Source organism: Marmota flaviventris, chromosome 11 (genome assembly GCF_047511675.1).
Source record: "Marmota flaviventris isolate mMarFla1 chromosome 11, mMarFla1.hap1, whole genome shotgun sequence".
Classification (NCBI taxonomy): Eukaryota; Metazoa; Chordata; class Mammalia; order Rodentia; family Sciuridae; genus Marmota; species Marmota flaviventris.
Window position 1 is genome coordinate 58,107,405 of NC_092508.1, and position 246,888 is coordinate 58,354,292.

The following is a 246,888-nucleotide window of genomic DNA, read 5'->3' on the forward strand; positions in this document are numbered from 1 at the left end:
AGGTGACTTAGCTGAATCTAGGAAAAAAGCTCAAGAATAGTTATAGAAATATAAAACTATCCAGCACCCAAGAAAGTAAAATTCATAGGGTCCGATATCTAATAAAAAAAACTATAGAGTATATGAAGAAGTAAAAACTTAAAGAAGAAAAAGCAATTGAAACTCAACAAAGTGGACACAGATGATGGAATTAGTAGACAAGATCATTAAAAGAATTTTTATAATTATGTTCCTTATGTTCCCAAATCTAAAGTAATTGTAATAGCAGTGATCCTCACCCCCACACTCAGGTGACATCTGGCAATATTTAAATTCAGTATGGATGCTGGTGATGCGGCTCAGTGCTACAGTGCTTGTCTAACATGCAAGAGACCCTGGGTTTGATTTTCAGCACTGAAAAGAAAAAGGAAGAAGGAAAGAAATGCTAGGGGCCAGGCTGGAGTGGCAGCTCAGTGGTAGAGCACTCACCTGACACGTGTGAGGCCTGGGTTTGATCCTCAGCACCATGTAAAAATAAATAAATAAAATAAAGGTTCATAAACAACTGAAAAAATATTTTTAAAAAAGAAAGAAAGAAATGCTAGGGGTGGTGGCTCACACCTATAATCCTAGCAATTCAGGAGGCTAAGGCAGGAGAATTGCAAGCGCAAAGCCAGCCTCAGCAATTTAGCGAGACCCTGTCTCTAAATAAAATACATAAAAGGGCTTGGGATGTAGCTTCGTGGTTAAGCACCCTGGGTTCAATCCCAAGTCTCCCCCCCCCCAAAAAAAAAAAAAACAAAGAAGGAAAGAAAGACAGGCAGACAGTTTGGTCACAACTTGGGAGTAGGTGTACTAATAGCACAGGTAGGTAGAATCCAGAGATGTTGCTAAATATTCCACAATGCACAGAACAGCCTCCCATAACAAAACTTATCTATCCCAAATTGCCAATAATAATTTTGAGAAATTCTGACCTAGAGGAAGAATTGAACATGTTAAGTTGAATATCTTCCTGGAAGTAAAAATAACTAGCTTTGTAGGTAGGCCTGGTCTATGGTAGACTGAGATTAGGGAATGGGCATTCAGGAAGTTTCCCTTTTAGGGAACATGGCAAAGAACAGAAACTAGCAAACTGACCTTCCTCAAGTCAGGAGGACATGCTATTAGCATACTCAGATGGCAAAGCCAAACCTGGCTTGTTACTAGACCCAAGTCCAGCTGCTACCACATGACAGGCCAATCAGGAGAGACAAGGTGTTAGGGCTAGGAAGGCAACTTTATTTGAAAAGCTCACTTGACAAGAAGATGGAGAACTCTTGCTCAAAGTCTGTCTTGTCAGGAAGTTGATTTAGAAGTGGTTTATAATAGGCAGTTGGTGGGTATTCCCAGACTGGTGGGTGCCTTCTCACAGTGGGTAGGCCAGATGATGTGCATCCGGTCCTAATTGCCTTGTCATGAGATGCTTTTTAGTCCTGCAAATCTCAAGAACAAAGATAATTTTTTTCCTCAGGTTATTCTTGTCACTGATTATTTTGCCCACATGGAGTTCCTGACATATTACACCATGGACAGGCTAGAGGGAGTAGCTTCCCTGAGGTCCTCTTGTTGATTGCCAAACTCTTAGTAATGAAAAGAAACATCCTTAATGCTGGGCTTCAGGCTTAGTGTGCTGCTGTCCCATGTGAAGCCAATGGGCAGGTAGGCTCTGTCTGTAGCAGGCTCTCCCCAACATTTCCTATCTGTTATTTTTATTTTATTTTATTTTATTTTTTAGTACCAGGGATTGAATCCAGGGGCACTTAACCACTGAGCCACATTCTCAGCCCTTTTCTTCACTTTTTATTTTGAGACAGGTTCTCACTAAGTTGCTTAGGGCCTTGCTAAATGGCTGAGATTTGCTTTGAACTTGAGATTTTCCCGTCTCAGCCTCGGGAGCTGTTGAGATTACAAGTGTGTGCCACTGCGCCCAGCTTCCCAACCTTTTAAAAAAATTTTTTCCCTGACATGAGAATCCAGAAAAATATGGTAAATATTTTTATAACCAGAGGGAAACAAAAATATTTCTAAACCTAAGATCAAATCCAGAAAAAAGGAATGTGGCCTTATTTACCACCCATTGGGACTGACTTTGTATCAAATGACAGAATTGCCAACTATGTTTATTGATTTGACTCTTCATTTTGACATTAAGATAATAGAATTTGAATAATTTTTCTTCAAAAATTGATGCTACACAGGGCTAGTGGTGTTTTTTGGTGGTAGAACACTTGTCTAGCATGTGAATGCTGGGTTTGATCCCAACACTGGGAAAAAAAACAAAAAACAAAACAACAACCAAAAAAAAAAAACAAAAAACTGAGGCTACAATAATTGGTCTTAAAGACGTACCCTAGAAATTATTAAAAAATATTGACTTTTAGGACAAAATATAACTGATAGAGGGAATAATTATTGTCTATATCTTCATTAGATATAGAATCCATGGAAAACTGTCTGGCTTCTAGTGCTGTTTTTTGTTTTTGTTTTTTTCCATAGTACTGGGGATTGAATTCAGGGTCACTTTACCACCAGGCCACATCCCCAGCCCTTTGTTTTTGAGACAGGGGCTCACTAAGTGGGCAGGAACAGGCACAAAAGAAGAGGCTATGTTGGCCAAAGCCATTCCAGTGCTGAATGCTAGTGTTTTAGATAAGAAATCAAGCTCTGTAAACTATAGAAAGGAAAAGATAAATTGGTCCTTCTTCAGAGAAGGAGTTGATACTCTAGGTAGACTTCAAGAAACTTAGTGCCCAATTATCTGTGGGCAGTGTAATGTGATTCAAGACATGAATTTAATTCTCCCCCTTGCTTCTTGCATACAGTGAAATTCCCCTTCTGCTCCAAACACCCAGGTATTTTGCATTCTCCTCCTCCTCCTCCTCCTCCTCCTCCTCCTCCTCCTCCTCCTCCTCCTCCTCCTCCTCCTCCTCCTCTTCCTCCTTCGTAATTTCTCCTCATTCATGCAGCAAAGGAATAAAATGAGCCATACCTGTCTCCTCGGGGAAGACTGAATTATCTTTCTCTCTGTCCTTTTCACTATAAGCTTTGGTTTCTAGGTTAAGGGATTAGGAACCAGAAAATAAGTCTTGGAATAGTCTTCCTTAGCCCTAGTAAAATTACCTATCTTCTTAAGCAGTTTAAAAAATCTTTCTTGCACTCTGGAAATTTCAAAGAACAGAACACATCAACCTGAACCTGTTTCTAATCTAGCTTCATTCTGTTGGTTGGACAGAATTAATTCATTCTCCCATGGGTAACATCAAAGAAAAATAGCAGGGTTTTCAGGGCTACCAAATAAGTTCAGTGGTGGTCAGATTCCAGGTCTACAAATGGTAGGTTTCCATTTGTTAAAAATGTTTGCTTGGACTCAGGATAGAATAAGCAATATACCGAGCAGCGGACCTATGGTAAACATATTAGATAATCCTTACTCTACAGGTGTTTTACATATAGGCTTCTTTTATGTGTAAAACTGGGAAGAAACAGCTGTTCCACAGCCCTTCCTATCCCAGCGGGCCTTTTCTTTTAAAGAATAATGAATATATATTGCTCCCTGCATATTCTCCATTTCTGCTGTCACAAAGATTATATCCAGGAGGCACATGATTCCAGAAGGTGCATTTGATGATGGGTGAATACTACAAATTAATTTGGTCGATAGTTGCAAGTTGCACCCAACTATCCTGTCCTCTTTGATGTGCCACATAAGATGGCAATTTGTCTGCTGCTGGCTTTCTGCAGTCTATTTTGGGGTAGATAAAAAGACTACATCATGTAAATCACTATAGCATTCAGACTTTCCCTGTACATTGTTCCCTCAACAAATCTGTGTTGGGAGGAAGGTGACCTGAAAGTCATAATGGGGACAAATCGGGTGTGAGGTTAACAGTATAATATGGAATCTACTGTCAAGCTTTCTGACCCTGTGAGGGAAGTCTGTTGTGACAGTGAGGGAGGATATTGTGATGGGGAGCTACCTGCTAAGATCATTGGATATATGTCCATCAGGAAACTGTCACCTTTTGCCAAAAGCCCATATGGTAGCCCTAGAATTCAGCTGCTCACCAGAAAATGTTCTGCTAATTCAGTGATCTTGTATATTGGGAGCAGGAAGAAAGGAACACAATACTGAATAATTGAGAGCATTGCTAGAGACTTCAAAGAAGGACTGTGAACTGAATTTGCCACTTTCCCATTCCTTATGTCTGATTTATATCAGAATTTAGATCCAACAATTGTGAGTGTGATTACTTCAGGTAAAAAAAAAAATCTTTGTTCATATCTGAGAAGAATCTACTTAGTATTTCTTTTGTTTGTTTGTTTATTTGTCTATAATCAGCAATGGCAACTTCTTTTCCTAGAATTTCTTGCTTGAGTGATGGTTGGAGCTCACTGTTATTTGGATGGATCAAGACTATTTCTGCATTTGTAACTCTACAAATATTTATTGGATATATAATACTTGAAAAGTAGGTTGGCATCCACAAACCCTGGGTTCAATCCCCAGTCTCCCCCCAAAAAAAGGAAGAAAAAGAAAAAAGATAGGCCCAAAGGTGAATCAAACAATGGATTTTGCTAGGAAAGAGATTAAGGCCTACATATCAAATCGTTCAGATGAAGTGTCAAAAAAGTAAGGATCAACATCTATACATCTGGAATCTTTTTTCATGGGGACTGTGTTAGTCATTTTTTTTATTGCTTTAACCAAAACATCCAACAAGAACAACTTAGAGAAGGAAAAGTTTATATTGGGCTCAAGATTTCAGAGGTTCAGTCCATGATCAGCTGAGTGCATTGCTCTGGGCCCATGAGCACCATGATTAAGCAGAGCACCATGGGGAAAGGGTGTAGTGGAAGAAAGCAGCTCAGGACAGAGCAGCCAGCAAACAGAGAGCAAGTAAAGGGAACACAAGGAACATGACCCATTCTAGGGCACATTCTCAGTGACCCACTTCCTCCAGTCATGCCCTGCCTGCCTGTGGTTACCCTCAGGAGTTAGTCCGTTAGAGCTAGGATGAACTGATCAGGTTACAGCTCTCACAATCTATTCATTTTACCTCTGACTATTCCTGCATTAAGAAAGGAAATTTTGGGAGACACCTAATATCCAAACCATTACAAGGACAAAGTAAAAGTAGCCTAAAAATATTGGTTTATATTCTGTTCCCAATTCTGCCATTTTTGCCAGGTTTAAACATTCAAGCCCTGGCTTGACCTCGGTGCTTCAATTGTCGTTGTTCATGTCGTTGTTAGCTAACACTGAGCCACATCAGCTCTATACTCTACCATTTTGGGGTTGGAGCAGGGTGGGGACAGGGATTGAACCTAGGGCACTTTACCACTGAGTTATATCTCTGACCCTTTTTAGTTTTAATTTTGAGACAGGGTCTTGTTAAGTTGCTTAGGGCCTTTCTAAGTTGCTGAGACTGGCCTCAAATTTGTAATCCTCTTGTCTTTGCCTCCCAAGTCATTGGGAACACAGGCATGTGTCACTGTGCCTGGCTATACTATACGTAGTTACTTTAGAGTACACACCTATTTATAAAAAGTTTACTGTATTCCAGGCCCAATGGTGCACACATATAATCCCAGCTACCCAAGAGGCTGAGGAAGGAAGGTTTCAACTTCTAAGACAGCCTGGGCAACTTGTCTCAAAATAAAATTTGGGGGATGTAGCTCAGTGGCAGAGTGCTTGCCTAGCATGCCTGAGGTCCTGGGGTCAATTCCCAATACTGCTAAAAAAAAAAAAAAAAAAAAAAAAGACTGTTTTTACTTTAAAACAGTATGTCATGTTATATTGGCAGCAGCTGCACACATCTTGTGTTTACCATGTGTTCTGATTGCATCATTTTCTCTGTGCTTGATTTAATCTTATATTGTTTTGTTCATCTTATCCTTATGAGCAATGGGCTATGCCATAAATATATATAGATTCATATGTATATATAGTATATATGTGTGTATATGTATGTTTATCATGTAGCACAGTTATGTAATAGACTATCATTTAGGTTTGTGTAAGTATACTCTATCATGTTCACATAATGACAAATTGGTGCATTTCTTTGAGCATATCCTTGTCATTAAGCAATGCATAACTATATTAATTATAAAACAAGGACTCAGAATTTTTTGATTTCCAGGTTTACATCCCAATTACACTGGTTTTCTTCTAAAGGAAACTACTAAGTCTCTTTTGCTTAACTTGGTAATCATTTGAGCACCTCATAGATTTGTACAATTCTTTGAAATGCCCAGCTGTCTGTAGATTCTGATAGTTAATATAGGGCATTTTCAAAAAGCAAACTGGCCAGGAACGGTGGTGCATGCCTGTAATCCCGGAAGCTTGGGAGGCTGAGGCAGGAAGATCCAGAGTTCAAAGCCAGCTTCAGCACCTTAGCGAGGCGCTAAGCAACTCAGTGAGACCCTGTCTCTAAATAAAATACAAAAAAAAAGGGTTTGGGATATGGCTAAGTGGTTAAGTGTCCCTGAATTCAATCCCTAGTACAAAGCTAAAATAAGAAAGAAAAGAAAGCAAACTGCTTATACTGACTCTGAATTCATCAGTTGGTAATTGGTATTCTGAATATGAATCAAGTGTGTTTTTCACCAATAGTGAACAGTATATTTTATATGTCTCATTTTTAGCATTACTTTCTCTCCTTATTTTTATAGCAATGATTGGACAGCCAATAATTTCAGCTTTACACTCTTATTTCATGGCATTTATTGACTTAGCTTTAGTCAATTGTAGTTGTTAGGTTTGAATACTCTTCTTTTTATCACCCAAAATGTTTCCTTGTCTATTTGCAACTAGAAGTGTGGATTTATTTTATTCAGAAGTGGTCAGTGAAATTACTCATGCCAACAGACAAAATATCTCAAATTGGAAAAGTTTGGCTTAATATACCTTACATTTTAAAATTAGAGTGCAATTTCCAACTTAGCATTTCTGGTCAAGGAAATATTGGCTATCTTTGAAATGTTAAAGAAAAAATAAGCAAATATAGCATTACACCTGTACTCCTCAGAGCCATCCGGACTCAAGGCTACTCTTGACCTGACTGCCAAGGGACTGACATTCTAACAAGCAGTCGCTGTAAGCAAGAATGTGAATTATTAATGCACCATAGAGTTGTCACCAACAGACCACAAAATCTATTTAAAAGATTCTTTTACATACATAGTAGATTCGCTATGGTACTGTGTCCTCTCAAAGCTACAGAGACATTTTAGAAAACACTGATGAAGCCATTACTGTTCTGTCCATTTGTTCATAGTATATATCATTATTCAAGAAATTTAAGAACCATAATGATGGAAAATCACACAGAAAGGAAAGAAAAGGAACATGGACTCTGTCAGAAACAAGGGCTACATTTTTATTCAAGAGGTCCCTAATGATGGAAAATCACAGTGAAAGGCAGAGACGAAACCGGGATTCCATAAAGGACTTGACACACAACAGTAGTACAAGTGGGAGAACAGTCATAGCAGACGCATAAAAATAAAGAAAAACAAAATTAACGAGAGACAAGATGTACTGGGGCTGACGCACAAAACAGCAACAAATCACAGCGAATTCTGAAGATTAATTTCAAAGAATCTTCTGAAATAAGCAAGGAGACAGACAGCATCAATATTAATGAAGCTGAAATGGGACTCCAAAAGAGCCACAGCATAAAATGGCACATGAATGTTTTGTTTTTAAATGGATTGTAGATTGGATCACAGGACCATCAGGAAAATGAAGGGACATTCACAAAAACATCATAACGGGGCCAGCTGTGTGATAAGCAATTACAACATCAGTGCTAAAACCTCCAATGTAAAAGGAAAACATCAGTGTTGAAATAAAAGAAAATGTCAACAGTCTGCAGAGGAGGTAGAAGAAAGTGAAGAATAGATTTTATTGAGATTCAATAGTCTGCGCTGTGTCAATATCAAATGTTTTTGATAAAATAGACAATAGGCATTTGAAGAAAGATCAGAATTTGATTCCTTCTTGTATTCCACTCATTTCCCTTAAGCTTGTCAGCCAAGGCAGCAACCGGAATCAGCCCCATCCTTCCACTGCTTAAACTAGGTGCCGGTTGTAGATGCCTTTGGAAGCTCTATAACTTTGACAGGCTCCTAGAATTCAGCAGATGTATCTCTCATGCATCCTTATAACTCAAATTTCAAAATAAGTAGTTTAAATGTGTTAATAATGTTAGTTACCTAGAAAAATAATGCAGTCTAAATTTTTATCACGTGAAGGACTTGTTACTAAAAGGCAAATGATTGTATCCTTGTTGGTTTTATGGAGTGCTGACCTCTAGCTGGACAAGTCCAGGGCTGTGTAGCAGTGTATTGTGGCAATTCCACATGACATTTCCATTGCTATGTGTACCACAGAGGGAGAAAAGAACGCCCACTTCAAGCTTTCTTCTCTCTTCCTATAACTCTACAACATTTATGATTGCAGGGTACTGAGTTATCTTAACCACTAGCAGAGCCAAAGCCTGTTGGGTAAGGAAGGAAGAACAAGGGTGAGGATCACTTCCAATCCACAATTAGAAAAGCAAGTTGTGTCTGGCACCAAACAGTCCCTGTAAAGGCAGGTTCTTTGCCAACCTCCCCCAAAAGGGATGGGTGGGAAGTTATGGGCATTACTGGAGAACTTAAACTGAGATCCTCCTGCCTCAGCCTTTCAAGTAGCCAGGATTTACAGGTGTGTGCCATCAGGCCTAGCTATTCTAGATTTTTGATGCTGTTATAAATGCTTTTTTTTTTTTTAAACAAATCATATCCTTAAATTGTATTAACTCATTTTTAACTATAGAATATTTGGGTGCATGAGAATGTGGGGCCACCAGTTTTGGGTGTAAAATGTTTTAAAGTCAAGAATCTGAAAAAGTTCTGACTTCCCTTGTTTTGATATTGACAAGGAGTAGAATAAATGGTGTTGGTAGAAAGTCTTCATCCAAATGACTACACATTTCAATCTTTATCATTATACCTTCCTAACTACCAAGAAAACTTGCTTCTCTCTCTTACTCTGTAGTTAGGAAACGCATGAAAAATATATATCCCAGTTAGAATTTTGAAGAAAAGTTCTATTTTTTTTTTCTGATGAATGAACACATGTCCAGTTTTTTATCACAATTCTGGAAGGTGCTTAACAAATACTTGTTTCAAAGTAATAAATGGTTAGTCTGTTAGGTATTAAGGTTCTCTGGGAAGAGCTTTGAACAATTAGAAGGGTCAAGATCTTTTATCTAAGCCCTGTCTGAACTTTATCGTTTCACTCAATTTTGTTGTACTCACTACTTTGTATTTCAAAAAACCTTTAAATTGAGATGGTTAAGTGTTGTTCAGAAGGAGCCAATAGAAATAGATTGGTTAAAGTCAAAAGTAGGAAAAAGCTGTAATAGTTTAAGTTCTTTGAGGACAGAAGAGTATGGAAATCAGGATGCAGATGGAGGAGTTGGCCTCATGTAGGAGTTGGGTAAGGTGAACCTTCCACTAAAGTTAGAGGCTTTTAGTATTAAAGGTGCAATGTGGGCTGAGTGTGTGTTATTACCAAGATGGTGTCTACTTTCTCTGAGAATGAGAGGTGGTATGACAAGCAGGAGAACCGGAAAGTTTAGTAGGGGAAGCATGGTAGAGAAAGAGAATCATTCGGAGCTGTCTCCTATCTGTTTTCTTCTCCCCACCACTACCCCACCCCAAACCTTTGCCAAGATGTTGGCTAGAGCTGTGGTCATCTGAAGGTGGGCTGGGACTAGAGCATGGCTCATTTGCTTGATTTTTAAAAAAATATTTATTTTTTAGGTGTAGATGGACACAACACAATGCCTTTATTTTTACATAGTGCTGAGAATTGAACCCGGGTCCCGCCTGTGCTAGGCCAGCGCTCTACCGCTGAGCCACAATCCCAGCCCCTTCCTTGATTCTTGACAGGCCTCTGCTCACAGAAGCCTCAGTTCCTCACCACATGGCTTCTCCACAGGACTCCTCAGGTGTCCTCATGAAATGCAACCGCCTTGCCCACAGTGAGTGATTCAAGAGAGAACAAGAAAGAAGCCTCAATCTTCAAAGCCACGCCCCATCATTTTCTTCATGTATTTGTCATGAAGTCTAGCCAGCTATCCAGGAGAAGGAAATTTGGTTGCCACCTCTTGAAGGGCAGAATCCCAAAGAATCTGTGAACATGTCTTAAAATCACCACAGTACTAATGTTATTTCCTATGGTAATGCAGACAGCAAAATATTTTTCTGACTAAAGATACACAAGAAATACACTAAAGTTCCATAACATTGCTGAGGGATAAAGATATAAATAAAGGGCTGGAGTTGTAGCTCAGTGGTAGAGAGACTTGCCTAGCATGTGTGAGGCACTGGGTTTGATCCTCAGTAATACATAAATTTAAAATAAATAAAATAAAGATATTATGTCCATCTACAACTAAAATAAATAAATAAATAAAGTCACATAAAAAAGACCTTAGAAGATGGAAAGACCTCCCATGTTTGTGGACGGACAGAATTAATATTGTCAAAATGGCCATACTATCCAAAGTGCTATACAGATTTAATGCAATTCCTATTAAAATCTCAATGATGTTCTTCATAGAAATAGAAAAAGCAAAGTATCTTAAAAAAAAAAGATAAAATAAAACGAGCTATACTTTATTCATGGAGTTGAGGATGCATTATTGTTAAGATGTCGATTATCTCCATACTGATCTATAGTTTCAATGCATTCCCCATTAAAAACAGCATACTCTTTTGTAGAAATTGACAAGCTAATTTTAAATTTAAAATAAAAATATGCAAAAGATACATAATAGTCAAAACAACTGAAAAAAAAAGATTAGACTTGAAAGATTTATACTATGTGATTTCAAGACTTTATAAAGATTTAGTAATTAAGACAGTGAGATATATTGGCACAAGGATAGAAAAATAGATTAATGAAATAGAGTGTACAAGTAGGCCCACACATATACTGATAACTGATGTTTTAAAAAAACATTTTTTTAGTTAATGGACCTTTATTTTTATTTTTTTACATGTGGTGCTAAGAATCGAACCCAGTGCCTCACACATGCTTGCCCTCTACCACTGAGCTACAACTCAGCCCCTGATAACTGATTTTTTGATAAAGATTTAAAGGCAATTCAAGATACTTTTTCAACAAATGGTAATGATATCCACATGCAAAACAATGAATGGGTATATATGTATAAATCAAAACTTATCAAGTTGTACACTTTTAAATGTGATGTTCATTGTATGCCATTTATACCTCAATACAATTGTTAATAAAACATAAAGATCTGATTTCTGAAAAGCTGATGTGTAATTGTCAGATAACATTGTCAGAATTCTTCCAAATCATAATTAGTTGTCTGAGTTGAGATCTCTTGTGGACGGCTAAACACAAAGAGGTCAGAATCTGACAGAGGTCAGAGTCAAGACCACCCTTCCTCTTGGAAATTACCACCAGATTGGATTCTACCATGAGATTATCGTCCTTTGATTATGAAAAAATTTCACACTGTACACAATTAGAATTGGTGATTAAAACCAAGTGTCACTTTTGTTAGTGATAGATTTTTTTATTTGCTCTTATTAGTTATACATGACAGTAGAATGTATTTTGACATATTACACATATATGGAGTGTAACTTCCCATTCTTCTGGTTGTACATGATGTGGAATTATATTGGTTGTGTATTCATACATGAACATAAGAAAGTAATGTCTGATTCATTCTATTTTTCCTATTCCCATTCCCCTCCCTTCCCTTCATTTCCCTTTGTCTAATCCAAAGTACATCTATCCTTCCCTAACCCCACTCCATTGTGAGTTGACATCTACATATCAGAGAGAACATGCAGCTTTTGGTTTTTTGGAATTGCTTATTTCACTTAGCATGATAATCTCTAGTTCTATCCATTTACTGGCAAATACCATAATTTCATTTCTTTTATGGCAGAGTAGTTTGTGTATATGTAAACCATATTTTCTTTATCCATTCATCGATTGAAGGCTGGTTCCATAGTATAGCTATTGTGAATTGAGATGCTATAAACATTGATGCAGCTGCATCACTCTAGTATGCTGATTTTAAGTCCTTTGGATATAAACTGAGGAATGGGATAACTGGGCAAAATGGGATAACTGGGCCAAATGGATTTCTGAGGAATCTCCATACTGTTTTCCAGAGTGAAAGATCTCTACAACGAAAAATACAGAACACTAAAGAAATAAATTGAAAAAGACCTTAGAAGATGGAAAGATCTCCCATGTTCGTGGTCAGGCAGAATTAATATTGTCAAAATGGCCATACTACCCAAAGTGTTATACAGATTTAATGCAATTTCTATTAAAATCTCAATGATATTCTTCATAGAGATATAAAAAGCAGTCATAAAATTCATTTGGAAAAATAAGAGAACCAGAATAGCCAAAGTAATCCTTAGCAAGAAAAATGAAGCAGGAGGCATAACAATACCAGACCTTAACTTATAGTACAGAGCTATAGTAACAAAAATGACATTGTATTGGCAACAAAACAGACAGGTAAACCAATGGGACAGAATAGAAGACACAGAGACAAACCCACATCAATACAGTTATCTCATAAGAGACAAAGGTGCCAAAAACATACATTGGAGAAAAGAAGCCTCTTCAACAAATGGAGCTGGAAAAACTGGAAATCCATATGTAACAAAATGAAATTAAACCCCTATCTCTCCCCCTACACAAAACTCAACTCAAAGTGGATCAAGGACTTAGGCATTAGACCATAGACCTTGTGCCTAATAGAAGAAAAACTAGGCCCAACTCTCCATCATGCCGGTTTAGGAACTTCCTTAATAACACTCCTAAATCCCAAGAAGTAAACTCAAGAATCAACAAATGGGATGGAATCAAACTAAAACACTTCTTCACAGCAAAGAAAACAATCAAGAATGTGAAGAGACAGCCTATAGATTAGGAGAAAATCTTTGCCATCCACACCTCATATAGAGCATTAATCTCCAGGATATACAAAGAACTCAAAAAACTTAATACCAAAAAACCAAATAACCCAATTAATAAATGGGCAAAGGAACTGAACAGGCACTTCACAGAAGAAATACCATTGGTCAATAAATATATGAAAAAATGTTCAACATCTCTAGAAGTTAGAGAAATACAATTTAAAACTACACTGAGATTTCATCTCACTCCAGTCAGAATGGCAATCATCAAGAATATAGGCAACAGGGGCTGGAGTTGTGGCTCAGTGGTAGAATGCTCACCTAGCATGCACCAGGCACTGGGTTCGATCCTCAACATGACATAAATGTAAAATAAAGATATTTGTCCACCTAAAACTTAATAGTAAATATTAAAAAAAAGAATATAGGCAACAATAAATGTTGGCAAGGATGTGGGGAAAAACGTACACTCATACATTACTGGTGAGACTGCAAATTGTGCAAACTGGCGCAACCATTCTGGAAAGCAGTGTGAAGATTCCTTAGAGTGGTAGATTTTAACTCTGAAATGAGAAAAAAATTCTACGAAATAAATTTTAATTTTAAAACGATATAATTCATCTGCATATTTTTTCTATCATCCTTGATAATCTGAGTTTATACTATTAGAAGATTTTTTTTTTTTTTTTTTGCCATGCTGGAGATTATACCAATGCTTCTCATATGCTAGGCAAGTGTTATAATACTGAGCTACATCCCCTGCCCTTGAGTTTGTAGCATTATATTATTCTGGAAAACTTACTCAATTGAATGTCCAATTATGATAAGGAAATTAAATGATTCTTAGAATAACTCAGAGTAAAATTCAAAAGGCATTGTTTTAGCTTTAATCTATTCTGACAGCATAATAGTGATTATAATAAACACTTGGGCTTGGTTTATAGGTTAAGAAGTTTGTCATTCAAAAGACCTGAGCTAAATGTGCATCATACAATCAATGGATAAATAAAATACCATACACTCAATGGCATATTATTCAGTCTTTTAAAAGAATGAGCCAGGTGTGGTGGTGCATGCCTGTAGTCCTACCTACTTAGGAGGCTGAGGCAGGAAGATCTAATTTGAGATCAGCCTTGGCAACTTAGTGAGACCCTATCTCAAAATAAAAAAGTAAAAGGGATAGGGATGTAGTTCCTTGGTAAAGTGCCCCTGGGTTCAATCCCCAATATCCAAAAGAAAAAAAAAGAGGGGAATGAAAATTTGATGACATGTGCTTCAGTAAGAATGAACCCTAGGGCTGATGATGTGGCTCAAGCAGTAACACGCTTGCCTGGCATGCGTGGGGTGCTGGGTTCGATCCTCAGCACCACATTAAGAAAAAGAAGATGTTGTGTCCACCAAAAACTAAAAAATAATATTAAAAATTCTCTCTCTCTCTCTTTATGAAGTGTCTAGAATAGCTAAGTTTTTAGAGAGGAAAAAGCAGAGTAATGGCTGCCAGTGGGTAAATGGAGAGTTCTTGTTTAATGAGTACAGAGTCCCAATTTGGGATGATGAAAAGTTCTAGAGCTGGATGGTGGTGATGATTGCACAACAATGTGAATGTACTTAATACCAATGAATTTACATTTATAAATGGTTAAAATGGTATTTTTTGTTATGCATCGCTTTATCACAGTTTTTCTTTAAAAAAGTTATGGGACTATTTTTGCCACTTAAAAGTGAAAAGTTTTTTGCCTATATAAGAGCTACATGTTACTCATATGCAAATAGGAATGATAATACCTCACGGGATTTGGTAGGATAAAAGCCAAAAATGAAATTACCATATGATCCAGCAATCTCACTTCTGGGTTTTTATCTAAAGGAATTGAAATCAGTATGTTGAAAGGACTCTGCATTCCCATGTTCATTGTACCGCTCTTCACAATAGCCAAGGTATGGAAGCAACATAAGTGTCCATTAATGAATGGATAAAGAAATGCCCTATGTATATATACAATAGAATACTATACAGCCTTAAAAAAGGAAATTCTGTCATTCATGACCATATGGATGGAGCTAGAGAGATGTTGTGCTAAGGGAAATAAACCAAGCACAAAAAGACGAATACTGTATGATCTCTCTTAGATGTGAAATCTAAAGAAGTTCCTCTCACAGAAATAGTTAAAAGTGGTTACCAGGAGCTGGGGCTATAGCTCAGTTGGTAGAGTGTTTGCCTCCCATTCATAAGGCCTTGGGTTCAATCCCCAGCACCACATACACACAAAAATGTGGTTACAATGGGATGGTAGGGAGGGGAGAGGGATGGAGAAAGGGAACTATTGACAAAAGAGTACAAAGTTCCAGTTAGACTGGAGGAAAAAGTTTTCGTGACCTATTGTACTACATGATGACCACAGTTAATAATAATGTACTATATATTTCAAAATTGTTAAAAGAATTGATTTTTAATATCCTCAACCACAAAATAATAAGTTGGTATAGTGATGGCTATTTTTAAATAGCTTAATTGACTTTTCCCACAATATACACATGGATCAAAACATCATATTGTTTTCCATAAATAAACACAATCAGCTGGGCACGGTGGTGCACACCTCTATTCCCAGTGGCTGGGAAGGCTGGGGCAGGAGGATCAAAAGTTCAAAGCCGGCCTCAGCAACTTAGAAAGGCCCCAAGCAACTCAGCGAGATCCTGTCTGTAAATAAAATATAAAAAAGGAGTGAGGATGTGGCTCAGTAATAAAGCACCGCTGAGTTCAATCCCTGGTACTAATAAATAAATAAATAATCATTATGTGTTAATTAAAACTAAATTAATAAAAAATAAAAATCATGAGATTTTGGACTATAGGGCAGCCTCAAGTTCCTCATTTGTAAATAAGAAAAAAATAATAATAATACCTCACAAAGTTTTGTGAGAAATTATGTAAAAGGTTCATACATGTTTTTTTGCAGACGTGATGATGCTATCTGACTATAAATATTCATTTATTTACCTCTGTATCTCCAAGATCAGTAATCTATTTCATGAATAAATGAGTGAAGAAACAAATGAATTACAGGCTATTTTTTCCAGTGTATCAAAAAATGCTGTAACTATAACAATAAAAATAACTACAGATATTTGTATAGCGATTGAGATTTTACAGGAAGCTTTCACATACATCGCCTCATTTGAATGTCACAGTAACAATATGAGTAGGGCAGGTGTGAAATTGTGTGCTGTTCCTAACCACCAGCCATGCACAACAGGGCAGCAATTAGGGTGGTTATTAGGGCACAAGAGTGGAATAAAGCAAATTTGAACTTTAAATCCAGGTTAGACTCAGGGTCTTTTCCATAGATACGATATAAAATTACCAACAGGATGGGAGGATGTGCAGAATATAATATCACATGAAGGTTGGTGGATGGTACCACAGTTTGGTCAATTTGCCCCAGATACTTCCCTTCCCTCACATCTAAAGATTAGGAACAAATCCTTTGGCAATTAGAGATTAAAGGGGTAAGACACCGTCCCTGGGATGAGGGATATTTTGAAGGTGAGAACAAATGGGAGAGAAATCTGACATTGATTACTACAAAGGAAGAAGTAAAACAGACCTATAAGCTCATTTCCATTGCTGTGAAAGAGCCCTGGGGCAATAAAGGGAGGCTGTCCCATTTCTTGGACCATGATTTCTCCTATTGCATAAGTCACCGTCCTCCCCTACTCTTACACAATGCTACGATTTATATAGGGTGGAAGATGAATGAGGCAAAGTCAGAAACGGTTAAGGAAATAGAGCAAGTGCAAACTGGAACAGACTGGATATAGATTGTGATTTTTTTATTTAGTTTTTGCTAGCAACTGAAGAGGACAGTAACGTAAGCAATCAGTGAGAGAGCCATGGGCCAAGAAATGGGAATCACCTTTCTTTATTGCTGCAGAGAATTTCACAGCCATGAAGATGAGGCTGCCTAGTCTCCCATGCATTATTATGTGTGGCAGCTCTTCCTCCATGATTTTCTGGGTTGCTCTTTGTTTGTTTTTATAGACTAGATTTTTATAAGAGTTATCGTCCATCTTAAAAAAAAAAAAAAGGATTTTGGCCCTGAGATTCCATATCTGAAGTGTGCACCAAATCTCATTTCCTTTAAAAAGAAGAACCGAGTCACAAGAAAGCTAGATAGCCATACAATCTCCTTGAAAAGCACTTGAAGCAAAGCTTTAGTGAGGTGACTCCAACCTCAAACTGTATGGCAAGAGCCCAGTTCTCCCAATGCCTTCATCATGATAGAGCTGATCTTCCTGTCGTCTCTTTTGTTGTACGCCTCCCTAAGATGCTCTCGCCAGCTCTAATGAGTGAGGCTACAGACACATGTCACCGCTCCTTTCTCTTTACTCCTCTGACCTCAGATAGCATGCAGACAGATTCTATCTCCATCGTTACTACAGAAAGTGCTATTTTTAAAGGAAGATGCCTTTTGCAATCTTGTAAGAACTCCAGCTAGCCTGGCAAAGGTTGTAACTTTATTTTGGGATATCTTTAGTTTTATTTTTCATTTTTTTGCAGTACCGGTGACTGAACCCAGGGTCTTGGACATACTAAGCTCTCACTCTACCACTGAACTACACTCCCAGCCCTCAGGGTGTCTTTTTAAAAAAAACAACACTCTGGGCCTGGGAATATAGCTCAGCAGTGCTTGCCTAGCATGTGCAAGGCCATAGGTTTGATCCCCAGTACAAATGAAAACAACAATAACAACAGCAACAGAACTGTATAGAAGGAAACAGGTAGTTGTAGAATAATTCTACAACTACCTGTTTCCTTCTATACAATTTTCCTGGGGTCCTTAACCACTATGTTGAAAAACATCCTTAGGAGGCATAAATACTACAAAATCCGAAAAGTTCATGGTTAAGAATAATAAAAAATATTATTAATTATACATGGTAAGGGTATTTAAGATTAACAGAAACTTCTAGAAAAAACATTTGTATGACTCAGATATTTTTAGACCACATTAATGTGTTGGTATACTAGAAGATACTGACAAAATTTTATATAGATATAAAATTTTGTTAGTTTCTAAGGCTTCTGGAGTCTATTGATCAGGGGGAAAAATGCTTCTAGATATTTTGTGTCCAGACAAAGAGTCTTAGCATGACAGGAATATTGATGCTACCCTCTCTGCTTCTGGGTTAAGGAAGCAACAGAGGCATAGAGAACACTGGTGAAGGAGGACAGTGATAATGTAGTGGTGCCCATAGGAAGCGCAGAGTCCCCTGGAGAAATGGAGCTCAAGATAAGTGTGAGTAGGAAAAGAGTGTTGGGGAGAAGAGGGGGTTCCATATGTTTGAAGGAAGGAGTCGGTGACCCATATATACCAGTTATTTAAATGAAGATTCTGGAAGAGCACATGGGGAATGAAGTGGTTTGCCAAGGCTATAATAACAGTGTACCACAGACTGGGTGGCTTAAACAACAAAATTTAATTTCCCCACAGTTCTGGAAGCTGGGAGTCTGAGATCAAGGTGTTGTCAGGATCCTTTTCTTTTGAAGCCTTTGTCTTTGGCTTGGAGGTAGTCATCTTCTCCCTGCATGTTCACATGGTCTTTCCTTCGTGTGTGTTCTAATGTCTTCCTCTTATAAGGGTTGGGACCCTAATTCACATTGAATTAGGGCCACACTTCTGCTATGGTTTGGATGTTGTTTATCCCCTAAAGGCTTATGTGCTAGAAACTTGATCCCCAGTATGTTTTGAGGTGGTGGAACCTTTAATGGGTAGAGCCTAGTAGAAGGTAATTAGGGCACCGGGAGCTCTACCCTCATGAATAGATTAAAGCTGCATTCTCAGAGTAGATTGGGTCTCTCAGGAGTGAGTTCTCACCAGAGCACGTTGTTATAAAGATGATGTCACCAAGGTGTTTGGTAATTTTTTTCACCCAGCCAGTTCCCTTTCTGCTTCTCTGCCATACTGTAACAGACAGAGAGCCCTCCCCAGGATGCTGGGACCATGCTATTTAGATCCTCCAGGCAGCAGAATTGTGAGCTAAATGAGCTTCTTTTACTTTATAAAGTAACTGCATTATATATTCTATTATAGCATCACAAAATGGACTAAGATATCATTTGACCTCATTTTACCTTAATTATCTTTTTAAAGGCCCTGTCTCCAAATACAGTCACACTCTGAGATAGTGGAGGTTACAACTTCAACATATGAATTTTGGTGGGACAGAATTAATCTCATCATAAAGAGTATTCTGGGGGCTGGGGCTGTAGCTTAGTGGCAGGGTGCCTGCCTAGCTGGCATGAGGCACTGGGTTCTATCCTCAGCACCAATAAAAATAAACAAAATAAAGTCATTCTGTCCATCTACAACTACAAAATGTTAAAAAAAAAAAAAAAGAGTATTCCAGGAAAGGGCATGAGTACATGAAAGTACATGATGAACCAGGTGTGGTGGCACATACCTGTAATCCCAGCAATTCAGAAGGCTGAGGCAGAAGGATCTCAAGTTTGAGACCAGTCTAGGTAACTTAGTGAGACCATGTCTCAAAATAAAATAAATAAATAAAGGGTTGGGGATGTAGTTCAGTGGTAGAGAACTCCTGTATTCAATCCAAGAAAGAAAAAAAGGAAGAAATAAAGAAAAAAGAAAAGAAAGAAAGAAAATGATGGTGACTGAGAGTTTGCTATAGGAAAAATGCAGTGCTCCTTGGAGAGCAAGGAGAAATGGGGCTGGAGTTGGGGCTCACAGGATTATGGGTCTTATCTACCAAGCTAAGGAGTTTGGATTTTATCCTGGACATTATGAGGAGCCATGAGAAAAATTAAATTAGGGGTATGGCACAGCCAAATTTGTGCTTTTAAATGCGCTGTTTGCATTGAAGGGACTGAACTGCAGACGGGGAAGTGTCAGAGGGCAGGGAGATAATTAGGAAGTTAAACGTGGATCCGGAGACTGGATAGGCTAAAAGGAGAGCATTTTCAGGATGCTACTGTGGAGACTACATAGGAGGAGAAGCACGTAAGAACCTGATGCTGTACCTGAGCAAGTTGACAGAATGAGGCTGAAGGAGGCCGAAAGAGAATAAAAAGCACAGAGGAACGATGTAAAGATCAAGAAGATTCAGAGACATTGGTAGGTAGAAAAGACGGAGCTTCAACCTGAGGACATTTATTTATTTATTTATTTTAAAAAATATCTTTTAGTTGTAGATGGACACATACCTTTATTTTATTTTTATGTGGTGCTGAGGATCGAATCCAGTGCCTCACACATGCAAGGCAAGTGCTCTATCACTGAGCCACAAGCCCAGCCCAAGAAGTTTCTTTCTTTCTTTCTTTCTCTCTCTCTCTCTTTCTTTCTTTCCTTTTTTCTTTTTGTTGAGAGAATCATGGCTGAAGTCTGGGACTTGAGAATAGTAAAAGTTTGGAGTAGCCACTGTGAATAGAAAGAGAATAAAATAATTTCTGGCCACCTTGACGCCCCAGCAGAGGGAAGGCTAAAGAGACCAGAGGAGGGTTTTGTTTGCATGGCTGACAGGATTGGGAGGCTAAAGCCTAGAGGCTCAGGGAATTGAGGGGAAAGAACAAAAGAAGGCTGACTGTTTGAGACAGGACTGGGGTGGGGAGTGAGGGGGTGAGAGGGTGGAGGGGTTGGGGGGGTTGATATTGGTTGAGAGGAAAAAAACATTAGAGGGCTAGAAGTTTGAAAACCTAAGATACTAGGGATAGAGTAAAGGCTGAAGAGTAGGCTAACAACAGGAAGGACATGTGAAATGAAGGAGCATAGAGGTTGGTGGCGAAAAAAATGAGGTTTCTAATGGAAGAATTCAGAAGAGTAATTTCAGGTAGTGACAAGATCTTAAAAGTCAGCATTAAATGAGAGGAGATGTGTGCTGAGATGACACAGGAGAGATTTATTTACATTATGCCTAAAGGAAACATTTCCCCAAAGTTCTGTCAACATGGCTCTATTGTTTGGTCTTTTTTGGGCTTAGGGAAATATTGAAAACCTCTGTTCCCTAAGAAAGATGAAAGTGAGAAGATAGGGCTCTGAAAAGCAAGTACATCTGGGGACTATTAATTATATGTAAAAACAAAAACACCCTCAGAACAAGAAACAGGACAGGGGAGGTGTGCACTCTGCCTCTTGCTATGGTAAATAACTAGCTAGAAAAGAATTCTTTGCCCAAATCTTCATAATAAGGCAATTTTATTTGGTTTATGCTTCCTATAAATCTTGAAACAAGAGAACTTTTATATAAGTTTTGTTATATAAATTCCCCCTGCCCCTGAAAAACAGCTTGAATTCTCTTTTATGTTCTTGTCATCGTCCTGGGGTTATGAGTTTGATTAGTAAAGTGGACCCGTCATTTCCAACTTCACACTCTACGCTCTATCTAAGTACTCATTATTGCCCTAATTTCTCCCTCCAGAAATCAGTTTTCTTTTAGAGAGTTTTCTTTTCCAGAATATTGTCCACAATCTTAAAGCAAAAACTGAAAAAAAAGAAAAATAAAAAAACTGAAAACAAAAACATTTATTTAAAATATTCTGTAGGAATTTTTATTTTAAATTAAATAAAGCTGTAAATAAATGTCTGTAGCATTCATAATAGCCCAAAGTGAAAACAATCCCATTACCTATGAATGAATAGATAAAATGTGTAGTCTATCAACTAAAAGTGAATAAATATGTGCTATATCCATATATAGAACAAAAAGTTAGAAGAAGGGAAAATTTCTTCTCTCTGCCTGGGTGTTTGTACTGGGACATCAGACTTCTGCTCTCAACTGGACTTACACCTCAACTATATGATTCTCAGAACTACACCACCAGTTTTTCTGGGTTTCTGAATTGTAGAGGTCGTCAGATCATAGCGCTTCTCATCCTCCATTGTCACGTTGAGCCAATTTCCTATAATAAACATCTCCCATCTATCTACCCATCCATCCTGTTGTTTCTATTTTCTGGAGATCCCTTACTAATACACTGACAAAATTCAGATACAAAAAGCCATATATCACACAGATCCATTCGTATGAAATGTCCAGAATAGGAAATCCATAGGAATAGAAAGCAGATTAGTGGTTTCCAGGAGTTGGGGGTAGAAGACAAGGGAATGGGGATAAATTGCTAGTGGATATCCAGTTTGTTTGTTTGTTTTTCAGGGTGATGAAAATGTTCTGGAATTAACTAATGGTAATAATTCTACAATATTGTGAATATACTAATATACTAGACAGAGATAGAGATGGATAGAGGAAGTAAGTCTGATTGACAATTTCTAGTGTCTCTTTTATAAAGGCACTGATCTCATGAAGGGCTCCACTCTTTGTGACCTAATTACTTCCCAAAGGTTTTACCTCCTAATATCATTATACTGGGGATTAGAATTTCAACATATGAATATGGTGGGGAACACAGACATTCATTTCTAAACAAAATCTCCTCAGTATGACTGCAACCACACACAAGACCCCAACAAGACTGGAAGAAACAATACCCAGCTCAATGCTTGATACTAAAATTGCTGTTGTTTTAAGTCACAAAGTTTTGAGATTTTTGCATAGCCATAGGTAACAAAAACAGAAATTGGAATCATCTGGAGTACCACTGTAACAAAAAACGTAAAATATATGACATTGGCTTTGGGATCAGCAGCTGGTAGGTAGATGCCAGAAGGCCTTGAGGAGACTATAAATGAGAGGGCAGGTAAGTAATAAAATTGTTACTGAATGCTGGACAAAGGCAACTCCCATTTATGTCATGATTGAGTTTAGCAATACTGTCAACAACGGAAACATGCAAGATTTAAAAAAAAAACATACCTAATGAACTTGAGGATGTGGCTAAGGAGACTTCCAGGAAGACTGTTCCAAGTACCAATTGGTTTCTTTTAGCTGCTGAAATACAAATATAGTATCCAACACAGGATTTTGCTGGCAAAGATCAAACCCAAGTTGCTGCCAGCTAAATAGTAGGACTTCTTTCTTTGATTTTCTCTGTTAAGCAAGAGTGTTTCTAAGAATCTTAAGGGAATTGTTTCACAGCACTGGACTCTCAAACCAAGGCAAAGGGGGGTTCTGTCTCAAGGAGATGGGTTTGTGGCTCTTATCCATGGATCAAATGATAATTTGATATGCAGGAAGCCCACAAAATTCTTCTTCCTCTTCTTCCTCCTCCTTCTCCCCCTCTCCCCTCCTACCTTCTCCTTGTCCTCTTCCTAGACAGCATAATTAATAGAAAAACTTTAAGTTTAACATAGAGAAAAATATAACTTATAATTTCAGAGAGAGCTATTCTGGATACCTTGTGTGTATGTGTATGTATATATATATATGTATGTATGTGTATATATATATATGCACATACATACATATATACACACAAAATTATATATATATATATATAATTTTTTTTTGTACTGGGGATTGAACTCAGGGGCACTTAACCACTTAGCCAATCCCCAGCCCCTTTTTGTATTTTCTTTAGAGACAGGGTCTCACTGAGTTGCTTAGCACCTTGCTTTTTGCTAAAACTGGTTTTGAACTCTCCAAACTGCTGCCTCAGCCTCCCAAACCACTGGGATTACAGGTGTTTAATATTATTAAGTACAAACAAGCCCTTATTTTATATAATATCAATATGTTATATATACATACAAAATACATACAACCCTTATAAAGACACCTTTATGGAGAACCATATAGAAATTCTATCTTAATTTCTCTTTATTGAGAAATCATTTACATGCAATAAAATTCACTTAGGGTTACTTATGTTGTTATGATGAACCCCTGAAGGAACTAAAAATCCACATTCCTTCAGGCTATCACATATATCACAAGTAGTTGATTTAAATTTTTTTTCATTTTCATTTTATTTAATAATAAATAAAATAATAAATAAATAAAATAAATTTATTTATTTTCATTTTTATTTTATAATTGAACTTAGGACCTTGCTCATGCTAGGCAAGTGCTCTACCACTAGGCTATATCTCTAGCCCAAGAAACTTTTTCTTTATTGAGTTTTAAAACATACTAAAAAATATACAACACCCTTACAGTGATTCTCAAATGTTAGCTGCATCAGAATCTCCTTAAGGCTTTGTTAACACATAGATAGCTGAGCCTTTCCCTCAGAGTATCTGATCTAGCGGTTGATTTAACAAAAACGTAAAACATGTGACATTGGCTTTGGGATCAGCAGCTGGTAGGTATATGCTATATATAGCTTCCTTTCCTTCTCTTCTATAATTTGAAAAGCAGATTTCTGACATTTCTCTTTTCATTTCACCCCTAAATACTTCCATACTTCTATATCTAAAAAATAAGGATTTTTTTTACATATTATTACACCTAGAAGTTAATGAGTTTTCCTTAATGTTATCTAACTGATAATCATCAATTTTTCTGATTATCTCAAAAACATTTCTATGGGGGCTGGGATGAAGTTCAGTGATAGAGCACTTGCCTAGCATGTTTGAAGCACTGGGTTTGATTCTCAGCACCACATAAAAATTTATTTTATGATAAAATAAATTAATAAAATAAAGGCCCATCTACAATTTTTTTAAAAAGCATTTCTATGATTGGTTTGTTGAAATGAGATTCAAACAAGGTCAACACATCCCATTTTGCTGTTATGACTCTTTCAAATATATTTTAGTCCAGAACCAATAGTCCCATCCTTCTTCTCCTGCCATTGGCCTATTGATGAAATCAGGTCAGTAATCTTATACAGTGCCCTATGCTCTGGTTTGGGTTAATTGCTTCCTTATAGTGACATTTAGTTTGTCCTTCTATTCACAGTATTTGTAAACTGGGAGTTGGAACTATCAGTTCAACTGATTCAGCCTCAACTTTAGTAAGCTTTTCTTGTTGGCAAGGCAATGTAATTTTTATTGCATCATATCAGGAGGTATATAATGGCTGTCTCTCTTTTTCTTTTCTTTTTTTGTATCAGGGATTGAACTCAAGAGCACTTGGCCAGTGAGACACATCCCCAACCCCCCAACCCTTTTTTTTTTTTCATTTTATTTAGAGACAGGGTCTCACTGAGTTGCTTAGTGCCTTGTTTTTTGCTGAGGCTGGCTGTGACCTCCTGATCCTCCTGCCTCAGCGTGCTGAGCCACTGGGATTACAGGCATGCGCCACCATGCCTGGCCATATCCTCAGCCCTTTTTAACTTTTTTTTTTTTTTTTAATTTTGAGACAGGGTCTCACTAAGTAGCTGACAGCCTTGCTAAGTTGTTAAGGCTGGCCTTGAACTTGGCAATCCTCCTATCTCTGCCTATCTCTGCCTCCCAAGTTGCTGGGATTACAGGTGGGCATGACTCTTGTTTCACTTTTAGTGACTCTCAATTGGTGGTTTCAAGTGATAATGGATTAATCTTTTTTTTATTTATTTAGTTGTAGATGAACGCACAGTATCTTTATTTATTTTTATGTGGTGCTGGGGATTGAACCCAGTGCCTCACACATGCGAAGCAAGCATTTACCACTGAGCTATAGCCTCAGCCCCAGATTAATCTTTAAAAAAAAATTATTAGTTGTAGGTGGACATAATACCTTTATTTTATTTATTTATTCTTATGTGGTTCTGAGGATCTAACCAGTACCTCACTCGTGCTAAGCAAGTGCTTTACCACTGAGCTACAATCCCAGCCTGGTTTAATCTTTATACTGTATAGTGAACTATCAATCTTTCTTCTAATAGTTTCATCATCCATTGATGAGCACTGCTCACATAATAGTGGTTTTTAAAATCTATGATTCCTTTACATTTATTAGCTAGATTTCCTTCAATTAGGGTGTTTTAGTCAGGTTTTTCCCTTCTGTGACTAAAAGACTAAAAGAACAATCTTATTTGGGGGCTCATGGTTTCAGAGGTCTCAGTCTATAGACTGCCAGCTCCATGCTTTGGGGCTCAAGGTGAGGCTGAACATTATGGTAGAAGAGTGTGGTGGAGGAAAGCAGCTCACATGATCAGAAAGCAGAGAGACTCCACTCACCAGATACAAAATATATACCCTTTAAGGCACACCCCCAATGCCTACCTCCTCTAGCCACATTCTACCTGCCTTCAGTTACCACTCAATTAATCCTTACTAGAGGATTAATTCGCTGATTGGATTAAAGCTTTCATAACCCAATCATTTCACCTCTATTTTTGCATTGTCTCACACATGAGCTTTTGGGGATAATTTTCTTTCTTTTTTTTTTTTTTATAAACACAATGCCTTTATTTTATTTACTTATTTTTATGTGATATTGAGGATAGAACCCAGTGCCTCTCATGTGCAAGGCAAGTGCTCTACCATTAATCCACAACCCCAGCCCTGCCAATTTGTTTTTCTTTTAGTTTGTAATTTTCAAAGTAAGCACTTGGTGCCTGTCCATATTGAGTTGTGTTCTCCAAAATGAACATGTTGAAGACCTAACCTTCAGTACCTAAGTTTAGAGGTAGTCTTTAAAGAGGCAATTAAGCCAGGCTGGTGGCACCGCCTCTAATTCCATCGATTAAGAGGCTGCAGCAGGAGGATCGTGGGTTCAAAGTCAGCCTCAGCAACTTAGCAAGCCCCTGATGAACTTGGTGAGACCCTGAATCAAAATAAAACATAAAAGGGGCAGGGGATGTGGTTCAGTGTTTAAGTGTCCCTGGGTTCATTCCCTGGTATGTATATATATATATATATATATATATATATATATATATATATATATATATATATAAAGGCAATTAAGTTAAAACAAAATCATTAGGGAGAGCTCTAACCCAGTATGAGTATTGTCCTTATAAATACAGGAAATTTGGATACAGGTACAGAGGAAAGACCATGTATAGAAGGCCATCTATAAGCCAACGACTGGTCTCAGAAGAAATCTGTTGTGATAACATTTCGCTTTCAGACTTGTAGCCTCCAGAAGTATTATTATTATTTTTTGGTACTAGGGTTTGAACGCAGGAGCACTTAACACTGAGGCACACGCCCTGCTCTTTTTTGAGATGGGTTCTGCTAAGTTGCTTAGGGCCTTTCTAAATTACTGAGGCCGGCTTTGAACTTGCGCTCCTCCTGCCTCAGCTTCCCCAGATGCTAGGATTACAAGTGAGTGCCACCAGGCCTGGCAGCTTCCAAATTTCTGTTGTTTAAGCCACTGACTTTATGGCACTTTGTTGTGTGATCCCAAGTCAATAAACACATACCCCAGCTACTTCTAATGGTGAATAGTGACTTATTAATTATTTTTTTGCAATTCTGGGGATTGCACTCAGGGGTGCTCTACATTGAGCTTCATCTCCAGCCCTTTTTATTTTTTTGAGCCTTGCTAAGTTGCTGAGGTTGGCCTTATACTTGTGATCTTCATGCCTCAACCTCCTGAGTCACTGGGATTACAGACCAACTAATTAATTCTTTTTCACATCACTATGAATTCATGGATTTTAGATATTCAATGTATCTCAATCAGTCATTTTTTCTTTTGGATGTTTAAATTTTTCCATACTTGGCCAGAGGAAGGGCCTAGATGAAAATGGCTCTCGTATATCTTTGACATGACTGTAGCAGTCTTTGGTAACTTCCTCGCTTTCAGGTACAAGATGTTCCAGGCTCAGGTGATATATTTTTTGTCTTAGACATGGAATCAGCTATCGTAATCCATTATGTCCCATCGTCCTATATCCAGGACACCTATAAAAACCTATAAACTTGTTAATTTGTTTTTATTGGTGTCCTATCTATAGGATGATGGGACATGATAGGTTTTAAAAATGGTATAATCTGGGCATATAGCTATTAACTGATACTAGGTTATCACTGTTCACTTCATTTTTATATTTGTAGTTTTCACCTCCTAACACATTAACATAATCATTTGTGTGTGTGTGTGTGTGTGTGTGTGTTAACTAGGAGTACCCTGGGGGTGCTTTAACACTGAGTTACATCCTTAGACCTTTCTATTTTTTAAAATTTGAGACAGGGTCTTGCTAAATTCCTAATGGTGGATTTAAATTTGTAATCTTCTTGCCTTAGCCTCCTAGCTGGGATTATAGGCGTGCACTACTGCACCTAACAATACAAAGATTTTTTTTCTGTTAAGACTATTAAATAAAGTTTTAAATTAGCCTTTTTGTCCTTAGAACATATGTATTTCTGAGACTACAAAATTGAAGTCTTATTTTTTAAATTTGTTTTAGTTGTTGATGGACCTTTATTTCATTTATTTATATGCAGTGCTGAGAATCAAACCCCAGTGCCTCATACATGTCAAGCAAGCACTCTACTGCTAAGCCACAACCCCAGTCCCAAAGTGTTGTGTTTTAAGAGAACTGAAAATAGTTCTTTTCTTTATAATGTTATGTCATCAATTTGATATACAGTTAATTTGTTTTCGAACAGTCTTTTTGGCACTGTCAGACAATGCTCATTTTATTTTATAAATAGCATTAGAAGGGCTGGGGATGTGGCTCAAGCGATATGGCGCTTGCCTGGCATGCGTGCGGCCTGGGTTTGATCCTCAGCACCACATACAAACAAAGAAGTTGTGTCCACCGAAAACTAAAAAATAAATATTAAAAATTCTAAAAAAAAAATAGCATTAGAAAATAGTTATCTTCAAGCTTAATGAGAATTGAGGCGAAATGGCAGAAGTGGGAAGAAACTGTTCTAGAATCTCATCTTCCTACTTACATGCATAATTTAATAATTCACCAATGATTTCCCAGCAATTCATCCAAGATTTCCTTAACAGAAGGTTCCCTGACAAAACTTTTTTTTTTCTTGTTGTTGTTGTTGTGCCGGGGATCGAACCCAGGGCCTTGTGCATCTGACATTTTAATCATTGCCTTAATTTAGGTAATCCTGGTCATGTCACAAATACAGAAGCTTTAATGTTTCCATGTTCTTGTTTGTCCTTGCACACCAAAGCCTACTAATCTATTTTGAATATGTCTTCCAACACTGCTAATAGTCATATTTACTTAACTGAAATAGTCATGATTAGAAACAGAAATACTAGCCAGAAATTTCCCTTTAGGGGTCAATATTTTTACATAAATTACTTGAATTCATCTTTGCTCCAGTAAAAAGAACACATACTTCTTTTCAAAATATACTTAAAAAAAAAAACAGTGGTTTCAGATCCACAGCAAAATTGAGAGGAAGATACAGGGAGTTTTATACTTAAACTGTTCCCACACATGCATACTATCCCATTATCCGCATCACTTTCCAGAGAGGTATACTTGTTATAAGTGATGAACCTACACTGACATATCATTATCATCCCAAATCCACATTTTACATTAAGGTTCATGATGGTGTTGTAATACTTTCTATAGGTTTGAAAGACGTATACTGGTATGTATTTGCATTACAGTATCATACAGAGTAGTATCACTTCCTAAAATATCCTCTGTGCTCTGCTTATTCATCTCTCTCTTCCATCTTGTGTCCTTGGACACCACAGAGCTTTTCGTTGTCTCCATAGTTCTGTCTTTTCCGAGGTGTCATGTAGTTGGAGTTATACCACGTAGCCTTTCCAGATGGCTCCTTTCTCTTAAGTTTTCTCTGTGTCTTTTCATTGCTTTAGCGCCTTTATTTTTTTTTAATAATTTTTAAAAACTTTTTTAAAGAGAGAGTGAGAGAGAATTTTTTTTATATTTATTTTTTAGTTTTCTGCGGGCACAACATCTTTGTTTGTATGTAGTGCTGAGGATCGAACCTGGGCCGCACGCATGCCAGGCGAGCACGCTACCGCTTGAGCCACATCCCCAGCCCTGCTTTAGCTCCTTTAAAAAAAAAAGCATCAGATAGTATTTCATTGTTCAGATACACCAGTTTATTCAGTCACCCTCTGAAGGACACACTAGTTACTTCCAGGTTTGAATCATAAATAAAGCTGATATAGATAATAATAAATGTTGCATTTATACACAACAGAATATTACTCAGCACTAAAAAATAATAAGATCATGGCATTTGCAGGGAAATGGATGGCATTAGAGCAGATTATGCTAAGTGAAGTTAGCCAATCCCAAAAAAACAAATGCCGAATGTCTTCTCTGATATAAGGGGGGTAACTCAAAATGGGGTAGGGAGGAAGAGCATGGGAAGAAGATTACCTCTAGATAGGGAAGAGGGGTGGGAGGGAAAGGGAGGGAAACCGGGAATTGCATGGATGGTGGAAGGAGACCCTCATCGTTATACAAAATACATGTATGAAGATATGAGGGAAAAAAAGAATAAAGTTACCTTAGATTAGGTAGAGAGAAGTGATGAGAGGGGAGGGGAGAGGAAGGGGGGATAGGAAAGATAGTAGAATGAAACAGACATTATTATTACTGTGTGTATATATGTGACTGCATGACCAATATGATTCTGCAACCTGTACACTCAGAAAAATGAGAAATTATATCCCATCTGATTCAAATGTATAATATATCAAGGTCATTGTACTGTCATGTATAACTAATTAAAAAAAACAATAATAGGCAGGTTTTGTGTGGGCAGTTTTTGATTTGTTTGAGCAAACATCAAAAAATGCAGTTGTTGGGCTGGGGATATAGATCAGTTGGTAGTGTGCTTGCCTTGCATGCACAAGGCCTGGGTTTGATCCCCAGCACCAAAAAAAAAAAAAAAAAAATGCAGTTGTTGGGTCATATGGCAAGAGGATGCTTAATTTTGTAAAAAAGTGCCAAACTGTCTTTCAAAGGGGCTGTACCATTTTGCAGTCCCACTAGCAATGAACATGAATTCCTCTTGTTCCACATCCTTACTAGCATTTGATGTTTTCACCGTTCTTGATTTTGGCCATTCTAATAGTAGTCACTTCTTCATCTCTACTGTTAGCTAGACTGCACTATTCACTATGTATAGCACATCATTTGCCCACTGTGGGAAAGGCGTATTTGAGTAGAAAATAAAATTCTGAAGTCAGATGTAACTGGTTTTATGCAACCTAACAGTTACCAACAATGGCAGTGCAACAAAATTGCTTAACATTTTACAAACTTGGTGTACTTAGCTGTAAAAAGGCTGTAATAATACACATTTATACTTATCTTGAGCAGTAAATTAGGTCATGCATATGTAAAGTGGCTGGCACACAAATGGGGTTTTATTTATTTATAAAATTTTTTAGTTGTAGATGGACATAATACTTTTTATTTATTTATTTTTATGTAGTGCTGAAGATCAAATCCAGTGCCTCACACTTGCTAGGGAGGTGCTCTACCAATGAGCTACAACCTCACACCACAAATAGGATTTAAAAAAAAAATTTTTTTTTATTTGTAGATGGAGAGAATGTCTTTGTTTTATTTATTTTTATGTGGTGCTGAGGATCGAACCCAGTCCTTGTGCATGCTAGGCAAACGCTCTGCTGCTGAACTACAGCCCCAGCCCCCAAATAGGGTTTTAATAATCATCTTTTAACATAAAAAATTCTTGTAACAGACTGAAAAAATGGTTTAATCTTGAAGATGATTATTAGTATATTCTTACTTCCTTTCTTAATTCTTAAGTCATTTTGGGGAACCTACCTCTAATTTAAAATGAGTACCAAACTATTGCTCTTATTTACTCTTGTTGGCCAGGAAGCCAATGAATTAAACAGTCTTTTTAGTCCTACTAATTTCTATTAAGGTAATATAAAAACACAGCAACTCTATTCAGGTGTTCTGTTGGCTATCAAACAAGGCATCTTAAAGATAATTTATAGAGGGAAATCTCTAAATAATTTACCCAGGTCACTCAAAAAAGCTCCAAGTTTCTTTAGAGATCTTTTACTGCACTTGAAAAGATATTTTCTCTCAAGAAAATGAGGCATACATTTTTAATTTTTTATTGTGGGTTGTTCAAAACATTACAAATTTCTTGACATATCATATTCCACACTTTGATTCAAGTGGGTTATGAACTCCCACCTTCACCCCATACACAGATTGCAGAATCACATCAGTTACACATCCATTGATTTACAAATTGCCATACTAGTGTCTGTTGTGCTCCGCTGCCTTTCCCATCCTCCACCCTCCCCCCTCCCCACCTCTTCCCTCCCCTCCCCTCCTCTCTCTCTACCTCCTCCACTGTATAACCCTGAGGGTCTCCTTCCATTACCATGCAATTTCCCTTCTCTCTCCCTTTCCCTCCCACCTCTCATCCATGTTAAATATTAATCTTCTTCTCCTGCTCTTCGTCCCTACTCTGTTCTTAGTTACTCTCCTTATATCAAAGAAGACATTTGGCATTTGTTTTTTAGGGATTGGCTAGCTTCACTTAGCATAATCTGCTCTAATGCCATCCATTTCCCTGTAAATTCTATGATTTTGTCATTTTTTAATGCAGAGTAATACTCCATTGTGTATAAATGCCACATTTTTTTTTATCCATTCGTCTATTGAAGGGCATCTAGGTTGGTTCCACAGTCTTGCTATTGTGAACTGTGCTGCTATGAACATCGATGTAGCAGTGTCCCTGTAGCATGCTCTTTTTAGGTCTTTAGGGAATAGACCAAGAAGGGGAATAGCTGGGTCAAATGGTGGCTCCATTCCCAGCTTTCCAAGAAATCTCCATACTGCTTTCCAAATTGGCTGCACCAATCTGCAGTCCCACCAGCAATGTACAAGTGTACCCTTTTCCCCACATCCTCGCCAGCACTTGTTGTTGTTTGACTTCATAATGGCTGACAATCTTACTGGAGTGAGATGGTATCTTAGGGTGGTTTTGATTTGCATTTCTCTGACAGCTAGAGATGGTGAGCATTTTTTCATGTACTTGTTGATTGACTGTATGTCCTCCTCTGAGAAGTGTCTGTTCAGGTCCTTGGCCCATTTGTTGATTGGGTTGTTTGTTCTCTTATTGTCTAATTTTTTGAGTTCTTTGTATACTCTGGATATTAGGGCTCTATCTGAAGTGTGAGGAGTAAAGATTTGTTCCCAGGGTGTAGGCTCCCTATTTACCTCTCTTATTGTTTCTTTTGCTGAGAAAAAACTTTTTAGTTCGAATAAGTCCCATTTGTTGATTCTAGTTATTAACTTTTGTGCTATGGGTGTCCTATTGAGGAATTTGGAGCCCAACCCCACCGACTGTAGATCGTAGCCAACTTTTTCTTCTATCAGACGGCACGTCTCTGATTTGATATCAAGCTCCTTGATGCATTTTGAATTCACTTTTGTGCATGGCGAGAGAAAGGGATTCAGTTTCATTTTGTTGCATATGGATTTCCAGTTTTCCCAGCACCATTTGTTGAAGATGCTATCCTTCCTCCATTGCATGCTTTTAGCCCCTTTATCAAATATAAGATAGTTGTAATTTTGTGGATTGGTTTCTGTGTCCTCTATTCTGTACCATTGGTCCACCCGCCTGTTTTGGTACCAGTACCATGCTGTTTTTGTTACTATTGCTCTGTAGTATAGTTTGAAGTCTGGTATCGCTATACCGCCTGATTCACACTTCCTGCTTAGCATTGTTTTTGCTATTATGGGTCTTTTATTTTTCCATATGAATTTCATGATTGCTTTCTCTATTTCTACAAGAAATGCCGTTGGGATTTTGATTGGCATTGCATTAAACCTATAGAGAACTTTTGGTAATATCGCCATTTTGATGATGTTAGTTCTGCCTATCCATGAACAGGGTATATTTTTCCATCTTCTAAGATCTTCTTCTATTTCTCTCTTTAGGGTTCTGTAGTTTTCATTGTATAAGTCTTTCACCTCTTTTGTTAGGTTGATTCCCAAGTATTTTATTTTTTTTGAAGATATTTTGAATGGAGTGGTTGTCCTCATTTCCATTTCAGAGGATTTGTCGCTGATATACAGGAATGCCTTTGATTTATGCGTGTTGATTTTATATCCTGCCACTTTGCTGAATTCATTTATTAGCTCTAATAGTTTCTTTGTAGAGCCTTTTGGGTCTGCTAGGTATAGAATCATATCATCTGCAAATAGTGATAATTTAAGTTCTTCTTTTCCTATTTTTATGCTTTTAATTTCTTTCGTCTAATTGCTCTGGCCAGTGTTTCGAGAACTATGTTGAACAGAAGTGGAGAGAGAGGGCATCCCTGTCTTGTTCCAGATTTTAGAGGGGATGCCTTCAGTTTTTCTCCATTCAGAATGATGCTAGCCTGAGGCTTAGCATAGATTGCTTTTACAATATTGAGGTATGTTCCTGTTATCCCTAGTTTTTCTAGAGTTTTGAACATAAAGGGATGCTGTACTTTGTCGAATGCTTTTTCCGCATCTATCGAGATGATCATATGGTTCTTATTTTTAAGTCTATTGATGTGGTGAATAACATTTATTGATTTCCGTATATTGAAGCAGCCTTGCATCCCAGGGATGAATCCTACTTGATCATGGTGTACAATTTTTTTGATATGTTTTTGTATCCGATTCGCCAGAATTTTATTGAGGATTTTTGCATCTAGGTTCATTAGAGATATTGGTCTGTAGTTTTCTTTCTTTGAAGTGTCTTTGTCTGGTTTAGGTATCAGGGTGATGTTGGCCTCATAGAATGAATTTGGAAGTTCTCCCTCCTTTTCTATTTCCTGAAGTAGCTTGAAAAGTATTGGTATTAGTTCTTCTTTAAAGGTTTTGTAAAATTCTGCTGTATACCCATCCGGACCTGGGCTTTTCTTAGTTGGTAGTCTTTTTATGGTTTCTTCTATTTCCTCAATTGATATTGGTCTGTTTAGGTTTTCTATATCCTCCTGACTCAATCTGGGCAGATCATATGACTTAAGAAATTTATCTATGCCTTCACTATCTTCTAATTTATTGGAGTATAAGGATTCAAAATAGTTTTTGATTATCTTCTGTATTTCTGAAGTGTCTGTTGTGATATTGCCTTTTTCATCCCGTATGCTAGTAATTTGAGTTCTCTCTCTTCTTCTCTTCGCCAGCATCGCTAAGGGTCTGTCGATTTTGTTTATTTTTTCAAAGAACCAACTTTTAGTTTTGTCAATTTTTTCAATTGTTTCTTTTGTTTCGATTTCATTAATTTCAGCTCTGATTTTAATTATTTCCTGCCTTCTACTTCTTTTGCTGTTGTTTTGCTCTTCTTTTTCAAGGATTTTGAGATGAAGTATGAGATCATTTATTTGTTGGTTTTTTCTTTTTTTAAGGAATGAACTCCAAGCAATGAATTTTCCTCTTAGAACTGCTTTCAATGTGTCCCATAGATTCCGATATGTTGTGTCTGTGTTTTCATTTATCTCTAAGAATTTTTTAATTTCCTTCTTGATGTCTTCTATAACCCATTGATCATTCAGTAACCTATTGTTCATTCTCCAAGTGATGTATGCTTTTTCCTTCCTTCTTTTATCGTTGATTTTCAGTTTCATTCCATTATGATCAGATAAGATGCATGGTATTATCTCTACTCCTTTATATTGTCTAAGAGTTGCCCTGTGACATAATATATGATCTATTTTTGAGAAGGATCCATGCGCTGCTGAGAAAAAAGTGTAACTGCTTGATGTTGGGTGGTATACTCTATATATGTCAATTAGGTCTAGGTTATTAATAGTGTTATTGAGTTCTATAGTTTCCTTATTCAACTTTTGTTTGGAAGATCTGTCCAGTGGCGAGAGAGGTGTGTTGAAGTCTCCCATGATTATTGTATGGTGGTCTATTAGACTCTTGAACTTGAGAAGAGTTTGTTTGACGAACATAGCTGCACCATTGTTTGGGGCATAAATATTTATGATTGTTATGTCTTGTTGGTGTATGGTTCCCTTAAGCAGTATGTAGTGTCCCTCTTTATCTCTTTTGATTAACTTTGGCTTGAAATCTATTTTATTTGATATGAGTATGGACACTCCTGCTTGTTTCCGAAGTCCATATGAGTGATATGATTTTTCCCAACCTTTCACCTTCAGCCTATGTATGTCTTTTCCTATCAAATGCGTCTCCTGTAGGCAGCATATTGTTGGGTCTTGTTTTGTGATCCATTCTACTAGCCTGTGTCTCTTAATTGGTGAGTTTAAGCCATTAACATTTAGGGTTATTATTGAGATATGGGTTGTTCTTCCAGCCATATTTGTTTATTTCTGTTACTAAACATGGTTTGTTTTCCTCTTTGATTATTTCCCCCGCCCTTTACTGTCCTACCTCCCACTGTTGGTTTTCATTGTTATTTTCCATTTCCTCTTCCTGTAATGCTTTGGCAAGGATGTTTTGAAGAGATGGTTTTCTAGCTGCGAATTCTTTAAACTTTTGTTTATCGTGGAAGGTTTTAATTTCATCCTCCATCCTGAAGCTTAATTTCGCTGGATACACAATTCTTGGTTGGAACCCATTTTCTTTCAGTGTTTGAAATATGTTATTCCAGGATCTTCTAGCTTTCAGAGTCTGTGTTGAAAGATCAGCTGTTATCCTGATTGGCTTACCCCTAAATGTAATCTGCTTCCTTTCTCTTGTAGCTTTTAAAATTCTCTCCTTATTCTGTATGTTGGGCATCTTCATTATAATGTGTCTAGGTGTGGATCTCTTATGATTTTGCACATTCGGCGTCCTGTAGGCTTCTAGGATTTGGGATTCTGTCTCATTCTTCAAGTCTGGGAAGTTTTCTTGTATTATTTCATTGAATAGACTTCTCATTCCTTTGGTTTGGAGCTCTGTACCTTCCTGTATCCCAATGACTCTTAAGTTTGGTCTCTTAATGTTATCCCATATTTCTTGGATGTTCTGCTCATGGTTTCTTAACAGTCTTGCTGAGCTGTCTATGTTCTTTTCCAGTTGAAATACTTTGTCTTCATTGTCTGATGTTCTATCTTCTAAGTGTTCTACTCTGCTGGTAGTATTCTCCATTGAGTTTTTAAGTTGGTTTATTGCTTCCTGCATTTCTAGGATTTCTGTTTGTTTGTTTTTTATAACCTCTATCTCCCTGTATAGTTGATCCTTTGCTTCCTGGATTTGTTTGCGTAATTCGTTGTCGAAGTGATCTTTCATTGTCTGATTTTGCTGTTTAATGTCTTCCTTGATACTCCAGATCATCTGAAGCATGTATATCCTGAATTCTTTATCTGACATTCCATCTGCTGCAGCTGTTACCTCTTCTAAAGTTGCGTTGACCTGCATTGCTTGTGGTCCTTTCTTTCCTTGTCTTTTCATACTGCTTGTGTATCTTTCCTGCAGGTGCGGGCGGCGGCTCTGCTCTCTCCTTATTCCAATTGGGGTGTCGTGGCTACCACGCCGGCAGGTCACTGGGCCTGTTCTGGGAGCTGGCGGCGGCTCTGTTCTGCCCCTACTCCAATTGGGGTGACGAGTGTACCACGCTGGCAGGCCACCGGGCCTGATCCGCTGGTCGGTTGCAGGTTTGCCTACCCTGCAGGCGCGGGCGGCGGCTCTACTCTGCCCCTACTCCAAATGGGGTGACGTGTCTGTCGTACCGGCAGGCCACTGGGCCTGTCCCGTTGGTCGGTCGCAGATCTGCTCACCTTTCGGGCACGGGTGGAGGCTCTGCTCTGCCCCTACTCCAATTGGGGTGTCGTGACTACCCCGCCTGCAGGACGCTGGGCCTGTTCCTGGCACGGGCGGCGACTCTGCTCTGCCACTACTCCAATTAGGGTGGTGTTTGTACCACGCCGGCAGGCTCCTGGGCCTGATCCGCAGGTCTGTTGTAGGTCTGCCTACCTTGGAGGCGCGGGCGGCGGATCTGCCCTGCCCCTCCTACCACGCCTGCGGACCCCTGGGCCTGATCTGCAGGTTGATCACTGGTCTGCTCACCCTGCGGGCACGGGTGGCGGTTCCGCTCTGCCCCCACTCCAATTGGGGTCACGTGACCACCACACCGGCAGGGCCTGATCCGGGCATGGGAGAAGGATCTGCTCTGCCCCTACTCCAGTTGGGGTGACGTGTGTACCACACTGGCAGGCCACTGGGCCTGACCCGCCAGGCTGTCACAGGTCTGTTTACCTTGCAAGCGCAAACGGCGGCTCTGCCCTGCCCCTCCTACCACGCCCATGTACCACTGGGTCGCGGGTCTGCCCACCTTGCAGGTGCGGGTGGCGGCTCCGCTCCGCCCCCTCTCCAATTGGGGTCACGCGGTCACCACGCTGGCGAGCCGCTGGGCCTGCTCCGGGCGCTGGCGGCGGCCCGGCTCCTCCCCTCTGGCTCGACGACAAATTGAGGAGACTCGGGTGACTCTGCCTCACCCCCCCTACCAGGAGACCAACTGCTTATGTCACCGCTGGTATTGATGAAGTTCTCTCCTCCGCCGCTTTCTGCTGACATCAGATCTCTGCCATGTTGGTATCCTATGCGAATGGCAGCATTTCGTTCCCCTTGCCGGGCAACCAAAGCAATGGGTGAGTCCTGACCGGCCCTCAGCAGGACCCGGACCGAGAAGCAGTTTCCGCGGGCTCCTAGCCCTGGGCCAGGGAAGTTCCGGGAGCCGGAACTCGGCCGCTCCGTGCTCGGTGTAAGCTCCTATAAGTGTAAGCTCCAAGAAGCAGTCCCTGCGGGCTCAGTTCCGGGAGCCGGAATTCGGCTGCTTAGTGCTTGGTGTATGCTCTGATAGGAGCAGGGTCCAAGAAGCAGCCTCCGCAGGCTCCGCAGCCCTGGGCCAGGGCGGTTCCGGGACGGTTCCGGGAGCTGGAACTCGGCCGCCCCGCGCTCGGTGTTCGCTCAGATAAGATCAGGTTCTAAGAAGCATCCAGGCGCTGAACCCTAGCAATCTGTCTGCAAGCCGCAGGCGAATTGCAGCCTGAAATTACCTGATCTATGGCTGAATGAGCTGCGGTCAGTCGAAAACTGGGAAGGTGACGTCAGTTTACCAACATGGTGGCTGCTGGCCTCCTCTCTGGTCTGACCGGTGTGGAGAACCGAGATGGACCGCTTCCTTCCCCCGTCTCGAACCCAGAATTCAGCCCTGAGTACGGTGCTTGCGCGGCTGGCAGAAACTGCAGCGCTGTAACCCTGCGTCTCTATCCCAGCGCACGCTGCAGACTCTAGCCGCGGGGCGATTTGCTGAATAAGCAGTGTTACCCTCCGTGTGACAAACCTCTCGCGTTTGAGTCCCCGTAGCCGATCCTCGTGCGATGGAAATCCTTCCTCCAGGTTCCGGAGCACCCCACTATTGCTGGAAATTCCTAACAAGATATCCTTTAGCCGTCCTGACTTGTCATACTCCCACACAGTGAAGCAGCACACGGGGGCAATGCACTCCCCTCGCCGCCATCTTCCTTCTCCTCCATTTTTAATCTAATTCTAAATTTCATCTTGATGGTGAAACATCTGGTAGGAGCAATGCTTTCCTTAGGGTTGATAGTCTTTTTCTTTTTAAGTGATCATTTTGTCTTTTGTTAGTTGTTAAAAAGGCATTCTCCAATAGTTTTCAATTCATTCTAAATCACTATAACAGCAACTTCCACAAAGTTCCTATCCACAGAGTACACGTTCTAAGAATCATCTTAGGAATAAGGGCAGCTTTGACTGCAGTACAATAGTTGTCCCTTATCTGTGGTTTCGCTTTGCATGGTTTCAGTTAGCCATGGTCAACTACAGTGTAAGGATTTTAAATGCAAATAAACATTCCATAGTTTTTTTTTTTTCTTTTTTGTACTGAAGATTGAAGTCAGGGCTTCAATCTGAGTGGCTTTACTACTGAGCTCCTTCCCCAGCCCTTCTTATTTCAAGACAGTTCTTGCTAATTTGCTGAGGCTGGCTTCGAACTTTCAATCCTCCTGTCTCAACCTCCTGAGTTGCTGGGATTACAAATATGTGCTACAGTGCTTGACAATTCACAAGTTTAGCATCTGTTAATGCTAAATTAAGGAGTTAACAAGTCTTTTCATCGCAAAACCTTACATATCTAATATATATTATCAATCTCCCAATGTGGTATGTAGTGCTTTCTAAACTTATCTGATCCTGGATCCCTTGGATCCCTTAGTTCAATGAGCAGTTTGTAGGATTACTGTTCCACAGAATACACTCCAAGAAACACTATAATTTTTTTATTATTATTTTTTAGTTGTTGGTAGACCTTTATTTTTCTTATTTATATGTGGTGCTGAGAATCAAACCCAGTGCCAGGCAACTGCGCTACCCTGAGCCATAGCCCCTGCCCCACTGTCTTATAATTTAAAATTAGGAACCTTGGACCATGTGCCTCCAACATACATTAAGAGTTTTCAGATAGTCTTAAGTTCTTGTCTGTTTTAGTCACTGTAAATATTGTTTGGCTATAAGAAATAGAAAATCACTGTATAATGATTTTACCCAGAAAATGGAAATTTCTTGGTAGAACTCAAGATTATTTCAGGGTCCATGGCCAGAAAATATATAGGTTTTTAGAAGGATTAGACTCTGGAATTGGAAATTCTTGGGATTACTCTTTCCTTTCAGTTTTTCCAGGACCATATATATATAATTACCTATCCTTCTTCCTTCCTGTTTTTATTTTTCTCTTCCTTTAGAATAGCTTTATGTTAAGAAAGCATATGACATAACACTGATTCTATGTTCCCTTTAAAAGTCCAATAGAATTTATTGCTATGTTCTAAGAATGGCTCCTAGGGAGAAAGAGAATCTTGATTTGCCCAGCTTTGGTCAGCCACCCCTAGTCCCATCTGTTGTGACTGGTATGTCCATGTGCTATAAACAGGAAGTCTTAGGCCTCGAATTTGGGTGAGGGAAATGAACCCCTCAGAACAAAGGGGTAATGGAGTAAGTAGGTACCACAATAGTAACATTAATTATGACTTCTAAGAATCATTTTAGAAAGAAGAGCAGTACAATAGTTAGTTGTCCCTTATCTGTGGTTTCACTTTCTTTTTTAAAAATTCTTCTTTTTATATGTACATATTTTTTAGTTGTTGATAGACCTTTATTTATTTATATGCAGTGCCAAGAAGTGAACCCAGTGCCTCACACATGCCAGGCAGGTGTGTTACCGCTGAGCCACAGCCACAGTCCTCTTTTTTTCAAAATTATTTATTTATTCTAATTTGTTATACATGATGGCAGAATGCAATTCATTTCATATTACACATATAGAACACAATTTTTCAAGTCACTGATTGTACACAAAGTATTTTCACACTATTCATGTCTTCATACGTGTACTTAGGGTAATGATGTCTAACTCATTCCACTATCATTCCTACTCGTTTCCCCCCTCCTTTCCTCTCCCTCCCCTTTTCCCTATCTAAAGTTCCTCCATTCCTCCCATGTCCCCACACCCATAGCTATTATGAGTCAACATCCTCATATCAAAGAAAACATTCGGCCTTTGGTTTTTGGGGATTGGCTTGCTTCGCTTAGCATTATATTCTCCAACTTCATCCATTTACCTGCAAATGCCATGATTTTATTCTTTTTTAATGCTGAATAATGTTCCATCATGTATATACGAAAGTTTCTCTATCCATTCATCTACTGAAGGGCATCTAGAGGTTGGTTCCATAATTTAGCTATGGTGACTTGTGCTGCTATAAACATCCATATAGCTGTGTCCCTGTAACATGCTGTTTTAAGTCCTTTAGATATTATCCAAGGAGTGGGATAGCTGGGTCAAATGGTGGTTCCATTCCAAGTTTTCCAAGGAATCTCCAAACTGCTTTCCAGATTGGCTACACCCATTTGCAGTCCTACCAGCAATGTATGAGTGTACCTCTTCCCCGACATCCTCGCCAACACTTATTGTTATTTGTCTTCATAATAGCTGCCATTCTGACTGGAGTGAGATGAAATCTTAGAGTAGTTTTTTTTTTTTTTTTTAATTTTAATATTTATTTTTTTTTTTAGTTTTCGGCGGACACAACATCTTTGTTTGTATGTGGTGCTGAGGATCGAACCCGGGCTGCACGCATGCCAAGCGAGTGCGCTACGCTTGAGCCACATCCCCAGCCCTTAGAGTAGTTTTGATTTGCATTTCTCTAATTCTCAAACATTTTTTCATAGGTTTGTTGGTTGATTATATATCCTCTTCTGAGAAATGTCTGTTCAGTTCCTTGGCCCATTTATTGATTGTGTTATTTGTGTTTTGGTGTTAAGGTTTTTGAGTGCTTTATATATCCTAGAGATTAGTACTCTATCTGATGTGCTTGTGGTAAAGATTTGCTCCCATTCTCTAGGCTCTCTGTTCACCTCACTGATTGTTTTGCTGAGAAGCTTTTTAGTTTGGATCTATCCCATTTATAGATTCTTGGTTTTAATTCTTGCACTACAAGAGTCTTATTAAGGAAGGAAATTGGGGCCAAATGCAACATGATGGAGATTTGGGCCTATTTTTTCTTCCATTAAGTGCAAGGTCTCAGGTTTAATTCCTAGGTCCTTGATCCATTTTGAGTTGAGTTTTGTGCAGGGTGAGAAATAGAGGTTTAACTTCATTTTGTTACATGTGGATTTCCAGTTTTCCCAGCACCATTTGTTGAAGAGGCTATCTTTTCTCCAATGTATGTTTTTGGTGCCTTTGTCTATAAGATAATTGTAGTTATGTGGGTTAGTCTCTGTGTCCTCTATCCTGTAGCATTGGTCTACAGGTCTATTTTGGTGCTAATACCATGCTGTTTTTGTTACTATTGCTCTGTAGTATAGTTTAAGGCTATGGAATAGTAATGTCACCAGCTTCACTCTTCTTGCTAAGGACTGCTTAGGCTATTCTGGGTCTCTTATTTTTCCAGATGAATTTCATGATTGCTTTTTCTATTTCTATGAGGAATGTCATTGGAACTTTTATTGGGATTTTATTGAATCTGTATAGTGTTTTTGGTAGCATGGTGTGGTTTCACTTTCTGTGGTTTCAGTTAGCTAGCCATGGTCAACTACAATGTAAGGATTTTAAATGCAAATAAATAATTCATAGTTTTTTTTTTTTTGTTTTTGCTTTTTGTACTGGGGTTTGAAGTCAGGGCTTCAATCTGAGCTCCTTCCCCAGCCCTTTTTATTTTAAGACAGATTCTTGCTAAGTTGCTGGGGCTGGCCTTGAACTTGCAATCCTCCTGTCTCAGCCTCCTGAATTCCTGGGATTACAAGTAAGTGCCACCCTGCTTGGCAATTTACAAGTTTTAAATTGCATGCCATTCTAAGTGGGGAGATGAAATCTTCTGCTGTACCACTCCATCCTGTTAGAGATGTGATTTCAACCCTTGTGTCCAGCATAGTAGCCATCTTAGTTATTAAATTGACCATTAGTATTGGCATTGCAGTGCTTGTGTTACAAAGTAATGCTTATGTAGTAGCCTAACACCCTGTCACAATACTTTTGTCATTCATCTCACTTTATCTTATCTCATGGGCATTGTATCATATTATTACAAGTAGGGCAAGTACAATATTTTGAGATATAGACCATGTTCACATAACTTTTATTGTGGTATATTACTTGTTCTATTTTATTATTGGTGATTGTTTTTAATCTCTTCCTATGTCTAATTCACAAATTAAACTTTATCATATATGTACAGAAAAAACCAGCACATATATTTTGGTAGTATCAAGAGTTTCAGGCACCCACTTGGGAGTCTTAGAAAAAATCTCCTCTGAATAAGGGGGGAGGATTACTGTATTTCATATATTGATTTAGAAAGGATGTCCTCAAAATCTATTTGTGAACAAATACTGTTAGGTATTTTCATTATTTAACAATATCTAATTCTCATTTACTTTTGTGGGCAAGGAGGATTCCCTTGAAATTAAACATGGCTGTGTGACATAATTTAGCCAATGAAATGTCACTTGAGATGAGAGCACTTTGATATGGAAGAGTTTTAAGACTGAAGCAACCTAAAAATGCTGAGTGAACTTGTGCACAGCTGGTAGATCTCCAGTAGACTTTAATGTAATAGAGGTACTTTTAGTCTACTAAGCCCTTGAATTTTGGAGTTCTCTGTTATTGTATCATAATCTAGCTTATTCTGCTGGGTATGATGGCACTTGCCTGCAATCCCAGTGACTCGGGGGAGACTGAGGCAAGAAGGATCACAAATTCAAGGTCAGCATGGGCCACTTAGTGAGATCCTGTTTCCAAAGAAAAATTAATTTTTCTCCTCTGTAATGCTGCAGGGCATGCAGGTCTGTGTCAAGTCACAGATGCTAGTCTCTGTTCTGCAGGATGAAGTTTGTTAAAGTTGTCAAGAATCAGGCCTACTTTACGAAATATTAAGTGAAATCTAGAGGAAGATGAGAGGCTAAACTGATAACTATGGTTTGGAAATGCTTGGTGATAGAGGACAAAAATAAGTACAACACACCCAAATATAGGATGATAGTTCAGGTAACTAACAAGAGATATCACTTATCAGATTGCATAAGCCTATATAAAAGGAGATATAATAGTTGGGGCAACTTATCTATATGTACTACCAAAATTTGGTGTGAAAGTTGGCCTAACAAATTATGCTGCAGCATATTGTACTGGCCTGATGCTGGCCCTCAGCCTTCTCAATAGGTTTGACATGGACAGGATATATAAAGGCCAAGTGGAGGTGCTGGAGATGAATACAATGCGGAAATCATTGATGATCAACCTGGTGCCTTCACCTGCTATTTCCATGCAGGTCTTGCCAGAACTACAACTGAAAATAAAGTTTTGGGGGGCCCTAAAGGGAGTGGGGATGGAGGCTCGTCTATCCTTCATAGTACTAAACAATTCCCTGGTAATGATTCTGAAAGCAAGGAGTTCAACACAGAAATACACTGGGAAACATCATGGGTTAGATAGAATGTTGCAGATTATATGTGTTATCTAATGGAATCTTAAGATGCTTAAGAGAAACAATTATCTCAGTATATAAAGAATGCTATCGCAGACATGATGGAGATGTATAATAAAGTTCATTTTGATGACAGAATCGAGTCTATGAGGAGAAGCCCAAGAGAGAAGTTAAAAAGAAGAGGTAGAACAGTCCCAAAATGTCCCTTGCCCAGAAGAACAATCGGGTAGCCCAAAAGAAGGCAAGCTTCCTCAGAGCTCCGGAAGGGGCTGCTGAGAGCTAAACCAAATAAAAGTTTTTATACAAAGATTTTTCAGATAAAGACAATAAACAAACTTACTGAGCAAGCAGCTAAAAAGGGCTGGGAACCTGGCTTAGTGGTACAGCACTTAAGTGCACATTTTGGGTTCCAACCTCAGTGCCCTCTTACCCACCCATCCCCAAAAGAGCAAGACTAGGAGCCAGGTGTAGTGGCACATGACTATAGTCCCAGCTACTCAGGAGGCTGCAATAGAAGGAACACTGAACTCATAAGTTCAAGACTGTCTGGACAACGTAGTGAGATCCTGTCTCAGGAACAAAACAACAGCAAGACTGGCTTGGTCCCTCCCTGGTCTGTTCTTTTTATGAGATACTATCTACTACCATGAGGTCCTCACCAGAGCTGAGCCAATATCAGTGCCATGTCCTTGAACTTCCTTAAGCTAAATAAACATATTTTCTTTTTGTGGTGTTGAGGATTAACCTGCGCCTTGGCATGCTAAGTGTGTGTGCTACCACTGAGCTATACCCCAGGTTTACCTCTTTATAAAGTATTCAACTTCACATTTATTTTGTTATAGTAATGAAAAACAGACTAATACAGATATATTCAAGCCCTAAAGCACATGAACATGTTGCTGCTCCTTTTTTTCTTTCCCTTTTCTATCCTCTCTCTCTATATATAGATATAATTTTTGTTTCCTGTTCCTTACCTTTCTATACAGGCTCAGTAAATCTCTGGGTTTCCAACTATACTACCCTGTATTAGGGGACAAATTATTTACCCAAAGCACTTTCCAGATCCTTTGTGACTTCAGGTCAACTTACCTGGTCCCTGGTTGTGGCTAAAAACTGAGATAATCAATTTATAAAGATAAAATGTTTATTTTGGCTGTCTTATTTTTTGGCAGTATGGGGGATTGGAGGCCAGGACCTCATACATGCTAGGTAAGTGCCCTACCACTGAACCACATCTCCAGCTACCCCCTTTTTTGAGATAGAGTCTCACTAAATTACCTAGACTTGCCTTGAACTTAGGATTCTCCTGCCTTAGCTTCCCAAGTAGCTGAGAATTTTTGTCTTGGCTCACAGTTTTATAGGTTTCAGTCTATGATTAGTGGGCTTTGTTGCTTTTGGGCCTGTGGTGAGACAGTAATATCATAGTAGCAGAGCACAGCAGATCAAAACCTCTCACCTCATGGCCAGGAAGCCAAAAAGAGAAAAAGAGGCAGGGGCTGGGTTCTGCTATCCTCTTCTCATATTCAAAGTCACTTCCTTAAGCCTGACGTTAGTGTTAACTCTTTTAATATCTTGTTTGTTTCACTGAATCTTCTCTTATCATGTAGGGTAGTAGATATCCACTAGGGTGAAAACTGCATGCTTCAATTAGTAGTGAGAGGTTTTGATTATATGACCTCTACCTATTTTGCTGTGGACCCTTAGTAGAATTTTATAACTATTAGTAGCAGTAATTGGCCAGTCCTGAAACTCTGCTTAGTTCACAAAGCTCACAAAGATCTGCCAGACCTGCTTTGTCATAGCACTTTAAAGGCTGTCAAAAGTGAAGGTAAGAAAGATAGAGCTGTAAAAAGAGAAATAGGGAATTGATTCAAGGACTTGACAGTGTGAATTTAAGAGAATGGGTAGATATGAGAGATATTGAGATTGAAGAAATAGCTAGATTTGGCCAAAAGACAGTGATAAGTTGAAGATGATTTCACTACTCCACAACTGGAGAATGATTTCAATTAGTATTGGAGTGGCTGGTTGCTGGGCAGAGAAGGCTCTTTAAGGTTTTTGAGTTTTTAAAGTAATGGTTCCTCTGTTTCCACAAGTAGCAGTGGGAACCCAACTATAGAACTTCACTACTAAAACAGCAGTAAATGATTCAGGAATTGCTTTGTTAGGACAATTATTGATGGTGGCTATAAAATGTGGGCTAGTTTCCCTCTTTTTCATAGATAAAGTGCACCCAGACATCTATTTCATAAATACATGGTTTTGGTGACAAGGGTACTAGACTGAGAGTATAAACACTGCATATTTATGAATGATACTAAGAAAAAATATAAAATCAAAACTATATCAAGTTGTATGTGTCCTTGAGAATTTCTAAAATTGTAGATAAAGCTCTTTAACTTACCTTAGTAGTTCACGTTTATAGGATTAAGAAAAAACCTTAATGCAATTATATTATAAATAGTGGATCAGTTGCTGCTTATGAGTACTTATTTGAAGAGTTTTGGCTGAAAGAGATCTGCCAATTGGATTGGGGTTTGAAATCTGGCCATGGCATTTACTAGTTGTGGAACTTTCTCCAAATTACTTTACCTTTTTGATATTGTATTCCCTCATCCCTCAATCAACTCACATTCTTTCCATTATTAATAACTAGAATCTTAAGAGAAAAGCTACAATTTTGGGGCAGTTATTACATTACAAAGCTACAAATTTTGGACAATTTTTGGACAGTTATTACATTCATTGCAATAGTTAAACGCCCACTGAAAGAGAGGACAGTCCCTTCTCCAGTGGAGCTCATGGAATACAGTCAGCAGGTGTGGGTGAAACGGGACAAAATTCTAAAACTAACCAAGCTCCTGTTTATGAGCCTTTCCTATCTGTACTGGGGGCGGTTAGTACCAGCTTCACATACATTGTCTCGTTTTATCTTCACAATAACGTCGTAATATAAACCCAGCCAGAGAAGTTGTCCAGGGTCACAGAGTACTGAATGGCAGAATCCAGATTTCAAGCTGTGCTTCCCAATTTAACCGTCCAGAGGAAAAGGGTGTACGTGTTTGGAGGTGGTTTTTTCAACGCGTTCCATGATCCACTGCCTGTGTGAGACGCCAGAACTCTAAGGTGGGGAAGGAATCCTTGGCGCATAAGCTTCCTTTACACCTTTTTCCCTTTAAGAAAGTTTAACGGAGTCTCACCGTCAGGAAACAAATTATAGGAAAGGGAAGGCGCGACAAGGGTTGTGGTTCCCGAGGAGCTAGGCTGGCGGCCAAGCGATGCGAAACCTGGCGCCGTGGCTCGCTCGACCTCGGGCGACCCTGATCTCGGGGCGTACTGTCAGAGCTGAGGGTGCTCTCAGGAACCAGCGGGCCAAGTGCCGGGCTGCAAGCGGGCGAGCTGGCCCACTGGAGTCGGCCTGTGGGCCCGGAGCCCACGTGCTGAGAGAGCGGAAGACCAGGTCTCCGCGTGCGTCCGGACGCCTCCCACTCTCTCGGCGCCAGACCGCTCCTCCCACCTTGTTCCCGCCTCCCACGGCCCGGCGGGCCAATGGGCGGGGCCCGCGGCGGGCGGGGCTCAGGGCCTGCGCGCAGGTGCCGCCCGGGGCCGGGCCCGCCAGTTCCGCCGCCGCCGCCGCCGCCGTCGTGCGTGCCGCTCGGCGGAGGGGCCGGGCCTGCGCTCTCTCCGCCTTCCTCCCCGCCTCCAGCTGCCGGCAGGACCAGTCTCCCGCTGCCTGGGACCCGGTGTCACCGTCCTCCCCGAGCACGGTGAGGCCCTCAGGGACCCCGCGGCCGTGCGCTCCGCCCGATCTTGGGCGTCCAGGCCCAGTCTCTTGAGGCTGGCGCCAGGCCCCGGCCAGGCGGCTAGGATGGGGCGAGGGCAGCTGGCGGCGTGGGGTGTGTGGATGAATGAGGCACTCTCGGACTAGGCCGCGCGTCGGGAGAATGGCCCACTCCTTTTCCCCGCACGCCCTGGCGAAAGCCTTCTTCCAGGACTCGGACTGGCAGTGGCCCAGTCCAGAGAGAAAAGATGTTGTTGGGCGGGGGCCCGCTTTGGGAGGTGGCGGACCACTCATCTGTAGGCCAGAGGACTGGACAGGCTCTTTGCATGCAGCTGTTCTTTGGAGGCCTGAAGGTTGGCCTAGAACAGGTGTCAAGACCCTGAGAAGGGAGATTCTTGGCTCTCAGAGTCTGGGATCAGAGGTTGGAATATCACTTCAGGAGCACGGTCCCTGAGTAGTCCTTGGAGTACTCATCCAGAAGATAGGGGCAGATTTATGTCCCAGCCTCTAAGACATTAGTCGTCCTCGTGAGTTCAGTTGGCAGAAGTAAAGTGGAATTAATTCTGCACAGTGGAACTTTGAGCCAGGGATCTCAAGGGACAGCGGAAGTTTTGACTTGTAAATAAAAAGGTTGAGTGAATTCGAGTTAGGGTGGGCGTAGCTCAGTGGTAGAGTGGTTGCCTAGTGTGTGCGAGGCCCTGGGTATATTTCCCAGCACGGGAGATGGTGAATGGGTTTGAGTGGATCAATTTAGGATTAGAAGTAACCAGAGTATAGATTTTGAAGTTTGCTTATAGGGGTTGATGTGTTGTACCAAAGGTCGGGGCTTGGTTGGAAGGACCCTAATACAGTATGTGTTCATCTGTGTGAAAATTGGAGTTGTGGGGACGTGGGGAGGAACATATTCCAGATAATAGAAAATGGTTTGGTGAGAGATGACTTGGTTGCTAGTGGTTCTAGAATGGATTTGTTCTTTTTGTGGTACTAGGGATTGAATTCAAGGCCCGTGCAAGCTAGACAAGTGCTCTACCACTGAATTACTTCCTTAGCTCTTTTTTTAAGGTTTTATTTTGAGACTGTCTTGCTAAGTTGCTGGCCCGAAACTTGCCATCCCTCTGCTTCAGCCCTCCATATAGGTGGGATTATAGGTGTGTACCATCACTTGTTTCCAAGTATTTTCAGTCATATAATCATGTCAGGTTGAGAAAAGTGTGAGTAGTCTGGGTGGAAGGTTGGAACTAAATTTTATCTTTGGTTCCTGGTGCCACAAAGTTTTAAGATCAATCTTTCCAGAACTTCTCAAGAGTGACTTCTGTGACAACCATCAGAATCAGATCTATTTAAAGAACTTTTTTTTTTTTTTAAGTTAAAATATTAAGTCGATTTAGCTCTGTGTTTAAATGTTTTGCTCTTTTTTATCCAGTAATATAATTTTATATGATGAAAAGTGTTTTTGTCCATAAGGTAGTAAAACGTTTTGTACATATTTATTTTGATATTTCAGATGCCCCCCAAAAAGGGAGGTGATGGAATTAAACCACCTCCAATCATTGGAAGATTTGGAACCTCACTGAAAATTGGTATTGTTGGATTGCCAAATGTTGGGTAGGTGAATATTAGGGCTTTTCTTATTTCCATTTTGTAAATATTTTGGGTTCTTTTGAGAAATGAAAATTCATGAGGTAATTAAAATTGAATTTGAAGAAAATGGGCAATAATATTAATGTTGCAAAACTAGGCTTTAGTTAGATGTATTTTATTTTGGTTTTCTGCACAGATACTGTATTGACTCTTGAGTTACTTATATTGTTTTGCTAAACTCAGAGGAACAAACAATAATAGCTAAAATATCAGTGAAACAGGCAGCTATATTTGCCTGAAACACTGTTGGGGGAAAGGATATTATATTTAATTGGAATTAGAGTAGTTTAAAATGGATTTCAATGTTGATTGGCTACATGTGGGGTATCTACCAGGCTAGCTACAACAGACCATACAGTAGGATACTTTAGGAAAAAGTCTTATAAGCCCCGTTATACATTTGATGAGTTTCTTTGGAGATCAGGGGTCAGATGGGTGGATTTTTACTGGAGGAGGTGACAGCTTTGTCTAAAATAGTAGAAGTTGCTAGGTAAAAGAGTTCTGTAATAAAGTGCCTAAATCTGAAAGGTGTGAGAGGAAAAGGTTGAGTTTTATAATGTTTTAAAAATTAAAGTGAATAATGTATTTGCAAATAGACAGTGATAGGAAATATGTGGGGTTCTCATACAAATCTGTATACCTGTAACTTAAATGTTCAATTCTGCTTTTTTTTTCATTTTTAATACTTCTGTAATATACCTTTTACTAAATATAAACTTAAAATATAAACGGTCTCCAAAGTGATTAAAGTGTACTAATGGATAATAGACTCAGTATGGATTTATGATGGTGACTGAAGGCATTTCAGAATGTGCTTTGAGCCTTGATGGCAAGTGGAACAATTATGTTCTTCATGTGTTCCTTGGAGGCCCTGTCATAGAGATTGCTCATTGAATGAAGCATGGTATTTAAGTTGGGTAGTTCTTAAATTCTTGAAATGTAAAATGCAAACAAGTGTGTCGTTGTCCTAATTTCAGTCTTTCCTAGAGCTGGAGAGGTTTGCATTTTTGAAGGGATTTCCTGCTGTGATATAGTCTGCTTGCAAAGTAAGGCTAAATAGAGTGGAAATACAAGCAAAGCAAATAATTAAGCAAAGTATGTAGGGTGTTATCAATAAATGTGAAAGCAGGATATGATCATTATGTTTGTTGTGAGCTTTATTGCACTAGTAAGGAAGACATAGTTTTTAGATATTGATATATTTCTCTTATTTTAGAATCACTGTAGTCAATGCAACTTGACTTTAAATGGGACTACTTTATTTACTTATATATTTTTATTTTTGGGGGTGCTGGTGTTTGAACTCAGGGCCTCACACATGTAGGCTAAACTGTGCTACATCCTCAACCCTTTTAATTTTATTTTAACACAGAGTCTTGCTGAGTATCCAAGGCTGGTCTGAAATTTGTAATTCTCTGGCCTCAGCCTCCCAAATAGATGGGATTACAGTCATGCCTGGCTTAAGTGGGTCTGCTTTAAAATTGGCCATCTTTGGGCTGGGGATGTGGCTCAAGCGGTAGCACGCCCGCCTGGCATGCGTGCGGCCCAGGTTCGATCCTCAGCACCACGTACAAATAAAGATGTTGTGTCTGCCGAAAAAACCTAAAATAAATAAATAAATATTAAAAAAAAAAAAAAAAAAAAAAAGATCTTAACAAAAAAAAAAAATTGGCCATCTTTAGTGTTTTGTATGTAAACTTTTAAAATGTGGATTATAATAAAATCAATGTTTGTGAAAATAACCTAAAATATTTTATTGTTTAGCATAAATGTGCTGTTTATGTTTTTAAATTAAATATTCCTTCCTCTCTAGTTTTATTGAGGTATATTTTAGAAACAGTAAACTTTACTCTTTTTATTTTGGGGGGAAGGTGGGGTGTTGAAGATTGAAACCAGGGCCCATGCATGCAAATTCACTTATTTTAAAGGTACAGTTGAATGAGTTTTTGGCAGTTGTGTTTGGTTGTAAAACTTTTTGTAGAACGATTTTTCTTTATACAACTGTATCAGATAGGGTTCTTTGTAATAAACACAAATCCTGGTTATTTTAAGCAAGAAAAAGAGACTTACTGAAGGAATAGACTAGAAGGAGAAGCTGAATAGCCAGGTTTAGGAGGGACAGGAACCATGGTGGTACAGTCAGAGATGGGTCCATGTGGACCTCAGCTATTTGGATTCCTGAACTTCTTGTGCTTCTCATCTCCTGCTACTTCTCCTGTGATTCAAATTCCTGGGCAAGGAAATCTGATTGGACATGTCTATCTCTGGATAGGTTCACAAGAAGTAGGTTATTGGAGAAGGGTAGTTCTCTAAAAGATGATCTGCTTATCAAAAATAAGGACAATTCAATATAGAAAACATCTAAAGAATCTCTTGATATTTAAAGATCTTGGTGGGTAAGAAGGCTTGCTTTTTAATATGTGTAAGACTAACTACATAGAAACTTAAAGGTCATATTAGATATTTAATGAACTCTTAGTATAGGCCAATTTCTGTTCTGAGTGCTTTATATGTACTGTCTAATTTAATAAGTGGTTTGACAACCCCTTCCCCATTTGAATTTAAATTCCACTAAGGCAGGGATTGTGTTGTTGCTGTTTATTGGTATATTTTTTGTGCTTAGAAGGGTGTCAGTAGCATAGCAGACTTTCAGTAATTATTTGTGAATGGGGTAGTTTTTCCCCCTTTGATGGCTTACACTCGTGTGTAAGAGAGAGAGAGAGAGAGAGAGAGAGAGAGAGAGAGAGAGAGAGATTAATGAATTAATGATAAGGAGACTTTTTTGTTGTTGTTTTGGTAATGGGGATTAAACCCATTGGTGCTTTATACTGAGCTGCATCCCTAGTCCTTTTTTTTATTTTTAAATTTTGAGACAGGGTGTCACTATGTTGCTGAGAGTCTTGATAAGTTACTGAGGCTGGCCTCAAACTTGAGAGCCTCCTGCTTAAGCCTCCCAAATTGCTGGGATTACAGGCATGTGTCACCTTGTCCAGCTAGGAGACATATTTCTTTCTTTCTTTTTTTAAAATATTTTTTTAGTTGTAGTTGGACACAACATATTTATTTATTTATTTTTATGTGGTGCTGAGGATTAAACCTAGTGCCTCACACATGTGAGGCGGGCACTCTACCAATGAGCTACAGCCCCAGCCCTAGGAGACATATTTCAATGTTCACTTTTTAATGAATTACAAAAGAATACCAAAGTAGAGCTATGGAGATTTAGTTTCTAGTTCTGCCCTGTTTTTCTTACCGAAGCTATGCTTTGCAGATTAGTTTCTCTCAAACCAATGTATGTTTGTGGGTGTGAGACTTAGAAGCTCTTGGAGGAAACTACTTTTTGACATTTTAGACTTCTGTCAGGGATGACTCTTTTTGCTACCACTGTATTAGATAATATTACATTCAGTTTAGAGTGTCAGAAAACCCCAGATAACCTTGGCATAGACAGAAGTTTCTGTTTGTGTGTTTTGCTGTCATAGATTGATGTAGTAGATCTGCTTTATGAAGTCTTCAGGAACCCAAGCTTCTTTCAGCTCATAGCTCAGCAATCCCTAGGATGTGGCCTTATCCTTATGGCCCCAAGGTTTTGAAATGATTTGGCCAACAGTCTCTTTTTTTCCCCCTGTAAATTGCCACAGCATACTTCTGCTAATATCCTTTTGTCCAGAATTTAGACACAAGAATTTAGTTGTAAGTAAATGTAGTCTTTGACAGGTGTCTGTTCAGTTAAAAATTTTATTGCCCAAAAAAAAGGGGAGAATGGATATTGGGGACAGCTAGGATACTCTATTCAAACACCCAGGAATTGCCCAAAGGGAGTAATGATCTTGTTTAGTTGATGCTTGTGAGAGTGTTACATTAGTATTGTTAAAATGGCTATATTACCAAAAGTGATACATGGATTCAGTGCAGTCTGCATCAAAACACCAATGACATTATTCACAGAACTAGAAAAAAACAGCCCTAAAATTCATACAGAAGAATAAAAGACCCAGAATAGCCAAAGCAATTCTAAGTACAAAAAGTAATGTTGGAGGCATCACAATACCAAATTTTAACTTATTCCAGAGCTGTTGTAATAGAAATGCATGGTGCTGGCATAAAAATACACACACAGACCAAAGAAATGGAATAGAAGACACAAAGACAAAATCAGACAGATCCTTGACAAAGGCACCAAAAATGTATGTTGGAGAAATAACCTTTTAACAAATGGTGCAGGGAAAACTGAATGTCCATATGTAGAAGAACAAAACTAGTTCCTGTCTCTCACCCTGCACACAAAAAAAATCAACTCAAAATAAATCAAAGACGTAGGCATTAGACCAGAAGCTTTGCAATTACTAGAAGAAAACAGGATCAACACTCCAACCATAAGTCCAGGCAAAAAATTTCTTAATAGGACTTCTTAAGTTTGGGAAATAATACCAACAAATAAATGGGATGACATCACATTAAAAAGCTTTTGCATAACAACAAAACATAGAAGAACATGACAAGAGAACCTACAGAAGGGGGGGAAAATCTACTTTTCTGGTAGAGGATTAATATCCAGAGTATATAAAGAACTCAAAAAACCTCCCACCAAAAAAACCAAATAATTCAATAAATGGACAAATCAGTTAAATAGTCATTTCTCAAAAGAAGAAATATAAATGGCCAATAAATATGTAAAAAAAAAAAATGTTCAGCATCTGTAAAAATCCAAGATTTCATCTCACACCAGTCAGAATGGCAGTTATTAAAACTACAAATAATAATAAATGCTGGTGAGGATGTGGAGGGAGAGGAACACTTATACACTCTTTGTGGGATTGTAAATTAGTATACCACTATGGAAATTGGTGTGCAAGTTCCTCAAAAGATGAGGAATGGAACATTGTATGACCCCACATACCTTTCTTCTGTATTTATGCAAAAGAATTGAAGTCAGCATACTATAGTGATACATGCATACCCATGTTTATAGCAGCACAATTCACACTATGTAGTCAAGTTGTGGAACCAGTATAAGTGTCTAATCAGCAGATAAGTAGACAGACAGTGTGATAAATATACACCATGGAGTTTTTTTTTTTCAGCCATAAAGAAGAGGAGAATTATGTAATTTTCAGGAAAATGGGTGGAATTTGAGATCATCATGTTAAGTGACATAGCGAAGTCAAGGTCTGTATGTTTTCTCACATATGGAAGCTAGACAGAAAAAAGTGGAGGGAAAGTGTGTCTGGGGGAATCTTTATGAAAATAGAGGGGAGACCTTTAGAGTAGTGGAAGAAGACTAGGGGAGGATGGAGAGCAGGAAAAGGGAAGGTTATAGAAAATGAAATTGATCACATTGTTATGTGCATGTACAGATATATCAAAATGAATCCCACTGTTAGGTATGGCTATAATGTACCAGTAAAAATTAACTTAAAAATTGAATCAAGGGCTCGGGTTGTGGCCCAGTGTTAAGAGTACTTGCCTAGCATGTGTGAGGCACTGGTTTTGAGTCTCAGAACCAACATATAAATAAAGGTCTATTGACAACTATGTTTAAAAAAGTTGAATCAAAAGCCATTAAATAGCTACAGGAATAAAAAATTAAATAAATTCATGTTTAAAAAAATTCATACTTAAACATACCTGTAATCCCTGTGGCTGGGGAGGCCTAGTCAGGAGGATTGAAAGTTCAAAGCTAGCTTCAGCAACTTAGTGAGGCTGTGTTTCTAAATACAATTTTTTAAAAAGTGGGGATGTAGCTCAGTGGGTAAAATACATCTGGGTTCAATTCCTGATAGAAAAAAAGAAAAAATTGACACTTAAATTAAGTCCCTTAATGTTAACTGATATTTTTTATAACTATGATACAGTGGTCAAAATCAGGAAATAAATATTGATTTATTGTTTGTTTCTTTTTTTGGGGGGGTGGTTCAGGAGCCAACTCAGGATTATATGTTGCATTGAATTGTTTTTGCCTTCTTAGTTTCCTTTAATTTAGAACAGTTTCTCAGTCTTTGACTTTCATATTTTTGAGAGTTTTGAAGAATATTGGCCAGTTATTGTGTAGTTATTGGGTTTGTCTGATATTCCCTCATGATTCAGTTTAAGATCTATATTTTTGGGCATAGAAGTGTACCAGGGCCAGGTGTGTTAGCATATGCATGTAATCCCAGGGACTCAGGAGGTGGAGGCAGGAGGATTGCAAGTTTGAGGGTAGCCTCAGCAATTTAACAAGGCCCTAAACAACTAGTGGGACCCTGTTTCAAAATAAAAAGGGCTGGGGATATGGCTCAGTGGTTAAGTGTTCCTGGGTTAAAACCTCAGTACCCTCAGAGAGAGAGAGAGAGAGAGAGAAGTGTAATATCAAGCACTGATTTGTCTAGTTACTGTTAATGGTAACTTTGATCACTTGTCTAAGGAGGTGTCTGATGGATTTTTTTTTCATTAAATTAGAGTTCTTATTTTTCCCATTGCAATTAATAAACATCTTGTGGGTAATTCTTTGATATGTGTACATCTTATTTCTCATATTTTTGCCCCCTAATTTTGTTATGTATTAAAACTTTTCCTTGAAACAGTTATAATTGTATTGTTTACCATATGGTGATTTTTGTGCTCTATGTGTAATAAGAATTGTGATGCATTCCACTGTCATATATAAATAAAAAATAAATAAATAAGTAAAAAAATGGTGATTTTTACATTTCCATTGTTCTATATTTATAGAAGGAACAATTTTATAGAAGGAGCAATGGAAATTCTATTGTATAGAATTCTGTTGTAAAGAAGCCTTCCCTTACTTATTCATGTATTTGATTATAATTTACCAGTATAGATTCTTATTTATTATTATGATGTTGGTAATAACCTCTTACTATTTATTTATTTGTTATTTATTTGTGCACATTGCTTAGATTTGACCTTTAGAACCTTTCATGTTCTCTCATATTCTTTTTTTTTTTTTTTCTCTCATATTCTTTTTGACATATTCTTTATTTTTTGTGTATTTTCAACTTCCTGGCATCTCAGTGTGTTTCAGGCTTGCACTTTGTACTTTCTCTGCTCCTGCCTTAGAAGACACAAATATTTGTGTAGACATATGTTTTTATTTCTTATAGGTATATACTTATAAAAGTGGTATTTCTAGATCATTTTGTGGCTCTATGTTTAACTATTTGAGGAACTACCAAACTGTTTTCCAAAGTAACTATATACCATTTTATATTCCCAATAGAAGTATATTTGGGTTCCAATTTCTTCACATCCTCACCCAAACTTGTTATTGTCTTTTTGATTATAGCCAAGGTGTTAAGTGGTTTCTCATTGCGGTTTCTTTAATGGCTAATTATATTGAGCATCATTTCACATGTTTATTATGTCTTCATTTTTTGAAAGATATTTTCACTGTAGAATTCTAGGTTAAATTTTTCTTTTAACACTTTGAAGTTATCTTCCATTTTCTTAGTTTTTTAAGGAGAACTCTGTTATAATCTTGGTTCGTCTATATGTTTCTTGTTCTCTCAGGTTTTCTTTAAAATTTTCTCTGTAATACTGGTTTTCAACAATTTGATTTCCATGAACATTGGTGTTTTTTTCCTTATGCTTGTTTTCCTTGGGGTTTGTTGAGATTTTAGGTTTATGGTTTTCATTAAATTTGTAAAATATTGGGCTAGTATTTCTTCAAATACTTCTTTTTAATCTATACCACTTTGCTCTGTTCCTGAGACTCTTATTACATGTATATTAGTTCCCTAATAGTATCCCACTGAAGCTCTGATTATTTCGTTTCTGTTTGTATACTTCTTTTTTTTTTTTTTTTGAGGTGCTGGGGATTGAACCCAGGGCCTTGTGCATTTGAGGCAAGCACTCTACCAACTGAACTATATCCCCAGCCCCTGGATGCTTCATTTTGACAATTTCTATTGCCCTGTCTTCAGGAGCTTTTCTTCTGCAGTCGCCAATCTGCTATTATTTATATTCAGTGCGTTTTTCATTTCAATTTTATTTCAGATATTATATTTTTCATATAATATTCCCTTTCGTGACTTTCATTTTGTTGTTGTCTTCATATTTCACTTTATATCCTTCAGAAAAATTATAGATTTATAACATTTGTCTTATAATTCCAACCTTTTGCATTACTGGGTTTATTTGTATTTGTTGACTTTCATCCTGATTTTGGTACCTATTTTTCTGCATGCTTTGTCATTTTTATTAGATTCTAGACACTGTAAATTTTGTGCTAAATTTTGTTATACTCCTTTGAAGATTGTTGGCCTGGCATTTAGTTATTTGTATATAATTTTGATTGTTCTGAGTCTTCTTAGTATGTTTTCTTATGATGAGTTCATTATATATATTTGGTCCTGGCATTACTATAGCCTTGGTACTAAGATTTTACCCTCTTAAGGACTCCATCTAAATTCCTTTATGTTAGGAGATCTCTCTACTCTGGCTAGTAGGAAAGTAAACTACTGAGAGTTGTTCAACATACTGCTTTTGGGTTGCTCTTTCCCTGGCTTTGGTGGAGATGGAACTTAATTATGTACAAATTGATAATCAGTCATAATTTTTTAAAACATTTATTTATTTGTTTTAGTTTTAGGTGGACACATTACCTTTATTTTATTTTTATGTGATGCTGAGGATCGAACCCAGTGCCTCACGCATGCTAGACGAGTGCACTACAACTTGAGCCACAACCCCAGCCCCATCAGTCATAATTTTGAGAGGACCCTCTTCAAAAATCTCTCTGTGCAACTTCTGCCTTTTCAGAAAATTCTACTATTGTAAATTCTACAACTTTAGGTTCCTCTTCTCCTAGTCTCTTTAACTTGGCATGACTGTGAGATTCTGTTGGTTTCCCCAATTTTGCTTAATTCATTTGTTAGTCTTTTCTCAGGGAATGTAGTTTTGTGCTATATTTCCTCTGTCTAGAAACTGTAGTTTCATATATATTGTCTGGTTTTCCAGCTGTTGTAGCAGGAGGGCAGTTCTCATAGGAAAAGGGGAAGCAAAACTCCCTAATTCTTTATAATTAACTTAAATCTATTGTATATTTGTCAGCAGTCCAAAATGCCCGTCTTCTCTTTCATGTGATTTTTTTTTGTGATTTGAGAATTATTTGCTTTCTCCTTTTAATTTTTTCTGAATGATCTTTGGTGTAAGAGATCTGTTCTCCTATTCATTCTTTCCTGTTACTCATTAGTAATTGTATGCCTTAGAAATATTTTATAGATTAAGTGGCTTAAGTCTTTTAATTTTCATTGTTTCTTTTTCAGAATTCTAGTGTTTTGGTATATTTACCACATAATTTCACATAAATTTGTAGCTCATTAATTTATTTATTTTTGTGCTAGCAACTAGTAAGTAAACTTCATTTGGATTTCACTATTTTTTTTTTTTTTTTTTTCATTTTCCAGTATAGATTACTAGTTTTATTTAGTCCACATGTCTTTTTTTTTGGATTGAGGGTACTGGGATTGAACTCAGGGTCACTTTTGTATTTTAGAGACAGGGTTTCGCTGAGTTGCTTAGCACCTCACTTTTGTTGAGGCTGGGTTTGAACTCGTGCCTTAGCCTTCTGAAACTGCTGGGATTTCAGGCTTGTGTCATGTGCACTGCAAATCCACATATCTCTTTTATTTGTTTATTTTTATGTGGTGCTGAGGATTGAACCCAGTGCCTCACACATGCAAGGCAAGCGCTCTGCCACTGAACTACAGCCCTAGCCCTGTACATGTCTAAGTCCCTTCCAGTGTTTCTTATGTTTATGACCTTTTAAGGGATATGAAATTTTTCATTTACTTTTGAAGAGTACTGGTCAGGTATTTTGTGTAATATCTCTCAGTTTGAGTTTGTTTCATGGTTTTTCATGAGACAAACTGGATTTTTGGGTTAGAAATTATGGTAAGAAATACACAAAATTACCCTGTAACCATTCTTTAAAAACAATAAAAAAAATTTTTTTTTGTAGTTTAGATGGACAGAATACCTTTATTTTTATTATTATTTTTTTTTTATTTTTATGTGGTGCTGAGAATTGAACTTACCTGGTAGCCATTCTTCTTTGTTGTGTAGATCTCTAGAACTTTTCCATCTTGCATTTTTTTAATATTTATTTTTTAGATGTAGATGGACACAACACAATGCCTTTATTTTTATGTGGTGCTGAGGAACAAACCTGGGTCCCGTCTGCGCTAGGCGAGCACTCTACCGCTGAGCCACAATCTTAGCCCACATATCCTTTTTTTTTTAATTGATTTATAATAAATGACAGTGGAATGCATTACAATTCTTGTTACACATATACAGTACAATTTTTCATATCTCTGGTTGTATATAAAGTATGTTGACACCAATTTGTGTCTTCATACATGCACTTTGGATAATGATAGCTATTACTTTCCACCATCCTCGCTAACTCCCTGCTGCTTCCCTTTTCCTCCCACCCCTCTGCCCTCTCTAGAGTTTGTCTGTTCCTTCTATGCTCCCCCTCCCTACCCCACTATGAATCAGAGAAAACATTCGGCATTTGTTTTTCTGGGATTGGCTAACTTCACTTAGCATTATCTTCTCCAATGCCACCCATTTACCTGCAAGTGCTTGATTTTATTCTTTTTTATTGCTGAGTAAAATTCCATTGTGTATATATGCTGAGAATCAATAAATGGGATGGATTCAAACTAAAAAGTTTCTTCTCAGCAAAAGAAACAATCTGTGAGGTGAACAGAGAGTCTACATCCTGGGAGCAAATTTTTACCCCTCACACGTTAGATAGAACACTAATCTCTAGGGTATATAAAGAACTCAAAAAGCTAAGCACCAAAAAACAAAACAAAACAAAACCCAAAAAACAAATAACCCAATCAATAAATGAGTCAGGGACCTGAACAGACACTTTTCAGAAGAGGATATACAATCAGTCAACAAATATATGAAAAATGTTCATCATTTCTAGCAATTAGAGAAATGCAAATCAAAACTATTCTAAGATATCATCTCACTCCACTCAGAATGGCAGCTATTATGGAGACAAAGAATAGTAAGTGTTGGCGAGGATGTGGGGAAAAAGGTACACCCATACATTGCTGGTGAGAATGCAAATTGGTGCAGCCAATATGGAAAGCAGTATGGACTTCCTTGGAAATCTTGGAATGGAACCACCATTTGACCCAGCTGTCCCTCTCCTCGGTCTATACCCAAAGGACTTAAAATCAGCATATTACAAAGACAAAGCCACATCAATGTTTATAGCAGCACATTCACAATAGCTAAACTGTGGAGCCAACGTAGATGCCCTTCAGTAGATGAATGGATAAAAAAAAAAATGTAGCATATATACACCATCTTGTATATCTAAAACTCAATACCCATTAGACAACTCTCCGTTCTCTATCCTTCTAACCTCTGGCACCACTATTCTACTTTCTGTTTCGTTATTTTGACTGCTATATATCTCATGTAAGTGATACCATACAATTCTTGTCATTTTTTGGATAGCTTATTTTACTTAGCAAAATGTCCTCAAAGTTTATCTATGCTGTAGTATGTGACAGGATTTCCTTTCTTTTTGGGGCCCAAATAATGTTCCATTGTATGTATATCAGTTTCTTTATCCATTTTTTTTTTTTTTACTATTAAAAAGTTTATTTAACTTAAAGTTTAATATGAAAATGTGCATGACCCAATTTTTATGCCGTAGAAAAACAGGTCCTTTGAAGAGGGGACATGGATTTCTCTACTGAACAGCCATTATTTATACTTGTTCCAAAGCTTCTAACATGATACTATTTCCTCGTATATTTCCATTCCAATATTCTGTTGCCCACCAGTTGTCATCTCCATACATTCATTTATCACAAGACTCATAAAGGGGTCAATTTTCTGAAGTATTCCTTGGACATGTCTGCCCATTTAATTTCAATGATAACTTCTTATCCGTATTTTTTTTTCAGCTCAGGAGGGTGAACTTTGCTTATATTTTCTACCTGGCAGGCTCAGAGATGCTTTGAAACAGGGTTGGTGGCATCGTTCCATCCATTCATTCATCTTTTAATGGATATTTGCTTCTACTTTTTGGCTACTGTGAATAAGGCTGCAAGGAACATGTATGCATGGGTGTATAAGTATCTCTTCAAGAGATAAGGTTGCATAAGTCAGATTTATTTAATATACTAAAATATATAATTTCCAGAATAAGAGATTAAATCTTGAATAGGTGAAGCAAAGTACAGCCACTGTTTTTTATCATTACTGAAATAATTTGTATATCTCCATTCTTGCGTGAGAGGATTTCTACAGTTTTATATACCCTTTTTTCTACTTTTAAACCTTAGTAATAACTTCAAGAGATCTAAATGTGGTGTGTGTGTGTGTGTAAGATTCTCATTTCATAAAGAACCTTTGGGCCTTAACACTTTAGGCTTTGGCCCAAACTCAAGTTCTTTGCTTTTACAAGGCTTTTCTTCAGCTGGATGCTCTGGTACATATCTGTAATCTCAGCACTTTGGGAGGTAGAAGGATCATAAATTGGAGGCCAGCCTCAGCAATTTAGTGAGGATCTAAATGATTTCGTGAGAAATCATTTGTTCTTCTGTCCTCTAAAATGGTAGTAACATCTACAGGCTTCATCAGATTAAGGTGAAAGATGACATTAATTTCTATTAGTATAAAGTATAAAGAACTGGGAATATAACTCAGTAGTAAAGTATCCCCAGTACTCCCCCCGAAAAAAAAAAAAAAAAGGTTTTCTTTAATAGATTTGAATAGATCAAAATGTCTGAAGTTGTTACTGAAGTGTATAATAATAATTCTTGCAAGTTTTTCCTTTTTCCCTCTTCCTTTTTTTAACTTTTGTATACTTACAATCTATTGGAAGGTACAGATTACATGGGCATTGTGAATTTTAAAACATCTCAAATGAGACAACTTTTGAAAATGGAGATTTGTTTTCCAAGTTTAGTTTAAATGTATGTCAGGATTTTTTCTGCCTAGGAAGTAATGGGACTTGCCAGGCATGGTAGCGCATGCCAGTAATCTCAGCGGTTTAGGAGACTTAGGCAGGAGGATCATGCGTTCACAGCCAGCCTCAGCAAATAAATAATATGCTAAGCAACTTAGTGAGACCCTGTCTCCAAAAAAAAAAAAAAAAGCCTGGGGAAATGGCTCAGTGTTTGAGTGCTCCTGAGTTCTATCCCTGGTACTCCCCCCCAGAGAAAAGGTAATGGAACTTTATTTTGCTGTATTTTATTGTGTATGTTTTAAAGGATAAACTTTTTTCTTTATTATAAAACATACTTATTTTTATCTAAGTAGATCAAAAATATTATATTTACAAATAGCCATAAATTTTAAAAAATCCCTTTAGCCTGTTTAGGATTGCATTTGACTATGGTAATAGCAATATACAGTTTTATAACTAGTCTATACAGAAATGCAGCAGCACTTAATTTTAATCCTTACATTTTGCTGGTTTTTCTCCTGCAGCATCAGCTTTCCTTTGGTATAAAGCCTAGATTTTTGTCTCTTGCTTTTGTCCACAGTAGCAAATGTCCTTAGGGTAAAAGTGGCTATAGAGGTCAAATCACTTCAAGTTTTTTTATTATCCCTTCCTCCCATATTCAGAATCTTAGCTTCTTCAAACAGATAATTTCTGAATTCTGCATTTTATGTGACTTTTTTAGTTCTAGGAGGGAATTTCTGATTAACTGTTAGCTTTTGTATTTCACCTAGAAGCAAAAGCTTTAGCCCCCTTCTCTAATCACAGTTGGTTCGTTGAAGAAATTTGGTTGATCATCTAATAGATTTTTCTATAGTTTAGATTTTGTTGGTTGTATCCTTTAATATGTTCTTCTGTCCTCTAAAATGGTAGTAACATCTACAGGCTTCATCAGATTAAGGTGAAAGATGACATTAATTTCTATTAGGAGTTACTACTATTTTTCCTCCTCATTTTGCAATGTTAAATGTTATTTGTGATTATTATCCAGATCTATTCCTTTTTTTAGGGGTTGCAAAATGGTAGAATTCTAATTTTTCCCCCATGATTTATTGGCTGGAATATGCCTGTAAAAAATCTTCATCAATTCTTTGGTTACTTTGAAAGTTCACTTCATATAGAAAAGGCACAATAAATATTTCAACAGGTCTTCAAAAGTGATCATTTAATATCCTTAAAGGGTAGACAGTAATAGTTTTTTATTTTTGGTTTGTTGAAGATTATTGACAACTCATAGATTTAAAATTATTTGATTTGTTACAGTCCATTGTAGTTGTTACTCTTTTTTTTTTTTTTGGTTGCAGTACTGGGATTGAACCCAGGACCTCACACATGCTAGGCAAGTGTTCTACCACTGAGCTATATCCCCAGCCCCTAGTTACTCTTATTGATGCTGATAATGATCTGTCTTTGGTTGGTGGGCCTATTCAAATTGACTCTAGATTTTTTTTTTTTTTTTTTTTTTTGAGCAAGGATTTTTCTGTTATATAAGCTGGTTTTGAACTCCTGGGCTCAAGTGATCCACCTGTCTTAGCCTCCTGAGTAGCTGAGACTATAGATGTAGAATGCTTTTTAATAGGACTTTGTGTCCTTCAGTAGCTTTCTTATTTCTTCTGGAAAAAGTTGTTTGAGACTTGTCTTGTATATGTATGTTTTTTTGCCATACCTGAAACTATCCTTTTCTCTAAGTCCTGATCATTTTTAATAACCATGATATTTTAAGATGTATGTGTGGTGGCATATGCATGTAATAACAACTACTTTGGAGGCTGAGGCAAGAGAATCTCAAGTTCAAGGTCTGCTTGGACTACTTAGACCCTGTCTCAAAATTTATGAGGGTTGGAGATAATTCAGTGATAAAGCATTTTCCCTAGCATGTGTGAAGTTCTAGGTATGATCCCCAGTACTGAAAGAAAAAAAAAAAAAAAAAAACCCCAAAAAACAAAATAACAAAGATCATAGTCTAAATTTGATTTCTTTTTTTAAAAAAAGTATATCTTCTCTGTGTTAATATTTTAAATTGTATTGAGCTTTACAGTATTTTTGGAAATAGATGGACTAAACCTTTATAAATATATAGAGTAGATTAAGTATTGTGACATCTGTCTTATTAGGATTGAAATTCAAAGCCAGCCTTGTAGAAATCAGTGAGATTCCTCTTAATCATCATTCCTGGAGTTTGGGTATTGTTACTAGGCTCTTAAGGTTGCTACTATGAATTTTACAGTAGTTGGTGTTATTCTGTTGGTTGTTAGCTGAGTCTGAATCTAGCCCAAGGTCTTCAAAATCTGATTTCTTATCTGTATCACTTGAACATATTTAAAATATAGAGTCCTACACCAGTACATCTGCAAAGAGGCCTGATAATGTCTGCATTTATCCTTACTGACAGGCATTTAAAAGGTACTGATTTGATTGGTGGTATTCTAAATAAACAGCAATGATTTATGTGGCTGTTTTATCCACGTAACATTTCTACTTGACTCTGAAAGGTTTAGTTTGAAGGTGATATATGGCAGGTATAGTTAAGGTATAGTTAAATATTTTGTAGTTAAAACATACTTCTTGCTATTAGTACTTAGATAATCCTTGATTGTTGCCTTTTGTTCAGAACTCTTTTATAGGGCTCTCAGAATTAAATAAAAAAGGGCATGGTTTGGTTTAAAAGTTCAAATGAGCTAACTGTAGTAAGTATAAATTTCTCCAGATGAATATAGGCTAATTAGCTCTTATCTGAATATTTTGCCTTAAATTTTTTTTTTTTTTGGGAAAAGAAAGTAATCATCTATAATCCCACCATGCTAACATAACAATTACACTTTTTGAGTATACTTATCAAATTTAGTCCACATGCAAACATTTTTACATAATCATGTCTAACCACAGTTAACAAGTACCGGTCTCACAATTGCCAAGTAATCCTAAATTCCTTCCTCAATTCCTATAGTTTAAACAAAACAAAACAAAAAGATTACATAACGGTGATTCTCATTCATAGTGTGATCTATATCTAGAGCAAGGAGAAGTCACTGTGAATTCTCTACTGTCTCTGTTATTGATGGAATTGAAAAGTTGTATAAAGTAAAGCAGCATACCCTTAAAAATCTCATTTTATTTTGGATTTAACTCTATAATTTTGGCACTGTCATTATTCATATTTTCAAAAATTTGGCTGGTGTTACAAATGGCAAAACAATATGAAAAAATGTTCAACATCTTTAGCAACCAGGGAAATGCAAATGAAAACTATACTAGTATTTTATCTCACTCCAGTCAGCGTTGCAATTGTCAAGAATAAAAAAAAAAATGCTGGCAAGGATATGGGGAAAAAGGTACACTCATCAATTTTTGGTGAAATTGCATATTAGTATAGCCAGTCTGGAAGGCAGTATTGAGATTTCTCAAAAACAAACAAACAAAAACTAGGAATGGAACCACCATATGACCCAGCTATTCCACTCCTGGTTAGTCATTGAAAAGAATTAAAATCAGCATAGTATAGCAATACAGGCATGTCACTATGTATAACAGCACAATTCATAATAGCCAAATTATTGAACCAACTCAGATACCTGTCAATAGATAAATGGGTTAAGAAAATGTGGTATGTAGATATATACAGCAGAGTTTTACTCAGCCATAAGGAAGAGTGAAATTGTAGCATTTGCAGTCAATGGATGGAACTGGAGAACATAATGCTAAGTGAAACAAGCCAGACTCGGAAAATCAAGGGTCAGTTTTTTTTTTTTTTAAATATGTGGAAGCTAGAACAAATTAAGGGAAAGAGGGGGAGGGAGATCATATCATAAAGATATAGGGAAGATCAGTGGAGTAAAAGGTGGTGATATAGAAAGGCAGGGAAGAGTGACCAGAAAGGAGAGGGAATGTGGAATGAATTCAATAAAATCACAGTGAATTCTACCTTTATGTATATGTATAAAGCACCAATCAAAAATAAATAAAGGAAGGAAGATCAGTAGAGTAGAGGGAGAAGAACAGAGAGGAGAGGAAGGAAAGCGTGTGGGCACTGGGAACTGAAATGGAGCAAATCAAATTCCATGCATGTATGATTTTGTCATAATGAACCCAGTTATTATGTATGACTATATACTTTAAAAACTGTGGCTAGTATTAATATGAGTTCTCATCATCTGAGCACATATATTACTTGATAAGAGTCAGATAATGAGAAAACTAGTGGCCATTTGATTTCATATTTGTGGAATTGTTTTTGATATATCTTATATGTTGATATAAGCCATACCTTGAAAAACATTTACATTTTGACTTTTACAATTCACAATTCCAGATTTACCAGCAATCCTAATGTCCTAACAATTAGTAGGGAATATGAGCTCAGGCCTTGTAGTTCCTATGAGACAATTAGATTCCCTTTCAATTCAGAATGCTTGGGAAGTGATGCCCTAACTAAATACATACCTTTCAACATTTCATGCCAGAAAAGGTTATGTTAGATATAGAAGAAATGATGCTGGTATGGTACATTATGAAAAAAATAGATTTTGTGGTATGACATGAGACTCTTATCTTTTATAACAAAGATTCTTTGGGAACATTCTTTTCAAGTTTCAGATAGACTGAGATAGGAATATAATCTAATTATAAATCATGAGCTGCATCATTGTAAATTTCATTAATTTCTTTTAGTAAGATTGTATTTTTTTCCTCCTCCTCCAATCCCTGCCCCATGTTGGTTTTATAGTCCTCATAGATCTTACCTGAGCTCTGAAATTAGCACAAGATAAATTTTTCTTGGTGTTAATCTTTGAAATTGCTTTTTTTTTTTTTTTCCATTTCCAAGGAAATCTACCTTCTTTAATGTATTAACCAATATCTTACTTGAGCTCTGAAATTAGCACGAGATAAATTTTTCTTGGTGTTAACCTTTGAAATTTTTTTTTTTTTTTTTTTTCATTTTAGGAAATCTACCTTCTTTAATGTATTAACCAATAGTCAGGCTTCAGCAGAAAACTTCCCATTCTGCACTATCGATCCTAATGAGAGCAGAGTACCTGTGCCAGATGAAAGGTTTGACTTTCTTTGCCAGTATCACAAACCAGCAAGGTAAGAAATACTTTATGTCATTATTTATTTCATGGCCCTGTACGTACTGAATAAATAAATAGATGTAATATATTCAAAGTCAAGTAGAATGATTTTTCTTTTAAAATTTTTAATGTAGTATTGTTTTGGGTGATTATAAAAGTAATCTAGAGGCAAGAAGGAACACCCAGTTGTTAACATTGCAGTTATTATTTCCTTGGCAGTATGAAGTAGTGGAAGTAATCAGTTTGTGTTATATGATTTCATGTCACTTAAAATTATAGTGTATGTTTATGTGTACAGGAAAACGTATGTAATGAAGATCACAAACTCATTGTTGGGTATCTCTGGGTAGTAGAATTTTTAGGTGACTTCTATGTACAGTGGTCTCTCAACATGGGGATGGGATGGGAGGAGGGATTGTTCCAGGACCCCTGCAGATACCAAAATTTCTTACTGAAATGGTGTATTTTTTGTATATAACTTATGCATATTCTCTTATATACTTTTTTTTTTAAAAATGGATTTAGGTTTCTTTAAATATTTTTTAACTTAAGTCTCAAAAATTTTAGAAATCCCTTCTGTCCACTACTCTTACACTGTCATGACTTCTTTTTTTTTTTTTAATTTATTTTTTAGTTTTAGGTGGACACAATATCTTTGTTTTTAAATTTTTTTTATGAGGTACTGAGAATTGAACCCAGTGCCTCATGCATGCTAGGCAAGCACGATACCACTTGAGCCACATCCCCAGCCCAAGACTTCTTTTAAAAAAAAAAAAAATTATTTGTGGTGTTGAGGATATATCTCAACAGTACAGTATTTGCCAAGCAGTGTGAGATGAGGCCCTGGGTTTGATTCCCAGCACTGCATAAAGGGAAAAAAAGTTTTAAAATGTTATTGGTGTACTATAATTATACACAATAGTAGAATTCATTGGCATATATTTGTACATTCACACCCTCCCAAATATTTTAGATATCTCTAGATTACTTACAATGCCTAATATAATGTAAATGCTATGTAAATAATTAATATTATTTAGGCAATAATGACAAGAAAAAGAATCTTTACGCATTCAGTACAGGCACATTTCCTGCCATTCCCCAAATACTTTCCATCTTCATTGGTTGAATCTTAATGGTAGAGCACTTACCCATCATACGCAAGGCCTTGGGATCAATCTGCAGTTCTATAAAACTAACAAACAAACAAACTAACAAACAACCACAACAGAAAAGATGTTCCACACTCATATTTTCTCTGCCTTAGTCTTGGAGTTAACCATTTCTGCAAAGAGCCCTGATTCCTTTAGCAGAGAATCTTATTTGGAAACAAAGAGTCTGGATGTAGTTGTGCTTATTGCCACTACTCTTCCTATTTCTTCTCAGTGGACAGAGCTAGTAAATAAATGTGTATTCGCTTACATGTATTTATATATACAGTATACCCATCCCACATATTTCTGTATTTGTATTAAAGACCACAGCTCACCTCTAATCCAGTCCTACACTATAGGGTTCTTTCTAGCTTTCTTCTTATTCATATTTGTCCCTATCATCTCTAACAATGAGAATCCTAGCTCTTGTTTTCCTCAATATATTTATATCTTTGTCTAATCCTTTCACATGTGATCATTCTCTTGATCCTACAAGGCTGCTTTCTGATTGGGCACCCATCTTACCTTGGGTGTTGGCTACTGGCGGGCTGTTCTTGTACCTTCCCTGGACAAGCTTCAGTTGACATCATGCTGCCTTCATTTCCCTCTTGACTCCCTCCTTGTGTCCCTAGCCCACTAGACTGGTCATATAACATTGCTAAAAGTTTTCAGTAACTTGAGGAGAATACAACAACAATAAAGCTCTTGAACTTAAAATTTGTTGAAATTTTAGGCAGCAATGGTATTAATTTCTTAAAATTTTCCTTTACTATAGAAACATTGATTAAATGTCCTCAGGGAAATAAAAAGATAATTTTTTGGCCTCTTTGTGCTTAGGCAAAAAGAAAAAGAGAACCAATAATTCATAGTATTTCTTCTTCCTACCCCAAACTTCTCTGTTATTAGCAGACCCTCATCTTTTGTGTGTTTGTTTTTTATTTTAAATAAAAGAAAAATTCTACTTAGAAGTATCATTTAGACTTTTTCTATTGAAGAAAAATTTATAAATGTTTTAGTATTCTGCTAATTATAGTAAAGTAATTAAAAGATTTTAAATATTATTTTAGTCTTAGAATTTCATAAAATCTAAAATATTATTTTTCTCGTTCATGAGATCATTGGTATAACATATTAGAAATCCTTGAATTTGAGATATTGTGTTAGAAGTTAAACTTTTATCCTGTATCTAAGTCAAGAGTCAGAATAAAGAAACAAACTTTCCTTCCTTCCTTCCTCCCCGCCTCCCCCACTTCCCCCGACTTCTTTCACTGGGGATTGAACCCAGGGACACTTTAGCACTGAAATATGTCCCTAGCCCATTTTGGTTTTTATAAAGGCTCTTGCTCAGTTACAGAGGCTGGCCTTGAACTTGCAATCTTCTGTTTCAGATTTTGGAGTGCTGGAATTACAGGCATGTGCCACTGCATTGTCTTAAGAAACAAATTTTTTATTAGGAAATAGAATCTCAGAGCTAGAAATCTTCTTGTTTAGCTTCCTCATAAAAAGAAACTTGAAACCCAGAAAGATCAAATAATTTGCCTAGAGGCAAGCTTAATAGTTAATGTCAACTAGGAATAGAATTTAGAACTTTTTACTTAAAATCCAATGCTTTTCCAGCCATATGCATGCTACTGTACTTCATATTTATCCTATTGAATAAATGAATGAATAAACAACCATACTTAGAAATATTGTCATTTAGGATGAGTTTGGTTGCTCTTAACATATTATTTATTGAATTAGTAACGGGTAGTATGACATAAAGCTCAGTGGTATCATCAAGGGCTTCAATTCTTTCCCCTCTCTACTCTCTTCATCAGCTTGATCATAAGGTTGCCTTCTCTGTGTTCAGAAGATGTCTCTCAACTCTTGGGACTGTATACTCTCTCACTTGTGTTAAGAGTGAAAGAAAGAATTGCTTCTAGAAATTCTCAGGAGACTGATGAACTTCTATTGAAGAACCTCTTTTAACTCCTCATGACAAACCTCTCCACAAATCTTGTAAGGCAAATGGGGCAAGACAAAGGTCCTAGAATAATTGGTTTTGTCTAGGAATGAGATTAAATGGTTTATAATAGGTCTGCACTTTATGCTTCTAGAATTAGGGATATAGCAAGCTTCTTCAAAGCTCTGGACTACATTGTAGTTACCAAGAGAAAGGGAAGTAGATGTTGGAGAGGGAAACACACTATCCAACTTCAAAAGATAACCACATTTTTATATTTTCAGTGGATTTGCTGGTAACAATTATCAAGTGATTACTATTTGTAATAATTTTTATAGGACAATTATTTTGAAGTGATTTCTTTTTCATGTAGGTAATAGTTTTGTCTTTTGTGGAAATTTTATGTTGTAGTTTATCAGGGAATGAAATTGACATTATATCATATATCTTTGTCACAGGACATTGAAAGTAACTTTTATTTGCTCATATGCTTGAATCTCCATTTTTAAATGGCAACCTGATTTTTCTAGTTGGTTTCTACCTTGTGTTAACTGTGCCTTTAATTGGCAAAGCAAAAATTATTTTGTATATACATCTAATTCTCTTGCTGTTATTAACTAGTTCATTACAATTCTGATAACTGGTTCTCATCATTACATTTATTTTTTGACTATATAGCCTATGTGGTGATTAAATTCAAACTCAGCCTGTTTGTCACTACTAGTTGAATGATACAATAAATTTCCTAACTCCCCTTAAGACACAATTTCCTTATCTGCAAAGTGGGTTTAATAGTAGCATAGCACCTACATTATAGAGTTGTTTTGAACTTAAAAATGGAATTATACATGTAAAGTTTTTAGTACCTGACACCAAGTAAGTTGGCTCACTTTTTGATGATTAACTTGCCTTGTTTATGTATACTCTTGAAGCATTCTCCACTGCTTTTGTGTGTGTGTGTGTGTTTGTGTGTGCGCATGTGCCAACAGAACTTTCAGTAAAATTACCAATAATTAATCTCAAATGATACAATAAGAAAATCTATTCTGCTTTCATTTTATTCCTCATTTTCCTAGGTAAGAAAGGCTCATGTATTAAAAGGTTATTTCTTATTTTTTTTTTTTTGTGGGAAGGGTATTCATTTATCATCATTATTGAGTACCTTCTAAACCTTGTTCTATCAAGGAAAGAATTTATGAAATGTATTGGTAATTAATTTGGTTGATAAACAGGCTCTTAGAACTGTTTTATAATGAAACCATCTTTTGTATTTCAGCAAAATTCCTGCCTTTCTAAATGTAGTAGATATTGCTGGCCTTGTGAAAGGAGCTCACAATGGGCAGGGCCTGGGAAATGCCTTTTTATCTCATATTAGTGCCTGTGATGGGATCTTTCATCTAACACGTAAGTATGGTTGTTTATTCATTCATTGATTTCATTTAAGCTTGGTGTTTTATTTCCATTATTGCTTTAAAAAAATTAGAAATGACTGATTAGTAGAAGATTGCTTTGCTGTGCAAGATGAGTCATGGATTAATATGTAATTTTAATGTTACTTAGTATCATCTGCACTTGTGAAGACTTAATTCCATAGTGAGTATATGCTATTCTGATATGATATTTTAGTTGAATTTTATTCCCTGTTCTGGATTAAAGTTGTTGAAAAGTGTCTTTGAGGAACTAACTCTGTAGAGTGTAAAGACATTTTGAAATTTTCTTTTTTCTTTGAGTATTGAGTTCAGGATCTTGTGCATGCTCAGCAAGTGCTCTATCACTGAGTTACACCTGTAGCCCTGAAATTTTCTTAAGCTGTGGAACTTTTCTGCACTTTTAAACTTTTCCATGTGTTGAGAAGGCAGAACTGACAAGAGAATGGGATTCTAATTATTTCAGAGGAGAGAAAGGCACCCTTATGAGTAATCAAAAGATTAAGGAGAAACTGTATATCAGCCAGTCAATATGGAGAGTGGGATATAATATAAAAAGAGAAAACACGTAGAACCTTGGGTTGACTTGAGTTCTTTTGACTGCAAAATTGAACCAAGGACATAGCAATTCTTGGGCAAAATAGATGGGTTTAGGTTAAGGCTCAGGTCAAGACTGCATTTTATAATAATCTATTATAATGACCAAATTAATGCAAACAAGGAAAGCAAAAGTTAGAGGTAGGTTCCAGCTATGGTCTGGTTCAGTGTTTTTGTTTGTTACTGGTTCATAACTAGGTAATTATAGTAATTGGGAATGAGCATTTAGAAAGATTTGTGGCATTTTGATTAATTTTTTAAAAGTTTGAATCAAATAATTAAAAAGTTGTGCTAATTTTTTTTGTATGTCTTTAAAATTTTCATTTGCCTACGAAAAGTCATTTTATAGTATTTTACAAAAATTCACCACAGATAATTTGAGAAGCACTGATTCAAATGGCTACCTATTGGTTAAATGTATGGAGAGACCTTCTGGCAAAGAATGAGTTTGGTAGAAGGAAGAGAAATTCAGTTATGTTGAGAAGTGAACCTAAAACCTGAACATAGGCCTTTTATGTTTTTCCACTGGTTCTGGTGACTAATGTGAGGATTTAAAGACAAGGTGGAGTCAAGCATGACTCCAGGGTTTTTGGACTGTATTACTTGAAAGAATCATGATCCCCTTTTAGAGGTGTTAAGTATAGAAGGAGCAGCAAGTATTGAGAAGAGATGGTGGGTTCTATTTGGGACATTATTTAAAATTTTTGTACTTGAGATATATAGAAGTAGTATTGGTGAGGCAATTGTGAGAAAAGATGGCGACAAGAGAACCAATGACTTGAATATAAAAGGAATTGAATTTTTGTATGGAATAGAACTGAAAATAAAGTCAAATAGGAGAGGTTTAAAAAATGAAACATTCATTGATTTGTAGCAAATGTGAACTAATTACGTATAGCATGGAGCTGCAATATTTAAGTTTTTCTACACATAGTAATGTGAATTTTAAGATAATTATGCTGAGTGGAAGAAGGCAGTCTGAAAAAAGAAGTGTGGGGGGCAGGGGGTTGGAAAGACAGTGGAACGAGATGGACATCATTACCCCATTACCCCAAATACATGTATGAGGACAAGAATGGTGTGACTCTACTTTGAGTACAACCAGAGACATTAAAAATTGTGCTCTCTATGTGTACTATGAATTAAAATGAATTCTGCTGTTATATATAACAAATTAGAATAAATAAATAAAAATTTTAAAAAAGTAAACAAAAAAAGGAGAAAAAAGATTTTGTCCACTGGGTGCAGTGGCACACACCTGTAATCCCAACGCTTTGAGACTGAGACAGGAGGGTGGAGAGTTCAAAGCTAGCCTCAGCAACGATGAGTCGCTAAGCAACTCAGTGAGTCCCTGTCTCTAAATAAAATACAAAATAGGGCTGGGGTTGTGGCTTCAATCTCTGGTAACCCCCCCCTAAAACAAACAAACAAATAAATAAATAAATATCGATCATATGATGGATGGTTTGGGGTGTAGTTCAATAGTAGAGCATGTTGTTTAGCATGCATGAGAATGTGAATTTGATCCCCAGCACCACAAACAAACAAATATCATTTGTTACGTTCAGGAATGTGCATGTTATTTTTATAAATTATCCATTAGTTGTACATTTTTGGTGCCCAGTTCTATGACTTTTAACATATATACATATTGGTGAAACTATCATAACAATTACTTTCATCATCCCCCAAAACTCCCTTATGCCATTCCACTCCCATGCTGTTCCTACCCTTAAACCTGGTAACTGCTTTTCTCTTCTGTTACTGTATTTTTTTTTTCTTTTTGAGAATGGTACATAGATGAAATAATAAAAGTGCATTTTTTGTTTAGTTTTGAAAAAAATATTTACGGATGAAATCTAATGGTGTTATTAGCATATTCTCTGGGCCAGTTCATCAGACATGTTTCTGGATCCTAGAAGAAGGTAACTGTTTTTTTTCCAGTGTGCTGGAGATTGAGCCAAGGGTCTGGTGCATGTAGGCAAATGCTTTCCTACTGAACAAAATTTTGTTAGACCCCCAGCCCTTTGTCTTTAAACATCAAAATGTTTTTTGTTTTTTTTTTTCCACTTTTTTTTTTTCTTTAAATACAGGTTGGATATCCCTTGTTTGAAATGCTTGAGACAAGAAGTACTTTGGATTTTGTATTTTTTCAGGTTTTGGAATGTTTACATATACCTAATGAAATATTTGTTGATGGGACCCAAACTTAAGCATAGAATTCATTGATGTGTCATATATACTCTGTATGCATATCCTGATAGTAATTTTTTTAAAAAAATACTTATTTTTTAGTTGTAGTTGGACACAATACCTTTATTTTATTTATTTATTTTTATGTGGTGCTGAGGATTGAACCCAGGGCCTCACACGTGCTAGGTGAGTGCTCTACTGCTGAGCCACAACCCCAACCGTGATGGTAATTTTATACAGTATTTTTAGTGTGTCTGTGACCTGTCACATGAAGTCAGATGCGCGTTTTTTACTTGTGGTGTTATATCAGTGCTCAAAAATTTAAGATTTTGCAGGATTTTGGATTTTAAACTTTTTGGATTAGTTGTGTTCAACCTCTGTTGATTTTTTTTTTTTTTCACCCTCCAAAGTTTACCTTTTTAAAATTCTGTCATATCAGACTGTCTTGAACTAATAGAGTTCCCTATATCTAAAACATGTAAAATGCCTGGAAAATATAAAATGTAATAAAAAGGGTAAGATTTTTGTGCTTGTCAAACTTTCTACCTACGACCTTCACCACAAGGAATGAGGAACATTAGGGCTTTTGATAAATGGTGTAATTTCCTATACTTAGCTTTAAGCAAAAGTTTTTGGAATTTCATACTTACTTTCTTTTTTTTCTTCCTGCAGTATGAAGTCCCCAGGTTGAGAGGCAGCATCTTATGTTAAGATATAAATACCCTAGACTTACCCAAAAGCCTATTTGACTAAATAACTAGGTGCAACTGATAATAATAATGACTTTATACCATTCTGCTTACTTAATAGTTTTTCAGATTGTTATGTCTTGATGGTAGAAACATAGTGAGGTATATAGGCCTTACTATTATCCTTATTTTTAGGTGACAGAACCAAAGCTTTGAGAGGGAAAATCATTTGTCCAAGTTGCATAGCTAAAAGATGGTAGTTCCTGTGATTAAACCAACTTGATATGACTTCAGTCTTTTCTGCCACATTCTTTCTGTTACAGCATAGCATTAACTGCAACTCTGTTGTCTAGCCTCTGGAAGAAATAATATTTAAGGTAAAACTGACAATGCAGGAAGAAAAGTAGCTAATTTTTTAAGGGTTAAAGTAGCTTGCTTACATTTATTTATTTCTCTTACTATAACTTGATAGTTTATAACTGTTTAAATTTATATGATACAAAGTGATATGATTTGTGAATGTAATGTAGAATAATGAAGTCAAACTAAATCACACATTCCATCACCTCAAATACTTAACAATTTTTGTGGGAAGGACATTTGAAACTTACTCTTGTAGCAATTTGAAACGCTTAATATTATTAACTGTATTTACCATGCTGTGCAATAGAACTAAAACATAATACATACCCCCCCCACACACCCATATTTCTTCAATTTCAATGAGATTGACGATCATCTCTCCATTTCTCCAACTCCCAGCCTCTCTAATCACCATTCTACTGTCTACTTTGACTTTTGATACCTATGTCAGAGCTCCATGGAACTAAATTGGGAATATTTGGTTACATTACAATGTTTGCATGATCCTATAAGTACTGTCTGGGTAGAATTTTTTTTTCAGTTATTTTTATTTCTGAATGAAACACATGAGATTTGATAATTCTGTCAAGTAGAAAGTCAGTAAAGGCGCTGGGGTCATGGCCCAGAGGTAGAGTGCTTGCCTACCATGTGTGAAGCCCTAGGTTCGATCCTCAGCACCACATATAAATAAATAAAAATAAAGATATTGAAAATATATTTTAAAAAAAGAAAGTCAGTAAAGGATTTTGATGGATTTCTTGCATTTAGAATGTATTCTTTTCGATTTGTTTTGTCTCTATTTACCTAAGAAGATACTGGGTCTTTAAGAACTCATATTAGGGATGGGGATGTAGGTTAATGGTAGAGCCTTTGCATAGATGTACAAGGTCCTGGATTTGATTCCCAGTATTGTAAAGAAATATTTTTCCTGTGTTTATAAAAACACTGAAAATTAATATTCCAAAGATTATTTAATGGATTAAATTGCTTTTGAAAACAAAATAAATGCACATTATACTTACGATGCATTATTATTATGGAAGATTTTATTGTCATGAAATTGTTTTAAAAAGCTAAATACCAGGTTCACTTTAAAATTTTTTTGAGGTTAATTATCCACATTTTTCCTTCAGGTTATTTTTTACATAAGCCGAGTAAAATTTAAAAAAAAAAAAATTGTCTAAACCTTTATTTACTTTGAAGCAGAAATTCAAGTGTATTGTGACGTTCAGGATATATATACATACATATACATATATACACACATACATATATATATACACACACACACACACACTTCCTTTCCTTTCCTCTCCTCTCACTCCCTCCCTCCTTCCCCCCTTCCTTCCTTCCTTCTTTCTTTTTTTGGTACCAGGGATTGAAACCAGAAGTACTTAACCACTGAGCAACATGCCCAGCCCTTTTCTATTTTTTATTTTGAGACAGGGTTTTCTAAGTTGCTTAAGGCCTTACTAAGTTGCTGAGACTGGCTTTGAACTCATAATCCTCCTGCGTCAGCTTCCTGAGCTACTGGGATTACAGGTGTGTGCCACCATCCCTGGTCAGGATATATTTTTTAAAGTAATCTCTTAAAAGTTAGTAACTGTTCAGGAACTGGGGTATAGCCCAGTGAAGGCTTGGGTTCAATCTCCAGCGCCACCACCACCATCCCGCCCTCCCCCCCCCCCCAAAAAAAAAAACTATTTAAATGTTATTAAAAAGAATAATGGGGAAAAAATCTAATCATATTAGTACAATACAATTATTTTTTATATCTTCAACCTGGTCCTTAAAGTGGAATGTGTATGAGTTTATACTCAAACCTGAGAATAAAAAAAATCAGTTCTCAATTGCTAGCTATGTAACTATGAAAAAAGTAATACTGTGTCTCTGAACCTCAATTTTCTCAATTACAGATGATACAGCTAATGAATATTTATATATAGACCTTTTGTGTACCACAAGGTGAAAGGATATAAAATATACATTTAGAATTCTATCAGATTCATCCCAACCTCACTCTCCATCTGTGTGTGGATATTAATTTTTTATTAATTATTGTTTTTTGAATAATTTTAGGTACATCACACATTGGAATAGATAAAACTAGGTTCAGAAAAATGTATCTGATGTAGTATTGGGGTACAGATTGAGAAATATTGTTCCTGCTTGCATGTTTACTCCTCTGTTTTACTTTCATAAGTGATGAAACACCATCAGTTTCCTTTGTTTTCTTCTGGAATAGCATTAGGAAACATTTCTTTAATGGGCCAGATAGTAAATATTTTGCTCCATGGAATGTTTTGTATGTGTGTTTTTGTGTATACATAGGTGTTTACAATGTTTTAAAAATGTAAAAATCCTTCTTTGCTATAGGATCATTCAAAAATAGGCCACAAGTTCTTAGTTTGCTGATCCTTTTTCTAGACTTTCTTTGTGCAATACAGACACATGGGCATATATTGATTCTAAGTATTATCTTTGTTGAAAATATTGATCAGTTTTTTCCGTTGATTTCTTCTACTCCTTTTGTACTTGGGAGTTCTTATTCTCCCTAAGGTCAAGGTCAAATATTATTAACTGAATTTCTTTTAAAAAAGTATTACTGGTTTCTTCTAGTGTATTTTCCTATATTTTTATTGAGATATATAATATATTAGAATGGGGAAAAAATGCACAGACCTAAAGTATACATCAGGATGCATTTATACACGTTTGTGCACCAGGTAGATCAAGATACAGAACATTTCTGCCACCCTTTCCAGGGTAATCACTATTCTGACTTCTATCATGTTCAGTTAGTTTTGTTTGTTCTTAAGCTTCACATAAATGTAATTGTATGTTCTGTATTCTTTTGTGCTTCCTTCTTAGTTTCAACATAATATCCGAGACTATTTTGTATATTGGTAGTGATAATTTGGAATTTTGTTAAGTCAGAAACTTGGATTTTTATCCTTTTTTGAGGTTGATATTCAGAAAGTTGAAGTTTCTAGAAGCAACTCCATATTGTCATATACAGTAGATTTGAGTAGGAAGAAATTTGGGGGCAGAAAAAAATAGCAGGTTTTTAAGGTATTTCATGGAGGATATAATAAGAGCTGGATTTCAAAACACAGTAATACTAGAGGGAAAAAGTAAGTTTGAAAGACTTTATGAAAAAGGCATACGACTTAATGATTAACTTTTCTTTTATCTTTAACAAATTGAATTCTTCTCAGATAAGTGTTTATCAAAGATTTAATACAATAGGCAACAGGGCTGGGGATATAGCTCAGTTGGTAGAGTGCTTGCCTTGCATTCACAAGGCTCTGCGTTCAATCCCCAGCACCACTAAAAAAAAAAAAAAAAAAATCCAAAATAAGGAAACAGCTACCATGTTATGGGAAGCAGATTGTTTTTAAATTCATACATACAGTAAGTTTTAAAAAAATAGATGTCTTATTTTTAAAATGATATATTTTTTCCTCTAGGGTTTAGTGAGCCAGTAGGACTTGTTTTCATCAATTTTTTAATTAAATTATTCTAATTTGTTATACATGATGGCAGGATGCAATTCATTTCATATTACACATATAGAGCACAATTTTTCAAGTCACTGATTGCACAAAATATTTTCACACTACTCATGTCTTTATACATGTACTTAGGGTAATGATGTCTAACTCATTCCACTATCATTCCTATCCCCTTTCCCCCTCCCTTTCTCTCCCTCCCCTTTTCTCCATCTAATGTTCCTCCATTCCTCCCATGTTCCCCACACCCATAGCTATTATGAGTCAGCATCCTCATATCAAAGAAAACATTCGGCCTTTGGTTTTGGGGGATTGGCTTGCTTCGCTTAGCATTATGTTCTCCAACTTCATCCATTTACCTGCAAATGCCATGATTTTATTCTCTTTTAATGCTGAGTAATGTTCCATCATGTATATATATACACGAAAGTTTCCCTATCCATTCATCTACTGAAGGGCATCTAGAGGTTGGTTCCATAATTTAGCTATGGTGACTTGTGCTATATGGCTGTGTCCCTGTAGCATGCTGTTTTTAAGTCCTTTGGGTATAGTCCGAGGAGAGGGATAGCTGGGTCAAATGGTGGTTCCATTCCAAGTTTTCCAAGGAATCTCCATACTGCTTTCCAGATTGGCTGCACCCATTTGCAGTCCCACCAGCAATGTATGATTGTGTCTTTTCCCCCCACATCCTCGCCAACACTTATAGTTGTTTGTATTCTTGATGCCTGCCATCTGACTGGAGTGAGATGAAATCTTAGAGTAGTTTTGATTTGCATTTCTCTAATTTCTCTAATTCTCGAACATTTTTTCATTGGTTTGTTGGTTGATTGTATATCCTCTTCTGAGAAGTGTCTGTTCAGTTCCTTGGCCCATTTATTGATTGGGTTATTTGTGTTTTGGTGTTAAGGTTTTTGAGTGCTTTATATATCCTAGAGATTAGTACTCTATCTGATGTGCTTGTGGTAAAGATTTGCTCGCATTCTCTAGGCTCTCTGTTCACCTCACTGATTGATTGTTTTGCTGAGAAGAAGCTTTTTAGTTTGGATCCATCCCATTTATGGATTCTTGGTTTTAATTCTTGCACTACAGGAGTCTTATTAAGGAAGTTGGGGCCAAATGCGACATGATGGAGATTGGGCCTACTTTTTCTTCCAATAAGTGCAAGATCTCAGGTCTAATTCCTAGGTCTTTGATCCACTTTGAGTTGAGTTTTGTGCAGAGTGAGAAATAGAGGTTTAATTTCATTTTGTTATATGTGGTTTTCCAGTTTTCCCAGCACCATTTGTTGAAGAGGCTATCTTTTCTCCAATGTATGTTTTTGGTGCCTTTGTCTAATATTAAAGATAACTGTAATTATGTGGGTTAGTCTCTGTGTCCTCTATCCTGTAGCATTGGTCTACAGGTCTGTTTTGGTGCCAGTACCATGCTGTTTTTGTTACTATTGCTCTGTAGTATAGTTTAAGGTATGGAATAGTAATGCCACCAGCTTCACTCTTCTTGCTAAGGACTGCTTTGGCTATTCTGGGTCTCTTATTTTTCCAGATGAATTTCATGATTGCTTTTTCTGTTTCTATGAGGAATGTCATTGGGATTTTGATTGGGATTGCATTGAATCTGTATAGTGCTTTTGGTGGTATGGTCATTTTGACAATATTAATTCTACCTCTCCAAGAACAAAGTATATCTTTCCATCTTTTAAGGTCTTCTTTAATTTCTTTCTTTAGCGTGTTGTAGTTTTCATTATAGAGGTCTTTCACCTCTTTCATTAAGTTTATTCCTAAGTATTTTATTTTATTTTATTTTTTGATGCTATTGTAAATGGGGTGGTTTTCCTAGTTTCTCTTTCAGAGGATTTGTCACTGATGTATAGGATTTGTCACTGATGTACAGAAATGCCTTTGATTTATGGGTGTTTGTTTATTTTTTAAAAATACTTTTAGTTGTAGATAGCACAATATCTTTTTTAAAAAAATTATATATATATATATATATATATATATATATATATATATATATTTTTTTTTTTTTTTAGGTGTAGATGGATACAACACAATGCCTTTATTTTTATGTGGTGCTGAGGATCGAACCTGGGTCCTGCCCGTGTTAGGCGAGCACTCTACTGCTTTATTTTATTTATTTATGTTTATGTGGTGCTGAGGATTGAACCCAGTGCCTCACACATGCTAGGCAAGTGCTCTACCACTGAGCCACAACCCCAGCCCCAAGGGTGTCGATTTTATATCCAGCTACTTTGCTGAATTCATTTATTGGTTCTAGGAGATTTCGTGGAATATTTTGGTTCTTCTAGGTATAGAATCATATCATTTGTAAATAGTTATAATTTGAGTTCTTCTTTTTAAATTATCACTGTTTTTATCAATTTTTAGAAGCAATATAACTTCCTATTGTTAGATTTTTAAAGCTTTGAACATGATGAGCTTATTGAATTCACTGATTTCTTTGCTTTGTAGAGCTTGACCTTAGAAGTTTTAAAATTATATTTCAAGAAGAAGCTAAGACATTTGTGTATTCTCTGAAGGACTGGATCTTTGGCAGGATTACTCTATCTAGTGACAGCTATTTATAGATAATACTTATTAAAGATTCTCAGTAGTACTTAGAAATATGACTTTATGGGCTAGTAACAAGAGTTCTGCTTTCTGAGATAGGGGATAGTTTTGTTCCCAATTTAGAGACACATATGGGAGGTTCTGTTAATTCGAACTGTTAACTATATATAAAGTGTATAATTACTTATAATTTTAGAGGACAAAATTTCAAAGGCAGCTTGATTTTTTTCAGCTAAGATAAGATAGTATGTATGTATGTGTGTATGATGGTGGAGGTGATTTTGCGAAGAGGAGATACTGCCTGTACTTTGTATTCACCAGTTGCTTTTTATAGTTAAAATTTCTTCCTATGGACTTATTTTTGTGTGAAATTTCAACTTCTTGTATTATTTTGCCTTGCTGATTTCTAAAAGGAATTTTAACTCTCCAAAAGACAGACATTAAAACAACCAAGAAAATGATGAGAGCCAAGAAAAAATAAAAATTAAAGAGGTAGATTAATAGTCAGGAGCCTAAATATTAGACAATGAAATTAGACAAATGAAATATTGAAATCAGGAATAAATCTTACTGCTGAGCATCACAGTAGTCAAGACAAGGAGAGAAATTATGGGTTGTGTCTTTTCTTTCTTTCTTTTTTTAAACCAATAATCAGTGGGAGGTTTGGAAGTACAAATAAATCTAGGGCTAGTACAGACACTTAAAGAGACCACATTGTGACTTTGCTGCAGTGTCTTCCTTAGACTGGCTTTCGTCCTCATCGTCACAATAGATCTTTTAATACTAGGTTTGGATCTCCTTGCAAGGTGAGAAGTAGGAAGAAAAGAACCAAATGTGGAATGAAGAATCTAGGTAAGAAGGACCATTTTTTAAGAAACCCACACAATGGCCTCTGCTTATTTTTCAATGGCCAGGAATAAGAATGTGGACAGTACTAACTGCAAGAAAATCTGTTAGAGATTTTTAAAAATATCACGTCTTACTAATCTGAAATTTGGATTCTTTTGCTATAGAAGATAAGGGTGTACTGGGGAAGCCCCTCGAAGTCTGTATCATTCTTGTCTGGAGAGCAGGCCACAAACATACCAACGGATCCATGTGATTGTGTCTTCATGATTTGGTCATATTGCATTTGAAATCAAATACCAGTAATAGGTACTATAAAATATCCATGTTATCCAGTATGTAACACAATTGTAAATTTGCCATTGGTCAAGTAAGTTACCGAAAAGGAAATTAGGCGTATCAAGAATGAATCTGGGATCAAGAAATCCTCTTTTCTTACCCTCTATAGTAAAAATATTATTTTACAAACTTTTTGAGATGAGGCCTAAGGGTTATTTAGAGGAGCATAACCTTAAAAATAAAGACTAGAAATTACTGAGCTTAGGGTCTGTTTTCTTGACAAAGGACTGATAAGTGTGTTTCTACAGTCACTGGAAAATAACACTAGGGTTTCTCTCCTAGTGAGAATTCTTATATACGCAAGTGAGAGAACTATGGTTGACATCATTTACACATAGGTATATTTAGTAATATTAAGTTTTCATATATTTCTTCAAATAACTATTGATTTAAAATATTTTGAAAAGAAATTTCTGCTAGTTTGGGTGCTCACAATAAGTGTGATTTTTCTCAATCTCAGCAATATTGGCATTTTAGGGAAGCTCATTCTTTGAAGTGGGAGGGGCTCATGTATACTGCAGGACATTTGGCACCATCTCCGATGTCTTTCCATTACATGCCAATAGCACCTCCCATCAAAAACCAAAAATGTCTCCAGACATTGCCAAATGTTCCCTGGGGAGCAAAACTGTTCCCACTTGAGGACCACTGCTGTGGACCTATACTATTAGCTTTTATGTATTTATTTTTAATCAGCACTGACCAATGGAAATATAAGGTATAAATGTGAGCTACATATGTAATGTTAAAATTTCTGATAGTTTTATTTAAAAAGTAAGAAGAAACAGTTGAAATCAATCTTAATAATATATTAAATTAACCTAATCACAATATTTTCAAAGTGTGATCAATATGAAAAATTGAAATAATTTACTTTTTTGGTATTATGTCTTTGAAATCTGGTGTGTGTTTTATACTTTGAGCACATCTTGGTTTAGACTGGCTACATTTCAAGTACTTACTAATAACTTAATACTACTTAATAGCATGTGGCTAGTGGTTTCAGTATGGGATAGCCTGGCTATAGAATTGAGTTGCAGAGAGTGATGGGTGATTTGTTTTTCTTTAGACCCTTAGGGTTTTAATAGGTGAATGCGTTGCAGGGTGTGTGGTGGCATTTTCCCCTGTAGTTCTACCTACTCTGGAGGGTAAAACAAGAGGATTGCTTAATCCCAATTTTAGATAAACAAAAACGACTTAAAATTACTAAGAATTGTGCATTAAAACAATGAGAGGGGCTAGGGAGGTAGCTCAGTGGTAGAGCATTTGCCTGGCATATGTGAGGCCCTGTATTCCTAGCACCACCCCCTATACACACACACACACACACACACACACACACACACACGGGGCAGGGGTGGCAGGGGTGGAAAGCCAGACACAGTAGTGCAAGCCATAATCCCAGTGACTCTAAAGGCTGAGATAGGAAGGTCACAAGCTTGAGACCATCCTCTACAACTTAGCACAACCCTATCTCAAAATTAAAAATAAAAGGACTGGGGATGTAGCTCAGTGGTAGAGTACCCCTTACTTTGGCTTAGAATGTTGTAATGTCAGAGTTATCAGTAATCTTTTTCTGTTTCTGTAAAATGTTTTTAAGCTGGGCTAATCAAGATGAGTCAAACAGGATGATTTAGTTAAGGTGTTTACTTTCAGATAACTAAATGAGTAAGTTCTGTTGTTAGAGAAACTACTTTCTTGATTGTTCCCATAGCATTATGTTTGTATACTGTGTTCTACCATAAAGGGATAATTCTAAAAAACTTTATTAGTGCAGTCAACCTGTGCATGTGTGTGTGTGTGCATGTGCATATGTTGGGCTGACAGGAAAGTAGGGCTGCCCTTATACCTGTTTGTCTTAATAATAAACTAATTTCTTTATGTGTAGCTCTTTCCTATTTTGTATATTCTTGGTGAGGGGATATTATCCAGCTTACTCATTTCACTATGGATGTGTGAAGGGGACCTTGTTTGTTCTTCCAGTAAAGCCTGGAGGTGGCCATCCAACCCAAGGTGGGCTTTGAAAGATGCAAAGATGAAAGAACATCATTGAGAACTCAATACTTTATTTCATGTTGTCTTTTGAAAAGTAAGAATGATATTAAGGGAAAGAAACACAGCCTTTTAAATGGATTCTTAGCAATTTAATTAACATTATGCCAATATATTTAATATGCATAGTGCAGAATTATCTAAACAAAATTCCTATTTATGAGAGCAAAGGGAAACTAGACAGGCCAGCTCACTATTGTTTGAAATATGATCGGTAGTCATCTACTTGAAAAGAAAAGTATTCCCTTATATATAATTGATTGGATTATATGTGATTTAGATACAAAGCTTGTGATTTAGAGAAAATAAGGGTCATTCCATAGCACATATAAAATTGTAATTCATTTATGGGTTCATACCTCTTTTCCTTATACTTTATGAATAGACAGTTTTACACTCTCCCTTTTGATTAGATATGACCAAGTAGATGCTATTACTTAAAACACAGTTTTAATTTTCTTTCTTCTTTCTTTTTTAAAAATGTTTTCATTTATAATGATGTGTGTAATATTATGGCTAAGTTTTTATTTCAGCCAATAATTTAGCTTCTTTTTAAACTTTTCAATGTTTGCTTTTCTTAAAGAGGAAGAGAGAGAGAGAGAGAGAGAGAGAGAGAGAGACAGAGACAGAGACACCACTCTGGGAAGTAGAGCATTTCAGTTTGGGGAATAAATGCTAGTTATATTGATTTTGATACTATTTCTTTTATTTTGATATGTCTGTGTAGTTATACTATTCTTAGAAAATACTCCTCTTCCTCTCTGTCTCTTCTCCCAAATATGATTTTAAACCCTTGACTGACTACACTTTTCTTTTGACTTTTACCCCTCTTACGCTGGTCAGGCAAATTATTATGTAGGTAGAACTAAGATCAATCCATGTAGATGATTTCTGTGCAGATGGTTAGGATTCGGGGCTGGAAAAAATAAAAGCTCTTATCCTTTCTCCTTTGTTATTAATGACAGATGTGTCTTCATTCTGGTTTATATTATTATCCCTCTGTATCTGTTTTAATTTCATATGTCTAAGTTGTTAAAGCTTTAACAATAAGATTCCAGAGAGTTTCTTTAGTTTTGTTATGGGTGTTTGGCTAAAAAGAGATGAAGATGGGACTGATGGAAAAAATAGTTTTTTAAGTTACCTTTCTAGTTTATATGGAATTATAGTCCTCAAGGCACTACTACTTTATTGAACTGGTAAATGAGAAGGTAAAAAGGCCTTCATGTAATTGCTCCACCCCCTTAGGTTAAGTTAGGTGTTTATATGTTTAGTAAATCATCTGTAATTACTGTAAACATAAATTACTGTTTTCAAGATTCCCCTCCCCCCTTCTACATAAGACCATCATTTAAAAGTTTTAAATGAGTCACACATTTTTGCCTAGACACAAATTGCCAATATAAGGCTTTCTTTGATTGTATTCTAAAATAATAGTTTTTTCCCTTGAGTCCTGTAATTTTCTTTTTCAGCAGTATTTATTAAATTAATCTAGTATTGGATTGCAGTAAACAATTTGACCAAAAACCATATGTTTTCTTTGTTCCTTTAGTACAAATTCAATGGGTTAAGTAATTATACAGTGGTTCTCATCTACATATACAATGCATTCTAATAACCAACTTCTCTTTACTGTGGAAAATATTATAGCAGTAGGAAACAGTTTCTTCTATTTTTCATTGTAACGTTGTATAAAGCTATTTACAGTTTAATTGCTTGAACATATCATGTGTGTCTTGTATCTATTTTAGGTGATTGAGGAGTTCTTTTTCTTGAATATATGTATTTTCTGACATATTTTAGAGGTTCTTTTTCCTGTCTTCTCTGCCCAGAATAGCCAACTGTATGGGTTCTTTTTTAACTCTTGTTTCACTAATAAGTTGAGATTACTCAGGAATGTGGAGGCAACTTTTAAGGTCCTGGAGAGTCTCTTGATCTTCAGGCCTCAAGGTTGAACTGTTATATTTTAGTTATCAGAACATTGTCAAAGCATTGAGACTGACTTGGTTTTGAAAACCAGTTCATTCGTTACACTTAACTTCCATGAATGAAATCAGATGAGCACTTGATTTTATTATATGACTCTTCAATTTCCCTGTAACTTGTCCTTTTGCAAATTTTACACTTGATACCCTTAAACTACCCATTGTATGCCAGGTACAGTTTTCCCACATCGGTGACCAATCTTAGGGCTTTGTAGTGTACTTGCTGGCTCTAGCAGTTGAAGGAAAAGCAGGGGTATAGGGTTCTAAGGGCCATAGGCTATACAGCAGCATTTGTCCTTTAGAATCAGAAATTTTCTTTCTACCTTGGTGACTTTAAGGTGTCATTTTAGAATTCCCCAAATTGACCATGAGCCTGGAATTTGCTTGCTCAGGGCCATGATGTTGTCTGGTCCATCTTCTCCCGCCCCAACTCTGTCTTTGCTGTCCTTTTGCTACCAGGCTGTTACAGTTTGGTTATGAAATGTACCCCAAAGGATCCTCTGTTGATAGAAGAATATTCAGAGAGACAGTTGGATTATGAAAGCTATAACCTAATCAGTACATCTTAGTTTGAATGGACTGACTATGTGGTATCTGTAGGCAGGTTCATCGTGTTTGGGAGGAGGTGAGTAACTGGGGGGTTGCCCTGGAAGGGTGGATCCTCCCTATGGCCCTTGCCTGCCCAATCCCTGCTTCCAGACTGCCATTAGCTAGTAGCTTTCTTCCACTGGGCTCTTTATCCTTAATGTTCTTCCTCCCCATAAGCCCAGAACAATGAAGTCAGCTGTCCATCGATGAACCTCTGTAACTGAGTTTTAAATGAACTTTCTTCTCCTAAGTTGTTCTTGTTGGGTATTTTGGTCACAGCTGCAAAAAGCTCACTAAACCTGTAATTCCAGTGGCTCTGGAGGCCGAGGTGGTAGGTAGGATCTAGAGTTCAAAGCCAGCCTCAGCAAAAGTGAGGTGCTAAGCAATTCAGCAAGACTCTGTCTCTAAATAAAATACAAAATAGGGTTGGGGATGTGATTCAGTGGTCAAGTGCCTCTGAGTTCAATCCCTAGTAGCCTCCTGCCACCCCCACCCCCCCAAAACAAAAGCTAACTAAAATACGGGCTCCCATAGGCTTGACTGACTCAGCTCTTGCCTTAGCACTTGAAGAAGACTTCATTGTTCCACCCGAACTTTAGATATTTTGCACTTCATACAGGTAAGAGGTTGGGGGAAGATGGTCTTATTCCTCTTACTTAGTCCTTTAGATGAAAGTTCACCTTCTGTTTTGACCAGTTGCAGAGGTCTTACATGCTTTCCAGAGGAATAGAACAAAAAACTACTGATTTCCCATGACTTTTAAACTTTTTGGGAATAGTGTTCTCTCTTTTATTTGAATGTAATATTCAAATATTAATAAAGTATTAGATGTAAAAGTTCAGGGCTGGCATGTATTCCACCTATTTTCCCAACTCGATTTTTTCTATTTTTGTATGTATAGGCTAAATTCTGATTTGTGTATTGTGGACAACAGTTTTGTTTGGGAAAGAGCTCTCAATTAAAATTATTATTTATTTTTAATAATAATTTATTAAATAATAAATGTGTCTATTTATTTATTTATTTATTTATGTGGTGCTGAGGATTGAACCCAGTGCCTCACACATGCTAAGCAAGTGCTCTACCACTGAGCCACAACCCCAGCCCCTCAATTGAAATTATTTTGAATGTGATTTTTTTGGTTGGGGAGTCAGTGGTCTTAGGGATTGAACCTAGGGCCTTGGGCATGCTCTGTACCACTGAGCTACATGTGTAGCCCAGCCCCTGAATCTGATTTTACAATTGAAACTGTATTAGGGGTTATGTTACACCAAGGGGATGATGTTTTACTTTTAAAGAGCTGAGGAAAATGCAACCAGTAAAGAAATTTACTATACATTTATTTTGTTTCATTTTTATGTAGTGCAAAAGATCGAACCCCGTGCCTCATACATGCTAGGCAAGTTCTCTGCCACTGAGCTATAGCCCCAACTCCCCTATTTGATTCTTATAGGAGAGAATCAAATATTCTCTCCTGTGAATTAAATATTATTACTCCATTTTAGAGATGAGGAAACTGAATATCAAGGAATTTTAAAAATGCATCCAGGGCTGGGCATAGAGCACTGTCTGAAGCCTTGGGTTCAATCCCTAGTATTGGTGGGTAAGGAAGGTGTGCAAGATTACATAGCTACTGAGTGGCAGAATTAACATTTTTTAGCAAAATTTGGATCTTTGCAGCTATCCTTTATTTTGTAGTTATTTTTATTAATATTATATGATAAAACATTTTTCTTATTTTAAAATCTCTTTAATGTTAATGATTTTAAATGATGGGATAATATTTCATTGTGTCCTTGGTCAAGAGTTTGTAATTCTCTAAATATTGGATAGCTGATATTTTTAGCTATTTTGCTGTCAGATAACTCTTCAGTGAGTAATTTTTTATCTGCATATTGCTTCACCTTTGTTGGGTTATTTCCTTATAAAACAGTTATCAAAGAGAAATTAGTGGTGAAATAATATACTTCTTTTAATGGCTTTTGTTGTTGTTCTTTTAAAATATACATGACAGTACAGTGTATTTTAACACATCATACATACATGGAATATAACTTCCCATTCTTATGGTTGTACATGATGTGGAATTACACTGGTCATGTATTCATATTTGAACAGGAAATTATGTCTGATTCATTCTACTCTTTTTCCTATTCCATCCCCGCTTCCTTCCCTTCGTTCTTCTTTGTCTAATCCAATGAAGTTCTATTATCCCCACCCCACTTATTGCCTGTTAGCATGCACATATCAGAGAGAACATTCAGCCTTTGGTTTTTTGGGATTGGCTTATTTCCCTTAGCATAATAAGGCTCCAGTTCTATCCATTTACCAGCAAATGCCATAATTTCATTTTTCTTTATGGCTGAGTAATATTTCTCTTAATAGCTCTTGCCACAAAATGCCATGTTGATTTCCAAAAGGATTTCTTGAATTTGCTTTTCTTAGAATTACCATATTTAAACAACTGTAAATGTAAAATTGTACAATTCAAATTGGGAATAATTTGTGTGTATATCTCAATGAAAATAAATAGCAATTGTCTACCCTATAGGGAATAAAGTGAAAGCTGTTGAAAGGGAAGGGAACCATTATAAGAAGACAAGTCTACTTGTCTACTTGATGATGACTAGACAGTTGTTGGGGGAAAATGCTCTAGAGTTCATTAGGGTGATGGTCTGTCTGGTTTTCTGTAAGTGGTAGGGTGCTGTAAATTAATCTTTGGGTTGAATTTGTAATTTAAGAGCAGGCTAGAATTTGACTCCCTCATTGTTATAGTCCCTCTCTTTCTTTGCTAACATTTTAATTCATGGTTGAGAATTGAAAAAGTTTACTTCATTTGATTTGAGAAGGATTAGGAGACTTTTTTACTTGTAAATAGAAAGTTTATACTGAGTATTTACTCAGAAGTTTTATTTATATTATGAATATCACTATATTATACACACACACACACACTCTAAATGATTTATTGGGTAACACTTTATTAAGAAATCTAGAAGAGAAAGTTGATGTCCTTTTCAGATAGTACATTTTTATCTGGTTTCTATGAAAATATGGCTACATTTGTATTTATATTTTCATGTCATTTTTGATAACTGCCCCATACTAACTGAAAAATAGTAGCTAACCTTTACTGAACTGATGATGATATATCCCTTGACAGTTGGTGAAAGGGACTGTTTTAACCAACATTTTCCCATCATCATCTTTCCCGCACATGACATGAATAATAACAATGTTCTATTACTAGAATTATTGAGGATTAATATATTATAGGCTGTTTACTAAAGTTTTATTATTATATTTGTTACATCATTGAATATTTCACAAGATTTACATGAAGTATTCACTACTATTTCCATTTTACACACTATAGAATCAATTAGACATATTAAGTGCCTTGCACAAATTAGTAAAAGAACTTGGAGTTGAATCCTTGCTGTCTGACTTTTTCAACCTTTATCTGTCTATTTATATTGTATGTTTTTAGTTAGTTGACTATAACACTCATGATCAAAAGGGGTGCTGTGCAGTTTTTTAACTGCTAAGGAGTTTCACTGAACAGTCCCTCTTTATAACTTCTAGACAAAATTACTTTTATAAAAAAGGATACAGATTCAACCACTTTACACCCTACAGAAAGATAGAATATATCGGCCAGATACTGCAAATTAAATCACCATAGTTTGAATGTCAGATGTTCTTTCAAGAATTAACAGTGTTCTGCAACAAAGTGACTAGTTCAGCCTGAGATGCTTTTGACAACCATTATTTTGTTATGCAGCAAATGTGTTTTATGTGTGCTTCTAATTTTTCACCCAGCATATAAAAATTTGTGTTGCTTTAGTAAAATTAATACTGTCCTACCTCGAAATTTCTAAGTGAAAATGGAATTTTTTTAAATTGTGAAGAAAACAATAACTGGTACACTACCTTGTTTCATGCTCAGATAAAGTATTTGAAAAATGTCCAGTGTTTATTAACCTTTACAAATCTTCCTGGTTTTGTTTGTCTTCAACTTGAACTTCTTCAATTTCCTCTATTCCAGGTAAATGAAATTAATGTATTACTCAGTTTTACCATTTTTGTTTTGCAAACATTGCATACAGATGTGCAGAGCTTTTAGCCACATATGCATTTGAAAAAGTTTTGGCTGGAAACTATGTTTCAAGTCCCTTGCTTACATATGAATATTTGGCTAGAGTGTTTAAATAAACTGGTTGGAAAAAAAAAAAAAAAAAAAAAAAAAATATATATATATATATATATATATATATATATAAACACTGGGTGAGATATATATACATATATATTTTTTTCCTGGTGTGTGTATGTATGTGTGTGTGTGTGTGTGTGTGTATATATATATATATATATATATATATATATATATATATGCTTAATTCTGGAATATATCCCAAAATTTATGTGTGCTTCTGATTTTTTACCCAACATATAAGAATATGTATTGCTTCAGTAAAATTAATACTGATATATCCCAATTAAGCAGTTTTAATGGTAATTTAATGGTAATTGCTTGGTTATATTAATGTGACTCTAAAAGAAATTGTTGCTCACACTGGGCTGTTTAATTTTTCTTCATTTTTTAGTGGCTTAATTCCATTGTTCTCTATCCCTAGTTGTTACCCTTTGAACTTGAACAACTAAAGTCTTTTAAGAGATATAAGGGTCATTTGTGTATAGTAATATTTGAGGGTAAGGAAGTGGAAAGAATCACTTATAGTATATACAATTCCTAATCATATTTTTTCCCTGAGATTCATTGGAATGGGGAATGGAGAAATGAGTACCTATATCTCAAACTTTTGAAATTTTTATTTCATTCTGACTTTGCATTATCCTTTTTAAAAAGTGACAATATCAAAACAATATAATTTCCAGTGATTTATGAAAAGTAGTATTAGGTGAGGAATGATATTTATTTTGAACACTTCCATCTATTTGATTATTTCCACCTGTGGAAAAATAACTCCATCACCACTAGCTAATTAGGCCTAAAGAGCTAGGGTATTTGTTTCTTTGTGTTTTATTTTGGCAGGTTTTCTCCACACTGAATAATAGTACCCAAATATTCATTTAAAGAACAGATTGCTTGGGGCTGGGTTTGTAGCTCAGTGGTAAAGCGCTTGCCTAGCATGTTTGAGGCACTGGGTTTGATTCTCAGCACAACATATAAGTAGATAAAAATAAAGTTCTATTAACAACTAAAAAAAAAATTTAAAGAAACCACATTAAAAAAAAGATTGTTTAAAGCATTTAAAAATATTGTAACAATTGTTAAATTCATAGACTACATTGTCAATAATAACAATAAAATGTCTCATATAAACATTTTTAGCCCATTATTAATCCTACATTATCTGATTCAGCTTCTTTTTTAGGTTGAGAATACTGTACTTCTCTAAGAAATCTTCACTGTGCAAAATTATAGAATATATTCTGACAAGGCATATTATAAAAGTATTGATTGTAAAAAAAATTTTAAAGTTTCTCTTCAGTATTTTCTTTTTATTAACCACCTGTTGTCTTATGTGCATAGTGTATACATTTGAACAAAGTGCTCATCACTTGTCAGCCATCAGTGGCAACATAGAAATTACTTGTGGTACTTGCTTTCCAAGAAGTTCTTTTGTATTTGTGACATCAGCTTTGTTTTATACAATTAAAGTATTACACGCTAGAATAATCTAAATTGCAACCACTAAATGGTGATGCAGTTCTTCTTCCCTTGAACTGAATTTGTTTACTGATTGTATATGGCCGTTGACTACTGTTTAACATGACAGTTTTATAAAATTTTCTTCCTTATTTTGATAGCAAATAAGAAAGTGGTAATATTACTAAAGATTTTCCCTAATTTTAAAATTTGTCTTCAATAAATACTACATTAAGAGATAAAGTGTGGAAAGCCCTGTGTGTGGAGAATCCTTCAGTTACATAATTTGATTTTCAAATGAAGTTTAATGGTTCTAATATGATACATTCATGATCACTTTAGTAGTATTCTTCTAATTTTTAAAAATTCTCTATTAAAAGCATTTTGCAGTTATTTTTGTTCATTTGCTTCTGTTAAAAAAGGAACAAAATATAACTGTTTGATCAGGACTTAAGATATTAGAATAAATATTTAGACTGTTAGATAACTTCTTTTATACTTACATTACCATTACACAGCAATCTAGATACTTAGAGAACTTTACCAATGGATTCTAAGTAGTCTGAATTTTTTCCTTTTGCTGCCTTGTTAAATAATTCTGGTTTTAATTTATTTAAATAAGTTAACAGCATTAGTATATTGACAGTATTTAAATTTACAAGTATTTTCTTTAGCTAAATATTTCATTGAATAGGTTCCTGAACTAAGGGCATAAAATTGCTTAAAGCAAGTTTTTCAGTTTATATTTTGTAAAAAGCTTTAAGGATGTTACCATTTGGGGCTGGTGCTGTAGTTCTGTGGTAGAGTGCTTTTTTAATATGTGTGAGGTCCTGGGATAGATCCCCAACATTGCCCCCACTCCAAAGTCATTTTTTAGTTTTTATTTTAATAATAGGTAAAAGGTTAAGTATAGTATAAGGACATTTTCTAGTGTCGCTACTGATAAGTCTGCTATGTATAATTGGCTTGCTGAACCTCAACACTAGTTTGTATACAGAAACTACATGAATTCAGTTATTAAGAAGCAAAAAACCACTTACAAATAAGCCTTTTTTGTTCTTTTTAGGAATTAACTGAATCTAAAGTGGGAGCTTTATTTTTAGGGGAACAAAATTTGGAGTTTCTTTTCCTCTACTTGGTCACTTTAATGTGAGAGGTATAATATAGTGGACATTAGTACATAAGTAAATGGTTAAATGAGTCATACGATGGAACATCTGCCTTAGAAGGCCTTTCAGACAGCATGAGTTATGTTGAAATCTCTAATCAGTGCATCTGTCCCTGAGACTTCAGTTGGTACAAGGATAGTTTTCTATTTTGGATGAGTTACTATATGAAGACAGCATATTAATTTTTTTTCATGCATGCAACTAGAAAATTTGTGCTGGTGATATCTGAATAAAAAATTACAGTGGCAATATTTTTTGAGTATAGTAATAGATAGTGAATAGCAGGAAGTGTATGAAATTTAACTATTACATGCCTTTAAATGGTTATTTATGATAGGATTTTATATTACAGACACATAAGTTTTAGTGTTTTAATCAGAGGAAGTATTCTTACAAATACTGGTATCACAACAGGAGGGAAATCCAGATGGAGGCTAAAGCACAAAAGGATTCAGATAGGATATATAACTAAAACAGAAAATCATATTTAAGTCCCTCCTAAACAGAGAGGGAGGGAAGGGGGAAATTGGGGGGGGGGGGGGAGAGAGAGAAATGAATGAATATGAATGAGTGTGTGTGTGTTCACGTGTTTTATACAAGGTAAAAATTAACAAAAGCACATTGTGGAACACCGAATTGTGATAATGACATAAGAGAAGTTGTGGTACTCATGTATATTTTATTCTTTGTAATCAACAAGCCACAGGAACAAATCTTACAATCATATTTAATTTTCACTAAAGGGTACAATCTTCCTTTCTTCCCTTAGAAAATTTGTACTTAGCTATTTAATTAAACATTTATACAAGTAAATAAGGAGTGTATTTAAGGGAGGGTATAGGGGTTTGAATAAGAATTGGGTACTTGGTAATTTACACATTGGGATTTAAAAATCTTTGAAATATAGACTAGTCATCCAGAAATATTTTTATTCTAAAAGAGGGTTTAAAAAGTTATGAAGACTTCCAGCTTCTGCCCTGGGATGTAGAGAGCTGGAAGGAGTATCACTCCTTATAATGAAAGAGTCTGACTGACATCAAAATCTAAGGACATAGGTGCCCTCCTGGGGTAGACACAGCTGGACACTAGAAAGAAGACTTCAACTAAAATCATGACAGATTAGTGAAGTTCAAGTACAGGCTGACAGGAATTTGTGAAAGCTTCAGAAATTGGGAGACCTTGTCTGTGCCCTTTTGTGTCCTATTTTTCCATGACACAGTGGGTGGGGTAAGAATCCTAGGAGATGACAGATGGGAAGGAGTCCCCAAAAGTATGCCTTGTGGCACATAACCTGGGGAGAACAGTAGTGTCAGTATCCTTCTCCTGTATCTCCATTATAGAACAAAAGCCTTTATCTGTGAACAGTGGATTGAGAGGATGGGGAAGAAAGAGGCAATCAGCACAACAAGGCTTAGGAACTTGATGAAATTCATTTCAGTTGGGGGGAAAAGTTGGTGGGTGGGTGAGGTGTAACACACCTACTTTCTGAGAAATATGCTGGACCTACTACTGTAACTTAAGAGCAAGGAGGAAGAGAACTGAAAAGGCTATAACCTCAAGATCCAGAAACACATGGCCAAGACTGAAGCTTGGTCAGAACAACAGGATGGTTCCTCCTATCACCAACTAACATGTTTCAAATTATAAATAAAAAAAAGAGTCCTGCTGGGTTAAGGACAAGAGAAGAAATAAAGAATAGACAAAGAGGCACAGTGCAAAGGAAAAGACTTAAACTCATAATTGGATAGATTTTATTCTGATAAACCAAGCCCTATCTTTTGTAAAATATCTCTCCAGGAATTAACAATGGTGCCAACCTCAAACAGAGCCCAATTATTTAAAAAAATTTTTTTTGGTACCAGGAATTGAACCCAGGGGAACTTAGCTACTGAGCCACATTCCCAGCCCTTTTCTGTGTTTTATTTTGAGACAGGATCCCTCTAAGTATTCATAATCCTCCTGCCTCAGCCTCCAGAGCCACTGAAATTATTACAGGCATGCACCACTGTGCCTGGCCCAGAGCCCAAGTTCTGGTAAACTCACTAAAGTCTCAGGAGAAAAAAAGACTTTTACCTTTTTAGACATAAAAACTATTTAATTGAGTCTCTGCTTTTCCACATAAGATGTTTAGCTTCCCACAGAACTTATGAGGCATGAAAGAGGCAAGGAAGAACACACTCAGAGAAAAAGCAATGATTAGAACTTGCCTCAAGCTAAGTGCAGTGGCATGTAATCCCAGTGACTCAAGGCTGAGGCAGGGGGATTGCAAGTTCAATGCCACCCTCAGGCAATATAGCAAGACCCTATCTCAAAAAGAAAAAAGGACTAGGGAAGTAGTTCAGTGATAAAGTGCCCCTGGGTTTAATTTTTGGTACAAAAACAAAAAACCAAAAAAAAAAAAAACTAGCCTCAGATATGGCATAGGTGCTGCTGACAATCTCTGACAAGGAATTTTAATAACTATAAATAATTAATACAATAGAAAAGGTGGGAAACATGTATGGTCAGATGAGGAATTTGTAGCAGAGATGAAAGGAAAAAAAGAATCAAATGGTGGAAAAACTGGAAATTAAAAACACAGGTAAGAAATGCTTTTTAGGAGACTGGTTAAAATCTACACAATAAGGGAAGAATCAGTGAATTTTAAGATGGATCACTAGAATGACTGAAAGTAAAACAGAAATACAAGAAAACTTGGGGGGAAAAAACCCTGAAAATATTCAAGAGCAGTGGGAAACATAGTTCTAACATTTACATAATTAACAACTAAAAAGAGAATGGGGTTAAGTAAATATAATCATGCATTGCTTAATGGTAGAAATGTGTTCTGAGAAGTACCTCATTAGTGATTTCATAATTGTGTGAAATAAAACATATTTTAAAAAATTTAGATGGTATAACCTACTACTCACTTATATTATATAGTATAGCTAGTTGTTCTCAGGCTGTAAACCTGTAGGCAGTGGTAACTCACTGGTAATTATTTGTGTATCTAAGCATGAAAAGGTTCAGTAAAAATACTGGTGATAGAAATTTTCTACCTCCATTACAATCTTAGGAGAACATGGTCATATAGGTAGTCTGTTGCTGACCAAAATGTCATTTTGCAGCTCATGACCATATTTTAAGAAACAATGATGAAGAATTTCCCAAAATTAGTGAGACATAAAACCATAGGTCCAAGATGCTTAGAGAATTATAAGCTGAATAAATAGCACACACATATATTTACACCCAGAGACATAACATACTCAAACTGCTGTAAAGAAAAGTCAAAGGGAAAGTCTTAACAACACTCAGAGGAAAAAAGGAACATTACATACAGAAAGCAAGGTAAGAATTTAGCCATGTGCAGTGGCATATGTGTGTAGTCTCTGCTGCTCAGGAGATCAGGGCAGGAAGATCACTTGAGCCCAGGAATTTGAGGCCAGCCTGGCCAACATAGCAAGATCCTTTCACAAAAGAGAAAAAATGAAAGAAATTTGGCTGACTTTTTGTTAGATACTATGAAAGCTAGGAGACAGTGGAGAGACAGAAAAAAATTGTTAGCCCACAAATCTACACCTAATGAAAAAAAATTTTTTTTAAATGAAGGAGAAATAATCTTAGGAAGACAAAATGTAGGAATTCTTTGCTAGCTGACCTACTTTATAAGAAATGTTAAAGCAAGTTCCTCATTTAGAAAAATTAACCTTTACAAATTTCAGTCTACAGAAAGATCTCTAGAAATGAAATAAATGAAGTAAAAATAATATTTTTAATTGCTCTGAAACAGGAGTCAGCAAACTTTGTAGAAAGGAATAGACAATAAATATTTTAGGATTTGAGGGGCACACATTTTGTTGAAATTACTCAGCCCTGCTAATATAATGTGAATATATTATTGTGAATATACATCGAATACTATGTTCCAATAAAACTTTATTTTCAGAAAACATATGGTTGGTCAGTATATTTAATCTATTGGCTCTAGTTGGTCCGTTCCTGCTCTATGTAAGATAACTGACTGCTTAAGACAAAAATAGCATCAGTGTATTTTGTGTTTTCCACATTTACAAGAGTAAAAGGAGCTGGATGCTGTAGCACATGCCTGTAATCCCAGTGGCTCAGGAGGCTGAAATAGGAGGATCAGAATTCAAAGCCAGCCTCAGCAACAACAAGGTGCTAAGCAACTCTGTGAGACCCTGTCTCTAAATAAAATACAAAATACGGCTGGGGATGTGGCTCAGTGGTCGAGTGCCCCTGAGTTAAATCCCTGGTACCTAAATAAATAAATTAATTAAATATTAAAAAGGGCTGGGGATGTGATCAGTAGTTAAGCGCTCCTAGGTTCAATCCCCAGTATTCCCCCCCCCAAAAAAAAACAATTAATTCAGGTTAATTGACAATTTGGGGTATCAGGGATTAAACTCAGGGGCACTCAACCACTGAGCCACTTCACTAGCCCTGTTTTTGTGTTTTATTAGAGACAGGGTCTCACTGAGTTGCTTAGTGCCTTGCTAAATTGCTGAGGCTGGCTTTGAACTTGTAATCCACCTGCCTCCACCTCCTGAGCCGCTGGGATTACAGACGTGTGCCACTGCACCCAGCCGACAATTTATATCTTAAACCTTTGAACAAATATTAAAATTTTGAAACAGAGGCCTAAATAATACATATGTAGAAGAGAGAAAATTGAATCATAAAAAATTCTTAGCACAAGAGACGTTAGAAGAAGAGGAAGAAAGAATAGAAGGAACAAATAGAGAATAGCTAGCAAGATGATAGGTTTTAGTTCAACGTTTCAATAAAGTCAAATGTGAATGATTAAATCAAGAATTGCAAAACTACTCTCAAATTGTGTCATTTGTTTGGACACATATGCTGTACTCGAGGGTTCCCAAATTTCAAGCATCTAGAATTTAGGTACTCTGTCTACATGCATGAGGAAGAATTCACAAAATGAATTTCCCTTGAAGAAATATACCGGGTGGTCTGGGAATGTAGCTTTGTAGCAGAGAGCTTGCCTAGTATATGCAAGGCCCTGAGTTCAATCCCCAATACACAAAAGAAAAGAAGAAATACATTGTAAAGGCTCAAGTGTTGAAGGCTTCTTTCCCATTGCAATTATGTTCAGAGGTGGAGCTTTTGGGAAAGCTTTTGGATTATGAGGGCTCTAACATTATCAATGTATTAATCCATTATTGAACTTCAAGCTGAATAGACTACTGGAAGGAGATGAAACTGCAGGGGGTGGGACCTAGTTGAAGGTCCTTGGGGTGGTGTCCTGGGAATGTATTTTGTGTCCTACCTTTTTTTTTTTTTTTTTTTTTTTTTACCTTTTCCCTCTCCTTGGCTGTGATGAGGTGAGCAGCTCTATTCTACCATTTGCTCCCTACCTTGATGATCTGCCTTACTTAAAAAAAAAAAAAAAGAAAGAAAGAAAGAAACTGAGCCAAAATAAATCTTTTCTCCTTTAAGTGCTTTTTCTCAGGTATTTTGTCACAGCAATGAAAAGCTGACTAAATATATATTTTCATTGTAGGGGGAAAAAACTGACTTTGTTAATGTGGGTAGAGGACACATTATATTTCAGACTTTAGGAATAAAGGAGAAAGCATTACTGTAAACATACATTGAAGCTGTTTAGTCTTGTCAATTTTCTAAATGACATCTGATTAGGAGTTATTTTCTTATTATATTTTTAAAGTATAAATTGTGTACGTGTATGGTGTACAACATGATGGTTGATGTTTGTATAAATTGTGGAATGACTAAATCCAGCTATTTAACATATGTATTACCTTACCTACCTTTTTTGTGGTAAGAAAACTTTAAAAATCTACTTACTAAGTAATTTTCAAGTACACAAATACATTGTCACCTTTATAGAGCCCTTGAATTTATTCTTCCTGTTGGACATTTTGTATCCTTTGATCAGGAATTATTTTTTAATATCTTCTTTGAACAATAATCATTTTCTAAGGTAGGAAGTTTTCAAAATGCGTATGTGAATTAGAACCTATTATATCCGTTTAGAGCTGGGTATACTTTTTCCTTTGGAACACTGCTGAGTATACAACAAAAGGAAAAATTTCACATTACTCTTTGGTAAGTACTACTGGGTATTAGATCAAAACCTTAATATGGTGTCTGTAACTTTAATGTAAGTCTTTTGAAACAGTGCATATTGCCTTGTAGAATTTCACTTTCAATGTAGAAGTTACCCAATATTTGAAAGCCAATCTGTTTTTTAATTTTAGCTTTTTTGCTTTCTAGTTGCTCCTTGAGTCTCAGGTTCCTCATATGTGAAATTGAAATAATTGTCATATTTGACTTACAGTCATGAAAATTAAATAAAATATATGTTAAGCACTAAATACTGATAAATACTATGCAAATTTATATCCAAAGGTAATTGTTTTGAATACTTAATTATATGTTACTCAGAAGTCAAAATTAGCTGGATGTGGTAGTGCACACCTATAATCCAGCAATTTGGGAGGTTTAAGCAGAAGGACTGCAAGTTCAAAGCCAGCCTCAGCAGTTTAGTTTAGCCAGGCCCTAAGTAGCTTAGCAAAACCCTGTCTTAAAATAATAAATAAAAAATGGGCTGGGATGTGGCTCAGTGGTTAAGCACCTCTCGGTTTAATCCCAGGTACCAAAATTTAAAAAGAAGTCAAAATTATATATAAAGGTATGTACAAAGAAGCTTTGCTCCTTGTTCCTATCTGCCTTATCACCCCATGCCTATGGTATTTATTCTTACCAGTTTCTTGTTTCTTCTTCTATACTTTCTTTATACAAATACAGACAAAAAGAAATACATTCTTCTTCCCTTTTCCTGAATGAAAAATAGCCTACTCTATACAGTGAGGTATCATACTTTGGGCATTTAAAATCTCCTGGACAAGGGCCGGGGATATGGCTCAGTGGCAGAGTGCTTGCCTTGCATGCATACGGCTGTGGGTTTGTTCCTCAACAGGGGATGTGAGGGGGAGTCCTATGGAGCTCTTCATATCAGTGCACAAACGTTGAATTGAATATTTTATTGGGAAACAGAAGCAGTTCAAAAGGAATTATATCTCCCTTTTCAATAGTTCATTCACTTGGTGTGATATGATAATGAATAAAAGTAACCAGAATCTGTGCCCTCAAAGTGCTGATATTCTAAAAGAGGGAGATAGACAATAAACAAGTTATTTAAAAATCAAAATATTTGGACCTGGCTTGGTGGCGCATGCCTGTAATCCTAGCAACTCTGGAGGCTTGAGGCATGAGGATCACATTCAAAGCCAGCCTCAGCAACGGTGAGGTGCTTAGCAACTCAGTGAGATCTTGTCTCTAAATCAAATACAAAATAGGGCTGGGGATGTGGTTCAGTGGCTGAGTGCCCCTGAGTTCAATCCCTAGTACCCCCCCCCACACACACACAAATCAAAATATTTGTGTATAAGATAGTAATAATCCTAAGGAGAATCATAAGATAGGGAAGGAGAATAGTAATGTAAATGTTTTAGTGGATTTACAGTTTTAAACACTATACTCATTGAACAAATCATGCATTTGTGAACGGAGACAACAACCAACCAGGGCCTTATATCATATGCTCTTTCTTGCCTTTTATGATAACAGGTGAATTATCCCTGCCAAGGCCAACCCCTCCACTGATACCTTACATCTGCTTTCTTCTCTGTCATAGGACTGAGTTCCTGCTATCACATTTCTTCTCTTTCAGTTTGTTTCTCTGAGCACACAAACACACTGTAACATCACCCATCTTTAAAAACAAAACAAAACTCAGACCAGAGAACTTCTTTGACCCCCATGATTCACCTCCAGGTACTACTTTATTTCTCTGTTCCCTTTCACAGCAAAACTGAAAGAAGTCTCAATTTCTTCATGTTTCATCCTTTTTTGTTTTTAACTGCCTCAGATAAAGCTTTGTCTCCCTAAAAACATTTTTAAATGCTCTTATCTAGATCACCAGTGACCTCCAGATTGCCAGATACTCCTTTTTCATGTTTCTCAGATTAAGTATAAGCAAATCATTGTTTTGTGTATTTTCTGGTTTTCCCTACTGCAATGTAAATTCCTGACCCTGGGCACATGGGTGCTCCCCAATATTTGTTTAATGATGTTACAAACTTCTGTGTATATATCTCATTTGTACCATTGTTTATTTACTTTATTTTCCCCTTGGGATATATTCCTAAAAGTAGAAATTCTTGAGTCAAACATGTACATTTTAGGGGCTTTTGTTATTTGTTAAGAAGCCAGCCCCTTAATGAAAACTTGCTGTTAGTACAGTTGTTCCTTGGAATTTTGGGGGGATTGGTTTCAGGATCCCCTGAAGATATCAAAATCTATAGATGCTGAAGTCCCTTATAAAAAAATAATATAGCTTTTGCATATAACCCATGCACATCCTCCTATGTATACTTCTGGAATTGAATCCAGAAGTGCTTGACCATGGAGTTACATTCCTAGCCCTTGTTTATCTTTTATTTTAAGACAGGGTCTTACCAGTTTGCTTACAGCCTCGATAAATGACTGAGGCTGGCCTCAGTGATCCTTGTGTCTCAGACTCCCGAGCTGCTCAGATTATAGGCATTTGCCACCATTTTGAGATTTTTAATTTTTAATTTGAGACAGGGTCTCGCTAGGTTGTTAGAGTGTCACTAAATTTCTGAGGCTTGCCTTGAACTTCCCAGCCTCTGAAGTTGCTGAAATTACAGGTATGTGCCACCAGGCCTGCCTACTTATAATATACTATGTAAATAGTTGTCATATTGTATTGTTTAGGGAATAGTGATAAGGAAAAAAGTCTGTATATGTTCAGAACAGTTTTTCCCCCAGAATATTTTGTATCTGAGTTTGGTTGAATCCCATGATGTGGAGTCTGCCTGTATGGAGGGCCGGCTATGTTTATTTTTTAAAGCTTTGGCATTTATCATAAAGAACTCTTCTTGAATACTTTATATATGTGTAAAAATAATACAAGTATTTACTACATTTATATGGTATTTACTATATATATATTACTATATATATACATACATATATTTATATCTACAAATTTTTTTGTGGTGTTGGGGATTAAACTCAGGCTCTTGGGCATGCTTCGTAAGCACTTTTCACTATGCTATATCCCCAACCTACAACTTTTGATTTATGTCTTTTCTCAGATTGTCTGGATCAAATAACATATGCCAAAATTCCAATGTAGCGTGCACTTTCAAACTTTAATATTCTACTAGGGCTAGTCAGTTGGTCTATACAGAAAGGATTCTCAAGTTGTGTGTCTATAAGGCAATGGGGACAGGATATCACTGAAGCAGCATGACTGTCTTTAGGGAAATGTTTTAGCCCTAGTACTACATCCTGCTGTTTTAGCTGAGGAATAACACATTTTCTAGAGGTGCTTTGCTTTAGATTGCTGCCCCAGTCAGAGGTCAAATACTATGGTAACTACACTTTGAGTATATTGATTGAAGAAATAGAGCACTAACACATACACACAACAAATTTGTGCTTTGATTATATGACTGGATTCTGATGCTATACTTAAAGCTGAGTAGTCTGGTGTTATTTATATGTTCTTAGCATTTGGCAGTCAAAATGATGAAGCTATTGATAAGAATAAAAATGGATACATTTGTTTTTAATTGTCTGAATGTAACATCAAGTGTAAAATTGTTTTTTGTGTATCTTAAATACAATATTTTATAACAAACTATATTTTATTATGGAATCTTTGGGTTTTTTTAACCTTCATTGAGCAAAATGTTTCTGCTAATGTTAATTAGCTAGTAACTGCTGTTTTCAGTGTGCTTAAATTATAGTATGTTGCTTGATTATATGTTATAAACTTAAGGTTACCCTAGGCTGTTAAACTCAATAGTTGTGTGTTAGCTTATTGCTAGGATTAGGTTTCTTGTAAATATGGGAGAAAAGGGGAAGATAAGAAATTTTTTTTACAAAGATATAAAAGTATTTTCCATTTTATTATGTTTTCTCATTAATCTGTTTGTTTCTGATTCTTGTTATGTGACTGAGAAGTGAAAAGTAAGTTTAGTTACTAGTCCAAAATGTTTCAAGAGCATGAAACATTAATCATCACTACTATCTAATAATTGATAGCAAACATTTATTAAGTGACTACAATGTTAGATAGGAAGCCCTAAAGTCTGGGTTAGTAAAATTGATAATATATTGATCCTTAAAAAGTTTACAGCCAAATGGAGAATTAAGACAGATGTTGAAATTCATTATAACTCAGAGTTAGTCAATAAGTGAATCTATCTTGTATCCTTATAGCCATGTAATTCTAGGAAGTTTATAATAATATTGTTACCACCAGTAGAAATGTCTGTAAACCTTTTTGTTTATCTCTCACGAGCCTCCGTTTTATAGATAAATGAGCAAAAATATTTATAGATTCAATAATTGTTGCTAGTGAAGAGCTTTTGAATATTCTTAGGTTAACATTGAGTTCCCATAAATGAGCCTTTAGGCCAAATAAGATATATATTAAAATATCCAACATATGGACACGAAGTGTTGAATGGTAACTGAACTGAACTCAGATATTAACAAAGAATGCTCATGCCTAACTAGTTTGAGAAGTTCTATTTATTTAAACTTTGATGCATGGTACTAATAGTAATTTCTCATATTGTTGCCAAACTATAACCATAAAATTGCATTTTGAGAATTTTGGGAATTAGAGAATTTTATTAGTAAGCTTTTTCCCTCATTCATTCCCTTTGTTATATTTTATCAGTGGATATGACTAAAATAAACTACTTATGGTTAAAAATAAAAAAAATATATACACACATGTGTATGTAATTTTCTGCTCATTATGCTTTTAAGCATTATTCATGGTTTAAATTTTTACTCACATTTACTTTTCTTTTTATATCTAAGACAGTTTTAATGTAAGGTATGTAGTTCAGATCATAAAGCAAACCAGTCTAAAGTAAGGCATAATGTTATGCCATTTTTCTTGCTATGGTTATTTCTTTCTGGTGGAAGTTGAATTTTTAAAACTAAGTAGTTCTACTTAGAAGCAGAGTTTAATGTTGTCCTTATTGGAAAGAATTGTTAAATTGCTTATTTTTTCTTTTAAAACTAGTACTTAGTTTTCAGAAGTCAGGATTTTAGAGTGTATAAGATTTTTTTTGGGGGGGACTAGTTCTAGAACATTAATTTTGATGTCTTCTCATTTTGTGATTGGATATTTAAACCACACATAAAACTTAGATTAAAGATATTGAGCAGAATTTATACATATACTTGATTTGAAATGTACTTAGTCCATAGGCCTGTCCATATACAGACATTTTAAATTGGCACAATTTTTGAAGGAAAGAAAGTCTTTTTTTTTTTCTGTTTGCTCATGAAATGATTAAATTTTTATCTTACTGTTCTAAAGGATTAAGGTTTTGGATTGGTATTATTTATTTAGTGCATCTATGTGGAAAGAGGTGGATTCAGAAATTAAAACAGTGTTTATTCATTTAGTTCATTCTTAGAGTTGGTTTAGTTCTTCATAAGGAACTGTGTTTTGACCTTATTAGAAAATAGATTTTAAAAGTTTTGCATAGACTTCCAATATGCCACTAAATCCTATCTCAGTGCTGAAATAAATACTTATATTTGGCTAATACTTATAATAAATACTGAAAATTATTTAATGAAATTATTACATATAGTTGAACTTTCAAGGACAAAAGGGTTTGGATAAATAATAACCTACCTGCAATTTAATAATAATTTGAAGTCTACAGATTTTTTATGTGATTGAATCTATTATTTTAAAGATTGGAGAGTTAGTATATTTTGAAGTCATTAGAGAATTTGAGGAAAGTCAACAATTTTTTGTAAAAATTTTTTTTAAGATTATGTCTTTTCCTTTTAATTGCTGTTCATTTCCTGTGGAGTTGATATTAATTTTCTGATAGACTATGTTAGAGTGTACATGAAAAAAAATTAAGCAATCTGCACTTGATTTTATTAAACTGACAGACTTTATCAAAAGTCCACTGCCATTTACTTATGGTTTCTGGCTTTTGCAGCAGAGAATAATAGTGGTCTTAAATTGGATTTATGCTAACTTTTAAGAAACATATTTGCTCCAAGCAGTCTAAGAAGTGCAGAGATCTATGTCAATATTCGGAATTCATATTTTCCTTGAACAGAAGGTTGTGATAAAATGGTACATGGTGTGTTTTCATTGCCTGTTGAAAGACTTTCATGCAGTTAAAATAAGCATTTTGATGGTGGTTGAATTAAGAGTTTTTGTCAGTCTCTTCTCATCATGGATGATTAGACTAAAACGTCTGCTTGTCTTGACTTGAGATCACCACAGCTTCAGATAACATGCTTTGTGATTGAAGGTCGAAATATTTTGAATTCTAATAGGCTGCCAGATGAATTGCTTGAAATAGACTGTAAAATTTCAAGGCTTCCTTTTCCATCTGCTGTGAAAAGAACCATTGGGAATGGTTGAGCTTGATGATCATAGAATTACTGGATGGTGATTCTAAAACCCTCAAAGGGAAGTTGCTATGGAGATCTAGTTCCAAACTGTGAAATGATTCACCTTTGAAAGGCTGCAGGGTCTGAGAAGCTGAACACATCATTGTTCAGGTGGTCATTGGTTAGGAAATTGCTGGTGCCTGTGTAATCAGCACTCCTGTGGTAGTTAACGATCTAAAAAGGTTTGTTCTGAATGATGTGGGACAACAGCAATGTGCATAAGATGGCTTCTCTCAATCATGGTTTGCTCAGCCTGGTGCTTGTAAAAAATACAGTGAACTAAATAGCATAGAAATGAACTGCTTTATTGAGGAAATCTTTAGAAAAAAAATTCCATTGATGAGTTTGACATATAAATCAAGTGGTTCCTTTTGAAAAAATAAAGGTGTGCAGAAACTATGCTTTGTTTTCTTTGTTTTAAACTGTCACCTATACACGTTTGTGATACGAAGCTCTTTATCTAAGTCCTAGGCCTTACCACGGTGAAATGTTTAGCTTTTAATAGCCTAAGTACTTTGTCAAGAGCCTTTATACAAAACCATAGGATCACCTGAGGAGGAGCTTAGAAAAGCCCCAAATCTTTAAGAATGAGTTTAGGAAAGTCTCTAAATCTTTAGGAATACAATTAATTTTTATAGCTAATTATTTCCCACAATTTGTTTTTCATTATGCATATTTGTGACAATAATATTTTAAATTGATTTTTGTACTCTTTTTTAACTTAAATTTGAAAAATCAACTCTCATTTTATTTCTAGAAACTTGAAAGGATATCTTGAAATTCAGTTGGTGGTTAGTCATTGTAAACTGCAGTTTTACATGTTAAGATTCAAATTAGATGAAACTCAATCTTAGTTTATTTCATAAGAGCCTATAATGTTGAGAGATTCAGTAATCAAGTATGAAATTTTATCAAAGATAATTTATATATGAAGTTTCTAATTATTGTGTTTTCTTCAAAAATAATTAAGGCATAATGTACTTATAACAGAAGCACACATTTCTTAGTGTTCACATATTTATTTATTTTATGTGGTACTGAGGATTGAACCCAGTTCCTCACATGTGCAAGGCAAGCGCTCTACCACTGAGCCACAATTTCAGCCCTCTTAGTGTTCAATATGATGTGTACAGTCAGATATCCATTATTACAATCAAAATATGCAATTTTTCCATTGTCCTAAAATGCTTTCTCATATCCTTTTGCTGTTGATTCTCCCCCAATTATTATCCTCTAGCAACCACTGATACACTTTCTACCATGATAGTTTTATCATTTTCAGAATTTTACATAGTATCATATAGCATATAGTTTTTTGTGTTTGACTTTCCTTACCTGACATAATGTTTTTGAGGTTTGTCCATATTGTATGCATTAATACTTTGTTTCTACTTATGATGTTTCTACTTATGATGTGTAGCCTTTAATGGTATGGATATATCACTATTTGGTCATCTATTCTTGAGTTGATGGATATTTGAATTGTTTCCTGGTAGTGTTGTGAGCATTTGTGTGTGTTTGCATGGACGTATTTCTATTTCATTCTGGTAAAAACGTAGATGTGAGATTGTTGAAGCATAAGTGTGCTTAGCTTCAATTTTATGAGATACTGTTAACACTATTTTCCAAATTAGCTATAACATTTTGATTTCTTGCTAGCAATATTTGAGTTCCAGTTCCTCCACATTCTAACATGTTTTATATTGTCAGTCATGTAAACTTCATTTTTCAAGAATATTTCATTGTATCTTCAATTTCTGTTTACCAAGTAATTAGCAATAAGCATCTTTTCTTGTGCTTGTTTGCCAACTATATATCTTGAGTGAAGTATCTGTTTAAATCTTTTTTTTTTTTTTTTTGAGAGAGAGAGAGAGAGAGAGAGAATATTAATATTTATTTTTTTTAGTTTTCGGCGGACACAACATCTTTGTTTGTATGTGGTGCTGAGGATCGAACCCGGGCCACACGCATGCCAGGCGAGGGCGCTACCGCTTGAGCCACATCCCCAGCCCCTGTTTAAATCTTATATCCATTTTCCCATGGATTGTTTTGTCTTATTTTGATCTGGAACAAGTTGTTTATATGCTCTGGATAAAAGTCCTTTATCAAATGTATGTTTGCAAAATTTTCACCTAGGTTGTGGCTTATCTTGTGTTTTCTTTATTGTGTCTTTCAGAAAACGAAAGTTTTCATTAGAATGTTCAGTTTATTAATTTTTTTGTCTGATCATTTATCCTTTTTATTATAGTTCAGTGATTTTAGCTATTACATTTAGGTCTATCATTTCTAGTTAATTTTACATATGGCATGAGGTGTGTGTATATTTGGTTATTCCAGAATTATTTGTTGGAAAGAATATCGTTTCTATGATTGAATTATCTTGGCACCTTGTTAAAGATCAGTTGACCATTTTGGGAAGTCAGGTGTTAGGTCCGTTTCTACACTCAGCTCTGTTCCATCGATCTATTTGTCTATTCTTCTGCCTTGTCTATTTTACATTTTCTTGATTATTATAGCTTTAATACTAAGTGTTGAAATCAGTATGCTATAGGTCTTCTGTCTCTGTCCTTGTTTTTTCAAGATTGTTTTAGCTTTTCTAGGATCATGAAGTTTCTGTATAAATTTTAAAATCAGCTTGTCATCTTATTTCTTTCCTCCCTTCTTCTTCCTTTTGTTAACCCTGTTTCCCTCCCTATTTGCTAGAATTTCACTGATTTTTGAGTTTGTGTTAAAACTAGTAATGGGGACTGCCAATCAGTAAATATGGTAAATTTTGGATTGGGGATATAGCTCAGCTGGTAGAGTACTTGCCTGGCATGGAAAAGACCCTGGGTTCAATCTCTAGCGTGCGCTCTCGCACGCGCACACACACACACACACGCACACGCAAATTTCTTAATTTATTTGGGTCTTTTCCTCTGTTACCTGTAGGTAACAGAGTACAAGTAATGTACATATTTTTTAAATTTATCTCAAAGCATTTCACATTTTTCTATTATAAATGATATCACATGTTGTTTATAGATTCCCTCCAATCAGATTGAAGTATTTTTTTTCCTAGTTTGCTGAGCAGTTTTATCCTGAATGAGAGTAAAATTTTGTCATGCATTTCTTTCATCTATTAAAATAGTCATATGGGGGCTGGGGTTGTGGCTCAGTGGTAGAGTGCTTCCCAACACACATGAGGCATTGGGTTCGATCCTCAGCACCACATAAAAATAAAATAAAGGCACTGTGTCCACCTGCAACTAAAAAATATATATTAAAAAAGTAGTCATGTGGTTTTCCTTTTTTCATTGTATTAGTATGGTGAATTACATAGACTGAATTTGGGGTAATAAATCATATTCTCAAGATGAACTCACTGCATGGTGAATGTTATACGTAATTATGCATAATTTGGAATTTAATTTAAAGGATTTTGCATCTATTTTAAGGAGGGATTATCAGTTCTATGATTTTCTTTTCTTGTGATATTTGATTTGACACTAGACCAATATTGGTCTTAAAAAATCAATTATAAATACTTATTTCCTCCTCCATTTTTCTGAAAGAATTTGTGAAATATTGGTACTATTTCTGCCCTAATTGATAGAATTTATCAGTGAAACCATCTGGGCCTGGAGAGAAATAAAGTTTTTGTTTCAAATTCCATTTCTTGAATCAATATAGGACTATTCATATTTTCTATTTCTTCTTGGTTCAGTTTTGTTAATTTGTTTCTATTTGTGATGTTTTATGACTTAGGATCTATAATCATGCACCCTCTTCCTTTCTTGATATTGGAGTGAAATGTAATTTTTAAAAATCTTGATCTGGATGTTTATTAATTTTATTGTTCTTTTTAAAGAAACATTGGTTTAGCTGATTTTTCTTTGTTCATTTTCCATTTCATCATATTCTTTAAGTACCTTTATTGTTTTCTACTTTTTTGTCCCCTCACTCCATTCCTCTTTCCCTTTCTCTCAGTCGTGTCCCCCCCGCCCCCCCCCCCGCTTACACACACACAAACACTTATTTTATTGGTTTTTGGTTCTTTTTGTTTTTGTTTATTTGCTTTTCATTTTTTTGAGACAGGGTCTCCTTCTGTTGTCCAGGCTGGCCTTGAACTGGGTGCAAGTAATCCTCCTGCCTTGGCCTTCTGAGTAGTTAGTATTACAGCTTCATGCTACCATACCAGCTGTTGACCTGTATAGTTTCAATTTTCTTCTTCTAATTCCTTACAAAGAACACTCAGATTATTGATTTTTTTTTTTAGTTTCTTGCTTGTATAATTAAAGTTGCAAACTTTTCTCTGAGCACTGCTTTAGCTGCGCCTCATATATTTTGATGTTATATTTCACTATTGTTTAAGATATTTTCCTTGCAACTTATTTGATCCATTGATTCTTTTTTTTTCTTTTTTAGTTGATTTTATTTTTTTTTAATTACACGACAGCGGAATGCATTACAATTCTTATTACACATATAGAGCACAATTTTTCATATCTTTGTGTATAAAGTATGTTCACTCCAATTCATGTCTTTATAAATGTACTTTTTTTTGCATTACAATTCTTATTACACATATATACCACAATTTTTCATATCTCTGTTTGTATATAAAGTATGTTGACACCCAATTCATGTCTTTATACATGTACTTTGGATAATGATGTCCATCACATTCCACCATCCTTGCTAATCCCCTGCCCCCTCCCTTTACCTCCCACCCCTCTTCCCTCTAGAATTCATCTATTTCTCCCATACTCCCCGTCCTTACCCCACTATGAGTCAGCCTCATATCAGAGAAAACATTTGGCATTTGTATTTTGGGGGGATTGGCTAACTTCTGATCCATTGATTCTTAAGAAGTATGTGTATTTCCAATTATTTGGTGGTTTCCTACTATTCTTCCTGATTTCTAATCTAATTCCTTTGTAGTCAGGGACCATCTTCTGTGTGACTTAAGTATTTTAAAACTTATTGAAACTTGGTATTTGGTTCAGTGTGAGATAGATGAACTGTGCTCTTGGAAAGAATGTTTTCTTTTATTGGATGTAATGCTCTTTAAATATTTCAGTCAAGATGATTCGTATCTTTCATGTCTTTACTTTTTTTTGTAAACTGTTTTTATCAATTTAGTAGAGTAGTGTTAAAAATGTCCAACTCTGTAAAATTGTCCATTTCATCTTTAATTCCTTCAATTTTGGCTTCCTATATTTTGAAACTATTGTTAGGCACATATATATTGTGTGTGTATTTTGCCTTGTGCATCTGTTATGCCTTCCTGATGAATTTACAGTAATCTCTCTTTATCTTTGGAGGATAGTGTTCCTCAAACTCCATGGATGCCTGAAACTGCACATATACCAAACCCTATATCTATGTTTTTTCCTAAGTCAAGAATTTCATCTTTACACTTAAAGGAAACACTTAAGGGCTTTTCTTTTCTTTTCTTTTTTTTGTGTGTGTGTGAGAGAGAGAGAGAGAGAGAGAGAGAGAGAGAGAATTTTAGTATTTATTTATTTTTTTTTTAGTTTTCAGCGGACAAAACATCTTTGTTTGTATGTGGTGCTGAGGATCGAACCCGGGCCGCCCGCATACCAGGCGAGTGCGCTACTGCTTAAGCCACATCTCCAGCCCTGACTTAAGGGCTTTTCTTTGGTATATGGTAATTGCCAGCATAACTGTACTTTGCGTTTTAGGGCCATTATTAAGTAAATAAGATTACTTGAATTACAAGCACTGCAATAGTGTGACAATTGAACTGCTAAGTGAGTAATGGGGAGATACCATATCCAGCTTGGATATGCTGGACAGAGATATGATTTATGTCCCATGTGGGACAGCACAAGATTTCTTCATACTACCCAGAAGGATGCACAATTTATTTTTAATTTTTAATTTTTTTTTGTAGTTGTAGATGGATAGAATGCCTTTATTTTATTTATTTTTATGTGGTGCTGAGGATCAAACCCAGTGCCTCATGCATGCTAGGCAGGCACTCTACCAATGAGCTACAGTCCCAGCCAAAGGATGTACAGCTTAAAACTTATGAATTCCTGAGCTGTAGCTCAGTGGAAAAGTGCTTGCCTCACATGTGTGAGGCACTGGGTTTGATCCTCAGCACCACATAAAAATATTTTTTAGTAATGTTAAAAACCAATGAATACATAGATACTGTGTGTTCCATCTACAACTAAAATATTTTTTAAAAAAAGAATTGTTTATTTCTGGCATTTTCCATTTAATAATTTCAGACTATGCATGAATTAAAACCATAGAAAGTGAAATTACAGAGGAGGACTGACAACTCTGCTTTTTCTCATGAAATATCTACTTTTGGCATTACTTTTTATTTTGAAAACTTTTTTATCTGATACTAATTTAACTGCTATAGCTATCTTACGTTTATTGTTTTCCATTCATTTACTTTTCAGTCTATCCATGTCTGTATTTAAAGTCTGTTTCTATATACAGTTTATGGTTGTGTCCTTTTTTATTATTCATTCTGATAGTACCCTTAAAGTGCTTAAGCCATTGTCTTTTTTTTTTTTTTTTTTTTAAACAATCCTAGGAATTGAACCCAGGGTTGTCTGCATGCTAGATTAGGGCTGTACACAGAGCTACAACCCCGCCTCCCCAGCCCTAGTCTATTGTCTAATGGTCTTACTCATAGGTTTGCATTTGTGTTTTTCTTTGTGTTCTATTTGTTGCTTCCATGGTTTGTCTCCTTTCTTTCTCTGTAGGTTTTGATTATATGAATATTTCTTAAAATTTTAGTACTGATTTTATTTAACTACTCCACCATTTTTTAGTGGTTGTTCTAGTGATTACAATATACATCCTAAACTTTTCACAGTTTGTGTACAGATGTCCTTAATTTTTTAACAGTTTACATACAGTGTTTATTATATCACTTCATGTAAAATACAGAAAACTTGCAAACCCGTTTTCCCTTTCTGTCCCTTTATGCTGTAGTTGTGGTATGTCATATGTATATTATAAACCCTACATTATTTCAAAATTGAGATAAAATTCACATTACATAAAATTAACCATTTAAAATGTACATTTTAGTGATATTTGGTACATCCCATAAACAACTTCTGCTTTAAACACATATTTGTATTATTAAGAAATAAGGAGAAAAATGAAAAACCCACAAGTAGTCATTTTCCTTTACTGAGATAGTTGCCATTTCTTATGCTGTTCATCCTTCCTTTGGATCTGAGTTTCTATTAACACTGTCCTTAAATTTGAAGACCTTTCTTTAAGCATTAATTATAATGCAAGGCTGTTTGTGATGATTTCTCTCACTTTTCTTTCATCTGAAAATGTGTTTATTTTAGATTCATTCTTAACAGTATTTTTGCTGACTATAAAATTCTTTGTGACAGTTTTGTTATCTTTCTTTCTGTACTTAAAAATGTCGTTGCACTCTCTTTTGGTCTTTTTTACTTTCTGATGAGAAGTCAACTACTAATTGAGACATTTTTCTCTTGCTGCTTTCAAGATTTTCTCTTTATCTTTGATATTTGTGATGAGATGCCATTGCTTTTCTGTGTCAGCCATTAGATGTGTCTTAGCATGGTCTTGAGTTTATTTTCCTTGGTGGTCATCAAACTTCTGTCTTTTAGTAAATTGGGAAATTTTTTCTCATTAATTTATCAATTTTTTTCCTGCCCCATCTCTTTCCCCTCTTCTTCTAGGACTCCAATTATGTGCATTTTGGACCATTTCATGTAATAGGTCCTTGAGGCTCTATTCATTTTTGTTCAATCTTATCTCTCTTTGTTTTCAGACTATGTAGTTTCTAATGATTTGTCTTCTAGTTAACATCCTCTCTTGATAGTCATCTCAATTTGGCTGTTATGTCCATTTAGGGTTTTTTTCCCCCCCTTAAAGATCTTTTGTTTATTTCTCCTCCCTTCTCCTTTTCTTTCCTTATTTCTATTTCTCTGCTAGAAATGCCTATATTTTTGTTAATTGTGTGCATAATTTATATATAGGAGAGAGTTTTAATTGGCACTTAAATATTTTGTTTTCAGCTACTTTCAACATCTGGGTCCTTTCAAGTTTAGTCTCACATGTTATCTTTTAACAACGTGCTTGGTCTTCCTTAGGTAAATTTGGATTGCATCTTGAGCATTATTAATGTTAAGTTATGATGATTCTGGATTCCACTGTTTTTCTCTGATATGTGTTGTTTCCTTTTTATTAGTAGGCAATTGGATTTGAAATACTAACTCTATTTCTTTTCTTTTTTAAAAAAATTATTTCTTACATACATGACAATAGTGGAATGCATTACATTCATAATTATCCATTCACCCTAACTCCATTTCTTAAGTGGCTGTTTCACTCAGATATTTTTCCTATTGCTGGTCTGCTTTGAGGTCTGCCCTGACTACGTGTGGTTCTGATATCAGTCAGAGAGGTGAGAAAACTGACTTTGGGAATTTCCTCTATGTTTTGTTTTTGTTTTTTCCCACCCTTTCTCTTCCCTTTGGATTGTTTCATACCATAGTTTCCCTGGCTTTTATTTTCTGGTTCCCCGGGCTAGAAAGACTATAGTTTATCTGCTTCTTGAGCTGTTGAGCTGCCAATACTTGGCCCCTGTTTAGTTTTGCAGATTTCTTATAACTCTTCCTCTCAACTTCCCTGATTCCCTTTGTTCTCCAAGACCTTGGGAGTAACTGCTTTTTATAACTTGTCCATGTTTTATAATGTTTTTCATACCAGGGTGGGGAGTGGTAGTTTTCTAGTAGAATCTTACTATGTCATTACTTATGTGGAATTTTGGACTTCTTAGTAAGTCAAAACTGGAATACAGTTTATTCTTAACAGATTTATTCTTTAGTTCTAGGCAATGGGTTTTGAATCTTAAGATAAGAAAGGTATTTGACAATGAAATTCTTCACAGAACTGAAAAAAAAAAAAGTCCTAAAATTCATTTTGAAGAATAAAAGACCCAGAATAGCCAAAGCAATTTTAAACCAAAAAAGCAATGCTGATGGCATCATTATACCTAACTTCAAATTATACTACAGAGTTATAGGAACAAAAACTGCATGGTACTAACATAAAAATAGACATATAGACCAATGGTACAGAATAGAAGACATGGAGACAAACCCGTGTGGGATTGACATCTACAGTCATCTATCTGGTCCTTGACATCTTTTGAATAAATGGCACTGGGACAACTGGTTATCCATATGTAGAAGAATGAAACTAGACTCCTTATCTCTCTTCGCGTTGGCCCTACATAAAAGTCAACTCAAAATGAAACAGAGACCTCGGAATTAGGCCAGAAACTATGGAACTCCCAGAGGAAAACATAGGGTCAGCACTGCAGCATTTAGGCACAGGCAGCAACTTTCTCAGTAGGAACCCTAAAGCTCAGAAAATAATGCCAAGAGTTAATGCATGGGATAGTATCAAATTAAAAAGCTTCTGCACAGCAAAGGAAATTATTAGGAATGTGAAGAGAGAACCTAGAGAATGGGAAAAAATCTTACCCAGTTAATAAATGGGCAAATGAATTAAACAGACACTCCTCAAAAGAAGAAATACAAATGGCCAATAAATACATGAAAAAATGTTCAACATTATTAGCAATTAGAGAAATGCAGATCAAAACTACACTAAGATTTTATTTCACATCAGTCAGAATGGCAGTCATCAATAATACAAATAATAATAAATGCCGAAGAGGCTGTGGAGAAAAAGGAACACTTTTATACTGTTGTTGGGACTATAAATTAGTTATAACCACTATGGAAATAAGTAAGGAGGTTCCCCCCAAAACTAAGCATGGAACCAGATTATGACCCAGCTGTACCACTCCTCAGTATTTATCCTGAAGAATTAAAGTCACCTTTTACAGAGATACGTGCATACCCATGTTTATAGCATCACAATTTTCAATAGGCAAACTATGAAACTAGCCTAGGTATTCATCAACAGATGAATAAATGAAGAAAATGTGGTATATATACACAATGGAGTGTTTTTCAGCCATAAAGAAAAATGAAATGTCATTTGCAGGAAAATGGATGGTTAAGTGAAATAAGTCAAACTCAGAAAGTTAAGGTTCATGTGTTTTTTTTCATATGCCAAAGCTAGAGAGGAAAAAGAAAGTTTAGGGGTAGAGCTCCTGAAAATCAAAGGAATATGAGTAGAGGAAAAGTAACAAGGGGTAGGAGGTGCAGAGGGAAAGAGAAAGTGCTGGGAAGTGATACTGGCCAAATTATATTGTTAAATTGTGCACATGTATGAATAATTAATTCCATCAATACGTAAACTATAATGCACCAATAAAAATGTGGAAAAAAAGGGAAGGCATTTGAAATTTAAATTCAACTTATTTCCAAAATATAACCATAATCATACAGTATTTTATCTATAGTATTAGTAATAATAGTCATATTTAAATTTTTATATAAGAAATTTTCATTGAATGATGGTTGATAATTATAAAGACTGAATTTCTAAAGATTCTCAATTTACTTGTGCTGGAGTGCTGTCTCTCATATACCCTTCGAGGTTGAATTAAAGAAGATATAGCCAGGCATAGTGGCACATATCTGTAATCCCAGCGACATAGGAGGATCAGAAGTTTGAGGCCAGACTCAGAAACTTAGTGAGGTCCTAACCAACTAAGTGAAATCCTGACTCAAAAAATAAAAAGGGTTTAGGGATATGACTCAGTGGTAAAGTACCCCTGAGGTTAAATCCCCAATACTAAAAATAAAATGAAAAGATATAAAAGATTCAATCTAATATGTTAGTGACTAAATTGTAACTAGATTGTATTTACTGATCTCTAATGGAGGAAGTTTTTGTTTTGTTTTGTTTTGTTTACTGGAGACCAACTAAATATTGTATTGTTTTCTAGGTTTTTTTTTCCTGTTTTCATTTTATTCAAGATTTGTTTAGGGCTGGGGTTATGGCTCAGTGGTAGAGCGCTCTTCTAGCACATGTGGGCCATTGGGTTTGAACTTCAACACCACATAAATAAAGGTATTATGCCCATCTATAACTAAAAAATATTTTTTTAAAAAATTTGTTTAGATCATTGATTTTCTTTAACATGCATTAATCTTTATCTTGTATTACAGTTATTATGATACTACAAGTTGACTATCCCTTGTTGGAAGTGCCTTGGTACAATAAATGTTTCATATTTTGTATTTTTTAATATTTGCATGTACTTTACTGGTTAAGAATTATTAATTTCAAAAATCCAAAATCTGAAAGTCACTCAAAAGATTTCACAGTTCAAAATTTCAGATTAGAGATGCTGAACTTGTATTATAAGGAGGTCTTTTTTTCTTTCTGGAATGTTGAATTGTATTTTAAGAGACTCCTTCCTTCCTTCCCTCCCTCCTTCATTTTTCTTATTCTTCCTTTCCTTTTTTTTTACAGTGTTGGGATCAAAACCAGGACCTGATATCTACTAGGCAGCAACTCTGTTGCTAAGCTCTATCCCCAAGCCCTTATAAGATTTTAAGTAAATTCTTAACTAAACAGAGTTATAGGAAAAGGAAGGAGAACTCGTAACATATTTTCCCATTAAAGAAGATTTAAGTTAATAGAATCTTAGCAGTAATTTTGGGCCATAAATTTGTAGTAGTGACTGGATATGGCAATAGTACAAGAAATACATTTTACTGTATGTTACTGTATGTTTGTGCCTTATTATTTTATAGATAATACTGGTGATTATCACCAACAGAAATTTTGTAGTAGTCTACATTATCATAACAGAATTTTGTGAATATTTAAAATTATATGGATGCCAATATTTGGCAAAATGAAAGAAGGTACTTTTGTATTTTGTAGTAGTAGCAATAGAAATGACTTTCTTCTTGGGGATCAGAACCCCATTGAAATAAATGCTAGCTAGATCTGTGGTATTTCCAAGGAATTCACATTGCTGGCAATCTTTAGTCATTGTTGAGTGTTCCTCATTCATGTTCCGATCATGTTTCCCAGGTATGTGAACCAGTATTACCACTCCCATATTTGGGTTCCTAGAAGAGCTTCCCAGTTCTCTGTGTCTCATTGCTCGTACTGTTGGATGTTCTCAGTCTGTGTAGGAAACTGTTTCTCAGAGGCTTTGTTGTGTCTTTACCTATAGGAGGTAAATTTGTGTTCCACTTATAAATAATTAGCTTACTTTTAGTATGTAAGTTGAAATTCCCTAACTTAAGTCAAAAATAGAATGTTTATTAGGTAGATTAAAAAAACATATTAGGTATTGTCTCATCATAAGTATTAGGAGGTGATATTTAAGCTGTGAATGATAAGTCATTTGCAGACAATGAAAAGAAGAAGGCAATATCATTATCTTATAAATTGTGTTTCTTTTTCTCTGTTACTAAAATTATTTAGACAAGCTAATTTAATTTCTTTGTTAGATTGTACTCTTATATACAACAAAGGGTTAAAATTATAAACAAATCATTTTATGTTTAAGACATATAAAATTTGAGATGGAATTTGATCACATGAAAGTAAACAAGAATTTTCTTGGCATGGCTGGGTATGGTGGTGCACGCCTATAATCCTAGTGACTTAGGAGGCTGAAACAGAAGGATTGCAATTTTGAGTCCAGCCTCAGCAATTTATCAAGGCCCGAAGCAACCTAGGCAGACCCTTTCTCAAAATTTAAAATAAATAAATAGATAAAATATTGACATGAACTCTCCAGGAAAGGGGAAAAAAGGACCGATGTTTGTTCTTTCCCTACTTTGCGTCACAGATTTTACTACACTGTATTTTTTTTCCCCTAATACATATTATCTGCATTTGGAAGTGCAGAAATTTGAGGTCAGAAACAGTGTTGTGAGCTTTGTAACCTTGGGCAAGTTAATGGCAGGCTCATAATTTCTGAAGCAAGGACTGTTGGCTTGAACAAATACTCTTTCCATCACCCTTTCTACCAATTTGATGTATTTTCCTCTAACAGATTTGCTTAGTATCCTGAATTTACCTTAATACATTCTACCCTTGTTTTTGCCGTATCCTATTTTTAAATATAGGATAGTAGATACTCATTATTACAATGTTTTACCTGTGGTAGGAAACATAAGGTATGAGTTGTAATACTTCAGTTACCATAGAGCTCTAGTTCAAAATAGCTGAAAAGTAAAGGTCATCTATTGGCTTGCATTCCTAAGACAAGATACGTGATTTTAGGCAATGGTAATTCCCAGTCTCAAAATTGTCTCTAAGGACTTACTGTTTTATTTCTCTAGTTTCTGCCTTGATCAGCTTCATCCTATTGCTGGTTACTTTTATGATTCTAAAATGGCTTTTAGCATCTCACTATTGACATGGTTTTCAGTTCATATCTGCTAGGATAGAAAGAGTGATTTTGTCTCAGCCTTCCAGTTTTAAAAAATTGGGCCAGCTTAGGTCACATGTCCAATCCTTGGCTTGTCATTGTGGGCAAATAGAATAATCTAACCTGAAACCATTGAAATTTCTGAGAAGAAATTGGGGTACTCGAAGAGGCTATAATGTTGGGGAGTTAACAACAAATGTGTTACATATGAGTGCCAAACTTGAACATTTTGATTTGTAGGTCTGTTAATTTGGAGAGAGAAAAAGCCTACTAAAGTTTAAAAAAATTTTAGCAACGGATTTACTTTGTTTTTTCAAAATATTTATTTATTTATTTATTAGTTTTAGGTGGGCACAATATCTTTATTTTATTTTTATGTGGTGCTGAGGATTGAACCCAGTGCCTCATTCATGCCAGGCAAGCACTCCACCACTGAGCCACAATCCCAGCCCTATACTTTGTTTTTTGACTGGAAAATATCTTAGTTCTTTGATTTGGTTAGTGCCAATTCTATGCTTGTTTTTATGGGAAAAAGATGTCAGAGTATAGATCCAAAATTTTGTTAAATACGGTATTTTTAAAGTTTTTTTTTTTTCTGTTTAAGAGTATTTATTTATTTGGTTAAGTATAATAGCTCTGTACTCCAAATAAGAGGGGAACCACCCTTTTTGTTAGCTTTCTAAGCAGTGACTCATACTTTTATTGAAAGATAATACAGATGTTTTTTATATTATTCATGTAATCCATCATCAAGTTCTGTTCCTTTTTTCTGGAAGTGCATCTCTTCTTTTTTTCTTCATTATATTTCCACCATCACTTAAATGACCTTAATAATAAATTATTATTGGAGTTTTGTTTCTGATCAGTGTGAATCACTATTCTCTTCTTCCTCCAGTTTCTTCGTTCAAGAGCCACAGTTCTCAATCATTTCTATATCCCATAGTAATTTTGTCCAAGGATTTGGGTTCTATACCACAGGGGGAGGGGAAAGTCTACTTTCTACAAAGTAGGAAGTAATTATATGCATTTTGTTAAATTTTAACTTAATATTCTTTATTCTTTATGAGTATATATCATTGCTATGGTTTTAAAATACACACAAATGAAAATCTACCAGTAGCTGAATATTATAGTAAATACTGAGTTTTGTATTATGCTAACTATAAAACATAAAGATAATGAACACATAAGCACAAATTTATTAAGTAGGAAGCAGTACCTTCATAGCCTGGTATGAGGCAAAGGGAAAATCCTAGTATCTGGTGATATTGGTAATATTCCAGAGGACCACATTTTTGCCATATCACTCTCAATTTTGATATGGCTGTTGAGAAATTAGACGTATCACTGCTTGAGAGTAATTGCATTTGATTATATTACTGCCTCTTGTAAAATATTCATGCCTTCCTGAGAATTCCACTTTCTACCTGGTTATTCAAGATTTTTCATTTTTGTAAATATTAATATGTTTTCTGGCACACTTTTTTTATTTTCCTAAATTTTCCTCAGACAGGTTTATACTTTGTGTCTTACATGAACCTTATGATTTCACCCTTGTCTTTGCCTACCTCTGGCAAAGTTTTGTACCTTAAGGGTCATATTTTCTGTGAAACTTCTACCTTCATCCTCCTTTTCCTCTTTCTGTCTTATCTCTGAGATCAGGAGTCCTCTTTATGTGGATACCATTTCATGAGCTGTGGGTTAGTTACTTTAGTCTCCAACTAGACTATAAGCTCTTTGAAGGTATGGGCCATGTCATATAATTTTGTCTCCCTTCAGATACCTAAAATGGACTTTTTATGTAGCTGTCAGTAAAAGAAGGCAAGATATTCATTTCATTGATGAAATGTTTTTCTTTCTCCTTTAAAGTAAGCTTGTCTAGATTATGATCTGGTAAAATTTTTATACTATGTTACTTGATTGCCTAAAAGAACGTGCAAGGTGGAAATGTATATGTCTTTTTTGTCTTTATCCAAATCTGTGAGTCAAGCAGTAAGATTTTAGATAAATGAAAATAAAGTTCCTAAATTTTGATGTTTTACATGTATTGCTAGGTCTCTGTATATACATATAAATCTAATTACTTGTAGATTTATATATGACATGCATAAATAACTGTATAGATATAATACTTATGTTTACATTGTTAATTTGCTTTTGTTATGATAACTTCAGTGTTATGTTCAGTCTTTATTATCCCTAGTGTTAATATTTTTATTCAGAATTAAAACTTACCAAAATAAGACATAATATTGTATTTATTATTTTTAATATAATTGGATGCATTCTTATAAGTAAAAATTTGTATGGAGGAAAGGAAATCTTATTTTAAAAATGAACTGCACTATTTAAAATAGAAACCTGAGATCTTTTTAACATTGCAGCTGAGTTAAACAAATAATCTTTCCACCATTTCTAAGCAGTACATGTAGTTAAAAATACATTTATACATATTATTTTTAAAAACCTAGTTAACTTTAAAATATGTAAGTTTTCTTGTCGTTTAGGGTTCTGTGAAGCTGATCATCAAGAGGGTTGCAAATCATTGGTGGTTTCTATTTTCAGATTTCCACATCCCGGAGTAATTTGCTTTAATTTCACCCAATTTAACCTATACTTCACACCATCACCATTCAGCTTTAATAGCTATGTTCTATGCATAAGAAAAGCAGATAAATGTCCACAATTAGGCTGCAAATGATTACAACTAGTTAGGGCTTTATGAAGACAAAACTTAAAGGACTATGGCGCCAAACAAAGCCACAAAAGACGGCTGAAAATGCTGTCTCAAGAAGTCAAGTCTACCATGGCATTTGATTTATCACTTTAGTTGATTTTTACTTATTTTTAATATGTTGGCAGGTGTGCCTACTCTTGAGAAATATTCGTTAAAGAATATAAGTGCTAAAAAAGAAAAAAGAATATTAGTGCTCTGTAATTTATTTTGGTTCTTAATTTACTTGCTGCTTTGAATTTCAGCATACATACAGATTGAGTCTTTTATAAAAATTTGTTAAAATGTTAGCATTTTTTAAGATGATGGAAAGATCATTTAAAATGTACTGACATGTCTTATCAATGCATTTGTGAAATTAAGACTTTTCTGAAATGTTTATGTATGTGTTGAATGAGACTATCAGACATATAGTGAAAGTATAGTTTTATAATTCTGTATAGAATTCATTTCTAGATACATCTTAGTATGCAAAATATAAGCCTATGAAGAATTACTTACATGTAATGTTATTTGTTTATATTCATATATAAAAGACTCAGAAATTGTTTTAATTCTATTTGCATCTGTTGTGTTTTCCTTCTTTGATGTATGTTCTGGTTGATGTTTAGTGCATAGGATTGTTTTACAACATGAAGAATTTGTTCATGATTAAAGTTTTTAAAATGCCATGACATTTTAGTGTAACATTTTATAATTTTATTAAAAATTGATTTACTTCTTTCTACAAAGTCAAATTTGTCATTTTGGTTAAGGTATTTCTGTATTTTTAAAAAATTATTTATTGTTTTTAGATATATTTGACAGCTGGGTGTATTTTGACACATTATATTTATACAGGGTAGAACTCATTAAAATTCTGATCCCTTTCTTGTGGTTGAATATGTTGTGGAGTTACACTGGTTGTGTATTCATATATGAGCATAGGAAAGTTATGTCTACTCCATCCTACTATCTTTCTTATTCTCATGGTGTCTCTGTTTTTAATGCAGGAAATCTCAGTTAAAAGACTGTATCCCGATTTTTTTTCAAAATTTTCTGATTATTTCAATCATGGTTTGATGTATTTTCTTTAAATATTTTTTATAATAAATATAAACAACAATCTAAAAAGATTTTCTTTTAGTGTTTCAGTTTTAGTCACTTTGTTATGTATTCTTGCAGTAATTCTGTATAGATACGAGTAGCAATACTAATGGAAAATAATTTATAGTTTTTGTATAGATTATTCTTTTTTAATATTTCTTAAAATATTTTTTTAGTTGGCAATGGACCTTTATTTTATGTATTTATATGCAGCATTGAGGATGGAACTCAGGGCCTCACATGTGCTAGGCAAGTGTTCTACCACTGAGCCACAACCCCAGCCTCAGATTATTCTTATTATTCAAACACTCCCCATTTTAAAAATGTAACGTTCACTATTCTATGACAGGTAACTTACTTAAGATGTGTTTTAGATAAACTTTGTTTTCTTAAATCACAATTAAATAATATCTGCTTGGTTTTTGTTCCTTAGAAGCCAAAAACAGATCTGGATTAAAACAATCCAAGTGATTTTGGTTTTTATACACATGTAACAAACATGTGTAGGTATGCACACAGTTGTTAACTTTAAAAATAATGCTCTGAAATTAATAGTTTAGGTAACTTTGTTGATAAAACAGGGGAAAGTAGACTGAAACTTACCTTTAAATATCCTTATTTTAAAGAATAAAGAATATTACAAAGTAGAACAACATAGCCATGCCAAGACAATACAAGCTACACAGCATCACAGTTGTATTAAACTAGTTTCATATGCTATATCATAAAACTTTCAGTCCAATCAGCAACTAAATTTAAATACTGCAAATTGTAGCAGCAAAACAATAATTCTGCTGATTAGCCCCTTTCCATTTCTTGTAAGTGAACTGTTTATGCTGTTGAGTACCTTTTGAAAAAAGAAAAAGGCAAAACAGCCTTGATTAGTCAAGGAGTAATTGGATGACTTGATTTTAGCAAGAGAATGAATTGGTTGATGATAGCCTGTAACTAAGTGTAGTGGTTCTATTCAGATGAATACATAACATACAGTCATCAGATCTTGACAGGTATAACATATAAGCAGTGCTAAAAATCTTGTGGTGGAGGTGATAGAATGGAAATGCAAGGCAATAAGTTTTCATGAAGTCTTTCACTGGAAAATTTGAGGCGATTCTTAAAGGAGCTTAGAGAAACATCAAAAATTTTGGTTTCACATGTATGAAGACACGAATTGGGTGTCAACATACTTTATATACAAACAGAGATATGAAAAATTATGGTATATATGTATAATAAGAATTGTAATGCATTCCACTGTTATTTATTTTTTTAAATCAATAAAAGAATTTTTGGTTTCAATTTTACATTGGGGGTTAGGAGGTTGTCTTTATTACTGTAATCCATGTTTTATGCTCTAAAGACAAAATAGTTGTGAAGACAAAAGAGCTAGTAGAATCATATAACTTTTTTCAGGGGGATTAGTGATATTATATCATTTCACTTTTTTTTAATATATTTTTTTTTAGTTTTACGTGGACAGGGCATCTTTATTTTACATTTATGTGGTGCTGAGGATTGAACTCAGTGCCTCAAGCATGCTAGGCAAGCACTCTACTACTGAGCCACAACCCCAACCCCATATCATTTCACTTTAATTGAAGATCATGGTAATTAGTAGAGCCATGTGAAAGCCTTAAAACATTGATCATATTCATATTTACTGTTTAAAGTATCAGTTATGCCTTAACTCTTTGTACACTGAATTCTTCTTTATGATTTCCTGATTATTGCTAAGACTGTATCTGAGTTTATATTAATGAAATGGCATAAAGCAAATTTTTAAAAATTCATTCATTTGTAACTAGTATTCTTACACAAATCCAGTTCTACTGCCCCCCTCTTCCCAAAAGAATATAACACAGTAACCACCCCTTCTCTGCTACAGTGTTTTCTGGGTCCAGAAGTTTCAGTTACATAAAATGTGAGGTTACTTTTTCACCAGATGACTGAAATGACAGGGGTAAACCTGCACTGATAGCTACAGGGGTGTGATGGATGTCACAAGGTTCAAGCCCATCCAAATCCATTCTGGTTCTGGCTTTGATTTGGCACCACCTGGTGGTGATTGTTTGCTCTGGCTTAACTATCAGTGGTGATGACGATCTTGTGACCTGTCAAGGACTTTAAGATGACAGTAGGCATTCTAAAAATCCCTCCTTTTGTTGGGCCAATTAGAATGGGTTTCTTGGAAAGATTAGTGGGGTGCAGTGACCCACCTTGTACAATCCACAACCAAAGAATGTATTTGCTTGCCTGTTCTTAATCTCTCCAGGCCTTATGCTTCCTTTCATGTTTCTAGTCCCATTTTAGAACAGTAGGTTATTGTATTTAGGGATGTAATTATTTTGTGAAGCATGTTGTCTGGTTTTAGGATATCTATTTTTCATAGTACTGTATGTTTGGATCCAAGGATGTGATCCCCATTGTGTAAAGTGGATGTAGTCAAACCCTCTCTGGCACCATATATTCTTGGTGAGTCCTCTCTTTTACATTCCTTCTATTTTGTCTTCTGTATCCTAGAAAACTCAGTAAAAGTCAGAATCCAGTGATATTATGAACAAAGGCTATAAAATGGTTATTTTAAAAATTAATAGCCAGCCATTTACTTGACTGATTAATACCTGTCACTGTTTACATTTTCAAGCATTTAAACACCAGTTTCAAACTCAAGCAAAGACAATATTTATTTCTTCTCACAGCATCAGTACACTTAAATATGGGATTAAAAAATAATTTGTACTTCCATCAAAACCTGTATGTGAATCTGAATCTAAATTTCAAATGGCTTCTGTATAACACTAGTGTTCCACTTTGAAACCTTGAGGCTTTTTTTCCCCCATCAACTTGTACTGAATACTGACTCCCTGTCTCACCTTCCACTTGGGTTTACTTTCTTTTATTTATTATGTGCTGATTGTTCTACCTTATTAGATTGTAAACATCTTTTAAAGCAGACACTGATCCTATTCAGCTTTTTTTTTTATGTACAGAGGGGAGAGGGGACTTGGCCCTTTTTGGCAACCACTTTCCTCATGGTGGCCAGGACATTTCTTAGCTTTACTTGCCCTCTCGGCATGAACGTGTGTCCCCACTCTTTTCTTGGGAACTAGAGGGTGTCCTTGGAGACCCAGAGCAGCTACATGAGGTACTGCTCTCATAGGGCAAAGCTGAACACTTTTAGGATCATTCCCACACAAACTTGATATGCTTGATAAGTCACCCATGGCAACAGCTATGCCTCTGTTTGCTCATGTTCTCTGCCTCCTTCAGGCCTACAGCCATTGGGTAGCATGACTGCTGCTCTTCAGTGTTAATTCAGTTTTGTATTTTTAAGATTTGGCCGTTTTCCTGTTTTTTGTTTTTTGTTTTTTTAATTGTTGTTTGGTCCTGGGGAATTCAACCCGGGGTGTTTTATCACTGAGCTATGTCCCCAAACCTTTTTAGTTTTTTAAATTTGAGACAAGTTCTCACTAAGTTGCTGAGGGCCTTGCTAAGTTGCTGAGACTGGCCTTGAACTTGGGATTCTCTCACCTCAGTCTCCCAAATTGCTGGGATTACAGGTGTGTGCCACTATGCCCAACTCATGTCATTTTTTAGTACTCAACAGTCCACTACTCTGTGATCAGTCCGTCTGCAAGCTTTATGTATCTTATACATAAATAACAGAATCATTTAAAGGGAGTGTGGGCAAACAAGTGAGCAAAAGCAGGATCACAAGAACACTTCTCTGGAAATCTTCATAGGCATTTTATAACCTAAAAGAATATCCATCATCAATAGTTGAGTTCAGATGTGAAGAGAGAAAGTACTGGAAACTGCTTATGTCTGCAGTCTATAATAAGTTTTGTGCTTTCCTTCTTTGTTAATTTATGTGGTTGATATGCTTAGCACTGGCTTCTTTGAAATGTTTGTTGTATATCTTACCATGTGCTGTGAAATTTATCCTTTGTTGTGCTACATGTTTAGCTTCATCTAGACTCTATAGTCCCTCTCTAACAATTTTTTAAAAAATTCTGAGTGCTAGTAAATGCTTGAAGTATTTATGCACTTATTGATTCCTTTATTCATTACTTTATTCCCAGTTGTGTATCAACTCTGATCAAGGCATTGATTGATGGGAACCAGACAGACATTTAGGATGGTCTTGGGTTGGCGGGGGCTGGGGAGGGCACAACATAATTCTAGGGTTTAGGTAACTAGGAGTAGAGTCACTTGTTCTAACACTAGATGTACTTGCTACAAATCAAATAAATAGATTATTGTAGCAATTCAAATATAGGGTATGCTCAGAGAATGTATTGTCATGGAGATGTCATTTTGGTGACATTTAATTAAGGCTGTGAACGAGACTGTACATACTGTATATGCAAGTTTTTGAAAGGCAGAAAAGGGGAGGAAGAACATTTCCATTAGAAGGATGAGTAACAGCATGGAAGTTAAAAAACAGAAATGCCAACTCAGATCAACAGTGTGGTATTATGGGTATCAACATTAGAAAAGTTAAAGCTCTGATTTGCTGTTTAGTCTGTTTCTTGAATGACGGCAACTTTATTTGACCCCTTCATTGATTGCTAACAGTGCTGGTACTGGGGAATTCAACCCGGGATGCTTTATCACTGAGCTATGTCCCCAAACCTTTTTAGTTTGGTTAAGAATTTTTCTAGTTTTTGTTAATATCTATCTCTCTTTGCCTTTTTTCTCCCTTACACTACTCCTTGGAAAGATTTTTAAAAAATGAATTTTCTCAGAAACCATTTTTTAGGGTAATATGTTTAACCTAGAAGTCATATTTAGGGCAATATATTTAATAAGCATCATTTTTACTGTAATTTATTCCAAAGAAGTTTCTGCAGCTCTTCTGCAAGTCAGGGATGGCAGGGATCTGAACTTCTCCAGAATTGCTTTGTAGATGGAGTGATGTTAAGCTATGCATTTTAAGGATGGATGTAATTTATAAGAGAAAACGCATATCTTTAAGGCATCAAAATAGGAATAGACAATAAATAATACAATGACAGACGGGAGGAATGTTCAGGGCTTACAGAGAATTTGGCTTGAGGTAAGGATTTGTGGACAGTGGGTGGTAGTGAAAATGGAAGGTGGCATGGGCCAGATTATACAGGGATTTTTTTTCTACTGGCAGAAAACCAAATAATTGTTAGGAAGTTAGTGAGATAGTTATCGAGAAGGGTAAATATAGCAAAAGCAACTGGGTCAATATAGTTATCGAGAAGGGTAAATATAGCAAAAGCAACTGGGAAGTAGAGCAGAATCTCAATTAGTAATAATTCAAAATATCATTGATTAAATTTGCCTTTTACACATTTAAAGTGTCTATCATGTAATATAGAATAAGAAGTGAAAATCTTGTTGAGAAATGAATGCTAGTTCTCATTAAGGTACTTCTTTTCTGCCTACTTCTTTGGAAAGAGTAGATATGTTACAGCAACTAAAAATGTAAAATCTTTGAGCAATTGAATATAATTAAGTACAGGTGTTGACTCTAGGTTATAATTCCTAACTTTTAAATGACTGTAAGGATTCCTTAATGGTACGGATGTCTAATTATCTACAATATAAGTATAATACCAGTAACTATTAGGCAGAAGTTTCTGGTGTTCTATACATTTAAAAGAATTATATTGTATAATATTGTAATGTATTGCTTCTTGTTGGTTAAATGATGTCAGTCATAACCAAAAAGCTTTTTTGCTTGATGCTACACTGATGTAAGTTCCAATTTTAACATTTTTTCCATGTCTTTATCTCATCCTTCTTACCCAATTTTTTTTATTCACTGCTTTTAAAATATTGTTTTTAGTTTAAATGAACTCTTAAATTTTGGAGAAAATAATTAACAAGATTTTTGGTGGTTTTTTTTTTTTTGTTTTTTTTTTTTTTTTTTTGTCAAGATGTCAGGGACTTTATCTTAAGACTAGAGTTTTGAAGTACATCTGAAAATTGGGTCTTAAACTGCACTTCTAAGTCAGAGCACTTAGAATGCACAATAAATAACTTACATTCTCCTTTCCTCTCCTGTGTAATAATTTTGTCATTCATTTATGAAAAATAAATAATAACTTGCATATTGCAGTGTTTATGAATGACACTATAGATGTTAAATAAATCGCCAATGCACGTATGGCTCTCTTGGAGAGCTTGCCTAGTATGCCTGAGGCTTCAGGTGTGATCCTAGCACTACAAAAAACAAATAAAAACTCCCTTCTCTTTAAATATTAATGAGCTTCTAAGTGTGGTGGCACACACCTATAGTCCTAGCTATTCGGGAGTCTGAGGTGGGAGGATCAGTTGAATCCAAGAGTTTGAGACCAGCCTAGGCAACCATAGTGACATCACTTTACACACACACACACACACACACACACAATTATAAAGAAGTTGGGAACCAGAGTTTAGACATAAGATGGGACTTGGCATTGAAGAATGGTCAAGAAATTCGAAGATTCAAATTTTGTTTTGTTTTAGAAGAATATTCGTCTTGATTTTTAACATTGTATTTAATAATTTGTCTTCTGGTTTAGAAATGTAGCCCCAAGCCTTTTACTGATTTTGGTGGAACTCTTGATTACAGCATAGATATTCCCAACATTTACTATTTTTTTTCCAACATTTACTATTTACAGGACGAACTGGAAAGTAATATGAAATAATGTAGCATACAGGATATCCTGAAATTTTGAATTATTAAGATCTTCACATTTGTGTAATATTTTTTTCTCTCTCTCTTTTTTTTTAGAGTCTATACTTTGGTTACATAACACCTTTTGTTTTCATACCTGATTTGGGCTTTTAATTTTACATGCATTGACTTTACAATAATGAAAATAAAGACCTTTTACTTGAAATCTTATGGTGATTTTTCTCCCTCCTCTTCCCCCTTTCTCTCTCCCCTCACCTCCTACTTATTGATTTTCTCTAGATAACATTGTTTTCTTTAGTTCTCTCACTTTTTATCCTGTCTTTTTGTCTCCTCTCAATATCCTAGTGCAATTCTTCTCAATATTTGAAGTACAGCAATTCCCTTTTACCTGGTTCCCTATTTCTGGTCTTTTAAAAATGTTGCTTTCTGTTTATTACTAATATAAGAACTGTTGTTGGCTTCCCTAGTGACTAGCAGATGATATCCAGACTTAACACTGATATCTGGACTCCCTGTCCTGCACCCATACCTGATGTAATGAATGTTTATCTTTTACTTCTCTCCAATACAATTTCTCACTATGACCAATGAGTTTTGTTTATTTAATACTTTTATTTCTTATCCAATGCTTTTCCCTGTTACTTGTCATGTCCTTTAACTTATTTACCTATACTAACATTTTTTCATTCTTAAAGGCTTTGCTGATTACCTATTATTAATTATATTTAAGGTCCTTGCTAGTGAGTGTTGCTCTTCCTTTTTAATAGGTTAGTTTGTTTTCCCAACTAGATTATATGTTATTAAGACCAAAAATCCTATTGTTTTGATCTTTGTTTTTAGTTCTTACAGACTTAGCACACTGATGGATGTACAAGGGAGCTTTCTTCATTGAGGAAACTTAAATTTAGCAAGGCATTGCTTAGTTAATATTAATTAAGTGGTTTGTATATGTGTTGAGAGCCTGGAAGTTAATATACCAAATAATTCTTTATCTCTGCATTTTATAGTGGTATAGAGTATAGAAAAAACACAAGTCATATAGATCCATCTTGACCCCATATCCTCTTATTCACCACAAAACTCTAAACATGCTATTTGGCATATTAAAGTTTCTGTGACAGATGGTTTATAAAATATTGCTGTAAAGCTTATACTTATACAGCAAGAAAAGATACACCAGGTGTTTTACAATGTACTTTAGTTGTCTAGCCAAGGATGTTTTCTTTGAAAACTGAATACAACCTAAATGTATGAACTGATACACAGCAATTCGTTTTCTGAAGACCTGGATTTCAAAATATATTTTTATTTCTGATTATATAAATAAAACTGTGAAGGACTTTATGGAATAAAACAGGCTTTTGTGAATTGAATAAACCAATCAATTTTCAGTCCATTTGTAATCACTGAAAATAGCCAATTCATCATTTAACTCACAACTTTAGTATAAACATTGATACTTTGCATTTTTTCACTTCGTGAATAGATCTTATATTAGAAATCATTTATATAACTAAAAAGTCTTTTGGTTTCATTTTATTGTTGCCTCAAAATATACTGGAAACACAGAAGAATTCTATGGAAATTTTCTTAGAATGTAAAAGGGGTAGGTAAGAGAAGAGAGTTAAGAGACATCAACATTTATGTGGAAGTACAGCAAGAAAAGAAATGACCTAGGGACTGGGATTGTAACTCAGTGGTAGAGTGCTTGCTAAGCATTCCTGAATCCCTGGGCTCAACCCTAGTATCACAAAAATAGAAAAAAGAATGACCCCAAAATAAATGGCTAGAGAAAATAGCAGAAAATCAGGAGAATATGGTTTAAAAGGAGCAATGAAAGAGACTTTCAAAGCTCTGAAGTTAGATGCTACCGAACAGTCACTTCCTAAAGAATAGCTGTTTGATTTAGCATTATGAGGCTAAATCAGTGGGGTCCTTTCTGAGATTGATTTCTGGTAGCGATGTAGAGGCAAATGCCAGACTACAGTGGGTTGAGTTATAAATAGAAAATAAAGAAGTGGAGAGAGTATGCATAGACAGCTTTTCAGATAGTATGGCTCTGAACTGGAGGAAAGTAAACAGTTGCTGGAGTGGGACTTAATGTCCAGGGCGACTGACATAATCGATTTTATGCAGAATCTTAAGCTACTTGAATGTTCTTGGAAAAGTTTTAATGAAAATAGAGATGATGCAAATAGAGGAGAAAGAAGCGTAATAGATTGAGGTCTCAGGAAATACAAGAAACATTTCATTTACAGAGTAGCTTTTGTGGGAAGGAATAGGATCCAGAACAGAAATGGTAGAGAGATTGACCAGGGATAATAAATAGTGTTTTCCTTTTTACTGCTGGGAATAAGAAAAGATTGAGGAAAAACAGAAAGGAGATTTGGTTCTCTACAAATGACATGATTTTTCCTTATGAAGTGAGAAAGACTAGGTCATCTGCCAGGTAGCAGAGGAGAAGGGGAAAGCATAGGAAATGAGAGTGAAATCAAGATGGTTTGAAAAAAGGACATACTTTGTTGTAAAAGGACACATGATAGGATTCCTGGATAAGAACTCTTTGTGATGGAATATAATTTAAGCCTAGTTTATGGGTAATTTTCTAACAATCATTTGAAAAATAAAGATTTAAACTTGCTACTTGTGTTTTAAAATGAATGTCTTGGGGGCTGGGGTTGAGGCTCAGTGGCAGAGCACTTGCCTAGCATGTGTGAGGAACTGGGTTCAATTCTCAGAACCACATATAAATAAATAAAATCAATATTTTTTAAAAAGTAAATAGTTTTTAAATAAAAACTAAAGAATGATTTGTTTTTGTAAAAAAAAAAAAGTGTGTTCATTATAAAAAGTTAAAAGTGAGACACAACTATGACAAAGAAGTTTGACTAAACATAATATATATGCTTCCAAAAGAATCACAGTCACTAACTCCTTCTCTGTTACCTACTTGGTTAAAATTGAGGATTGTAATGAAGAAATTACCATTTTAAGTCTGCTAATGCACTGTAAAAATATTGTTGAAAACATCACTATAGTCAGTCATTGGGCCCTATTTTTCATTCTGAATGTCATTGACGGCTATTATTTCTATAACTGACCAGGTTACTAATTTTGCTTAGATTGCCAGGAAGCTAATTTTTATTTGTTTGGTTGTATCATTTGTGTAAGATGCCTCAAATCATCACAATAAATAAATGAATAATATGCTTTGGGGGGGGTCCATTGTGCTTATTCTTATTAGTAAAATATAATACACCTCATTATTTCTGACTAATTTTGTTTATATGAATTTGACATTATATAAGGCGATAGTTATATACCAAAAGTACTCAAATATTATTTTAAATACTTATATTCTAATTGCAATAATATACTTATTATTACTGAATAATCCACATTAGGATACAAACAACTTCATTATTTTTAATTCTAGGAAGTTATATTCTAAAACCCTCTCTCTCTTCTCATTTTACTACTGAGCTACATTCCAGCCCTTTTTATTTTTTATTTTGAGACAGGGTCTTGCTAAGTTGCTTCGGGCCTCACTGCGTTGCCATAGGCCTTGCTAAGTTGCTGAGGCTGGTTTTGGTCTTGTGATCCTCCTGCCTCAGCCTCCCAAGTTGCTGGGATTACAGGCATGTGCCACTATGCCTGGCTATTTTAAAATTCTTTGTAACCTGTCTTTAGAACATCCAAGTCTTTGGTATCTAAGAATGAACTATATTTACTGTTCGTCTTACCAAACTCAAGGAAACTCTTATAATTTCTATGATACCTCTCTTGAAAGTAAAGATACTTTATGTTAGAAAATATATTGTTTGGGGAGTATAATCAAATTGGTAATTTTAATAAAATTAATTTGTTTATAAATGTGTTTATTGTTTTGTGGATATATCATTGCTTTCTGTTTATAATATTTCTTCATATTTGTTCATTTTTTTGTGATACTGTTCTTTATCTGGTAATTTGAGTAAATCCCAGTTGAATTATGTTGCCACATTATGTCTTCAAAAGGGCATAAAGTCAGTACACATGCTTCAGTAATATCTGGTTGTTTTACCCTTATGTTTCCAGTTGGCAATTTGAAATTATGGCTTCAACTGCACTTTAAATATGTGATAATAGCATGTGTTTCTAATAAGGGCCAGCACCATTTTGTTCAGATAGTGTGAATGGTTGTCACTCATATATGACAAATGCACCTTCATCTGCTTCTTTGATAGCCCCCTAAAAACCATACCCTCAAATCAGGCCGATGAAATTAGCTGCTGTGTAAATTGTGTGTCTGAGTGGTTCATTATCTAATCACCGTCAGAACCACAGTGATAAAGTAGATTGAAGCAGGGAAGAGGTCTGCCAGATGATTTCAGCCGCCCCCACCCCCCCAAATCTGGTTTCCCTTGGAAACCCTAATAGTGTGGTTTAGAACTTCAGTCTTTCATGCCTGGAATTCAGTACCTTTAATGTACCAAACTTGGAAATGCCAGTAGTTCTGGAACATAATTTTTTTCTGTAAGGACTATACTTTTACTTATTTATTTCAGTCAGTTTTTGAAATGTTGAGGCTCTTGAACTGTTTTGCTGTCAGTGCTATTACTAAATGGGAAAAAAATATTTTGTCCTACTTGGATACAATTCAGAATAATTTATTCACTAAACCTATTTGCTCACATCTAAAAATCTTCCACTCTGCTCTCTTTAATCATAATGACCTTCTATATTTGTTTATTAAATTGCTTCCCTTTAATTCATTTTAGGTGCTTTTGAAGATGATGATATCACGCATGTTGAAGGAAGTGTAGATCCCATTCGAGATATAGAAATAATACATGAAGAGCTTCAGCTTAAAGATGAGGAAATGATTGGGCCCATTATAGATAAACTAGAAAAGGTGGCTGTGAGAGGAGGAGATAAAAAACTAAAACCTGAATATGTAAGTAAAAATTTACAGCTTCTTTAGAAACTTAAATTTTTTCTTGATTTAAAAAATAATAAAAATAAAGCACATAAAACATCTTAATTGTTACAGGGTTTTAGAATGCAAGAGTTATTACTGATAAAAAATTTTTTTGAGAAACTTCATTTTTTTGAGCAACCAAGGGTCATGATGATAGTCTATATAATGTGTTCTTGGCAAGCCATAGTTAGTAATATGGAGTGTTTATGTGGTTAACAATGCAGACCTTTGAATTTTAGTGTTTGATGAAGTATGATTTTATGATGAAAAACACCAAATTTAAATAAATGACTGAGGATATGAATTTCTTGGATTTGAATTAGTGATTTACAGAAAGAATTGGTCTTCCATAGGGATTGCCTGAATGAGTGCATCCTTTAAGTAGACATGATTTTTATCTTTTATGGAATGAAAACATGCATCATTGTCATTACTTTTCAGATATGTTTTCTAGCATATTATTAGTAACATTGTAATAAATATTTTAAATCAGTTTTGAGGTTTTTAATTTTAATATGATTGAATTCTTTTACATTTAAAAAAGCCATGCTGGGCTGGGGGTGTAGCTCAGTGGCAGAGCACTTTCCTAGCATGCATGAGTCACTGCACCTCAGCACCACATAAAAATAAATAAAATAAAGGCATTCTGTCCATCTACAACAACAACAACCAAAAAAAAAATTTTTTTTTTAAAAAGGCCATGCCTTAGGTGTCCATTTTCTTACTTATTAATATCTTCTAAAAATCATTGTTACTTTTAAATGCATCTTTGTCATGGGATGATATTTCTTTCTAATTTTTCTATATTAAGTTTAACATATACATTTGTTTTAATTTTCTTATTTTTAGAAACTGTGATTTTCCCATCTTTCCCCTTCCTCATTTATTTTTAATAAATTTGCAAAACTTCAGTATTAAGGAAGAAATCAATTACAGAATTAATTCTAAATTTGGGCACACTAATGGTCAATAACTAGTGGTTAAAAAAACATTTGGATTTGGGATAAGGAAACCTGTGTTATGCTATTGTTTTCCTTGGTATTGAGCAAGCCCAAGTTGCTTTACTTCTTTTAACTTTTAAAATCATCTATTTCCTCTTTGTATAGAATGGAAAATGGAGAGATTTGTCTGAAGAAATTGTACAAGGTTTAGAATGGTGAGGGGTATTACAAGTTTGAGTAAACATTCCTGGGACTGAGATGTAGCTGAATGGTAACATACTTAGCTAATATGCATAAGGCCCTGTATTAGATACCCTGCACCAGCAAAACAAAACAAAACAAAATCTTATACACACACACATCAATATACACACACCTTCCTTTTAAAAAAAGGGAAAATTTATGGGAAATATTTTGGGATTGAAAGTAATTCATTTGTTCCAACCAGCATGGTTGTAATCAGAGTAAGTCCTTTTTGTGGTCACCCTTTTGTTCCTTGAAACTACCTGATATCCATAGATCTTTCAGAAATGTTAACTAACTTAAAAGTAAGTTTGCCAGTCTTTGTTTTATTTAAATGGGAGAAAAGGGCATCAGACTCTTCTGATATTCTTAGGCTACCATTTCCTGATTTTTCTATCAAAGAAAACTAGAATGTGTTATTGCTTGTAACAACATTTCCTTCTCATTTTTAACTATTTTCCTCAAATTCACATACAACATTTAACATTTGTAAAGCACCTCTTGAACTTATGTTTACAGGAAAGTTGAAACACCTTTTCCTTAATCATTTTTCCCTTTCAATATCAAGCTCTTTTGGATAGATAGAAAACATAGCCTAATTTTTCCAAGAAGTGTTATTCTACCTTTTGTTTTTCCTTATTATTAGGTTGAGTTGCTTGAAAACAAATTGTAGTTCAATGTTTTTCAACCTTTTTGTTATTATTACCACTGTTAGGGAAAAAAATTGAATTTAAATTAATTAGTTTAATTCCTCCCTAGTGAGAAAAGTTAAATACTAATAAGTATTTAATTCTAATAAGTAGGATTTTGTCAAATAGGGTTGAGTTTTTGAGGACCATATATATGCCCCCTGACACCAAGAACCAATTTTTTCCCCTCCTGGAAAGGTATTAACTCCCATTGAGAATGCATACTATATAGCAAATTCAATATTTATACATACAGTAAAAACAAATGGCTTATAAAATTTTCTTTTAGTTTTTTATTAAAAATAGAATTTTATTCATGTGTAATTCAATTTGAAGAGAAGATTAACATTTACAATATTGAATGTTTTAATGTTTATTTATTGAATAGGCACTGTTGGATACTTAAAATATATTAAGTGTCTTTTTAAAACCATACCATGTTTAATATGTGTACTTTATGAATTGTTCAAAATTTCACACTTAAAACAAAGAAACAAAGATCAAGTTTTCAACCAGATCAGGCTAGCTATAGAGCCAATGTTTTGTTCTGCCCTTTTTATTTAACATTTTCTTTTTAAATTATAAAATATAACATACAAAAACATACACTAATAGCATATTTATCATTTAACGTACAGTTGTAAACAAATACTAGTTAAAAAAAAAAAAAAAAACTCCTTACATATCAGGAAATAAGAGTACCCCCCCACATTTCCCCAACACTAACCAATGTTCTGATTTTTATAGTAATACCAAAATAGTATGAATGAGTTTTGCCTGATGTTGAATTCAATATGAATTGTAATGTATATATTTGTGTGTTTTTCACTCCATGTTATTTTGTATAATTAATTCATTTATTTTCCTTGCTGTCAAAGTATTTTATTGAACATTTTTATACATTTTGGTATACATAAAGATAGTCTAGGGTATGTATCTAGAAGTCAGTCAGTAATGTATATATCATCAACTGTTTTGGATAGCGCTATTTTCATAGCGTAAGAGAATTTATCCTGTTGTAAACACTTTGTATTGTCAGATTTTTTGTTTTGCAATTTGATAGTTATGGTATTTGTGATTCAGATTTGCAGCTCCCTAACTATTTAAGGTTGAACTCCTGTAAAAATGTTTATTGGACCTTTGAGGACATCTACTTTTGTAAAGTACTTGTTCTAACTCTTTTGCTCATTATTCTATTGAACTAATGTCTTTTTCTCATTAATTTTTTGAAAATTACTTATATATTCTGGACAGTAGGCCTTTGTTGTAAGGGGATTGCAATTATTTTCTGCTCTTTGGCTTTTCTTTTTTTCTTTTTATGGTATTTTTTGATGAACAGATCTTAATTTAAAGGTTAGTGTTTTCTGTCTTAAGAAATCTTTCCTACCTTAAGGTCAACAAGATAATCTCCTATTTTGTCTTCTAAAATCTTCATTGTTTTGCTTCTCACCTGGAATTGATTCTGTTGTTGTTGATGATGCTGAGATAGTCATCCAATTTGATTTTTTTGTTGTTGTTATGTTGTTCCCATGTGGAAGGCCTGTTGTTCCAGGTCCACTTCTTAAAAAGACAGTCCTTTCTCTATTTCAGAGAAGTCTTTGTCATAAATCAAACAGTTAATAGTGTCTTACCTGTTAACATCTGTAGGTAGGCACTTTGACTCTACCTGCTGTACTTCTGTTACTTGATCTCTTCCTATAGCAGTGTATTGTTTTTATGTTAATTTATTTAGGGAAATTATTTCCTTCCAGTGGCCTCCAAAGAGAGAGTTAAAATCATATACACTGACTTTTGCTGTTTGTGACCTGTATTCATCAAACTGTAATTTTGTCTTTGGACTGAATGAAAGTGTTTTAAGGTTTCTGTTTGAACTTGGAAAAGTAATGTTGTAAGAGATGTGAAGCTTATGCAGACATGAGAAGGCATAAGTATAAGGACCATTTCTACTTCACTAACTTGAAATATGGTAGAGACCATGTAATTTATAAATAAAGATTAAGAAGAAATTCTTGTTAGGCTTGGTGGCATACACCTGTAATCCCAGCAACTCTGGAGTCCTAGGCAGGAAGATTGCAACTTGAAGGCCAGCCTGAACAACTTGGCAAGACCCTGTCTCAATAAAAAAAATGGAGCTGACAATGTCGCTCAGTGGCAGAGCACTCCTGGATTCAGTCCGTGGTGTACATACACACACACACACACACACACCAAAACAAAAAAACCCAGAAGAAATTTCTGGTGAGTGTTCTTAGGAGTGTGCCAGTTTGAGACACAAAGCCAATGAACACACATAACTCATTTAATCTAGTCTATATATCTTAGGTTGGATTTCCTCAGAAGCAGACCTTGAGGCAAGGATTAGAGTACAAATGGTTTCTTTGGGAGAGGTATATATCAGGTATATTTACTGAGATAGTAAACAAAACAATACAAAGTATGTAAATGAGCAGGTTGCCACAGTGGATAGCTAGGACTCAGTCCTGCTGAAGACCTCTGGAAACAGTGTAGATATCTGTGGGTAAGCATTTTGACTTGTAATTTTCTACTGAAAGGACAAGGAAGCTAACATGATTATCAACCAATTTCCATCAGTTACTGGTTATGGGCTACTTTTAGAAGAGTGCTAATTCCCTGCAGCTTGATATCTATGTTATCAGAGCACAGTGCTTAGGCAAAGTTAAAAATATTTGCCTTATAAAGCCATTAGCATGTACAGGACTTTTGAGGGCATAGAGATGGGGGCAGAAGGCATTAATAGTCTGTGTTCCTCATCTCTTTACCCAGTGTACATTTACATTTTTTGTCATAATCATGCTACTTATTTTTAGTTGTTCATTTGTTTTATAAATTTAATTTGCTGGTGTTATATATTTTTTCTTTCTTTGGATTTATCTTTAGTTTTCTCTGTAGAAAGAAGGTACCTATATGATTATGATATCAACTACTTGTTATAGGGGAGTTTCTTTTTTAAAAAAAGTTTCCTATGTTCTTCATAATATGGTCTGAATGTATATGTGATAGATATAAAAGGGAAAGTTATGAGAAAGGTAGGTAGGTCATTTTGTTCACTAGGTATTTACCTGATTATTCTTTAATATTGCTGATCCCCTCTCCCTGTTCATTTAATTGGGTCTCCTTTATTTTCTGAATGATCTTTTAGAAATTCAACATTCAAACCTCTTACTGTGAAATTTCCAATTTCTAGATTTAAATGTCATTTATATTTTTGTTAATAAGCAGGAAAAAAACTTCAATTAGATATCCTGTAGAAAAAAAAATAAGCCTACTTTTAAATGTTAAAACAGAATCTTTCCTAAGGGTAAAGTAGATCTAGTCTGACATAGATGACATCTTTTGTAGTGGGTTTGCTGTCTCAAGTAAAACTGAAACACTGTAGGAAAGTAGGACTGGGATAAGCATTTCATTTTGGTATCCACCAAGTAAGTGTATTAGTTTCCTAGGGCTGCCATAACAAGTGCCAACAGTGGATGACTTGCAAAATGAAAGAAATTAATATTTTGCAATTCAGTAGGATTAAAAGTCTGAAATGAAGGTGCTGGCAGGGCCCCTGATACCTACCTGTAGGGATGAAATCCTTCCTTGCCTTTGGCTTCTACTGGCCCCAAGTGTTCTAAGCCTATAGTGACATAACTCGAGTCTCTACCTTAGTCTTCACATGGCTACCTACTCTCTGTGTCTCTATTGAATTTCCCTCTTCCTGGAAAGACGTTAGTCATACTGGATCAAGAACCCATCCTATGACCTCATCTTATTTGATTCTCAAATAAGGTCACATTCTGATTACTGGGGATTAGGATTTCAACATATCCTTTTGGGGGTCATAATTTACCCCATAAAACCAAAGCATTAAGATAAGGTTTAATCTTAAATCTATTTAAGAAAGACAAGGTTGGAAAATGAGGGCTAGGGATATATCTCAGTGGTAGAGTGATTGCTTAACATGCATGAAGCCCTGGGTTTAATCCCCAGCACTGCCACTAAAATTCATCACCTATGTTATGGTTTTTTCCCTGACTTTTGCTTACTTAGAATTAGTTATTTATAACGTCATGCTTACTCTGCCCTGTATTTTTTCAATGTATCCTTTCACCTTAAGTCTCCAAATTTATTCTCTCGGTATTTCCTAATTCAGATTCCTGAATTCAAGCATCACCTTGCCTCAGTGAATTCCCATTTTGGCAGAACTTTTGCAGGAGACAACTAAATAGAGTCAAGTGTCTACTAGTTCTGACTAGGAGACTGTCTTTGTTAGAACTGTCCTCTCAGCAGAAGCTGTGAACTGAGTAATGTTACTTTGGAAAAGGATTGGGAGCCATATGCCATATTGAACAATGTGTTTAGTATTCTTTATAAAAAGGAATGAGACTTGAGCTTTGTAGGTCCTCAGTGTTCTCTGTTATTTATTTGAGGATAGTAGTTAGGAAGTACAAAGCTGTTCCAGGATAATATAGAAGTACATATTGTATTGGAGCATTATAACTAATATTATACTCATTTGAGACCAGACTGCTTTAGAATCAACAACTTATATATATCCTGAGAGGAAAGGAACAAACTCATGTAAGAACTGATATTACAGTGCATGGGAACATTTCCCCAGATATTCTTACCTATCCACTTTCTCTTTTTCCACAAGAGAGAGAAAAGGTAAGCCTTACAGAAAAGAGGTATTTGCAGCATTGACGAAGAACTTTTCTTTAGAGTATGCAAGGAATTCCTACCAATAAATAAGAAAAAGACAGCAAAATGAAGCAAATTCCCTGTTAGTCACTACAGAAATTCAGACCATGGTGAGATACCATGTACTTACATAAGTTGAAAGACTGATAATACCAAGTGTTGGAAAGACTGAAACAAATGGAATTTGCATCCAGGGTTGATAGAAGTAAAATCAGTACATCTGCTTTTGAAAACTGACTAGCAACATATACTAAGTTTGCATGAATATGTGATCTATGACTGAGCAATTCCAATTTGTGTATATACTCAAGGGAAATGGGTGCAAGGATTTACCAGGATGCATGTGTAAGAATGTTTACAGCAGCTTTATTCTAAATGGTGTAAAAATATAATTTGGCTGCTCATCAGCAATAGAATGGATACATTGGAATCTTCCTATAGTGATACTATATAGCAGAGAAAAACACTAGAGCTACAGGTTAACAGCATGGATTAATTTCTCAAGCAATATTGAGCTAAAGAAGCCAGACACAAAATACTACTTATATTGTATGAGTCCCGTTTTAAATATTTCAGTAACAAATTAATTAGTTATGCAAAGAAACCAGGATAGTGATTATCTCTGGAGAAAAGTGAACCATTTGACTACCCTGCTAGTAATGTTCTATTTGTTGGTCAGGGTTGTAATTATAGGGATGTGTTTATTCCATGATAGTTTGTTGAGCTATATCCTACATTTTACTGATTGTATGTTATACTAAATATTTCCTCCTCTTAAGCCTTATCTATAGACCATTGGTTATCTTCTTCTGTACCAATTGTGTGTCAGTTTGGACTTTTATTTTCCTACTTTGATTTTGTTTAACAGAAGTGCTCTCATTTTAACATAGTCCAATTTAAAAATAATCTTCATTATTATTATTGCTTTTGTGTTCCTTTAAAAAACATTTATCAATAAGAAAGACAGTAGAGTGAATCAGGCATAATTTTCCTATGTTTATATATGAACACACCACCAGTGAAACTCCACATCATGTACAACCATAAGAATGGGATCTTATTTAGAATAAGTTATACTCCATGTATACATAATGTGTCAAAATACACTCTACTGTCATGTATATATAAAAAGAAAAGACAAACAAGCATAGTTACACTTCCGAACTGTGTCAGAGAAAAAAAATAATAAAATCATCAAATCCAAGGTCATAAAGACAGTCTATGTTACCTTGCAGATGTTTTCTGAAAGAGCTTTACTTTTTATTCTGTAAAAACTTTATATTTTGTATATAGAAGGTGAGTAAGAATTCTTTTTCTTCCCCATAAGGATATTCATTGACCCAATACTTGTTTATTTTGTTTTTTATTTTTTATTGGTGCATTAAAGTTGTACATAATGATGGGATAATACTAGTTCTTGAGAATCACAACTCAAATAGTATATGTATGTTTCTGTCGGTTAGAGTATACAATAGAGGTCTGTTTTATGAGAGAAAGTTTAATTTGAGTTTTCCTCAATTTGGTAATTAGAGGTAACTGGAGGAGTTGGAAGAAGCTGTATTAGTAGATTTCTGTTGAGACTAGTTTGAGCTGGAAGACTTTCCCCAATTATTTTGGTCTGAGTGCATCATTGCTGTCTGTGTTAAAGCCACGTAACCAGCACAAGTCATCTCATTGGGATATCATCATCAAATATTAGGGTGGCAGTTTGACTAGGCTAGAGAAATGTCAGACTTGGAAGTTATCATTATTATGGAATATGAGTCAACCTCCCTGATCAACTGTGCCATGTCTATCCATTTAGCCATGGAATCTTAGGATTACAGATGGCAGGCAGAGACTAGCTGAAGTCCCTCATACTCCCACTCTGTGAATGTACCTTTATCCACCCCACCCCCCCCCATTCCAAAATGATGTTCATTGGTTAAAAAAAAGTTTAAACAATGTTGTATTTTTTAAGATGAAGGAAGAAGGGGAAACACTCTCTGGAATCTAACCTAGAGATTTCTGTGACTAATAATGTAGTGTGATATCTGTCCAGTTTCATTACATAGTCTACCTATTTATGTATTATATAGTTTCAAAACCACAGATGGAATTACATTATACATTCTACCATAAATATTAATATTTACTTTGTACCTAGAACTGTGCCAATTATTGTATATATTTTTCTCAATGATCCTTAATCCTCATGATCACCATGTGTTCAAGTTATTGTCCCAGTTTTTTAAAAAAATACTTTTAGTTGTAGGTATAAATAAAATAAAATAAAGGTATTGTTAGCACAATACCTTTATTTTATTTATATTTATGTGGTGCTAAGGATCGAACCCAGTGCCTCACACATGCTAGGCAAGTGCTCTACCACTGAGTTATATAATCCCAGTTTATACAGCTATATAACCCCAGTTTATATAGGGTTTATATAGCTATTGGCCCAGTTTTACAGAAATAAACTTAAGAGAGGTTAGGTCACTTTCTCATAGTTATGTAGCCATGAAAAAAGTAGTAGAGTCAAGATTTAAACTCAAATCTAGTGCTAAAATCATAATCTTATCCATCATTCTGAACCTGTCTTTTTCACTTAGCAATGTATTTTGGACATTTTCCTACGCAAATATACATTTTGTCTTAATAAATACAAAGTGTTCCATTGTATCGGTTTTCTATGATTTATTATCAAATCTCCAATTAATGCCCTTTTAGATTATGTCTTTTCTTGTGATAATATCACACTAATTCTGGTTACTGTAGTCTTATGGTTTGTATTAAATATAATAGGACAATTCATGTATTTTTCTCTCTAAACATTTTTTACCCTCAAGCAAAAACAATTAGTTCTTTTAGAATAATAATATATTTAATTCATAATGTTCTTCAATATCCTTTTTATGATTTTAACTGGAATTGTATTAAATAAATATTATAATGGGTAGAATTTTCATCAATACAGTATTAATCAGGATAGATCAGTTGTCAGTGCAGGATCTAGCTGAAGCTGGTTTGGGGTCAGTGTCTCAACTTCTGGTTTGGGAATATATGGAATTAAAACATTGGCTCACTTAGCTATTGTAAGTTATATGAATATTGCAACAGAGTCACTAATAATCATGCTTCTTGAATTTGGGGATCATGGATCTCTTTGAAAAGTATTTCCCTGGATATGGTAGTGCAAGCCTATACTCCCAGTATCTCAGGAGGCTGAGGCAGAAGGATCACAAAAGTTTGAGGCCAGCCTCAGCAACTTAGCAAGCTCCTAAGGAATTTACGGAGACCCTGTCTCAAAAATTTAAAAGGATGGGGGTACCAGGTGTGGTGGCGCATGCCTGTAATCCCAGCAGTTTAGGAGGCTGAAGCAGTAGGATCACAAGTTCAAAGCCAGCCTCAGCAACTTAGTAAAGTGCTAAGCAACAGAGTGATACCCTGTCTCTGAATAAAATACAAAAAAGGGCTGGGGATGTGGTTAAGTGCCCCTGAGTTCAATCCCTGGTACTAGGAAAAAGAAGGGGTGGGGGATGGGATGTAGCTAGCTCAGCGGGTAAAAGTGCCCATGGGTTAAGTAAAGTATTTTGACAGTATGTGCCATCTTTCCACAAGAGCACATAAACATACAAATTTCCATATAATTTCGAGGCATTTGGATCCCCTGAAATCTGTTTATGGGTCATAGGTTAATATTCTTGCTACGAGAAAACTGAAGTATACCCAAAATAAAGAAGTCGAGTAAGTAGTCCAGAAAAGTCTATTAAACAACCGACTAGATTCTTATATTGTATATGAAAAGAGAAATACTGCTGATTTATAATATATGAACTGATAATCAGATATTATGTCCATCTAAAAATATTTAAATTTCCTTGATAACCTAAGTGAAAATGAGGACTTTGAATAAAACAATGTGGAATGTCTAGGCTAAACAAAGAAGAAAAGCTGTAAGGAAGACAGGCCTAGGCTGTTAGAATATTAACTTTCCAGTCACTTAGATGTTCATTTGAATCTCAGCTTTACCCCTTACTAGCTATGGAATTTAGGCAATTTGTATATAGAGTCTAAACACATTGCAGTTACTATTAATAACAATAATAAAATACATCTAGGAAATAGAGCATTCCTAAAATTAAGTGTAGGATTATGGGTAAGAAGAAGTAGAACAAGGTATTCAAAGTAAGTTTGGATTAGGGGGTTTTTTGCACTTAAAAGATTTTTTGTAAGCAAAAACCAATTCTTTTTTTTTTTTTTTTTTAAACTCTCTCTTTATTTATTTTAGTTTTTTTTGGCAGACACAACATCTTTGTTTGTATGTGGTGCTGAGGATCGAACCTGGGCCGCACGCATGCCAGGCGGACGTGCTACCGCTTGAGCCACATCCCCAGCCCCAAAAAAACCAATTCTTGTAGAATTTTTAGAAGCCTGATATGACATTTACTGAGAAAGCCAGTGTTGTTAGTAACTCAGAAATATGAAGAGAAGGGCTAACGAGTAATGTACATATTGGAGAGTTGTGTATGTGCTGTAAAGGAGCATCCAAGAGAATATATTGCCATTTTATAGACCATTGGTATTTAATCTTTCTTTTTTTAAAAAAAATATATATTTTTATTTTTTAGTTGTAGTTGGACACAATACCTTTATTTTATTTTATTTATTTTTATGTGGTGCTGAGGCTCGAACCCAGGGCCTCACACGTGCTAGGCAAGCGCTCTACCGCTGAACCACAACCTCAGCCCGGTATTTAATCTTTCAACAATAAAGTCAACAATGCTAACTACTATATTTATTACCTGTGCTGAGAACTGTGCTAAACACTTTATGCGTATTATCTATTTTGATCTATACAACAAACCCCGAGAAGTAGATATCATCTGCATTTTATCAGTGGAGTAGGTCATGGACCTGGTAAATGGTAAACCTGTTGGATTTATTCTGACACTTAAACATTATGTTGTTACTTCTTGAATTAGTACACTCCTAAAACTTTAGTCTAACCCCAAAATTCAAATGATCAGGAATTTTTTGTTATGTATCTCCATAATATATAGAACTTATTTTCAAAATGAGGAATTTGTTAGTTATCAAAACAGTTCAATTTAATTCTCTTACATCTATATTTCTATGTAAAATAGTAAAGAAATATGAAATCCCAAAGTAACCTTTAAATGGATTAAAGATTAAAGTGTTATGTTTTTATTATGTTCTAATTTATATTTTATTATATTCTAAAAATGGGTAAAGTATGTATGTTTTCAGTTAGTGAAATTCAGTTATAAGAAAAGGACAAACTGAAATCATATCACGTACGATCATTTATATGCAATAATCTCGTGTGGTTGCAGTCTACTTCTGTTTTAAGTAAAAACCGACATCATTAGTAAATCTAAGGTGTCTTTTCTTGGTTGTTAAATATTTTAAGGGGATAATTGAGAGCACTTGGTGCCAAATATTTTACTTCCATCTTTTCAAAAACTAGGTTATAATTTGTAAATTTTTCTAAAAATATTTGAATGTGACTTTAAGGAATATACTATTTGAGAACTTTTAAGTATGAGTCAATCAAAATTGGGGCCCTCCTAATTTGTAGTATAATATGTTGGCATAAAAGAGAGGAGAAAAACAAAATAGAAAAAAACCTTGTGCCAGAATGCTATTGTGATAAGATATTTGAAGTAGAGATCTAGTTAATTTAAAGAGGTGTACTCAAATTCCTTCACTAGTGATTCTGTGCTTTTTGAAGCCCGTTAGTTTTGTAAAAATGTTTACAGTTACAATAGTATTTTACACATTTTATATGATTAAAATTTAACTCCCTTATTTTTGGATTGACTTTCTTTTGTCTATTTTTAAAATTTTCTTTCTTTAATTGAAAAAACTGATGGAACCAAAAAAAGATGGTACCACTGTTTTCTCCTTCTTTTGTATAATCTTGTTGCGTGTCTCTACATAAGCTGTTCTGGCCACTCATCATAGTAACCAGCTGGGCCATTTCACCTGCTGGAGCCATTAAAGAGGACTCTCTCCCCCTAGATTAATCCCCTCCGACATTAGTTTTTTGCACTGACAACTGGAGCAGGCATTCAGAATTTGCAGGTGGCCAGTGTGACGCACATAATTGCCTACAATTTTAGGCAATGAATAAAAATGGTCTACATTACTTGTCAAAGGTTGTATATGCAATGCCAAGTGAGATCTATGGGAAGCCTTTTAGGGTTTAAAGAACAGTTAATAGCAAGGCTGCACAGGGCTTTTTTAATCATAATGCATTTGTAATATAGCACTTTGATCTTCTCCTTGTAGGAAATGGTGTTACATTAGCCACTTTTAAACATTTATGAGTGAAATTCAGTTATAGAAGAGTAAAAGTGATTATTCTTAAGCAGAACATGTTAGATTTCATTAAAAGTTTTCAGCTTGCCCCTTCCTTGTTAAAATCTGTGGGAAGTCCTTTTCCTGGAGAGTTTCAAATCAGGATCTAAGAATATGGGGTTTTTTCCTTATTTTTTCTGTTGGTAACAGCAAGATTTTGAAGAAAAGTATACTAAATATTGAGATAATTTATATAAGTAGACATTTATGGGAGAATAATTGATTATGGTTGAGTAAAACACATTGATGGAAATCTGAGAAATCTATTAATAATAATTGTTACAGTGCATTTTGAGAAATGCATATTTAAAACATATCCATAAATTATCTGTAACAGTAAAACAACAACAATAACAAAAAAGCCCCACATGACTCTCAAATGTGCTGCTTCTGGGAGAGCCAAGTTTGACCTTTCAGACCTGAGAGCCTTTTATTAACACCTGCCTGTAAGGAGAACCTTGCCACACGCAGCTTTTAGATTCAGAACCACAAAACTGATGAGGAAAGGCTTGAAGGGTTCAGTTTGTGTCACTTGCTGTTTGCCGTTTCCATTTCACAGATGATTAATCTTTCTGTGAAGAAAGGCCAGAGAAACAAAGCACATTGGGCTCTTCCTGCAGTTACTCCTTCTGAATGCACACTAGCTTGCTAACTAAAAGGCCTTTAGATTTCCAGCAGAGAGAGATGTTCTGAAAGTGAATGCAGCTGGTTGGAGGTCACCAGTGCAGGGCTCTTGCCATTGTGTAATGGAGGCTTTGGCAGGTTGGGGTGGGGGAGCGGCAAAAGAAGTGGGAAGGAGAAGGTGTGGGCAAAAATTAATTCAGAAGGAAAAAGATTTTGGTCAGTTGATTTAATATTTTGGAAGGGAGATCATCAATAATAGGCTCAATTTCATTTATTTTATTTTTTTAAGAAAAAAATATAATTTAATCTCTCTCCAATATACCCTCTGCCCCCATTTCCTAATAGCATGTTTATCTTGCATGTGGCATCACTAGGTAATGTTGAAATATTTTTAACTCTAATATTATGTCTATGATGTGATTGAGTTGTCTTGAAATTTTTCAGACTGTTACTAATTTTGCTAACATCTTCATTTTGTATATTAAAATTTAATGCCTCAATGTTTCAGTGGTGTTTTTTAATGCAGTGCTGAAAATCATTATGTGGTTTAATTCCCCTTAAAATTTTTTTATCCTTGAGGATTTGAAAACTTTTAATATTTAATATCTAAATGCTTAGTATTTATTTTATATTTGCTTTTTTCTCAATCATGTATAGGACATAATGTGCAAAGTCAAATCCTGGGTTATGGATCAAAAGAAACCTGTTCGCTTCTATCATGATTGGAATGACAAAGAGGTAAGTTATAAATATGCTGTTACTGCCTTTGATTTCTTAGAGAGTAAATTAGAATTGTCATTATTTTATACTTATCATTATATGTAGTAAAACTTCTTATTTCTGTCAGTAATTGTTTATTCCTAGGCTTATTAATTTTTCCTTTTCCTCATCCCTCACCTTCCTCATTTCCTCATTCTTGATATTTCATAACAACTAATCTTTTGGAAACAAGAATAATAAAAATGAAAATGCCTACTTGTTTTAAAGAAGGTGTACTTATAAATTATTCAGTGATTTGCTCATATTTACCCAACTTTTTCAAAGTGTTCTTTCTCTATCCCCAATTTTAGATTGAAGTGTTGAATAAACACTTATTTTTGACTTCAAAACCAATGGTCTACTTGGTTAATCTCTCTGAAAAAGACTACATTAGAAAGAAAAACAAATGGTAAGTTTTTCCTCTCCAGATATACTCAGATACTTATCTATGCACACACAGATACACATACATATAACACTGTGTTTGATTTTAATATTTTTTCCTTATGTAAAAGTTCAAAGTGGACATGAAAGCTTTGACTGGTGTCAAATTTAGAATTGAGTTTCCTAATTGACTTATACTGAGAGAACTTAAAAAAAACAAAACTGTTAGGCAATTTTGAATCATACATATTTATTTAGCAAATTTGAGTTCATTGGGCATTATTGTTTTTATCCATTGCAAAATGAAAATCAAAGGTTTTTGGAGCAATAAAACTTGAAGCTAGGTATTCCTACCTGTGTTGATATTTTAAGTGACTTTAAAATATCCTTTTGGTTTTGTAGCTGGACATAAATTTTAAAGTACAGATTGAATGCTTTAAAATAAACTCGGGGTGGGGGTAGGTACCATTCAAATACTTTAAAAATGTTCCAAGGTGAAAACTATGCATTAATGTATTGTCATTTTTGACATGTAATCAAAACATACGAGATTTGTCTTAGAAACTCCAAAAAAATCATATGTCCACATTTGACATAGAATTCATTTTAACTTGCCTCACTGGACCCTCAGTATTTTATACTGTTGAGTTATAAAATAGATCAAAACTATCGAAAGCAAAATATCTGAATTCTCCTAAAATATATTGTCAGTTTCTCCCTGTACTTCATTAAGTACTTAGATGCACATGGTTTCAATTTTCCATTAAAAATTCTCATTTCCATATGATATCAAAGAGTGAGAAGGCTTTAAACTGAAAAATAAACATTCATAGACTAGAAGCCAAAACAATAATTAATGTCAGATGGTTAACTCCAATAAATCATTAGAATAAATTCTGTGAAATTACTGCAACTAAAAATGCCCTGTTGATATTACTATAAGACATTTTGTTTTCCTGATAGGGAGCTGAATTTAACCTTTTTATTGGTAATGTTCTAGTAAACACAATTTAACCTAAAAACATTGTTCAGACTGGTCAGTGTCCTCCAGCAAGTAGTTAACTTTAAAATAATCGGTTCAGTCTTGTTTCAATTCTTATAAATTTGATGATTAATGTGTTAAAAATTGTTACCTTTAGGAAGGAATTTTAAAATTTATTATTTGACCTCAGTTAATAAATCTTCTCATGGTAGTATGAATGGTAAGCTTTCCTGAGGCTGAGTGAAACAATACAGACATCAAAGTTTACATGAAAAGGGATGAGTCAGTTTCCTTGCCCAAAGGGGCTTCTCACACCTGTATTTGGATGATTACAGGTAGAACTCCATGGCTCTAATTGTATAGTAAATACCATTTCCCAGACCCTAATGGTAGACAGACTGCTTAGGAGACGCCAGTCTGTGATTTAGCTGTCGCCAGACACCCCATGTTTTTTGTGAGACCAGTTGTGATGATGATATGGTTATAGCCAATTGAAAGTAACCTCTTGTCTAAATAACAAATTTTAATTTGTAGCAATGTAGAGGTATGAATGATCATATTTTATAAAACAAAATTTTAGTAGGTTTTATGTGTAACTAATGATCTGGTTTGAGGTTGGGGTATGTGTATGGCGGGGCGGGGGGGTGGATCCAGATCTTGTGGAAGTTAGTGTAATTGTAGCTGAAAGATCAAAGACTGGGTAACTGAGTGATGTTCCAGAAGAGAATTTACCACATAGCCATTTTCTGTACAGTTTCTGCCGCCTGCTGTTCCTATTTTCCCTCAAGCTAGCCATTGACTACCCCCTGTGCATCCCTGCTCGTAAAAAATGATTGAGGAAGTATTTGTCATGTATTTATGAGTGGGAAACATTGTGTGATAGGGAATGGCATCTACTGGAGTCAGAAAGATTGCCATTTTCCTTTCATTCAGCCACTCTGCTACAGCTTTAAATCCTCTGTTTATGCAACATAGCCTTTGTATTAAATTACAGAATAAATTTTTATTATTAAGGATATGAACACTAGGTTTTCATCATTTATAACACTGCAAGCAGATGTAAATAGTTAAAATTCATTTTAACTACTAAATCCATTTAATTGTGTTAACATCTTGTTTTTTGGTAGTGTTTATATATAAGCTCCATTTGTATTAGTTGCTCCTTTAGCAAAAGAAAAAGTTTCTGTTTTTTTAAGGTTAACTTGTAATGTTACTGTGACAAATTAAGACCCATACAGGAAGCAGAAAACTTTTAAACAGAAAAGAGGAGGAGAGGTTTGTGGCTTTTGCCACAAGAAAAAAAACTAAAACTATCTTACAGATCACCATTTAGAAGTAATGAATATTTAAAATATTATTTAAAGTTTGCTTTAAATTTAAATGGAAACATGTTATTTTTCAATTCTAGAAAAAAAGGAAGCATTTTGAAATTGAGTAGATATGCCAACTTTTTGAAAGACAAAAACTGGAATGGGTCCAAGCATTTACTCACTAGTTTTAACAATGTTGAATTCATTATTTTGATGATTTATGATTAAGACCTCGCCCCTGAAGTGATACTAATGTGTCAGCCAGCTTGGTTGCAGTTGTTTTACAATCAAGATGAGAGAATCCATTGAAAGTTTTTTTTTTTTTATTGTTGTTTTTCAGATGAATTTAATAAAACTATGTAGGAGTTTTTGTTATTCTTGGTGGATGCTAATGATTTTTGAACACTTGAGGTTTTCATTTTCTAAATATTATCAGTTACTTATAACCAAGATTATACTATATGCAGTATTTTCATTTGAGATTGCCTACTGAGTCATGGTGTCAAGCAGGTACAGGACATTTGAACTGTCAAACCATTGCTTTATTAGGGTTTAGATTTCAGTCTTTGCACTTTTGCTGCTATGTTAGTAGTGTATGCTGTCCAATTATGAAATCAGAACAAACTAATTTTAGATATGTTTTATACCTAATAGCTACTAATTATGTTTCATTTTTTTATTCTCTTGTCCCCATCTTTCTTTAAATTATTGGCAAGGGACTTATGTTCTATTATTTATTTACACTGCATATTCATGTTCACCTGGAAAATATAAATAAAATTTAAGACATTCAGACTTCCTCATAGTGTATGTGTGTCTGTACACATGCATTCATTATAAACACATTTGTATATACCCTGGTGGATTTGTAGTCACTTGATATTTTCTTTTTTGTTAATATTATATGAGTTATTCTAAGTGATAAAATTGATTCAAGATAGGTAAACCGATACTTGGAGTCTTTTAAGCCATTGTAATCAAGGGCAGAGTGTCAAGTTCACAAAGTAAATTTTAAATACAAGTAAGTTTTATTATTAATTCTTATACAATGATTCAGTTCTCCCCAACACACACACTTGTCTGTCTTGTAGTTTTTCATATAATTTGTACAAAACTAAAAACAGTGTGGAGATACTATAAATTGTATACCTAGTTAGGGGAGAAATCATGGAATAGATCTAATGTTTTCTTATTTTCCTATTCTTTTTTACAGATGTGTTTTTTATGTGTAATAATATTTGTGAATTTATGGGGTTTTTTTACATGAAATGGTTTTGGTTACTCAGCAATTTCATATTCTTATCAAGAGGTACTAATTACTAGTATACTTTTACTTCATATTATGAAAAAGATACTTGTAGAAGAAAGTGTATCTCTATATGAGCATTATGCTATTGATGCACAATATATGTGTATTAGGAATTTTCTCTGATTTGTTTGAATTTGCCCGATATTTTTTATAGCCATTAATTTCTGTTTGCAAGATGTTTCACTGAAAAGAGAATGTGGTACATTTGGGAGTATCCTTGTAATCTTCATTAGCATCATTTGCTGACTTAGTGATTTGTGAGTGATGTGATTTATCAAATATGTCGGGACTTTGATTTTTTTTAAACTATGCTCCACATAAACAGGAAAAGTTTTGTTTTTTTTCTAGCTTTAAGAGATTAAAATGTTTAAGCTGTTAAAAAATGTTATATCCTAGCATTTGACACAGCTAAAACAAGTGTTCTCCATACTTGCACATACACCTATGATCTAGGAAGTGAAAGACAAAGTTTGGTTTATAACTACACAATGTTCTTTAAATTACAAATGATTTATGTATACAGAGAACCCTTCTGAATTTGGTGAATAATTGAAGGACATATTTCTTTATGCACCAGAGATGAAGGACCTCTAGATCAAATTTCATTTCCAAAATAATGAGTTAGAATGACTCAAGAATGAGAATTTTGGCTAGCAATGGGTAAAAAGTAAGAATTCTAAAGCTCAGAAATTATAGGACTGTTGGATGTAGAGCCTTGTGAGGGGTTTAGAATGGAGCCTCAAGACAGAGTACAGGATCTGAAAAATGGGTTTCCCTGGGAGAAGATTATAGAAGAGGATGCTAATTTGAGCCATTTCAGTGTTTTGCTTAATTATCCTGCTTGTGCACATTGTTTTTTCCTACTCTTTTCGCCTGTAGTTTATTCATGTTCCCCCATCACAAAACCTAGCTTTTGAGTTAATGTTCACTTACTGGATGATTAAGTAGACTTTTGAAGGCTAGACTGAAATGCTGGGTACCATTAATAACATTGTTTCTATAAGAAAAAAAGAACTTTTGAGAAACTTTGATAATGTGTTCTACTTATAAATTAGGGAATAGATATTTTTAGGAACTTTGGTTTACTTAGAACATTATTTTAAAATTTGAAATACTGGTGCAGTGGTCTTTATTTGCTGCTCACTAGTTCTTTGACTTTGGGAAAATGACTTAGCCTTTCATGTAGAAAGTAGTTCATCTGTATTGTTCACATAAAATGTGTTCTGAATAAATAATATTTCCCAAATTTAATTTTCAAAGCTTAAAAAGAACTCAGTAATAGAGAATAGAGAAAGAATGTGTTTGACCTTTGGAATGCATTTTCTGAGTACATTCCCTTGGTTTTTCTTTCTGTTATTTAGAGTGAGGAACAAAATGTATTATATATACACATAGAGCAGTATAATATTGCTGCCATCTCCCATATGATTCTATGGTCCTACCATCTACTTCAATGTAATTTTACTATGTGCATCTTAGATTATTTTACACCCCATGGCTTCCAGTAGTGTAAATTATTTGTTAATTATCACAGTAGCATCATTTTTAAAATTAGGAGTTTGTTCTTTAAAAAGCCTTTTTAAGTAGTTCCAACTTTCTCTGTTGTTTGAATATATGTATGTATGTGTGTGTTGGTGGTGAGGCAGGGAAAGTAAAGAATTAAAGATCATCCCTAAAGTTCCCTTCCAGTACTAGAAATTTGTGGGCAGAGGGTTGTTTTTTTTGTTTTTTTTTTTTTCTTAGGATGCTGGAAATAAAACCATGCCTTGTGCATGCTAGGCAAATGTGCTACCATTGAGCTAAATCCCCAAACTGTAGAATTTTATGATTTTAATGAATTGAACTATACCAAATTCAGAAAGAAAAGGTGGCCAGGCAGATATTTATTGTCTTTTTACCTCTGACATATAGCTTTATGATGGTATGTTTTTTTTCCTGACTATGAAACTGTACAGAACATTCCTGAGGTTGAAAGACCCAGTTTAAGAGCAGCTTTCCTGGACTGTGTTGGAGATAAGACCTGGTCTTTTCCTACTCTCATTCCTTCTCCCAAATTGCAATTGCTTGGAAATAAGTTTTTTGAGTCTAAGTCTTACCATCTTCTTCACAATCTTTCTTCATAGTGGACAGCTGTTGCTATGACTAGAATGACACCAAATTGAAAATAAAACTTATTCATAGAGGCCAGGCTTGGTGGCACATGCCTATAATCCCAGTGGCTCTGGAGGCTGAGGCAGGAGGATCATGAGTTCAAAGCCAACCTCAGCAATTTAGCGAGGTGCTAATAAGCAACTCAGTGAGACCCTGTCTCCAAATAAAATATAAAAAGGGCTGGGGATGTGGCTAGCAGCTAAGCATCCCTGGGTTCAATCCCCTGTAACCCCCCACCTCAAAAAAAAACTTATTGTACAATTGGCATATCTGTATTTGAGGCTAGTAATGGTACTCAAACTGTTGCATGACCTAGAAAGCATTTTCCTGTCAAAAATATAAGATTGTGAGACTCATCCTCAAAAGCTTATTTAATTCACAATATAGTAGAAATAATACAACTTAAGTATCTGTGACCATTTTTAAAAAATTCTGCTTTAAAACATGCTCTGAAATTATCAATTTATAAGTATACCCCTGTTTAAAAGGTTGGGACTACCTGTAGGTATTCAGTCTTTTTTAATGCTTTATATCAAGAAAAGGAATCAACTTCATAAAAATATGTTACATATGAAGACTCTGAGCTCAAAGAGGAGATAGATATTGAGGTTTTTTCCCCTTTCTTTTTAAGCAAATAATCATTGAGCTTCTGTGTGTCATGTACTTTTCTAGATAGTGAACAGAAAAAGCCCTTGCTCCCATAGGGCTATGGTTTTATGTGATAATAAGCATCCAATAAGAAATTATTAAGTTTAGTGTCCAGAAATTATTAGCACCATGAATAAAAGCAGAGCAGGGTTAAAGGGAGGCTATTTTAGTTACGGTGGTTAGGGAGGCCTTGAGAAGTAAGTGCATACACCTTGAGAAAATCTGAGGGTGAGGAGATGGCAAGTGCAAAGGCTCTGAGGTAGCCAGATGGAGTAAACAAGGAAGATAAGGTAAAAAGAATAGAGGGGTCAATATGTATAGGGATTAATAGGCCATGGTGAGGGCTTGAATTAATTTTTCCACATTTAATATCATTGATTTAGCTTCTCCTATACCAAACCAAAAGACATACATGAGAGTTCCTGCTATGTGACAGGAACTCTGAGATTAGAAATTGCTGAGATGTTAATAGAAGAATTGATGAAACATATTTACATAAATATTAAAACTTACTAAATAGAAGTTTTATGATGTTATATTTATTAAACAGATATTATCATGCCCATTTTACAGATAGGATAATTAGAGAAATTACAAAACCTGCCCAAGTTCTTGTAAGTTAAGTAGTAAAAATAGATCCATTTGACTTATATTTTTGCCTGTTCCACACATGTTGACTTGTGGCCAAGAGGTAGTACAAGATATATTTGTGAACCTCCAGAAATCTGATAACTGTGTGCTTGTCTTAGGATAGTAAGTTTTTTGCTGCTGCTGTTTTTGCTTTATCTTGTAATTTTGTTAACTATATAATACCTATTTTTTATATAAAGTATTGCATATTTAGTGTATTTATTTATTTATTTTTTTTTTTAGAGAGAGAGAGAATTTTTTAATATTTATTTTTTAGTTTTCGGCGGACACATCATCTTTGTTTGTATGTGGTGCTGAGGATCGAACCCGGGCCACACGCATGCCAGGCGAGCGCGCAACCGCTTGAGCCACATCCCCAGCCCTATATAATACCTATTTTTAAGAGACAGCAGCAGTATATTTTAGCACACACTTTAGCATCCATGTTTAAGTATATACTATGTATAAAATTTTGGTCAAAAGATACAGTGGTCCTTATTGAAACTAAAAATTCTATTAAACTGCCAAGTCTAAAATATAGGAATGCCACAGGTTAGATCCTTAAAAACATAACTGTAACTACAGATTAACTTTTGTGTAGTAATACAATAAAAGATTTGACTTATTTTTTAAATAACAAACTAGAGAGTTTGTTAAAAATATCACTGCTAGGACAAGGGAATTGATGTGTAAATGAACAGAGAAATGAGGGTATACTATGAAAATGGAATAATGGCAGATAATTTGTGTGTCTAATGTTGGGCTAGTAGTCATGTCAGTCAACACTTACCAAACCCTTAACTATGTGTCAATTGTATTTAAGATTCCCAGCAATCTTTTTTTTTAATATTTATTTTTTAGTTATAGGTGGACACATATCTTTATTTTATTTTTATGTGGTGCTGAGGATCGAACCCAATGCCTTATACATGTGCTCTGCCTAGATCTACAGCCCCAGTCCCACGACTCCCAATAATCTTATAAAGTAGGTATTATTACCCACATTTTGAGGAGAGGAAAGCAAGTTCAGAGAGATGAAGGTAGTTGGCCAAAATTAATAGCTGGACAGTGGTGCCAGGATTCAAACCTAAGCAATTTATCTGCAGAGCTCATATTCTTCTTTACTACTGTGCCATTATATCTCAGCATTGGGGCACTAGTGGGTGATGCTGGAAAGGTAGACAAGCCCTGAGAAATATATTATATACTAGTCACATTTCTTATCACTCTAGATTTCATTTTGATAAGGCTTTATTGTTGTTAGACAGTTCATGCTCAACAAAATTTGAGATCAAAAATTCATTATAGGGCTGGGGATGTGGCTCAAGCGGTAGCGCGCTCGCCTGGCATGCGTGCGGCCTGGGTTTGATCCTCAGCACCATATACAAACAAAGATTTTGTGTCCGCCAAAAACTAAAAAATAAATATTAAAATTCTCTCTCTCTCTCTGTCTCTCTCTCTCTCTATTAAAAAAAAATTCATTATAACATAGAGAATGCCAACTAAAAGTAATACAAAAATTTTGTTTTTGTGGTTCTGAACTTATCTCTAAAATCTATTTTCCAATTTAATATCCCTTTGCAGGGACAATAATTTTAATAGTTTTTATATTTAAAATACATATTGATTCTTTTGTCACAATAATTGCTTTCTTTAATCATGTGTGTGTGCTTGTTTTCTGGTGCTTAGGGATCAAATTCAGGGTTTTGTATTTGCTAGGCAAGCAACACTTCCAGCCTCATTTGAGTTTGTTTTAACCACATACTAATTTATTCTATTTCCTTACAGTCTCAGTACTTGAGATTTATATTTGATAACTACTTTAGGAGTAGAGATGTGTGTATATGTATCTTTCTTTTATTAGTTAAAGTACAAATGAATTATTTGCACAGTATTCTGGTTAATTACTATATTAGTAACTACCATCTGTTGATATACTGGACTTTGGGGAATTTAAATATGTTCAATCATTTGCTTTAATTAATCCTCATAACAACCTTGAAAGGCAAATTTCTATTCACTTGGTAAAGAGAAACTAAGGCTTAGAGAAGTGAAGTAAGAAACCCAGTTAAATGTTTTAAAGACTTCTCTTAGCTCAAACTCATAAGAGAAAGTATAAAGATTTTTTTTTTATTTTAGCATCCTTTTCATGCAGCAAAATGGCACACAAAGAATTTTCTATGTTGTTGATATTCTAGCGAAAATTATACAGAAACCCATGCCTGCTAGAGAACATACATAATTGCATTGTTTCGTATGAACTCAAGATATTTTTGTTAGTTTTTCTTAAAACCCTTGATTTCTTTGCCTACCAGATTGAATAACACTTTTCTTAAAGAAAAGTGAGAATTAAAATATTTATATATTGTGAGAATTTAAATATTTTACATATATTAAGTGAAATAATTCTGTGACCAAAATAGGTCCTTTTGGCTTGAAGTCTAATTTTACTTAATTCTAAGAGCATATGTATATGTATGGATGTAGATTGATGGTCAGTTGGTTAGTGTCCGTCATTGTAATTACATAATAAATTACATAATAAGTTAACTAACTTGAGTTCTTGCTTATATTAGAATATGGCAGCTATATCTTACTGTTTTGTAGATACTTCAGATTTTTAAATAAGAATAGCAATTCTTAGAAAAATCCTACTGTGCTTCTTTTTTCATTAATCAAATTTACCTTTTCAATACTATTCAAATGGATTTTCAACCCCAGTCTTACATGCTTGCAAGCCAGCAGCTAAGTCATAATACTATATAACCAAGAAAATTGCTTAGTAGATTAAGCAATTAATAATTACAAGTTAAGGGCTGGGGTTGTGGCTCAGCAGTAGAGCGCTCACCTAGTGAGGGCCTGGTTTCAATCCTCAATACCATATAAAAATATATAAATATATAAATAAAATAAAACAACTAAAAAATAAACATTTAAAAAAATTATAAGTTAAAATATATATATATAACACTTATAAGTTGACTGGTTTATAAGATAGTTTTTAGATGTAGGCTTAGAAAAATCTACAATAATACTTTTATTTAAAAGTGTTGTTTTTTTTGGGGGGGGGGCTGGGGATGTGGCTCAAGCGGTTGCTCGCTCGCCTGGCATGCGTGCGGCCCGGGTTCGATCCTCAGCACCACATACAAACAAAGATGTGTGTCTGTCGAGAACTGAAAAATAAATATTAAAAATTTTTTTCTCTCTCTCTCTCTAAAAAAAAAAAAAAAGTGTTGTTTTTTTCCTCTGACATCTTATTTTAAGAAATTTTATAGGATAGTTTGTATGGCAAGTTGTTTCTTGCTGTGTAGAACTTACTCTACTTTAGGCCAAATCTGAAACAGAAGAGATCAAGAGAGGGAATATGGAGAATATCAAATATTTGTTTCTTTTCTGTATTCAGAGGTTAGCCATCTTAGTTGTCTGGATCCAACGCTTTTAAATGTTACTAGAATACAGAATTAAATCCATATATGTTTCTGCAGTTACACAGTACATGATTATGGTATGTGGTGGAATATTATTTAAAATCCATTATTAAGTAAAATATGTATGAGTGGCCAAGTATATGTTTTAATGTGACTTTCTGTTTTTTTGGACATTGGAAGTATATAGTTTCAAGACCACAAGATTAGATTGAGAAATTCTCTTAGATAAATCTTGGAAAACTGAAACAAAAGAAAAAGCATGCCTATTAAGCATTCTTATGCGGGAAAAGGTGTGTGAATGTGGCTTAGCTAACAATACCGTCTTTCTTAAATGTATCACTTATGGAATTTTTTTTTGCAGTGAAATGTTTAATAGTTAGGCATTTGTTGTTTTATTGTTTATTTCAGTGCCCTGTTGACATCAAGGGTTACTGATTGTTGTGTTAGTAGTTCCTGACAAATAGAAATTATTTGATATTCTAAGCCATTTCTGACAGAAGATATAAAGTTTTGACAAACACGTATGGCACAGCAAGTGTCCAATTCTAAAGAGCAAAATAAATGCAAACCACCATTATGGTGAACGCAAACAGCCTGAAAGCAAGTTATCAGTAAGCAAATAATTGTTGAACTGTTATGAATGGAATAGGATGTTGAAATAGGGCATGATTGGCTGATGTTACATATGTCCTTGATTACTTTCCTTGTGCTTTTATCCTAATAAGTGACATTCTTTGTATTCCCTTGGATGGCTAGACAGTCTGACACTGAAGAAGAATAAATATTGCATGTGGTACACATTAAGCTGTCATCCAAGACAGCATTTATAAAAAGTAACTGGAGAAATTCATAAGAAATTCTGCAGTGCTACAGTTTCCTGGCTCCAGTCATAATTGTCAAAGTTCTTGACACATTCAGGTCTTCAGAAATGATTTAGGTTTACAGTGGCTTGGTGTATGAATAATTATTATGGATTTCTGTTCTCATATTGCCTTAGGGTGTTAATATTGGTTATGAAAATGTTGTATTTTATGATAATTTTTATTTTAGGAAATGTGTCTACAATGATAATAGTGATATATCTTCCATCTTACAGAGTTTCATAAGAGAATTGTAGATAATTCATGTATTTAAAAGAAAGAGTTTTTAAACTCTTACTTTAATCTGTTGGAAAATAATGCTTGCTTATGTTTAAGGCTAGCAGACAACTTTGAAAATAAGTATTTTTATTTTTTCTTCTCCAGAAACATTGGAAAGCCTTCAGACAGCTCAAATGAATACCAACCATTTAAAAATAGATTTCCAAAAAATCAAATCACTGCTTGATGTTTCATTTTAAGATATTATATGCTTTTATTCACATACTTTTGTTATTTTAATATAGTTATTTGAGGCAAGGCAGTATTTTATTTGTGTCAGTCACTGGTTTCTCTTAAAAATGCCTTTTGTGGGAAGATAGGTAGATATTTGAGAGGACATAATAGTGCTAGAATAAGCATACCTAAATAAAGAGGTAAATTCCCAATATAAATTTAGAGAGTGTTTTTAAACCCTTCTATCTTTCACTAACTTCCCCTTTGCATCCTGTTTACATGGTGTATAATATCTGAAGAATGACAAAAAAATTGTAAATATATTTCTATGATCTGAAACAATTATTCTAAGCCATTTAAAATTAATTAGCATCCCCATTCTATAATCAAGAATATAACATAGTCTATCAGCTAATTGCTAAAGAAATGCCATTATATATCAGAACGATTTAGTAACCAACACAAATATGAAAATAACATGACAGCGTTGAGTTCTAAATTCTAAGCCTCTGTTTTGGGGTGATGAGAAGTCAAAGGGTTTGCTGTGACAACAGTATTTTGTATGTTACATTTTAAATTTATTTTGTTAATTTGGGGAAATGTTTTTAGTATATCATCTGTACTTTGAAATCTAAACCATCCATTTGGATTGAAGAAAGTTTTCTCCAAGTATAACACTACTCGAATGTTACCTACAGCTTTTAACTCTCTAGGCCACTACAGAGCACAAAATATTTGCCCAACTGGTAAATTGAACTGTAAGTCCCACTGTGGGAAATTGCTTTGCTGTGCACCAAACAGCAGTTATCTTAGTAATTGTACCTGAATTCTTTGTGGCTAATAGAGCGTGGACATCTATTTTACAAGCAGAAAATTATTTGTCTTAAGTACTTTTAATTATAAAGCCCCCAAATAAAATGTGAATCAGCAGACCATATTGATACATTTAACTTCATCGTTTTTAATTGTTAGTACAAAAAAGTGAATTTCCTTTTTCCTTTTAGTATAAAACTGTACATATCTGACATTTCACATTCTAAACTGGAGTTCCCAACAAGGAGCTTATCAGAGCAAATTGTCTAGTCCATCCCCTTCCTCACTCAAAACCTAATGACCCTTTATCATCATGGTTTAGATTGCTGGACACAGATGTGAGAAAATACAAGTAATCTACAGGTAACTACAGTAGCTGCACTGATGTTCTCAGAGAACTGACTGCTGGGAAGATAAAGAGCTTCCCACAGAGTCTGTGACTTTCCGGCAGCAAAGCACATCATGAGCTCATACATGAAGTTTTATTTGCTGAAGATTCACAATAAGATGCATTAGAACATTCAGCAGGGACTCTTTTTAGATGAGCATAGAAATTCTGGAAGGTTATTAGCTGATGCACCAGTGCATAGCATCACACTAAAATAAAAAAAGTTCAATAGTATTAATTTTTTCTATGGACAAGAAGGATTATGGCCACAAAACAGTGTTAATATTGACTTTTTTTCTTTATATAATCTACTACAGACTCTAATCTCTTTCTTTTCACAAAAGGCTGAGCTTCTTGCTGAAAAGTAGTTTGGTTATGCTTTTTAATATGAAAGCAGAACAGCAATTTCTCAAACTTTATAGTACTAAATTGCATTTCAAAGGACTTGTTTATGGCCAGGTGCTTTGCTTTTGTTAGCTGCTTAGATTGTGATCAGCGAGGTAAACTCATTTATCTATTTGCATCCAATTGAGTAATTTACCATAAAAAGGATGATCCGGTTTTGGATAAAGGTACTGCACCTGTAGCTTAAGTTTTATAATTGTTCCGTTTGTCTCTTATTTGCAATGATCATAGTTTCATATTACCTTAGAAAACTACAATGCAAAATGTATTTATTTAATCTTTTTTATGTATGAGATGTTTTGTTTTTGGTTAATGAATTTGGTTTAAGTTTACTAGATTAGGGTGAATCAATATGAATTAGAGTGCTTGAACTTCAGGTGTGTTTCTTTTTAAAAATCATTTGCTCATCATACTTTTCTAAAAGCTAATTAATTTTGTTTCTGTAAACCTATAACTACTGAATTAGGAATAGTCATATTACCTTCATATGTCAAAATGAATTACAATCCTCAAGTCATTTTTAGAAATTTCCAGTTTAGTAGCTAAAATATAATAAAGATAATTTTCAAGAACCACTATTGATTAAGCAGTTGACAGCCAACCAAAAGAGATAGGGAGATATTTGATACATTCTTTTACAGTTGGGTATGTTATATATCTAGCTTAATTGCTCTTTATGGAAAATACTGAAATGCTCAGAAAATTAGAAATTTTTTGCTAGTATCCTACTCATTTTTGCACTAAGAATATTATAATGGTGTGCTTTTAAAAATAATGCTTTGCAGATGGAATGCCAAGATTACACTAAATACACTTATGAGCTTAAAAAGTTAATTGAAGGGGCTGGGGTTAGAGCGCTTGCCTCGTATGTGCAAGGCCCTGGGTTCGATCCTCAGCACCACATTAAAATAAATAAATAAATAGATAGATAGATAAGTTAATTTAAATTAAGTTTCTAGTATAGAATAACCATTGAAGAAAGTAAATTTCTTATCAGAAAATAGAAAGGACGAATGATTTGTAAGTACTACTAATGATTAGGATCCCTATTATTCTTCTGATGTCAATATCACTTTTGGGGGAGATTTTTTTTTTAATCAGTGAAGATTTTGTTTATCCTGATATATTTGTAATATTTGTTGTACATAGCATAGATAAATCTAAAAAATAGAAACTGAAGAATTGTTTAAGGCGGTTTTATGCATTAATTCTGTTTTTGGTTTGCTATAAGATCTAAAGAAAAAACTATATTTGTTTCCATTTAGCAGCAAATAGGAAACACAGAACTCAAAATTCTACAAAGTACATTTTCTTACCCTCTTCATGTTTAAAAGGAAAGAAACCAGAGGAGCATGTGCAATGTAAGATTGTTTTGCATTTTTGTTTTTACATCACCAGATTAAGTATAATGAAACCCATCTGCAAATTGTAAGAACTACTCGTTGGTTTTTGTCAGGGACTGTAGTTTTTTTCTCTTCTTTTTCTTTTACAGTTTTTTTTTTTTCTTAATTTCAACAAGATATACATAAAATTAAAAACCTTGTCTGTTATAAAGTTTTGTTTGAGCTTTTTAAACTGAGTGATTAGCAGAAATAATGACCCTGTCAGCCTTAATCACATTAAAATGTGGTTAACATCATTTAATTTTTTCCACTTAATATGCAAAAATTTCCAGTAGATTTGCAGTGAAGGCCATTGAAATTCCATTAGAACAAGAATAAAAATTTCAGGCATCATTTATTCAGAGAAAGAATAAAGGTCTCGATTGAGAACTGCTGAATCTTTCTATTAGAGACACCATGAATCATTACATTGAACTGTACCTTACATTTCGATAGACCTGTGCCTGGCTTTTCAAATGGTTGGAAATAATATTTTTTTACATTTTTTCAGAAAGAGAAATAAACTAGAATTGCCTAATTGTAGATATCTAAAAGATTACTGAACAGTTTATTTAGTGATACTTCAATTTGCTTAAATTTTAAGTGGAAAGTTGTTTATATCTATAAACAAGATAACAAATTATTTTAAGACATAAAACAAACTGCATAGCCATCCCACAGAATGGATAGGTTGTGTTTAAAACAGTTATGCCAAGAAAAATATTAAGAGCCACATAACACTAGCTTTTTTCCAAAGTTCATAGCTTACTTATCATTTATCAAACGTCAACTGGTACATGTTATGCTGCATTAGCTGTGTATGAATTACAATCAAAGAACATTCTACTCTTTCTAAAATTTTTTATCATTTTATGATCACTTTTTATATTTAATTGTTTTAATGTGAGTACAAAAAGCTTAATTTTATTTTAAGCAATGCCTACCATGTATACTTTCTTTGGCATGTTTACATTGTGTAGAATATTTTTCCTCCATTAAAAAAAATAATAACAGTTACTGTATATACCTGATAAGCGGAACTGACTTTCTGGAACCATTCCTATTCCTGGGATAATAAAGTAATTATACTATATTGGTTTTTTTATTTGCATTTTGTTTCTGAACCACTTGGACGCATTATATAATTATACTCTGTATATTTTGTAGCAAACATGCCATTGGAGAATTCATCAGGGAACATAGTCCACATTTATGCAATTCACAGTGTATATTTCTCCATCTTCACCTGTTTCTAATGTCTGTGGAAATATGAGAATATTTAATTCTCTGCCTTACTCCACACCACTTACCCCTACATAGTTGTCTCCCCTTGCCTCAAAAATATCTTGCCTAGAATAATCCCTCAGACTTCCTTTTTTTCTCTATCATAGTATCATGTGTATTTCCTTCCAGTCCTTATCACAAGCTATACCATTTCACTTATTTGTCTCTTGTTTTTCTGTCTTCTAAGAATTTAGTTTCCATAAAAACAAGGACCATTCCTCTCTTATTTTATACCTCTAGTACTTGACACTGGGGACTCAGTAAATATTGATGCTTGATTGAATGGCTAGGTGGATGAAAGTCATTGAATTTATCCCACTCGTTTAAACACTCACTTTTAGTCTTCATTAATAAAAATATATAGATCACTGGAAGCCAGTCTATTCTGTTTAATACATCTGTTGTTTAGAGTACAGGTAGAAGAATTATCTAAGCCAGGGGTCAGTAAATTTTCTATGAATCAACACATTTTTTGGCTTTGAGGACCACATAGTCTCTATTGTAGCTATTCAGCTTTGCTGTTGTAATGCAAAAGCCCCCATAAACAAATGGACATGCCATTGTTCCAATAAAATTTTATTTGTGGACACTGAAATTTGACATTTATATAATTTTACTCTCACAAAATATTTTTAAGAAATCATTTTAAAATGTGAAAAACATTCTGTAAGTTGTGCAAAAACATTTGCAGTGACTTGCTGACCCCAGCTATACTTAGCCATAGTACAACATGTCTGTTGTACATGAGATTATATATCCCACTCATCTATTCAAGTAGTTCCTGTCTCCTGCATCATCAGTTTGTCCTTCCTTAGTGGATGTTCCCAGGTAGTATAGCAGTATGGTATTATCTATCCAATATCTATCTCTCTCTCTCTCTCTCTCTCTCTCTCTTTAATATTTTTTAGTTGTAGTTAACACAGTACCTTTATTTTATTTATTTTTTTTTTTTATGTGGTCCTGAGGATCAAACCCAGGGCCTCACACGTGCTAGGTGAGCGCTCTACTGCTAAGCCACAACCCCAGCCCCTTGTCCAATCTCTTAAAAGCAACTGTGACCCTACTTGCCTTTCACATTACAGTTCATTTTTCTCCTTCATTTTTGAAAGTGTTATTATACAGTTGGCTTTCCTTATCAGCAGGTTCTGCATTCATGAATTCAACCAACCACAGATCAAAAGTACTTTTAAAAAAAAAAATGTTTAGTTGTGAATAGACAAAATACCTTTATTTTATTTATTTGTTTTTATGTGGTGCTGAGGATCAAACACAATTCCTCTCACATGTTAGGCAAGTGCACTACCACTGAACTATACCCCCAGCCCCAAAAATACTTTTTAAAATTACATCTGTATAATCATGTACAGACCTTTTTTTCCTAACCATTATTCCCTAAACAATATAGTATATAACTATTTATATAGCATTTTCATTATGTCAGGTATTATAAATAATTTTGAATTGATTGAAAGTATAAAGGAGGATGCAAGTAGGTTATATGCAAATACTATACTATTTGTAAGAGACTTTATATCTCAGGTATTGGTATCTAAGTGTCATCTGGGAACTAACGTGCACAAATGAAGAATAAATATCATTAGGAAAATGTAGCTCAATCCACTACTTACATAGTGGAAAGACTAGTAGTCTTTTTTTGTTTGTTTGTTTTTGTCTTAGGGATTGAACCCAGGGGGCTTTTATCACTGAGCCACATGCCTAGCCCTTTTTATTTTATTTTGAAATAGTATTTCGATAAGTTGTTTAGGGCCTCACTAAGTTGCTGAGGCTGGCTTTGAACTTGCTGTCCTCTAGCTTCACCTTCATGAGCTGCTGGGATTGCAAGTATGCGCCACTACACCCTGCTCAAGTAGTCTTAAATCCTAAATCCAGTACTGTAGGCAGGTGATATAAACCTCAAAGCATTATTGTAAGAATTAAATGAAATTACATAGGCAAAATGCCTGTCAGTTTCTCTTTTTTCCTTCAAAGAAATGTCATCATATAGCAGTATCTTTTTGATTATTATTTTGCATATTTCCTTTATTTAAAGGAAAGTTCGTGTGGAAAGTAGGTTATGATTAATATTTTTCCTCAAAACAATATAACTCTCATTTTGGGGTTGGGGCTAAGGTGAAGTCTATAATGGGTGAAAAAGCACTTCCATGTTCTTGTCACTCTATCAGAGTAAATTGAACTTAGAAACTTTGTGACATTGTGTTCTGCTTGGCCTTTGGGTGACAAGTGTATTAGCCTTTCACGTCTAATCTTTACTGATTTTTTTTCTCTGCCTACCATGGCTCTTCCCTAGGGACTTATAATTGAGGGATTCTTACCTTTTTTCACTTGTGCTTCAACTCTAACCCAGTGCGACTGGTTCTCAAACTTAAGTAGGCACCAGGATCATCCAGAGGGTTTATTAAAAAACAGATTAGAGCTCAGTGGTAGAGCACTTGCATAGCATGCACAAGGTCCTGAGTTTAATATCTGGCACTGCTAAATAAATAAATAAATAAAACATAGGTTGCATGGCCTTACCTCCAGAGTTTCTGAATCAGTGATTCCAGGATAGGACCTGAGAATTGTCTAACAAGTTCCAACTTGACGTTGCTGGTACATGGATACTACTTTGAAAAGCACTGCTCTCTGCTAATGATTGACAAATCTACAGCCTTATTTTCTCCTCTTTTCCCTTTTTAAGTTTTACTGTTCTTGATTGTTAACAAGAAACTTCCATATGGATATTTCATTATCATAATAAGCATGCTATGTATAAAACTAAACTTTTTTTTTTCATATAATGATATCCACAATGGAATCTACTTTTCAACTTTCCTATCTTTTTTTAGTAAAATCAGCACTCTGAATTATTTATGCTTAAGTTCTTCAAATCATTTTAATATGTCTTCTTTTTTTTTCAGTTATAGATTAACACAATGCCTTGATTTTATTTATTTATTTTTAAGTGGTGCTGAAAATCGAACCCAGTGCCTCACACATGCTAGGCAAATGCTCTACCACTGAGCCACAACTCCAACCCCTAATATATCTTCTTTTATATGCCATATTTATTTCATCACTAAGTTTCATCTTTTTGTTTTGTTTTGTTTCTAAATCTGGATGGTCTTTATTCAGATGGTCTTTCCATCTTCTTCAGTTACACTGCATAACAACCAATACTAAAACCTTTTTTCATTTTTGACTTAGGTAACAGCCTCATAATTTATCATCTGCAGTGCATTCTGATTTAGACTTAAACATTCTCACTTTGCCATTTTATTCCATAGTCCTTCATTGAAACATAGGAGAATATCTGTACAACTTTTGATAGGCAAAGATCCCTTGGATGATTCACAAAAAGCACTAACAAGAAAAAGAGACCTCATTATAATGGATGTTCATAAAAAATTTTAAGAAAATTAATAGCTACAGACTGGGAAAAATATATTTACTATATGTATGTCCAACAAAGAACTTTTATTCAGAATATATTTTTTAAATTTCTACAAATGAGCCAGGCACAGTGGCACATACCTGTAAATCCTAGCTACCCAGGAGACTGAGGCAAATTTGAGGCCAGCCTGGCAACTCAGTGAGATCATGTCTCAAAATAAAATCTGAAAGGTCTAGGGATGTACCTTACTGGCAAAGTGCGGGCCTAGCATGCACAAGGCCCTGGATTCAATCCCAAGTACAAAAAAAAATTTCTACAAATGAACAATATAAAAACCAATGACCCAGTTTTAAAAATCAGCTTAAAGACTTGAACATGAACTTCACAAACAAGATATATATAGTTAAACATCAAAAGGTACTCAGCATCTTTAATACATCATGGAAAACCAAATTAGAACCACAATTAGATACAATTTCATACTCACTAAAGTGGCTAGAATCAAAATAACTAACATCACCAAATGTGGACAAGGAAGTAAGACAATAAGAACTGTCATGCATTGCTGGTTGGAATAGAAAATGGTAAAACAACTTTCACAAACTGGCAATTTCTTATAAATTAGCATAAATCTACATTGTGATCCAGTAATTCCAACTTTCAGTATTTACTCAAAAGAAATGGAAATATGTTCATATGTTATAAATGTTTTTATTACACAAAAGTATAAATAGCTGCTTTGAGATAGCCCCAAACTGTAAATATACACATGTTCATCAATAAGAGTATGAATAAATAAATTGTGATATCTTGGAAATTGTGGATCTGGTGGAAATCATACACCTCCCAGTAAATACACAGAGCATCAGGCGAAGAGGTGGGATTAACTAGAACGGAGCATGCTTTGTATCTTTTTTGTAGGAAGTAATTATATGTATATATGAAATTTTCAAAACTCATCAAACTGAATATCCAAAATAACTTTTTAAAAAAATTATCAGTGCCCCCTTGTTTCCTACAGGATTGTATAAATACACAGTCACATAACACATAACAATGGAGACACATTCTGAGAAATGTGTAATTAGGGGATTTGATCATCATGCAAATATCATGGAGTGTGTTTACACAAACTTAGATGGCTGTGATGCCTCTAGGCAATAAACTCTCATGGGGCCTCCATTCTGTATGCAGTCCATTATTGGCTGAAACATTGTGCATTGCATGACTTAACAAAAAATCTAGAAAGATCAACAGGCAAACTTGGTAATCTTTGTGACAATGCCTGTCTTATTCACACCAGCCCAGCACCTAGTGAACATAATGTCTGACACATAAACATTTAATAAATAGTTATGTGAGTGAATGGTCTCAATGCATCATGAGTGCTATTCCACATGTTTTTTAAGACTGTTTCTAATTATTGTGTGGTATATTATTATAACAGTGTACTATATTTATCCAGGTCCCTCAGTGTTTTTTCTTTTGGCTCTTTTGCTTTTTTTAAAAAAAAACATACTGCCAGGTGCTGTGTCACACGCCTTTTTATTCCAAGCAGTTCTAGTGGCTGAAGCAGGAGGATTGCAAGTTCAAAGCCAGCCTCAGCAACTTAGTGAGGCCCTAAGCAACTTAGCAAGACCACATCTCAAAATAAAAAATGGGCTGGGGATGTGGCTTGGTTCAATCAATCCCTATTACCAAAAAAAAAAAAAGAAGAAGAAGAAAAGAAAAAAGAAAACCACAGTGAACATCATGCAGCCATTCAAGACAGTACATTTACCTTTATCTTAGCCTCAGCCAACACTGTTATTCTTTTTTTTTTTAATCTTTACCAATTTGATAGACAAATATATTTTCACTTTTACAAATTCTTTGATTACAATGGAAAGGTAGGGTACATTTAATGACGGTTGGATCAGTTATTAGAAAATGGAAAACCTGTTCTGTATCTGCACTGAGAACAAAAATAAAAATGGGTTTAAGTCAGTTGCATAGCATTTGATTTCTTGTAATTATTATTTTGATATATGCTATAAGCAGAAATCTTTAATATAAAGAAAGAAAAACCATTTAAGAATCTTCATTTAATTATAATATGTTCATAATAAAATTATTTTTGGCAATTACTTTTCAAATGAATTAATTTATTGGAAAATAGTAGATAAGTGTAAGAGGCAATTTGCCAGGATGGTGAAGAGAAATCTTTATACTGGGGGAGGAAACAAAAGGATGTTTTATCAGTTATTGTCTCTCCCAAAAGACCAGAGAATAAGATGTGTCAAACCACCCTTCATACACACAGCCAAGTAATAAATTGTTCCTAGTCTGGCTATTTAAAGTGATATAATAGAACATATACCAAAGTTAAATACACTTACTACTGGTTTGCCTCAAATGTATTTCTTTGTATGATATTTGCAACATGAAATTATTTCTGAAAGCAATGATTTTTTTTTAATATTTTTTAGTTGTAGTTGGACACAATACCTTTATATTACTTGTTTGTTTGTTTTTACTTTATTTATTTTTTTTTATGTAGTGCTTAGGATCAAACCCAGGGCCTCACACATCCTAGGTGAGCACTCTACCGCTGAGCCACAACCCAATCCTGAAAACAATGATTTTTAATGAGTAGCTAAATTTGCCATCTGTCTACATAGCAGACAGAACAATTTAAGGAGGAAGAAAAAAAATGGTTAGTACTTAGACCTGCATTCTCAGATAAATCTGATTAATAGCAGGTTACAGGTAAATACAATACAATTTTGTAAGAAATTGTCATTGGAATATTGATGTAGTCCAAAAAGGCAAAGCTATTCTTCACTTATAAATAATATTAATAATACCTAATACACATTAAGAAGTTATCTTTTTTCTTTCTTTTTTAAATACACAACAATAATGGAATGCATTACAATCCTTATTACACATGTAGAACACAAGTTTTTGTATCTCTGTATTTAAAGTATGTTCATGCCAATTTATGCCATTATACATGTATTCTTTTTTTTGCATTATAGTTCTTTTTTTTTTTTTAAGAGAGAGAGAGAGAATTTTTTTAATATTTATTTTTTTAGTTCTCGGTGGACACAACATCTTTGTTGGTATGTGGTGCTGAGGATCGAACCTGGGCCACACGCATACCAGGCGAGCGCGCTACCACTTGAGCCACATCCCCAGCCCCTATAATTCTTAATACACATATATACCACAATTTTTCATATCTGTTTGTATATAAGGTATGTTGACACCAAATTCAAATCTTCATACATGTATTTTGTATAATGATGACCATCACATTCCGCCATCCTTGCCAATCCCCTTCCCCCTTCCTTTCCCTCCCACCCTGAGAAATTATCTTGTATCAGATACCATGCTAACAATTTTATGTGTACTTTCTTATTTCATCTTCACAACCACCCTGTGAAGTGGGTACTATTATTATCTCCATATACAAATGCAAAAACTGAGACTTTAGAAGATTCCACGATGGCACCAGGATCCTTCTCTGTCTGGCTCCAGTATTCTATAAATATACTGTTTATACTGCCTTCTTTGCAAACAGATTGCCTATGAGAGTTCTTTTTGTTGTTGTTGCTCTTTTTAGATATACATGACAGTAATGACTGCAGAGTATATTTTGGCTTATTATACATACATGGAATGTAACTTCCCATTCTTGTGGTTGTACATGATGTGGAGTTACATGGTCGTGTATTCATATATGAACATAGGAAAGTCATGTCCAGTTCATTCTACTGTCTTTCTTATTCCCATCCCCCTTCTCTTCCCTTCATTCCCCTTTGTGTAATCCAGTGAACTTCTTTCTATTCTTCCTCCTCCCTCCCTCCACGCTCCCACCTATGGAAGTTCTTTAATTATAGAATTTCTCAATTAAATTAGTTTTTGTATTTTGTTTACAAAAGTTCATTTGCATATAGTATGTTTTTAGTAAAATGATGGGCTCTTGCTTATTATTGATTGATAAACTATATCCCATCTTTCAGTTTTGTTAGATATGATTCTAATCCCACACATTTCCCAATTATTTCTTTTCTTGTATCAAAATATTCCTTTAAGCCAATTGGCACGTTGTACACGACTACACACAAAATTATATTAAGATTATCATTCATGTAAGAAAGAATAAGGCATCATCTTTCAGAAGCAGTTGAAAATTTCACCACAGGTTATGCACATTGATAGAATAGAAAGTTTTTCCAGGACAAGTCTTTTCTCAACTAATGTGGTTTCATACCTGTTTGTACCTACTGAAGTTTGGATAAGACCTACTATTTATCTTATAGTGATCCTTGTTTTTCCCCTGCCCTTAAATCCCTTTTCTCCAAAGTTACAGAAACAATAACTTTCCCCTTTTTACAATGACTGTTGGCCTTGACTTTGGATCTTTCTGTGTCTACTCTTAATGAAACTTGTATATCCACATGTGGTAAACACTGAATGGATGTGGATAAACAGGATCATAAATGGACTTTGGTTACAATAAGGAAACATCCCTAGAGACTGATTTAAGAATAACTTCAGGAAGAAAGAGCCACTTGCGAAATGATGTCTGTGTGAATGGATTCTGATGTGCACAATCACTTATCATTCCCTTGGAAGTATATTACAGTCTTATTAGCCCCACAAAATTCCAAATGTTTTTTTGTTTGTTTTGTTTTGGGGGATTATTTTGTTTTTGTTTTTGGTACTAGGGATGGAACCCAGAAGCACCTTACCACTGAGCTACATCTCATGCTCCTTTTATTTTTAATTTTGGGACAGGGTCTCACCAAATTGCTAAGGGTCTTGCTAAGTTGCTGAAATTGGCCTTGAACTTGTCTTGGCTCAGCTTCCAGAGTCATGGGACTACAGGTGTACGCCATTGTGCCTGGCAAAAAATTCCAACTGTGGGCTGGGGTTGTGGCTCAGCAGTAGAGCACTCGCCTAGCACATGTGAGGCCCTGGGTTCTATCCTCAGCACCACATAAAATAAAATAAGGATGTTGTGTCCATCTACAACTAAAAAATAAATATTTTTTAAAAAATTCCAACTGTATTATGAACAAAACTTTTCCTTTTCTGCTTTTCTTATTCTAGCTAAACTAACTTTTTTTAATGAATTTTTTTATGAATTCAAATTTTAACAATTAATGAAGTTAACATAAGGTTATGCATCTGTAGACATTTAATTAAAATTTGACTAAATATTTATTAATTTTCACTTTGCAGCTTTCTTTTTGTGTGTTTTTTTATATAAACTAACATTTTTTAAATGTCCTTAAAGGTCATTAAATGTCTTGGTTTCTTTTCTTCAAATTCCTGGTTTTGAGGCCAAAATCTTCTAATATTAAGATTGTGCACCCCCTTCTCACTCTTCTCAGAGCACTGCATTTTCCCTATTATAACATGTCCTGCTCTTTTGCAATTGAATGTTTGCCTTTTATTTCTTTACCACTCCCTACTCTGCTTTTTCAAAGTTGCATCACCACACATAGTTCTTTTTTTTTTTTTTTAATATTTTTAGTTGTAGATGGACATAATACCTTTATTTTATTTATTTAGTTTTATGTGGTGCTGGGGAATTGAACCCAGGGCCTCACACATGCTAGGCAAGTGATCTAACACTGATCTACAACCCCAGCCCCACACATAATTCTTAATATATATTTTTATAGTCATTGTAATTGAATTCTTTCACTTTTGATTACCTTCCTATCTATAAAGATTCAATTAAGCAAGACTTTTTAGAAATAGACAACTGACTTTTAAAAGGCGTTCTTGTTCTTTACTCATAGGCAATCTAATACTATTTTTTAATTCTACAGTAAATATTGAGAATGGCCTACTCACTGATAGGAGACAGCTAAGATTGGGGACTAACATTTGAAGGCCTCCTCTATTCAAAGCACTTTAATCCTAGCATCAACCTGTGAGTGTAGGTAGATTATTTTTGTTATAGGTGATTAAAGAGGCTCAGGAAGCTTAAATAGCTTTCCCAGGATTGTGTAGTTAGAATGCAGTTGAACTGTAATTTAAATTGATATCTGCCTTACTCCAAAATCTCTGCTTTTTGTATTGACCCATATATCTCCACAGGAACATGAACATCATAGGATCATAATGTGGGTAATATTAATATTCCTGTTTTTTTATCTTTAAATTAGTTCTCAACTTAGTTTCAGGGTTTTTTATTTTTTAGATATAATTCCCATACACAAAAGTGCACAATTCAGTAGGTTTTAGTGTATTCACAATATTGTATCACCATTACCACTAATTCCAGAATATGTTTATCACCTCAAAAAGAAACTCATGCCCATTAATAAACAGTCCCCATTGCCTTCTCCATCTAGCCCCTGGCAACCACTAATCTACTTTCTATTTGAATTTGCCTATAAAGGCTATTTCATATAAATTGAATCATACTCTGAGTGGCATTTGTGTACGACTTCTTTTACTTAAGATAATGCTTCAGTGTTCATGTTGTAACATGTTGGTACTTCATTTCTTTTTATATCTAATATTCCATTGTATGGATAAATCACTTATTATTATCCTTTGTTTATAACCTACTGGGTGTGAAGTAACCCAATTAAAAAAGGGGAACCAGGTACAGTGGTGCATGCCCGTAATCCCAGCAACTTGGAAGGCTAAAGCATGAAGATTGCAAGTTCAAACCCAGCCTCAGCAATTTATCGAGGCCCTGAGCAGCTCAGCAAGACCCTATCTCTAATAAAACATAAAAAAGGTCTAGGAATGTAATTCAGTGGTTAAGCACCCCTGTGTTCAATCCCTGATTTTAAAAAAAAAGCATAGAACTTGAATAGACATATCTCCACAAAAGCTACACAAACGGCTAACAAGCATATGACAAGATACTCAACATCACTAATCACTGGAGAAATGCAAATCAAAACCACAATGAAATATCATCTCACTCTCTAAGTTGGCCACTATCAAAAAACTAGCAGATAACAAGTCCTGGTAAAGATTTGAAGAAATTGGAACCCTTGTGCATCACTGGTAAGAACGTAAAATGGGCTGGGCATTGTGGCACACACCTATAATCCCAGCGGCTCAAGAGTTAGGAAGATTGTGAGTTTAAAGCCAGCCTCAGTAAAAGTGAGGCACTAAGCAACTCAGTGAGATCTTGTCCCTAAAAAAAATATAAAATAGGGCTGGAGATGTGGCTCAGTGGTTGAGTCTCCCTGAGTTCAATCCCTGGTTACTCCTCCACCCCCCCCCCCCCAAAAAAATGGTCCAGTTTAGTACCTCCTGAAAAGGCTACACATAGAATTACTTTATGACCCAGCAATCCTATTTTCAAAAGAATTGGAAGTAGATTCTCAAAGAGATATTTGCTCACTCGTGTTCACTGCAGTGTTGTTCATAATAGCTGAGAGGGAGAAGCAGTTCAGATGCCCATCCATAGATCAATGGATAAAGAAAATGTAGGGACAGACAAACAAGGGAATATATGTAGCCTTCAAGAAGAAGGAAATCCAGGGAAGTGAGTGGGTGTTGGCATCTGTGCACAGAGGAGGTGTGGGCAGCTGCTTCCAACCCCCAAGACTAAAAGGATGCCAAGCAGAGTGGAGGGGAGCCGGCTGAACCAGACTTTGAACTCCCACCGTAGCCCAGAACACACTATCCTCGTTATTCCATCCAGTGGACATAAAAGAGTTGACGAGAACCAGTTGAGGAGCAAGAGGAAGCCGTGGCCAGCAGGAAAGCCAGGCCCAGACCCTAGGCCCTAGCAAGGTGGATGGGCTTCTGTGGCAAGGGGGCCTGATTAGAGCCTTCCATGTAGCCTTGTGGAACTCAACAGTCAACACCAAAAATCAAGCTGTGAAGGAGCAAGCCCAAGGTGTGGTGCTAAAAGTACTGACAAACTCGTAAGAGCAGCAAAGTTGAGCAGGCTGTATAGTCTCTGTACAGAAATGGCATTGACTTGTTAATGAAGTACACTTATAAAGGGTTTGAGAAGCCCACAGAAATTAGCAGTGCAGCATTACTCCAATGGCACGGAAAGGTCTTAGCTGTAGCAGGGCTAGTCTCCACTATAAAAGTTCTTACAGCAGGAAAGACTGTTTTAAAAAAAAAATTCATTTTACCTTCAGAAGAATTTTGGATGCCCAGACTGGTAAAGAAGGGACTGACAGTAGATCATCTTCTTAGGGACTCCCAACTAAGTTTTTCAAGACACATATCTACTGAAATTTACTGAAATGTATGATTTTCGAGTTGGAGGGAGAAATCATCTTACTGTTTCCTAAATCCTTTGCAAGGTTTGAGAGTCTGCCTTTGTCTACAAAGTGATGCGGAACTGACATTTGACTGTCTACAGAGTGGCTGGCCAGTGTTGGTCAGATGTTCCTGTGTGTGCTGCCTGTTTAAAACGGGGAGGGGTGTTCTTCTTCTTCCTGGGACGATGTCTAGAGGCACTCCAAATGGTCTTTTTGTCATAACTTGGTAGGCTTTCCAACATTAAAGCCTCTAACAAAACTAGCCTGTCAAGAGCCCCTAGTAATCGAATTTACCTTTTTACAAAGGAGTTGGGAAAGCACCAAAATCTGCATGTGGTGTGTGCCCAGGCAGACTTCCTGGGATTCATGCTGCCAAACCTAAAGTCCTGAAAAGATTGTCTAAAATGAAAGAATATCTTAGCAGGGCCTATGGTGGTTCCATGTGTGCTAAATGTGTTTGTGACAGGATCAAATAGGCTTTCCTTAGAAGCATTCACTTCAGTATTAATTATATTCACATTGCTGTGCAACAAATATCCAGAACTTTTTCGTCTTGCAAATCTGAAATTCTATACCCATTGAACAAAATCCCTCTTTAACACTGGTACATAAGTGGAAACATATATTTCTTGCTATGTTGCCGAGAGGTCTTGATAAGGTTGGTGACACTGGCTTTAAACTCCTGCCTCGGCCTCCCGAGTTGCTGGAATTATAACCATTGCCACTGGACCCCACAAAAAATTACTGTCTTAACACTGTACGCTTACCAAGCATTTCTTTTTTGAGACCTTTAATGTTTTTATTTTGAGACAGGGTCTCGCAAAGTTGCTGAGGCTGGCCTCAAACTTGTAATCCTCCTGCCTCTTCCACTCAAGTAGCTGGAATCACCAGCATGCATCACTTTGCCTGGCCTAGTAATTTCATATTGCATTTAGGATCATTAATATAGTTGGGAAATTTCCTTACAGGTTAACAGTGTTTTATAGTTATAACTTCATAACTCATGATAACTGTAATTGCAGAATAATTCTATGTGTGATATTTAAGACCAGAATATAAAATTGCAAAGAATAGATACAGATTCAAAAATAGTAAGACATCAGAGTGCAAAGTTTTGGAAGGGTTAAGTACAAACTCTCACGTCTAAAGGTCATAAATTTAGGTTTTTAAAATAAATTATTGGATTCACAGGTTATCCACAAACTGTATTTTGAGAAACACTGGACTATAGTTTCAGAAATGTACTCTGTTTAGGGCCACTTAGTATCAGTACAAATCTTAACTTAGTAGCCATTATAAAGGGGTTATGAAACCAGAGTTTCAGGGAGCATCTAAAAGTTTTACTTGCTTCTTTTGGTACATTCACAATGAACCTAGAGATAGTAGCATGATGGTTCAGACTTGAATTGTAGTAGTTCAAGCCACAGTTATAACTTAGAAATGAAAAAACCCTACATGGATTTTTGTTGATGTAGTCTCACAACAATTAGGTGTGCTCCTCCTGCCCCCCACTCCCGCCCCCCCCCCTCCCGTGGCTACCCTCCATCCCCAGGTTCTGTTGTGATTTTCACTTCACCATTTAGCTATTTAAAAAAAGAATTCCCTCAAGTGGTCAAGGAAACTAGTTTCTAAAGTTCGACTTTGGCAAAAGCCAGCTAGTTAAGGAAAGTAAGAATCATATGTGCTTCTGAATGTTCTTTTCCTTAATTATTTTAGACAAAATTTCAGATTAATTCATTGATCACCCAACATTTATCGAGCATCTACCTATGATAGGCACTTTAATAGGAGGTGCTGGAGATTCTGTAGTCGACAAGAGATTTTTAAAAATGGGTCTATCAGGGCTGGGGTTAAAAAAAAAAAAGGATCTATCAGTGCTGGCTAGAAAGAATAAACATTAAATATATAATGTAGTAAGTCCTGTGAAGAAAAACAAGTTAACATGAGGAAATAGAGAGTGGCAGAAGATGGAAGGGGAAAGTAGCATTTAAATAAATCTAAATGAAGTACCTAAAGATTTTAGCACTGTTTGATTTTAGCACTGTTTGATCTTCTTCCAATGGAATAGTGTATACTTCAGAAGAAGATCATTCAATCAGTGAATGAGTGGCTCAAAACAACAGAACTCTTATCTTCAGATGAAATCTTTTTTTTGCCCCCTGGTATTGGGATTTGAACCCAGGGATGTTTTACCACTAAGCTACATCCCCAGTCATTTTATTTCAATTTTCCTTCCTTCGTCATTGTTTTCTCCGCCCCTTTTCCTCCTAGCACCTTGGAAAATCCCGTAGAAAACTCAGAACAAGTTGAAGTATACTAATGTAGACCAATTTGCAGATGATTAAAATAACCAACTAGAGTCACTCTGCTAGTTACAGGTTGAGTATTTCTTATCCAAAATGCTTTGATCAGAAGTGTTTCAGGTTTCAGAGTGTTTTTTTAAATTTTGGAATATTTGCATAAACTTTACTAGTTGAGCATCTTTAATCCAAAATCTGAAGTGCTCTGAAATTGAAACTTTTCAAGCATCATGGCACTGAAAAGTTTTGGATTTCAGAGCACTTCAGATTTTCAAATTAAGGGTGCTAAACCTGAATTAGCTAGAGTTCTTCCTACCTTGTTTTCTATTCAGAAAAGTTTGTTCATCCTCTGTGTGGTAGGAGGATTCTGTAGAGATAGCAGGGAACAAAGATATAGTCCTAACCTCAAGAAGTTTTTTCTATGGTGGGAGAAGATTAAAAATAATAATAATAATAGGCAATTTATAGTGTACAAAATAGGCAATGTGTAGGTTAATAGGCAATTTAAAGTGGTGATAATGCCTAGGTGGGAGCTCAGAGAAAGCTCTAGAGACACTTGAATCTTAAAGAATAAATTGAAATTAGAACTAAGAGCTGAAATCACATACTTAAATAAAGATAACCCTAAAGATGCATCAGTACCAGGATGCTTTCAGCTATAAATAACAAGGAAAATCCTAATACATACTAAGACCCAGTAGTTGGTCTCCTGGGATGGTTAATTCAAAGTTCCTATGGTATCATCATGAACAAGGATTTTTTCTATATTTCCCTACTTCTATTCTTTTTATTACAAATGAGTTCTAGAGTTTCAGGGGAAAGATCTAAACAGTGTCCAGCAGAGATTCTCTTCTTTTTCTCTTTATAAGAGCCAAATGAATCTTTTGAAACCTTGTTCCAAACCCCTTTACAGACTTCTCCTCATTCCCCATTGACTCCATTGATCAGAACACACACAAAAAACATGCTGCCTTATAATGACTGCAGAATGAATGAGATTTTTCAGATAGTGGTTCTGTGAGGTTCTTATAGAGAACAGTTCGTGGCAATATTTCACTTGATATAAATTCACCAAGTCCTCTCTGCTGGAATCATTACTTATATTCTGAATCTGGACTCCAAAGCTAACTTACTACAGATGTTTTTCTAGGTATTAGGACTTATTAGAATAAAAGAAGCATAATTTTGTCTTCTAAAGTAAGAAGTGGGGTTGAGGTTGTGGCTCAGTGTTGAAGCACTTGCCTAGCATGTGTGAGGCACTGGGTTCGATCCTCAACACTACATAAAAAAATAAAATAAGTAAAAAAGAAGAAACTATTGATAATCATAATGTTGTCTAAAGTATTTTTTTTTTTAACTGTGTATTTGAAACTTCCTTTACATTGCAGGGGATTCAAACAGAGTATTTTCCTTCCTCCCTAAAATTCTAGTGACATTTTTCTCTTCTGGTTTTGGACATGGGAGACAGCAGGAATTATTCTATCATTCTTGTTCTTCTGTATGTCAGTAGAATAGGTAGTCAGCATCTGTCCACTTCTTTATTAGTTGGTTTGTATAGTCATCTCAGACATTTTCATGCTTTCAGTTGATTTGCTTTTATATTTAAAAGTCCATAATAGAATAAGTAGGTTTGAAAGAGTTCTAATGTTCAAAAAAGGTACCCTAAATGCTATATAATTTTATACCATATACCTTGGCTTTAGTACTGAATGGGGCCATCTTTCATAGTGCTGGGGATTGTACCAGTGGTATAGGCAGTAACTATACCACTGAACTACACTTCCAACCCTGGACCCATTTTTTATTTTATTTTATTTATTTATTTATTGCGGGGGCAGGTATCAGGGATTGAACTCAGGGACACTCAACCACTGAGCATTTTTTATAAAAATTTCTTTGTTGTTGTAGATTGACACAGTAACTTCATTTTATTTATTTTTATGTGATGCTGAGGATCAAACCTAGTGCCTCACACATGAGAGATGATCATTCTACCACTAAGCCACAAACCCACCCCCCCGACCCATATTTAAAGAATTTTCTAAAAATATAATCAGAATTTTAGTGGCTAGAGGTCATGGAAAGGCTAGAAGGGCATGAGATATAGAAAAGATGATACTAAAGTTCTTACCAAAGTATGCTAGAAAAGCTATTTCAGTCAGGTACATTGGCACATGCCTGTAATCCCTCAACTTGGGACATGAGGCAAGAGGATCACAGGTTTGGGAGGCCAGCCTGGGCAAGTCAGTGAGACTCTATCTCAAAATAAAACATAAAAAGGACTGGGGATGTATCTCCAGTGGTAGAGCATCACTGGGATTAATCCAGAATACCAAGAAAAGAAGGTGCGGGAGGGTACTATTTCAGGGACATATTTTAAGTTGCAAGGATTTGGTTGTTATGTGCAATATCAAATACCACTGTTAAATTTGTTCTGTTCCCTTTGTTAAGGTAAATATTGTTTTGTGATGCCTTTCTGAGTTTGATTATGTGTATGAATATGATATGTATACTCATGTTTAAATCAGAGTATAAAATTTGTCTCTTACTGTTAGTTGTGGTCAAAATGTTTGAAAGCTATTATATTAAAACTCTATAAAATATTGATTTAACTCTTAACATTGAGAGATTTCATTCAAGATAGTAGACTAAAACAACACAGGAAGCTCCCTCTTTTTCCTAATGTATAGAAACACTAGATGAAATAACCAAAAAAGGGTGATATTGATGGTGGTGTGATCGTTTTAGACCACATAACAGGACTTGAAAACAGAATAGGGACTTCTTAGGGTGCCAAAATAGAAGGAATCTCAGTGACACTGGAAAATGAAATTGACATTGCATGGCCCTCACCCAAAACTGGGATGATGTGTAAACTCACCCAAACCCTGGGTCTCTCTATATGCCTTTCTCTAAAAAAGGCAAAACTATCCCATAGATAGATCTCAACCCAGGGACCACCAGTCTCCTTTGGAACATAACTGCTCCTGCCAGAATGATACCCATTATATGCATGTGCACACGTACAAGCCAGTGTTCCCAGAGGTCATTAGCAGATGACAAATGAAGGAGTGAGGGAGTTATACCCGTGAAACTAAATTAAAAAGCAACCTGAGAGCTGGGAATAAAGCTCAATTGGTAGAGTGCTTCCTTCACACGCACAAAAGCGTGTGTTCAATCCCCAGTGTCAAAAAAAAAAAAGAAAAAGAACCTGAAAGGAAGTTTTAAATTATGTTGGAAGGACAAAGAATTTATTAAACAAGTAAATATAGACCAAAAAGTGCAAATAGATTTGAAAGGAAAACAAATAAAATTTTCAGTGATAAAATTGGTATCTAGGGCTGGGAATGTAGCTTGTTGGCAGACTGCTTGCCTAGCACATGAGACCCTGAGTTGATCCCCAATGCCATAAATTTTTTTTAATTGAAAAAAAAAATAGTATGTAGGAAAAGAAATATAAACAATGTAAACTAACCCTAGGGAAATCAAATTTTGGGACCCAAAATTTCAAGACTGGCTAAGAAGGTTAGATTGTAAAACTAAAGGTAAATTTTGGACTTTTTTTTTTTAATTTAATGCTAAAGATCTTAAGAGTTCACATCCTGTCAAAGTATATCTCAGAGTATCATCATCTTTTTTAGTTTTTAAACTAGTTGTCCCTGCTTTGTCCTTTTGCTGCACTGCCAGGGAGAAAAATATAATAATGGCAGTTCTTCTCCATTTCTTACTCATAAGACTTTGAGGAAACCAAATGTAGTTTTGACCCTTATTGAGAAGGATGAATTCCCTTACAATATCTGTTCATATAAATTTGCAAAATGAGTACTACATAAGTATTTTATAAGTTTAACTCTTTGGGAGTATACTTTCTTTACTATTCCTTCTCTTCCTCTCCCTTCATATAATTTGAAATTTGTGTGAATATCATCATTATTATTTTGCTCACTAACAATTCAGTGGCTTTCTTTAGACATTTCCTAACATTTGTATGTGGAAATTATTATTCAGTTGCTTTGATGGAATGTGCTTAGAATTGATTTTCCAGTGCTGGTAACTGAGCTCAACTTTAATTTTCTATATCCTTCATGTGCTAGTAGCATACATTTTTGAGATGACTAGCCATAGTTTGGGATTTGGTTTATACAAGAGAATAGACATTTTTCTGCAAAAGGTACTGGTTCTCATGGGGTTCAAACTTGTGATCTTGGCCTCATTATCACACTTTTGTAACCATCAGACCCAGTAGACATAGCATTTATATTTTCATCTATAATCTTGAAATTGAATCTCATTTTTCAATTACCCAAGGCTTATTTCAAATATGTAATTAAAAACCACTTTGGGACATTTCTCAATTTTGTTTGATAGTGAAAGTCACAAAAGTAAAGCGTACAGCCAAAGAACCTAACTCACTTTTCATCTTCCCTGTGTTTTCTGTGACAGTGAAAGTCACAGAAGTGAAGCTTGCAGGCAAAGAGCCCAACTCACTCTGCGAAGAGTGCTACGGTACCATTTTCTTTTAGTGAGGCAATAGCAGGTCTGATGTCAGTCACTTTAGAGACCTTTAGACCTCAGTGCTCATTTACTGCTAAAATGTACCCGCTCTGCTTCTGCATTATGAAGATCATCTGTCAACACTTTGAGATATTCTCCTTTGTTATTAAGCTTGTGATGCTCTACACTGTCAGGTTTTTTTGCCAATTATAGTTAAGGTACAATGGTGTATTCACCAGATCAAAGTCTTACATTGGCGGTAGAGGAATGATTTGTAAGTCTTTATTCATCTGAATTGTACAATAGAACACCTGAGGAATGCAAATAATCCCTCTGAGGTCTCTGCAGGAAAGGCTGTTAAAATGACAGGGTAGAACTATTGTTATTCTGAATTGATGTTTTAGCCAAAGTAATTATTTCTTATCTTGTTTTATAACAGTTCTAGTTTTATTAGTTATGTTGACCGTATGTGTGAAACAAAACGTGTGTAACATTTTTATTTTATCTTTATACCTGGGCTTGTTTTATTTCACTTCATTGAATCAGTTTATGATCTGCTTTTTCAAATTAGGTATTTCATTCTAACTTATAATAAAAGTGTGTTACTAAACCATTGATAACATTTTAATATAGAGTTTTGTTTGAAAGTAGTCTCTAAAGTAACTTAGAATGCAGTGATGTCGTTTTAGACAGAAGTACCAATTTAAATTTTCCTTTTTTTTCTTTCCTTCATAATTTTGGGTTAGAAAATATCTGGTTTGACTCTCATTTTTAAGGCTACATACTTTATTCCAAAGTAAGTCTTAGGGGTTGATCTATTTTTTTTAAGGTATGAACAAAAAGAAACAAGTTATGAAGATATTTTAAAAATCTAATAATATGTTAAATAGTTACTGTTGTATAACAAATATGTAAAAACTTTTATGAATTTTTTCATTTCTTTTCCTATTTTAAGTCCTGTCTAGTGGGCCATATTCTTAATTTTCTAATAACTATGATCCCCTGCCATTTTCTTTGATAGTTGAGTTTTGATAGATTTGTGCTTTAGATCTTGTTTTTCTTTTTCCCCTAAAGTGGCATTTACATTGATCATTTAAAGGATTTATGCATAGTATTTTGCTGAAATAGCTATTAAAAGCTTGGTCTAAATATAGGCTGTGGGTAGAATTATGTAAGGCTATGGCATACATTAAAATTTTTAATATAAATGTCAACTGAATTTAGTCAGATATGTATGAAACACAGTTCCAGAAGCACAAGATTATACACTGTTATTATCTGAGAATGAAAATAATAGTATTTGTTTACTATTCATAGGGCATTTTTCTAAGTTCTTTGTAATATATGTAATATTATTATCTCCATTTCTACAAATGAGGAAACTGAGACTTTAAAAAAAGGCTCAGTAAAATCTGGCTCAGGAATAAAAAACTAGAAGTGAAACCTTTTGGTTATTATCCCATTTATTTCATTTATGTACTAATTACTGCTTTACCAAAATACTCCATACTTTGAAAGAGAAAAAAAACCTACTTAATGCCTTTTCAGGTAACAACTAGTATCAATTTCGTACTGATTTGGCTTTCCAAAACCTTAGTGATTAAAGGAATTTATTTCCTATGCAATTCTATTATTCTTGATTCTACAAAAGTCTGGTTCATAAGAACAGTTTGTACCTGATTGACTATATTAGTAAATCTGTATTTCTGTGCTTTTTATTTGTTTTGGTTTTGGTTTTTTGTAGTTAAAACAACAACAACAACAAAAAAAAACAAAACAGTAAGTTCAAAACCAGTGAGTTCTTTTAGTTCAACAATGAACTAAACCAGGGCTAGAGGGTATAGCTCAGTGGTAGAGCACTTGCCTGGCATGTACAGGGACCTGGGTTCAATCCCCAGTAAGGCAGTTGGGGGATGAACTAAACCAGGCATATAAATATCTCGATGGAACAAATTATTTGTCAAAGATTCTTCAGAATTATCTGGCATTTTAGGTGTGATCCTTATACAAATCGAACTTTATATTTTCTCTTTTTAAAAATTGACTTTGTAAAGAAAACTAAGTATAACATTGAGGCTTTATTCAAGGATATGATGTTAAGGCTGAACAAATTTAGTGTAACTTTAAAAAGTTTAAAAATATTTGTAAAACAGCTCCTACAGATAATGTGCTAAAGTAAAACTATATTACAGTAAAATATCATGGCATCCACCTGAAGCAATTGCTGCCTGTTAATGCCTTGACCTTGGAAAGCTATACACAAAAAGATGGCATCATAAAACCGTGCAATTCTTATGAATATGTATGTGCTACTTGATAATAATGAATGTGGTACAGTCATGCATGCACTACAAGATAATGTTGTGCCCTTTTTTGTCTACAGGTTGATAAAAATTAAAGAGTGGGTGGACAAGTATGACCCAGGTGCCTTGGTCATTCCTTTTAGTGGGGCCTTGGAACTCAAGTTGCAAGAATTGAGTGCTGAGGAGAGACAGAAGTATCTGGAAGCGAACATGACACAAAGGTTAATTAGCATTCATTTTCCCTACACTTTATTATCAACTATTTCCTTGCAGTAATTTAATTGCTTGCGCTGATAGAATAATAAATGACAGAGTAATTACCATTATAAAGAGGGAATCTTCTCCTTTCTTTACCATGAGACAGAGTGAAAAGATTTATTTTAAATTAAGTTTTTAACTGTCATCTGTCATCTCCGTACAGTGTTTTAATTATAACATAGGTATTAGTTATGTATATTTTTGAGGAGGGATGATCGCCAAAACTCTTTCGTCATGTTCGGTGGGGGAGGGGAAAAAGTGAATCAGTTGCCATATTTTTTTCTGAGTAACAGTAATATATTGTTAGACTATTGGATTTCAATCAAATAATTTTGCTTTCATGCCAAGCCCTAGAAAAAATTTAATATTAGATGAAAATAGTCATAGGTTGGGTTAAACTAATTTTTCTTTTTTTCTAATAGTAAATAATATAAAATGACATCTTGAAGCTAATACAATTAAAACCAATTTTACAAAGAACATTTTTAGAAATAGTCACTTGCTTTCTGACCTCTTCAAGTATGTTATGAAAGATGAATGGTCATTTGCTAATATCTTTAACATTATCTGCTTGAAATGAATAATTTTAGCTTCATTCTGATCTGTGGCACAGTCAACTTATGTGTTGAGTGAATTTGTTTCATTTTATTTCAGTGCTTTGCCAAAGATCATTAAGGCTGGGTTTGCAGCACTCCAGTTAGAATACTTTTTCACTGCAGGCCCAGATGAAGTGCGTGCATGGACCATCAGGGTAAGATTCATACTTATTCATCAGCTATATCCAGTTCCACACTATTGAATTCAGATTGATATCACTGACTTTGAAGTTTGTCATGGTGGCGGTTAGCTAGTCATTACAGATGAGGTTTTTGTCCAGGATAACTTTAATTATTTGTGAGCTGCTGAACAGTGAAAGTGGAGCGGCATTGATTGAGGCAGGTAACAATTGATTCTGCCTATTACATAGTCTGAATTTCTTCATCCTGTAGAATCTGTCTACCCTCCTCCTGTGGTCAGAGATAAGACGAACCAGTATTGTGCTTGCTTAATCTGTGTGACTGGGTTTGTCTGCAGTGAAATTGATGTTGCTTTTCATTTTGTATTCGCTAAGTTTGTTTGGGTTGCGGGTGGTTCTTTCCTCCTTTGCTTTGCTCGGATTACATTTTCAGCAATAAAAGCAATATGACATCATTATGCTCTTCATAGATATACAGTTGGGCTCAAAAAAGCTAAATTCAGTGAACAATAATTCGTGCCTTTTTTATTTGAATTCATGAAAGTGATATTTATTTTCAGTGTTATATGTTCAATCTTCTTTAAAAATGTGATATGTATTTTAAATATTGATGACTACAGAATACGAACAGAGAGGATGACTAATTTATTCCCAGAGGACAACAGAAACTGAACTATAATGATTTGCTTTTAGATGTAAATATATTATAATATAGTAGTTACTATTGAAAAATATTATGAAATACATAAAGTTCCAAATAATGTGTTACAGAATATAAAAATAATGCGAGAACTTTTAGACTTAGTGTCTTTGTTATGCTTTTTAAAATATCTGCTACATAGTAAATTTTAGTGCTGATTTCTGTTTTCAGTTGACTACTATAATTTATTGTTACATTTATTTTGATTTAATATGCATAGAAATATGAAAGCAGTTCAACATAATGTTAAATACCTTGTGTGAATATGAGATTCACTTTTCTTTAATCTCCTTTCCCCTTTGGAGGGAAAAAAATGTTTGATTGACTTCTAACCAACATCCTTTTATGTAGACTTTAAAAATAGTGTCAAAGCAAATATGAGTTGGTAAACAAATTGCCAGTGTTTATTTTTATTATATATTTTAAAGATATATTTTAAAACTTCAACTTAAGTATGTTAATCAGGAAAAAGAGCATGCTCTGGGCTTAAAAATGTGAAAGCTGGTTTATCTTAAGACTGATTGTAAGTATCCATGATTTAATGTGCTAAGATATTTAGTCAGGTAAGCATCAGTGAGTACCCATATTAACCCAATACATCTTTTATTGTAAAAACTGTGCTTTATAGTGTCAGACTCCTTATCACTTTAACATGCTTTATTAAGCAGACTTTCGGTCACCATTATTTCTCAGATTTTTTTCTATGGTTGTGTGTGTCTGGAATGTATGCCCTTGTAATTTAACATATGGGGGTAATTATAAAACATTTCTCTTCCTATCTTAACTTGAATTTCCTTCATGTTGGTTAGAGGCAGGGTGTATTATCCAAAATGTTCAAAAGTCTTATTAAAATTTCTTGAGAATTTTGAAATTATCTGCTGAATGTAGGTTACAGATTTGTTGGAAATGCCTTAAAAATGTCCCTTTGTATATTGATTTTTATATATGTTCTTTAGATGAGCTGAAATTTTGAGAGTGTTTTATCTTTTTTAATACCTTTGATAATTCAGCTTGAAAGTTACTTAAAAATCTTTATTTTTTTCCACTGTGAAGAATAGAAAATCGAAATGAAACCTACACCAAAACCAGACAACTGCATCTAAATCAATAAAACCATAGACGGCTGTTAGGAAAAACAAAGCTACACTTCTTTAATATCTCCTGATCTATCTGTGCTATATCTGCTGCACAGATAGTGTCCATTGTTGAAATGTACTAATTGTATACCTGACATCCTAACTGGTATTAAACTAAGTTTTAGTTGCGCCAATTGAAGATCAGAAAAAAGAAATTCTAACACTCAGTCATCTTTAATGCAATTAGTTTTCTCTGGTCTTTCGTTTCAAAGAAAGGGACGAAGGCTCCTCAAGCTGCAGGAAAGATTCACACAGATTTTGAAAAGGGATTCATTATGGCTGAAGTAATGAAATACGAAGATTTTAAAGAGGAAGGGTCTGAAAATGCAGTCAAGGTAAAGAACAATTTTTTAATTTTCATGTTTCACTATTTTTTCACTAATATGATGCTATCCATGATAAGCCTGATAAGAATGAATGATAGTTATCACTAAACAGTATAGTCTAAAATAAGCTTATCAGAATTTAATATTACTTACCAACTGATTCAGGAGTTTCAAATATTCACATGCTTTTAGATAATTTTTAAAGATTGTGAATTGTTGTCAGTAGTTGTGTAAGGTTTTTTTCCTTAACTAAAAATTAAAATGAACTATTTTAATTCATTGTAAATAATTTTAAAGAATTTTTTCACTGATAACCAGTGGAAAATTATAATATGAATATCTGAAATACAAGTCTCATGATTAATTCAAATCAAGAGATAGACACTTAGCTAAATAAAACCTGTTATTGCTAAAACTTTATGGTTTACTTTTTTGTTGTCATTTCAGGATATTTGAGAATTTGAGTTGCTTTCTCAACACTAGAGGGCAGGTCCAAAATTGTGCTTTATTCTAACTAATAAACATGATTTGATTTTCATGCACTAATAATGAAGCAGTGTTATAGATGAGTCATAAATGATTTTTTTAATATAAATTCTGTTGCAAAATTTTTATTTTTGCTTTTTGTTTTTCTTTTTTCTTATTAGATTTTACTTAGAGAAATCTAGTAATCTCCAGTGAATGGATAGGTCAGCTGATTAAACTTGAAATTCTAGGAAGGCTTCTTTATCTTTAATTTAATTTAATATTTAAAGACGACCATAGAAAATGTTATAGAATTTAAGGAGACCTGTCTTATGTTTACTATTTCATAATTTGAAAGGCATACAAAAAAGTTTATTTCAAATTTGATTTATTCTCACTGGTATCATTGGAGCGATCATATTGGACAGCAGGACTTTAATAGAACTGCTAGAACCCCAGGAGGTGGGGGTGGATATCTTGATATAATTGGTTTACTGTTGAATGAGAGCCATTTTGCTTTTTAAAATGAGCAGAAGTAGTTCCAGTTTACAACTAAGCAAAGTCATTAATTTTCCAGTGGTGTCATGTATATTGATAGAGATAGGTATGCAAATATTGAGATTGAACTTTGTCAGGAATACTAATTAGACTTCAGGAGGAAAAATCTCAAATTATTTGTCAATGTGCTACATAATATTGGCATATGTATATTTTCATGGAGTAAAGGTTATTTTCTATTACTAGAATTCAGAGGTAAGCTGCTTCTTTTTTAAATTCTTACATGATAAGTCTATCTTACCAATCTTGGTGAAGTCTGGGTTATAATAAACTTGAAAACAGCATGAATTGTGAATACTTTAACAATTCAGAGAAAAACATTTTCTGCTTATAAGAATATTTAACACCAACTGAGGCTTTATATTATAAATGGAAATGGTTGACCTCTGACTTTTCAACCTAGAATATTTTATGTGGTTTTAATGTCCAAAACTAACACTTAAATTTTTGAACTCTGAGTAAAATGAAGCATTTATAAATTACCTTATGTTCCCTTATTTAACAGCTGTTTACTTGCATATCATAAAGAGGTTTTAGGTTTGAGAGCAGAATTATATATATGCGTGTATATGTATATGTATTTCTAACACCAGTGCAGCATAACTAATTTAATGCCAGTGCTGTGAACTATATACTGAATAGCTCTGTGTGGGCTTTGTAGTCTACAGGGATATCACATTATTAGCAATCATATCTGCTTAGGCAAAGCTGGCTTCTACAGATGGCTGCTTTCAAGTGCAAATGAACTGGTTAGACGTGTCTTGTTTAATACATACTCAAGATTCACAAATGGGTATTGATTTTTTTTTCAACCAGTGTTTCTGATAGCAGTGGAAATGGATTAAATGGTCTCTGGAGAATTTAAAGGAACACTGTCACTATTAATAGTAAACTTGAGTGGTAACAAAGTATATAAACTTACACTAATATGTCATGTAAATATGTATTTGATTTAGATTGTCTATACAATTTTGTAACAGTAGGCTTTAGAGTCTAGAAATCAGGAGCATATGGTCTTCAGTACATCACATGTCTTTACAAAAATCATGTGAATATTTATTTATTTATGCCTTGTAGAATGGTAGGGTACATTCTCTTTTTTAAAATAAGCTTTTATTTTAATAGCATATTCTATTAGTAGGTGATTTTCTATATAGTCTAGATAATTGAAAAGATGTTCATGAGGGCTCTTCAGTTTGGTTTGTTGATTTTAACCTTGGAAGTATGATCTTTGTTAGTGTTTTTGCTACTTATTAGTATAATTTCACTTGACTTTTGAACATTCTTTTTTTTTTTTTTTTAATTTATTTATTTATTTATTTTTATGTGGTGCTGAGGATCGAACCCAGGGCCTCACACATGCTAGGCGAGTGCTCTACCGCTGAGCCACAACCCCAGCCGCAAACTTTTGAACATTCTTATTGATACCTTCAATGATAAGAACATATCTTATTGAACAAAGATTTCATATTCTTAATGTAAAAGAAGGAAAACATTTTTGAGATTTTTTTTTTTTCCCAAAAGATCCTTGAGTTCTCATTGTTGAGTAGTCTGTGGCAGGATCACATGAGACCATATCAGTGGTGTGCAGTGTTAAGTGTGGGTACTAGAGAGCCTGTTGTGCTTAGGGTTAAATGTATGTGCTGTGCCACAGGGTGAACTTGGTTTTCTGAAACTGCCACTTGTTTGTATTAGTTATGGCAGATTGTGTGTCTGGGTCTGCATACCAGCAGGTGGAATCAGTTGCTTTGCTGACTAATTTAGAAATGGAAAAAAAGTATCTGTCTTTGCGATTCCAACCTGTTAGAGTCTGCTTGTAAATAGAACCATTATTCAGTAACTTCTTCAATGATGAATTATAGTATGCATCACTATGAATAGTCATTATCAGGACTAAAAAAAATTACAAGGAAGTAGTTCAAAATCTGTGCAATACAATTAATTATACTTTCTCATATAGCAACTACCTTTTTGGCATCACCATTGTCACCAAAGAATTTCTTTAAGAAAGTAAAATGGCTTTAACTAGTTATATAGTCTTTTTTCTGCCTCATTTGATCTGTTTTGTTACAGCAACTTGCTGGATGTTTGCAGACACATCAGAAATGTACCATAAACAGCATGTAATGAAACTTAATGATATTGGTATAATTACATTTATGTACCAACAGTTTAGTGGAGAATACATTATGATTATGTATATATGGAAAATCTAGTTCTGCCCAAGTCAGAAATACTTTGCTTCTCTCCAAGTCTAGTCTTCAACTTGTATGCCTTCTATATTTATTTTTTTACTTTCCTTTTTCTGTTTTTTAATTATTACATAAGTAGTATATCTTTGCATCTGCTCCTACCATTTGCTGTATGTATTTGGTTGTCAAATAATAATCCATTTCTCCTATATTTCCTGTTTGCAGGCTGCTGGAAAGTACAGACAACAAGGCAGAAATTATATTGTTGAAGATGGAGATATTATCTTCTTCAAATTTAATACACCACAGCAACCGAAAAAGAAATAAATTTTAGCTATTGCTCAGATAAACACAAATTCCAAAAGACATAGTTTTTTTTTTTTTTTTTTTTTTAATTTCTGAAAACTAAAGAGATAAATAAAGTTGGGGGGATGGGAATCTTCTACAAACAAATTATTTTTATTTGTTTTAAAATTATAAAATACTGTGTACCTCCAATGAAATGCAAGTTACTAAATGTGAACAGCTTTCCTTTTCACGTGATTAAGACCCTACTCCAAATTGTAGAAGCTTTTCAGGAACCATATTACTCTCATGATACTTCATTAATCTCCATCATGTATGCCAAGCCTGACACATTTGACAGTGAGGACAATGTGGCTTGCTCCTTTTTGAATCTACAGATAATGCATGTTTTACAGTACTCCAGATGTCTACACTCAATAAAACATTTGACAAAACCAGCCTTGGTGTGTTTGGGGATGTCTGTATTGACTGACTGTGGTGTGCTAAATGCGATACGGCACCTGGTGGCTGCTGATTACAGAATTTTAAGGCGTGTGTATGACACAGTAACTGGCAGTGTGGGGCAGCTGCAATTGTATCTTAAAAGTGAGTCTTTCATGGGAATCAGAAGAATAGTATACCAGGGATTTGTCTCAAAGAAGTTAATTAATTTGTAGATGGACATTTATTGAAAGATGATAGGAATATTATTACAGAGTCTATAACAGTTGACTCTAACCAGAAGAAAAAAAAATCTGTTTCAAAAATTAAGGAATTTTGTTTGTTATTATTGTTCTGATCATATTAAAGGGTGTCTTTGTTTTTAATCTTTTCTATGAAATTATTAAATTGTGAAAACTGGCCCAGTCATTTCTGGTGGGTTAGATTTTTGTTTCAATACAGCAATGTATACAAAAGTTTATACACTGGTTGTGAAACTGCTAAAAGATTAGACTTTTATCATTTTAAAATGTCATACTTGCTAATAAATACTATGGGCCAGTTAAAATTTTAGTATGTATAAATTCAGCACTTTTTAAATTGTAGCAGAAAGATTCAGAAAGAATAATAACAAATTAGTTATTTGGAGACTATTTGCCTTCTTCTCTGATGATGAAAGTCTTAGAATTCTTTCATCCCTAAGCTTTCCTTTTTTTAACACTCTTGTGAGACCTCCTTGTCCCTATCCACCACCTTTTTGTGCTCCTCTATAATCTTAGGGCCATTTACATGGAATATAGATTCATACCCAGGCCAGCTTTTTTGCTTCACTGTATTACTTTGTCACAGTAAGATACAGAAGTCTACATCACACAATGGACAAGAAAATAGGTGGTTTCTCAGGAAAAGCTGGCTATGCCTAAGAAAGGATATTTTTGAGTATCAAATAGTGATATCCTTTTCCTAACATAAAAATAAATAAATGGCTGGGCACAGTGGCACACACCTCTAATCCCAGTGGCTCGGAAGGCTGAGGCAGGAAGATCATAAATTCAAAACCAGTCTCAGCAACTTCACGAGGCACTTAAGCAACTCAGCGAGACCCTATCTCTAAATTAAAAAGGGCTGAGGATGTGGCTCAGTGGTTAAGCACCCCTGGGGTCAATCCCCAGTACCAAAAACAAAAAAAGAATAAACGGCAACAAATAAGAAGAAAACTAAGCAAAGGATTAAAAAAAAAAAGAACTAAGTAAAACATAAATGAAACCAAGTGTAGTAAGTGAAATCAGATATAAAGTGCTGTGGAAAATTCTTGTTATATTTCTGTATTGGAGAAATGGGTAGATTAGTGGATTATTATTAGGTTATTCAGCAGTATAAGAAAAAAATAAAATACTTTTGAGTCTTCTCCACAGTAAATTGCATAGATTTTTTAAAAGATGTTTGAAACCTCACTAAGAAACCTTTAAGTTTGTGTAATTTTATTTATCCAATTTCTGATATGATAATTGCACATTGTAGAACAAAACCATTAAAGAGATAAAGGAGTTGGTTCTGAGGCAACTGCATTCATTAGGGGCTGAAATCAAATATTAAAAATATTTAATTTGGTTAGAAGTTCTGCAACATTCTATATATGTGTGTACAAAATTGCATTTTCTACAAATGTTCAGAATTAACCATTCAAGAACTGCTTCCTATATATAAGGTGTCTCCCTTTTTTAAAAATATTTTTTAGTTGTAGATGGACACAATGCTTTATTTTGCTTATTTATTTTATGTGGTTCTGGGGGTCAAACCCAGGGCCTCACACATATTAGGCAAATGCAATATCACTGAGCTATAATCCCAGCCCCATAAGGTGTCTCCTTTAAGATTAGTGGTATGGGCTGGGGTTGTGGCTCAGTGGTAGAGCACTTGCCTGGCACAAGTGAGGCACTGAGTTCAATCCTCAGCACAACATAAAAATAAAGTTATGATGTCCATTTATAACTAAATATTTGAAAAAAAGATTAGTGATAGTTCATAATTTTTAGGATTATAAATAAATATTTTTGCACATAAGTAGCTCCATCTTAATCATTTCTTGTTTTGTGCACAAAGCTTGAAAAATGTTTGTGACCTCCATTAAGTTGAGTTTTCTCACACTGCCTTCATATTTTGGATTTTGGGCATGGCTCAGGTCAGAACCAGGTCTCTTGGAGAAGCACAAATACTTCACATCACTTAGTTCGGAGTGAAGCTTCTGTTCCCTATTCACCAGCGCCATGATAGAGTAGGTCTTCTTACTCATGATTAATCAACTTCCTATATTAGAATTCCACACTGATTCTCACCTCTGATTGTCTGATACTTCCAAAGCTGCTTGGTCACAACTCTCCCTTTTCTCATTCAAAGTCAGAGACAGAAAATCTCCTCTTTTCCAGCCTCATGTTTTTCTGACTAATCTACTTAAATTCTCTTAATACTCTCTTTGTTTTGCCAGACTTCAGAAAAGTTAGTTATTGCCAGGCACCATGGCACACACATACCTTTAATCTCAGCTATCTGAGAAGCTGAGTCAGGAGAATCTTAAGTTTGAGGACAGCCTCAGCAACTTATTTAAAACTTATTCTGTTTCAAAACAAAAAATTAAAAGGGCTAGAGTGAGGGAATAGCTCAATGGAAGGCGCATGTCCTTGGGTTCAATCCCCAGTACTGCAAAAAAAAAAAGCAAAGCCAGGTTTCTGGGTAAACATCTGTAATTCTAGTGACTCAGGAGGCTGAGGCAAGAGGATCACATATTTGAGGCCATCCTGGGCAACTTAGTGAGATGGTCTCCAAAAGGGAGGTGGGGCTGGAAATGGCGAGCACCTCTGTGCTCACAATCCCCAGTAAAAAGAAAATAAATGTTGGATTTTTTCCTTAAATAGGAGAAAAGTTGATCACAATTCATTTAAGTGTGTAGAGATACAGTATAATTGTAGAATAAAAGAGGTTTGACTGTTGAGTAATATTTTTTTCCTCCTAATTGCTTTAGGCCCCATATAAAAATTGACAGTTCTTGAATAACCTTCATAGTCTTCGAATATACTGAGATACTTATAAATTAGTACTGCAGTGAAAAGTTCCATGTTATAATTAGGAAATATTTTTTTTTAAAGGCCAGGGGACCCACTGGACCACCTAGGCAGCACTGCACAGTTCTCAAACACATCTGGGCTGGGTGGAGTGGCTCACGCCAATAATCCCAAGTACACTGGAGGCTGAGGTAGAAAGATGGCAAGTTCAAGGACATCCTGGGCAACTGAGCAAGACCCTGTCTCAAAAACTTGTAAAAGTTTGGGGATGTAACTCTGGTAGAGTATAGAGTGTTTGCCTCATGTGTGTGAAGTCCTGAGTTCAATTCTCAGCACCACAAAACACATCTGTTATGATTTATTTCTCAAAGTTTAATTTGTAAACTAGAATGCTACGTTATTTATTTAGCAGATGGTAGTGGTGAAGGCCGGTCCACACAGGAGTCAGGAAGCCAGGTTTGAAACCTGACTTACTCTGTGGTCTTGGTTATGCAAGTGACTTAACCACTCTGAGTCTGTGTAGGACCTTTTTCCTTCATAGGGTTTTTGTGAGGATTAAGTTTACATATTAAAAAGCTAAAATTGCTTAGCACTTATTAAGTGCTTAGTAAATATTAGCAATTGTAACTTTCTTCTGGTATCTACCGACTCGAGACAATTACAGAAGAGAAAATTGCTTGGAAAGTATAAAATTAGAAATGTAAATGGATGGGGCTGGAGGGAGATAGAGCTCAGTTGGTAAGAGTGCTTGCCTCACATGCACAAGGCCCTAGGTTCAATCCCCAACACCAAACATGGGGGGGAAAAAAAGGAAGAAAGAAAGAAAAAGAAAAATGTAGTAGGGTATCCCCAACTGAGGATATTTTTTTCAAGTAGATCAATATCAATTTATTAGTCTATAAGGTCACAGTGAAAGATGGGCAGAAATAATTTTGAGATTTGTTGTTTTTTTTAGGGGAGGATGTTTGGGGTTTTTTTTGTTTTGTTTGTATTGGGGCTTGAACCCTGGGGTGCTTTAGCACCGAGCTACATCCTTTCCCCTTTATTTTTTAATTTGTTTTTATGTGGTGCAAGGATCAAACCCAGTATCTCACCAGTTATAAGACAAGTGCTCTACCATTGAGCTACAACTCCAGCCCCTATTTTTTAATTTTGAAACAGGGTTGTGCCAAACTGCTGAGGCTGGCCTTAGAATTATGGATCCTCCCACTTCAGCCTCTTGAATTATTGAGATTACAGGCATGTGCTGCCACACTCAGCTTGGGTATTTCTTATAAGAACAGAGATAATTCTTTGCTTTATCAGCATCCCAGACTTCCAGCTCTAGGGTGAGCTACAAATTTGTTAATAAAACATGAAAAGAACTTGGTCACATAAATCAATATTCTCTGATCCAGCATTTTCTTTCACTGAGTTTATGCTTCCCAAACCAAAGAATAGCTTGATTTTATGCCATTTCTCTCGAGCATGTCTGTATTCATGTTATGGATGACAGAGTGGCTTTCCCACTTTAACAATTAACTAAGGACGGGGATGTGTATGTGGCCTGTATTTGAAGGCCCACCGTTCTATTTAGGAAAGTCAATGCAGTCTGTTGCCATAGAATGTGAGAAAATGGATAAATAGTGACATATCTTATTCTTTAACTCTGTCTCTCCTCTGGTCCTCATGTAAATTGTCCTTTTGGGGGGGACCCCATTTTAGTTGCCTTAAAGTATCAGGAATGGGTTACATCTTCATTTAATTACTTTACATTCATACTTCCTTAGTCCTCTTGATATGATTTTATAAAAGCACTACTCTCAGGATCATAGCTATAAACTCCTATTTGAAGGAGTTAATTTGCAACTTAGATGTGTGCTCCCCTTCTGTGCCGTTCCTTTCAGAGAACTCACCATTAGGATTGGGGGTATAGCTCAGTAGGTAGAGTGCTTCCCTCACATGCGTAAGGCCCTGGGTTTAATCCCCAGCACCACAAAAAAAAAAAAACAACTCACCATTACTAATTCATACCAAGACAACACCCTAGGGGAAAATGGGGCAACAAGATGGCAGGAACCTACAGCTTTGAGGAGAATATAGATATTCATTAAGCTAGTACAAGAAGGAAAAAGAAACTAGAGTGTTCTGTTCTGAGCTAACAGCTTAGCTTTTATCCTAACAAATATAGACATTTTCTGTACTTGTTTCCATTATACCTTGTTTGGAGTTTATAGCTCCTGTTCTGTGTTGTGAACAGTTATACAGAGTGAAGAGTGGGTTTTTTTAAAAAATATTTATTTATGTTTTAGTTGTAATTGCACACAATACATTTATTTATATGTGATGCTGAGGATCAAACCCAGGGCTTTGCACATGCTAGGTGAATGCTCTACCACTGAGCCACAACCCTAGCCCCATGAAGAATGTTTTGATCAGATCTGGGTTCCACTTAGATTTCACCTGGTACAAGACACTCTTCTGGCCTTAGAGTCTCTGTATGAAGATAATGCTAATGTATTAACATGTAGATTAAATGGCCTTGTAGGAGCCAGGCATAGTGGTACACACCTGTGATCCTAGTTATTTAGGAGACTGAGGCAGGAGGATTGCAAGTTCAGGCCAACCTCAGCAACGTAGTGAGACTGTCTCAAAATAAGAAAATAAAAAGGTCTTGTTATGTAGCTCAGCGATAAAGCACCCCTGGGGAGTACCAAAAAAAAAAAAAAAAGTCCTACTATGAAAGGACTGAGGAGAGTTCCAGATATATAGCCACTCAACAAATGTCAATTCCTGTATAGTTTATCATCACCTAAAAGTAAACACCATGAACAGGCTCAATCCTTATGTACTATACATAAGAAAATTATGGGGCATATTCTTTGATTATTTAAATACTTGTCCTGCAAAAGCATTGTTAATGTTTTAATGTTGCTGAAGAATATTCTGAAAGATTTTTAGATTGAGTGTTGGCATTTTGCTAGTAACATGCCAGGACTTCTTGTAAATAACTGAATTTCCGGACTAAAAATGTCATTTGAGAATATCTTGCTTAACTTACATATTTCTATGAATCAGAAGTGACTGACTGATGGGGCTGGGGTTATATAGCTCATCGGTAGAGTGCTTGCCTAGCACATGTGAGGCCCTGGGTTCGATCCTCAGCACCACATACAAATGAATAAATAGAATAAAGATATTAAAAAAAAAGAAGTGACTGAGCAACAGGAAGATTAGGTGGTTTACCTGAGACCACACAACTAGAATAAGCAACACTAACCAAAATGACAAGTTTTGACATAATAAACCATTTTAAAATGTTTAAGTTATTTGAAAATTGGAATTTTCTCACAGAAAATTGTGGTTACATTTTCAAAGTATAATTATTTCAATGTAATTAACTGCAGTACTGTAGGTGCTCTAGGACGGCCTAGAAAAGAAACAATAAAGAAAGGCTTGGGCCATGCATATTGGCACATGCCTGTAATCCAATGACTCAGGAGGCTGAGGCAGGAGGATCATGAGCTCAAGGCCAGCCTCAGCAATTTAGCAAAACCCAATCTCAAAATTAAAAAAAAAAAAAAAAGAAGAAGAAGAAAGGGTTGGGGATATAGTTCAGAGGTAGAACACTCCTGAGTTTAACCCCTGGTATCTAAAAAAAAAAAAAAAGGCTTGGGAGCCCATACTTCTCAGTTGATAATTGAGACCATCTGAGATCTAGCCAAAGCCTAAAACCTACTTCTCCAAGTCTCTCTCCCATTATTCCTTGTTTTATATGGACATAGAAATTACATTCCTTGCTGCTGGGGTTGTGGCTCAGCAGTAGAGCGCTTGCCTAGCCCTGGTGAGTGCTTGCTTCAGCACCACATAAGAAACAACAACAACTAAAATAAAGGTTAAATTCTAGAAAAAAAAAAAGAAAAAGAAAGAAAGAAAGAAAAAGAAATTAACTTCCTTAACCAAAATTGCACAGCTCATTATTTTGTGTCAAAAAAAAAAAAAGTCTATAATTTAAAAACCAGCACAGAATAGCATTTGCATTGAATGACCCATATTAGCCTTAATGAATGTAAACAAACTTAGGAGATTAAAATTTAAAAATCCCATCTTCTTTGATCAAAGAAATGTGAAAGTTTTCAACAATCATTCTTTTCCCATTAATTCCAACCTTTACTCATGAGCAATTCTTTAAAAAAAAAACAAATAAGTAAAAACGAGAAAATACCTAAACAGAGGCTTGTGATTCTGTTTCTTCATGTTACACTTTTTTAAAACTGTTGGTACCATAAGAATCAAAAAGAAGTATTCATCCCAAAGAATTGTGGAAATTTGTAGGGGGAAAAAAACTTGTAAACCATTCTACTTGAAATGTGCTGTCCCTGGCCAGGAGTCCCAATGACTGGGAGACTAAAGTAGGAGAATCACAGGAGCCCAGGAGTTCTAGGCAACAAAGCAAGACACAGTCCCCAAAAGAAAAAAGAAAGTGCTATCTCTCAGCCTTGCTAAGATATAGGAAATGTTAAATATTTTTATCTGGAGAGCAGTTATTCAGATGTATACATATGTAAACATTTCATCAAACTGTACAATCAAGATTTGTGTATTTTATATAAATGATACCTCAATTTAAAAAAAAGAAAGGGAAAAACTGCATCCAGATGTTAAATGGTTGGTCGGTAGAGCCCCTATCTGCACAACATTACTTAAACGTTAAGTCTTCACATAGTGCTTATGTACATTAAAATTTTAAAGATGTTTGTTAAGTTGGAGATAATATCAATATATAAATTCATAAAAATTTGTTAATGCTTAGGATGGCCACATTTCACAACTGAACAGGATATATTACTGCAGAAGCTATGAGAAAAGACTGGTTCCCACAGATGAAAAGGTAATTTTCTATGATCCAAAGAATTGAAATCTGTATCAGCTGTAATAAGATTCAATTGTAACAGCAAAAACAATTGGAAACAATTTAAATATCCATCAATATAAATGGTGAAATGAATTATAATGCATCCATATAAAAGAATACTATCAGCCATTAAAAATAATAAAGCACATCTATATGAGCTGGAATAGGAAGATTTCTTATTCATATTGCTTTGTGAAAAACGAAGTTGCAGAACAATATGTAGAATATGGTCCCAGAGGTGACCTTGGTAACTGTTTGGTATGTATCCTTCTGAATAGTTATGAAAGTGTTTACACACATGTGTACGTCTACGTTCATTTTTCACAAAAATGAGATCATCCTATACATATTGTTTCAAAAATTTTTTCACTTAAAGTACTGAATTGAAGATTTGAAGGCAATGTAAAGCCATCTAGAATTCCATTATGCTGGAGAACTGACCTTTATTTATGTAAGCCAGGACTGGAGGAGTGGGGGTGCGACCATCAGAGTAAATATGGGCAGAGCAGCCCAAGCACAAGGATGGAAAGTGCAGAGGCTGTGAGGCAAGGTTTTGGAGGCCGGGTTGCTGAAGTGGAAGGAGCAAAGGTGGTCGGTTCTGGGTTATACAGGGCTGCAATTCGATTCTACTTCCATTAAAAGGTTTTAAACCAGAGTCATACATTCTAATGTAAATTTTGAAAGGTCACCTGGTCTCCTCATCTTGTCCAGTCATCCTAGTCATGAGACCAACCAGTAAAAGCCACCAGTGAGAAGAAGCAATGTGCTAAATGGAGTACAGAGAAGTGGAGAGGCCCCAGGAGCAGGAAGGGGGTAACAGAAGCACTGTAGCCGACACAGCACCCTGACCAGCACAGAACTGCCGAAGAAATACAATGGGGTCAGGTGTGCAGCTTAGATGTTTCTAAAAGCCACATTTTTAAAAAGAAAGAAAATTCCTCTTAATAATGTATTTTATTTAACCCAACATACCCCAAATATTACCTTTTTTTTTTCTCTTTTTTTATACTGGGGATTGAACCCAGGGACACTTCACCACGGAGCCACGACCCCAGCCAAAATTTACCCTTTTAATGTGTGATCAACCTGAAAATAATTCATGTTTTAGATTTCTTTTTTTTTTTTCTGTCACACAAATTGATCATCCTAATCTAAAAGCCAGAAATCTGAAATGCTCTGAAATCCAAAGCTTTTTGAGCACCAAAGTGAAAGTCATTTGGATTTTGAAATGTTACAATTTCAGATTTTTGGATTAGGGATGCTAAACCAGTGAAGTCTACACAAATATTCCTAAATCTGAAAAAAAAAAAAAAAAAAAAAACTCTAAAATCTGAAACATTTCTGGTTCCAGGCTTTTCAGATAAGGAATACTGAACCTGCACTAAGTTTTTGAAATCTGGAGTTATTTTATACTCATAGTGACATGGCTCCCCAGCTGCACAGCGGGCCTACTGGTCCCTGCCGACAAGCGACAGTGGAGCAGTGGAGCAGCAGAGTGGTGGCCAAGGTAGGTGGGAGCGCAGGTGGTAGGCAGCACCCCCAGTAGCATGGAGCCAACCACACAGGTGTCGTGGGGTGGGGGGCCCAAGGTGCAGTGAGTTAGCACAGAGGAGAGCCAAGGCATGCAGACCGGTCATCCTTCCACTGCCAGGCCCAGGGCATGGTGTGGACACTTACTGCAAAAGCCATTCTGTGGCAGTGCTGCAGCCCAGAACCTGCAAGCATAGACTATCACACCTTGACTTCAAACTTCTGCTTCCTGACCTGCGGTGAGATAATGGAAATGGGGCTGACCTGAATGGCAGTCAGGACTTGAGAGTTGACCAATAACATCAGTACATTTCCAAAACCTAATCAGCATAAATTTGGACCAACAGCTATAGAAGTCCTAATTAGCACATATCTGGACCCAAGCAATACATAAACCCCTACACTGGCAGGCTCTGGGGGAGAAAACCTGCTGTGGGATCTACTCTTGTGCTTCTACTCTTGTGCTATGTGTTCTCTTTCTTTTTTTAATTTTTTATATTTATTTTTTAGTTGTAGTTGAACTCAATATCTTTATTTATTTTTATGTACTGCTGAGGATCGAACCCAGGGCCTCACCCGTGCTAGGTGAGTGCTCTACCGCTGAGCCACAACCTCAGCCCCTATGTGTTCTCTTTCTATTCTTTAATAAATCCTACTTTTACTCTCACTCATCATGACCTGTGGATTTCATTCTTAAAATTCAGAAAATAAGAACCCAAAAAGTTGATGGTGAGCTGCTGGGGTCTCCTGCAACACTGGGGGGCATGGCCCACCATTAAGAGCTGTGACACTTCTCAGCTGCAGGGGCATGCAGCTTGCGCAGACCCCACCTGCCAGCAGAAGCAGACAAACTCCAGTCTCACCCTCCAGCAGAAGCAAAGAGTCAGGTTTCATCTCAAAACTCCGGTTTCAATAGCACATCTCAGTTCAGATCAGCCCTGTTTCCAGGGCTCGACAACCTTATGTGGCTTATGGCTACGAGCCCTGTCAGGGCTCCACCTTTCCTCCCAGGATTTACCTCAATTCTTATCCCCATCTCATTTTAACACCTTATTATAAAACATTTTGCTCAGACTGGTTGTGTTTCCATTTAAGATTGAATGTAAAAAGTGTGAACAATCTTCATTTCTGTTTTTGTTTTTTAAGAGGCGAGCTGCTTATTGTGGAGAGGAGGGCAAGTGCGAGACCAGTCACAGTAGCACAAATGGCTCTTTTTTTTTAATATTTATTTTTTAGATGTAGATGGACACAACACAATGCCTTTATTTTTATGTGGTGCTGAGGATCGCATGCTGGGCGAGCGCTCTACCACTGAGCCACAATCCCAGCCCCACAAATGGCTCTTGACATGGAATATGCAGACATAGAAAGATGCAGCCTGATTTGCTCTGCTTGCTGGAGGAAGAATTGACAAGACATACTGATAGATTAGATGCAAGTTGGGAGGGAAAGAATCAAGAATTGACTTCCAGGTTCTTAACCTGAGCAACTGGATGCACGATGGTAGCATTTACCAAGAGGAAAAAGATGGCGGTGAATTAGATGTGGAATGTGTGTGGAGGTGGGAATCAAGAATCTCTTCTGAGGCTGGGGATACATCTCAGTTGGTAGAGTGCCTGCCTCACATGCACAAGACCCTGGGTTCAATCCCTGCCCCACCCCCAAGGCACCACCTGAGTTTGAGACTTACTATAAAGCTACAGTAATCAAGACAAATCTGTTCTCCCACTCTGCAGCTTGTCTTCTTATTCTCCCAATGTCTTTCACAAAGAAGTTTTAATTTTAGTGTAGTCCAGCTTACCAATTCTTTCTTTCAAGGATCATGCCTTAATGTTTTATTTAAAGAATTATCACCAAACTCAAGGTCATCTAGATTTTCTCCTTTATTATCTTCAAGGAGTTTTGAATTTTACACTTAGGTCAATGATCCTCACCCCACTGTCCTGCCCCAGTACTGAGGATTGAACCCAGGAGTTCTTTACCACTGAACTACATTCCTAGCCTGGAGTCTCACTAGGTTGCCCAGGCTGACTTTGAATTTGTGATCCTTTGGCCTCAGCTTCCTGAGTAGCTGGGATTATAGATGTATGCTACTGAATTTAGCTTCATTGATCTGAACTGTTATGAAAACATACAAAAAACTCTTAAAACTCTACTGTAAGAAAGTCAACAGCCCAACTAAAAAATATTTTGAATGTAGGTTTAAGTTGGGTGATATCAACATTTTTTTTTTCTTCCCTGTACTAGGTGGGGACTGAATTCAGGGGCTTTTTACCACTGAGCTACATCCCCAGCCCTCTTTTATGTTTTATTTTGAGAGAGGTTCTCACTAGGTTGCTTAGGGCTGGCCTTGAACTTAGGATCTTCCTGCCTCATCTTCCGAAGTCACTGGATTAAAGGGATGCACCACAGTGCCCAGAGGTGAATATCAACTTGACAGATAGATATGTCAGAAGCTCAGAGGGAATTTTATGGCATATTAGGATTGTTATGATATGACTAATATTTAAAACCTGTGATCTGGGCATGGTAGAACACGCCTGTAATCCTTGCAGCTCGGGAGGCTGAATTAGGAGGAGTTCAAAGCCAGCCTCAGCAACTAAGGGAGGACCTAAGCAACACAGTGAGACCCTGCCTCTAAATAAAACACACACAAAAAAAGGGGTGGGGTGGGGTTGTGGCTCAGTGGTAGAGTGCTCGCCTGGCACGGGCGGGACCTGGGTTCGATCCTCAGCACCACATAAAAATTAGGTGTTCATCTACACCTAATAAATAAATAAATAAATATTTTTTAAATAAATAAATAATGAGTGAATAAAGGTACATTTTTAAAAAAGGACAGGGGATGTAGCTCAGTGATAAATTGCTTGCCCCTGGTTCCAAAATAAAATAATAATAATGATAATAATAATAATAAATTTTTAAAATAAAAATAAAACCTGAGGACCAGATTAGGTTGCCTAGACAAGACAAAGGATCTAGAAAGAAAGAGTTACCCCAGAAGGAGCCTAGTGCAGAAGTCTAGGGAGGGAGTAGGAGCTGGCAGAAGAGACTAAAAGGGGCAGCCAGTGAGCAGGCACGCCATGCAGGAGGGTGGCATTGCAGCAGCCTGGAGGAGACAGTTTCCAGCAAGAGGCAAATGCTAATGAGCAGTTAAAAGAAATGAAGATGAAGATGTGCTGCTTGACAAGTTCTGTTTCATTAGAAAGCAGGTTCGGTTTCTCTTTGGAGAAGTTTTGCCATAAAGTGAGCAAGAGAAATGGGGAAGAGGCTGGAGGGAGATGTGCAGGAAGAGGGGTTTGGGGTGGACGGTCTGGTTGGTTCGTCAATTTTGATTTTTTAGCAACGGAAAGTGCTGGCCTGTGTTCAGAGGTTGGTAGGCATGCTCCTGAGAAGAGAGTCTGAGGCTGATGAGGCAAGAGGGAAAGGGGGAGGGAAGCAGCAAGGTCCTTGAGATTGGCCTTTGGTCGACTGGGGAGTGCTGCTGCCTCTGCAGTCAGGAAGGCCTGGGAAGATGTGCAGCTTCTGTTTTCTCAGGGAGGTTGGAGTTAGGCCCTCAGCAAAATGGGCTGTGGGGAGAGAGTTCAAGGGGAAGCAGAGAAGCTCTTCACAGCCCTCTTCAAGTTGCCCTTGTTGGGTTTTTGTTTGTTTTACCTAGGTTCCCAAAATTGGCACAGAGTCCCAGAAGTCACCATTCATTAACCCTTTAGTTATCGGATCCTGAGAGATGCGGGAACACCTGGGGTTTGAGTTGGCCCTGTCAGTTACTTCAGAAGGATGACAACATTTCATCAACCTGGACAGGGGACTTGGCAGACCTAGAATGAGGACTCTGCCTCCTGCTTGACCCTGTCCTCCAGGCTAAACTGTTTCTCATTTTGCCTTTTACCTTTTGATTTTCTTGATAAAACCCCCAGTTCTTGCCAGGAGCAGTGGCACATGCCTGTAATCCCAGGCTTAGGAAGCTGAGATGGGATCACGAGTTCAAAGCCAGCCTCAGCAAGGACAAGGTGCTGAGCAACTCAGTGAGACCCTGTCTCTAAATAAAATATAAATTAGGGCTGGGGATGTGGCTCAGTGGCCGAGTGCCCCTGAGTTCAATCCCCAGTACCCCAAAATTAAAAATAAATAAATAAATACCCCCCCACCCCCACCCCCAGTTCTTGCTCTCAAGAGGCCTGCCAAATCTGAGCATTTCTGCTCAGGACCACCACCCTTCTTCAGAAAAGTTCCAGTCTCTTCGTAAAGTACAGCAATGTCCATTGATGAATAATTGAATTGTGTGTGTGTGTGTGTATGTGTGTATGAAAGAGAGGGAGAGAGAGAGAGAGAGAGAGGTATGTACTGTTCATAGCCTTTCATTTCAATCCTTTGAAATCCCATGAACATGCAGACAAGAGACCACCTCTTGAACTTCCCAGGCATTGCCTGAGTGGATTAACTAACCCTATTTACTAATATCTCTCTTCCCCCTCTGAGGACCCTCAGCTTTAGAATTCAGTGTTCTCCTGGCTTCGAACAAAGCCTCTGGCTTCCTGCTCTTCTGATCACAGCGTGAAAGCAAGCTTATTTGCTTTGGTTAAATGTTGTATGTAAGTGATTTCAGCCTTGTGGCTCATTGTATTTGAGTCATTTGGGGGTGAATTTCAGGGACCTCAGAACATCATTCCTTTTTTATTTGAAAATAAATTTTTTTTTTATTTTTAGAGAGAGAGAGAGAGAGAGAGAGAGAGAGAGAGAGAGAGAATCTTAATATTTATTTTTTAGTTTTCGGCGTACACATCTTTGTTTGTATGTGGTGCTGAGGATCGAACCCGGGCCGCACGCATGCCAGGTGAGCACGCTACCGCTTGAGCCACATCCCCAGCCCTGAAAATAAATTTGATGAAGAACTATAATTCTAAGAAATAGACTAGACCAAGTTTTATTTCCAAGGAAAGAGCCTATTCTATGGCTTAACTCCTCCAAAGCCACATACGATGTCTGCTTTCACTGAGGTCTTTATCCAGTTTAAACAACATAGCAAATGAAAGAGGTATTTCCTTCTTATGCATCCTTTGAGTAGTAATAAACAACCGAAGCATTGAGACCAAAGTTCTACCTTTCACCTGTTAATGCCTCCAAGTGTCACAAATACTGATTGTTTACACATACCCCCCCCCCACACACACACACACACACTCCTTCTCCTGCTAACAAAAATCTCAAATTTGGGGCTGAGGTTGTGGCTCAGTGATAGAGTGCTTGCCTAGCACATGCAGGGCCCTGGGTTTGATCCTCAGCACCACATAAAAATAAATAAACAAAATAAAGTGATTTTTTAAAAAAATCTCAATTTGTTTGATAAAGTGTGCCCAGTTCCAGGAAACAAATCATGTTTGGTCTAAATTCATCATGATATCCCACTTCTCCTTGGCCAGGACTAGGAAATATGAGGAAGTCTGGGGAGGAGACTTGGCAGAACTTTGGGAAAAATTTTTTTCTCCCTAATACAAAAATGGAGACAAGAAAAGATACTCACTTTCTTCTACTGTAAGGACTTGGGGTGAATTCCAGGGCCCTCTGGACATCATTTCTTTGTTTGTTTGTTTGTTTTTGTTTTCTTTTTTATTTGAAAATAGAGTTAATGAAAAACTGTATTTAGAGTTATAGAAGGGGAAGCCAAGAGATGGGTGGAGAAGCAACCCCTAGAATATCTGGTAGTCAATCAGGAGCTGCCTCACACCAGACTTTTCTCCTCCTCCTCCTCCTCTTCTTCCCCCAGCTCCTCCTTCTCCTTCTCCTCCTTCTCCTCCAACTCTTCCTCCAACTCCTCCTCCTCCCTCTTTCTTCTTATTTTTTTTTTTTTCTTTTGCAGGACTGGGGATTGAACTCAGGGCCTCTAATGTCCTAGGTGAGCTCTCTACCACTGAGTTGCGTCACCAGCCCTTTTTAAAAAATAAATTCATTTTGAGACAGGGTCTCACTAAGTTTTCCTTGGTGCTAGAAGCTTCTGGATGCACTTAACTTCACAGAGCTTACTATGCTCAAGAGCATTTATAGCTAACATGCTCCATTCTGGCCTAGCAAAACCAATTCCCCATTTGTTCCTTGCTGTTAGGCCATGCTCCTTAAGATCTTGTTAAATACACTTAAATATCCAAGAGTGTTATAAAAGCAGAGTGTTTCAATTCCTCTAGTTTTCTTGTATACTTTGGCTAGTGGAATATTACACATAAAATGATTTTCCAATAACCTCTCTGTAGAAAAGAAAATGTCCATATTCCTAAATAGTCGTTTTAAAGATTTCTTCTTTAAAGTATTTTTTTTTTTAACTTTCTGGCTCAGAATTTGAATTCTTAATTGGGTCAGCTTTTAGGGATTATTGGAAACTCACCACTAACAGCCTCTACTATTGCCCGAGGCAGTATTTTTTTTTTAATTGCTGTAAAAGCTCACCTGCATTATTAAAACCCAAATCATTCCTCATTCTTTATGGCTTGGCATTTGTTAACCTTATTTGTCCACAACTTCAGCGCTTTCCCCACTTTTATCACCAGAGGCTTAAGTTTCTTCTGTATTTAATGTTTTTATCACAGTTTTATCCTTTCCAAACCTCTCCTGTCTTTTTACCTTGTGTCCCTAGCAATCCAGGAAGACAGCCAAACTTCATTTGGGGAACTGCTGGTGAAACTGTGGACAGATGACCTCTGCCTAAGCTGTGGGCTTCTGCAACTGAGAAAGTGTGGCCACCCTTCATAGTGGGCTGTACTTTCCAGTGTTGCAGCAAAACCCGGAAGCTCACTGCCAATTTCTTCTTTCTGGGTTCTTGTGTCCCCAATTCAAAGAATGAAATCCACAGACGAGGATGACCGAGTGGAAGAGTAGAATGCACTCAATTGCAAATAGAAACAGAACTCTCCCAGGGCAAGGAGAGACCCAAGAGGGGTTGCCCATGGGGTGCTAGTCTAGGGGGTTATATAGCGCTTGGGTCAAGCTATTAATCCAACTTTAGGCTAATCAGGGCTTGAAAAGGCACTAATGCTATTGGTCTAAATTTATGCTAATCTGGGTGTGGAAAAGTACTAGTGCTATTGGTTAGCCCTTAGAGTCTGAATTTCCATTCAGGTCTGCTCCACTTCTGCTTTCTTTCTTTCTTTTTTTTTTTTTTTAATATTTTTATTAGTTATTGATGGACCTTTATTATTTATTTAATTGCTTATATGTAGTGCTGAGAATCAAACCCAGTGCCTCACACATACTAGGCAAGCACTCTACCACTGAGCCACAACCCCAGCCCCCCTACTTCTGCTTTCTTGCCCCTGGTAAGGAAGCAGGAGGTTGAGGTCCTCCAATAGTGCATGTGCAGCATTCAAAGCTGCCTCGCTGTGTGGAGCAGACTCTGCAGTGAGCATTGGCACTGTGGAGTGAAAGGTCCACTCGCCCTGGCTCACCTGGGTGCTGCCTGCCAGGACTCCATGCAGGCCAGCAGTGTTCTGCCTGTGCTCCAGCCAGCCAGGGCTGCCCCTCCACAGCTCCACCGCTCCACCACTTCTCTGTGGGGATTAACAGACTAGCTATAGGGCTCAGCATCCAAGGAGCCATGTCACTGGGTCAGTTTTACAGATGATAGCATTGAGAAGATTTATGGAATCAACTACCAAATGTGCATCTTCAATCAACCAGGTTTTCTGGTTTTCAGCTCTTTCCATGAGAGTCCATTTAAGGTGTGCTGGTTAAAATTAGCTCCTGGAAATCCCTGAAATTTTGTCATAAACAATAACAATCACAAACTAGTACCGGTCAGAAGCTAAAATAAACGATGCCAAAAGGAATACACACGACTTCTCTTTCATTCTGGGTTGTAGTTTGTATGCTTGTTCGTTGGCACTGAGGACTGAACTCTAGGGCACTTAACTACTAAGGCACATCCCCAGCGCTTTTTATATTTTATTTAGAGACAGGGTCTCGCTAAGTTGCTGAAGCTGGCTTCGAACTTGCAGTCCTCCTGCCTCAGCCTCCTGATCTGCTGGGATTGGAGAGATGTGCCACCGCACCCAGCTGGGTTTTAGTTTTTAAGGTGGCCAAGGTAGATTGATTTAAGTATTGTCAGTAGATATGGCTTATTGGCATCATTAAATGAATAGGTGTAGGGTGTGGTAAGAGAGGAAGAGAGAGGAGGTAGTGACAAAAGAACATTGACCAAGTTAGGACCCTTCCAATGAATTCAGCCAGTGCAGATTTGTGGGCTGATGAGTACTTTTGTAAATAATTTACTGCACTTATTTTCAAATTCCATGTAGAGTTCCAATTGCATCAAGTAAGGTAAATAATTGATCTCCTATACTAAGCAACAACTTGGTAGTGTAAAAGTTGTTCGTTAAGTTCAGCAACATGCAGGAGGGAACCTGGACCAGGCAATGAGGATTGTTTGCCTCTGGAAGCCTTAGGCCTGTGGGGAGGGCTTTCAAAGCTGTCTCCACCTTACCGAAGGGGTTCCCAAGAGAAAAGGGACATACCACACACATAGGGCCACATAGAGAAGCACCAGGTTTGGTCAGGAGGCAGGAAAGAGTGAGGACAAAGCCTGAGCAGAGTTTTTCTTTTGTTTTCCATAGGAACAAGACTAGGAAAACAGGATTTGGAATATAGGGGTAGTCCCTTATTGCTTGGAACCTATTCCTGTATGATTTAAATATGGAGAAATATTGGCTGATGTGTGAGAGTTAGATAAGGAGATAGTTGGGAGTATGGACCCATAATTGGTCAGAGGATTAATAATATGATTTTTGTGCACCCGTGAAAACTGTATTGCAAGGGAGATAACAATTTTGTCTATTAGTCTGGCCTGGTGAATAACAGATACCAAGCAGAGAAATACAGAATCAGAGTCCATATGATCACCAAGTCTCAGTGCAGTCCAATCCTCTCACATAAAAACACATCTTAGAAAGCATATCATGCACCAAGGAACACGTGGGACAGCAACCACATAGCCATTTCAGGTTTTAATTATAAGGTAGGAGAGAATTTGGTCTTGCCCAAAGAGTGTCCTGACCTTTGTTCTCAACCTCTGGAATTAATCCATTTTATACATGATAGGAGCATTTTTGTTTAGGGTAGGAGATAAACACACTGAGTCTTAGTGTCCAGACTATCTGCCCCTCCACCAAAAATATAGCCATGTGATTTAGAGTGGGGCTAAAATGTTGGATTGTGTCAGTGACTGTTAGAACATCAACCATTTGGGGCTAGGGCTGTAGCTTAGTGGTAGAGCACTTGCCTAGCATATGTGAGGCACTGGGTTCAATCCTCAGCACCACAGAAAAATAAATAAAGAAAGAACATCAACCATTTGGGTAATCAATTAATCAATCAATCATGCTTATATAATGAAACCTCAGTAAAACTCGGAACACAGAAACAAACTACAGTGAACTTCCCTGATTGACAATCATCATGTGAACTGTCATACATAGATGCCTGGAGGGTAACACATCCTAACTCCACATGAAAGGACAACAGAAGCTTCATGTTTGAAACCCTCCCAGACCCTGCCCTATCTCTTCCTTTGGTTGATTTTTTTTAAAAAAATTTGTAGTTGTAAATGGACAACATGTCTTTATTTTATTTGTTTATTTTTATGTGGTGCTGAGAATCAAACCCAGTGCCTCACACGTTAGGCAAATGCTCTACCACTGAGTTATAGCCCCAGCCTTTTTTTTTTTTTTTTTTTTTTTTTTTTTTGAGTATTTGAGATAAGCACCAGGGCCTCATACAAGCTAGGCAAGTGCTCTACTATTGAGCCACATCCCCAACCCTGCTTTGCCTGACTTTAACCTACATTGTTTCCCTGTAATAAACTGGAACCATGAGCAAAATGGCTTGCAATGAGTTCTGTGTGTTCTTCTAATGAATTATCCAACCTGAATGTCTTTGAGCTCATGCTTATACATTAACACCTAGAACAAATTCCTAGGAATGGAATTGCTGGGTCAAAGGGTATGTGCAATAACATCTTGTTAGGTGTAGTTTATTTGTCTACATGGGTACTAATCCCACCCCTTACCTGGGACATGTCTGATTCTCCTTACTACCAACTATGAAGAATTATCAAAACTTTTTCGTCTATACTAATCTGAAAGATTTTTAAAAATTTGGTCTCCTTATAGTTTTTATTTTTTTTTTACATTTCTATAATTATTGGTAAGTTTGAATTTTTTAATAACCTTATTTATTTGTTTATTTTTATGTAGTGCTGAGGATCAAAACCAGGGCCTTGCATGTACAAGGCGAGCGCTCTATTGCTGAGCCATAACCCCAGCTCCAAGTTTGATTCTTTAAATATATTTATACATTTACTTTATACTTATGGTACTTTTTCTTCAAGCTGCTTACTCATGCTCTTTAATGTTCTATTTGATTTAAACAAGCTTCCCTCTGCCATCTGAAACCGCTATCCTGAATGAGAATTGGCAAAATGAAAAGATGCCATAATGTTTTTCAGCGAGCATTTCCTGACCATCATGACTTCAATGACAGTTTTACTTTCTTTAAAAAAGAAAAAAAAAAGACAGCTGGGCATCGTGGCACACGCCTGTAATCCCAGAGGCTTGGGAGACTGAGGCAGGAGGATGGCGAGTTCAGAGCCAGCCTCAGCAAAAGTGAGGTGCTAAGCAACTCAATGAGACCCAGTCTCTAAATAAAGTACAAAGTAGGGCTGGGGATGTGGCTCAGTGGTCGAGTACCCCTGAGTTTGATCCCAATTCCTCCCATCCCCCGCAAAAAAAAAGGCAAAATGAAAAACAACAAAGCCTGGAAAGAGGTACTAATTTCCTCTGGCTCATGGAGGGGGGTTTTGTTTATTCTTCTCAATGAAATAGAAATAAGTCCCTTTATTTCAGCTTATATCCATCTCTCCAGCTTGGAAACCAAACCACCAAACTGAATCTTTTCTTCTTTGATTAAAACCCACCTAAACATGACACGTCCTTTTGTTCCTCAGCCTGGCATCCGGTGATGGGCTGCACACGGGCAAACCACTTTTGGGTGTTAGTAAATTTTTTGTGTTTTTCTAAGGCTGAATTACTTTACTAAAAACAAGTCGACTAATCTATTGTTCTAAAAATAAGTCGACTGATCTATTGTTCTAAAAATAAGTTCTTGATTTCCAAGTGAATTTCACATTTCGCAAAGAACATTTACACAAACTCTTCAAGAATTTGGTTTCTCCAAAAAGGAGAGAACTCAATGCCGCAGTCCGGCTGCAGCAAAATAACCGGGGGGTGACGAATAACTTGTGTACGTTGATACAGCAGGAGTAGGAGCCGTTTATTGCAGGACAGGAGCAGTATTTATACATTCTACACAGCTTATCTAATTAGCATAAACTAGATACATCAGTCAACCAATAAGGAATCTCCACACTTAATGGCTAGCTTTTGTTACTTCTCAAACCACTCCCTCTGGCATTTTGCCAGGCACCATCCAGACTTGTTTACGAACTCTAACATTCCCCTGGCAAAATGCCAGGTGTTATTTTGACTTGTTTACAGACTCTAACAACTCAAGATGTGGTCTTGCCTTTTTTCAACCTCCTTTCCTTCCAGAATGGACCTCTGGAAAGCTTCCTAAATGGGGCTCCTTGTTTTTCAATGGTATAACCTCTTCCTCCCTCCTGCAAGCCCATTTTTCAGAACTTGTTACAGTCACTATATGATTCTAGACATACTGTTTTATTTCACAATTTTTTTAAAATGTCCATATCCCTCTTTCCTCCTCTGCTGAATTATAAATACTCCAATAGATAGGTACTGTATTAGTTATATTCTGTAGCATAACAAATTACCTTCCCATTTTGCATCTTAAAACAATGACATTTTTTATTCAGCCTTTCTCTGAGCCAGAAAGTTGAATTCAGTTGTGTTACAGCCATGGAAGGGCTTAGTTGGAGCTAGAGGCTCTGCTTCTGGGAAAGCTCAATCTTTTGGCTGGCGCTGTTTTTTTCATCCCTGGACTCCTCCCTAGAGCTACTCAGGAGGCCTCCCAAAATGGCACCTGGCTCTCCCTGTGGTGAGTGGTCCCAGGAAGAACAAGACAAAAGCCATCATGTCTTTTTTTTTGGTGGTGCCAGGGATTGAATCCAGGGCCATGTGCATTCAAGGCAAGCACTACTAACTGAGCGATATCCCCAGCTCCTACCATTAGGTCTTTTATGACATACATAGAGTCCAAAGTTATACAGTATCATTTCCAAAATACCTTATTGGTTACATAGATCAGATCTCTACTGAGACATGAATATCAGAAGGCAAGAATTATTTGGGCCATCTTAGAGACTGGCCAACTCAGGGACCCTGTCTTTTTAAAAATTTAAAAAAATTTTTTTTGTACCAGGGATTAACACAGGGACACAACCACTAAGCCACATTCTTATTTCTTTTTTATATTTTATTTTGAGACAGGGTCTCGCTAAATTGCTGGAGCCTTACCAAGTCACGGAGATTGGCATTGAACTTGTAATCATCCTGCCTCAGCCTCCAAAATTGCTGAGATTATAGGCATGAACCACTGTACCCGGCAAATATTTTAATGTTATGCTTTATAGAACGTAGACTTTTCTCGCATGCACAAGGCCCTGGGTTCTATCCCCAGCACCACACACACACACACACACACACACACACACACACATACACACACACACGTAGACCTTAGCCTAGGTATAATTAGTTAAAGGAACCCAACTGTGTAGAAATATTGTAGTGAGTCAGCAAATGTCTTTTTTTTTTCAGTATATTTTTAGTTGTTGATGGACCTTTTTGTTTTTTTCACTTATTTATATGTGGTGCTGGGGGATCAGACACAGTGCCTCACACGTATGAGGCAAGCGCTCTATCGCTGAGCTACAACTCCAGTCCCATGCAAGTGTCTTTTAATTGTAACTGATGGCACAGTGTGGAGGAGGACTTAAGCCAGGTTACCTGGGAGACATCTCCAAGGCAGACATTTACATGGGAGTGGAGAGTGCTCTGGGTGTCTCCACTGGCTGGGAGTGAAGGAGCTGGGATGCCATCAGAGGACCAGGGAAGGGTAGAACAACAAAGGGCCTCCGTCAGCCCTAGGCAGCCTCTGTGGTGGGGATGGCCCTTCAGGTTTACATCAAGAAAACTGGCAGTGCTATAAATCCAGGGGTTTAATCCCTGATTTAACGCCCAAATTGTTTATTGATCATTTACCAGCATACAAGTGGTCCATTGAATCCCTTTCTGAGATCCAGAATGTAATACTTTTGTGTATTAAAACTTCTGAGAAGCCCTACAATAAGAAATTTTGTCTAACTTTGAGAAAAAAGCAGTTCCTGTGAACATGAGTGCCAGTCTCAGTCCACAGACTCAATTGAACAAAAACTACTTAATTTCTGATTCCAAGTCCCTCTCATCCAGACTGATGAGAAAAACATACCATAACCTCCCTCCTTCATGGAATTCTCCGGCACCCCAAACCCAGGGTTGTGCCAAAGTGTCAGGGACTAGAAGGAAATTCTCCTTCAAAGATTAGCCTGACAGCCCCCTGGGAGACATCCTGCCTGGGAGGCATCCTGCAGCCACCTATCTCCCTGGAACATCCTGCGGTTATCAGGATCATCAGACATCTTGCACCTGGCAGTTTTACCACCCACATCCAGCAATTGTTGATTAGAGAGCTTCCCCATCCCCAGCATATAAATACCCCTATGTGAACAATAAAAGTTTGCAGCTTGATCAGAATTTTTGTCTTGCTGTCACCTTTCGTGTCTCTTGTCCCTTCATTCCTCCCCATCTAGGTTCTCTGCCCACGTTGATGTGTCCTGCCGGACGGGACACCAAAGTTCCAGGACACCCATCTGTTTCTCACCATACCCCATCCAGGACAGCTCAGCTGTCCAAAATCCCTGTCCACAAGGCCCAGCCATGTCTGAGAACCTGACTTGCCTTCTGGGAGAAATACAAGATACAGGAGCCCTGGTCCTTTAGGAAGGACGTCTTTTCTCTCCAGATCCATGGTCACTACCACTGTTTCAGCCACGGGCCTGACTCCTGCAAACATCTCGGTTGCCAGCCCTGATCTGGGTGCCCTTGCTGACCATTTATCTCCGCTGCCTCCCAAGGGCTCTGCGTGGAGGCAGGTCTAGAACTTTGCTGAGCACAGATGCCAATTCCCTCCCTCTCCTCTCTCCCTTCCTTTACCCTCCTCTTCTAGATTCCTCCTCCCCTTCCATCCGGTTTTCCTCCCTGCCACCTTCTGCCTTCCCTTTGACTTTTCTTCCCTCCTCAAAATCTGTTTCCAAGCTCTGGTAAATCCCACTCTATTCATCAAGTCTTTGCTTAAGAATCGGCAGAATTCTCCTGAGGACTTTGGTTTTGAATAACAAAAGCCAGAAGCCCTGGTTGTTGTTTTTTTCCAGAAACTTCCTCCAAGGTAAAGAGCCCTGTACCCCATCTGCTCAACTGGGGGAGAATGGGATGAAATGGGATGAAAACAGAGATGAAGTGAATATGCTCCTATCTAAAATAACTTTAGTTCCTTCAATCCTCAGCACCACAAAAAATAAAAAATAAAATGACTTTAGCTTTAGAGATTTTGGAACAGCTTTGTGGAACAGAGTTCCAGGAAATTCTGCAGATGGTTTTCCCACACCCTCTTGAGAAACCAGCTGCATGCCAAGGAGGTGCCCAAAAATGGCCTTGGGGTTGGTGATGGCAAGTAGGGCAGTCTGAGGCTCTTTCATCTGCACACTTCTGTTGGCCATTCTTGAAGGTAGATGCAGGAGTTGCAGGTGCAGCCCCCCCATCCTGGTTGACCTGCAGTGACTGAGTCCTAAGGGTTGAGGGGTGGGGGCGGGGTTGCCCTTCTTAGTGGTGATTTGACAACTTTTTACAAGACTGCATCTTTCTCCATCTCGGCCACTTGCATTCCCACAGGCACTGCTCTCTGATTCTGCTTCCTACTGTGAGAATATAAAGTTCTTCAAGCATCTTAAAGATCTTTCAAAAAATTAATGCATTGACTGAGAAATGTGAAGATTCCACCAAACTAAAATAAATTCAAAACAAGCTTGAAAGGTATGACTTAATGGCCAACCATTTCGAAATTATTTATAGAGTGCAGCATTTACATTGGTGGCAAGTAGGGTAACAGAGCCGAGGGCCTTGGTAAGATCAACACTTTACCAACTGCTAATTGGAGGTAAAGAGATAAAGAAATGGCTTATAAATGAAATAGCAGCGCCTGAGGATACCATTGCCAGACTGGCCTGGGCTGGTCTGTAGTCTCCGGAAAAAATAATTTCCTCTAATCCCATGCTTAGACGTTTTTACCTCTTGAAACTGCACACATTAATGAATATGTTATCCTTCCACTATAGAATTTAAAGGAATGGAAAGAGATAAGAAACAGTAATCTAATAAACTGAATGTCAATGTCATTTTCATGCTTTTGCAATCAATGAAATACAGTCCCTCTATATCTACAGGGGATTAGTTCCAGGACCCCTGCCGATACCAAAAGCCACATCTGCTCAAAATTCTTATATAAAATGACATAGTATTTGCATATAACCTATATATATCCTCCCATGTATTTTAAATCATCTCTAGATTACTTATAATACCTAATACTATGTAAGTGCTAGGCAAATAGTTGTTACACTGTATTGTTTAGGAAATCATGACAAGGGGGAAAAAGTTCATTTCAGTATAGAAGTAATGTTTCCCCTGAATATATTTTTTAATATTTATTCTTAAGTGTTAGATGGACACAATATCTTTATTTTATATGTATGTGGTGCTGAGGATGGAACCCAGTGCCTCTTGCATGCTCCTAAGGCGAGCACTCTACCACTGAGCCACAACCCCAGCCCCCTCCCCTGAATATTTTAAATGTGCAGTTGGTTGAACCTGTGGATGTGGCACCCACAGTACAGACTTTGTATCTTGGATTATTTTTTGGTCATTTATGTGGTTTTCTCCTAAGGAGCTACTTTCCCAGTGGTGACAGCATCATTCAGAACTGGTGTGGCCTGCACCTTTCAGCACCTGCTCACAGACCGTCTGTTGCAGTAATGCCATTTAGGAGCCGACCTCAGATTCATTTTGACATACGATTAGACCATCAAATTCATTCCATGACAGTTAATATGTTTGGGACTTTCTCACGAATGTCAATTGTTCCCATCTCAAGTGGAGATCATAAGGGCTGAATATCACTACCACACTATCTTCCTAAAAATGCAGATGTAGAATTCAAGGCAGTGGATAAGGATGTTTTCTTTCTAAAATGCAGATGTAGAATTCAAGGCAGCGGATAAGGATGTTTTCTTGTTCAGTTCCCTGAATGTCTGGTTCGAAGAATGTTATCTGGAAAATGTTATCTTTCCCTCTCCTATAGTCAAAGTGTGTCAAATGTGTTAGAAATTCTAAGGACAAAAGTGTGTCCATTCCTTGTTAGTCTGTCCCTTGGTCCATCCATCTATCCATCCATTACTTCATCCTCTCCTGTTTACCAAGTTTTTTTCAGTGTGGTCCCTGCGCAGGTGTAGGATGAAAGACGAATATGAATCAGGCACATTTTTTTTTTTCTGCTGAGCTCAAAGGGTGAGGCCCAAACTGTAAATACTGATTAGAGTACAAAGCACAGTGGGGCAGCCCCACCCTGCTCAGGCCAGGCAGGAAGCTTCCCAGGAGGGAATGACAAAGTAGAGAAGCAGCAGAGACCAGCACTTGCAGGCTCCTTGGCTGAGCTAAATCTGGGGTACTGAGTGAGGGCTTGGCTTGGAGCAGCCTGGGAAGATGAGGCTCAGAACTTGGCTTGGTGAGGATGCTTGACCTGGCCATCTTGCTTTATCCTCCTGGTCATGCATGATGTAGGTACTTTCCTAGCTGCTCAGCAACTTGGGGAAAATAAATCTTCTCCTGGGTCTCAGTCTTCTTATATGTTAAGTGGGGATTTTAGCAGCACTTCCTATCTCTCAGTCTTTCTGTAAGGATTAAATAAATCTGCATATGTAAAGCAATTAGAATAGGGTACAAATTCAATTACTAGTAGCCACCATTACTAATCCCACTAATAAAGCTGAATGAGCATAATCAAGTGACCCAAACCCCTTTCATACCGATAATACTATATATAATGTATCATGGGACCCTACAGGATGATCACTTGATCAGGATTGAATTTAAAGAAAGAGAGAGATACCAGATACAACCAGGGAGGGCTTCCTAAAGGAGGTGGCATCTGAGCTAAGCTTGGAAGAAGAGGCCAGAATTTCACCAAGGAAAGAAGTGGGGAAATGCATTTCAAGGAGATGGAATAGTATATGTAAAGGCCTGGAGAGAGAAGCAAGCCTGTTGTGTTGGGTGAACTCCAGGAGCTGGAGCTAGGGAACCAGAGCAAAGATGAGGACCAACTGAGGAGTTTGGGCTGGATCCTGAAGGCAACTCTGATTCTTTGTTTTGTTTTTGGTGGTAGTTGTTTGTGTGTTTATATGAAGGATGGAAAAAAGTGAAAAGAAATTAAACAATACAGGTCACCTGTAATTAAGATGAGCTATTTCTCTTTAAATGACTTGCTTTTTTGATTTCAAAAAATTTTTTTCTTTATTTTGATATTGTGGATTGAATCCTTTACCACTGAGCCACTCCCCGGCCCTTTTTATTTTTATTCTGAGACAGAGTCTTGCTAAGTTGCTTAGGGCCTCATTAATTTGCTAAGCTCATCTGGAGCTTGCGATCTTCCTGTCTCAGCCTCTGGAGTTGCTGGGATAAAAGACATGTGCCACCATGCCTGGCTTCAATTTGTTTTTTAAATAAATTTTATCTCATAACCATAAATAGAAAACTCAGAGTGCCAGAGGTATTATGGAATGCAGGGTGGGTTTTTTTGTTTTGTTTTCTGATTTAGGAAGGTGATCTAGTGTATGTACCCAACATTAGTGAACATCCCAAGAGAGCAAAAGAATCAATGAATACCTTTCAGAGAAATATATGGATACTTACATTAAAAAAGATTAAGACTACATATAGTTTGTCTCAAATGAACTCCAAACCTACAAAACTTCTTTCATTTTTCAGATCTTTTAGATTTTGAAATATTGATGCCTTATGTCACTTGCTGGCTGTTGACACAAAATCACCTTCCCCACCTGTGACTTCCAGATGCTGTCCTTGTGAAGGAGAAAGACTCACCTCAGGGAGGGGTCAAAGCATCCATTAGCAATAATTGGGGGCTGGGGGACTGTGGGGTATATAGAAATTCTAAGTAATGTTCTTGCAACTTTTCTGTAAGTCTAAAAGTATCCTAAATTTAAAAGTTTATTTAAAACAAAACAAAACCAAACCTAGCACTAAACCAGAACTCCACCGCAGAATCACTTTCTCATTCAGCAATTCCATCTTTAATGCCTTTTCAGCCCATCTAAAATCATTCCATGCTCCTAAGACAGGTTCCTGGGCTTTGGCAAATCTTGACCAAGGGACTGGGCTTCTTCTGTGACAGTGACATTTCATTAAAAGTGTTTAAGTGGATTATGGTTTTTTCTTTCTTCTCTCTCTCTCTTTCTTTTCTTTTTAATGGAGATTGAACTCAGGGGCACTGGACCACTGAGCCACATCCCCTCCTATTTTGTATTTTATTTAGAGACAGGGGCTCACTGAGTTGCTTAGCGCCTCTCCTTTGCTGAGGCTGTCTTTGAACTCAAGATCCTCCTGTCTCAGCCTCCTGAGCTGCTGGGAATACTTTGGGTGACCATGCCCCGGCTATGGGGCGCTTTTGAGAATACTGTTTGGGAATGAGGAGTGAGCAGTTCAGCCAGAGAGGGACAAGATTGTGGGAGAGGGTGGGAAGATCGAGGTCAGGCTTGTCAACTGAGGGGGAGAGGGGGGGACAGTTGGGGATGGGCAGGAGAATCCAGTGCATCCGGAATCTTGGCCCACTGGAGGTGCTTGTGTGGGAGACCAGAGAGAACTCTCCTCACTTTTATCCCGGGGTTGGCCTCCCAAGGCAGAGGGCAGTGAGGAGGGAGCAGAGAGTGTGTTGTGTGCTGTGTGAGGATGCAGAGTTGCTACAAATTGGGAAATAGAGGGACTCCCTTCTCCCTCATTCTAGGTGGAAAAGGAAAGGTAGATCCTAAATCGGGATCTCATTGGTGGTGAACTGAGACCTTCATGGAGGAGTCTACCCAGCTGCCTAGATAAGGAGTTCTCCCAAAAGCAAGTGAAGCCATCCAGAAAAAGACTGAGTGGTGCACCTGGAGACACCCTGGAGAGAGCCAGGAAATAGCGTTGGCCTCTCTTGGCCATGGGTTCAGTTGCCCTTGAACAATGATGGTGCAGAGGAAGTACATCCTGCCCTCTTGTCTACTTTTGCCTTCAAATTCTCACCTTCCCAACAACTCCTTGCCTGAGCCACCAGCAACCCGGATCCGGTGCCAAAACAGTGCTATTCTGGGGCTTAACTCAGCTGCTTGGAGCAGGAGAGACATCGGAGCACCTCGGGGCCTTTGCTAACCCCGGATCCATTCCGGTCGGAGGGAGAGCGCACAGCAAAGGCCCTGCAGGCCTGGCCAGGTGCCGGAACCCAGTCGCTCTGCCGCCCCGCCCCCCCGCCCTGCCGAAAAGTGCCGAGTGGCAGCCGGCTGCGGGCCTGCCCCCGAAGTCCGTGGGCTTGACATCCCCAGCAGATGTCAGTCTGGGAACAGGAAGCAAGTCTGTTTGGGGTTTCTAAAAATAAATAAATAAATAAATAATAACCACAACCACAAGAACCGTCTTTTATTCCCAAGTTAAAAAAAAAAAAATGCTTTAATGACTAGAGCATTTAGCACATCGGGGGTTTTCATTGTTTTCAATTATGTGCAATTCTAAAAGGAGAGCGCAAATTCTGAGCCTGAATGGGGAATTGTGGGGCTGCGGATTTGTGCTGTTTTAAACATTTGCTTTACTACTTTAAGAAGAGAACTGTAAAATAGAAATAATGATATATTATTACAAGTAAATTACACTGTGGAGTAGCATTAATATTGCAGTTGAAACCTAGAATTTGAAATAAAGATGGAAATATTCATTTGTACATAGTTTTTGTTCTTAGAAAAAATGATTTGGAAGGAGGCACGAAGCTTCCCTTTGCGGGTGTGCAGCGGGCGGGGGCGGAGGCTCCCCAGTCCGGGCTTGGCGGGGTGGCCTCACCAGGTCCCCACCAGGGACCGGAGCCAGGAGCCCCAGGGCCACAGGCCCGGGCTGGCTCGTGCTGGGGTTCTCCTGGCTACCTCCAGCCAGGGCGTGAGGCTGCGCTGCGGTGAAGCCTGCTCCTTCCTTTACTTGCTTTCTGCAATCTAGAAATAAGGGAGGGACAGAGGAGATGGATATAGAGGGCCCCGAAAATTGAAGAGGGACTGCTGGGGGGGAACCATTTTTTCCCCTGGGGTACTGGGGATCAATCCAGGGCCTTAGGTAAACTAGGCAACTGCTCTTCCACTGAGAGACATACCCATCCTCTTTTTTTTTTTTTTAACACGCCGCCCAACACCCCAGGCTTGGAAATGGACCCATCTAGATTGATGTGAAAACTGGGCATGCGCTCCCTCTCCCTCTCCCTCTTCTCCCCTTCCCCCTCTCTACACCAGGGATTGAACCTAGCCACTCTGTCACATCCCCAACCCTGTTTTTTTTTTTTTAGTTGTAGATGAACACAATACCTTTATTTATTTTTATGTGGTGCTGAGGATCCAGCCCAGAGCCTCACACGTACTAAGTAAGCACTCTACCACTAAGCTACAACTCCAGCCCTCCCCAATCCTTTTAATGTTTGATTTTGGTACTGGGTTTTGCTGAGTTGCTTGGGGACTTGTTAGGTTGCTGAGGGCCTTGCTAAATTGCTGAGGCTGGCTTTGAACTTGCAATCCTCCTGCTTCAGCCTCCCAAATAGGTGGGTTACAGGTGTTTACACCCAAGTCTGTGTGCAGGGCTCTCTCTCTCTCTCTCTCTGGTGCTGGGGATTGAACCCAGGGCCTTGTGCATGCAAGGCAAGCACTCTAACAACTGAGATATATCCCCAGTCCCTCTCATTTTGATTTTTTTTTTTGTTTTGTTACTAAAGTAATTTACACTTGTGGCAAACAGAAAGTTAGGTCATTATAAAAATGTGTGATTAAGAAAGTGTAGTCTGGAAAAGAGGGACCCAGGGAGGTTGGATAACTGGCACCCAAAGGCAGAAGTAATAAATTCTCCAGTTCTCCAGTGCAGTGGGGCCATTATAGTTAGTGCTCTACCGCCCAGCTAATTCTCAATTTCTTTTAAAAAATGCTTAAGGAAGCTGGGGGCCGTGGCACATGCCTATACTCCCAGGTGCTCTGGAGGCTGAAGCAGGAGAATGGCAAGTTCAAAGTCAGTCTCAGCAGTTTAGCAGGCACTAAGCAAATTACCCTGTCTCTAATAAAATATAAAAAGGGCTGAGGATGTGGCTAAGTGGTTAAATGCTCTGGATTCAATCTACAGTACAAAAAAAAAAAAAGCTTAAAGAAGGAGCTGGGTGGTGGGGGAGCACTCAGTGGTGGAGCACTTATACAAGAAGCCATGGATTTGAATGATACAAAAAAAAAAAAAAAAGTAACTGTATTGATTTGATTGTATCATATACTGTATACATGTGTCAACTTATCCCACTATACTCCATAAGTTTTTACAATTAACAATTTTTTAAAAATGGACTTTATTATTTATTTTTGGAACCAGAGATTGAACCAATGGGTGCTTTAAACTGAGCCACATCCCCAGCCCTTTTTATTTTTTTTAATTTTGAAACAAGTCCTCACTAATTTGCTTAGGCTTGCCTCCAACTTGTGATCCTCCTACCTCAGCCTTCCAAGTCACTGGGATTACAGGCACATGACACTATGTCTGGCTAACAATAGTTTAAAAAAAAAAAAAAAAAAAAAACAGTAGATACTGCAGCCTGGAAGGTGGGTAGGGGCTTTAGATGCTTGGGGACAGAAACTGGATACAATAGGGGCAAAAGATGGTAGGAAAGTTTTACTCTGAAATCAATACCTCCCTTTTCAGAAACAACACCTATAGCCAGGCCTAGTCCCCATCTAGCTTTTCTCCTCCCCTCTGGGTAGAAGGCTAGGAGAAGGTTAGGGTCCACAGTTTCCTTCTATTTGTTTAACAAAGTGTCTTTTTTTTTTTTTTTTTTTGGGGGGGGGGGTTTCATTCACTTTATTATTTTTTGTATAAAAACCCTATGTTGTAGCCACGGCTGGAGCCTGGGTCCTCTGTACAGAGACTCTGGTATGGGTTTTCACAAGATGGTCAGTGAATTCCTGATAAGGAGACTTGGTGAACACAGTCTCTTTCCAGAGATCAGGGGTCAAATAGCTGTATGTCTTGGAGATGGCATCAAAGGTGGCCTTGGCAAAATTGCCCAAGGTGGCAGTGCAGCCCCTGGCAGAAGTGTAGCAGTCATCAATACCAGCCATCATCAGTAGCTTCTTGGGTACAGGAGCTGAGACAATGCCAGTACCTCTGGGGGCAGGGATGAGCCGTACCAGCACAGAACCACAACGTCCTGTCACCTTGCAAGGGACAGTGTGAGGCTTGCCAATCTTGTTCCCCCAATAGCCTCTCTGCACAGGAACGATGGAGAGCTTGGCCAGGATGATGGCCCCTCGGATAGCAGTTGCTACCTCCTTGGAGCATTTTACTCCCAGTCCAACGTGACCGTTGTAGTCACCAATAGCTACAAATGCCTTGAATCTGGTCCGCTGGCCAGCACGAGTCTGTTTCTGTACAGGCCTGATCTTCAAAACCTCATCCTTGAGTGATGCCCCCAAGAAAAAGTCAATGATCTCAGAACTCCTTGATGGGCAAAGAGAAGAGCTAGATCTCCTCCAGGGACTTGATCTTCATGTCCTTGACCAGGCGGCCCAGCTTGGTGACCGGGATCCACTCCTTGTCTTCGGCCTTGCCTCCACGAGCCCCGCGGCCACGGCCCCGGCCCCGTCCACGGCCTCGGCCGCGGCCTCGGAGACCGCTGCCGAAGCCTCCGCGGAAGCCGCCGCGGCCACCCATTCCGGGGCCCCCGGGACCTCCGGGACCACCCGCTGCACCGGCGTCATCCGCCATTTGGTGTTTTTTCCAGAGAAGAAGCAACAAAGTGTCTTTTAAATATAGACATATTGGTACTTCATTTGTTAACTTATTTTTTTGGAGTACTGGGGATTGAAACCAGGTTACTACTAAGCTACATCTCACATTTTTAAAAATATTTTTATATTTATATTGTTAGTTTTTTACATATTTTTTTTTAAGTTACCCGACTGGCCTTAAACTTGAGATTCTTCAACCTCCCAGGTAGCTGGGGTTACAGGCATACACCACCAGGCTCAGCTATTTTTCTTTAAATAAACTGAAATAATATAGTTGAGCTGCACTGATAATGAGGCCTGCATGTCAGTAATAAGAGATCTTTGGAAATACGTCCTTTGGAGGTGCCCCATCACCTTAGACCAGGCCCCACACAAGTCAATCCATTTCCTGACAAGGTCCTGTCCAATCTGCAGAGGTCTCTTGCCAGGGTCCAGACTGGACTCCTCACTAGTCTTCTCTGAACCACCTGCTCCCTCTGCCCAGAAGGGCCCCCAGCAGGGTACTCTCCTTCACCCCCGCTGCAGGCTCCTAAGCTCACCATTGCAGGTTCTACCTGGCTGCCCCTCCTGTATGCAGCCTCCAGGGAAACTCCTTACCCCCAATACCCAACACTTATCTTTGAGTCTTGACACTCGGAATTTCTCCCATTTGATCGGGAGTGCCCTTGATTTATATTTGTATCCCTTGCCCATTGAAGGGAATAACAAGAAATAATAATGATTGGGCTGGGGATGTGGCTCAAGCGGTAGCACGCTCTGCCTGGCATGCGCACAGCAATGGGTTCGATCCTCAGCACCACATACAAATAAAGACGTTGTGTCCACCGAAAAATAAAAAATAAAAAGAAATAATAATGAATGAATGAATTGGCAGTGTGTAAAGCGAGACAGGGGAGGAAGTATTATTCATTTAGCATATTACAACCCTGCAGAATAGACATGATCATGCACATTTTACAAATGATGAAACTCAGGGTCAGAAAGGTTTAATAACTTGTCTAAAATCACACAGCCAGGAAAGAACAGAGCAAGAATTAGAATCCGCCTTCATTGGTGGGATCAATGTTGTCATAACCCCCTTTGCCCCGTGCTTTCCTGTGATTCCACAGGAAGAAGGCCCTGGACAGATGCTGTAAATGTGTTCTGGGATTTCCCAGCTTCCAAAACTGTGAGCCAATAAATTTCTGTTATTATACATTACCCAGTCTCAGGTTTTCTGTTTTAGCAGTACAAATGGACAATATTCATAGTGATGTAAAAAAGAGAATTGGTTGCTGGGCATCTCAGAAGTGACATTTCATAACTTTTGAGTTGTTCTACTCTATAGAAGCAAGTGACTGAGCCCAGCCCACACTCCAGTGGAGGAGGATGCCCAAGGCTCTGAGTGCCAGGAGGTGGCCGCTGGGGTCATCTTGGGAGCTTTGGCCACCAGCTTTTCTCATTGTTACTGGGATATCATTGCTTCCAGACCCTTTTATGGACAGAACTAGGAAATGTATTTTTTTTTTTTGAACCAAGGATTGAATTCAGGGGCGCTCAACCCCTGGGCCATATCCCTAGCCTATTTTGTATTTGATTTAGAGACAGGGTCTCATTGAGTTATTAGTGCCTTGCCATTGCTGAGGCTGGCTTTGAACTCACCATCCTCCTGTCTCAGCCTCCCAAGCCTCTGGGATTACAGGCCTGTGCCACTGTGCCTGGCTTGAAATAATTTTTTTTTTTTTACTTGTAGATGGACAAAGTACCTTAACTTACTTATTTATTTATCTTTATGTGGTGGTAAGGATTGAACCCAGTGCCTCACATGTGATAGGCGAGCGCTCTACCACTGAGCTACAACCCCAGCCCCTTAAAATAAATTTTTAATTAAGAAATTTCCTCTAATTCAAATCCAACTCCATAGGATTCTTCTTTGCTTTCCCACTCCATGTTAGAATTTTTTTTCTTTCACAATAACAATCTTAATTCCCCAAAACACCAATATATTTAATCATTGCTCTATACTGTAATGCACCCAAAATACTTTTAGAATTACTACTCAAATACCATTTCCAACAACAAACCTTCTAAGGAAAGTTTATGGCTTCTTTGTAGTTCTTTGTGTTTGTAGAATATATCTGACAAAGAATATGTAATTGCTGGGCACAGTGGTGCACACTTGTAATCCCAGTGGCTCGGGAGGCTGAGACAGGAGGACCATGAGTTCAAAGCCAGCCTCAGCAATGGTAAGGCACTAAGCAACTCAGTGAGACCCTCCCTGTCTCTAAATAAAATACAAAATGGGGCTGGGGATGTGGCTCAGTGGTAGAGCACTCACCTAGCATGTGCGAGGCCCTGGGTTCAATAAAAATTGAACCACATAAAAATAAATAAATAAATAAAGTTATTGTGTCCAAATACAACTAAAAAATAAATATATATAAAAAAAAAAAAAAGCAGGGGCTGGGGATGTGGCTTCAAGTGGTAACGTGCTTGCCTGGTATGCGTGAGGCACTGGGTTCGATTCTCAGCACCACATAAAAATAAAATAAAGATATTGTGTCCACCTAAAACTAAAAAATAAATATTAAAAAAAGCATATTCACTCTTCAGTTTTTTTTCACTTAAAGTATTGTAGAAATACCAGGCATGGTGTTACATGCCTGTAATCCCAGTGACTCGGGAGTCTGATGCAGGAGGATTGCAAGTTTGAGGCCAGTCTCAGCAATTTAGTGGGCCCTAAGCAATTTAACATGACCCTATCTCAAAATAAAACACAAAAAGGGCTGGGGATGTGGCTCAGTGGTGAAGTGCCCCTGGGTTTAATCCCTAGTACAAAAAAAAAAAAAAAAAGTATCATGGATATATTCCTCAACCCTTTTCAGCTCATTTACACTCTATTGTATGAATATGTCATGGTTTATTCAATTAGCATTGAAGTTAATTCTCACCGTTTACTATTATAAATAATGAGTCAGTGAATAATCTTATAGATATGCAGTTTTATACTTGTGGAAGTGTACTTTAGAGTAAATTCATGAAGCTAGGATTGCTGGGTCAAAGGGTAAATGCGTATATAGTTTTGCTGGATATTTCCAAATTCCTTCCATAGAAGCTGTACCACTTGGCAATTCTACCAGTGAATAACAGAATTCCCCTTTCCCCACAGCCTTTCTAACAGAATGTATTGTCAAACGTCTGATGCATGGATAATTTGATAAAAACTGACATCTCAGTGACAGTCAAAGATGCCTTTCTAATGTGGTGGGTAAAACTGATCATGTTTTCAAATTTTTAAGATCCATCTACCCACATTTTTGCATATGTATGTGTGAATTTTCCATGCCTTTTGCCTAGTTTTCTGTCAACTTGTGGCCTTCTCCCTCCATGTTTAAGTGTTTCTAGTGTTCCTAATATTATAGATTGTCCTGTATCTATGATAAATATCGCATTTTCCCACAGCTTTCGGATTTTTTTTACTACGCAGAGTTGTTTTTTTTTTTCTAACTGTTGTTGAATTAATTAATATTTTCTTTTATGGCATCTAGATATTATATTTCTCATTAGAAAACATTTATTTGGGATTTGGATTGACTTGTACTTTTTCTTTTTTGTGTGTGTGAGGACTTGGAATGCATTTCTATGCCTTTGATATCTTAACATTTACCCCTGCTTTTTTTTTTTTTTTTTTTTAATCGGGGTCTCTCCATGTTATCTAGGCTGGTCTCAAACTCCTGGGCTAGAGCCATCCTCCTGCCTTAGCCTCCCAAGTAGCTGGGAATACAGGCGTGTACACCGTGCCCAACAGAGTGTTTCCCTTTTATGAGGCACATCCCTAGGACCCTTTTCTTCTGCCACAAAGACAATGGGGCAGTGGGCATAACCAGTTTAATTTTTTTTTTTAATCTGTTTTCCTCTTTGGAGAAAAGAAACCCAGGAGGTTGGGGATACTTAACTTTCACTGGAGAGGGTAGAAGTTGCCCCATCAATTCTCTCAGCTGGAGAGGAGAGACGCAGAGCTGCACACCGTTGCATTCAGACTTTTAATCACAGAAATACTTTCCCTGCACCCAGGATATCAATCAATCCACCCATCTTTTTTGTGTGTGGAGGGGGCGGGGGGTGGGGGGTAATGGGGATTGAACTCGGGGGCAGTCGACCACTAAGTCACATCCCCATCTCTATTTTTGTATTTTATTTAGAGACAGGGTCTCATTGAGTTGCTTAGTGCCTCGTGGTTGCTGAGACTGGTTTTGAACTCGCGTTCCTCCTGCCTCAGCCTCCTGAGCCACAGAGATTGCAGGCGTGCGCCAGAGCGCCCGGCTACCCATCTTTCTTCTAACACTTGTGTGATTTCATTTTTCACATCAGGCTTTCTGATCCATTTTCAGTTTATCCTGGTAGATGGCAAGAAGCATGGGTCCAGCTTTCTAGGCAAGGTGGCCCCGTCGAGTGGGGGTTGAGTGGCGTGATGAAAATGAGTGACAGTTCTTATGGTCTGGGCCACTAGGTGGCGCTCCTCCAGGTTCATTCCTAAGGAACTTCAAAAGAAAATGTTGTAAGCCTTCAGAAGAAAAAGGAAATGCCTTAGGTATAATTGGCCAAGAGGAAGCCCTAGTAGAAAGTTCCCCTCATCTACACGACGTTGGGGTCAGGAAGAGGCTCTGTGCTTCTCTCCCTATGTCAGAAAATATTATTTCCTCTTGTCTGTGTAGTGAGGTCTCCAGGCCCTGGGTTGAGAGTGGGAGAGAAGTCAGACAAGGCACTAGACAAGTGCTTTTTGGGGAGCAAGAGACAAGATGTTGTTTCTAATTCTAGTTACTGACAACCTGCCTGTGATTGTAAGCATTCTGCTTACACATCTATTCTTCAGTTTCCTCATCTGTGAGATGTAACATCAATGCTTGTCCTACCTCTATGCTGATGTCTTTGGGATAAAAATGATCTACATGTCCTGGAAAGCAAAGAACACTGTCAAATATGTTCTAACCATTATTGTGGTTACTCTTTGTCATATGGATCTGTCTCTCTGGAAGATGTAACAGCCTTTTTTGGGGGGGCGGGGGTTGTACGGTTGTACTGGGGGATTGAACTTAGGGGCACTCAACCACTGAGCCACATCCTCAGCCCTATTTTGTATTTGATTTAGAGACAGGGTCTCACGGAGTTGCTTAGCACCTTGCCATTGCTGAGGCTGGCTTTGAACTCACTATCCTCCTGTCTCTGCCTCCCAGCGCCCGGCTGGAAGATGTAATAGTCTTTTTTTTTTTTTTTAAATATTTATTTATTTAGTTAGTTATTGGCAGACACAACATCTTTGTTTGTATGTGGTGCTGAGGATCGAACCCAGGCCGCACGCATGACAGGCGAGCGCGCTACCACTTGAGCCACATCCCCAGCCCTGTAATAGTCTTAAGAACTTGTGTTTATAGGAATTTTGTGTTTATAAATTGATTTTTTCCTTGTGTCCTCTATTTTGCAGAAGGGACACAGCCTTAATGAGAAAATGGACGAACCTAAAAAGGACTGCCAAAGCAGAGACCCTAGGAGGTGGTCTACAACAAGTTTTCTGTTTCTTTTTTTTGGGGGGGGGTACCAGGGACTGAATTCAGGGGCACACAACCACTGAGGAACATCCCCAGCCCTATTTTATATTGTATTTAGAGACATGGGAAATCCTAAGAAGACAGGAGCTTCCACTCTTGAGGTTAATGGGGCTTCTGAAGGTAGGAGGGCATGGGCAGGGTGTGAGGAAGGGCTGGAGCAACAGCCAGAGGATGCTTTCTGAGGATGACTCAGGAGCAGGGTGAAAAGAGCCTCAAGCAGAACAAATCTGGAGCCCTAGACCATTCCCTGGGAATTCTTGGGCAAAGGGTGTTGTGGCTGCCATGACCCAGAGCAGTCAAGTCCTTGGGAGAGGAGGGACGGAGCTGCTCACAGGCAGTATGATGGCCTTATCACAGCTCTACTGCAGCCTGGATAATGGTCCCAGAGTGAGCTGGTGGGGGCTAGGTGGTAATGAGAGGGGAGACCCAGGAGACAGGAGCTCTTGGCTTCGGTGAGGGAGCAAATACTGCCCACAGCTGATGATATGGCCTTTCTTTCTCCATCAAAAACTGTTGCCAGGTGTGGCTGGGCAGGGGTTAGCAAGCAATCACTTACACCTCAGAAGAACCCACAGTAGAATTCAAGTGGGAAAACTTAATGTAGGCTCTTCAGTTCACAATGTTTAGGGACCTTTCTCTTTTTTTTAGTTGTAGGTGAACCCAATACCTTTATTTTCTTTGTATGGGTCCTGAGGATTGAACCCAGTGCCTCATGCATGCGAGGCAAGTGCTCTACCACTGAGCCACAACCCCAGCCCTAGGGACCTTTCTTTTTTTTGGTACTGAGGAGCTTTCTTATGAAAAATTTTGTTTCCTGTCAGTCATTATCATTAAGAATATGTATTTATTTTTAATACCAAATGTCCTCATCTACCTGGTAGAGATCATTATATCTTGTACTGTGTGCTATCTCAGCAGAAAAAAATGCTTTCCCCAAAAGTGTCAGTTCTATTTTTAAAAAGGTTCAGTGACCTATTTCTGAAAATTTCATACACACTGAAAGAACAGCAGAGTCTATTTAGGTTCAGTTCTGTCACTCAAAAATTACCCTGCCAGGTGTTACCCAGAGAGGCGCCATCTTGCTTTGCAGTTGAGAAGCATGGCTGAGGCGAATCTTGCAGGGGCCCAGCCAGGGGAGCTCGCTCGCTCAGCAAGTCTCTCCACTATGAACAACATCCTGGTGCCTCCACTCCTCCTTTAGTCACACTCAACGTTAAGAGATTGCTTAAGAGTCACTCATTTCCTGGACTTGAAAAGACAATTGATAAATGAGGAACTGCAACTCATTGACTAAAATGTGGAAAATGGTTGACTCCTCTAGTAATCCAGGAAATGAAAATTACAACAAAGCCACTCTTCAAAACAAATCTATGGTGTGAGAAGTCAGAATAGTGATTCCCCTTGGGTGGGACTGGAAAGAGAAAAAGGGCCATGTTGATGGCTTTAGGGTTCTGCTAATGTTTTTCTTGATCTGGCTGCTACTTAATCCCAGGTATTCACTTTGTGAAAATTCACTTTGTGATTGGTATATTTTCTGCATGTGATAAGCTTGCTATAAAGTTTACATAAAATCAAGCTTACTATCTGCCTGTTAGCTGATAGATAGATACATAGATATAGATGTATAGGTATATTTAGTGATTTAGCCTGTTTGGTTAAAGCCTTTGTGAATTTAAAAATTTCAGACACTGCTAGTCTCAGTGTACCTTAATATAGTCCTCTTTAGGGAGAACTCAGCAACATGAATTTGAAACTCTTAGGAGCATTCATATCTGTTTACTGAATAATTTTACTTCTGAAATTCTATCTTAATTGTCTTAAATGCCAAAAGGTCTGTGCGTATTTCTGCCTTGCAAAACATTCAGAAAAAGAAAAAATTTAGAATAGCAAAACATTAAAGCAGTCTAAATACCCAACAGTTAAGTAAACTTTGCTACATGATGACATTTTATGCACTCATTAAAATAAACTAAAGCGAGTAATGACAGAAGGAAACAAACATAGTAAGAAGGAGAAGCTGGGTATAAAATTGTGGACATGATTACAGCTATGTTTAAAAAAAAATAAAAGAGGGCTGGGGTCATGGCTCAGTGGTAGAGCTTCCCTAGCACAAGTGAGGTACTGGGTTCGATCCCCAGCACCACATTAAAAAATAATAATAATAAATTAAATAAACAAAGGTATGTGTCCATCTACAACTAAAAAAGTTATATATATATATATATATATATATATGAACAACTGTACATAGAGAAAAATCACCATAAGGTAGGCCTGTTTTGAATAACAGGCCTACCTAGAGATAGCAGAAGCTGCAGGGTGAACATTTCCCCAAGTCCAATTCAGTGAGTTGGTAATATATTTTCTCTTCTTTTCTTTCTTTCTTTTTTTTCTTTCTCATTTCTTCCCTCTTCCTTCCTTCCTTCCCTCCTCCCTCCCTCCCCCACTTTCTTTCCAACACTCAGCCCTGTTAACCTATTTTTCTAATTAGCCTGATTGTTTGGTAAAGGAAGAAAGGTTCGTGGGCTGGGGTTGTGCGCTCGCCTAGCATGTGTGAGGCACTGGGTTTGATTCTCAGCACCACATAAAAATAAATAAATAAAATAAAGTCATTGTGGTCATATACAAGTAAAGAAAAAAAATACGTATGGGGGTGGGGGAAGGGCACTAGCCTTGTCTGTGAACCTCAGAGTACCTTGCACTTTTTTTTTTTTTTTTGGTACTGGGATTGAACCCAGGGATACTTAACTGAGCCACATCCCAAGCCCTTTCTTTGTATTTTATTTAGAGATAGTATTTCACTGATTTGCTGAGGCTGACTTTGAACTAGAGATCCTCCTGCCTCAGCCTCCTGAGCCTCTGGGATTACAGGTGGGCATGCATGGCTACCTTGCACTCTTCACAAAAGGCACTGCCCTCTGGACATCCCTGGTCCTCCACACCCTTGGCAGTCTGTGTTTTTGTGCCTCATATCACATTCCAGGCCACAAGGAGCCAGTGTTACTTTGGAGCAAACTACTTGTCTAGTTTCTTTCTCTCTGCAGGACTGACTGAAAACTGTTGTCTCTGGGGAAAATCATGAAGCCAAGTATAGGGAATTCAGGGTGGAGTTTCACATTTTGGGGATGGTAAGGAAGGTTCAGTTGGCAAGTCATCTGTTGGGTGACAGGTAGCCTCAGTGTCCAGCTCATTCATTCATCCCCTCCCTGTCGGTGGCTCTTCCTGTCCAATGAGAACCATGCCACCCTATTCCTTCTCTAAAGTCACTTCTTCCTCCTTTCTTTCCAGCCAGACAACTTGAAAAACCAGTCTTTAATAAACTTCAGTCCCCCTGCTGTCCTGCCCCCATCCTCCCTAGGGCCACTGATCCTGAGCTGTTCTGGCTCATATTGGGACTTGGTCGGGGACCAGCTGGGACAATGGCGCCTGGCCTGGGGAAGGAGGGGCTGGCAAGATTGCAGCTCTCAGCCCCTCCCCAGTCAGTGCCTTTGTCCTGCCACAGCCCTTGGTGGAGCCCTGCTAATTCATCTCTGTTTCACCAAGGATCCCCAGGGCTCCCGGTGCAGCCCTCCACCCCAGTGGTCTTCCTGCCTCCTTCTGCCTTCCAAAGGCATCCAGGGCTCAAGCCTCTCCAGGTCTCCCCGCCTCTGCTCCTCCTCCATGGACTCTCCTAACTTACTGGACATTCCCTAGGGAATTATTCCCTCTCTCTGCAATCTCTAACCTTTACCTCCATTCCTAAGGCTTCAATGACTTCCCATTTCTTCCCACCTCCCAAATTGAGTAGTTCAGGGTATGGGCAGGGTGCCCTCACCTTGAACAAGTCCTTCAGCTCCTTGCAGCTCAATTCCATCTGTAAGGTGACAGCGGTGCCTATCCCATAGGGTTGGTGAGAAGACAGCGCTGGCCCATCCTAAGCCTGCAGTATGTGTTGGTCAGTATTAATGTAATGATTATGGTCAGCCTGGGTCTCTTCTCATTCCAAGACCCACCCATTCAAGGTCCCCTGGACACCTACCTCCATATGCCAGTCCTTTGGTGCCTCCAGCTATTTCCCAGATCCTCAGTCCCTCTAAGCACTCACTGTTAGGGTCTTGTTCTCCTGTAGCCTCATTCTCTCATCTGTACTAAGCAGTTAGGATTAGATGATTGTGTCTGTACTAAACATGCACAGACATTTTTCCTAGCCAAGATTCCAATAGTACAGTATGACAGCTGTTTATATGACATTTACATTGTATTAGATATTATATGGAATCTAAAGCTCTCTAGACTTTAAATCTGAGATAATGTCAAGTGGTACAGGCCTGTAATCCCAGCAACTCAGAAGGCTGAGGCAGGAGGACCGCAAATTCAAGGCCAGCCTCAGCAACTTAGTGAAACCCTGAATCAAAATAAAAAATCAAAAGGGCTGGAGATGTTGCTCAGTGGTTAAGCAAAACTCCGTTCAATCCCCAGTACAAAAACAAAAACAAAAAAATTAAATAATAAAGTATGCAGGAGAATGGATGTAGTTATATGCAAATACTGCACCATTTTCCATAAGGGACTTAAGCATTCCCAGATTTTGTATTCAGAACTAATCTCCAAGTACACTGAGGGAGGATGGTGCAAGGATGAGAGAAGAGTGGAGAGGGGGTTGCAGGTGGTGGTGGGTGGGAGGTACATTGCATGGAGCTCTGGTTGGTGCTCTGCATACCATAGATATGAAAGTCTAGAGTTCAGACCTGGAGAGAGAAAATTGAGGTGTGGTCACCAATATAAATGCGGGGTAGTTGAAGTCACCAGCCTGGATGTGAAGAGGCCTTGTAGGAAGTACGTAAGAGTGGATGTAGAGGCCCGAGCTTTTGGAAACCTCAACACTTGCAGGGTGGGCAAGAAGTGTAGCAGGGAGCAGGGCCTGTATGAGCATCCCCAGTGGAAAGAGGAAGAAAGTTGTAGCCAGAGTAGGCAGAGCACACCCACAAGCACTCATCGTGGATTGATCCTGTGCCAGGCCCTACACCCAGGGCTTTGTGCAGATTATCTCCAGGCTTCAATGAGTTGATGAAATAATTCATCAAGGAGATGCAGAATATTAAGATAAACCCCATTCTGTAAATGAGTTAACTGAAGCCCAGACTGGTTGAGTAACTTGCCCAAGGTCACACAGATAGGAAGTGGGGAGCAGGTATTCAACTGTTCCATGGGGCTAGATGACATTCATTTGAGAGTGAGGTTGGAGTTGGTTACTAGAAAGCTGAGGAGTCACAGGCAGGAAGCCATGCAGTAGGAGCAGAGGCAAGGTAGCAAAAAGTGAGGCATGGTGGCAGGAGGGGCTGTGTGGTGGAGACAGGGCATTTGCCATTTTGTACCGGTATTGGGTACTTTTTCCCACATCAAGAAGCAATTGCCAGTTAAGTCTTTAATAATTTTAATGTCTTTAAAAATTGTCTTTGGGAGGCATAGGGGCAGGAAAGATGGTGGAATGAGATTGACCATTACCCTAGGTACATGTATGACTGCACATATGGTGTGATACTACATCGTGTACAACCAGAGAAATGAAAAGTTGTGCTCTGTTTGTGTACAGTGAATCAAAGTGCGTTCTGCTAGCGTACATACCTAATTAAAACAAATAAATTTTAAAAAGTCCTTAACTCAAAAATAATTGTCTTTGAATTTAGCAATAAAAATCTAGGCTTTTCTCCATTACCTTTCTATTCTTTCTTCCTTAATGCCACAACTAACATGGGAGGCTTTGCCACTCAGTATTCAACATCATGCATTTTCTTTTTTCTGGTACCGGGTATTAAACGTAGGGGCACTTAACCAATGAGCCACATCCTAGCCCTTGAAAAATTTTTTTTATTTTTATTTAGAGGCAGGGTCTTGCTGAGTTGCTCAAGGCTTCCCCAAATTGCTGAGTCTGGCTTTAAACTCAAAATCTTCTTGCCTCAGCTTCCTGAGCCTCTGAGCATGCCTGGGATTACAGGCGTGCACCACTGCACTGGGCTATGGATTTTCTTTCTTCCTTTCTTTTTTCTGGCAGGTAGGGATTGAATTCAGGGGCACTTGACAACTGAGCCACATCCCTAGCCCTATTTTGTATTTTATTAGAGACAGGGTCTCACTGAGTTGCTTAGCGTCACACTAAATTGCTGAGGCTGGCTTTGAACTCGCAATAATCCTCCTGCCTCTGCCTCCAGAGTCTCTGAGATTACAGGCATGCACCACCACGCCCGGCTTGGATTTTCTTATATTTTCTTTATCCACACTCTTTCCTACCACCTTACAGAGGACCCTGGAAAAGAGGGAGGGGGGGAATCCCTCCCAAGGACTGTGCAGGAATGTGGATGGGGCAGAGATTTCCTCCCCTAGAACTCTTCTTCCCTCAGTTTCTGCTTTGCTAGCTTCCTCACCTCCCTGGACCTTTATCCACATCAGTGAGACCCTCTGACCATCCTTACTAACCTGCAACTGGCTGCAGCCCCCCAGAACTCCTGGTCTCCGCTTCCCTGCTCCCTTCTGTTTTCCGTAGCAGTCAGGCCACCTCTGCATTGAGTTCACACTTGACTATAAGAATCCCCCCAGGACCACACGGAAAGCTCCTTGGAGCCAGAGGTCTTCATTTGTTTGGTCTCTGACTCATCCCAGGTGCCTGGGCAAATCTCAATTATAGGCTCTCAGCTCATATTTCTGTAATAAATAAAGGAGTTGGAGTTACTGCCGTTGTCTGTGGCTCCTTGGTGACACAGGAAGGGATCTGGCAGTTCTTGGAAGATGCATAGCCTCTCCACGGGGCAAGAGAAACAGGGATGGTTTTGCAGGCAGGGAGTAACCTGAGCAATAGCTTGAAGATAGGAACAAGTCATTCAGTTGGGAGACAAAGAACAGGTGGACTTTGTGGTACCCAGGATGTGGGCACTGGATGCCTGGAGGGAGAGTGGATTTTTCTTGGTAGACAAACAAGAAAGGGAAGACCACTGAAGGATGCTGAACAGGCCAGGAACTCAGGGCAAGTGATGTAACGTGGAAATGGATGGGTGGCCACTGGGTGGGAGGCTGAGACGCTTTCCCCTAATTCCCACTTCCAGGTTCCCTTCCTCCTGAGCACTCCAGACCCATCTGGGGCTTTTCTGCACCCCCATTCTCTCTGTTCTCCCCAAGTTAATGGGGACCAGAATCTGAAGGTGTGTTGTGCATCTTAGATTTGGTAGGAGGTAGCCTTGGCTGTGCCCATTCCCTTGGAGAAAGGGGAGGCAGGATGCTCGGCCTCGGGTACTTGGAACATTTTTTCCTGCTTTTCCATCTTCAAATCCATGCAGTGGCAACACTGAAACTCCAAAGGAGTAAAAGGCACCGAGACCTTTGCCTCGTACATCAAGAACTTGGACGGATTTAGAACTGGAGCCTCGAGTTACAATTACAAGTCAAACTCCAACAGGGGTAACCAGCCCATTAGCGCAGGCACCTGGAAGCTGACTTTGCTGCTGTCTCTCCAAACACACACACATACATGTGTGCACACTCTCACATACACATTCGTTGGGCCCTTGAAAGATCAAGGCCAACAGCAAAGCACCCATTCCCCAAGACTCCTAATTTATATTGGGAACTAGCTATAAAGCTCCCCCTGGCCCCAATCTTCTCTTGCAATGATAAAGAGCATGTCACATCACACTAAATGTGACACTTAATCAAAACCCATCTTCTTTAACAAACCCTTAACCTCTAGCACATGAGAGTCACCAAGGCCAAGGGACGAGACGGGAAGCCGACTCAGGTGGCACATGCTTTGATTAAGATGATACAGATTTTCTTTTATTTCACTTTCATCAGAGTTGTACAATTCCGAATCTGTCCCCTTTTTGATTTGACAACAGCACATTTCAATAGAACTTGACACCAAAAAAAGACTGGGACTTGTTCTCTCTTCAACCCGGAGTAGGCCATAATTCCTCTGAATCTTCTTTGGTAATGATCTTCAGCGCTTCTGATCTTCTTTCCCATAAGCAAGTTTGCAGGAACACGGTTACACTGAAGCACCAGCCCGGCTGGCATCTGGTCCTTTTCTTAAGTGGTATCTAAATACCCTTAATCTGTGGGCCCTGGAAAGACCTCCCCTTCTCTGCCTCCTTCCTTGGGTCTTTTTTTCTGAGGCTTAAGTCCTCAAATGAATTCTTTTGCCAGATTTCTGGGGCAGAAAATTTACTTCCCTGCCACACAATACTTTGGGCCTTCTGGAGACTCCAGGGATTGTCCATTTCTATCACATGGGCCATGGTTTTTCTCATGACCTATTTGGGATTTTGTTTTTCTATGGTTTAATCATTGGTTAAATTATATCACTTACTTTAGGCTTATTGCATTTCAATTAATGGATGAAGTATGTATTTTGGGAAAGAAGATTAATTTCTGCTTTCAAAAGCTTCCAGTCTTGAAGAAAAGTGTAACGATGGTCATAGATGGTTGAGTGGGGCAAGTAGGCACAGGAATCCCAAAGCATCCTCAGCACTTGCATTGAGTCAGTCCAGGCACCTATCCTGTGCAGCTCCTGGCTCAGGCACTGAGGTACAACAATGTACAGAGTGCACAACACACCTGCCTGCAGGACACTTATAGTCTAGTTAAGGTTGGGCAATGTTTTCAGCTTTTGTAAATTTGGTTTTTAAACAACTCATACTTTCAAACTTTACGCATTGACCCTCTTCAATCCCCTGTGGATTGAATTTGGACTTCCGCCAACCCACTGACGGGTCAAACATCTGAGCTACTATTGACACTCCTCAGGTGGGACTCCTGCTTGGCTTGAACCTTGTCCGTTCTGATGCATCATTATTCACCAAAAATGAGCAGAAATTTTAAAACATCAAAGTGTGGATGTTAGGGCTAGGGTGTAGTTCAATGGTAGAGCACTTACTTAGCATGTTTGAAGCCCTGGGTTCAAACCTTGGTACTGCAAAAAAAAAAAAAAAAAAAAAAAAGAAGAAGAAAAAGAAAGTGTGGGTGCTACTAGCAAAACTTGTAGTTCTCTTGCAGTTCTCATTACTTTCTTATGATTGAGACAAAGATGGAAACCATGAAAAAAGAAAAAAATCAAAATTAGAGAGAATCTATCTAAAATACTGTAGGAACATCAAATGTTGAGTCTGACAGATAAAGTATAATTGGGATTTTTTTTTTTAAAGAGAGAGTGGGAGAGAGAGAGAAGAGAATTTTTTAATATTTATTTATTTTTTTTTTAGTTCTCGGCGAACACAACATCTTTGTTTGTATGTGGTGCTGAGGATCGAACCCTGGCCACACGCATGCCAGGCGAGCGCGCTACCGCGTGAGCCACATCCCCAGTCCAATAATTGGGATTTTTAAAATTCACTTTTTGTTTCTGTGGAAGCAGTCTTTCCTTATAAGGGAAATTGCTCATTGCTTAGGAAGGATTTCAGCAACCAGTTCCCTGGGCACTAGTTCCACAGGTGAGGCCTGCCTTTCCCTCCTGGAGGGCTGGGTGGTCTGGTTCGTCCTAAGAAAGGACTAAAACATGACCCCTCCATCAGGTGCTTGCCTTTTCCTCCTAAAAGAATATAAAATACCCAGCACACTTCACGAAGAGGTCCCGAAAACCTGGGGATGATAGGAGCATATAAAAAACCACTATCCTTCAAAATCCATGCCGGCCCATGTGAGCTCCTGACTCTTTTGCTGTTGTTGTAGCTATTGTAGACGGACAGAATACTTTTATTTATTTGTTTGTTTTTTATGTGGTGCTGCTGAGGATAGAACCCAGTACTTTGCATGTGCTAGGCAAGCACTCTGCCACTGAGCTACTGCCCCAGCCCCCCTGACTGGTTCTTAAACAGACAGGTGAATGGAGAATACACCCAGGTTCTGACCCATGGTCTGGATGACAAGTTCCATGAAGACCTTGAAAGAGTGAAGAAGAGTTGGGCTCACCAAGGACCACGCCACCTCTAGGGCTTTTGTGTCCAAGATCAGCACACCAAGACCCCTGGCCATTGTGGCCACTTTGTGGGTGTGTCCAAGAAGAAATGTCTGTAGACCTCTTCCATGAATATAGTTTTTATACCTGAAGTAAAGTACCCAATGTAATTCAAGGCAGAAGGGGAAAATAGTTTACTGGAAAAGCCTGTTTGAGGTCAGAACACAGAAACTCATCCTTCTCGAGGATCAGGCAAAGGCTAAAGACCATGCACTAACTTAGAATGGAAGGTGGGAGTTGGTGCTAAGGCCAGGGCTAGGCAAGAAGTCAGCAGGCACCAGGCCCTGCTTTAACTCTCTAATAAGAGGCCTTTCCCACAGCCAGGAAGGACAGTCTTCGTCCTCCCAGATCTGCACCCAGCTCATGGTTGACTAATGCTCATTGGATGAGTCAGTGCAGGGTGATGGTGAGCAACTTGGGGCCCAGGGAGCAGGAGCAATCTGAAGCTATAATAACAGGAACTTTACTTAGCTGTCACCCATCAGCATCTGGTCTGTGTCCTACTTTCCGTCACATAGGCCCCCAAGCTGCTCAGGCGTTGTTACCGCCTGCACAGGAGGAAACCACAGCCCGCAGAGACGGTGAAAGCTGCGGGGCAGAAGACAGCGAGCCAGCAGCCCTTCTCCTTCTGGCCAGGCAGAGGGGGGCTGAGGTGACCTAGTAACCTCTGGTCAGAGCTTGTGTGAGTCATCTTTGATGGGAGCCTTTTGGTCACTTCCCTACTGTATTCCCGGGAAGACTGAGATCCCAAGAACAGAATTCAGTCCCCACTGAGGCAAGGAATCAGGTGTCTATTTTGTTTTCCTCTAGGAATTTTTGTGAGAAGATTCTCTATATTTAAAGCTCTTTATTACAATTTTTTTCATCATGCATAAAAAAAAGTATAGAGAACAGTATAAAGAATCCCACATACTGACAGATGTGGTGGAACACTCCTGTAATCCCAGCTACTAGGAAGGCTGAGGCAGGAGGATCACAAGTTCAAGGCCAGCCTCAGCAATTTAGTGAGAGTCTGTCTCAAAATAAAAGGGCTGGGGATGTAGCTCAGTGGTGGAGTGCTCCTGGCTTCAAACCCTAGTACCACCACCACCCTAAATGAATCCAAATGCATACCCGTCATTTATATTTAACCATTAATACCTTGACATATTTTCTTTTTCTTTTTTCTGAATTATTTAAAACAAATCTCTGACATTGTATTTCCCCCTTTAATATATACCTTCTAAAATATAAGGACATTTTCTTGTACAATCACACCACCATTATCATACATACCAAAATTAACCGTAACTCTTTATAATATTTTCTAATACAAAGTCCCAATTCAAATTTTCCTGATTATTCCAAAATATTTCCTTGCGGTTGGTTTGCTTGAGTCAAGATCTAAACAGTCTACACAATGCATTCAGTTGTTCTGTTTCTTCGGTTTCTTTAATCTGGAGGATCATTTTGAAGCATTAACGAACGGGCTGCTCTCCCCACCCATCCCTCTGTCCCAGGCTTCAGTGAATTTTCCCATGTGTCCTCCCAACCCCGGCAGTCCATGTGACCAGACCAGAGTGACCAGGATCTGAGGGAATGAGCCTTGGCATGGACTGAAAATTCATGGATTTTCAAAATTCCAGGCAAGAGACTGTGAAGTACGGAAAAATGTATGATGTACTTTCTTCCCCCAACCCCAGGTAAGATAAAGCTTCCACCAGGCCAGAGGGAGGAGAGAGAGGGACCATTGGAGAGGTAGGTCAGGGGACCCAGGTTCCTCTCGAGGAAGTACACGTGCTGAAGGGCAGGCACTCTTCCTTAGGGTCTTCTGGCCCCTTGACAACCTTCTTTTGTTTGTCCAGTGGGAAGGAGGCCCATCTTTACCTGGAGGACTTTGTCATCAAACGCCCATGACACTTAGACTCCCTTTCGTGGGGAGTGAGTGGCCCCGATTACCCAGAGTTTTGACTGTGCTTAGAAGGCAGGCTCTCCCATGCGCCCCAGAAGCTGGCCAGCGCTGTGTTGTGATCATCCCTGCAGCTGGGCCTGGTGTTCGCTGGCACACTTCCGAGCTCCCTCTGAGAGTTCAGCCTTGTGCTCAGCGGATTTCCCCATATCAGAAACTTAAATCCAAAGAACAGCAATTCCTCCATAGGAGATGGAGAGCCTAGTGCCTGAGCTTTGTTCCCTATACCATGTCCTTAGACTTCTTGGACCAGATCTAGTCCTGTTGGTGAGCCCCCTAGAATGGTGGCCCCTGCAGGCTGCAGAGGCAGAGAACATGAGCCAACACGCGGGAGACAGCTGTGACCTTGGCTCGGCCTTTCAGAGCCTGGCCAGCGTTGCTGCTTTTATGTGCATGAAAACTTGTTCCCGAGGAGCTGGTTTGGAGGACATTCATCCTGGTGATGATGACCACTTACTGCTCTTTGGGCTCTTTTCCTGTCTTTGTGGGCTTTGGTGGCAGTGGCACTGGAAGGCACTTCTCTCCCAGGGAGGCCTCCCTGGGGACCCAGAGGTTCTGACTGTACCATGGTGGTGGTAACTCTGGGAAGAGGCTGCTTTCCTGGCCTCCACATGTGGCATGCAGATCTTGGCAGCTGGCAATCTGGCCTGTATCTCATCAATTTTATCTGCAAAATATTCAGAAAATTTCTCCCCCAAAGAACATGTTGACCCTCTGAAGGAGGGAATGAATGTGGGTCGCCTGTTTGAAGACATTCTCGGTTTTGATGAGGCTTGTGCCGAGACCCAAGATAAGCCTTAGAACATGAGCCAAGCGGTGGGGGAAAGGCTCCTCTGTGAGTCTCTGCGTCTTCCTCGGCCTTCCATTTTACGTGTTTACCAATTGTGAAAGCAGATCCAGCTGTTGGGAGGAATTGCTTCCAGATGACATTATGGGAAAGGAAAACACGCATTATAAAAAAGCTGCAGAATAAAAAACAGAACATGTACGCTCCGTGGGCCAGGATTTCATATGGACTATTTCCTGATATTGTGCAATAAGCCAACTCGAGGGGTGAGTAATAAGAACAGTGCAATGTTCCCCTGCCAGAATCAGGAGACCAGAGATGGGACTGGACTTGGCACAATTGGGTGGAAAAAAAAAAAAATCACTTGACCTCGTGGGGCCACCGTATTTTTCTCCTTTTTGAGAACTGCCTCCTACTTTCACTGGGGCCTGTAAAAAGCCCCAGAAAAGTTCTATGTGCTGAATTATGTGGGTAAGAGAAACCATGTAAAAGCAAGGACGTTTTGCTTTTGAAAATGAGATGTATTTCTCAGCCCCCACCCAGCACAGAATTTGCTGTGTTGGCTTTCTCCAAGATTTTAGAAGCTCTCTAACGAGCTGGAATTAAAGTGTCCCTTTACTAATTTGGTTTTACAGGTCACTGGATAAACCTACTTAGAGTGGTTTGGAAGAGGATTAGGACATTTGTGTCTCTTCCAAGTTGACTTTCCAGGCAGGGTCAGTCAGCAGCTGGAGACTCCCTTGGCCAGGGGCCAGAGCTCTTATAAGCTCTAAGTTTTTAAGGGCCTGGTGTGCACCCTGTAACTGTTTTATTGCA

The 246,888-nt window shown here is 36.6% G+C and overlaps 1 protein-coding gene, 1 non-coding gene and 2 pseudogenes across 3 annotated transcripts; 2 read left to right on the forward strand and 2 right to left on the reverse strand.

The window, feature by feature from the left end:
* Nucleotides 1-44,057: 44,057 nt before the first annotated feature.
* On the forward strand, nucleotides 44,058-44,950 carry LOC114101102 (large ribosomal subunit protein uL18 pseudogene; annotated as a pseudogene).
* A 3,366-nt stretch (nucleotides 44,951-48,316) lies between these two features.
* On the forward strand, nucleotides 48,317-195,149 carry Ola1 (Obg like ATPase 1). 2 transcript variants are annotated; one of them, XM_027946149.2, is made up of 11 exons: nucleotides 48,317-48,434; nucleotides 49,953-50,053; nucleotides 68,016-68,159; nucleotides 72,519-72,646; nucleotides 136,352-136,527; nucleotides 150,770-150,850; nucleotides 151,183-151,280; nucleotides 188,116-188,256; nucleotides 188,948-189,044; nucleotides 191,078-191,200; nucleotides 194,632-195,149. In XM_027946149.2, the coding sequence occupies exons 2-11, from the start codon at nucleotides 49,953-49,955 to the stop codon at nucleotides 194,731-194,733; spliced, it is 1,191 nt and encodes a 396-aa protein (XP_027801950.1). In that variant the 5' UTR covers nucleotides 48,317-48,434; the 3' UTR covers nucleotides 194,734-195,149. The 2 variants fall into 2 exon arrangements, with proteins under 2 accessions (XP_027801950.1, XP_071475160.1); XM_071619059.1 differs by lacking the exon at nucleotides 49,953-50,053 and having other exon boundaries at nucleotides 48,320-48,434.
* On the reverse strand, nucleotides 68,694-68,748 carry LOC114101246 (small nucleolar RNA SNORD75). Its single transcript, XR_003584254.1, has one exon. It is a non-coding gene; the product is annotated as a small nucleolar RNA SNORD75 (small nucleolar RNA).
* A 31,688-nt stretch (nucleotides 195,150-226,837) lies between the features above and the next one.
* On the reverse strand, nucleotides 226,838-227,772 carry LOC114101156 (small ribosomal subunit protein uS5 pseudogene; annotated as a pseudogene).
* Between the last annotated feature and the right edge of the window lie 19,116 nt (nucleotides 227,773-246,888).

Bases quoted from the DNA above. Each gene is read 5' to 3' on its own strand.
- Ola1 (XM_027946149.2), top strand. From the start codon at position 49,953: ATGCCCCCCAAAAAGGGAGGTGATGGAATTAAACCACCTCCAATCATT. The intron at 50,054-68,015 runs GTAGGTGAATAT...TTTTCATTTTAG, and splicing joins GTTGGATTGCCAAATGTTGG to GAAATCTACCTTCTTTAATG. The intron at 68,160-72,518 runs GTAAGAAATACT...TTTGTATTTCAG, and splicing joins CAGTATCACAAACCAGCAAG to CAAAATTCCTGCCTTTCTAA.